General features: G+C 47.6%; 7 protein-coding genes across 45 annotated transcripts in view; 3 read left to right on the top strand and 4 right to left on the bottom strand.

Moving 5' to 3' along the window:
- The window catches only part of PC (pyruvate carboxylase), a 101,600-nt gene extending 9,013 nt beyond the window's left edge, over nt 1-92,587 (top strand). For 5 of the 10 annotated variants that reach the window (XM_018043140.1, XM_018043135.1, XM_018043138.1 and 2 more), the window contains 20 exons: nt 71,351-71,486; nt 71,591-71,775; nt 72,163-72,328; nt 72,415-72,560; nt 72,674-72,791; nt 73,066-73,217; nt 74,589-74,707; nt 76,786-76,948; nt 78,914-79,096; nt 87,790-87,934; nt 88,262-88,351; nt 88,439-88,660; nt 89,177-89,333; nt 89,844-90,084; nt 90,209-90,458; nt 90,625-90,869; nt 90,951-91,130; nt 91,217-91,465; nt 91,736-91,876; nt 91,954-92,577. In XM_018043140.1, the coding sequence (XP_017898629.1) occupies nt 71,351-71,486; nt 71,591-71,775; nt 72,163-72,328; nt 72,415-72,560; nt 72,674-72,791; nt 73,066-73,217; nt 74,589-74,707; nt 76,786-76,948; nt 78,914-79,096; nt 87,790-87,934; nt 88,262-88,351; nt 88,439-88,660; nt 89,177-89,333; nt 89,844-90,084; nt 90,209-90,458; nt 90,625-90,869; nt 90,951-91,130; nt 91,217-91,465; nt 91,736-91,876; nt 91,954-92,202 (3,537 nt within the window). In that variant the 3' untranslated portion in view covers nt 92,203-92,577. Of the gene's footprint in view, nt 1-36,995; nt 37,082-38,897; nt 38,999-59,980; nt 60,250-71,350; nt 71,487-71,590; nt 71,776-72,162; nt 72,329-72,414; nt 72,561-72,673; nt 72,792-73,065; nt 73,218-74,588; nt 74,708-76,785; nt 76,949-78,913; nt 79,097-87,789; nt 87,935-88,261; nt 88,352-88,438; nt 88,661-89,176; nt 89,334-89,843; nt 90,085-90,208; nt 90,459-90,624; nt 90,870-90,950; nt 91,131-91,216; nt 91,466-91,735; nt 91,877-91,953 lie in introns of those variants that run through there. The other 5 variants (XM_018043142.1, XM_018043139.1, XM_018043136.1 and 2 more) reach the window with 5 other exon arrangements.
- On the bottom strand, nt 79,103-84,498 carry LRFN4 (leucine rich repeat and fibronectin type III domain containing 4). 2 transcript variants are annotated; one of them, XM_018043146.1, is made up of 3 exons: nt 84,160-84,498; nt 82,369-83,727; nt 79,103-81,792 (listed from the first exon to the last, which is right to left on the bottom strand). In XM_018043146.1, exons 2-3 carry the CDS (start codon nt 83,715-83,717, stop codon nt 81,231-81,233), a joined length of 1,911 nt encoding a protein of 636 aa, XP_017898635.1. In that variant the 5' UTR covers nt 83,718-83,727; nt 84,160-84,498; the 3' UTR covers nt 79,103-81,230. The 2 variants fall into 2 exon arrangements, with proteins under 2 accessions (XP_017898635.1, XP_017898634.1); XM_018043145.1 differs by lacking the exon at nt 84,160-84,498 and having other exon boundaries at nt 82,369-84,137.
- On the bottom strand, nt 94,497-185,166 carry LOC102180829 (CAAX prenyl protease 2). Of its 15 annotated transcripts, none has more exons than XM_018043118.1 (22): nt 182,402-182,606; nt 173,976-174,029; nt 145,856-145,965; nt 133,538-133,621; nt 129,136-129,191; nt 128,186-128,257; nt 126,479-126,674; nt 123,615-123,765; nt 118,885-119,031; nt 114,020-114,141; nt 112,251-112,361; nt 110,386-110,484; nt 101,676-101,754; nt 97,938-98,119; nt 97,847-97,852; nt 97,135-97,237; nt 96,959-97,038; nt 96,624-96,702; nt 95,974-96,141; nt 95,774-95,845; nt 95,453-95,515; nt 94,497-95,154 (listed from the first exon to the last, which is right to left on the bottom strand). In XM_018043118.1, the coding sequence occupies exons 1-22, from the start codon at nt 182,589-182,591 to the stop codon at nt 94,919-94,921; spliced, it is 2,460 nt and encodes an 819-aa protein (XP_017898607.1). In that variant the 5' UTR covers nt 182,592-182,606; the 3' UTR covers nt 94,497-94,918. The 15 variants fall into 15 exon arrangements, 14 of the variants coding, with proteins under 14 accessions (XP_017898607.1, XP_017898608.1, XP_017898612.1 ...); XM_018043119.1 differs by having other exon boundaries at nt 101,676-101,751; XR_001917487.1 differs by having other exon boundaries at nt 94,844-95,154; nt 96,959-97,042.
- Nucleotides 201,995-242,968, top strand: SPTBN2 (spectrin beta, non-erythrocytic 2). Of its 3 annotated transcripts, none has more exons than XM_018043084.1 (37): nt 201,995-202,259; nt 209,700-209,878; nt 215,018-215,169; nt 215,604-215,777; nt 216,561-216,652; nt 216,797-216,877; nt 217,188-217,303; nt 219,868-219,980; nt 220,102-220,289; nt 221,684-221,801; nt 222,386-222,544; nt 222,868-223,170; nt 224,330-224,483; nt 224,704-225,574; nt 226,963-227,100; nt 227,658-228,414; nt 229,003-229,205; nt 229,764-229,854; nt 230,094-230,240; nt 232,464-232,727; nt 234,149-234,373; nt 234,668-234,757; nt 235,253-235,513; nt 235,593-235,723; nt 235,978-236,182; nt 236,745-237,119; nt 238,002-238,246; nt 238,342-238,480; nt 238,921-239,005; nt 239,277-239,473; nt 239,808-239,950; nt 240,040-240,100; nt 240,184-240,234; nt 240,416-240,636; nt 241,126-241,299; nt 241,752-241,794; nt 242,118-242,968. In XM_018043084.1, exons 2-37 carry the CDS (start codon nt 209,722-209,724, stop codon nt 242,349-242,351), a joined length of 7,158 nt encoding a protein of 2,385 aa, XP_017898573.1. In that variant the 5' UTR covers nt 201,995-202,259; nt 209,700-209,721; the 3' UTR covers nt 242,352-242,968. The 3 variants fall into 3 exon arrangements, with proteins under 3 accessions (XP_017898573.1, XP_017898575.1, XP_017898574.1); XM_018043086.1 differs by lacking the exon at nt 201,995-202,259 and adding an exon at nt 202,906-202,925; XM_018043085.1 differs by lacking the exons at nt 201,995-202,259; nt 209,700-209,878 and adding an exon at nt 211,978-212,720.
- LOC102180196 (RNA-binding protein 4B) lies at nt 251,295-261,144 on the top strand. 9 transcript variants are annotated; one of them, XR_001917484.1, is made up of 5 exons: nt 251,344-251,478; nt 252,130-252,553; nt 257,409-258,085; nt 259,652-259,873; nt 260,545-261,144. XR_001917484.1 is itself a non-coding variant. In XM_018043081.1 (4 exons), the coding sequence occupies exons 2-3, from the start codon at nt 252,142-252,144 to the stop codon at nt 258,074-258,076; spliced, it is 1,080 nt and encodes a 359-aa protein (XP_017898570.1). In that variant the 5' UTR covers nt 251,295-251,469; nt 252,130-252,141; the 3' UTR covers nt 258,077-258,085; nt 260,545-261,144. The 9 variants fall into 9 exon arrangements, 6 of the variants coding, with proteins under 6 accessions (XP_017898570.1, XP_017898568.1, XP_017898572.1 ...); XR_001917482.1 differs by having other exon boundaries at nt 260,464-261,144; XR_001917485.1 differs by lacking the exon at nt 259,652-259,873 and adding an exon at nt 256,098-256,200 and having other exon boundaries at nt 251,348-251,478.
- On the bottom strand, nt 276,091-283,633 carry RBM4 (RNA binding motif protein 4). Of its 5 annotated transcripts, none has more exons than XR_001297465.2 (5): nt 283,504-283,611; nt 282,016-282,439; nt 278,955-279,033; nt 278,020-278,184; nt 276,189-276,499 (listed from the first exon to the last, which is right to left on the bottom strand). XR_001297465.2 is itself a non-coding variant. In XM_013975995.1 (4 exons), the coding sequence occupies exons 2-3, from the start codon at nt 282,425-282,427 to the stop codon at nt 278,357-278,359; spliced, it is 1,089 nt and encodes a 362-aa protein (XP_013831449.1). In that variant the 5' UTR covers nt 282,428-282,439; nt 283,504-283,633; the 3' UTR covers nt 276,091-276,499; nt 278,349-278,356. The 5 variants fall into 5 exon arrangements, 3 of the variants coding, with proteins under 3 accessions (XP_013831449.1, XP_013831450.1, XP_005699992.1); XR_001297464.2 differs by having other exon boundaries at nt 276,295-276,499; nt 278,349-279,033; nt 283,504-283,630; XM_013975995.1 differs by lacking the exon at nt 278,020-278,184 and having other exon boundaries at nt 276,091-276,499; nt 278,349-279,033; nt 283,504-283,633.
- LOC102179921 (RNA-binding protein 14) overlaps nt 282,218-284,399 on the bottom strand; it is a 17,379-nt gene continuing 15,197 nt past the window's right edge. Inside the window, exons 2-3 of the transcript XR_001917478.1 lie at nt 283,504-283,699; nt 282,218-282,439 (exon numbers count right to left, since the gene is read on the bottom strand). The gene's annotated coding sequence lies outside the window, so the exon portion shown is untranslated. The remainder of the gene's footprint in view (nt 282,440-283,503; nt 283,700-284,399) is intronic.

Raw genomic sequence — 284,399 nt, 5'->3', positions numbered from 1 at the left:
TCAGCATTCTATTACCCATATATATTTCACAAAATTGTGTAGGGGGATGAAAACCTCTTTTTAAATGCCATGTGAGATTTAGATTCCTGCAGAATGGTGTAATAAGGACTTCTGAAGGATACTCCTCTGTATAAGAAAAGAAAACTGGCAAAAACAACTTGTTCAGAAGTCTGTAAATTAACCAAAGGCTTGCAGCAACCCTAGGTGCATTTATTCAAGAAAAATGGCTGAATCTTGTTTTCAACAAAAAATTATGAGGCATGTAAAAACAAGAAAGAATGGCATGTACAACAGGAAAACATGCAGTCGGTAGAAACCATCCCCTGAGGAAACTCAGACGTTGGACTTTAAGCAGAAGATTTTGAATCATCTGCTGAAAAATATGTTTAAAGAACTAAAAAAAGTATGAGAACAGTGCCTCACTAAACATGATCAGTAAGTGATAGAAATTATAAAAAAAATTCTGAAGTTGAAAATTATGATAACTAATGTGAGAAAAATCACTAGAGAAGCTCAACAGCAGAGTTGGGCAAGTAGAAGAAATGGCAAACTTTGTTTTGCCCTGCCCCTCCCCCCAACTTTTTTTTTCTTTTTTAAAGGCCTTGCCATGAGGCTTGTGGGACCTTGGTTCCCTGACCAGGGACTGAACCCACACCCTTAGCAGTGAAATTTTCAGCGTGGAGTCCTAACCACTGGACCGCCAGGGAACTCTTAGGATCAGCAAACTTGAGAATAGGCGTTTTGAGATTAAACACTGGGGAACAAGAGGAAAAGAGTGAAGGAAAACAGAGCCTCGGACATCTACAACATACACGTGATGGGAGTCCTAGAAAGAGGGTAGAGAAAAAGGAGCAGAACGAAGTTTGAAGAAATAACAGCCCCAAACTTTTCAAATTTGATGAAAAATAATAATTTAGATACCCAAGAAGTTCAGTGAACTCCAAGCAGGATAAAATTAAAGAGATTCACACATAGACATGCCACGATCAAAGAATCTTGAAAGCAGAAAGAGATAAGCAGTTCATCAGAAGGGCTTTTTTTTTAATGTTACAACCACTTTAATTAAAAACCATTTTGTCGTCATTCCACAGCATGGGGGACCTTAGTTTCCTGACCATGGGGCATGTCTGTATAGTCCCTGGTGTGAAGGTGTGAAGTCGCTCTGTTATGTCCGACTCTTTGAGACCCCATGGACTGTAGCCTACCAGGCTCCTCCCTCCATGGGATTCTCCAGGCAAGAGTACTGGAGTGGGTTGCCATTTCCTTCTCCAGGGGATCTTCCCGACCCAGGGATCGAACCCGGGTCTCCTGCATTCCAGGCAGTTGCTTTAACCTCTGAGCCACTAAATGACAATTATTCAAGCTACTTTCATACTTAACCTGTAGGAATTCTTTTACCAAGATCCCTCTGCAAGTGCTTTTAGAAATACCTAAGGAGTGCTTGTTGTGTATTCCACCAAACCTGGGACATAGTTGGGGCTCAAAAAATATTTGTTGAATGAAATCTACCTGGATTACTTATTTTCGTGGCCAGCTGTCTATTTACTCTTCATGTAACCTAGTTTACTTCATGTAACCAAGTTCTACGTGTCTCAGAGCTGTGGCCTCTTTCCTCATACTGTTGATATTTTGCCTTCAGGTCTACGCAAACAGATCTATCGCATAACTTCTCAAAGTACATCTTTTGAAAATACTATCAGATATTTCACAAAGTTTTACTGAATGCTTGGGAATAGCAGAATAGAATTACAACACAGGAAACAAAACGAAAGTTTTTTTTTTTTTCCCCATAAAGGTGAATTCAACCTTTACCTCTAGAAACATGGAACAGCTACTATCATCTGCTAATAGCAGCCTCACTCCTACCTGTCGGCCATCAGGTTTCAACAAATACTGGGGTCTGATCTCAACTAGCATACCCCAGGATGCTGTGGAACCAACTACTGATGTTTTGTTGCTTTTGTTAATAATATTCCTTATAGTTTTATTCTTTATCAGACATTTCTCCCCGGGACGGGTTAAGGTCATGATTTCATTGTCAGGGATGATGGATCAGAGGTTTGGGGGGGTGGGGGGTCCAGAGACTTCTGTAAGAGGCAGAGCCATGTTTGGGAAGCAGCAATTCTGATTCCTGGCCTTGAGTTCTTCCTGCTGTCCCAACAGAATATCAGAGCGTGATGTCTCAGTGTCCCTGTGTACAGGTCTGAAAAGACCAACCTGAAACCCTCTGACTTCCTGTTTGATCTCCTGATCGCTGTTGGCTGCTTTGGCCCCAATGCCGTTTGTTGTCACTTGGGCTTGTGGGAGTCTTCACTCAGGGCAGGGCTCTCCCCGCTGCCATGTTGCCTAAGACTTCAGGCTTTCCTCAGCCCTTCTGGATTTTGACTATTTTATTCTAGTCGGTTGCTAAACAGCTGTTTTTGTTTTTGCTGATCCGAACCATTTTTCTATCCCTTTTTACTTCCGGTATTCTTAAATGGCAATTTCAGTATTTGGCAGAATAAATCTCCCGTGATCTAATCCTGACTTTTTCCAACTGACTGAATGATTTAAGAAAGTCGAAAGTTGCTACTGTGCATTCTTCCAAGGAACCGTTTGTTCCCTCCTCAAGCCTTTGCTGAGCATCTGTGGCAGGCACAGCTGCTGGGTGCTGTAAGGCCACAGAGCATCTGGCGACGTGGCCCCAGCCGAGGTGGCTTGTCCTGTGGTTGAGGAGACAAGGATGTGTGTGCCGGAACAGAACTCACGCTCACTCTCGTGGTGGCTGGTTGAGGAGAACAGTCGCGGTTGCCGTTTACTGAGCATGGTTTCTGTGGCCAGTGAGGTGCTAAGTGCAAAAATGAGTGTAGAAAATTACCAGGGAAGTGGTATAGCCATGGCTGAGTCAGGGAGCTCGGGCTTAGCCTTTTACCACTTAGCCTGTCACTCCTGGCAAGTTCCTTAGGCTCTGTGAGCCTTGGTTTTCTCATCTAGAAAATAGGGGCAGTAAGACCTTCCTTATGGGCTGTTGGTGGGAATGTGAATTGGTACAACCACTATGGAAAACAGTATGGAGATTCCTTAGAAAACTAAAAATAGAGCTACAATATGACCCTGCAGTCCCACTCCTGGGCATATATATCTGGAGAAAATCATGATCCAAAAGGATACATGCACACCACTGTTCACTGCAGCACTGTTTACAATAGCCAAGAAATGGAAGCAACCTAAAATGTCACTGACAGAGGAATGGATAAAGAGGATGTGATGCATAAATGTACAATAGAACATTAGCCCTTAAAAAGGATGAAATAATGCCATTTGCAGCAACTTGGATGGACCTAGAGAGTGTCATACTGAGTCCAGTAAGTGAGAAAGAGAAGGAGAAATATATGACATCCCTTATATGTGGAATCTAAAAAAAAATGATGCAAATAAACTTACGAAACAGAAAGAAACTCATAGACTTAGAAAACGAACTTATGGTTGCCAAGAGAAGGGATAGTTAGGAGGTTTGGGAAGGTCATATACACACTGCTGTATTCAAAATGGGTAACCAACAAGGACCTAGCGTATAGCACAGAGAACTCTGCTCAATGTTATGTACCAGCCTGGATGGGAGGGGGATTTCGGGGAGAATGGATACGTGTGTACGTATGGATGAGTCCCTTCGCCGTTCACCTGAAAGTACCACAGCATTGTTAATCAGCTATTTCCCAAAACAAAATGAAAAGTTTAAAACTTGAGAAAAAAAAAAAAACCTCCCTCAGGGGGCTTAATGAAGGGATATAGTGAAATAACGTGAACTGGCACTTAGTGGACACGTCCTAGTGGTGACTGTGGATGGGGCCCGTGGAGGACAGTTCCAAGAGGATTCACCGTGGAGAGCAGAACAGGTGAGGCCAGGGGCCTGCAGGTTGGGGGGACTGGGTGGGAGGAGGACTGGTCAGGAAGGATGTCTTGGGAGAACCGGTGCAGAGTCACATCTGGGTTGGTAGAGAGGAGGACATGGCACTCAAGCAGTGGCACATGGAGCAAAGTCATGTGCTGAGAAAAGCCAGGCTTTGAAGGGATGATGCCCCCAGCCTCACTGGCAGGAGGCAGGTGATGGACGATCTGTGAGGATGGAGATTTGTGTCTGCTTTGTTTTCCGCTCAACCCGCAGGACCCTGGCACTTTGTTGACAGAACGGATGCTGTTGGGGAGTAGTGAGCATCAGGGCTGGGGGGTTCTGTGTGTGTCTAGCTGCCTGTTGGCATTTTAGGTGAGAAGCCTTGGAGATGCTTGAGCTGGCGACCCCTGCCCGCCTCCACTCCACCCCCACCCCCCGCCAAAGGTGAATGGGGTTTTGAGAAAACTCTGGCGGCAGTGGGCCGGTTGACTTGGCATGGGAGAGGCAAGAGGTCGGGGGGGAACCAGCTCTGAGAGGCCATTGCTGCAATTCAGACCCGCTGTTGCTACCTACATGCGTGGACCAGGGAAGGGGTGGCGATGGGAAGGAGGAAGCGAACACAAAAGAATGGTTGTCGTGGAGCAGAGTAGAGAGAGGACTTGGAGAGCTCTAATTTGCAACTCTGCCTCCATCCTGAAATGCTGAGCAGGAAAAGCAGCCCATTCATACAGTCAAAGGACTGACGTCAGGGGAAGTGGTTGGTTCAGTCACTCAGTCATGTTCAATTCTTTGCAACCCCGTGGATTGCAGCACACCAGGCTTCCCTCTCCTTTACTGTCTCCCAGAGTTTGCTCAAACTCATGTCCACGGAGTCGGTGATGCCCTCCAACATCTCATCCTCTGCAGGGGAAGTGGAAAGGTGTAGAAATAGGGAGGTGGAATGGGGTGCCATCTTTGGAGATGGGCTGTTAAGCCCAACTCAGAATTCCCTGAGCAGACTGAGTTTTCTTGAGACCAGAGTGGTTAATCTTGAGAAAACTTACCTGAAGAAAACACTAGAATAGACCAGGGTGGGGAGTGGCGTGCCTGCTGATGAGAGGGAAGTACGTGGAGCCTGAAGTCACAAGTTAGGGGATGGTCTGCTCTACCCTCTAGAAAAGGCCTGGGTCTAATCCTGTGGTTGGCCTGTCTCTGAAGTTTTTACAACCCCAGTCAGTTTTCTTTCCCTTCATGGCTCGCTTCTCCAGCTGGAGAGCGCACACAGCTTAAAGAGGCTTTCTCTCCGGTGGGCAGATGAAGGACGTTTCTGGGGCAGAGGGTTTTGGATTTGGAATGTAGCCATTCCTAGCAGCCCCATGGCCCCAGAGGGACGATTCAGTCACTGCCTTTTTGAGATTTTTGTCCCAGATCAGCCAGCCCCACAGAGTAAACCCAAGTGGCTGATGGGATCGCAGTCAGGGGTCTTTGATGGTGTTTTTAACCTACATTTCAGACACCAAATGTGTGCTGTTTTTTCCAATGCCAACAAACTCTCTGACATCGACTGGGTGATCTATACTTGAGTTTGGTTCTGATACTAACCACCTGGAGTTAGTGCAGGTACCAGAGGTTAAGGGTTCAGTCCCGCAAGGCTGTCCCTACTTCAGCCGCCTGTACAGTTACTGCTACTTGTACTTCTGACCAACCGGTTATAAATAGGGGATTCCCACCTAGGTTTGATAATTTGCTATAATGGCTCATCAGTTCAGTTCAGTCACTCAGTCATGTCCAACTCTTTGCAACCGCATGGACTGCAGCATGCCAGGCTTCCTGCCCATCACCAACTCCCCGAGCTTGCTCGGAGTTCCGGGGAACAAACTTGCTCAGAAGGACAATGCAGACAGTGGAGTGCAGTTTATTACACTGGTGGGCGCAAGACAGAGTCTCCTCTTAGCCAAGGATCCCGACCAGTTTTTGTGAAAACTTTATATACCCTAAGTGTACTTGCTCAAACCCACCTCCCCAAATTCCTTGAAACTAGTCTGGACAAGGTAAAAGAGAGATACGATCAAAGTTAACCCATGATTCATGTGTCACAAGACTAGATAAACAGTGGATATTTATCAATAGGCCTGTGCTCATATCCTGATAAACATAATGGGATTTATGACTTTGTTCTGTTAGAGATAATTAGCGTATCCTTTTAGGCAACGGAGAGTTCAAGTACAAGTCCTGAAGGCTCTTTTATCTAGGGTTCTGGTTTTCCATTGGTATGCCATTTCTATAGACACCGGGCACAAAGTTCAGAGTCCACTGGGAGGGTGTCCATGCGTGTAGCCTGATGTTCGCAGCCTCGCCTACAATGGGCTCCAGCTCTGCCTGTTTTCTCCTTCAGTACCATTCAACCATTTCATCCTCTGTCGTCCCCCTCTCCTCTGTAATGGCTCATAGAACTCAGAAAAGCACCTTACTTATATTCACTGATTTAATTTAAAGGTTACAAATAAACTGCCAGATAAAGGGGTACTTTAGGTGAGGTCTGGAAGGATCCAGGCATAGGGTTTTCTGTCCCCACGGAGCTGGGGTGCCTCACCCTTCTGGCAGTCGCCAACCAGGAAGTTCCCAGAACCCTGTTGTTTAGGGTATTTATGGAGATTCCATTGTGTGGGCATCATCAGCCGTTGGTGCTTAACTCAATCTCCAGTTCCTCTCCCTTTCGTAGAAGTCTGGAGGTAGGGCGGAAAATTCCAATCCTCTAATCACATGGTTGCTTCCTCTGGCAACCTGCCTCCATCCTGAAGCTGTATCTAGGGGCTCACCTAGAGTCAGTGTGTTAGCATAAATGCAGGTGGTTGGAAAGAAGTTTTGCGAATAACAAAAGATGCTCCTCTCACCTCATCATGCAGGAAATTCCAAGGGTTTTAGAAACTCTTGCGCCAGGAACCTAGGACAAAGACCAAATATGTATTTCTTATTATATCACAACATCACAGGGTCTTTGTAGGATTCTGGGCTTGGATGGGCTGGAGTTGTACCCTTGCCGTGAAATCTTGTGAGATGACAGAGGACCTTCCACTCTGAAACCTGAGATTTGGTGAAACAGTTACTGATGAGGCGAAGGAAGCCGAGGTATGAGCCAGGTACCAGCCTTAGAGGCACCACACTCGAACCTGGTGGAGTTTTTAACAGGTCACCAAGCAGCAACCCAAAGGATTAGGACTTGACTTTAAAGAGTTATATATTTTAGCTCAGTACTGCTTATGCCTGGTACAAATGTCTAAATGTACAAAAAATCTCCTTTTGCTTTCTCTTCCTTATAACCCGGTTCAGCTCCTTAGAGCTGGGTAAAGTGTCTTATCCTTTTAGAGATGATGTGGCCATTTAAAATAGAGTATATTTCCGTTCTTTTTTCCTCCTATGTCCTCTGTTTGCCTGTGTGCTTTTCATTAATCAGTGTATCTTGGAGATCTTCCCATATCAGATCAGATGTCTGCCTCATTCTTTAACAGCTGTGTAGCATTCCATAGTTGTTTTTTTTTTTTTCTTTTTGCCATATGTTTATTGCAAAATATATCACACAGAAGACTTTTTTTTTGTTTTTTTGGCTGCACCACTGGGCATGTGGGATCTTGGTTCCCCAAATAGGGATGGAACCCACATCCCCTGCATTGGAAATACAGTCTTAAGCACCAGACCACTGGGGAAGTCCCCAGAAGACATATGTTAAACAAGTCACACACACACACAACAAAATAATAAAATGAACATATATGTTCCCTTCCTCCAAGTTAAGGAATAAAAGGTTATGACCATAGATGTCCCCTAAGTGCCCTTACGCCCGCAACTGTTCTGCTTTTGTACTAATCATTCTTTTGATCTTCTCGCTAGTTCTGCCACTCACGGACAATTTCTAGATAATGTATTATTTAGCTGTGCCTGGCTTTGAACATCATAGACCTGGAGTCGTACTGTGGTTTTCTGTGGCTCGCTTCGCGTTTCATTTGGATCCACGTCCAGGAGCATGTGTGTGTGACTCCTTCAGTTTTCACTGCCATGCAGCTTTCCTGAATGAATGCGCTACAGTGTGCCTACCCTTTCTGCTGCCGGGAAGCCTGTCGACTGCTCCCGTGTGTTTGCTCTTAGGAATAACCCTGGTGTGCACATTTTTATGTGTTTCTCCAAGTTGTAAACTAGAAGTGGAATTTCTGCCATGTCTAAGTCTTCCTGGTTATGCAAAGCTCTATTTGAATGTGGTTGTACTAATTTATCCTTCTTCCCACCAACAGTATAGAGCATTGTTTTCTGACCACCTGTGTGATGGGAATTTGAACCACAAATCTGTGATGGTTGCCTTGTGATTGCAACTTCTTAGGGTGAGCTTTTTGTTTCTCCAACTGCTCAGTGCCCAAGAGAGAGACACTTGATTTTTCGTGCAGGTAGCTTTTGGGGGTGAGGAGAAGTGGATCAGATTTATTTCTGCTTGACTTATTTTCTGAGGCAGCATCCTTGGAAGTCCCAACTTCACTGGAGGTAAAGTCTTCTTTGACCTTCCACCTTGGGTGGGCTCTGGGCTCTGCCCATGTGCCCTTTGAAGCTTTGAAAGCTGAGTCACAGGTTTGCCTTGATTCTGCCGGTGCCCTCAGGGCAAAATATCAGTGTTTACTTGCCTTTCTGGGTTTCTGTCTCTGTTCAGATTTTGGTCCAAGTGGTGTTCCTTAGGTTCTTGCTAACTTGTCTATGCTTTTAAGAAATAAAAATTAAATTTATATACAGAAAGGTATTTTAGATGCCTTTAGATAAAAGGTATTTTATTTAGCATTTTTAGTTGTTTTTAGCAGGAGAGATGAATGGTTATCTAGCCCATGTAGAAAATCTCTTGTTTAAAGTAGTGGTTGTGAGATGGAGTTCCTAGGGATATGGCTTCCATTCTTGTGGGTCTTCGGGTTTCACATTTGAGAATAAGACCACCAGCATCACAGTGATATTTTGGAGGCGGTTTGGGCTGTTTCATCAGAATTGCAGTACATTGATGCTGGGGTCCGGCCAGGTAATCTGACTCACTCATTTCAAACTCACATGACACTGATTTGTCCAAGAGGCCACTTTGTGAGTTTATAATGGACGATGGAATCCCTGGCGTCTGCCCCTCCTGCTTTTGTAGACATTTGAACCAGAGATCAAATTGTCAACATCTGTTGGATCATAGAAAAAGCAAGAGGATTCCAGAAAAAACATCTACTTCTGCTTCATTGACTACACTAAAGCCTTTGACTGTGGATCACAATAATCTGTGGAAAATTCTTAAAGAGATGGGAATACCAGACCACCTTACCTGCCTGCTGAGAAACCTGGATGCAGGTCAAGAAGCAAAAGTTAGAACCGGACATGGAACAACAGACTGGTTCAAAATTGGGAAGGAGTACATTAAGGCTGTATATTGTTACCCTGCTTATTTAACTTATATGCACAGTACATCATGAGAAACACTGGGCTGGATAGAGCTTAAGTCAGAATCAACATTGCCGGGAGAAATATCAATAACCTTAGATATACAGATAACACCACCCTTATGGCAGAAAGTGAAGAGGAACTAAAAAGCCTCTTGATGAAAGTGAAAGTGGAGAGTGAAAAAGTTGGCTTAAAACTCAACATTCAAAAAACAAAGATCATGGCATCTGGTCCCATCACTTCATGGCAAATAGATGGGGAAACATTGGAAACAGTGACAGATTTTATTTTCTTGGGCTGTAAAATCACTGCAGAAGGTGACTGCAGCTATGAAATTAAAAGACGCTTACTCCTTGGAAGAAAAGCTATGACCAACCTAGACAGCATATTAAAAAAGCAGAGATATTACTTTGCCAACAAATGTCTGTCTAGTCAAAGCTTTACTTTTTCCCAGTAGTCATGTATAGATGTGAGAGTTGGACCATAAAGAAGGCTGAGCGCTGAAGAATTGATGCTTTTGAACTGTGGTGTTGAAGACTCTTGAGAATCTTTTGGACTGCAAGGAGATCAAAACAGTCAATCTGAAAAGGGAATCAACTCTGAATATTCATTGGAAGGACTGATGCTGAAGCTCCAATACTTTGGCCACCTGATGCCAGGAGTCGACTCACTGGAAAAGACCCTGATGCTGGGAAAGATTGAAAGCAGGAGGAGAAGGGGACGACAGAGGATGAGATGGTTGGATGGCATCACCGATTCCATGGGTATGAGTTTGAGTAAGCTCCGGGAGTTGGTGATGGACAGGGAACCCTGGCGTGCTGCAGTCCATGGTGTTGCAAAGAGTCGGATACGACTGAGCAACTGGACAGCAACATCTGTACCAGGTGGGTCTTGCAGGGGCTAGGTCCACTCTAGCATTCACTATGTAGATAGAGCTGCTTTTGAGAGCAGAATAGCACAGTTATTAATAGCGCAATGTGTTCAGTGATTTTCAAAATGAAATTATCCTATTTCAGTCCTTGGTCCCCTTTGACTCTGGCTGCAGATTCCTACTTTCACATAGATCTTTTTCTAAATATTTTGGCCTTTCGATTTCTGAAATTGCCCATAGTTCACACATTTTTTTGCATTCCTGGGGAGACTGAATATCCTGCTGTCATTCTGCAACTGCCAAACTGATCTTTCAGGCTGACCTGATTCTTGTTTGTTTTCCTATTTCTTAAGAACCTTTTAATATTGTCCTTTTGTTGCCTGGGGTTTCCCTGATGGCTCAGATGGTAAAGAATTTGCTTGCAGTGCGGGATACCTGGATTTGATCTCTGGGTCAGGAAGATCCCATGGAGAAGGAAATGGCAACCCACTCTAGTATTCTTACCTGGAGAATTCCATGGACAGCCAGGCTGCAGTCCATGGGGTCGCAAAGTCAGACGCGACTGAGGGACTAACACACACTATGTTGTCTGAATAAGGCTACTTATTTATTTTTCCTTTTTTTTTATTGTGGTAAAATACACACAAACTTTACCCTCCCACCCATTTTTAAGTATAAAGTTCAGTGGTATTAAGTTCATTTCACATTGTTGTGCAACCGACCTCACAATCTCTCCCCATTAACTCTTTTCATCTTGTAAAACAGAAACTCTCTCCATTAAACAATAACTTTCATTTTCCCCTCCCTGCCAGGCCCTGACAACTATCATTATACTTTCTGTCTTTTCATGTGCTCATTGGCCATTTATTCATCTACTTTGAATAGATGTCTGTCCAAGTCCTTTACCCATTTTTGAATTGACTTGTTTGTTTTTTGTCGTTGAGTTTTAGGAGTTTCTCTCTGTATTCTGGTTGCATGCGTGCCCAGTCGTGTCTCTGAGACCCCGTGGATTGCAGCTTGCAGGCTCCTCGGTCCAGTTTTCCTGGCAAGAATACTGGAGTGAGTTGCCTACTCCCGGGGATCTTCCTGACCCAGGGATCTAACCCACATCTTCTGTGTCTCCTGCATTGGCAGGTGGATTCTTTACCACCGAACCACCTGGTTATTAACCCTTTATCAGATATATGATTTGCAAATATTGTCTACCTTTCTGTGGGTTGCCTCTTTATTCTGTGAATAATGTCTCCTGATACACAAAATTTTAAAATTTTCATGAAGTTGAATTTGTTTTTTCTTTTGTTATTTGTGAGTTTGATGTCATATCAGAGAACCCAATGTCCAAAGTTATGAAGCTTTTGTCCTGTTTTCTTCTAAGAGTTGTGTTGTTTTGGGTTTTACATTTAGGTCCTTGATCCATATATGGTATGGGTAAGGGTCTAACTTCATCCTTTGGGATGTGGATATCCAGTTTTCCTCACACTATTAGTTGAAAAGACTGTCCTTTCCCTGATAACTCTCTTGGGACAGCCTTGTCAAAAATCATTTGACCATACATGTGAGAATTTATTTCTGAGCTCTCTATTCCCTTCCATTGGTCTATATGTCTATCTTTATGCCAGTACCACACTGTAATTGGTTACTATAGCTTTTGTGATAGGCCAGTTTTATTCTTCTTTTTCAAGATTGTGTTGGCTATTTGTGGTCACTTGAGATACCATTAGGATGGGTTTTTCTGTTTTTACCAAAAAATATGCCATTAGGACTTTGGTAGGGATTGCTTTGAATATGTAGATTGCTTTGGATAGTATTGACATTTTAACAATATTAAGTCTTGAGAATGAGATGGTTGGGTGGCATCACCGACTCAGTGGACATAAGTCTCCTCACCAGGAGATGGTGAAGGACAGGGAAGCCTGGTGTGTTGCTGTCCTTGGAGTCACAGAGTCGGACACAACTGAGCAACTGAACAACAACAACAAAAGTGTTTCAACCCATGAACATGGGATGAGTTTCCATTGATTTCTGTCTTCTTTAATTTCTTTCAGCAATGTTTTATAGTTTCCATTGTACCAGTCTTTCACCTCCTTGGTTAATTCCTAAGTGTTTTATTCTTCTGGATGCTATTGTAAATGGAATTGGTTTTGTAATTTTCTTTTCAGATTATTAATTGTTCATGTATACAAATACAACTGTCTTTTGTGTGCTGACTTTGTAACCTGATACTTTGCGGAATTCATTTATTAGCTCTAACAGTTTTTTGGTAGAATCTTTTGAATTTTTGTGTGTAAGATCATATCTGCAAACAGATCTTCTTCCTTTCCAATTTGGAGGCCTTTAATTTTTCTCTCTTTCCTAAATGCTGTGGCTAGAACTCCTAGTAACTATGTTGAATAGGATGGAGAAAGTGGCATCCTTCTTGATTTTAGGAAAAGCTTTAAGTCTTTCACCATTATGTATCGTATTTGCTGTGGTTTTGTCATGAATAGATTTTATTATGTGGTGGTATTTTACTTCTATTACTATTTTGTTGAGTGTTTTTTACTCTGAAAGGGTATTGAATTTTAGTAAATGCTTTTTTGCATCAACTGAGATGATTATGTGGCTTTTCTTCCTTTTTGTTAATGTGGCATATTACATTGATATATCTTTATATATGCTGAACCATCCTTACATTCCAAGAGTAAATCCTACTGTGTTCTGGTGTATAATCCTTTTAATATGCCTCTGAATTCTGTTTGCTAATATTTTTTGAGGATTTTCACATCAGTGTTCATAAGGGATATTGATCTGTAGTTATCTTTTCTTGTAGGGTCTTTTTCTGACTTTGTTTTTAGGATTGTGCTAGCCTCATAGAATGACTTAGGAAGTGTCCCCTCCTCTTCAATTTTTTGGAAAGTTTTAGGAGGATTGGTATTCCTTCTTTAAATGTTTGGTAGAATTCATCAGTGAAGCCATCTGATCCAGGATTTTTTTGTTGGAGATTTTGGAATACTGAGTCAATCTCCTTACTAGTTATAGGTCAATGCAGATTTTCTATTTCTTTGTGATTTAATCTTGATGACTTTATGTTTCTAGGAATTTATCCATGTCATCTAGGTGATTCAGTTTGTTGGTGAACTTTTTATTAACATATAATGTCCTTCTTTGTCTCTCTTAACTTGTTTTTAAAATTTAGAGTCTGTTTTGTCTGATATTAGAATAGCTCCTTCTGTTCTGTTTTGGTTACTATGCATGAAATATCTTGTTCCTATCCTGTCACTTTGAACATGTTTGTGTCTTTGGATCTCAAGTGACTCTCTTATAGGCCTCATACAGTTGGATCATGTGTTTTTAATCCATTCTGCCAATTCCAGTCTTTTGATTGAAGAGTTGAATCCATGTACCTTTGAAGAAATTACTCATAAGGAGGGACTTCAATTTCTATCGTTGTGCTGTCTGTTCTCTATATGACTTATACCTTTTTTGCCCCTCATTTCCTGTGTTACTGTTTTGTTTAGTATTTAGTAGCTTTTTGGTAGTGAAATGTTGAAATTCCTAACATTTGCTTTTGTGTATATTCTGTGTCTATTTTGTTTATGGTTACCATGGAGATTACATTTAAAATCCTAAAGTTGTAACATTAATTTGAATTTATACCAGTTTAACTTCAACACCATACAAAAACTGCTCCTTTATAGCTCCCTTCCTACCACTTTTAGTTGGTTTGTCCTAAGATTACATTTTTATATGTTGTGTGCCCCTCAACTTAAACTAATAATTTTGTAATTGAATTTGTCTACTAAATTGTGTAGAAAACAAGATTTGAAGTTACAAAGTTACAGTAATACTAGCTTTTTTTCACTAATAATTTTCTTTCTTAAAATGTATTACTGTTGACCCTTGAACCGTACGGAGATTTAACCCATGTGTAACTTAAAGCTGGCCCTTTGAATCTCTGGTTCCTTTGTATCCATGATTCAGCCAACCATGGACTGTGTAATATTGTAGTTTTTACTATTGAAAAATATTTTTATATAACTGGACGCATGCAGTTCAAACCCATGTTGTTCAGGGTCCATTGTAGTCTCTTAAATTATGTAGAAAAAGAAAAGTATAGTCACAAACTGTTGTTACAATAGAACTAGATTTATAATTGCCAGTGTTCTTAACTCAATAGATCTTGATTTCTTCATATGACTTTGAGTTACTGTCTAGTATACTTTTATTTCATCTTGTAGGATTTCCTTGAGCATTTCTTGCAAGGCAGCTCCAGTGGTCACAGACTTTTTCAGGTTTCATTTATCTGGGAATATCTTAATTTCCCCCTCATTTTTAAAGGACAGTTTTGCTGGATATGGAATTTATAGTTGATAGGTTTGTTTTGTTTTTTTAGCTCTTTGAATGTATTGAACCACTGCTTTTTGGCATCCAAAGTTTCTGTATGCGAAATCTGCAGTTAATCTTATTGATAATACTTTGTATGCGACAGTTTGCTTCTCTCTTGCTGCTTTCAGAGTTCTCTTTGCTTTTTGAAAGTTTGATTATAATGTGTCTTGGTATAGGTCTCTTTGACTTCTTCATCTTATTTGGAGCTTGTTGAGCTTCTTGAATGTTATGTTTTTCATCGAGTTTAGGACATTTACAAATATTATTTCTTCAGATATTCTCTCTGTCCTTTTCTCGCTTTTCCTTCTGAGATGCCTACAGTGTGTATTTTGGTATGCTTGATGAGGTCCCACAGGTTCCTTAGCCTCTGTTCACCTTTATTCAGTCTTTATTTATTCTTCCTGTTCATCAGGCTTGATAATTTCCTTTGTTTTACCTTCAATTTCAGATTCTGTCCTCTGTCTGCTGAAATCTACTTTGGATTCCTCTAGTGAATTTTTCATTTCAGTTATGGTGCTCCAGACTTTTTTGGTTTGCTGCTTTTAAGGTTTTCTGTCTTTCTTGATATGGTATTTTCATTTATTTTTTGGCTTTCTCCACATATTCTATTAGTTCTTTGAGCGTTTTTAAGACACTTGTTTTAAAGTCTTTGTCTAGTTTGTATGTACATGTTTACATCTTTTTCAGGGACAGGTTTTATTAGTTTTTTCCCCTTTGAATGGGTCATACTTTCTTGTTTCTCTGTATGCCTTGTGATTTTTTTGTTGAACACCAGGCAGTTGGTTCTAATAATGTAGTAACTCTGGAAATCTTTCTCCCCTTTTCCCAGAGTTTTCTGTTTTTATTTGTTTGATTGTTATGGGCTGTCTCTGTGCCAAACATCAGCCTTAGGTGTAAACCAAAGGTCTTTCTGGATGTTTTCCCTGGAAAAGCCCTTTCCCTGGGCATGCACAATCACTTTCTATTTTTTCTGTACTTGCAGTTTAAAAAATTTCCTAGTCTTCAATGTCTGGCTCCCAAAAGAAGGAAGAACCAAAAATGGAGTAGGAGAAAAGATGGTGCAGGCTCTTTAAAATTCCCTGGCAGTCATTTCAGCTGGAAGAGGAGGGGCTTGTAGCAGTGGGGCAGGGTTGGGAGGAGTGAGAGGGGGGATGCAACGGCAATGGCTGTCTGCTTCTTAGCCTGCACCTCTGTGATAAGAAGCAGCAATCGTAATTGTCCTGTCCTCAGTATTTGGAGGACAGAGTGCTTTCTACCCATCTTGACTCCACAAGCTCTGTGCAAAGTACTGCAAGAACAGTGGCACAGTTGCCTGCTTTTGGGGTGGGTAGATGCTACTGTGCTAGGAGCTGAAATTCACCACAATTGGGCTTTCCCGATGGCTCAGCAAAGACCAACATCTATCGGATTATAGAAAAGCTAGAGAATTCCAGAAAAACATCTGCTTCATTGACTACGCTTTAGCCTTTGTGGATCACAACAAACTGTGAAAAATTCTTAAAGAGTTGGGAATACCAGACCACCTTACCTGCCTCTTGCAAATCCTCTATGCAGGTCAAGAAGCAACAGTTAGAACTGGACATATAACACGGACTGGTTCCAAATTGGGAAAGGAGTACGTCAAGGCTCTGTGTTGTCACCCTGCTTATTTAACTTACATGCAGAGAACATCATGAGAAACGCTGGGCTGGACGAAGCACAAGCTGGAATCAAGACTGCCGGGAGAAATACCAATAACCTCAGATATGCAGATGACACCACCCTTATGGCAGATAGTGAAGAGGAACTAAAGAGCCTCTTGATGAAGGTGAAAGAGGAGAGTGAAAAAGCTGGCTTAAAACTCAACATTCAGAAAACTTAAGATCATGGCATCAGGTCCCATCACTTCATGGCAAATGGATGGGGTAAAAATAGAAACAGTGACAGACTTTTATTTTCTTGGGCTCCAAAATCACTGTGGACAGTAGATGCAGCCATGAAATTAACGGTTGCTTGTTCCTTAGAAGAAAAGCAATGACAAATGTAGACATTATATTAAAAAGCAGGGACATTACTTTGCTGACAATTGTCTATAGTCAAAGCTGTGTTTTTTTCAGTAGTTACATACAGATATGAGAGCTGGACAACAAAAAAGGCTGAGTGCCAAAGAATTGATGCCTTCAAACTGTGGTGCTGGAGAAGACTCTTAAGAGTCCCTTGGACAGCAAGGAGATCCAACCAGTCAATCCTAAAGGAAATCAACCTTGAAAATTCATTGGATACTGAAGCTGAAGTTCCAGTACTTTGGCCACCTGATGCAAAAAGCTGTCTCATTGGAAAAGACCCTGATGCTGGGGAAAATTGAGTGCAAGAGAAGGGGCAACAGAAAATGAGATGGCTGAATGGAATCACCAATTCAATGGACGTGAGTTTGAGAAAACTCTGGGAGATAGTGAACGACAGGGAAGCCTGGCATGCTGCAGTCCATGGAGTCACAGTGGGCTGGACACGATGAGCAACCGAACAACAACAGGAGATTCGGTTCGACCCCTGGGTCAGGAAGATCCCCTGGAGGAGGAAATGGCTACCCACTCCAATATTTTTGCCTGGGAAAAAATCCATGGACAGAGGAGCCTGGTAGACTACAGTCCATGGGAGTCTCAGAGAGTCAGACATGACTGAGCAGCTAAGCACACATGCCGCACGTATATGATCAAGAGTCTGACCAAATCTAACCGCAGTTTACCCTGATCCTGGGAAGGTTCCCATCTCGTACTGGTGTGTTCATAGGTATACAGGTATTATTTCCCATGTTTATATTAATTTCTGTAGAACTCCGCTTTATAATTACATTAAAAAATTAAAAGACAACTTTCCCCTGAGATACCTGTTTCTTTTTCATATTCTCCTTTATTCATGCTCCTTTATCCGCCTCCCACTTTCTTCACATAAATTTTGCATTTTTTATTGCCTCAGTTCTATAAATTGCCTTCCGAGTTGCGCAGTTGTGGCATCACGTTTCTGGCATGTTCCGTGCTGTGGAGCGTCATCAGTTCCCTCTCCCTTGTCCTGCCTGCAGAGCGTCTCATTCCCCCACTGGGTCTCAGCTCTCCAGGTCGCTCCCCTTGGCGGGGAGAGGCCCTGGAAGCTCCCTTCAGCGGTTCTGTCCCTTCTGCAGGGATCCTCTTTGGTCCCTTTGATGTCTGCTGTGCTGGCTCCTGTGCTCACCACATGCCATCCGTCTGTTCTCTGGGCCATTTGGACATAGATCCTCATGTTTGTTGTCATTCTCTCAGGCTTTCCGCTTCTGTTTCTTCATGTAACTTTCTTCTGTTCTTTCTCTGAGTCCTAATTCTACAAACATTTCTATTTTTTCATGCTCTGATTTCCTGCCTTCCTCACCACTCTTTCATCTTAAGTAGGTTTGACATCATCCAACTTTTTCAAGTGGGCAGAGCAGAACCCAAAGTTAGCACCCTAAATTCTATACTTTATTATATGAACAGATGAACCTTTACTGACAGCCTGTTGTGTGCTGGAGGTTGAGTAGGCACTTGCCCACCTGTCAGTCTTTGTTTCATTTAGCCTCACAGCAGCATGAATGCACAGAACAGCAACACTGTTTTATCAGAGGACCTAAAAGGTCAGCCCGTGGAGTTTACCATTGATTATCTGTAAACGCCATTCTGTTGGGTCGTGGGGATAGAAAGGAGTACAATCAAGTGCTTTTCTAGCCATGCTGTGGTTCTTCATGTTTGTAGATCGTTGACAATGGCTTTTAAATTTCCGAGGCTTTCCTCTGCCAGCTAGCCCATTTCTGGATTGCTGTTACCTTCCACATCAGAGAATGAAAATGAAGGAGTACAGTGGTGTGATTGGGAGCCAAACTCTGGAGTGACTGTAGGGTTCAATTTCTTGACTAATTAAAGCATAACTAGGGAGGCAGTACTCTTGCCTGGAGAATCCCATGGACGGAGGAGACTGGTGGACTGCAGTCCATGGGGTCGCAAAGAGTGGGACACGACTGAGCGACTTCACTTTCGCTTTTCACTTTCATGCATTGGAGAAGGAAATGGCAACCCACTCCAGTGTTCTTGCCTGGAGAATCCCAGGGGCGGTGGAGCCTGGTGGGCTGCCATCTATGGGGTCGCACAGAGTCGGATACGACTGAAGTGACTTAGCAGCAGCAGCAGCAGCAGGGAGGCCAGCCTGGATGGTTAAAATGTCTTTAAAATGTATTTAAAAATGTCACATATGCACGAGCGTTCATAGTAGCATTATTCATAGTAGCCCCAAAGTGGAAACAGCCTGGATGTTTATCAGGTGATGAGTAGATAAATAAATGTGGTCTGTCCGGAACTGATGGAATGATATTCAGCCAGAGAAGGGAATGATACTTGTTACAACCATGGATGAACATGTAAACATTATGCTGCATTAAAGAGGTCAGACACAAAAGACTACATACTGTATGAAATGTATATGAAATGTCCAGAATAGGCAAATTTATAGAGACAGCAAGTAGATTGGTGGTTGCTAGGAGGTGGGGATTTGGGGAGAATGGGGTAGATGGTACCAGATTTCTTTGTGGGTGATGAATATGTTCTGGTTGCACAACCTTTTGAAAATACTAAAAACCACCGAGGTGTATACTATAAAGTGGTTACAATAGGGACAGAAAACTAAGGAACAGTTCTAAAGTAGCAAACTGAAAGTTTATTCCCATCACATTAGACTGATCTCTGCTGTTTGTCAGTGTGCCTGTACGCTTTATACATGCTCGTACTCACTTGTTAGGTACATTTTCAGGCCCACGTGCTAAACAGTTCTCTTTGGTCATGTACTGTCTCTGATCATTTCAGTTTACCATGATTCAATACAATTTTTTTAAAAAAATTCTACTTCCCCTTCCTTGCCAGGCACTTAAGAAGTATGCTATAAATATTTGTTGAATTGCCTATGCTTGCTATTCCTACTTCATTAGTGTGGGCATTTGCAGGTTAGCTATAATTACCTATTGTTCCAGATTGTTTCACAATATAATATTCCCTAAAGTATGAGCCTTTCAGTAAGAGCTCTACACGTTACATTTGTAAGCTGTGTATATATTTTTTTTCCTGGCTTGCCTTTTCTGATCACAAAGGTAGTATCTAACGATAAGAAATTCAGATCATGGTCTTGCCCGGACTGTGGCCTTTAGCTTTTAGAGGCCTCCAAACAATTCCATATATCTGCAAAGGAGCTGCTGCTTTTTAAAAACATGTTATTTGTTTCTTTATTTATGGCTGTCCTGGGTCTTCATTGGTGTGCGGGCTTTTCTCTAGCTGCGGTGAGCCGGGCCTGCTCTCGCTGAGGTCCACGGGCTTCTCTTTGCTTCTCCTGTTGTGGAGCACGGGCTCTAGGAGCGTCGGCTTCAGTAGTTGAAGCACCTGGGCTCAGTAGCTGCGGCTCTTGGGCCCTAGAGCATGGACTCAGTAGTTGTAGCGTATGGGCAACGTTGTTCCAGAGCATGTGGGATCTTTCTGGACCAGAGATCAAACCCGGCCCTCCTGCATCTGCAGGAGGATTCTTTACCACTGAGCCACCGAGGAAGCCCAGGAGCTTCGTTTTCAAAGTCTCTTTGCCCTATCGTTTTCATCATCTTCCCCGCATCTGGAGTTTGCTTGGCTTTCATCATTTCCTGCCAAAACTTCTCGGTCACCTTCTCCAAGGCAGGAGCCTAGGATGCATCTTGTCCAAATAGCTCGTCTATCTTGTTTGCAAATAAGAAGGGAGAAGAGTATTAGCCATTTGTCCTGCTAAGTCAACACCCCTTTAATTCCTAACTTTTTTCTTTCTGTCTCTCACTTTTTTTTTTTTTTTTTTTGCCTCATCATTTTCTGAATTCCAAAACTGTGTGCTTTTCTGTGACCCATGTAAAACCTTCACCTATGACATAGCTTTTGCGGAAAGGAAGCGGTAGGCATCTAAAACACCTCCTTTTTCCTCTGTGCACGGCAGAGATGCTCACCGGTCTGCCTTCCCGGTGGCAGCTGGTCCCCTTGCCCCGTTGCACTCGTAGCCCAGCAGCCTCGAGCTGAGACCTGATAGCAGTGACTGGCCATTCTGTCTGTGAAGCTAATGCCATTGACCTGTGCCTTGCTTTTCTCTTGGGAGTTATTTTCCAGGAGTGAGGATGCTGTCATACTCTCTGCATCCTTGTCTGAAACGCCCTTTGTAGATAACAGCAAACTTGGGCAGGACAGTTCCTCAGAGTGAGGGGAGAGCCCAGGACCTGGAGTGAAACTAACAGGTCTCAGTGATGGAGGGGCCAGCGGCTCTTGGCTTCCTAGGGACAGTAAATGACTCATGCCCATGTCACCTGCAGCCAGGTGGGAATGTGGGCCAGAGACAGGAGTTGAGAGGGCAGAGCAGAGAAGACCAGGGATTTCCCCCTGGAGGTGTAGATGCAAGGCCAGCAGAGCTGATGGCCACTGCTCTTCCTACCTGAGCTGGTGAGCAAGAGGACGTTTTAATTGTAGGATGAAGCAGTTGTTTTTTGAATGAAAATACATCTCTCTATAGCCGCCTCTTTGTCCTTCTTGTCATTATTTTGTTTATTTAGATTTCAAGCCCCAAAGCCTATTTCTGTCCTCTCCCCTCTGAGTTAAATTAATACTGTCTGAGGTCCTTTTTCTTCAGAAAATCTATTCTGGGATTGTAGATGCTGGGTGGGCTTTATGCAGACAAAGGGACCCCCAACCTCATTCACAAGCACAGAGAAATTATAATTAAGGAGATGGTGGGTCTCTTTTTTTCCTGTTTAACTGAGCTGGGGGTTAGGGAACAACCCCCTTTGTGAGTGATGTAGGGGGAGGTAACTTTCTCTTTGTGGAGCCTTGTCAGGCTAAAACTCTCAGGGAGAGTTCCTAAGTGTGGGCAAAATGAGGTCAGAATTCTCGCGTGATTTGTATCTGCGGGTTGATTGTTTTTTCCCCATTTAGAACTAAATTTATATAAAAGAATACAACAGTGAAGTAGTAATGGCAGCTCCGTTCATTCCTCTCTGCTCTCTTCTGGAGGTAGAAGGTGTTACCTTCAGGAAACTAGGGCTCCAGGGGGTGAACCACTTGCCCAAAGTTGTCCAGCCACGAAGAGGCGGAGCCCAGGTTCAGCCTCGCCTCTCTGCCCGTTACCCAAGCCGTGCGCTGGTGCTGGGCACTGCCAGCAGGATGCAGCACCCCCTGCCGCGGCGTGCTGCGCGTGGTATGTGTCCCTGGACCCTTGGCTGTGCTTTGAGTCCTTCACAAAGCCTGTGGCTTTCTCTTATTTTCCCTCCCCGGACGCCCCAGCCTCTGAGTGATGCCTGGGGTCCTAAAGCAGGGTTCTCTGCTCAAACATCTTGGTTCTCATCTCTTTTACAAGATAATCCTTGATCTCTGTTCTCTTTTGCTTTTGTTTCCTTTCTGGAATGCTTCTTTAAGGCCAAGATAAAGATAATCCTGCCCGAGGGCTTGAAGAAACGGAGGGGAGAAATTTTCTTAGCAAGCAGCTGAGGTTTCCAGCTAGGTTCATGGTGGCCACAGTCCTCGATGCCCTGGGGGTCGTCTTCCTCAGAAGCAGAGAAGTCAGGTGTATAAGTGGATGCAGTTGGGGGGCAGTGCCGAAGACTCAGTACGAGGCCTCCTGCCCACATTTCCTCTGTCTCATTTCTCTGCTCTGAGCACAGTAAATGTGAGCCTGAGGCCTGACCCAGCTGGGCGAGGCTGCCTGCAGGTGGGATGAAGACAGGAGGGGCTCTGAGAGGCCGGAGTTGACAGGAAGCCCTGTGCCTTCTCTGAAGCTGGGAGACAGGCCTTCTGGTGACTGCCACTTTTATCACGTGGTTTTAGGTCCGTGCCATTTCTGCCAGTCCCTCGTACTTGTCCCAGCCCCATATTCTCAGAGCTGGGGCTGACGGCCCTGCTGGTGTGCAGCCGGGCACCTCTCTTCAGGGCGTCTCCTGAGCCAGCTGGGGTTCACCTTGTTGGCAGGTAGAGCCCAAGAGCACCTCTCCCTTGCGTTTCCCCCTCCTCCTCCCCTTCACTCTGTGCCCTAGCTGTGGGCCTAGGGGTGTGGGGGTCCTGGCTCCATGGTAAAATAAGCTTAGTTGCCCCTGATAATTCTGCATACACACCTTCTTTCTGCCTCTGCTGCTCTGATGATTCCAGACAGCACCACCCTCCATCCGAATTCATTCCCCACATAGTATTATTCACTCAACTAGCGCCAGGCTATGTGTACTCACGGCTGTAGCTGATGTGATCAATTCAGTATCACATGTGGAAGTTTGGGTCACCGATCGGTCTTTGACCTAATGCCTGTTTTATAAACTCATTTTCCTAATGAGTGACACAGTCCTTCTTCTCCAAAGGGCTGAGGCCTAGATTTCAATTTTGACCTCAACTCCAGGGGTAGCAGGGACCAGGCCCCCCACTGCCGTCTCGTTGTTTTCTCCATGGTGGGAGTTAGGGCCTCCCCCCGCCTTCACCTGTCTCCTTTTCCTAGCAGTGGTCCTCAGGATCGGCCCGTCCACTGCCTCTGGCCAGGAGCCCGTTGGGCTGTTGTCGTTACCGTGTCCCCCGCCCCTCGCTCCTCCCCCCAGGCAATGGCTCCTCCTTCCTTCCCACCTTGTCCAGCTCTTAGAGGTCTCTGGAGAGTCCCTGACTCATCCAGGGTTCTGCAAAGATGCTCGTGAAGGGGGAGTCTGAAAATAGGAAACGAGTCTCCATGTATTTATCTGTTGAAGGGTTAGCAGTTTTGTTTTTGTTTTGGCTGTGCTCCGTGTTAGCTGGGGCACACAGGATATTCATTGCACATGTGGGATCTAGTGTGCCAACCAGGAAGAGAACCCAGGCCCCTGCATTGGGAGCTCAGAGTCTTAACCACTGGACCACCGGGGAAGTCCCGCCATTCATTTATTTTACATGGTGGCTTGAAACAGTCCACTTGGACCCATGATGCCAGCATTGTCTGAGTCTTTCCCAGGGACTCTCCTGAAGCTCTCTGGTTTCTGTGGGTGCTGGAGGCCCATGTGGGTGCTGGAGGCTTGCGGAGCTCGGCCTCGCTCCTCTCTGAACTCAGAGGCACTTCTGGACCGGAGAGCTTCAGGAAGAAGTCCCGAGTGTTGCTCTCCTCTTGTCCTGGGTGCTCTCCACGTGGCGGGGGCTCTGCTCTGAGGCCAGGGTGAGCAGAACACGTGGAGGTTTAGGGGGCCGGGAGGGCTTTTATTCAGACTCTTATTTACTTGTTATTTTGCCTCTCATCTTCTCACCCATCACATCTCTCCATCCCCAAAAGAGACTTAGAAGTATTAACAGCAGAGCAGGCTTTTGTAGACTCAGGCCTGGTTTATTTACCTCCTTTCTGCAGGAGCTGCAGGTGGAGACAGGAGTTCTGATTGCCTTCACGAGAATTTTCCTTTAATGGAGAAGTACTCAGGAGGAGAAAAGAAGATTTTACTTGCTGTTTTCCTTACCACCTAGAGAGCTCATAGGCTTTAGAGACTGGGACATTTTGACTCAAGATTTTTCAGAGGAGGCTGGGCACTCAAAGGTGGACAGGAACACGTGCTAACTTAGGGGAGAGATGCCAGGATTCCAGTTTCTCCTCTCCCTGTGACAGGAGGTCCTCAGACAGTCCCAGGCTCTAGGCAGCCCTTCCACCAACCTTCCCCACTGCCCACCCTGGGCTGTGAGTACTGCTGTTGCCTGGAAGGCTGAGGCGGGGGTAAGGGTGGGGGCTGAGGTGCCCCAGGTCACCCAAGTTCCGGCCAAAAAATCATCTTTCCCTGGTTATACAGAATGCCAACAGCTTTCCGGACCCTTTCCCTTTGTCAGCAACTTCCTTATTTCAGAGCAGTTGACATGCATTAATGTAGGTGTTAGATTACTCTGAAGCTTAGGTCTAGCTTAGGCAAAACACAGACACACCAGACAAAGCCCGAGAACAATGCACAAAGCGACAGACACAGCAACCGCTAGAAAATGGGATCAGCCCCTGCAGGCCTGGTTCCTGTTTTCCTTGGAGCTTACTTCTGGAATTTCAGACCTGACCGCTTTTCTTGGCTTATCAATTTTCCACATCCTGGAACTCCTTATCCCAGGTAGGAAAGGGGGAGGGGCCTTCTCTGGAAATCTACACTGGTTTGAGTTGGCCTTTACTGTAAGCAGCGGACATTACACTCCTCAAGGGGTCAGGGAGCTCATCTTGCAGACGGGTTGCCCAAGGTCACAAAGAGCTGGGCCTGGGGCCCTGGTGCTCTGCCACCCTGTGGAGGGCAGTGCTTCTCTTCCTCCAGGGTTTATTTGTTCTCTAAACATTTAGCCAGTGCCTGCCCGGGTTTCTGCTCTGCTGGGCTTGGGATGTCCTTTTCATTATAGGGGACTGGAATGCAAAAGTAGGAAGTCAAGAAACACCTGGAGTAATAGGCAAATTTGGCCTTGGAATATGGAGTGAAGCAGGGCAAAGACTAATAGAGTTTTGCCAAGATAATGCACTGGTCATAGCAAACACCCTCTTCCAACAACACAAGAGAAGACTCTACACATGGACATCACCAGACGGTCAACACCGAAATCAGATTGATTATATTCTCTGCAGCAAAAGATGGAGAAGCTCTATACAGTCAACAAAAACAAGACCAGGAGCTGACTGTGGCTCAGACCGTGAACTCCTTATTACCAAATTTAGACTTAAATTGAAGAAAGCAGGGAAAATCACTAGACCATTCAGGTATGACCTAAATCAAATCCCTTATGATTATACAGTGGAAGTGAGAAATAGATTTAAGGGCCTAGATCTGATCGATAGAGTGCCTGATGAACTATGGAATGGGGTTCATGACATTGTACAGGAGACAGGGATCAAGACCATCCCCATGGAAAAGAAATGCAAAAAAGCAAAATGGCTGTCTGGGGAAGCCTTACAAATAGCTGTGAAAAGAAGAGAAGTGAAAAGACAAGGAGAAAAGGAAAGATATAAGCATCTTAATGCAGAGTTCCAAAGAATAGCAAGGAGAGATAAGAAAACCTTCCTCAGCGATCAATGCAAAGAAATAGAGGAAAACAACAGAATGGGAAAGACTAGAGATCTCGTCAAGAAAATTAGAGATACCAAGGGAACATTTCATGCAAAGATGGGCTCGATAAAGGACAAAAATGGTATGGACCTAACAGAAGCAGAAGATATTATTAAGACGAGGTGGCAAGAATACACAGAAGAACTGTACAAAAAAGATCTTCACAACCCAGATAATCATGATGATGTGATCACTAATCTAGAGCCAGACATCCTGGAATGTGAAGTCAAGTGGACCTTAGAAAGCATCACTATGAACAAAGCTAGTGGAGGTGATAGAATTCCAGTTGAGCTATTTCAAATCTGAAAGATGATGCTGTGAAAGTGCTGCACTCAATATGCCAGCAAATTTGGAAAACTCAGCAGTGGCCACAGGACTGGAAAAGGTCAGTTTTCATTCCAATCCCAAAGAAAGGCAATGCCAAAGAATGCTCAAACTACTGCACAATTGCACTCATCTCACACGCTAGTAAAGTAATGCTCAAAATTCTCCAAGCCAGACTTCAGCAATACATGAACCGTGAACTTCCTGATGTTCAAACTGGTTTTAGAAAAGGCAGAGGAACCAGAGATCAAATTGCCAACATCTGCTGGATCAGGGAAAAAGCAAGAGAGTTCCAGAAAAACATCTATTTCTGCTTTATTGACTATGCCAAAGCCTTTGACTGTGTGGATCACAATAAACTGTGGAAAATTCTAAAAGAGATGGGAATACCAGACCACCTGACCTGCCTCTTGAGAAATCTGTATGCAGGTCAGGAAGCAACAGTTAGAACTGGACATGGAACAACAGACTGGTTCCAAAAAGGAAAAGGAGTACGTCAAGGCTGTATATTGTCCCCCTGCTTATTTAACTTATATGCAGAGTACATCATGAGAAACGCTGGACTGGAAGAAACACAAGCTGGAATCAAGATTGCCGGGAGAAATATCAATAACCTCAGATATGCAGATGACACCACCCTTATGGCAGAAAGTGAAGAGGAACTAAAAAGCCTCTTGATGAAAGTGAAAGTGGAGAGTGAAAAAGTTGGCTTAAAGCTCAACATTCAGAAAATGAAGATCATGGCATCTGGTCCCATCACTCCATGGGAAATAGATGGAGAAACAGTGGAAACAGTGTCAGACTTTATTTTTGGGGGCTCCAAAATCACTGCAGATGGTGATTGCAGCCATGAAACTAAAAGACGCTTACTCCTTGGAAGAAAAGTTATGACCAACCTAGATAGCATATTCAGAAGCAGAGACATTACTTTGTGACTAAGCTCCGTCTAGTCAAGGCTATGGTTTTTCCAGTAGTCATGTATGGATGTGAGAGTTGGACTGTGAAGAAGGCTGAGCGCCGAAGAATTGATGCTTTTGAACTGTGGTGTTGGAGGAGACTCTTGAGAGTCCCTTGGACTAACAAGGAGATCCAACCAGTCCATTCTGAAGGAGATCAACCCTGGGATTTCTTTGGAAGGAATGATGCTAAAGCTGAAACTCCAGTACTTTGGCCACCTCATGCAAAGAGTTGACTCATTGGAAAAGACTTTGATGCTGGAAGGGATTGGGGGCAGTAGAAGAAGGGGACGACCGAGGATAAGACGGCTGGATGGCATCACCGACTCGAACGTGAGTCTGAGTGAACTCCGGGAGATGGTGATGGACAGGGAGGCCTGGCATGCTGCAATTCATGGGGTCGCAAAGAGTCGGACACAACTGAGCAACTGAATTGAACTGAACTGGGCTTGGGATGCCAAGATTAGTAAGCCATGGTCTCAGGCCTGGCTGTGTAGGGAGCTACTTGCTGCCCCTGAACAGCCACATCAGTTGGGGTATCAGGCTCCACTTAACTGTCTTTGGAGCACAGAGTGCGTGAATAAATGTGCTTGGCAACCAGCAGAACAAGTGTTCCATCTATAGCCATGAACCTGGCCTGCCCACTGCCAGGGAAAGAGTGGGCTGGCTGGGATGGTGGGGGCACTCAGGAAGGATTCAGTGAATGAGATCTGGGTGCCTTCCCTGGAAATCCGGGGCCTATGCACAGAAATCTGGGGGCTGCCGGGAGAGCAAAGGAGGCGGTCTGGGCCCCTCAGAAAGCTCATTGGTTTTAGCCTGTCCCACCGGCAGTAGAGGGAGTTCTAGCAGAATCTATTGGTGGCTAAAAGCAGTGCTGGTTGCTGTGTTAGTTTAGGGGATGAGGAGCAGGAGCGACTGGAGCAGAGGTGGATGGCTGCTGGTATGAGAGCATCTGGGAGTGGCTGAGCTGCTATGGGGAGGAAGGGTAGTTAGCACTTAGCTTGAAATGCTGAAAGATGAAGCAATAGCTGGTGCCTAGGCAAGGGCTGAGAAAGGAGAGTGAGCTGAATCTGGGGTCTCGGTGGACTGGAACCATCCTTCCCCCTCCCCTGTGCTCGCTCCTCAAGGTCAGGAAATCCCACCTGATCACTCACTCTACTGCTTTAGCACGAGACTCTGTCAGTATATTTGTCACAGAAAGCCTCAGAACCTAGCCGGTGCCTCTCAAAGAACTGTTCCCCACGAGGCCAGCTGAGGTCTACTGCCCCTTTCCCACCAGCCCCCATGGAGGGGAGGACCCCTGCGCTGGGCCCTGAGTTGTCAGCAGCTAGCGCCAGCTGCAGGGGCCACTGTATAGCTGAGAGACACTTGAACTTGCTACCCAACCATTGCTCACCCTCTTCTTGGCCCCTTGGTACTTGCTGGAGTCACAGCAGGGAACCAGAAAGACGACCCTGATCTCCTGTCCTCAGGGAGACAGAAGGCCAGCTGCTGTGTAACTGCAGCCTGGATGTAAGGAGAGCACCTTCACCCAAGAGGGCCAGGAGAAGCCTCCCCTGCGGTGCTGTTATCTGCTTCCCAGCAGGCAGCGACTACCTGCGGATCTTCACAGAACGCAGGGAAATGTGGGGAGGTTTCATGGCTCAAACTCTCAGTGAACCGGAGTGGGGGTGGGAGGAGCTATGGCAGCCACGCCCTCCTTGGCTGGAGCCACGCCCCTTCTCTGGCCTGATTTCGGATCTGTCTTCCAGGTGAGCCCCTTACCTTCCCGCGCACCCTAGGATCCCGGGTGGTACTGCTCCTAACCAGCTCACAGTATCCTGCCATGGTATCGTGTGAAGGTACTCTCCTTACATCAAGGCTGCAGTTACACAGGAGCTCGCCTTCTGTCTGTCTCCCTGAGGACAGGAGATCAGGGTGTCTTTCTGGCTCCCTGCTGTGACTCTAGCGAGGAGCAAGGGGCCATTCCACCTGATGGCCTTCTCTAGCCCTTTAGCAGAGACTTTGGGATATTTGTCATGGAATCCTTAGTACTTGGCCCAGTGCCTCTCGAGGAATTGTTCTCCATGAGGTAACATTCCGAACCCAGACTGGGATCCACATCAGTCCCTCTGGGGTGCTCTCAACCCTCTGCCCTGTGCAGGGACAACCAGATGTCTTGTGGGGTTGTCCCTGGGCCTGAAGTCCAGTCTCTATTCTAGGAGGGCAGCTTCCACTGCTGACCACAGTATTTCGTATGTAGGATTGTGTTAGGTTGCGTGGCCAAAATGGTGTTGACATACTCCTTTTGAGTGACTCAAGTTTTTTCTTAGGTGTGGGGATTTCCCCTGCCCCCTCCAAGTATTTGCCTGGGACTGCACATATCCTAGGGAAGCTCTGTCCAGAGGCTTCCCCTCAGGGCTTCCAGCTCTGCCTAGCTGCCCTCGGCCTGGACTGGAAAATAGGATAAAGGCCTATTGTTTGTCCCTCAGGCCTGAATGGCGCTCTGTTTCTTCTTTCAGCTCCCAGGCCAACTGCAGTTGTAACAGTCTAGTCACAAATGAGAAATCCGTTCCCACCCTGACTTCACATTGTTTTACTGGGATCCTGGGAGGATAAGGCTTTGAGCCAACATGGAATCTTGTGTTGGTCGCTGCTGGGTGGGAGCTGATAGCTAAGGTGCTGAGAGGGGGCCCTTTCCTACCAAGAGACCTTAGTTTGCAGAAAGGAAAAGGGAGAAAACCCTTCTGTTCGCATTGACCTAAGGGGCTGGTTGGTAGGAATCTAGGCTAGCTCTGACTGGAGGAAGGGGCTGGGTGGGAATGCAGAGAACTGGTAGAAAGGCCCCCTGCCAGGTGAACTGGGACTGAGGGCAGCTGGGCAGTCATGGTGATGCACTTGCTGCCCTCTTGGCTTTCTTCTTTGCCTCCTGCCATCCTTCCCCAGCCGCACGCATCCTGCTTCACCCAGTCTAGTGCTGAGCTGGAGAACAATCTTGAGACTGAAGGGGCCTCTTTTGTGTCAAGGGCAAAGGAATGGAAAAGTGGTGTGGGGCCTAGAGAAAACAAGCAGAGAGTTTGTCTATAAGACTTTGAAACCACAGGAAGTGATCTGCTCAGCTGAAACGCTTTGGCCCTTTAAGCCTGTTAAATATAGGGTGCTGGGGTCAGCCCACCTGCCCTGACCCAGTGCGGGAATCACAGCACTGCGCTCACCTCCACTGCCTCCCCTGTCACAAAGTGAAGAATCCTGTTTGCTTGATTTTAAAGTTGTTTTTCCTTCTCTCAGTCCACAGGGAGTGGCCTCCTAAACCTAGTTCCTCAGGTGGGGTCCCTGGGTCCCTGCAGGTCCTCAGAGGGGCCCCTAAGTCAGATTTTCATATAATACTAGGAAATTACTTGCCTTTTTCACTGTGTTCACGTTTGCACCAATGGTGTATAAGAAATGGTGGGCAAATGGCTGGTGGCTTGAGAGGAATTGGGGTGGATCTCTTTACCTCCACATATTTGCAGTTCAAAAGAGCCAGTTTACGGAACTTCCCTGGCAATCCAGTGGTTAAAGCTTTGCATTTTCAATGCAGAGGCGCGGGTTTGATCACTGGTCAGAGAACTAAGATCCCACATGCAAGGTGGCATGGCCAAAAAAAAGCCAGCTTCAGTTAAGGCTGGTCGTGATAACTCTGTGTGCTTGTGTGCAGGTCTTTGACATTCTGTGTGTTGAGATGGGAAGTAAATGGACTGTATTGGCTGGCTCAAGGGAAAGCACTTCTGGGGTTTTTGAGTTACAAGCTGAACTCAAAAAACCCTTTTTCCAGGAGATGCTATTTTTACTTGCAAATAACTAGTAGCCATGGTTATTCAGACTTGGGTACCTGACAGACTTTCTCTTGAAAATGAATGTAGTGAGTCTGTTGCTTCAAAGAAAACAACTACCAGTATTTGTTGCTAATGGTAAAATTAGAGCTTTCAAGCCAAAATTAGAACTTTGGAAAGCTTATATCCATCCTCTTGAGCTTGACAGCTGCTCAATACTTAAAAGTTTTCTGATGAGATTGGTGATATGGCACCTATGACATCTTGGCATTTTATTATAAAGTGTGTCAACATCTTGACGATCAGCATAATTCAGTAAACTGATATTTTCCAAATGACCAGGATATGAAGTTACAAAATTATGTTGGAAAGAGGCCCACTTGGAATTTAAGAAAGGCCAATGGATTTTAACATAACAGTAAAGTTCATAGGGTTCCATATTTCACACTATAATTTAGTATTTGGCAAGTTTTGATACAGTACCAAACAGTGGTATCCACAGTTGTCTGAAAAAGCTATGAAAATATTGCTGCTGTTGTTGTTCAGTCGCTCAGTAATGTCCAACTCTTTGCGGCCCCGTGGACTGCAGCACGCCAGGCTTCCTGTCCTTCACCATCTCCCAGAGCTCGCTCAAACTCACGTCCATTGAGTCAGTGAAGCCATCCAACCATCTCATCCTCTGTCCTCCCTTTCTCCTGACTTCAATCGTTCCCAGCATTAGGGTCATTTCTAATGAGTTGGCTCATTAGCATAGTCAGTGAAGCAGAAGTAGATGTTTTTTTGGAATTCTCTTGCTTTTTCTATGATCCAGCGGATGTTGGCAATTGGATCTCTGGTTCCTCTGCCTTTTCTAAATCCAGCTTGAACACCTGGGAGTTCTCAGTTCACTTTCTGTTGAAGCCTAGCTTGGAGAATTTTGAGCATTACCTTGCTAGTATGTGAAATGAGTGCAGTTGTACCATAGTTTGAGCATTCTTTGGCATTGCTTTTCTTTGGGATTGGAATGAAAACTGGCCTTTTCCAGTCGTTGGCCACTGCTGAGTTTTCCAAATTTGCAGGCTTGTTGAGTGCAGCACCTTCACAGCATCATCTTTTACAATTTGACATAACTCAGCTGGAATTCCATCACCTCCACTAGCTTTGTTTGTAGTGATGCTTCCTGAAACCCACTTGACTTCGTACTCCAAGATGTCTGGCTCTAGGTGAGTAATCACACCGTCGTGGTTATCTGGGTCATGAAGATCTTTTCTGTATAGTTCTTCTGTGAGTTCTTGCCACTTTTTCTTAATCTCTTCTGCATCTGTTAGGTCCATACCGTTTCTGTCCTTTATTGTGCCCATCTTTGCATTAAATGTTCCATGGTATCTCTAATTTTCATGAAGAGATGTCTAGTCTTTCCCGTTCTATTGTTTTCCTCTATTTCTTTGGATTGTTCACTTAGGAAGGCTTTCTTATCTATCTTTGTTATTCTTTGAACTCTGTATTCAGATGGATATGTCTTCCCTTTTCTCCTTTGCCTTTTGCTTCTCTTCTTTTCTCAGCTATTTGTAAGGCCTCCTCAGACAACCATTTTGCCTTTTTGCATTTGTTTTTCTTTGGAATGGTTTTGATTACCACCTCCTGTATAATGTTAGGAACCTCTGTCCATAGTTCTTCAGGCACTCTATCTAATCCCTTGAACCTATTTGTCACTTCCACTGTATAATCATAAGGGATTTGATTTAGGTCATACCTGAATGGGCTAGTGGTTTTCCCTACTTTCTTCAATTTAAGTCTGAATTTTGCAATAACGAGTTCATGACCTGAGCCACAGTCAGCTCCCAATCTTGTTTTTGCTGACTGTATTGCAAAGAATATAATCAGTATGATTTCAGTCTGATTTCACCAGTATTGACTATCTGGTGATATCCATGTGTAGAGTCATCTTTTGTGTTGTTGGAAGAGGGTTTTGCTACGACTAGTGTGTTCTCTTGGCAGAAATTCTGCTAGCCTTTGCTCTGCTTCATTTTGTACTCCAGGGCCAAACTTGCCTGTTACTCCAGGTATGTCTGGCCTTCCTGCTTCTGCATTCCAGTTCCCTTTTTATAAAAAGGACATCTTTTTTTGATGTTAGTTCTAAAATATGAAAATATTACTTCCTAAAAAAGGAAATTACTCCCATTTGCATTTTCTTAAGACTAATTATATTAAGCATCTTTTCTTATGCTTACCGCCCATTTGTATGTCTTCTTTGGAGAAATGTATATTCAAATCTGTTGCCTGTTTTTAGTTGTGTTGTTTTTGTTTTGAGTTATGAGAGTTCTTTATATGTCCTGGATATTAGACCCTTATCAGATTATGTGATTTATAAAACTATTCTCCCATTCTGTGGTTTGTCTTTTTCACTTTCTTGCTGGGGTCGTTGAAAGCACAAAAGTTTCATTTTGACAAAGCCAATTTATCTTTTTTTTTTTTGATTGCTTGTGCTTTTGCTGTCATAGCTAAGAAACCATTGCTTAATCCAAAGCCACAAGGATTTATATTTTTTTCTAAGATTTTTACAGTTTTAGACCTTAAATTTAAGTCTTTGATTCATTTTGTGTGAGTTTCTGCAGATGGTGTGAGATAGGGGTGCAGCTTCATTCTTTCGCATCTGTATATCTAGGTGTTTTCCAGCGCCATTTGCTGAATTGTCTTGATGCCCTGTTGAAGATCAGTTGACTGTAGATGTGAGAGCTTTCTGGATCCTCATTTCCCTTCCACTGAGCTCTGTCTGTCCATATCCCAGTTCCATACTGTTTTCGATTACTGTAACCTTGTAGTGGGTTTTGAAATTGGCAAGTATGAGTCCTTCAATTGTGTGCTTTTTCATTATTATTAGTATTATTTTTGCTGTTCTAGTTCCTTTGCATTTTAAATGTGGATTTTATTTTTTTAGAGTTTTTTTATGTGGACCATTTGAGCTATTTAAAATCTTAAAAGATGATGCCGTGAAAGTGCTGCACACAATATGCCAGCAAATTTGGAAAACTCAGTAATGGCCACAGGACGAGGAAAGGTCCATTTTCATCCCAATCGCAAAGAAAGGCAATGCCAAAGAATGTTCAAACTACCATACAGTTGTGCTCATTTCACATGATAGGAAGGTAATATTCAAAATCCTTCAAGTTAGGCATCAACAGTACATGAACTGAGAACTACCAGATGTTCAAGCTGAATTTAGGAAGAGCAGAGGAGCCAGAGATCAAATTGCCAACATCTGCTGGATCATAGAAAAAGCAAGGGAATCACAGGAAAACGTCTACTTCTATTTCATTGACTATGCTAAAGCATTCAACAGTGTGGATCACAACAAACTGGAAAATTCTTAAAGAGGTGGGGATACTAGACCTCCTTATCTGTCTCCTGAGAAACCTATATGCAGGTCAAGAAGCAACAGTTAGAACCAGACATGGAATGGGCTGGTTCCAAATTGGGAACAGAGTACATCCAATCTCTATATTGTCTCCCTGCTTAGTTAACTTCTATATAGAATATATCATGCAAAATGCCGGGCTGGATGAATCACAAGCTGGAATCAAGGTTGCTGGGAGAAATATTAACCTCAGAAATGCAGATGATACCTCTTTAATGGCATCAAGCAGAGGAGGAGCTAAAGAGACTCTTGATGAGGGTGAAAGGAGAGTGAAAAAGCTGGCTTAAAACTCAGCATTCAAAAAACTAAGATCATGGCATCCAGTCCCATCACTTCATGGCAAAAAGATGGGGGAAAAGTGGAAACAGTGGCAAATTTTATTTTCTTGGGCTCCAAAATCACTGCAGGTGGTGACTTCATCCGTGAAATTAAAAGACACTTACTTGCTCCTTGGAAGAAAAGCTATGACAAACCCAGACAATGTATTAAAAAGTAGAGACATTACTTTGCTGACGAAGGTCTGTATAGTCCTTTGGTTTTTCCAGTAGTCATGTATGGATGTGAGAGTTGGACAATAAAGAAGGCTGAGCACCAAAGAATTGATGCTTTTGAACTGTGGTGTTGGAGAAGACTCTTGAGAGTTCCTTGGACTGCAAGGAGAACAAACCAGTCAATCCTAAAGGAAATCAACTCTAAATATTCATTGGAAGGACTAATGCTGAAGCTGAAGCTCCAGTATTTTGGCCACCTGATGTGAAGAGCTGACTCATTGGAAAAGACCCTGATGTTGGGAAAAATCGAGGGCAGGAGAAGGGGGCAACAGAGGATGAGATGGTTGGATGGCATCACTGACTCAATGGACATGAGTTTGAGCAAACTCAGGGAGATAGTGAAGGATAGGGAAGCCTGGCATGCTGCAGTCTGTGGGGTCACAAAGAGTCAGACATGACTTAGAAACTGAACAATGACAATTTTTTTAAAGACTTGATTTGAATTTGTTACAATATTGTTTTCGTCTTTTATTTTTTGGCCAAGCAGCATGTGGGATCCTAGCTTCCCAAGCAGGGGTCAGACTCTTGCATTCCCTGTTTTGGAAGGCGCAGTCTTAACCACTGGGCCACCAGGGAAGTCCCCTCATGTAGATTTTCCAATCATCTTGTCAGTTTCCAGTAAAGTCAGCTGCTGTTTTTGATAGAGATGGCAGGCATTGAAACTGTAGATCAACTGGGGGAGTATTGCCATTTTAACACTTCAGTCTCTGATCCATGAACGTGAGGAGTTTTTCCTTTTGATTAGGTCTCTACAGCCATTCAATGATACTTTTTTAGTTTCCAGCAAACCAGCCGGCATTTCTTTCATTAAATTTGTTCCTCTGAACTTTATTCTTCTGATACTTGTCTTGCTGTGTACTGATTTGCCTTTATCTTGTTTACCCCTCACCCCCACGCTCTCCTCTCAGCTCGGCTGAGTCTCCATAGAGCCTGGCACCTGGATAGCACAGTGCACTGCAGTAAAGGTTTTATGGTTTATTATTTTTTAAAATCCACACTGCCTTTGTGAAGGAGGCATGGTTATTACTATCCCTGGCCTAATTGGTTGAAGAAACTGAAGCCTGGTATGCAAAGTGACTCTCAGCCCAACACTGTTAAAGGTAGCAGAGGGAGGACCAGGGTGTTTCTCACTCACGGCTCCTTCCAGTCATCATCTTGTGTGAGATTGATGCTCTGTTCTTGGCTCCCAGGCTTGTTTCCATGTCACTGCTTCTTTTATCTTGAGCCCCAGGACGTGATGAGAGGAGAGAAGGATTAACTCTGATATTACAAGGACTGACCCTTGGGATCACTTTTCTGGGCATCTCTAATGTGCCAGGCTCTCTAGGGATTTCAAAAACCCATGACCTCATTAAGCTCTCAGAGAAGCTTTATAAGGTGACTCAGAACATTCTGCGTTTTATAGATGAGGAAACTAAGGTTCGAAGGGTCATGTCAACTTTTAAGTCAAAGCGGGAATTACGTGCTGGAGCTGCAGCTCAGCACAGTTCCCAGAGGTCAGGGTGTGGCGCTGGATGGCGTGCGCAGTGGAGGAGGAGGAGAATGCGGGTTTCGTGGAAATTGTGAGGCTCTAGTGTTGGGTTAGGTCAATCCAGAAACATTTGCTCATTGGCCTAGAACTGACATCTCAAAGTGGTGGGTTTGTCTAATCCTTCCGACGGTGATGGAGAGCTTTCAGAGGCCTGGAAACAGCCCCTGGGATCTTTTGCCCTGTGGTGTAATCCTGTGGTGATTAACTCCAATGGTGGAAGCTTGTTTGCCACGTGTAGGTCTTGCCTCTACTTTCCGCATGGTGAATTCTTAAAGTGCAAGGGTCATCACCTTCTATCTTGGTTTCTCCATAGCACGTAGCACTGTTTCTGTTACCTGGTGGGCATTCCTTGTAAGTTCTCTCTTTTTTTTTCTTCCAGACTTTAAACTTTTTGTTCTGTGTTGGGATATAGCCAATTAACTATATCGTGGTAGTTTTAGGTGAACAGCAAAGGGACTCGCAGGTATCCATTCTCCCCCAAACTTCCCTTCCATCCAAGCTGCCATATAACAGTAAGCAGAGTTCCCTGTGCTATCCAGTAGGTCCTTGTTGTTACCCATTTTGAAAATAGCAGTGTGTACATGACCCGACCTTCCTCTTTGAATAAATGGAAGACAGTCTGTCTGCTTGCTTTTGCTCTGTAGAAGTCGCAGACTTGCAACGCCTCTGTGGCTGGATTTGGTAGAGAACAGAGGACTGAGGCCATTAGCCATAGACGGGCCCAGCTGCTCTGGTGGTACGGGACAAGAGGCTTGGGACGGAAGCAGGATCTGCCTCTCGTTGCCCACATTTCCCCATCCAGAGAGCCGAGTACAGACCAATGTCTTTCCTCTGCAGAGTCCTTGATGGGAAGTCTGTCTGTCACACCTGTGGGCAACAGCGTTGTTTCCATATCCGAGCAACCTTTATGAACCAGAGCAGCAGTGAGTAACTTTGCCATCAGTTTACCTGAGGCAGACCCTTCCTCCCCTCCTCCGCTTCTGTTTCCGAAGTTAAAGAAAACAGCCGTGAAGAAGCAGTAATTGGTGGCCTTGGTGGTGTTTCACAGCTGCATAGGAAGTTAGTTGCCGCAGTTTCCAGTGCTGGAAGTTCTGTTCTGCTTAGACTGAAAACAGCAGGAAAGATGATTTTGTGTCTGTGATGCAGGTGAGGGGTGGGGAGCCTGCCTTTCTCTCCAGGCTTGTTGTGGCAACTGGTGTCCCAGCCACACTAAGCCATGCGTGGCTTGTGAACTCGTAAAGCCAGGCGGCCTCCCCGTCACAACGCTCCCTCTTCCTGGAACACTTCTTCCTGCTTCCCTGCCAGGCCACCTGTCAGCCTCTTCCTTAGCCTCCAGGGTTATCTCTGGATCCCTTTCCTGCTGCTGTTGAATAGAACGTGGCTATTCATAATAACCAGATCCTTTGAGCCCCAACAAACAACTGTGCAATGTATGTGTTGTTAATCCCCGCTTTACAGATGACAAACCGTTTTTCAGTTCCCAGACAGAGCCTTTCACTGGAATGTCATTCTGGCCTCATCTCCCAGGATCTCCAGCTGCCTATAATTGGCAGGGTCTAGGAGTGGTTCTCACCCTGCCTTGGTGGGCCGGAGGGGAGTCACGAGGCTACCTGTTGTCAGCTCTGGAGAAAGATGGAGAAGAGGTGGAAACAGAAGTCCCTGTGTGGGTCAGGATCTGGATCCTAGAGGAGTGAGCAAGCTCCCTGCCCCACTGTGCTTTCACTGAATTTGTGGGCTCCCAGAGGCTCCTGTGATGTGGACCTCTGCCTGACTTAGGGGCCAGGCGCGCCCCCATTTCATTAGCAGGCTCAGCACACCAACTTAACTGGGCACCACTTGCCATGTCAGTTGGACACGTGGAGCCAGAGAAAGCCCTCTCTGACTAATTAACCTTGGGTTCTGGACACTAAGCAAAGTGTTAGGACAGTGAGTTATTGACTCTGCTTCCTCCAAGAACGTGTCAGGGCTGAGGTCGGTTTGTCTTTTGTTTTGGTAGCGGGTGGCACCCAGTGGGTGGGCGCTCTGTTCCTGTTCTTGATTGGCCCAGTCTTTGGGAGAACAGTACCTTAAATGAACTGGTCTGGGTGGGCTCAGTAGTGTGGGCAAGCCTTTTAAAACCTTGCTAAGGGAGTTCCCTTGTGGTCTAGTGGTTAGGATTCGGCGCTTTCACTGCCGTTGCCCAGGTTCAATCCCTGGTCGGGGGCAAGCTGCACAGTGTGGCCAAAAATTAAATTAAAAAAATAAAACCCTTGCTCACACCAGGTCAACAGCCCGTAAGAGCCACGAGGTGACATGTGCCCTTGCGAGGAACCCAGTCTCCTGGCCCATGATGTCACCTGTTCCCAGGGGACAGCCTGAGACATCCTGAGGACTCAGCAGGAGGAGAAGGACATTAGATGCCTCAGTTTTTCTGCTCCCGTGGGATCCTCTGCTCCTTTTCTTAGGCCAGAAGGTCCCTCTCCTGCCCAGCTCTCCATCCCTGGCCTGCTCCTCTGCCCCCTGTAAAACCCAAACACACTGCCCTTTAATCCTTCCGCCAGAACCCTCGGGCAGCGGCTTTTCACCGCCTCCTCCCAACTCACCCCTGACCTGATTTTGTGTTTTTTGCCTTTTCTCAAACAGTCTGTTCAAGGTCTAGTCGTGAGTTGGAGATTGGCTCACAAGCAGCCTCTCTCTCCCCTGAGCCGTAAGGGAGGGGGCAATTCTGGAAAGTCATTGACAGAGGCTTAACCCAGAACGTCACTTATAAACAGGCAGCCGGCAGAGGGCCCAGACTTGGGTGTTTGCTCCGGCACCGAGGACAGCGTGGCCTCCCTGGGCCCTGCGGACCAGCTGCCGCGGTAAGGGGACCACCCTCAGTGCCTCCAGGTTGCTCTTCTGGGGGGGCGTGCACGCACTGTGGCCGCCGTTTCTCTCCTCTCTGGAAGTTGGCAGCCTTCTCATACTTGGGAAAGGAGACGGCAGGGGGATTCTGGGGCAGGAGCCTGGGAGGGCTGGACTGGACCATTGCTCACGGGCCAGTGGGGACACTGGTCAGGGGTGGGCAAAACTGAGGAGCCCAAGGAAGACAAACCCTACCTGACGGTCAGAAAGGGTTCTGCCCAAGACCTGGGGACAGAGGAAGATGGGCCGTGGGTCCTGGAGCTCTGGGCCAGGATGACTTTGTGTGGTGGCAGCATTTAGGGGAAAGGCCACCTGGTTCCTTTGCCTGGGGTCCCTTGCGGAGATGGTGCAGCTGGCGGCAGTCAGGGGGAGTGTCTGCTCTGAGCACAGCACCAGGCCAGGGGCCTGAAGCAGACACGTGCTGAGATGCACGTCCTTGGCTCACTCGGGTCTAGATGAAGTGCACTGGAGCCCCGAGCCGGAAGGCCTGGCTCTCCCTTAGGAGCCTGGGAAAGATCAGCTCTCCTCCGGACATGAGTCTGTGATTGTATCCTAGACAGCAGTGAATGGAAAGCAGGTGGCACCGCCTCCTGGGAGGCCAGCTTTCTGGCATTTGAGCAGACTCACAGTTCAGGTGTAAGCAGGGCGGACCTCTCCCATTTGCTTAGAAGAAAACCTTTCCCTCAGTTTACGGGGAGGAAAAACAGAAACGGGCCCCAGATGGCTTCTGGTTCTTATCTTCAATGGCAAACAGGCCAAACTCTCCTCCAGGTCATGGGATAAAGATTCAAGGAGAAGGGAGAGACTGGCTGTGTGTGCTGTGTTTGTGTTTCAAGGAACAGATGAAGGGGACGGACATGCAGTTCCCTTTGTTTTGTCCCAAACTTTCCAGGAGCAGAAGTTGAGCAGAAGTTGAGCAGAAGTTGCCTTTTCTCCGTAGTGTCCTGGACCAGGGATGAAGGGATGTGGTACCTCTGACTTTATTCGCGGTCAGGCAACTCGAAGAGACGCCTGTCAGGAGGAGGAAGTCAGAGATGAGGCTGTCAGTACTTACTAGTGTGGATGGATCTGGGACAATCTTAATGTGTATTTGGTCTCCTTCTGACTGGAATGAAGTGTCCGTTTCATGGGGGCAGGGACCTCTTCTCTTTGTCCAAGTGCCTGGCGTGTTACGAACGCTCAATCAATAGCGAATGAATGGATGGATGAATGAGGGCCTTTTCCTTGCTTCTCATTTCACTGAACGTCTCCAACTTCATTTTCTGTTGATTCCATACCAGACTTTTCACTTGATCAGCATCTACTTGGTGACGCCTGACCCTGACCCTAAACTAGTCAGGCTTGCAGGAAGAGGAGGGCCCTGGCTCTCACTGCCCATCTGCCCACCAACACCCCATGTGCCAGGTGTTGCAGCCTGCTAGGACCTCTCAAGTGGATCCTTCCTCTGAGTATGAGTCAAATCCCCTCCCCCGTGACACCATACCCAGCTCTTCTCAGCTGCCTTCCGCCAACTCCTTTACGTACACCAGGTGTTAAATAGTTCTTATATTTCAAATGTGCTGGTCTTGTCTTCTCGCCAGACAGAAAGTTTCTTGAAGACACAGGTCATGTCTATATTATCCTCTGTTCATCAAGTATGTGTTACGGCAATCAGTGCTTGATAAACACTTGATGGCTCTGATTGTATGAAATCTAATCATTGAGGACGTTTTGCAGTTTACAGTTTATGAAACCGCAGGGATGGTCTGCAGTTTCCAGTACAACAGGTCACTCACTCATCAGCCCTCTGTGTTGGGCAGATTGCTGTTGTTCAGTCGCTCAGTCGTGTCTGACTCTTTGCGACCCCATGGACTGCAGCATGCCAGGCTTCCCTGTCCTTCACCATCTCCCAGAGCTTGCTCAAGCTCATGTCCATTGAGTCAATGATGCCATCCAACCATCTCATCCTCTGTTATCCCCTTCTCCTGCCTTCAATCTTTCCCGGCATCAGGGTCTTTTCTATGTGAGTCTGCTCTTCGTTGGGCAGGTAAGCCTGCTTTATAGGTGGGCTGACGGGTGTGAACTGCTTTTCACTCATAACACTTCTGACGTTGACTATGTGGGTTTTCCCCCGCACTAACCGTTCTCCAGTTCTCTGCAGACATCAGCTAGGTATCCTCCCATTCAGTTCAGTTCTGACGCTGAATCAGTTCTGACACGGAGAGTTGGTGCAGTGCCACAGGTGAAGCGCTCAGTTCCACATGCAGCCCCTGCTTCAGACTCTAACTCTAAGGCTGGCCTCCTGGACTTCCCGCCAGCCAGCTGTGCATCAGAGCCCCCTGACTCCTCCTCAGGTTCCTGGTCACAGAATTGAGAAAAGTGCTTTGCTATTAGCAGCTTTACTATAAAGGATACTGTGAACAGTCAGATAAAGAGGTAGATAGGACATACATAGGGCAAGATCTGGAAGGATCCGAGGTGCAGGGGCTTCCGTCCCCACGGATGGGGGTGTACCACCCCTTGGCACATGGGTGGATTCACCAACCTGGAAGTTCTCTGAAGTCCATCATTTGGAGTCTTTATGGAAGTTCCCTTACACAGGTCTGGTGGCCAGTCCCTCCCCTCCATGTAGGGGAGTGGGGCTGAAAGTTCCAAACTTCTTATCACAGGGTTGATTCCTCTGGCAACCAGCCCCCATCCTGACACTGTCTAGGGGCTCTCCAGGAGTCACCCCATTATCATAATCCCAGGTGTGATTGAGCAGAGCTAATTATGAATGAGAAAAGTTGCTCCTGTCTCTCCTGCCACTCAGGAAATTCCAAGGGCTTTAGGAGCTCTGCCCTCTGGAACCTGGAAAAAAACAAACAAAACCACCAAGGTTATATGATTCTTATAGATTACAGTATCACACAGGTGCTGAGAGGTCAATTGATCCTCCAGGTTATATGGTGGCGAAGCTGGAAATTGAACCTGAGTTTTCTGTCAGACCTTGCCCTTCCTGTGGAATCACATGGTGTAGGGGCCACAGCTGGTGGTATGAGGGTGTGTGGCCCCCACCTTCACTTCGTCAGGGCTCTGCCCTCAATGCGGGGAGGCTTCTGCCTAACTTCACCCAACTGTCACCCACTCCCCCTTGCCCCCAGACCCTGGCTGTTTTTCCCCTTTATCCTGCCAGAGCTCCAGCTCCCGGGATGCTGGTGCAGTGAGTAAAAATGGTAAGGGCTGCAGGACAGAACACCGAGGCGGCAGGGAGGTCAGGAGGCGGTGCTGGGGTAGGGGCAGATGGGGCCAGAAAGGCCATTCTCCTTGTCTCAAAAATGAAACTGCGAAGATGCTGCTGGCCGTTCGCCTAGTCAAGGTTCCTGTTAGTAGCAAATGAGAGTGTCTGAAAGTGAAAGTTACTTAGTCATGTCCGACTGTTTGCGATCCCATGGGCTATACAGTCCATGGACTTCTTCAGGCCAGAATACGGGAGTGGGTACCCTTTCCCTTCTCCAGGGGATCTTCCCAACCCAGGGATCAAACCCAGGTTTCCCACATTGCAGGCAGATTCTTTACCAGATGAGCCACCAGGGAAGCCCAATGAGAGTGTCCATTAAAGTACTTTAGGAACTTGCCTGGCGGTCCATTGGTTAAGACTTCACCTTCCAATAGATCCCATGTGCTTTGCAGCCAAAACCATAAAACAAACAATATTATAACAAACTCAATAAAGGCCTAAAATATCATCCACATCAAAAAAGAATCCTAAAAAAAAGATAAAGTACTTTATAAACTGGAGAGAGCTGTAAGAATATTGTTAAATAGGATTATAGTATGCAAGTTGCTGAACAACAGCAACAAAGTTGCCACTCAGTACAGTTTCAAATGGGATAATACCTGCCTCCTAAGTGTTTGGAATGACCTGGCTGGGGCCTCGTCCAGACCTGGCGCTGGTGCGTGCTTAGTCGCGTCCAACTCTTTGCAACCCCATGGACTGTAGCCCGCCAGGCTCCTCTGTCCATGGGATTTTTCAGGCAAGAATACTGGAGTGGGTTGCCATTTCCTTCTCCAGGGGAATCTTCCTGACCCAGGGGTCAAAACGTGTCTCCTGCGTCTCTAGCATTAATCCATGGGCAGGTGGATTCCTTACCCCTTTGCCATCTGGGAAGCCCAGCAGACACTTGTAGCTATTATTATTATTGTTTTTGTAATTATCATAAGACATGACCTCTTCCCTCAGAGAGGGATGAGGGGCACTGTGAGGGCCTCCAGGAGAAGGACCTTTAGGCTGGGACTGAGAAGGTGGGAAAGGCAGGCTGTCGCCCGGGTTTTCGTAATTCATTTACTACCTTAGGTCTCCAAACTGTTTTCCCATGAAGTCTAAAGTCCTCAGCTGGAATGCTCCTTCCTCCCTGGAGGATTTTCAGCAATCTAACATGTTGAAGGAGACGCTGTTTTCTTCAAGGGATCACGCCCGTTGCTGTTGGAGGGCAGAGAGGGAGTCTTGGTTCCTCAGAAACTGCCCAGTAGGCAAAAGGGCCTGCGGTTGTAGATGCCGGACTGGCTGGTGGCTGCCCTGCCCCTCCCCTCCCTGGGCGTGCCCTGGTGGGTAAAGGCCGGTGTGTGGCTGTGAGCCTCTGGCCATCGTTGCAAAACTTCAAAACAACCCGGGGGAGGTTTGTTGCTCCACGGATGGGCATAGGACCAGCGGGCACAGTTCACCTATGCTGGAGGGACAGGACGAGAAGCTGTGCTGGAGGGACGAGGCGTGGGTGTGACGCTGGGCCAGCTGGTGGGGGAAGCAGCCCTACCTGCCCGCAGTGAGGCAAGCGTGATGGTCAGGGAGGAACAGTTGAGGGGTGGCAGGCAGGGGCGAGAGAGGGTGGTGACGGATAATCTAGGGAGGGTGGTAGATCTTTTTACAAAATATTTTATTTTCATCATTTTTTATTTGGCTGTGCTGGGTCTCAGTTGAGGCATACAGGATCTTTAGGTACGGCATGTGGGATCTGGTTCCCTGACCAGGGATTGAATCCTGGCCCGCTACGCTGGGAGTGCAGAGCCTTAGCCACTGGACCACCAGGGAAGTCCCAGGATGGTAGACCTTAAATCTGTCCACAGCAGACTCTTGGGGAGCAGGGCCACGACCGGGACACAGCTTAGGATGATGGACAGAGTGGAAGGCGAGCACCTTTGAGCTTGGAGACCATGGCCAACCTACTTAATCTTGAGTTTCTGTTCCCTGACTTACATAGCTGGGGCTCTGCTACTCGCCCTACAAGGTTCTCAGTGGTTACATGAGGTAACCTGAAGCTCTTAATGCCATGGCTGGCACTCGGCAGCAAGCCCACACAGACGGTATCTGTGCTCCTGACGCTTTGCCAGGTGACTGTGGTCATTAGGATTAAACCAGCAGTAGTGGACGTCTAGGACTTGGTCCCTGGGAAGCCTCTGAACAGTTTTTGTGCTCAAATTCCAAAGCAGAGTGAAAGGTCAGATCAGGGGGCCTCAAAGGAACATCTTTTCTAGGGAATCAAGAAAAAGGAGGGAAAGCAGCAGCAGCGATAGTCAAGGTCATGTCCTGTCTGGGTTGCTGTTTTCTTTCTTCATTCCAGGAATGGAAGCTTTTTGCCACCAAATTCCCTCACTATCTCCTCAGTTCGTGGACCCTGCATGTTGGTGATCAGTTTACCAGGGAACCAGGTTTTAACACTGAGCGAGGTTCTGGGCCTTCCTCTGTAGGGATGTTTGGGGTGTGGGTGTTTAGCAGAATAGCAGTAAAAGCTGCCGGGAATGGTTGATGGTCATGCATTGATCCTGATAAACTGAATTAATCAGCCAAGACAATCAGGAACCCAACAAGGGAGGTTGGGGCACCCAGGGACGAGCCACAGTGGGAAGTCATTGCAACCTCTAGGCCCGGTGGGGTTGGAGAGGAAATCGTGAATGTTTCCTCCAGCCTCCAGGGCGGATTGAGAGTGTGGAGGCAAGAGCGCCCAGCTGGGACTGTCAGAGCAGCCGGATGGATCCCAAGTCAGGACTGTGGCATCAAGGGCAGTAAAGATTGGGGAAGATCAGAACCCACGTTTCTCCACTCCCAGCCTCCTGTCTCCTTCAGGCCTCCCATTGGCTGAACCTGCAGGATGCCAGCCAGTGGGGGGACCCAGGTGCCTCTGTCCACAGGCCTCAGCTTCCCTGGCTTGGAGCAGAGAAGGGGGATGCAGGGAGGTGAGAGGAGAGGAACCAACCAGGAAACCTCCCAAAGGCTCGTTCCTGGTGGAAACAAATCAACAGGTGTGGCAAGCAGAGTGTGACCCTCCTAAGGGTCATGGCAGCTGCTGCTCTTCGGGCAGAGGCTGTCTCCAAATCAAAATTAGTCACCAGTTAAGCTTTGATCATTAAGGGCAATTAGGAAAGATAATGAAATGAAAGGCATGCAGGTTGGAAAGGAAGGAGTAAAAGTATCTTTACAGCTGACGCAGTCTTATATAGGAAAATCTACGGAAGTCACTAAAATCTTTTAAAGCTAATAAAGGAGTTCAGCAAGGTTGCAGGAACAAGGTCCATACACAAAAGTCAATTGTATTTCTATACAGAGGCAGTCAATGGAAAGGAAGAAAATTCCATTTATAGTATCATCAAAAAGAATAAAATATTCAGGAATAAATTTAACAGAAGTGAAAAACTTCTAAGCATATAAAACATTGTTGAAAAATGAAAGAAAACCTGAATAAATAAATGGACTCCCTATGTTCATGATGAGAAGGCTTAATATTGTTAAGATGGCAACATTCCTTAAATTGATCTACAGATTCAATGTCATATCTTTCTCAGTTCCAGCTGCCTTTACTTGCAGATGACAGAATGTGCCTAAAATTCACATGGAAATGCAAGGGAACCAGACAGCCAAAGGAATCTTGAAAAAGAACGTAGAGAACTCACACAAAGCTTACCACAAAGCTACAGTAATCAAGATACCGTGGCAGTAACATAAGGACTGACATAGATCGATGGACTAGAGTTGAGAGCTGAGAAACAAACCCTTACATTTGTAGTCAGTTGAGCTCAACAAGATAATTTAAAATAGGGAAAGAATAGTCTTTTCAACAAATGGGTGCTGAAACAACTGGACATCCAAATGCAAAGGAACGAAGCTGAACCCCAACCTCATACCACACAGGAAATTCAAAGTGGATCAAAGACATAAATGTAAGAACTAAAGGTATAAAACTCTCAGAAGAAAACAGTCATAAATCTTTGTGATACTGGGTTAGGCAGTGGTTTCTTAGATACGACAGCAAAAACACACACAATAAGATTTTAAAAATAGATAAATGAGGCTTCATCAATATTAAAAACCTTTGTGCAGCAAAGGATGGTATCAAAGTGAAAAGGCAGTTCAAAGAATGGGAGAAGGTTTTTGCGAACCATGTATCTGATCGGCACTCGTGTCTAGAATATATAATTTTTCAAACTCTAACAGCTCAACAAGAGATATAAATAATCCAAAGGCAGGGACTCAGAGTAGACATTTTGCCAAAGGAGATGTCCACATGGCCAGTATGCTCAACATCTGTGGTCATCAGGGAAATGTAAATCAAAACCACACAGATATCACTTCATACCCCCTAGAATGGCTGGTCACAAAGACAGATGATAACAAGTTTTGGCGAGGATGTAGAAGAATTGGAGCCCTTACATGTTGCTGGTGAAATAGAAAATGGAGCCCAGCTGTGGAGAACCATCTGCCTATTCCTCAGGTGGTTAACCGTAGAGTTGCCATACCATCCGGCAATATGTACCCAAGAGAGAGGAAAAACACGTGCGCCTGAAGCTTGTACACCAGTGTTCACCACAGTGCATTCATAATAGCCCAAGAGCAGGAACAACCGAAATGTCCATTGAGTGGGTTGACAAAACGTGGTGTGTCTGTACAGTGGGATATTCTTGGGCAGTTAAATGGAGTCCTGTTACCTGCAACAACACAGATGGACCTTGGGAACATTGGAAGAAGCAGTCACAGAGGAGCAATCAATTTAGCATCCCTGTGTCAGTCAGGCTGCCTGCCTTCATCACAGGTTCACCCAGAGGCCGCGTCCCATCAGTGGCCCGCTGGCTCCGTTCTCCTTCAGGGCCCCTGGCTGAAGCGGCCCGGGAGCGGCTCTGAGCCGTCCACGCCTCACTTGGTGCCCCTCTCTGTGCTGCGCTGCGGGCACCTCTGCCTTCCTCTTCTCGCGGCTTCTGCTCCCTTCTGGCCTGTTCGCCCCTCATTTGGGATGGGGCTCATCCACAGTAGCTCCTTGAGAAGCATCACCTGGAGGTCAGTCGTAGCAGCCCTGTTCTTTCTTTTTATTTCACCTTCACACATAATTGATGGTTCCGCTGGATGGAGAGTTTCAGGCTGGAAATCATTTTCCCTTTGCAGTTTTGAAGACTGCTTTGTACCTTTCTATCTTCCCAAGTTGCTGTTGAGAAATCCAAAACCTTGCTGATTTGGGGTTCTTTGTGCCCCCTTTCCCCCACTTTCAGAAAGCTTACCATGTCTGACATGTCACGCCATGAGTGGTGTGGGTCTGCACTCGTCCCTCCTGTTGGCTCAATGCATACTTCCGTGTGGAAACGTGACCTCCTGTCCTGGGGGTGTCTTGAGTTATTTCTTCCCCTGTGTTTTCCCTGTCCTCTCTTTCTGTTATTTAATTTTTGAATCTCTTGAATGGCCTCACATTTTTTCCCCTTTCTTTTCTACTTTCCATTTCTTTGTCCTTTGGTTTCAGTCTCTAGGAGATTCCCTTAACCTAATCTTCCAACCCTTCTACTGACTTTTTTTTTGTCTTTCCCATCATATTTTTAATTTCCAAGAGCTTTTCTTGCTCTCTGATTAGGTCTTTAAAAATAGGTGTGAGCATCCTGTTGTCTCACCTGTGTAATCTCTTGCTTCTTTGAGGATATTAGTGCCATGTTTAAGTTTTTCCTCCTTGCATTAACTGTTTCTTCCAGATGGCATTTTTTCTGCTGTTTTTCTTTGGTCTCTGTCTTTGAAGGAATCTGTTCTCAGCTGCCCAGGGATCTTTGGTTGCCTGCTCACAATTAGTAGTAGGGGCTAAAAACTGCCTGGGAGTCCAGCTTCCCACTTGCATAGTTGATGAGGCACGCTGTTTGTTGGGGAACCTCAGTAGCAATATCCTGAGGTCTTCACTCTTGGGCTGGGTCAGGTATTGGAGGAGGGGAAGGGCTGGCTGCTTGCTCTCCAGGGGCTGAGTGGGCGAGGGGACAGGATGAATAGGCTCACTTAACCTTCCCCTCACGTTTCTGACAGAGTACGCCGGCCCTCAGCTGTGCCTCGCACCCCCAGTGCAGACCCTGAGCTTCGCCCTCTCCAGAGAGCAGACCTCTGTTCTTCAGGAGAGGGCAGGGGAGGGTGGTCTCCAGCAGCATGAGGATCTAGGGACTAACTGCTTCTCAGAAGCTCTCACCAGCTTCCATTGTACGTATCAGCTGGTTCATCCCAGGACCTGGCTCACAGTTCCCTGCCCTTCTTGGATTCTGTGGTGGACACTGATAGATGATCAGCCTTCCCACCACCAGGTAGGGCCGTGATGTTCCTGTGGTCTCCCCTCCTGGTCTCCGTGTTCTTGGGGATTGACAGCTTAAAAAACAAAAACCTCTTGGGACTTCCCTGGTTGGCCATTGGTTAAGACTTTGCCTCCTGATGCAGGGAGTGTGTGGGTTCAACCCCTGGTTGGGGAGCCAAGACCCAAAATACCTCACAGTCAATAAACCAAAATGTAAAACTGAAGCAATATTGTAACAAATTCACTAAAGACTTGGAAAAACAAATGGTCCAATAAAAAAAAATGTAAAAACAAAAATCTCTTTTACTCAGTCCATCCTAAAGAAAATCAACCCTGAATATTCATTGGAAGGACTGATGCTGAAGCTGAGGCTCCAATACTTTGGCTACCTGATGCGAAGAACAGACTCATTGGAAAAGACCCTGATGCTGGGAAAGATTGAGGGCAAAACGAGAAGAGGGCGGCAGAGGATGAGATGGACATGAATGTGAACACGCTCTGGGAGATAGTGAAGGATGGAGAAACCTGGTGGGCTACAGTCCATGGGGTTGCAAAGAGTCAGAAACGACTTAGCAACTGAATAACAACAGTTTTGGTGGGATTTGGGGCGGGAAAGAAAAAAAAATTACCCAGACAGGAGCAGGCTTTGCGCAGAGAAAAGGGCATCCAGGTGGGGAGCGTCTCAGTGGAGGGAGTGCTCTGACTGGAGACAGGAGTGTGCTTGGACTACTTGGGAACGAGGAGGAGGCAGTTTGGCTGATGTTAGGACCCTGGAGGCTGAGGGGTGGTGGGAAGTGAGGCTTGACAGGCAGGTGGGACTAATGATGGGAGGCAAGATTCTTACCTGTGGGCAATAAAGGTCATAGCAGGTTTTTTTAAGAGAGTGAAAGGAATCCTGCATTTGGTAGTGTTCTCCCTGGTATACAGCATGAATTGCTAGCTAAAGCCAGCCAGTGGCAATGGGTGGTCATGGATGGGGGGCTTTTACAGTAGTTCAGGTAGTAAAAAGGCTGCTATCAGGGGTGGGTTAGTGGAAAAGAAAGGAAGGAGGATGTGAGTGACTTCAGAGGAAGAGCTGATGGGCCTTCTTGACTATATGTGGAAAAGGGAAGGGCAAAAATGACCCCCAAACGGAAGTTCTCTGGGGACAGAGGACAAGAGGTATTGGGTTTTGGGGAGTGTGTGTCATCTGGAATGGGGGAGGGACAGGGTAAGTTCTGTTACAGAATAGACATTTGACATGTATATCCAACAGCTATTGTTTTAAATCCTCACATTTCAACTTGCAAATACCTCTGTTGCTTAAGAAAGAGAGGTGGGGGGGGGGGTGGGGGTGGGGAGAGAAAAGATATCAAGGTTATATGAACAAGGAAATCAGTTCCCTAAAAAGCAAGGACTAATTTTCACATTGTTAAATGAGTTTCATTAGTGTTGCAGAATGGTTTCTGAACTGCCTTGAGTGTAGGAAGAGTTTCTGATTCATTTCTTCCTTAGCTCATCCTCATGTTTTGACCGAATTAAGCACTCTATACAAGAGACTTTTAACAAAAGACACAAAGGCCTCTTTATAGGAGTATAGTTGATTTGGGCTTCCCAGGAGACTCAGTGGTAAAGAATCAGCCTTTTCTCCATACCCTCTCTAACTCTTGTTTATAGATTTTCTGATGATGGCCATTTTGACCAATGTTAGGTGGCATCTCGTTGTAGTTTTGATTTGCATTTCTCTGATAATTAGCATGTTGGACAGGGAAGCCTGGTGTTGCTGCAGTCCATGGGGTCTCAAAAGAATTGGATACGACTGGGTGACGAACTGAACTGATGATTAGTGATGTTGAGTATCTTTTCATGTGCTTTTTGGTCACCTGTATGTCTTATTTGAAGAAATATTTAGATCTTCTGGCTTCCCTGTGGCTCAGATGGTAAAGAATCTGCCTGCAATGTGGGAGACGAGGGTTCGATCCCAGGGTTGGGGGATCCCCTGGAGGAGGGCATGGTGACCCACGCCAGTATTCTTACCTGGAGAATCCCCATGGACAGAGGAGGGTGGCGGGCTCCTGTTCATGGGGTCGCAGAGTCAGACATGACTGAGCGACTAAGCACTGCACATCACGCAGCCAATTTTATGATTGGACTTTTTTATATTGAGCTACATGAACTGTCTGTGTATTTTGGAGATTAATCCTTTATTGGTAGCTTCGTTTGCAAATATTTTCTCCCATTCTGGGGGCTGTCTTTTTAGTTTGTATGATTTCCTTTACTGTGCAAAAGCTTTTAAGTTTAACTGGATCCCATTTGTTTGTTGTTATTTTCATTATTCTAGGAGGTGGGTCTGAAGAGATATTGCTGTGATTTATGTCTAAGAGTGTTCTGCCTATGTTTTCCTCTAAGAGTTTTACAGTATCTGATTTTATATTTGGGTCTTTAATACATCTTGAGTTTTTTTGTGTGTGTATGGTACTGGAGAATGTTCTAATTTATTCTTTTACAGGTAATTGTCCAGTTTTCCCAGCACCACTTATTGAAGAGACTTTCTTTTCTCCATTGGAAACTTTTGTCTCCTTTGTTGTAGATTAATTGACCATAGGTGGTGGTGGTTGTTCAGTTGCTGAGTGGTGTCTGACACTTTGCAACCCCGTGGACTATAGCACGCTAGGCTCCTCTGTTCCCCATTGTCTCCCAGAGTTTGCTCAAATTCGTGTCCATCGAGTCAGTGATCCTATCTAATCATCTCATCCACTGCTGCTGTCTTCTCCTTTTGCCTTCAATCTTTGCTAGCATCAGGGTCTTTTGCAATGAGTAGGCTCTTTGCATCAGGTGGCCAAAGTATTGGAGCCTCAGCTTCAGCATCAGTCCTTCCAATGAATATTCAGAGTTGATTTCAACTCTTCTCTAAATATTTGATAGAATTCACCTGTGAAGCCATCTGGTACTGGACTTCTGTTTGTTGGAAGTTTAAAATTCAGTTTCAGTTACAGTACTTGTGACTGGTCTGTTCATATTTTATATTTCTTCTTGGTTCAGACTTGGAAGATTATACTTTTCTAAGAATTTGTCCATTTCTTCTAGGCTGTCCGTGTTATTGGCATACAGTTGCTTGCAGTGTTCTCTTACGATCCTCTGTATTCTGTGGTGTCACCTGTAACTTCTCCTTTTTCATTGCTAATTTTATTGATTTGAGCCCTCCCCCCTTTTTATGGCTAAAGGCTTATCAATTTTGCTTATCTTTTCAAAGAACTAGCTTTTCATCAACCTTTTCTATTGTTACCTTTTCTATTATTTTTTGTCTCTATTTCATTTAATTTTACTCTGATCTTTATAATTTCTCTCCTTCAACTAACTTTGAGTTTTGTTTGTTCTTCTTTCTCTAATTGCTTTAGGTGTAAGTTAGACTGTTTATCTGAGAGTTTTTTTGTTTCTTGAAGACTGTATCGCTATCAACTTCCCCCAGAAGCCTCTTTGAGTTCTGTAGCCAAAAGGGAAAGTGAAGAAGGGTGCCCCTCACCCAGGCCATGCTTAATGTCTTTCTTTAGGTCACTGCGGGATGCTCAGCCCGTCTGGGTGTTCTTTGAACTGTGGGTCCCAGGGAGGTGAGGAAAGGGCCCTAGTTGTAGCATTTGCTGATTTCTGTCGTGTGCAGACGCCCACTGGGGTCGGTTTCACATTGCCAGCTCACTGTCACCAAGCCCAGCGTTGGAAAGGGCAGCGCCAGGGAGCCAGGAGAGCCAGCGGCACCTGGTGTGGGCGGCTCACAGGTCCTCGCCCAGAGGATGTGCCTGAGTGGGGTGACCTCATTTCTTAGGCGGTCCAGCTTGCTTTGACTCAGGAGGCTATGAGGGTCCGGTTGTAGTTCAAAGCGTCTTCTTCACAAATAAGGTGCTTCTTGCATAGCCTGGCCTGACCCGGCTGCCTCTGGTTCCCCTTCACGGCCCCAGCCCCGCCTACCTCTGCCCATCAGAAGCAGGGCTGGTCCCCACTTCAGCCTCTGTACTGCTGATACTGAAAACTGACATTTATAATAAAGGCCAGTTTATGTGCCAGACACTCTTCTGAGCACGCTGCACACATTAACTCGTTTGATCTTTGTACGCAGCCTGTGCACATGACTGTCATTAGTGCTGATTTTACAGATGAAGAAATCAAGGCCTGGAGGTTGTGCAGCCTGCCCAGAGCTAGGTGGGCTTGGTGGAGCCCCGATCGGAACCCAGGCTGTTGGACCCCTGAGGTCTTCCCACTGTGTTCTCCCTGCCCTGTTAGGTCGCATCTGGGAATTCTCTTCACATGTTTTTTTCTCAGATCCAGTCAGGGCCTCAGCACTGCTGGTGGACTGGGGTTGCCAGATAAAATACAGGCTAGCTAGTTAAGTTCAGATTTCAGATAAACCAGTAACTTAGTACTGTAAGTATGCACCATATATTGCATGGGATATACTTGTACATTTTTCTAAGAATGCAGTTTAGTTGAAATTCAAATTCTCACTGGACAGTTTGCATTTCAGTTGGCTGAATCTGGAGGCCCTTAGCTCAGTGGCTTTATCTTGGTTGAGAAGAGAGTCAGGTGCCCAGGAGGAGATTGAAGTAATCGGTCTTGCCACTCACATTTCTCTGCCCAGGTTGTGCTAAGAATTACCAGTCTCTGACCCATGTACACTTTATTTAAATTGTTAGTAGTAGTATTTTTAATTTCTTGGCAATACACATGGGATCTTGGTTACCCAATGAGGGATCGAACCCATGGCCCCTGCACTGGAAGGATGGAGGGAAGTCTGTCATGGCACAGCTTAAACTGAAATGCATTTGTGCTTCAGGTGTGTCCAACTCTGTGTGACCCCAGGAACCATAGCCCACCAAGCTCCTCTGTTCATAGGACTTACCAGGCATGAATACTGGAGTGGGTTGCCATTCCCTTTTCTGGGGGATCTTCCCTACCCAGGGATTGAACCTGTGTCTCCTGCATTGGCAGGCAGATTCTTTACCACCGCACCACCAGGGAAGCCCACAGTAAAATATACTTAATATCTAAATTCCAAATATATCTAACTTTTGCTTTGCTTCTTTAAAGAAAGAATATTAACACAACCTGTTATAGGAACACGCCAAGATACAGCTAAATCACAAGAGAGACTTAAGACATCTCGTGTGTGTGTGCTCAGACGCTCAGTTGTATCCGACTCTGCGGACATCTCTTAAGCTTCCTGCATTAGCAGGCAGATTCTTTACCACTAGTGTCACCTGGAAAGCCCAAGAAATCTCATAAATCAGTCTAGTAAAGTAAAGTAAATGTCACTCAGTCGTGTCCAACTTGCAACCCCATGGACTGTATGTAGCCTACCAGGTTCCTCTGTCCATGGGATTTTCCAGGCAAGCATACTGGAGTGGGTTGCCATTTCCTTCTCCAGGAGATCTTCCCAACCCAGGGATCGAACCTAGGTCTCCCGTGTTGTAGGCAGACGCTTTACCGTCTGAGCCACCGGGGAAGTCAGTGGCCCATAAATCAGCCTAATGTTTCGTTATTCCAGAAGACTCACTTGACCTAAATCGACTCATTCAGAAAAAAAGTTTTAAACCTCTTCAGAGGGAAATGTCATTGCTTTTTCTAATCAATCTCTTTTGCTGACCTGACCAGCCAGATATTTTTCTTAAAGCTTATTTCATCCTGTCTTTATTAAAAAGACTTTTCTTAAAGTCTCTTCCTGCCTCTTGGAGCAGCCGTGGCTAACCAGGAGTTCGGGTGTGAACAAGGAGCCCACTGCAGGTCTACCATCCCTGGGCTGCTCCTTCCCTGGCTGTACCTCTCAGAATGTGATGTCTCAGCCTAGAGAGCCAGGACACAGAAGCCACTGGTCATTTCAGCCCTTGGCAGGGTCAGTGCCTCAGCTGGTCCCCTGGGTCCCAACCAGCCACACCCTCCTGGCTGCCCATGGCTGGCACCAGGGTGTTCTACACTGGGACTCAGAGCAGGGGGTGCTCTTCAAGGCCCGTCTTTCACCTGAGCTGAACTCCTGGGGGTGCTCCGTCCTTTAACTCCTCACAGCCCACCCTCTTGTCTCCATACAGCATTGGCTCTATTTCCTGAGCTCCTCCTCTGCAAGGTATAGCTCGATTTTACTCCCACCCCCACGGCCCACTTTCCCTGCCCCGCTCCTTCCTGCATGGTCATGTAACCATTTTAAAGTACACTGTCAGTTTTAACCTTATTAAAATGAAGTTAATTTTGACCCTTGAGAACACCAAGTGTATACATGATGACACTTCCCTGTAAAACTTCTGTTTCCGTGAGTTACTTTTTACCTCATTCCTTCTTCCCCAGACCAGCTATAACTTGCCACCTCCTCCATGTTCTTTCAGAGATATCAGGTGATCCATCCTTTTGGTCTGTGTGTAGAGCCCCCATTCCCCTCGGAGGCCCACTCCTCGGAGCTTCCTGGCCTGTGCTGTTGTCTGGAGCAGCGGTTCTCACAGCTACCAGGGCCTCCGTCATCCCCTGAGGATCCCCGTCATCCCCTGAGGATCCCCGGCTTCCTTCTGTGCCGGCCCCTAGGCCTCTCGTCTTGGTTTGTTTACTCCCTTGTTTCATCAGCACGCATCCCCCAGGAGCTTCCTGGACAGATGCACACACAGGTGGGAAGATTCCCCTGGCCAAGTCCTGTCTGAACATACCTTTGTTTTGCCCCCACACTTGATTGACAGTCTAACTGGGTAGAGGATTCTAGGTTGGAGAGTGTGTCAACTTTAAAAAGATGCATAATGTGGGAATTGTGAGTTAAATTTTCTTTGGAGCAAAATGAGGACTGCAGTCCTGGAGACAGCACCTCAGATGGCCCTGAGACTGCCATGAAGAGTTGGGGCGAAAGTGTGATTTTGGTGAAGGGGGATTACATGCGATGAAGCACATACTTTTCCAGAAGGTTTCTGCTGTCTCATAAAGCTTTGCTAGTCACGAGAAACGGTCGTCACCATGAAGGATGTTAGCCCTTTTCCAGATTGGGGAGATACAAGAACTGGGCTCATAAAATCAGCTCCTGAAAATATCTAACTGTCTGAAGACTTGTCCTGCCAGTTTCTCCCGGAGCGCAGAATGCCTCATTCCTGCTCTCCACTCTGAACTCCTTTCAGGATGTGTTGAAGGTCACCAGCTGGAGCAGCATATGATTTAATCCTTGTAGAGGTAGATGACAAACGCCCATGGCAAGTGCCAGTTTGTAGCTGATAAGAGTCCCTCAGAAGTGGCTCCGCATCACCGTGACCGCCGCCTTGTCTTCGGGAGTCTAGTGGGCTGCATAATGGCCCCTAGAGATGTCCAGGTCTTCATCCGAGGCACCCGTAAGTGTCACATTATCAAGGAGAAGGGTCTTTGCAGAAATGACGAAGTGAAGGATCCTGACATGGGGAGGTGACCCTGGCTTATCCAGGGACCCTAAATGCCGTCTCAGTTGTCCCCAGAAGAGGTTCTAGAAGTGATGACAGAGGCAGAGACAGAAGTGATGTGTCCACAATCAGAGGTTCCCTGGAAGCTAGAGGAGGCGAGGAAAGACACTGCCCTGCAGCCTCCAGAGGGGGTGCGTCTGCCTGCGCCTCGATCTGGGCCCAGCGGAGCAGATGTAGAACTTCCGGCCTCCAGAAGTGAACATCTTGGTTGTTTTAAGCCACCGAGAATGAATACAGGAAGCTAACGGGATGCCCCGATCTCACTTGCAGGCAGGACTTTTCTCATCGGCTGGGGCTCAGAGGGTCTGCACCACCCAAGGGTGCGTCCCTCAGCTCCAGGAGGCACTGCTGGGTGACTCTGCCCTGCACCCCCTACCAGGGGCTCCCCGAGAGTGGGCTCCCTGGACTCAGTCTCCCATTTTCTCACCTCTTCTCCGATTTGCCACATGTCAGTCTTTTTGTAATGCTTTCTGGGTGATGTCCTCGACTGTCTCCTGATTCTTCTATTTATTATGTTTAAAAATGTCTGCGATGCTATTTTTAATCCCCTAGAGCTCTTTCTCGTTGCCTTTTTAAAATAGCTGCCGCCTCTTAATGCAATAACTTCTCTTACTTCTCTGAGATTAATTATAGTTGTGTTTTTCCCCCCTCTAAGTATCTGCTCTCTCTATTACTTTCTCCTCAGAGTTCTGTGTTTTTATTCCCAATTTGTTTTGGAGGGTTTTTCGGCTCTGTCCTCAGACATCTGGTAACTTGCGCTGTCCCTTCATGCTAAAGCCGATTGGAAAGTCTGGACATGGTGGGGCTTTTGGACCAGTGGTCCTGACCCCGAGAGAATGCTGCAGGCCACCCTTTCTTCGGGCACCCAGTGCGTGTCAGTAGCCATGGATGTCCACCCTGGGCTGGCAGGCTCCTGGAGAGGAGCACTCCGGGTGCTCCCTGGCCATCCGCGTGAGAACCGCTTTGTATAGTGAGGGCTCTGGTCTCCCCTGCTATCCTCGGCCCTGTGGGGTACCCTTCTGGGTTGCGTGCTGCGGGGGTGCCTTTCCAGGGGCCCAGTCTCTCTTCTTCTGAAAGGCGCTGGTGCCTGGTGGGTCAGGAGTGGGGCTCTGGATGCCTGTGACCACTGCACCCAGCTCTGAACTTCCTAGCAGCATGTCCTGGGCATGAGACTCCATCTGTCCTGCCTGAGTCCCAGTGTCCACAACTCTAGACCGTGGAACGCAGGTGGACAGTCGCAGGGGTCGTTATGAGGATCCAGGGAGTGACTGTACCAGACTCAGCAGGGCTGAGGCCGTTTGCTGTTCCTGTGGCTCTGCTGGCATGTGGTGGGGAGGGGGATTCGGGCCCCTCAGCCCCTTAGACGGTAACTGCACATGAAAGTGAAAGTCACTCAGTCGTGTCCGACTCTGCGACCCCATGGACTATACAGTCCGCGGAATTCTCCAGGCCAGAATACTGGAGTGGGTAGCCTTTCCCTTCCCCAGGGCATCTTCCCAACCCAGGGAATGAACCCAGGTCTCCCGCATTACAGGCGGATTCTTCACCAGCTGAGCCATAAGGGAAGCCCAAGAATACCGGAGTGGGTAGCCTATCCCTTCTCCAGGGGATCTTCCCAACCCAGGAATCGAGCCAGGGTCTCCTGCACTGCAGGTGGATCTTCTCCAACGGAGCCACCAGGGAAGCCCTTCGACCCAGTGCATCCTGAGTCTCCCAGGAGGCTGCAGCTCGCATTCGCTCGTGCTGTGACTGCCTCTGCTCCCCACCCCCTTGCTCATTGTCACTTGCCCACATGCTGTGCATTGTCCAGTTTCACGGCCTCTCTTATCTGGGCTTTCCCATTCTTTATCCTTGAGAGTTTGTACTGTTTAAAGAAAGATCCTTTTGGGACTTCCCTGGTGGTCCAGTGGTTAGGACTCCACGCTTTCACTGCCGAGGGCCCAGGTTTGATCCCTAGTCGAGGAGCTTAATTTCCCACAAGCCATGCAGTGCAGCCAACAAACAACAACAAAAAAGATCCTCTCGCTGATGGGCTCCCTGGGGGCTCAGCTGGTAAAGAATCCGCCTGCCCTGCGGGAGACCTGGGTTCGATCCCTGGGTCAGGAAGATGCCTGGAGAAGGGATAGGCTACCCACTCCAGTATTCTTGAGCTTCCCTTGTGGCTCGGCTGGTAAAGAATCCGCCTGCCCTGCGGGAGACCTGGGTTCGATCCCTGGGTTGGGACTATCCCCTGGAGAAGGGAAAGGCTACCCACTCCAGTATTCTGGCCTGGAGAATTCCGTGGACTGTATAGTCCATGTGGTCACAAAGAGTCGGACACAACTGAGCGACTTTCCCTTTCACTGATGTTTTAGTGGTGTTGCAGAAGGGTAGAAATGAACCCCTGTGTTTGATTCATACATTCACCAGACCTAACTGTTACCATAAAACTAAGTCAGTGTAGTGGTAACAGTTTATTCTGGGGTTATCGGTCTTATATTACTGGCTGTATTGTCTGTATTTTTCAAAGGTTTCGGAAAAGAAAGGAAAAGAAAGAGGGAAAGAAAGTGTCTCTTGATCCTAGTACCCTCTAGCTCACCCTACACCTCTTTTCTGATTTCCACCTTCCTAACATCTTTGTCCAGACATTCAGTTCAGTTCAGTTGCTCAGTCGTGTCCCACTCTTTGCGACCCCATGGACTGCAACATGCAAGGCTTCCCTGTCCATCACCAACTCCTGGAGTTAACTCAAAACTCATGTCCATTGAGTTGGTGATGCCATCCAACCATTTCATCCTTTGTCGTCCCCTTCTCCTTTTGCTTGCAGTCTTTCCCAGCAACAGGGACTTTTCCAGTAAGTCAGTTCTTCGAATCAGGTGGCCAAAGTATTGGAGCGTCAGTTTTAGCATCAGTCCTTCGAATGAATATTCAGGACTGATTTTTCTTTAGGATGGACTGGTTGGATCTCCTTGAAGTCCAAGGGACTCTCAAGAGTCTTCTCCAACACCACAGTTGAAAGCACAGTCCAAAACCACAGTCCAGACATTGAGAGTTTGCAATAGACACCACCTTGTCTCCCACTGACTCTTGCTGCCTTAGACACTGAACATTCCTCGGAACCCTGACTCTCACGACACCGCCATGGCCCTGGCTGGTCCTGGTTAGCGGGTGTTTCTGGCCGCCCCGTCCATCCATCCTGCTCTTCTCTCCCAGCAGGACGGGGCCCCCAGACCATCTTCTCCTGCTCAGGACATGGCAGACTCACACCTAGCAGCCTGTTTGGCTTCCCCGGCTGAAGAGCTCGCGGTTAATTCTAGCTCATCAGGGTCAGAATGGAACTTGCTTGCCTCTGCCTATATCCATGTCAATGTTCCTTAACTTGGCATTGCCCTTGTTCACCCCTCCCCTTAAACAGGAACCGAGAGCCACCCTCACCGGTGGCCTCTTCACTGTTGTCTAACAGGTCTAGAGGTGATAACCCCAGTGTGTTTCTTGCCCTCATTTTCTCCTGCCTATGTTAGAATGGCTTCCCTGGGGGCTCAGACGGCACAGAATCTGCCTGTAATGTGAGAGACCCAGGTTCGATCCCTGGGTTGAGAAGATCCCGTGGAGAAGGAAATGGCAACCCACTCCAGTATTCTTGCCTGGAAAATTCCATGCACAGACGAGCCTGGTGGGCTATAGTCCATGGGCTCGCAAAGAATCGGACGTGACTTAGCAACTAACACGCGTGTTAGAACATCTTCTTGTTCCTCCTCCACCTCTAGTCTTTCCTCCTCAAATTCAGGCTCCTCAGAGCAGCCAGAGGGGCCCCCTTAAATTGCAAATCCCTTCTCCCCTGCCTGGCCTCCTGGGTCGTATTTCCTGACGTTGAGGGTAAGTCTGCACCCCTTGCTAGACATGCAGGCTGGTAACCTGGAGTCCAAGTGTCTGTCCTTCATCTCCCCCTGGGCAGCTCACTCCCTGCCTCTGGCCTCAGTGGACGCTTTCCAGGCTGTTTGCTCCTTTGCCTTTGCTCCTGATGTCCCCATGCCTGGCCTGCCTCCTTCCTTATCCTTTGGTTTATCCCTTTGGTGTCTTTCTTCAGGAGGTCTTCCTGCCGAGCCTGCCCACTCTCCACGCAGCCATATGTTGGCATCGGCACTGTTCAGCACAGACTCGTTTTTGCTGCCACCCACTCGGCCTTCCCCGTCCCAGAGGGTGTGCTGATCACAGTCCTAAATAGCTCCATGCTTTGAAGGCCCCTGCTGTGACCTGCTTGAGGCTGAGCAGGTGAGAGAAGGGTTGTTTTTTATTTTTTGGCTGTGTGCCTCTCAGCTTGTGGGATCTTAATTCCCTGACAGGGATGGAGCCTGTGCCCACTGCTCTGGAAGCGCAGAGTCCTCACCGCTGGACCTCTGGGGAAGCCCAAGGGGGCATTTTTAACACAGCATGCTCCCCAGCCCCTGGCTTTAGGGTCTCTGCAGGTTCCAGGCTTTTGTGGGCAACATGGGTCTGTTTGTTTTCCTGGGCTGCCTTAGCAAAGTACCAAACCTGGAATGGCTTCCGCCAACAGAGATGTGTGCTCTCAGTCTGGAGACCAGAAGTCCAAAGTCAAGGTGTCTGCAGCACCACGCTCCCTCTGACAGTTCTAGGGCAGGATCTTTCCTTATCTCTTCCAGCTTCCAGTGTTTGCAGAAGCCCTTGGCATTCTCTCTAGGCACGTGGCTGTCTTCTCCCTGGGTCTCCACGTCCTCGCCTGTGTCTCTCTGTGTTCACATTTCCTCTTTTTATAAGGACACCAAGCAGATTGGATGAGGCCCACCCTAATGACCTCATTGTTACAGATTACATTTCCAAGGACAGTCACATTCTGAAGTCCTGGGGTTGGCACTATCACATATTTTGGGGGGGACAAAAATTCAACTCAAACGCTGGTGTCCATTTTCCTCCACCTTGAAACTGGGGTGACCTGGGTGAGCAAGGGGGGACAAGGTCCTCTGTGACTCTCCAGCTGGGGTGAGTGTGCTGTGGAGGTGTTGGGGAGCTTTCTGGACCACCTGTATGCCTGTGTTTAGGTGTCTGTCTCCCTGCAGAGCATTGTCCAGCCATCTTCAGAATCTAGGCCTTAGCGCCTGTCACCCCACTCGGCCCTGAAACACTGTCCTGGTTTCCACCATCTGTCTGGGAGGTATTTTGTTTGCTGACCTTGTCCCTTTGACCTTCCTTGTCAACGCTTTGGGCTCTTATCTCTGTGTCAGGGACAGTCCCAGTGGCTTGCGTGTGCTGTTCCCAGGAGGGGCCATGCTTTATTTATCTATGTCTAGGTGCTCACAGTACTCTGCAAGCTCGTGTGGCCTGGAGTACTCATTCACTCACTCACTCATTCATTTCCCAGACAGCTCATTTTGGTGTTGGGCACTGGACAGAGTGCTAGGGAGACAGTGAGGGGCAAGATAGACAGAGAATCCCATCCAGGGAGTCCTCAGGGCATCTGGTGAGACGGTCAGTGAATTGTTGCAGCATCAAGTTCACAGACACAACCTCGCCGAGAGCCCGCACAAGCCAGAGGACAGTAGATTGTGGCAGGGAGTGACAGAGCTTTGCTCAAGACGAATGGCAGCCTGAAGGAGGGTATCTGAGCAGCTTGGGGAGCTGGGGTGTGCAGGAAGGCCTTCCTGTGTGGGCTTGAAGGACGTGGAGCATTCCAGGGACTGCCGTCCCTCCATGAGCGAGCCGGCGTTCAGGTGCTGCGCAGGGTGGCAGTAGCGCTCCTTTTGCACCAGGGGGCAGTGTTTTCCCTGCAAGTCTGCACGTGTGCGTGCTAAGTCTCCAGTTGTGTCTGAGTTTGTGACCCTATGGACTGTTGCCCACCAGGCTCCTCTGTCCCTGGGATTCTCCAGGCAAGAATACTGGGGCGGGTTGCATGCCCTCCTCTGAGGGATCGTCCTGACCCGGGGGTTGAACCCGCGTCTCTAGCCTCCTGCACTGGCAGGCAGGTTCTTCACCACTAGCGCCCACAGATGAGGCTGGGACGGGCTGCAGCTGCTGTGCCCACAAGCCCTCTCCTCTCCCTCGCCCGCCTGCCAGGATCCTCACAGCCTCTTTCCCTGAACCTCCCCGCTTCCCCGTCCACAGGTCCCCTTGGCTCAGACAGGGCCCATGGTTTCAGTTGCCGCTGTGCCGCCCTCTCCCCTCTGCCTGCCGCCTGACTTGAAGATTGGCCGGGGCGGTACAGAGACACGGTGGCAGGCAGCTTGGAACTGCCTCTCGGGGTGGGCACCGGGCCGTGCTGCCCGGGGCCCCATGCATTTCCGCTCCGCGTCTGCTCCCGCCTTTGGTATCCCCACGCCCCTTTCTTCTTCTTCCATCACCTTCCCTGTTTCTCGTATCCTCCCTTCAACTGCCCTACTCCGAAATCGCAGCCTCGGTCTGTCCTCTCGCGGGTGCTTTGATGTCAGCTGCTGCAGCCTGGCAACTCAGGCGGTCTTCCCCTTGCATCTGTCCCGCTGGCCGCCAGCCCGGGGCCTCCATCGGACACTGTTAGGACAGCACGGAGCTGCTTGGAAGGAAGGCTCCCCGAGAGTGGGCCCCATCCGGCAGCAGCTCGCTTCTGCCACAGCGTGGAGCCCTCTGCCAAGAACTTTCTCTTTCCGGTTCTGACTTGCTTTTTTGCTGGCAGCCAGCCACTGGGGGCCTCTGGGGGCCGGCCGGGGACAGAGCCCAGTGTGGGTGCCGGTGTAGGGGGCAGGGGGTAGGAAGTCACTGCGTGGGAAGGCGCCTCCTTAGTTAATTTGGAGATTCCAGGGTCTGTTTCTGACCTGCTCTCCCCTCTGCCCCCTCCTCACCCCCGCTGTGGCGGCTCCAGCCCCCGTCTGAGGTGGATATGCCAAACGACTTGGGGCCTGGGGCTGGGCAGTGCAGGCTGTGGGCTTCCAAAGCTGACACACCAGCTAGTCACTCCCGAAGCAGGACTGTGGCTCTCCCTTCCTCTGTGTCTGCTGCCCACAGTTGCCCACTGCGTCTGCAGGAGATGCTGTGTGAAGAACAGGGGTATTTAGGGCGGAAGTAATACAACCCCTCCGAGGAGCATTCCCGGGCGCGCCGCTTGGCCACAGTGGTCATTCAGGTGGCCGCCGACCCTGACCCCAGCACGGCCGCCCTGGCCCCACGGCCGTATTGTCTGGACCACCATTTGGGTGGTGATGGCTCAACAGCAGAATTTTGTGTTGCTCCTGGTTGCAAGAGGCAGCCTGGGAGATGTAGTTTAGGTCACAACGTAGTGGGACTTCTAGAGACATCTTGATTTATTGGAGAAATTGAAACTGCCCTAGCTCAGCGGGGACCCGCAGTTGCCAGTGCCGTTAGCCTGCTGCCTGGTGGGAAGTGCCGAGACCCCTGGGCTCCCTGCCCAAGTTGAGGCAGCGATACCTTCTCATCAGGAGCGGGGTTTTGGCTTTTGGTTTTCAAGCGCCCACAGGCTGCGCTGCTGATGAAAGCCACGACTGCCTCCTGTAGCGAGGTGAGGACTCCCTCTGCCCTGCGGTCCCCAGCGTTTCTGGCACCAGGGACCTGTTTCACAGAAGACAGTTTTTCCATGGACGGGGGTGTCGGGGGCTGGTTTCAGGATGATTCAAGCCCATGACATTTATCGTGCACCTTATTTCTATTATTATTAAGTCCGCTTTACCTCAGATCATCAGGCATCCCATCCCGGAAGCTGGGGACCCCTGCCCTAAAGAGTCAGCACTCTTGCTCTGGAGGGAGGTGTACAGATCGGGGTCAGAACTGGCCTTGCTGGGTGACCTGGAGCGTGACTTGACCTCGCGATGTCTGGTTCCTTCTGTTAAAGCTGTGAGGACGACCTGAGTGAGTACCTGCAGATCCCAGGGCCTGGGAAAGAGTAGAGACCCTTCCAGCTGTGCTGGTCCCCGCGCCGCTCTGCACAGACAGAGGTGGAGCTTGGGCAGCATTGGAGGCGGTAGAAGCCGCAGGGGCAGGTCAGCGCAGGGCAGGTCAGCAGGCCGGCCCATGAGGTCGAGACCTCCCCCGCCTCGAGCCGCAGGTTGTCAGCACGCTCCTGACCAGACCGTCGGATGGATTGTCGCCGTTCCGTTCTGGAAGGAGAACACTGAGCTGATCCTCCCAGTGCCGGGGAGCTGGAACACTGAGCTGGAAGCGAAGTTGACTCTCTGGGGAGTCACGCTGAGAGGCAGCAGGGGAGAGACAGGTGTTCCCAGCTCCCCGCTCACTCTCGCTGGCGAGGCGTTGTTTATGCGTCCCAAGTGAGAGTCAAAGCCGCCTCATTCCCTGTATCTAACACACAACCCAGGGCCAAGGAAAGGGATCTGTCAGCTGGCATTTGCAAAAATAGCAGACGGGCCGCTCTGGGCCTGTCAACTCTCTGGAGCGGCAGCCAGGTAAGGGATCTTGGGGCCGTGGCTGTGGCCTTCTCTTGCTTGTCACTCTCCCACCTCTGAGATCAGAAAGGGAGATTTTTCATTCACATGTATCCCCAGCACTGACCAAGGCCACATGGTGTCCCTGAGGCAGGTGACCCGAGGCTGGCTGGTTCCTGGCCGCCTCCGAGGGTCCTCTCCCCCTGGGAGACCCAGCCCGTGAGGGAGTCCCGTCTGCAGCAGCCACCCTGTGGCGGACCCTCCCCGGGGGAGGGTCCGCCAACGTGATGGAACACGAGGGCTTCCCGAGGCGTCAAGTTTGGTTAATGGAGGCCTCAGAGTTTTTTAAGGACAGTTCTCCACTAAACTGTCAGCGACCTTGAAGACTTCTGGGTTCCCATCCCACAACCAAAACCCCAAAGCAAGGTGCCGTGTGGCCCCGCAGTGAGCGCCTGGCCCTGCCCACACCGCTTTCCTGTGATGGGGGCCGTCACCGGGTCCCTACCCTTTAGTGAGGTGACGAGGATGCGCTCGGAGTGGTGCTCGAGGGGAGGCCGATGCACTGAGAAAGGGGCGCTGTGAGGAGAGCCTGGTACCAGGTCCCTCCAGGGTGCCAGAGCCTGATCTCAGGCTGGGGGCTCCTCTGAACACCAGAGGCAGCTCCCGCCTCTAGAACTGGGGGAAGGGAGTCGGTGCCCTGAGTCCTTCCCCGCCGTTCCCCCCACAGGCCCTCTGCCTCCATGCGGGTCTTGCCAGATGTCGGGTCTCAGCAGGTGCCTGGCTTCCTGCCTTGCCACCCCAAGCTCTGCCCACCCTGCTCCTCCCGTAAGCCCAGCCTACACCCCCAGACTCAGCACACCCCAAGTGAACCTTCACACGCTCGACCCACGAGGGCCCCGCTTCCTGGAAGGGAGTCCTCTCGTCCTGAGGTTTTCTCCCAACTGGAGCTGGTTCAGGAGAGGCCTTCAGAGCCACCAGGCAGCTGGACCTCCTGGGCCTCAGGTCTGGGAGGCGAGGGGGATTTGATGCAAGAGAAGGCTGGGCACTGGGTTGACCAAGTTCTGAGATGTCCTGGGAACGCAGCGGCGCTTTTGGTCACCGTTGTGTCCTCAAGACCCAGGCCTGGCTTTGCCGGTGGGGGGGTGGGGTAGCATGTGGCTGAGCCAAGAACCGAGCTGCGGGGCTGCATCCAGGCTGCAAGGGGCTGTGACCCATGCCCTCTGTTAGGGGCCTGTGACCCATGCCCTCTGTCGTCCATGAGAGCCCCGTCCGGCCAGCCACCCAGACCTGCTCCACCTGCAGGCTAACCCCCACCGCTGGCCTCCGGATGCCTCCTCCTCGGTCTGTCCGGGTCCCTGGGGATAGAGGAGCTGGGCTCCGGGCTGCAAAGCTCCTGCCGCCCGCGTGGCCCAGCCTCTCTGCCTCCCCTGCTCTCCCAGGCGTCTGACGCCCCTGCTCTGGGCGCCCCTTCCCCCAGTTTCAGCCTTGGCAGCCGCCCCAGCCTCTGGTAGCCTGGGCAGGAGTTTGTATCCTGGGCCAGTGACCACCTCAGGCAGAGCAGAAGCAGCACCGGGAGCCTGGCTGGTGAGGGGTGAGTGCCCCGGGCCCCCTTGTCGGCTGGCAGTCTTCCGTCTGCTGCCTGCGTGCGCTCGTGCCTGCCCTTGTCCAGCAAGACCCCCTGGGCTGGCGCTGCCTTGCTGATCTGGATGGGAATGAGCACCCTGTAGGGTGGGCAACAGAGGGGGTTCCTTCATGCACCCAACACTCATCTGGGAGGGAGGACCAGTGGGGAGATGGTGATGGCAGCCCCTGTCAGTGACCCCAGGACGACATGCCCAGGTTGGGGGTGGTGTTGCCCTCTTTCACAGAGGACGAATTGGGGTGCCTAGGTCTCCCAAGGTCAGGTGGCGCGGGGGCAGGCCCAGCCCGCTGACCCCAGGTTCATGCTGGGCTACCGCCAGTGGACATGGCTGCCCTCTGCCCACTCTCTGCCCGCTCTGACTTCAGCGAACGATTGTGAACTTTCCCCTTCTACAAACGTCTGCCTGCTTGCCCTCGAACCCCAGGTCAAGTCCAGGCCTGTGCTTGCTCTCCTCCGCACGGGACGTGGGGCTCCAGGGCATTCAGAGGCCACCACCTCCAGTGCCCAGAGCCCAGGTTCTTGATTTGTAAAGCAGGACGCCAATAAATCCTTGCTGTCTAGAGCACGGGTGAGGTCAAATGCAAGAAAAGTAGGAGAATCTTGGGCTGGGTGATTCAGACTTCCTTGCTTCCTGACTGAGCTGGGGAGGCTCTTGGTCCTCCCTCACCACCCCCGCCCTCTGGGCAGAGCCTCCAGGGATCTCTCTTTTCATTAGAAAAGGGATCGGGGAGTGTGTGTGGTGGGGGTGGGGACAGATATGACCTATTTACCCAGAAGACAATGCGTAAGTGCCTGAGGGTCCGAAGGGGTAAACCCACCCACACGGAAGAAAAGGATTGCCCAGGATGACATGTCCCTGGGGGTGGAGAGTCTCCGTGCCAGTGGAACCTGCTGTGAGGCTGCTCACCTGCAGGAGGGAGTCCTGAGGAAGACCTGTAGCATGCTTCCCTGGCCAACCGGTGAGGAAGATGCAGTGGGTGGTGGGATGAGCCTTCTGGGAGGCCGGCCCCCCTAGAAGGGGTTATTTCACAGGATGGAAGCCAAGGCCAGTCACCTCACTGAGAAGGACCCTTTAGGAACTCCTCTTGGCTTTTGTCTGTAAAGGTCTTCCTGTTCCCCCTGTATATTTCTTTATTTTCTTTTCTGATTATAAATAATAATCCCCACTGGAGAAAATACAGAACGTATCAGTTCGGTTCAGTTGTGAAGTCGTGTCCAACCCCATGGACTACAGCACGCCAGGCTTCCTGTCCACTATCTCCCGGAGCTTGCTCAAACTCATGTCCATTGAATCAGTGACGCCATCCAACCATCTCATCCTCTGCCATCCCCTTCTCCTCCTGCTTTCAGTCTTTCCCAGCATCAGGGTCTTTTCCAGTGAGTCAGCTCTTCGCATCAGATGACCAAAGTATTTGAGTGTAGCTTTAGCATTAGTCCTTTCAATGAATGTTCAGGACTGATTTCCTTTAGGATTGACTGGTTTGATCTCCTTACAGTCTAAGGGACTCTCAAGAGTCTTCTCCAACACCACAGTTTGAAAGCATCTATTCTTTAGCACTCAGCCTTCTTTATGGTCCAATTCTTACATCCGTACATGACTACTGGAAAAACCGTTGCATAGAACATGTAGAGAAAGAGAAGAAATAAGGGGAAAAGCAGCACCTTGCCAGTTCTGGAACATAGGAGTAAGTGAATGCTGAGTTCTTGCTAGTTATTTTTCTTGCTCTAAATAAAGCTTCATGAGATCATATTATTTGTCTTTTTTTAAAAGCATCATATTATATCATAAGCATTTCCCATGTCATCAAAACTCTGCCACCATTTTTCATGGTTATATAATGTCCGTTTGTATTGATGCCCTAATATTGGCTCTTTAAGTGGCTTCTAGTCATTTGCTATTGTAAATAATGCTGATCTGAACATCTTTCTGCATCCATCTTGGTTCCCATTTTAGAGTGTCTTGGGATTGGATTCCTAGATTGGTGATGGCCTGACCAAGGGGCATAAATACTTTAAAGGCTCTTGATAGGTTTTGTGAACTGCTTTCAGAGAGCTGCCCTAATCTCTATACCTCGCCTGTGGGCCTGCTTCCCAGAGGGCTTCTTGTTGTTCAACCGCTAAGTTGTGTCTGACTCTTTGCTACCCCATGGATGGCAGCACACCAGACTCCCCTGTCCTCCGCTGTCTCCCAGAGTTTGCTCAGATTCATGTCCATTGAGTCAGTGATGCTATCTAACCATCTCATCCTCTGTCATCCCCTTCTCTTCCTGCCTTCAATCTTTCCCAGCATCAGGGTCTTTTCTAGTGAGTCAGCTCTTCGAATCAGATGGCCAAAGTATTGGAGCTTCAACTTCAACATCAGTCCTTCCAACGAATATTCAGGGTTGATTTCCTTTAGGATTTACTGGTTTGATCTCCTTGCAGTCCAAGGGACTCCAAGAATCTTCTCCAGCACCACAGTTTGAAAGCATTGTTTCTTCGTCACTCAGTCTTCTTTATGGCCCAACTCTCACATCCATACATGACTATTGGAAAAACCATAGTTTTGACTAGACGGACCTTTGTTGGCAAAGTAACGTCTCTGTTTTTAATACACTGTCTAGGTTTGTCATAGCTTTCCTTCCAAGAAGTAGGCATCTTTTAATTTCATGGCTATGTCACTGTCCACAGTGATTTCTTGAAGCCCAAGAAAATAAGGCCCAAAGGCCTTAGCGGCGCTAAATCTGATTGTTCACAACTCTGTTGCTAGTTTCATAGGCACAAGCAACACCCCCTGTTCCCCTTTGATCGTGGTGATTTCTGGTGAGGTGGGACTGTCAGCAGTTCGTTAGCCACTTATATCTACTGTTCATGCTTGTCCCGGAGAACACTTTGCCTTTCTTCACTTGACCCTTGTGGCCATTTGGGCTCTTTCTACTCTGCCTCGTCCCACAAACTCCCGCCTGCAGCCCTGAGCAGAGCAGGCATCTGGTGCCCAGGATGGGGGCAACATCCATCCCCACACTGGCTCCCCGGGGTGTGCGCCGCTGACCACCAGGGCCTGCCTACTCCAGGCTGCTCTGCCAGGAAAGCACTTCCCTCCAGCTGGGTGGGCGGCTGAAGCCGGAAGGCGGTGTAGCCGGTGCTGCTGGTAGACCTGTGAGGGGAGGGTGACAGGAGAGCGTTGGAAGCTCAGTGGTTTTCCGGAGGGTATGGCAGTCACACGGCCAAGGCCCAGCTGGTACTTTGGCACTGACTGTGAGCAGGTCCTGGGGGCTCCCGCTGTGATCCCCTCCACTGGTGTCAGCTGGACCATGGCTTATTTCCCTCGGACCCACAGACAGGTTGCAGAGGCGGCCCTCGAGTCCTTGGCCAGAGCTGTTCCTCTCCTGAGGTGCGTGCCCTGCAGCTCAGATCTGGACGTGGCTGCTGCTTCCCCCATTCAGGTTCCTGCCCAGTAATTCGCCAAAAAATTACCTGTTTTCTTGCCCATGAGGCACTGATCGTGATCTGAAAGGACCTATTTCTGTCTGTTTTTCCCCTTTTCTTTTCTCCTTCCCGGGTCGGCCTCCTATGAGAGCTGAGACGTTCCTGCCCTGGCCTGGTGCTGTGCCTGGCGCGGTTGATGCTTGAAGGGCTGCCTTCTCTCCCCCTGGTTGAAGGGCTTCCCTCTTTTTCTTTTTATTCTATTTATCTCCTTATTTCTTTCTCCTCTTTGCTTTCTACTTGGTTTTTATTTCCCCTTCTCCGTCTTGTGGGCCACAATATGACACTGTGAGGTTTTAGCAGTACTGATTTATTGAATATATTTTTATGTCCCTTGGTGGTGGTTTAGTCGCTCGGTTGTGTCTGACTCTTTAGTGACCCCGAGGACCGTAGCCCGCCAGGCTCTGTCCATGGGAGTTCTCCTGGCAAGAATACTGCAGTGGGTTGCCATTTCCTTCTCCAGAGGTCTTCCCAACCCAGGCATCAAACCCGCGTCTCGTATGTCTCCTGCATTGCATTACAGGTGGATTCTTTACTACCTGAGCTACCAGGGTTGCCTATGACGTTTCTTACTTGAAGTGGATGAGTCAGGCGTTTAAACTTTGTGGAGAAATAGATGACAGGATTGGCTGGGTGGAGGCCCTGCATCAGGCGTAAAGGACCGAATGCCAGTTTGGGCTCTGCTATAACAGCTGTGTGACTCTGATCACATCTTTTAAAGCTTTTCAGGGCCTTGGTTTTCTTCATTTGTGAAATGAGGGGGATGGTCGATCTCCGAAGATGTTTTGCATTCTGGGAGGGAAATTGCCCTGTTGGCTTTTTAAAAATTCTTTGCATTCTGAAAAAATGTGTGTGACGTAATTTGCTCTCCTAACTGTTTTTAAGTGTATAGTTAGGCCAGTGGCATTACATCCACTGACGTCATTGTGCAGCGTCACCTCTGGCCATTTCCACAACTTCTAAATCTCACAGAATGGAAACTCTGTCCCCTTTATTATTTTTTAATGAATGAATGAATGAATTTGTGGCTACGCTAGGTCTTCTTCGCTGCGCGTGGGCCCTTTCCAGTTGAGGTGAGCCGGGGCTCTGCGTTGCAGTGCGCAGGCTTCTCATTGCGGCGGCTTCTCTTGTTGCCGAGCACGGGCTGTAGCACGCGTGGACTTCAGGAGCAGCAGCTCACGGGCTCCCGAGCGCGGGCTCAGCGGGTGTGGTGCTTGGGCTTAGCTGTCCTGCGGCGCGGAAGCTCTGAACCCTTTAAACACTAACTCCCCACCGCCCGCCCCTGGCCCCCACCCTCCCGCTGTCTGCCTCTGTGAATGTGGCGACTCTGGGAACCTCATCTAAGTGGAATCATGCAGTATCTGTCTTTTTGTGACTGGCCGGTTTCACTGGCCCTCAGCTGGCTTTCCTGACTAATTTACTGAGTAGCCCTTGTAGAAAGGACCGTTCTTGCAGTTTGAAGAAATCTGCATTTTATCTGAGCAGAGGCTGCGCTTCCGGAGGGCACGTTGTTGCAGGTTCTTTCCTGGGGAGCTCCATTGTCACCCTCCCTGTCCAGCCAGACAGAACCCCGAGGGAGGGCCGAAGGGGTCAGTGTGGGGCCGGCGGTTCTAAAGCCCGGGGCAGCCTGGACTGACACTGACCTTACACACCGCGGTCACGCAGGGCTGCTCGCTGGCCTCTGAAATTGTTGTAAAAGCTTGAAGTGTGGTGCTTTAGAATTCAGAGTATGAGAGTATTAGGGTAAGCTTGGGATGCCAGTTAGGGATGACTTTCTTCCCTTCGCTACAGCTGGTCAGCCTGAAGGGAATGCTGGGCCTGGCCAGGAACTGAGGCAGCGGTGGTGCTGGCTGCCGTGCTCTAAGCGGGCTCTGACCTCCCTCCCTAGATGCTGAAGTTTCAGACTGTCCGGGGGAGCCTGAGGCTCCTGGCTATCCGCTGGACCTCCACCGCCACTGCTGCCTCCCCCAACGTCCGGCGCCTGGAGTACAAGCCCATCAAGAAGGTCATGGTGGCCAACAGAGGTGAGCACGGTGGGAGCCTGCCCTAGCTTCCTGCCCCTGTTTCTGTGTCTCTTGGGACCCCAGGATCTAACTTCTTGTCCTGTTACCCTGTCCCCACCCACTAGGCGAGATCGCCATCCGTGTGTTCCGGGCCTGCACGGAGCTGGGCATCCGCACGGTGGCTGTCTACTCGGAGCAGGACACGGGCCAGATGCACCGACAGAAAGCTGACGAAGCCTACCTCATCGGCCGGGGTCTTGCCCCGGTGCAGGCCTATCTGCACATTCCAGACATCATTAAGGTCGCCAAGGTGAGGGGCCAGGTGGGGATGGGGGCCTCCTGAGAGCTGGGACTGGGTTCCGAGCCTGCCCTGCTCTCCCTCCCGTCTCCAGTGCTGCCTGGCCGAAAGTCCCTGTGAAAATGTGAATGAGTGAGTGGCTGAATGCGTGTGTGACAGAAAGCCTGAATGAGTGGCTAAGTGAGTGAATGAGTGACTGCGTGCAGGGTGACTAAGCAAATGAATGAGCAGATGAGTGACCGAATGAATGAGGGACCAAGAAATGAATAAGTGAGTGAGTGAATGAGTGACTGAATAGAGCAGTGAGCTGAGGCAGGTGGGAGGGCCACAGGGTTGGGGGGCTCTGTGAGGGCTTTGAGGGGTGCTCATCCCTTCTGACAACCCCCGCCTGCCCACCAGGAAAACAACGTGGACGCTGTGCACCCAGGCTACGGGTTCCTGTCGGAGCGGGCCGACTTTGCCCAGGCCTGCCAGGATGCTGGGGTCCGTTTCATTGGGCCAAGCCCCGAGGTGGTCCGCAAGATGGGTGACAAGGTGGAGGCCCGGGCCATTGCCATCGCCGCAGGTGAGGGTGGGGGTCGCCTAGCCCCCGCAATGGGCCGTCTGGGTGGGGCTGGCGGGCTGTGGCCTGACCTGCCTGTCTGCCAACAGGAGTCCCCGTGGTGCCCGGCACAGATGCCCCCATCACTTCCCTGCATGAGGCCCACGAGTTCTCCAACACCTACGGCTTCCCCATTATCTTCAAGGCCGCCTATGGGGGCGGGGGCCGCGGCATGAGGGTCGTGCACAGCTACGAGGTGAGCAGAAGCTGAGGCCGGGCGGCCACCTGCAGAGGGACTAGGGAGAGGGGTGCTGGGGGAAGACAGAGCTCAGGCCCCACCGTCTCCTGGGCTCCTGCCTGCCCTCCCAGGAGCTGGAGGAGAACTACACCCGGGCCTACTCGGAGGCTCTGGCCGCCTTCGGGAACGGGGCGCTGTTCGTGGAAAAGTTCATTGAGAAGCCACGCCACATCGAGGTGCAGATCCTGGGTGAGTGGGGCGTTCCGGGGGCGGCAGCACGAGGCAGTGGGGCCCTGGGCTTCCTGGGCTTTGGGAAAGCTGCCGGAGCTCTCCCTCCGCAGGGACCTTCCCCAGGAAGGTGGGCTGTGGGTGCCGGGCTGGTCAGACCTGAGGCCTCGGTGTGCTGTTTTGAGCCGCCACTAAGCCACCCCTGGGAGCAGCGCTGAGCAGCCACGGTGCTCGTCCACGGATTCGGGGGTGTCTGGACCCCTGGGGGGCTGACCCTGGCTTACCTGCACCCCAGGGGACCAGTACGGGAACATCCTTCACCTCTACGAGCGGGACTGCTCCATCCAGCGGCGGCACCAGAAAGTTGTGGAGATCGCCCCAGCTGCCCACTTGGACCCCCAGCTGCGCACCCGGCTCACCAGTGACTCTGTCAAGCTTGCAAAGCAGGTGAGGGGCAAGGGCTCCCGGGAACAGAGCTGAGAGCCATAGCACAGTGGCCTCCTCCCCACGTGGAGACAAAGAGCCCGCTCCAGGCTCGCTTTGAGCTCCCGCGGACACAGCCTCACACCCGGCGGTCACCGGGGCCCAGGGTGGCCAGCTGCTGCGTGGCAGGGAGGCCCAGGGTGACCGACTCCAGGAGGGCAGGAGGTGGAGGGCCAATGCCAGGCCCTTGGGATCCGTGCTGTGCGGTCGCAGAGGTGCTGGGCCCAGAGGCCAGGCCTGGAGACCGGAAGAGCCGTGAGGAGGAGGGAGAGAGAGAGCCGCTGGCCTCGCCTCAGCGCCCCTCAGCACAGACAGAGCTTCCGGGGGCGGGCATTTCTTCCTCACTCATGCCTTACCGTCCCCAGGATCCGTCTCCTGCACCCCGTTCACGCCCCAGGGCCGCGCCTCCTGTCTGTACTCTGGGGGGTGCAGAGTGAGCGCCCGTGGGCCGGGCAGGCTGGAATAGAGGCCCCGCTCTCTCTTCTTCTGGTGCCCCCAACCCCAGCCCCACTCAGAGGCCAGTCACCCTGCCCCGGCCTCGGCCTTGCCCTCCCAGAGCCCCGAGGGGGCGTATTTTCAGGTCTGCCATCCCCTCCGCCCAGCGGGCCCCTGGGCCTCTCTCCTCCAGGGCTGAGCCTGCTCAGGCTCCCAGGCAGCCCAGGCCCCAGACCACAGACGCTGCTGGGAACTTCCCCAAACAGAAAGCCAGTGAGGCTCCAGCCATGGCTAACGTGAGGCGCCGATTAGGGTCTGATTATAGTTGAGGTTTTGCTTCCTTCATAGGAGATTTCTTGCCTTGAGTTTGGTCTTATTTATTGGCTTATGAAGTGTCTCATTCCAGAACAGATTTGAGGGAGTGAAATGAGATGTGTGTTTTGTGGTACAGCCTCATCTGTCGATGAGGTCCCTCTCAGATGGCGTCTCTTTGGGTAGTAACCAGAAGCGATGGCGGAGTAAAGCAGAGGGGAGCTTTCTGAAGACCCTGTAAGCGTCAGGAGGATCCAGGAGAGGCCAGGGTACACACGGGTGGGGCCCATGTCCCAAAGCTGGGGGTGAAGGTGGTGTCTGGGCCGGTGGGAGCTCTGCTCAGGCCTCATCTGGACAAGCTGGGCACGGCCTTCACAGGCTCCCAGAAGGCCTGGGGAGATGCCCAGGCTGGGGCTCAGCTGTGGGGGCTGGGCACTCACCTCCCGGGGGCAGGGCTGGCCCTCTGCCTGCCGTCGGGTGGGGTGGGGTTGGCCAGTCTGTTTTACTATGGAAGCAACCCAGTGGATGAGCCTGCGCCCCCCACTGGGCGCTCACCACAGACCCCTGCTTAACGAGGCCGCCCCACAGGTGGGCTACGAGAACGCGGGCACCGTGGAGTTCCTGGTGGACAAGCACGGCAAGCACTACTTCATCGAGGTCAACTCGCGCCTGCAGGTGGAGCACACTGTCACCGAGGAGATTACCGAGTGAGCACGGGGTGGGCCCCGCGATGGGGGGCGGGGGGCGGCCTCCGGGGCCAGCCGCAGGGCGTCTCCGCATCTTGTGTAAAACCCACGTCAGGGGGTTCCTAGGGAGCTCACTGTCCACTGATAGAGAATCGTTAGGGATCCATGTACTTAGTTTTTATGAAAAGTATTATCATACAAGCATTACGTGTCATTGTGAGATTTTGTACAGAGGAGCAATAAACATGCCTCTGGCCCCGCCGCTCAGGACCAGGATGCTGGGAGGGTCCCAGTGGCCGGCTCTGTGTGCTGCGCATCCCCAAGGCATCAATCAGCCCCATTTTTCGGTTGACAAAACCGGGGCTCAGAGAGGTTAAGAGAGTTGCCCGAGATCGCACAGCTGGTCCTCTCAAGTCCTGTGCTGTATCTCCTAAGCCCAAGCTAAATCGTTTGGTTTCTTTCCATCTTTATTTACTTAACTGTATAAGTAGTTTGACACAATTGAGATATTTTGTATATGACTTTTATTCTACGTTTCTAATGTCATATTTGTCTAAGGCATTCCCATTACTCTTTCCGAATTCTTAGAAGTGGCCGCACAGTGTTCCATCTTCTGGTTAGTTTATAACTGATCCCCATAGTCCTCTATTTTTAAACAATTAGGTTGTTTTCTACTTTTGTGGCTTTTAAGGGTGGGCCTAAATCTTTGCCCACCTCTTTGAAGAGTTCTGAGGACACCCATCTTTAGTAGGGTGAGCAATGAATAAGCAATATCTCACTTAAAGAGAGAGTGAAGGAGAGGGAAGCCTGGCATGCTGCAGTTCATGGGGTCACAGAGAGTGACCAGCTAGTGGGCACTACTTAGCAACTGGACACCACCACCACCACCTAAAGAGCTTTCTAGATCACCTGTACCGATTGGTTCTCCCACAAGCATTGCGTAGAGACATTTCCCAAAAAAACCTGCCCAATTTATAAATAATTAATATGGCCTCTTTTCGTTTCGAAAAACATATTTTGAGCCGTCGAAGTGTTATGTCCTGGCCTTGGGCCAGTCCATCCCACCATGGAACTTTCCTGACAGTTCCTTCTTCAACCTCTGACCCAACCGGAGACTGAGGACACTGCTGGGGCGCCTGCCTTCACCTGGCAGGTGTGAGAGCCCCCCGAGTCCTCCCTGTCTCCAGGTAAAGGCTGAGTGGACCATGTGCTCCAGCCTCACCCTCTGGCCCTGTGAGACTTTCCCATTCACGATGCTGGAAATTTTTCGTCAATCTTGAGCCTGCCCTAAGCCAGTTCTGCTAAGGGTCGGGCTCTTTGCTTGCTCCCGAGCAGAGGTTCTTCTGTGTCAGAGAGACACAGACTCGGGCGCAGGTTCCTCCCAGGTCACGAGCCACGTAGAGCTTGGTTGGGCTGCAACCTCTCTGACCCTCGGGCTCATCCTCTGATGGGAATGTTGGCGGCTCTCAGAGCGTTACTGTGGAGGTAAAGCTTGGGAAGGGCACAGCCACAGTCCACGATGTGGATGCATGGCAATGCCCAGTGATCATCATCGCTGCTGAAATACAGAACACTGGCAAAGGTCTGCCAATGATGTTTCCCGGCTGTCCTTACCACAAGCCTCAGCGACAATAAATTGAAAACCTGGAGTTTTTAAACAGCTGTTCCACTTGAATTTGTTGCTGTCCTTAAGAGCTTGGCAGTCAGGGAGGGTGTGCTTAGAAAACCAGGCTCATGTGGAGATTGTACTCTGAGATCTTCTCTGGCAAACCGACCCCCACCCCACCCACCACACACAGAGTAGCGTGTACCGCTGTGAGAGGGAGGGTCTGATGTCAGGAGGGTCTGCGGGAGGCAGGGGGACAGGGAGGGTGCAGGGCAGAGTTGGTGGAGGTGGGGGGCAAGCCCAGGGTGCTGCTAACATCTCAGCTGCTCCTCCAGCCGCCGTGTCCTCCTCAGGCGGACCCTGCAGGGCTCCCAGCCCGGGCGTGGTCAGGACGAGGCTGGTGAGGGTCAGCAGGCAGGGCCGGGGGCCAGGGCTGCCCGCAGCCATCCCCTGCCTCATGCCGCCCCTTCCCCGTCCCTCCCCCAACCTGCAGTGTGGACCTGGTCCATGCCCAGATCCACGTGGCTGAGGGCCGGAGCCTGCCTGACCTGGGCCTCCGGCAGGAGAACATCCGCATCAACGGCTGCGCCATCCAGTGCCGGGTCACCACCGAGGACCCCGCGCGCAGCTTCCAGCCCGACACCGGCCGCATCGAGGTAGGCCACCTCCGCCAGAGCCCGCCGCCCGGCCCGGTCTGCATGAAGGCCATTCTCCGGGGGGCACGAGGGAGCCAGTGGGCCCAGCAGTGAAGGGGGCGCCTCACTGGAGCTTAAGAGTACGTGGGAGCCAGGCGCTGTCCAGCACTAAAGGGGAGAGCATTCCTGGGAGAGGCTGCCATGGAGGCCGGGAAGGCCACCAGCGGGGACAGGGAGGTCAGCTGGGTGGAGCCAAGTGCGGAATCCCCAGGAACAGAGCCCAGGTCCTTGACTCGTCTCACAAGAACCCAAAGCTTCGCTGCCCACTGAGGGGTCCTGCTGGCTTCGGTCCTGCCTTCAGCCTGGGGGAGGAGCCGGGCGCACGAGGGATGAGGTCCCAGAGGTCTCAGTGGAGGGGCTGGGCTGGGCCAGGGGACCCGTCAGGGATGCATGCGGGAGTCCGGGAGATGGTGGGGACAGGGAGGAGCCCGAGCAGTGGCGTAGGGGGCCTGGGTGGGCTCCCCCGGCCCCTGCCTCTGGGCCGGCTGGGGCCCCTGGCCTCTGGCCCTGCCTCATGCCCCAGCTAAGAATACCTCTGGTTCCAAGTCAGCACTCTGCGGCCCTCCCGCTGCCCCCTCTGGCCCAGGAGTCTGGGGAAGCGGACCTGAGGGAGGACAGGAGGGTGATTCTCCGTTACTGAGCCCGAGAGGACAGACTGGGGTGGCCAGGCGGGGTGGGGTGGGGAGCAGTCTGGTTCTGAGAGTCGCATTGGCTGCTTGGCTTGAGGCAGAGCTACCACCAGGACTGTTTCTGGAAGGATCCAGGTCCACAGGTGGGGGCCAGCTCCCAGGCTGGAGCACTGTCCAGCGGGCGCCCCCATCGAGTCTGCCCTCGGCGGGCAGGGGCAGCCCCGCTACAGCTCCATCTCCGAGGCCTGGCTCCTCCGAGCCTGGTTTACCACAGAATATTTTTAGCTGACGGTTCCTGCTCACAGCTGAGCGTTCACGCTTAAATATTTTATTAAGCTCCTTTTTATCGCGCACAGGCTGTGTCCCTTAGATGCGGAAGTGCAGTGCAGTGTGTGTCCCCAGGCCCCCGCTTGTCCCTCCCGCTCCCCGTCTCCCTGGCCAGTGATCACGAGGCCCCCACCCCGGGCATTCACACCCAAAGCCCCTCCCCCTGCCCTGAGTCTCCACCGGTGACTCCTGGGAGCCCCGGCTGTGCCCCTGAGCCGCCTCTCTGACCCTCGCCCTCTGCTTCCCTGTCTGGACCTGTGGGCTCACGTGCATCTCGTTGCATCTGGTCCCAGCATTTCTCATCAGCTCACTGCTCCTTCCTCTCCCACTTGACAGGGAGGGAAGGCGGGGGACCCCAAGGCCTTCCCTGTCGCTTGGTGTTAGGGACCCCCTCAGCCTGCCTCCCCTGCCTGGCTCCGTCCTGCAGCGCCCTTGCCGCTCGTCTGTGTGTTTCCTCCTCTGTCTGTCCCCTCGCCCCGCAGGCTGGGGCCCCTGCTTGAGCAGGGCCTCTGTTTTAGCTGCTCTGTCCCCAGTGCCTGGCATGAGGTGGGCACACGCGCTGCGAACTGAATGAGTGAACAAATGAATCTGAAAGGCAAGGGGGCTGGTCAAGCAGGCGGGTGGCAGGTCTGGCCCCTCCGTGCCCTGCTGACTCCGCGTCGGCCCTGAGAGTGGGGCCCCGAGACTGGGGCTGGTGGGGCCCATGCTCCCCACCCTTCGTCCTGCCCTCTTCCCCTGCCAGCTCCTCTCAGGGAGGAGGAAACTGTGACTATGGCCCTTAGAGCCGGTGGGGTGCCCCTCGGTTTGCTGGCAGAAATGAAGCAGAACTTCTCAAACCAGAGTTGGGGGTCACCTGTGCGTGACTCTTGGAGCCCTGCCGGCCCATGCTGGTCCAGCCTGGGGCCACGGGGGTGCCATGTCTCGACTCCAGCTTCAGACCTTGGCCTGACTGGGCCACCTCTGCCCGCAGGTGTTCCGGAGCGGGGAGGGCATGGGCATCCGCCTGGACAACGCCTCTGCCTTCCAAGGCGCCGTCATCTCCCCCCACTACGACTCCCTGCTGGTCAAGGTCATCGCCCATGGCAAGGACCACCCCACGGCTGCCACCAAGATGAGCAGAGCCCTGGCCGAGTTCCGAGTCCGAGGCGTGAAGGTGAGAGGCTGCAGCCCCGAGATGCCCCTGGCCTCTGGGTCATCTCTGTCACCTGTGTCCATAGCCAGAGGTGAAGTCATTGCCGCAGGCTGTCTTGTGTCCGAGGCCAGTGCCTCTGCGTATCCGTGGGCCTGCCCTGGGCACATGCCACTTTAGACCTGCTGCAGGGCCAGGGGCAGGGGACCACACTAGTGGCCCAGCCCACGGTGGGGGAGCTGTCCCCGAGTCCCTACACCGCACACGGCACTCCGCAGCCCCTGCCTTCTCAGTGGCTCCCGCCCTGCTGGGTCCAGGCTGGGCGCTGGGTCTGGGCCACGTGGGCAGCGCTGTCCTCGCTCAGCCCTGCTCCATCCCCATCACCTTTTCAAAAAGCAGGCGGGACGGAGGAGCCCGCGGGGCAGTGGCCACTCTCCGCTCTCAGCCCACCTCACAGGACCGGGCTGTCCCCCGTGCTGGGGGTATCTGCGCTTCCGTGAAGAGCCTCAGGGCACCCGGTCAGGGGCCGTTCCCTGCACACATGGCCGGGATGTGGCATGGTGGCAGGCCATGTCCGGGGCTGCTCCGGGCCGGGTGACTGGTGAGCAGGGGGTCCGGTCACCCCACCCCTCACCTGCCCACCCCTGTGCTCTTGTCCTGTTGGTGACCCTGGGCCATAATACTATCCACCCGTCCGACAGGCTGGGCGCTCCCAAGCTCCCACTGCCTTCGCACCAGAAGGCGGAGGAGGGCCCCAGTGCCCCCCGGTGCATGCCCAGACCGGGCACCGGCCCCGCCGCCTTCCGTGCTGCCCTGGCACGGCTCACACTCTCCTGCTCCTCTTGGCTGAACCCCTTGTTTCACTTTATTTAAACCAGGATCTCTCTTGGGCCACATCCAGGTATGTGTTCCGGGGCTGGGTGGGCAGGCACATGTGTGTGTCAACGCCACGCACACGTGTGTGAGCTCAGCCGGCACACGCGTACACGCGCACCTTACCACACCAGCTCTCACCAGGCTGCCATCAGAGGCACAGCAGGGCTTAGGCAGAAGGGCGCACCACCCCTCAGCACAGGTACAGCCCCGCGGGCAGGGGTGCCACACCTGCCTCCACAGCGGGGCCCGGGTACCTGCATGTTCTCAAAGTGCCTGGGTGCTCCTGGCACCACCAGAGAACCACGCATGCCTGGGGTGTGTTTGCAGCTTCCTCCCAGCCGACACTTGGGAGCAGTGGTTGTTTGAAGGCTGGAGGAGGCCGTCTGGGCCACGGGCTGGTGGGGACATGAGCTGGAGGGGGTGGGACAGGGCAGGGCATGCCGCCCCAAGCCTGGTTCTCGAGGTGGGAACCAGAGCCGTGGCCATGGGGGCCTGGTGCCCCCTGGTGTTTGCCCCAGGATGTCCAGCAAGAGCAAAGCCTTGAGGGGCATCGGGAGCAGCTGAGAGCCGAGACCCCACTTGGGGCCCGCACTCCCAACAGGAGCCCTCTGGGGGTCCCAGACCAAGAGCAGGGCGATGCGGTTCTAGGCCCTTTGGTTTGACGTTACAAATCCTGAAGGCACCTTGGCCAATGGGGAAAGACGCTGTCACCAGCAGGGGTCAGTGGGGACTTTCTGAGTTACCAGCCCAGGTCCCGTGGCCCGGAAGAGCCGGGCCATCCCCCACCGACTCCCGCTGCTGCCCTGTGCGCTCTGATGTCTGTGCCAGGCGAGCGTCCTGGCCGCACACTCCAGGCAGGGGCGTCCTCTGCATATAGATGTGGGCACAGGGCTGCCTGCTCTCCAGGGCACCCAGGCTGCTGGGGCCGCCTCCACAGGGCTGGGAACCCCAGCCTGACCCCCTTGTCTGTGCTTCCACAGGCCCCTCAGGGAGCCGGGCAGGACCAGGCCAGAGACTAGCACTGAGGTGGCCCCAATAATTTTATTATAAAGACAGACAAGACTTCCACTTGGCAGCTGCAGCCCCCGCTTGGAGGCCGTGAGCACCTATCACAGGGGCCTGTCCCGTTTTGCCCGACTGGAGGCCAGAACCAGGGCAAGGGCCCCTGTCCTGCCAGAGGCACCGAGGGGAGGGCCGGGGCGGGGCTTTCCAGCCACGCTGACCCACCAGGCCAGGAGGCCGCCCGCCTGCACCCTCCGCCTCCCGGGCGGTCTCCCAGCCCTCAGACCACGCTCTCCTCCAGCCGCTCGGCGCTGCCCCCCACCCCCCGGCCCCCAGCCCCGAGCAGCCCCCCGTGCACAGAGTGGCTCCGTCGGGCCCAGGCCCCTCCGAGGCGCCTGGCGTAACCGTAGCACCCGCCGCTGTCCCCCAGGTCCAGGGAGCAGCTGCGCTGGGGGCGAGGCGGTGGGCTGCGTGGGGGGTGCGCCTTGGGCGTGGGGCTGGGGCCTCCGTTGGTCTGCGACTGCACGTGGCTGAGCTTGAGGGGGAGACGGCCGTTCCCGGCCCCCCGGCCCCGAACCAGCAAGGCCACAGTGAAGACCAGTAAGGCAGCCACCAGCACGCCCCCTACGGCCACAGTCAGGGTCCCGCCCAGCACGTGGGCCTGCAGGGCGTGGCACAGGGGCGTGGCTGGCAGCGTGGAGAAGTGGGCGCAGCCCAGCAGCCGGGTGGCAGTGAGGTCAGAGGGCCCAGCGGCGGGTGACAGCGCCAGCAGGCAGAGGTCGTAGTCGGCGCCCGGGACCAGGTGCTTCAGCAGGAAGCGATGGCTGGAGGCCGGGACGATCCTGCGGGCAAGGGCAGGGGTCAGAGCGCAGGCCTGGGGTCTAGGCCCCCGCCCCCTGCCCAGGGCCACAAGGCCTTGAAGCTCCCTTCACAGCCCACCCCCACACACACACGCCCTCAGGTCCCAGCTCTGAGAAGCCCCTTCCCCAGGCCCACAGGAGCCTGTGTGTTCACTTCAGAAGGCGGAGGAAACAAGCAGGCGCGTGTGGCCCTGGAGATGGTGCAGGGCAGACAGGTGTGCCCATCGACACCCAGGCCCGCCCCGGGCCTCAGAGGCTGCGGAGACTCACACAGCAGTGCCCGTGAGGCTAAGCCCGTGCCTGAACACAGACGCCAGCACCCCGGGCCCCACCTGCCAGCCTCGCCTGGGACCTCGCGGGGCACAGACTCCTCCCCTCCCCTCCCCCTGCAGCCCCCACGACCCCCCAGGCAGCTTGGAAACTGAGAAGGGGTGCATGGAAGCCCCAGGAGAGAGCAGGGGCAGGAGAGGTGGCCAGCCCTCCCCAGAGGGGGCAGAGCTGGCTCAGAGGAGGGCGGCTCCCAAGCTGGGGGCTCTGGACTGCAGATCGCCCCCTCACCGGTAGATGAGGGTCTCGTCCTCGCTGCTGTTGTACTGGAGCTGGAACATCCACACGGGGTCTGCTGGCCGCCCCGGCCCCCAGCTCACCAGCCCGGAGGTGGCTGTCACCTCCGTCACCTGCACAGCCGGCTCCAACTCAGGCGTGCCCTCGCCCTCCGCAGCCGTGCGGGCTGAAGCCGCGATGTCCGAGGGCCCCGGGCGGCCCCCCTCGGTGCTGCCGTTCCCCCCATGGGGCAGAGCCAGCACCCGCAGTTCAACGCGGGCCGTGGCCTCGCCGGCCGGGTTGGTGGCAATACAGGTGTAGGCCCCCGCGTCCCCGGAGCCCGTCACCCCAATCTCCAGGGTCCCATTGGGAAAAGCCCGAGCCCGGGAGGAGTTGCCCACCAGCCGGTCATCGGGGCCGACCCAGTGCATGGTGGGCGCGGGGTCGCCGAGGGCCCGGCACCGCAGCGTGGCCCGCTGGCCCTCCAGCACCCAGAGGCGCTGTGTGTGGCGGGCGATGAGGGGCGGCTCACAGGAGAACTCGCCCTCTGGCACCGTCCAGAAGTAGCGGCCGGCTAGGCCAGGCGGGGAGGCGCAGGTCTCCAGGTCGTCAGGCCGTGCCAGCCGCCGCAGCCAGAGCAGCTCGCAGTTGCAATGCAGGGGGTTCCCGCTGAAGCTCAGCACCAGTGGCGCGGGCGAGGCCTCGGCGTGGCGGCCCCGGGAGAAGAGCGGGTCGGGCGCCAGCGTGGCCAGGCGGTTGGAAGTGAGGTCAAGGCGGGAGAGCTGGCTGAGCTGGGCGAAGGCGCCTGGGGGCAGGGCGTCGATGAGGTTGTGGTCCAGGTTGAGGGTGTGCAGGGCGGGCATGGCGCCGATGCCGGCCCAGGGCACCTGCCGCAGATTGTTATAGGACAGATCCAGGTCCTCCAAGCTGCCCAGGAAGTCGTCGAAGGCGCCTGGCGCGATGCGGCCCAGCTGGTTGCCGCTGAGGATGAGGTGCTGCAGGTTGGCAGGGCCCCGCAGGCTGCCTGCGCCCAGCTCCGCCAGCCTGTTGCCGTCCAGGTGCAGGGAGCGCAGGCTCTCCAGGTCCCCGAAGGCGCGGGCCCCGATGCGGGTGATGGCGTTGCGGGACAGCGTCAGGTCCACCAGCCCGGTCATGTTGCGGAAGTCCGGCGGCCCCAGGGCCTGGATGAAGTTGTCAGCCAGCCGCAGCTCCACCGTGCGCCGGTCCACGTTGGGCGGCACGAACAGCAGGCCTCGGTGGGCACACAGGGTGCTGAGCGACTCCGACAGGTTCTGGCAGATGCAGGGCAGTGGGCAGGCGGCCGCTCCACTGGCCAGCAGCAGCAGCAGGAGCGGCGGGGCCATGGCGAGCGCCCTGTAGGAAGGGCCACAGCCCAGGCACAGGTGGGGCTGGCACCGCTGCCCACTTGCCCCGGGGCCGATCTTGGGGGGGGCAGCTTCCAGAGCCTCGCCTGGGGGTGGGGTCAGGGTCAAAGGCCCAAGGGGTCCCCCAAAGCTGAGATAAGGCTGGGGCCTGCAGAGCCAGGCCCCCGGAATAAAGGTCACATTTCCCAAGCCGTGAGAGGGAGCCCAGGCTCTGGGGACAAGGTGAGGCGTGAGCAGGAAGCGGAGGTGGCCGGGAGCGCAGGGAGGGTCCCGGAACTTCCTTCCCCTGGCGTCCCCTGGACTCGCCAGCATCCCTTCGGCGCCATCCCCTCCCCCGCCGGCTAAGGTGCCTCCCCAAGCCCTCCTGGGGCCCCCGCCCCTCCCTGGCCGCTCCCCACACTGCCCCCCACGGCCCCCTCACCTGGTGTCCGTAGCTCAGGGGGCGCGGGCCGGCCTCCCCGTGGGCCCGGCCGGCCCTTGCCGACTCCAGGCGGCTCTCCCGCGGGGATGAGGCCCGGGGCTGACCAGCCGCGCTCCGCGCGCCTTCCGGCCCATGGCGCTCGGGCCCGCGGCCCCGGCTCACTCGGTTCCCGGCACCTTTTCCCGGAGCGATTCGCGGCGGCGGCGGCGGCGGCAGCAGCAGCAGCAGCAGCAGCAGCGACAGGCAGGCGGGTGCGCGCCAACGAGCACGCGCACCGCGGACACGCACGTGGAGAGCGGACGGGGAGGGGCGCGCGGGGATCCACCCGGGCTCAGGCCGGCTCCCGAGGTCACCCGGACACGCGGCCACTGCAGCGCCCACGGGTGGCTCCTGGTCACGCCCGAGGCCCGGGCCGGCGCGGACCCGCCGCGCAGCCCCCCGGCGCTGCCGCAGCGCACTCACCCGGGCACAGGCGCGCGCGCCCCCGGCCACCCTGGCGCCCCGGCATCCTGCACCGCACGGGCGCCTGCTGCCGCTGCGCGAACCGTCACTCTGCAGACAGGCAGACAAAGCGCCAGCTCGCGGGCCGCTTCACCATCTCCCAGAGACGAGAGTCTTTGTCACATGTCGTTGGGCACCCTCCCCAACACACCCACACATGCCCACACTCCCACACGTCCCCGCACCCACCGGCAGGGCCGGGTGCAAACCCGCACTGTTGCTGGGACCCTCGCGTTCACAGACACACGGTGAAGGTCATAACCGTTCTGCATCACCAAGTCACGTGGAGGGTCCCCAACAGGCACGGGCCCTGCGGGGGGAGGGGAGGGCTGGGGCGATGCCCCCCGGCCGGGCTCCAGCGGGGTGGGGCGGAGAGGGCTCGGCCTCGGGCTGGCGCCGCGCCCCGCCCCCGCTGTCGGCCCCTCCCTCCTCGTCCCAGGCTCCCCGCCCCGCCGGGCGCGCACGGGAACCAACCGGTCTCCGCCTCCGGCCCGATTGGTCTGCGCGGCGCGCTTTCCCGGCAGGCCGGCAGTGGCACGCCGTTTGAAGCTGTGCGTCAGGGGTCCTGGCCTGGCCGGCGGCCCCTTCCTCCCCCTTCTGTTCCTACCGGGCATTTCCCTGGAAGAGTGGCCCGGAACGAGTCGGCCCGGCTGAGACGGGGGTCCCGCGATGTGTCGGGGCGGGGTTGAGTTCCCGGCTTTTGTCTCTGAGATCCGGGCTCGGCTGGGAGCGCTGAGCGCTCTGAAGCTGAACGCGCACCCTGGTCTTTCGTGTGGGCCCAGCAGGGAAACAAGGGAAGTTACCACCTCCCCCAAGTATTTTCTAGCCCTCAGGCTCCTCAAGGAAACCGTGGTGGCTTAGTCGCTAAGTCGTGTGCAGCTCTTGAGACGCTATGGACTACCCCGCCAGGCTTCCCTGTCCATGGGATTTCCCAGACAAGAATACTGGAGTGGGTTGCCGTTTCCTTGGATTTCTAATCCTGCCTGGTACACCCGGTAACCTTGGGCAAGTTCTTAACCACTGAGACAGTTTTCTTATTCAGGCTAAGGAGTGTTGATTGTTGGTGCTTCATGGGTTGAGAGGAGAAGAGAGGAGGTGACTTGTGAGGGGCTCAGGCAGCTGGAAAGCATTCTTTTTGTTGCCACTCCTCGGGCCTCTGCGGCTGTTGAATTTGTAAAATGAAGGCGCTGGATCCTTGTCCAGGTCACCTCTTGCTCAGTGGCATCGGATACTCCCTCTTCTTCTCCCTATCAAGAACGTTTTCATTCACTCTCAACGTACAAGTTACTGGCATCCCCCACGTGCTGCTCCGCGGGGAGCTGGGATAGATCGGAAACCAGAGGGGCCTGCCTGCCCGCATGGAACTTACTCCCCCATGGAGGATGGATTGGGTGACATCCTCCAGAAATTACAGAGGAGGAAGGGTCTGCCCAAGGGAAACACAGGGTGGGATGTGGAGGCCTCTTAGCATCCTTGCCACCCCTAGGATGCGCTAGGTTCTTTAGCTGGTTGAATTGGTTTTCTTGTCTCAGATTCCATGCCTTGGCCCAGCTGAAATGTCCCCATTTTAGGAGGAGCACGGACTAGTCTCAGGGACAGACAGGCAGGCTGGTTACACCCGGCAGGCATGAGGCAATGTTGGCCGGCCCCACTCTGTGGTGGCCGCCGTGGGTGCTGGTGGGGGAGGTGACGAGAGCCCTGGGGACAGGAAGAATCTTTCAGAGCAGCCTCAGGGCCCAGGGCCTGCTGGGCCTGGGTTTCCTATCGAAGGTGCAAGAGGATCGCGCATGTGCAACCCACGAAGTTGCCTTCTCTGAAGTGACAGCCAGGCCGTAGCCACACAGCCACAGGCGCACGCACACTGGAGTCGCGTCCACTAGGCCTTGCAGCGTGTCCTGGGGCAGCTCCTGTAGCGCGGGCTCCCAGGCACTCCCACCCGACCCCTCCTTGGCCCCCAGGGTGGACTCAGCCCTGCCGTGGCTTCATGCTGTCACCCAGCTGTCTAATAAGCAGAACGGAGGGCCCTTGTGCACAGAGCACGTGGGCACCAGCCCCACAGACGGCACCCTTGCCGCTCAAGCGCTCCCGGGTCTGAGAAGATTGCTGGCAAGATGACGAGGCTGAGCAAGGCTTTCCCACGGCTGGTCCCATGGAGTCCTAGAAAGGGGCGGCTCTGCCGTGAGGGCGGGAGACGAGGACCGGGAAGGTCTTCGAGTTCAGGCCTCCAGGAGGAGCTCAGCCAGCAGGCGTGGCGGTGTGAGCGCACAGGGCAAGTCTGGAGTGACTAGAGGTGGCCGTGACGGGGAAGCCCGGCCTGAGGCCGAGGGGACACGGAGTCCAGAGATGGCTGTGGTAGAGTCGTCCAGTGTGCCTGTTGGCACAGGAGTGAGTGGTGAAGGTGATGAGCTCAGGTTTTGGGAACCAGGTGGGTGGTGAGGCATGCCACGGAAGGTAGGGGAGGCCTGAGGGAGACAGGCCGACTTGGGATTGGATGAGCTTGTGTGAGGGGCGCTCGGGAAGAGGTGCCCAGGAGGCACTTCCACGTGGGGTCTGGAGCTAGTGGCCAGGACAGGCCACCCTGGGAGAGAGTGCTGGGCGAGAAGGAGAGGCTGGGTGACAGCCTCCTTCCTGCAGGGGTGGGAGGAACCCCCGTGGAACGTGGAACGAGGGAGGAGGCAGAGGGGAGCGAAAAGTTTTGGAAGCCCAAGGAGAGGGCATCCCGGCGGGAGTTGCTGGCAGGAGAAGGGTGGATTTAACTGGAAGGAGGGACCTCAGACTGTCAGAGCGCATGCTGCGTGCAGTGGTGGGGTCTCTGGATGTTGAGGCCCCTTTGAGGAAGCGTGGCGGGGAGGGGCGGTGCTGCAGGAAAGGCCAAATCCATCTTCAGTCTGGCTGGAAGGAGTGGGGAGGTGGGACTCAGCACAGGCTCCAGGGCGAGCAGGGTAAGGGGGTGGGCTCAGGCCCCTGACAGCCTGGGGGCTCAGCCAGGACCGGGGTGGGGGTGGTGAAGCGGGCGGGACCGCCATTTCACGGGGAGGCTTGCATCGCAGTCCCTGGCAGCACGTCCAGCCACTCCTGTCCCTGGCCAGACTGCACAGTGACACCCTCCTACCTGCCTCTGTCCTGCAGACCAACATCCCCTTCCTGCAGAACGTGCTCAACAACCAGCAGTTCCTGGCAGGCACCGTGGACACGCAGTTCATCGACGAGAACCCGGAGCTGTTCCAGCTGCGGCCCGCACAGAACCGGGCCCAGAAGCTGCTGCACTACCTTGGTTCGCCCGAGTCTCCCTTCTCTTCCCCACCCTGGATGCCTTGCTTCTGCCCCGTCCTTGGCCTGGCCACGCACCTCTTCTTTTGCTTCACCCCCCGACCCCGACCCCCCACCCCTGATCTCAGAGGCTGCTTCTTCCTCCGTGTGGCCGTCACCAGGTCCCCACTGCCTTGACCCAGGAGGCCCTGGCTCTGGAGAGGACAGGGGCCAGCTGGAAGACCTGGGGTCCTGGAGGAGTACCCCCAGCCCCAGGCCCAGCCACTCTCACTTCTGCCCTCGACTCAGGCTTGGCCCAGCCTGCCCTGACCCTCGCCCACTCTCTTCCCAGGACACGTCATGGTGAATGGCCCAACCACCCCGATCCCCGTCAAGGCCAACCCCAGCCCCACAGACCCCATCGTCCCTGTGGTGCCCATAGGTAGGTGAGATCCCTTCTGCCACCTCGCAGCGGTGACATGGAGGCTGCCACTTGCAGGGTGGGTGCTAATGCCCCGCTCTGCCCTAGGCCCACCCCCAACGGGTTTCAGAGACATCCTGCTGCGGGAGGGGCCTGAGGGCTTTGCTCGAGCAGTGCGGAACCATGAGGGGCTGCTGCTGATGGACACGACCTTCAGGGATGCCCACCAGTCACTGCTGGCCACGCGCGTGCGCACCCATGATCTCAAAAAGATCTCCCCCTACGTTGCCCACAGCTTCAACAAACTCTTCAGCATAGAGAACTGGGGAGGTAGGCCGGGAGAGGGAGGGAGCGTGGGCCCCACAGTGCAGGCGGGTTGCTCTCTGGGACAAGCTGGAGGTGGGAACCCCGGGGGAACCCACGAGAACTGAACAAGGCAAGGCGTTCACAGGTTTAGCAAATAGTGACCGGTGTCCCTTCTCCCGGACCTGAGGTCGTGGAGCTGAGACCCTGGCAGCTCAGGGTGAGAGAGGAGATGCCAACCTGTTAGCGTGCTGTGGCACAGAGAAGGGGGGTGAGGGCTGTGAGGGGGGCACAGAGAGGACACCGTGACCCTGAGGGGCCAGCAAAGGAAAGTGTGCAGGGGTCGGGGCCAGGATGCGATGGACCCTGATGAGTGGGGCGCTGTTAGGACCAGAGGTGCAGGCTGCGGGGAGTGGCAGGGCCCCCGGGACGCAAGGGACCCTGATGAGCAGGGCGCTGTTAGGACTGGAGGTGCAGGCTTCGGGGTGTGGCAGGGCCCCTGGGACGAAAGGGGCTGACCTGGGCCCCTTGGTCCCGGTGCAGGAGCCACCTTTGACGTCGCCATGCGCTTCCTGTACGAGTGCCCCTGGCGACGGCTGCAGGAGCTCCGGGAGCTCGTCCCCAACATCCCATTCCAGATGCTGCTGCGGGGGGCCAATGCCGTGGGCTACACCAACTACCCCGACAACGTGGTCTTCAAGTGAGCCTGGGTGGGGTGCGCCGTTTGGGCCCCAGTGCGAGGCCTGCGTGCCCCACAGTGGGCCGGAAACCAACCCTCTCAGTAGCTGTGCCCAGCCAGGGCGGCAAATGAGAGAACTGGGAGGGCTTCCAGGGGAGGCCCCCGGAGGGCAGATGAGCCCCAGCACACATGTGCAGAGCTGCAGTTGGAAACCAGGCCTCCGTCTCCTCAGCCTGCCACACCTTGGCAAAGCAAACGATCCCCAGCGATCCTTCTGACTCGGGCAGACGGAGCCGCGCTGCACGCGACTGGCGTCGGGCGGCTCTGCTGCTCGTCAGATGCCGCTGGGGTGACCCCGCCCGGCCTAGGCTGCCCCAGAGAGGCTTATCCACGCCATGGACATGCCATGGTGCCCCCGCCAGACCCGGCCCTCAGATCTCACTCCCCAGGGGTTGCAAGAGGGCCAGGAGCCAGCAAAGGATGTGCTGAGGGGGTGGGCTGGAGCTAACCCTGAGCGCTCCTACCACTCAGGTTCTGCGAGGTGGCCAAGGAGAATGGCATGGACATCTTCCGGGTCTTTGACTCCCTCAACTACCTGCCCAACCTGCTGCTGGGCATGGAGGCAGCCGGCAGTGCCGGTGGCGTGGTGGAGGCCGCCATCTCCTACACAGGGGACGTGTCCGACCCCAGCCGCACCAAGTACTCACTGCAGTACTACCTGGGCTTGGCCGAGGAGCTGGTGCGAGCCGGCACCCACATCCTGTGCATCAAGGTGCCCGCCCAGCCCACCCCCGGGAGTCTGCCCCCCGCCCCGCCTCCCCGCTGTGACGCACCTCACCCCCGCTGGGCACACCACGTGCCCACCCCTCACCGTCTCTCCTCCCTGCTTCTCTCAGGACATGGCCGGGCTGCTGAAGCCCATGGCCTGCACCATGCTGGTCAGCTCCCTCCGGGACCGCTTCCCTGACCTCCCGCTGCACATCCACACCCACGACACGTCAGGGGCGGGTGTGGCAGCCATGCTGGCCTGTGCCCACGCGGGGGCTGACGTGGTGGACGTGGCAGCTGATTCCATGTCTGGAATGACATCACAACCCAGCATGGGGGCCCTGGTGGCCTGTACCCGAGGGACGGCCCTGGACACAGGTAGGCACAGCCACAGCCCTGCCCGTCCTGGCAGTCGGGGTGGCCTCTCCGGGCCGGGCCTTCCATCACCCACGTCTGCGGTGGTGCCTGATTGGACCTGGGGTCCTGGGAGGGGCCTCTGGGACTCAGCACATTTCCAAGCCTCCCGCCTCTGGTGTCCCTGCAGGTGTGCCCCTGGAGCGTGTGTTCGACTACAGTGAGTACTGGGAGGGGGCCCGCGGGCTGTACGCGGCCTTTGACTGCACGGCCACCATGAAGTCTGGCAACTCGGACGTGTATGAGAACGAGATCCCAGGGGGCCAGTACACCAACCTACACTTCCAGGCGCACAGCATGGGGCTTGGCTCCAAGTTCAAGGAGGTCAAGAAGGCCTACGTGGAGGCCAACCAGATGCTGGGCGATCTCATCAAGGTGAGCCAGGCGCTCCCACCCTTGCCTCGGGGCCTCTGTAAGGTACCTGGCACCCTAAACCCAGGGGTCCCCTCTCCTCAGGTGACGCCCTCCTCCAAGATCGTGGGGGACCTGGCCCAGTTCATGGTGCAGAACGGGCTGACCCGAGCCGAGGCCGAAGCGCAGGCAGAGGAGCTGTCCTTCCCCCGCTCGGTGGTGGAGTTCCTGCAGGGCTACATCGGCATCCCCCATGGGGGCTTCCCAGAGCCCCTTCGCTCCAAGGTCAGGAAGGCCCGGTGCCATGGTGGGTGGGCGGCCAGTGCAAGGGCGTCTGGGAACCAGGCCTGACCGTCCGCTCTGCATCCCAGGTGCTGAAAGACCTGCCGAGGGTGGAGGGCCGGCCGGGAGCCTCCCTCCCACCCCTGGACCTGCAGGCGCTGGAGAAGGAGCTGACGGAACGGCACGGGGAGGAGGTGACCCCGGAGGATGTGCTCTCAGCCGCCATGTACCCCGATGTCTTTGCCCACTTCAAGGACTTCACTGCCACCTTCGGCCCCCTGGACAGCCTCAATACGCGCCTCTTCCTGCAGGGACCCAAGATTGCAGAGGAGTTTGAGGTCAGTGCCTCTGGCACCTACCTGCGCTGCACAGCGGCCACCCCTAGGGACCCCAGCACTTCCAGGGTGCCAGGGCTCTGATGTGCCTGTCCCCCAGCCTCGTGAGCTGGGGGTTCACACAGTACCCTTAAGAGACCCGCGAGCTAGGTCTTTACAAGTGTGGAGCTGAGCCCCGGGGAGGTAGGGTGCCCTGCCTGGGACTGGCAGGGGCTGCTCTCCCCGCTTGGCCCTCGCCCCGCCTGGCTGAGCCTCCTGGTGGCCTCCCTGCAGGTGGAGCTGGAACGAGGCAAGACGCTGCACATCAAAGCCTTGGCCATAAGTGACCTCAACCGCGCGGGCCAGAGGCAGGTCTTCTTCGAGCTCAACGGACAGCTGCGGTCCATCCTGGTCAAGGACACCCAGGCCATGAAGGTACAGCTGCCCTGGGCCAGCCAGGCGGTGGGGACGGGCAGGGCTGGGGCCTCACGTGCTGTCCACCCTGCCTGCAGGAAATGCACTTCCACCCCAAGGCCCTGAAGGACGTCAAGGGCCAGATCGGGGCACCCATGCCCGGGAAGGTGATAGACATCAAGGTGGCGGCAGGGGCCAGGGTGACCAAGGGCCAACCCCTGTGTGTGCTCAGCGCCATGAAGATGGAGACTGTAGTGACCTCGCCCGTGGAGGGCACTGTCCGCAAGGTCCATGTGACTAAGGACATGACGCTGGAGGGTGACGACCTCATCCTGGAGATCGAGTGACCGTGCCCGAGACCGGCAGCCTGACCATACCCGCCCTTGCCTTCAGGACACTGCGCTGCCAGGGCAGGCCCAGGCTGGCCAGTGCCCGAGGCCAGGAAGGCCTGGCCCTGGAGCTCCTGTCCACGGCTCTTCATGGCAGGAGAGACTGCCTGTGGCGGTCCATTCCCATCTCCCACTGTCTGTCCTTTCCCTGCAGCCGACAGTCACTCACGTATTCATCTCCTGCCAAATAAGGGTCCCCTCCTTGCTGGAGACTGCAGGTGGGCGTGCAGGTGGGCCTGGGGCCCGTGGGAGCAGACTTAGGGGTGCTACCTCCTGCAGGGGAGACCTGAGGCCCAGGTCGCAGAACTTCGCTCAATAAAAACTGGCTTTCCCCTGCCCTCCACTCTGAGTCCTAGTGCCACTCAGCACAGGCAGCAGGGCTGCCCCAGACACCCCCGGCAGGAGTTGGGAGGGGGGGCTGTCCCCTCCTAGGAAGGCGCCGAGGAGGACACTGGTGGTGACTGTCAGCTGCTCAGTCATGTCTGCCTCTCTGACCCCACAGACCGTAGCCCACCGGGCTCCTCTGTCCATGGGATTCTCCAGGCAAGAATGGAGTGGGTTGCCAGTCCCTTCTCCAGGGGATCTTCCCGATCTAGGGATCTAACCCTAGTCTCGATCGAATCAGGTCTCCTGCATTGCAGGGGGATTCTTAAGTGTCTGTTGTCTACACATCCCAAATAGGGTTAGCTAATTACTAAGAGCCTGGGCTGGGCAAGGGGTTGAGGGGTTGTTCTACATACTTAACACCTATTAACTCAAGGAGTCAACCTTTGCCCATTTTATAGACGCAGAAATGGAATCACAGGCAGGTTAAATAACTTGTTTAGGACACAGAGCTGGTAAGAGGCAGCATTCAGGCTGTTGGTAGACTTGCTTCTCAACTACACACTGCTTTATTCCCCTGGGAAGCAGGGACGACCTTCCCACCCAATTCAGAATTAGATGCAGATACCACCTTCTAGAGACAGACAAGACCCTTGGGTGTGGGAAGCTCAGGAGCACTGGATGGAGCTCCAGGGTCTAGCCCTGTCCACACCCGCCACAACCAGGCCTCAGGAGACCCCCAAGCCTGCCCCACAGTGCCCTCACCTGTGGGGGGACAGCAGCCCTGCCTGCCTGGGTCACTGATGTGCCCCCTGCAGGGAGGTCAGGACGCAAGGAAGGGGTGGGGTGGGGCCCAGGTGGTTCCTGAGCAGGCATGGAAGGACGTGGAGGGATAGCCCCAGCCCGACCTCAGGGCCTGGCACCTGCCAGCACCTGCCGGCCTAGTGCTGAGGGCCACCCCGAGGCTCTGGGGTGGGCCCGGACTACCTCTTCTGACTCTCAGATCCCAAACATACCCTCTGAAACCCGCCTGTGCACAATTCCTTGGCTTCCTCGACAGTGGTTACACAGGCTTGGGGAGAGAAAAATTCACCAGCAAGGTCAGTACACACCTGTCACAAGGCCCGTTCATGAGCCAGTATAGTTTAGTCGTAGCCAACCTGGGGGCACCCTGGGGAGTGAATCCTTTTCTTCAACCGCCAGCCTCAGGGAAGGGGATTCATGACAACCTCAAGTCTAGAATGGGACCTAAAGGGATAATACTCTTTGATTAATGTTTTTAGAAAGTGTGTGTGGCAGGGAGAGGTGTCCTAGGGGCAGAGGAATGAGAACATAAGGACCATTCTAAAAACAAGAGGAAGAGCAAATAGAATACTGCCAGGTTCTAGAAAGAACCCTGAGTTATAGTGTTGCTGGGCCGGGCTGCACATGCTCTCTGGGCCTTTGCTCTGGGTTCTTCTAGGGGCCAAATGAGCACAGCGCGTGGCAGAGGTGGCGAGCCCCAGAACAGCCGCCCCTCCCCAGTGCCTGGGCTGACTCCTCTTCGGGTTAAACTTGCTTCCTCTGTGGCGTGAGGCTGGCAGACACCGGGAGGTCCTGGTGGAAGGCCCGCAGTGGACTATCCACCCTCTCAGAGGCTGGAGGCTCCATCGCTGCGGGCAGGGCACGGGCCGACTCCGACCCAGGTAGAAGGCAGGGGGCCCAGATGAGCTGAGCCTGCACGTGCCACCTAGTCCCGCCTGGTGAGGACCTGGGGCCCGGCTCAGGAAGCACACTGAAGACTTAGGGCAGCCAGAGGCCCCATCCTGTCCAGTGCTCCAGGGACCTGGGCACAGGCAGACCTGCCTAGAGGTTAGTGTTCAGGGCAGGTTGGGGGCACGGAGCATATTCTCAAGACCCCAAACAGACTAATCCCCAAAGGTCCAAGGCCATGTTACCCAAGTTAAATCTCTTTAATATCCCAATACAAAGTCCTGATGCAAAAAGACAATGAGAAAACCCTGGGAAGTTTGGGGGGGTTCTGTAAATTCCACCCCCGAGCAGCTTTTCAGAGGCAGGGGGCACAGAGCAGCTCAGGGAAGCAGCAGGCCCCGGCGAGGCAGGAGTGCTCGGCTCCGGGGCCCCGCGTCCCTCACTCCCGGCTGCTCCTCGACCCTTTCAGGAGGGGCCACGTCCTGGGATGTCTGCTCCTTTCTCTTGGTCCCTGGGATTCAACTAGCTCTGGCTTCAATCCCCTACAAAAATTCCTGAGTTCTCGGGGCCTCCCATCAGCTCCTCCCCTGAAGTACTCCTTGACGGGGAGGGGCTGGGAAGCCCATGAGAGTTCATAGGAGTGTGTACGGAGCGTGGGTCAGGAGCACAGGGGAGCCTCTGAGTCCCCTGCCCGTTCCAAAAGGACACAAAGGGGAAGGCTGCCGTAGAGCTTAGGGTCCGTGAGGGGCTGGAGCAGAAGCAGGAAGAGTCCCACACCCAGGGCATAGCCTGCCAGCAGGGGCCGCCTCTGCGGATGCTCCAGGGCTGCACACACGGCAGGAAAGCCCATGTAATTGCAGAAGGAGTGGCAGAGAACCGGCCCAATCAGGTGACCTGGGGAGGGAGACAGAGGAGTCCATGGAGCAGCCCCGCTACCTCCCCAGGCCCTTCCAGGGCTAAGACCCTCATCCCCCGAAACAGGAGATCAACGGCCACCCATCCACCCTCACACACGGCCTCTGCGTCCTTCCACCTCTCAAACCGCACCAGGCAGAGGACCCTGGCTCAGCCTGTCTCAAGGACTGTGGGAGAAGAAACTTGTTGCTCCTAGAACAAACACAGATTCCCATTTTCCCACCCACTCCTGTGGGCCCTTGAGCCCCAGGGGACCCGTGAGAGACTGAGGACCAACCTGTGCGGATGAAGAGGAAAGCAGTGTAGGCACCGAAGACAGCTGTGTAGGAGAACTGGAACGCTGGAGACGGGGAGGCCTCGAGTGACCACACCTGCATGCCCTTCCTGCCCCAGCACTGCACACCCATCAGCCAGAGACACCCCCTTCCCCTGGCTGCCTGCCCCAACACCTAGGCTGTTCTCTACACCCCAAGCCCGTGGTCAGCAGCCCCTCCGATACTAGAGCCCTCAGTTCCCAACTCTTCCTCCAGAGCGACTATCAGGAACACCCTCACGCACCCAACCCAGGACTGCCCCAGGCCAGCTCTCTAGGACTCACCTGCAGACAGAAAGATGCTCCCCACACTGCTCTGGCGGAAACGAAGCTGCTCAAAAATGTGGTGAAAATGGGCTGAGAGGAAGATGAGAAGCAGGTCACACTCCTCCCAGCCTGCTGGACAGGCCCTCCCCTGGCCCCCATTTCCCATTCTTGGTTCCCTGCCAGGACCATCTCAACAGGACCAGGCATGACAAACTCACCAACTCCAAAGAAGAGTGGGCAGGTGAACACAGCAGGGCCCAGGCCCGTGCACGGCGCTAACATGGGCAGCATGCAGGCCCGGAACACCAGCTCCTCTGTCAGGGGGGCGATCACTTGGTTTCGCAGCCAACGCATGTCTGTGAGGCAGCGGGCCCAGGAGCGAGGGGCTAGGGAAGGGATTCAAGACAAGCCATGAAAGACTAGCTGTTGAACAAAGTGACCCAGAGGCCTCAAGGGCCCCTCTCCCACAACCTCCCCTGGCCATAAATACTTGGGAGAACAGATTAAGATTCAAAGTTTATCAGACCTAGTATAAAACAATATCCCAAGGGGACTAAAAGGGAAAAGCAATAGTAGCTGAGGCAAAGTATCCTGACAGTAAATTCTGGAAACATCAAAATTTGCCCAGGACCAGTTCTCTTCTAGGAGGTCAAGGGAAGCAACGGACAAGCTCTCCTGTCCACCCCAAATACTGCTAGGGGTTCCTACAGGCTTCACTGGACATTAGGAACGGACTCCTAGAGGCCACCCGATATGTGTTCCCATTTTACTGCTGAGAAACAGAACATCTCAGGTCCTACCATAGCACATTGATCCCTTCTCATTATTCCGGACTGCCTACTTTTTTCCCTTGGCCCTGAGGACTCACCTAGGACAACCTTCAGGCCATCTGCCAGGTCACAGGGGCAATCCATGGAAAGCTGCATCAGTGGGCCCAAGAAAAGGATCTGAGGACAGAAAAACAGGAGCGATCAAAGGAAAGGCTCACAATCCTCTGCTCTTGCCCTGACACGGCCTCAGGAGATTTCAGGCTTCCCGTTTTCTGCCAGGATTTCCCACCTATGCATACCCGAGGGCCCTGGGCCATCTCACAATTCTTGTCTCTCACCAGTCAACAGCTGGGCACAACCAGGATTAGGAAAAAAAGGAGGGTCTCACTAACGACGAAGAGCAGAGAAGGAAAGACACAGCAGGAGCACTCACCATGGTCAGCAGCAGGGGCAGCAGCGCTGCTGGGAAAATGCCCTCCAGCCTGAATCCCATCAGGGTGAGCAGGGATGTGCCTGGCTGAGCCACAGGAAAGGGGGCATCAGTCTCGCTCCCTCCCCTGGAGTCCTGAGATCGGTCGCCCGCCGCCCTCTGCCCCGCCTCCTTCGCACCTGGATGCCTGTAAGTTCCCTCCAGAGTAGCACGCAGAGGGGCGAGAGACTTGACACCACCAGGACACTGGTGAAGCGCCGCTTTATGACTGCAGGATGGTCCCTAAGGAGGAGGCAGTAAGTTCAGGGGGCCCACGGCCACCCTTGAGGGCGCGGGCCCGCCCTCTCTTCGCCAAGTCCCGCCCACAGCCCCGCCCCGCGGAGGCGCGGGTTCCGGCCGCGCGCGCAGCCCCCGCACCTGGGCAGCTCGCTCTTCCAGACGTAGAGGCTGCCCACGTAGGAGCAGGCGAGGCTGAGACAAGAGAACACAGACACCCAGCAGCACAGCCCGGGGCCTGGACCGCCCAGAGCCGCCGCCTCGGGCTGCCGCTCTGGCCGCGACACCGACAGCAGGCGAAGCCCGTCCCCGCCCAGCGCCGCCATCGCGCCCGGACTCGCGGCGCGCCGCAGTGACGCGATGCCGCTGCCGCCCGGCCCGCGCCTGCCGGAAGCGTGGCTGACGTCATCCGACGGCGCGGTCCCCGTCCCCGCCCCCGTCCCGTCCCGACACTGAAGCAGAAGTTGCGCGTGCGGAGCAGGTTTATTGAAAAACGGAACGGGCGACCCCGGAGGCGGCTGGGTGGGTGTGGAAGCGCCGGGAAGGGCGCCAGGTTCAGGGCCCAGGCCCAGAACTCAGCCACTCGGACAGATTGGAAATTTCCTGCAGCCATACCGCGTCCTGCGGGAGGAAAGGGGACCTGGGGTGAGGACCCCTCGGCCGTAGCCGGGTCCCCGCCCTGCCGACTCGGCCTTAGCTCGGTTACCTCCAGGCCGCTCCCGGGGCCCGTCCTGCTTCTGCTAAAGGTCAGCGGGGCCGCGGTGGGCTCGGCGCGGCGCGAGGCGGCCTCTGACGGGCTCAGGGCCCCAGCAGAGCGGGAGGCCCGCGTCTCCTCCACGCCTAGGCTGCCTCTCTTGAGCCTCTTGTTTTCTGTTTGCTCGCCGGTCCCTAGGAGAAAACAAGCCCGCTCATCTCACTCCCCTGTCCTGTGCTGGAAAGACCCCTGGGGAAAGCCTGGGAGAAAGGAAGGAGTTAAGAGTCAGACTCTCTTAGCCCTCCCACCTCAGAAACCTTTCAGCTGGTCCTGTCCGCATTAAAACTCGGCAGCACCGGGTCTACAGGATCAGGCTGAGGCTGCACATTGGCTTCGGGGTCTCCCTGTCCCCACAGAGCTGGGCCCGAGAAGACACCTGGGATTGAACTAAGCCCCTACTTGGGTCTCGCGCCAAGTCGGTCACTTGACACGTTCCTCGTGGAGTCTGCACCATCCAGCTCCTCCCTACCTGCCGGAAAGCCAGGCCTCACCTCTCTCCCCCTTTGTTGCTGAGGCTTCATTTGGCAGTGCAGACTTTACTTTTGGGTCTATAGCTTTTTCCTGAGCAGGTCCTGGGAACGTAGATCAACAAGCTGTTCCCTAGGTGCAGCTCACAGATACTAGGAAGGGTGCAGTAGTGTGTACAAAGTCCAGGGGGTAAAACAGAAAGAAGCTGTTAACCATCTCTGTAAGTGAAGAATGGTTTCCTTGAGGAGATGTCTGAGCTGGGTTTTGAAGGATGAACAGAAATACACTGGACTCACAAGGTAGAAGAAGGGAATGCCAGGCTGAAAGAGTTAGGCAAACACGCAAAGGCATTAAGCAGTATCCTACATAAAATGCAAGATGGGGATTCAAGGAGATGAATCTGAATGGGTTAGTGGGAATCAGGGCAGGCTAAGAAATGGATTTTTATTTATAGGAAACTGGAAGGCAGTGAATAAACATGAGGTAGATAGTTAATTTTGTATTTCAGAATGATCATTCGTCAAACATGTGGTTTAGAGTCAAGTTAGAGGAGGGAAGCCCTCAAGAGCCCAGAAGTGAAGGCAGTGAGGATGGAGGAGTCAGAAGTATTCATAAGGCTGAACTGACAGGCCTTGGTGGTAGACTGGATGTGAATCATTAGAATGAGGGACTGGATGTGAATCATTAGAATGAGGGCCATCTCACATGAATCTCAGGATTCTGATGTGAAAAACTAGATATGTCGACTGTGGTGCTGCTAACCCTGACACAGACTAAAGAAAGAAGAGCTGATCTTGGGTGTGGGTGCAGAGGGCAAGATACCAGGAGAGAGGAAGTTGACCATATGGGCCCACCATATGGAGCAGCCAAGTGAGCAGACAGGTCTCCATCTCAGAAGAGACCTGGACTCATCATACCAACTGAGGAGTCTCGTTCCCAGAGGCAGGGGTCAGCGCCTGGGATGGAAGAGAGCAGCGAGGAAGGGGGTGCGGTGTGAGCACTGTTTGGGGGTGGCCAGAGGAAGCTAGTCGAAGAGAGAAGGTAAGAGATGAGGAGAACCTGGTGCATCACAGCCTCACAGTGCCAAGTGCTGCAGACAGTCCAGCCATGGTACAGATAAATGCACAATCAATTTGGTAATTAAGAGGCCCTCCCACACAACAGCCGTGCAGCTCAGAGGCACAGGAAAAGCAGTGCCCTGGATTAGAGAGGAAACGAAAGAGAGACAAACGGAGTGCAGCTTGCTGCTTTGAGAATCCTAATCGCGGTGTGAGGGAGATGATGGGAGGAGTTCAAGATCATGGCGCTGTCCTTCTGAAGATGGACCTCCTGACAGGAAGAACTCAGAAAAAGAGTTGAAGGTACAGAAGGAATAACTGATGGCACCGAGAAAATGGACGGAGTAATGCCCCCTGGAGGGGTGGGTCCTGTGCTGATAAGGGTCTGGCAGTGGGCGGAGTACAAGTTGGGTGAGTTTATGGAAAAAAAGAGATTAGTAAGTGAAGTAGGAGGCTAAATCAGGAGGTTGGGTAGATTTTTAACAGAATGGAGTAGCCACTGAGGAGAAAGCCAGGAAGACTGGGAAGAACTGGCAAACTGAAGGCTCTTCAGGGAATGGGCCTGAGGCGTCACACACTGTTGATTTTCTTCAGCATGGCTGCCAACATGGGACACAGGACTGATGACAACTCGAGGTGCAGCTTTGTAAGGCAGAGCGGCTCAAACACTCTTCTGGGGGGCATCCACCAGATCATAAATATTCAGTAGAGAGAAAGCATGGGCTTTAAGGGCAGTAGGCTGAAATTCAGATCTTCTCCTGCTAAGTACATCAGTGTTCCCCACCCCAAAGCGTCACTGTGAAAGACTGGTCACTAAAAGCTTAGCATCTTCCTTGTCCACAGAAGGTGCTGAATAAAATGTTAATTTCTTTCTTCTAAAGAAAGTGAAAGTGTTGCTCAGTTGTGTCCCACTGTGCGACCCCATGGACTGTAGCCCGCCAGGCTCTGTCCGTGGGATTCTCCAGGCAAGAGTACTGGAGTGAGTTGCCATTTCCTCCTCCAGGGTATCTTCCTGACCCAGGGATTGAACCCGGGTCTCCGGAATTGCAGGCAGATTCTTTACCATCTGAGCCACCAGGGAAGCCCTCTTCTAAGGAAAGTACTTACTCTTTTGTCTTTTCACTGCACAAATACTGAATTGTGTGTGGTGAATACTGAATTGTGTTTGGTGATACACTTCCATTCTTTTAAATCTCCAAATCTAAATTTATACAAGCCTTCACTGCAGGGTTCTTTTCAGGAGGAACAGCCCCCACATTTAAAATATAATTCAGTAGAATGATTCAGAAACACATCTTAGACCTTAGCATAGACACCATGCAGCACATAGCTGTTAGCCTGGAAAGAGTTTCACCAACAAAGCATGATGCTGAAATCAGTCCCCCAGTTCCCTCAAGCCTGGGCACTGTTTTGTCTGACAGTACATCCCCACTGGTCTGGCCTCTTAGCCAGACTAGGCTCCCTGGGTTCGAGTTCTGGCTCTGTCATTTACGAGCTGTGCGAACTCAGGTAGGTTTACTGACATCTCTGGGCCTCAGTTTCCTCATCTGTAAAACGAGGATAATACTAGTACCATAGTATCGTTTTGAGAATTAAGAGCATTACTATATAAAATACTTTTGGAATTCAGACTAGTGCCTGGCTTTTGCACCATACAGGTTCAGGCACCAGTGGCGATGATTCTTTTCATGTGCACACCTGCTGCTGCAGGCCCTGAAGGTGGTTCAAGTGTTGGAGGGAGGGGGTAAAGACAGTAGAATCGCTGCTGCGTCACACACTCTCACCTCCCCTATAACGTTCATGGAGGTTGAGGGGGTGTCTGCACGCAGGAACAGATTCCATAGCCCTATACAGAGCAGTAACCCAACCAGGGAGAGCCACAGTGTCAATACGAATGACTGGGAAAAGACACAAAAGAACTGACTGAACTGAGGGCCTCACCCCATCGTGTGCAGCTATCTGTAACTATACAAACAGAAATTTCTAGACCTATTGTACCAGCTTTTGGTACAATAGCCACTGCCCCAGAACACCCTACTTGTGGGAGCCAGCCAGATCCTGGAAGGACACTGCTGTTGGTGTAAGGTGCAGTCTGAAATTCTGAAGTCATGGTTTTTACTTCCCAGCTTTGATCCGGGGCTCCCCTGAAAAGCTGAAATCCTACCTGCAAGGAGCTCCAGGCTGCCGTTCTCATGTGCCTTGTCCGTGTTCTGCTCTGCCTCATTTCTCTCTGGGAGCAGCTGCTTAAAAAATGAGAAGTCCTAGGTGAGTTCTGCAGAAGCACAAACAAGCCCCAGTGAGGCCACATGCCTGGTGGCTTTGTGGACCCTCCGCGGCTTTCCTCCCTCACCTGGACCCTCTCTGCCTCCTGGCTCATGAGCCCCCTCCCCAGCTCCCACCCTCAAGGCTTCCTTCTTCCTTCCGAGCTCTTGCAGCTGACTCCAGGCAGTTCCTTCCTCTCTGAGGTCCAGTCGCTCATCTACTATCTGCTCTGCTCCTTGGGCTCTGAGGTAGGCACTGCACGCCCCTTTCATCATTTTACGTATTTATGTCCATTTTCTACATCTTAAATTCCTTGAAGAGTAAGGAAATGGCACCTCACTCCAGTATTCTTGCCTGGAAAATCCCATGGACGGAGGAGCCTGGTAGGCTACAGTCCATGGGGTCGCAAAGAGTCGGACACAACTGAGCGACTTCACTTTCATCATGTCTGTATCTCTTTTAAAGCTAGCATAGTGCCTTGCACAGGGTAAGTGCTAAACAAATGACTGACTGAGGTCAAACATGGGAAGCCACAGGGCACATTTTAGAGTCTTGTATATCCTGCAATCCAGGAGACCTGGGCTCGATTCCTGGGTTGGGAAGATTCCCTGGAGAAGGAACTGGCAACCCACACCAGTATTCTTCCCTAGAGAATCCCCATGGACAGAGGAGGCTGACAGGCTACAGTCCACAGGGTCGCAAGAGTCGGACACGACACCACCACCACCACCACCACCACCATAGCCTTTCAGAGCCCTGCTGTTTGGTTCAATTTGGACAGAGAAACAAAGGTCAGAACCCAATCCTCTGAGCTATTTGTTTTTCAATACAAGTATATAAAAACAGGTATCCTCTGCATCAAAATTAAAAACTTTTGTGCTTCAAGGGACACTTCAAGGGTAGTGAAAAGTCAGCACACAAGAGTGGAAAAAAATATTTGAAGATCGTATCTGATAAAGGACTTGTATCCAGAATAAAGAACTCGTAGTTCAACTGTAAAATAACAACCTAATTTAAAAATGGGTTTGACACAATTTGAATAGACATTTCTCCAGAGAGGTAAATGGCCAATAAGCACATGAAAAGATGCTCAACATCATTGTTCTTTAGGGATATGCAGATCAAAGCCACTATGAGGTACTACTTCATACCCAGTGTGATGGTAGTAGTGGTAATAATAGATAATAACTGTTAAGGATGGAGAAAAGTTGGAACCATTATACAGTGCTGGTGGGAAAGTAAAGTAATGCAGCCAGTTTGGAAAACAGTTTTGAGTTATCATGAAAAAGTGAAAAAAGTGTTAGTCGTTCAGTCATGTCTTGACTCTTTGCAACTGCATGAACTGTGGCCTGCCAGGCTCCATGATCCATGGAATTATCCAGGAAAGAATACTGGAGTGGGTAGCCATTTCCTTCTCCAGGGGATCTTCCCGAGCCAGGGATCAAACCCACGTCTCCTGCACTGCAGGCAGATTCTTTATTGTCTGAGCCACCAGATTATATCATATGACCCAGCAATTCTCTTCCTAGCTATCTGCCAAACAATTATAAACGTATGTCTACACACAAAAAATGTTTACAGCAGCATTAGTCATAATAGCCAAAAAGTGGAAATAACATGTCCATCAGCTGATGAATGGATTTTAAAATGTGGTATGGACTATTACTAAAATGAGCAATGGACTATTACTGAACTGTAAAAAGGAATGAAGTACTATTATCTGTTATAACATGGATGATGAGCCTTGAAAACATTACACTAAGTGAAAAAAGCCAGACACAAAAATCCACTCATTGTACAATCCTATTTGTACGAAATACCCAGTATAGGCAAACCCATTGAGAGAAAAGTAAATTAGTGGTTGCCAGGGGACAGGAGATAGGAGAACTGAGGCTGACTGCAAATTAGGTAGTTTTTTTTTTTGGTATGATGGAGATGTGGAATTTAGTGGTGATGGTTGGAAAACACAGTGAATATACTTAAAACCACTGAACCACTGAATTTGTATAAATGGTAAATTTTATAGTATGTGAACTATAATTCAATAAAAATGCATTCCATCATATGTTGTTTACTAAAGCAAGTTTGATTTTTAAGTAATTATACTCCAAGGAACATAGAAGAGTTAAAGATGCCCTTAAAGCTGTGAAAAAAGAAATAGTATTAGGAAAATTTCCAAACATTTTTTTCCTTCTTTGAAAGAAAGCTTATTCTACTTCACTCCAGCCTAGAAAATCTCATGTAATAGACAACCTTTACCTTATCTTGAAACTGGTCACACCAAAGAAATATCTAAATTCAGATATAAACCTCAGAGTTCCAGGGGGATCTTGCAAACCCCCCATTCATCATCAGTTCCCCAGGTGAGGCAGCCCTCTCCACAGGGTAGACCTCCTTGAATTTAACACTCTATCAGACATTATTCTGATCTACCACCAGGAAATGATACCTTTCCTTAGAAAGTTCTTCCTGCTACTGCTCCTACTTATTCTGGATTTAAGTTTTTAGTCCCCACACTCAAATGTGACAGTTAGCCCAAGATTACTATCTTGTCTCATGGCCCACTGTCCTCTGTTACAACACTGAGGCTTAAAATCTCCACTCCTGGAGTGACCTTTCCACAAATATCTTCTATAAAACTCTAAATATTCTTTCTTCCATTTCTCTATAAACTATACAATAGCTGTAGATGGTTTTATTCTATATTACTCAAGAGGTCAGCTATTCTACTTCGCCTGCTTAGAAGTGGAAACTGAGGGACTGGTCCAGAGGTAAAAGAATTGGACCTAGCATCATTGTTCTTGTAGTTTTTAGCTATAGCCACTAGGTGCCACTCGTGTGCCAGTAACAAGCTATCACTAAATGGCCATTATCAGAGGGAGCTCGTAATGATCTTGAGTAAAGAAGTATGGATTCTACTTGATGCCTTTGGTCACTGTTCATCTTCCCAGGCTTGTGATCCAGTCCTATATGGTAAAAATGTTACTAGGCTTCAGATCTAGGAGCCCTCATTATAAATCCTAGACTTGCCCTTTACTGACTGTGTGATTCTGGGCAAATTAGAAAAGTTGTGTAACCAGTTTCTTCATCTATAAAATGGGAAAACTACAACCTACCTCATAGGATTTTTGTGGAGACTAAAGTGGAAATCTTGGCACAGATTAGGGATTCAATAAATGATTCCTCCTTCCAAGACCTATCACTACTGTGTAAGACTAGCCATCTGCCAAGTTTATTGGGCTATAAATGGCCCTGAGGCTATGAGCCATCACTACAGCAACACAAAGGGGCAAAGGAGGTCAGATCATCTCCTTTTCAGATCTCGCTGGGTTATCAGAGAGGCCCAAGCAAGAGGACTTCCCAGGCTGGAACACTTTTAGATCCTGCCCATTTCCCAGGCGCCGTGATAATGCTACATGCCTTACCCTCGACCTATTCCTAGAAACTTGAAGCTGTGGATGGCTGTAGTGAATTGAGCAGTGGCTCCCCCAAAGATATGTTCAGGTCTTGACCACCAGTACTTGTGAATGTGACTTTATTTGGGAAAAGGGTCTTTGACATAATTAAGGATCTCAACACAAGATCATTGTGGATTTACAGAGGGCCCCAAGTCCAATGACAGGTGTCCTTATCAGAGAAAAGCAGAGGGATATTTGAGAGACAAAGAGGAACAGCCGTATGGAGTTGTGTGACCACAAGTCAAGGAACAGCTGGGGCCACCAGGGCTGGAAGGGGTAAGGAAGGATTCTCCCCTTGCTTGAGCCAGTGGAGGGAGCGTGGTCCTGCCAACACCTTATTTCAGACTTCTGGACTCCAGAACTGACAGATAATAAATTCCTTTTGTTTTTAAGTTCCCAGATTTATGGTAATTTGTTACAATATCCATGGGAAACTGATATAATGGGTAATAGCCTTTATTTGCTCAAGTTGTGGGCAGCAGTTTCCCAAGTTGCAGGGAAAGCAGAAAGATTATTTGCAGTGAGCCAGCTGATGCTTTCCCAGGAAGGTGCTTCCTAGCCGGGATGCACAGTGTGGTGAAGGCGGCACTTAAAGGGGCCTCCCTGTTACAAAGCAGAGGAGGACGGGCAAATCCATGAAACACTGTAATTTTTTTACAGCAGCTTTACTGAGATATAACTTGCATACAAATAATAAATTGCATCTTTATAAAATACAATTTGATAAGTTCTGGCATATGTATTAATACATCAGAAACATCACTATATCAAGATAATGAGCATATCCATCACCCTGAAAAGTTTCTTCTGCCCTTCATAACTCCTCACTCCAACTCCTATACCTCCCATCTGTAAACCACCACTGGTCTGTAACTATACAGTAACTGGCATTTTATAGAATTGTATATAAATTCAGTGAAGCACCATGTACTCTTGTATTTTCAGGTTTTCTCATTCAGCATGGCTGTTTAGAGATTCATCCAACCTATTGTGTATCACAGGTTCATTCCTTTCATTGCTGAGTAGTATTCCATTGAATGGATATGCCACAGTTTGTATATTCATTTACCTGCTGACACTGGGTTGTTCCCAGTTTGGGGATTACAGATATGGTAGATGTGCCATGAACACTGGTGCAGACATTTCTGTGTGGGCATATGCTTTCATTTCTCTTGGGTAAACACCTAGAAGTAGAATGGCTAGGTTGTGTGGTAAGTGTTTATATACCTTTTTAAGAAACTGCCAAACTGTCCTTCAAAGTGGTGGTATCATTTTTCATTCCTACAGTTAGGCTATAACAGTTCCAGTTCCTGTTCCTGCACATCCTTGCCAGCACCTGGTATGGTTAGTCTTCTTATTCTAAGTACATGTGAAATGTTACTTGATTGTGGATTTCATTTGTACATCCCTAATGACTAATAACGTTGAGCATATTTCTGTATGTTTATTTGCTGTTGTATATCTTCTTTTGTAAAATGTGTGTTCAAATATTTTGCCAATTAAACAAATTGGGTTGTTTATTTTCTTACCAGTGAGCTTTGAGAGTTTTAAAATAATCTGAAGATGATGGTAAAATTTTTAACTAAAAATTCAACTTCTTTAATAGTATAAAGCTACCAGGTATAGAAGCTATTTCCTCTTGCGTGAACTTTGGTAATTTATGTCTCTCAAGGAAATTTCCATTTAATCTAAATTGTCAAATTTAGTGCAATATTCATAATATTCCCTGATAATTCTTTTAATATTTGATGCCACTTCTCTAATTTCTGATATTAGTGGTAATTTGTGTCTTCTCTCATTGATCATCTTTCTCAATGAATCACCTTTATGTTTCATTGATTTTTTTCTCTATTGTTTTTCTGTTTTACTGACTTCCACTCTAATCTTTATTATTTCATATTTCTCTTTATGTTTAATTTGCTCTTCTTACTCTAGTTGAAGTTGGAAGCTTCACTGTATGTCATTGTTTTTTATTTGTTTTTAAGGACACTTTTTTTTTTTCATATTTGATTTTTGGGACACTTGTTAGATAAAGAATCCTAGGTTGACAGGTTATTTTTTTTCAGTATTATAACTCCATTTTCTTCTAGCTTATACAGCTTATGATGAGAAACTTGCTGTAAACCTTATCTTTGTAACAAAAGAAGGGTTTTGGTGTTTTGTTCTTGTTGGGGTTTTTCTGGTCTCTGTTTTTAAGATTTTATTTCTACCACCACTGGTTTTAACCAATTTAATTATGATGTACCTTGGTGTGGTTTTCCTTGTTTCTTGGGCTGGTTTAAGATTCTTGGATCTGTATAATTTATACATTCCATCGAATTTGGAAACATTTCTGCCATTATTTCTTCAAACACGTTTTCTGCCTATGCTGCTTCTTCAGATTCTCTAACTATACATGGCTTAGGCTTTTCAAAGTTATCCTACACCTCACAGAGGCTTAATGCTCTATTATGCTTATTTTAACCCCTGTGTTCAGTTTCAGTTTCTACTGCCTTATGTTTTTCCCTAAGCAATGTGCCACTGATGCTAGTGGTGGAGTCAGTATAATTTTCACCTTGGAGACATTTGCTTTCACCTTAGAATTTGTTTGGGGCCTTTTTTATACCATTCATATCTCTAACTAATATGTCCAACCTTTTATCTAGCTTCCTGAACATATGGAATACAATTATAAGAATAACTGGTTTTTTACTAATTTTATCTTGCATGTCAGTTCTGGATCAGTTTTGACTGATCAATCAGCTGAGTTTTCTCTTCATTGTGGGCTGTATTTTCCAGCTTCATAGCATGCTTGTGAATTTTTTTATTAGATTCAAGGCGGTATGAACATTATCTTGGTGGGTGCTGTATATTTTTGTATTCTTATATTCTTTCTTTGAAAATATATTCAGTTGGCTGCGTGGGGTCTGCGTGGCGGGACGTGGGGTCTTCCTGTGGCACGTGGGCTCTCTCAGCGGTTGTGGCGCGTGGGCTCCGGAGCACATGGGCCTCAGCAGTGGTGGCGCTTGTGCTCTCTAGTGTGACACAAGCTCTGGAGCACACGTGGGCTTGACAGCTGCACCAGGGGGTTATTTGCTCTGTGGCATGAGGGTTCTGAGCTCCCTGACCAGGGATTGAACCCATGTCCCCTACATGACTAGGCAGATTCTTAACCACTGGACCATCAGGGAAGTCCCCCTTATAAATATTTTTGAACTTTTCTCTGAAATGCCACTGAATTAGTTGGAAATCACTTGATCCTTTTAGGTCTTGCTTCTGCTTTTGAGCTTTGTTAAGCAGAACCAAGGAGTGTTTATTGTAGATGTAATTTCTTTCCATTTCTGAGGCAAGACTATTGGCATTTTCAGTTTAGTTCAGTTCAGCTGCTCAGTCATGTCCGATTCTTTGCGACCCCATGAATTGCAGCACACTAGGCCTCCCTGTCCATCACCATTTCCTGGAGTTCACTCAGACTCACGTCCATCGAGTCCATGATGCCATCCAGCCATCTCATCCTCAGTCGTTCCCTTCTCCTCCTGCCCCCAATCCCTCCCAGCATCAGAGTCTTTTCCAATGAGTCAACTCTTCGCATGAGGTGGCCAAAGTACTGGAGTTTCAGCTTTAGCATCATTCCTTCCAAAGAAATCCCAGGGTTGATCTTCAGAATGGACTGGTTGGATCTCCTGGCAGTCCAAGGGACTCTCAAGAGTCTTGCTTCAGTTGTGTCCAACTCTTTGTGACCCATGGATTGTAGCCTGCTAGGCTCCTCTGTCCATAGGATTTCCCAGACAAGAATACTGGAGTGGGTTGCCACGCCCTTCTCCAGGGGACCTTCCCGTCCAGCAATCTCCTGGGAGAGAACCCACATCTTCTGTGTCTCCTGCACTGCAGGAGTTTTCTTTACCACTGAGCCACCAGGGAAGCCCACTATCTTACCTGGTGCTCCATAAATTATAAGACTTTCCTCTCTGGTTCACGGGAATAAGCACTATTCCTAGCCCTGTGTAAGCTTTGCTTATTGTTCCCTTTCATCCTTCTGAGTGCTTCTTTACCTGGACAGTTTTTTCACATGAATGAACTGATCAGTATTCAACTGAATACTAAAGACAGGAACCTCAGTGAGCTCTCTCTTCTCTGCTACTCTGCCCTGAAAACTTGAGCTGCATTGGCATCCCTGGATTCCCAGCTTCATATACTCAATTCAGGGAGACCACTGGGCTCTGCCTGGATTCCCTCTCCCTGTTCCACGGCCTCTGTACTTTCTCTAGGTGGTGTGTGAGGGCAATCATAAAGCTCAATTCATTTGCTTTCCGTCTCTCAAGAATGACTATCCCATCCATTTTCTGAGGTCCAATGTCTTCAGAACCATTGTTTCATATGTTTTACTTTTCGTTATTGTCCAGATTTTTGGTTGTTTCAGGTAAGAGGGTAAATCTGGTCCCTGTTACTCTATCTTGGCCAAACGCCACAGCATAATAATTTCCCCCTTAATCTCTTTTATTTACTCATCTTATACTTCAATTCCAAAAAAGTCAATACTGCTGATTATTGCCAAGAAAGTCAGAAAAGTATGCTTCAGCTTGAACACTATTACTACCTACGCCGAGAATCAGGAAACATATAAAATATCCCAAATATGATTTCTCTTCACTCATTAGAGGAGCCGGTAACTATCTGACCCCCATGAGGGCAGAGACGCCAACTAATATAATTCTATATCTCTGGTATCCAAAAAGGTGAACAGATAAAAGTATGTTTTTTATTTGGCAAAACTAAACATAAGAATTCCATCATATCATCATCATCGTAAAGGTAGCTATGTGCTAGCAGTTCACATAATTCTCTTATTCAGACCCTACAGCAGTCATTCTGGGTATGCATCCTTTTCATTTTACTGCTACAGAAGCTGAGAGTTGGAATAAATAGCTTCTATAATAATACCATGCAACTAGGCAGTGGCAGAAATGGAATTCAAGTGACATTGCTAATCATGCTCTTAACCTCTATGTAATATTACGTTCTATGAAGTTTTTCTAAACCACAGGCTACCCTGCTGAACGGCTACCCTCAGACTGTGCAGTCTAAAGCAGTATACCTAACCCCTGTGTATTCAGGTTTCTCATACATCAATATGGGAGATTTTCACCAAAGTACTGGTTATTACTTTACACTTACCTGCTTCACCTCATGTGAGCAGTGGTAAAGAAATCGGTGCTGGGTGACCTCCTGAAATGATTTATGCAGCTTGGTCCCAAATTCCTGTGTGTCAGCTGCCTAAAAAGGGCCAGAGATAGAACATGCTGAGTTCCAGGACTGGCAACCAAAGGGTGAGTACCTACAGGAAGTTTATATGGGGAGAGGATGAGACAGATAGAAAGGCAAACCAATGACATCCTTCATGTTGTATTAGAAGTTTCCCTAGTTCCAATGGACACAGGGTAAGCAGAAGGAAGGTCGGGGATACTTGACATGAGACAGGCAGTTATGGGTCCTATATATCTTCCAGATTCTGTTACCTAAGTGAGATCGATCACACAAGGTCTTTGTTCTTCTATCTCTATAGGAGATTATATATCCCAGAGAGCCATCTGTCTGTGAAGAGGTTACATAAACTGTTTTCCTCTAAAACAAGTTCCAAGAGAGCAAAGGTGTCTACTGAACAACTAAGGCTGTTATAGGAACTTCTTCCCCCCAGATAAATCTTTCAGGGAGGAAAGAACAGTAATATAGTTTGCATCTATAAGGAATGGGTAACAGCCTCAACTTTAGTATAGAATTGTAGGCTATTAGAGTTAAAGGGGACCTGAGTAGTCTCCTAATACAACACACTGTTACAGATGAGAAAACTAAAATTCAAACAGGAGAGGTGACCTACCTAAGATCTCACAGCCAGTTAGTATGAAAGTCAGGGCTAACTTTAGGATCGCCAGTATAGTGTCCTTCTCAATACCTTGTGCTACCCACATGACCCAGAAAGGTGAAGCTGTGAGAAGACGCACTAGATTATTAAGGTGTTATACATTTTGACCCATTAACTCCATTTACAGAATTTTTTTCTAGGAAATGATTCAAAAGAAGCAAGATATCACATACAGGTATTAACTGAACTATTTATTGGCAGAAAGAATGTAAACAGCTTAAATATCTGTCAGTAGGGGAATGGTTTATTAAATTATATTAAACCAACACAGTGGAATATTGGTTAACCCGTATTTTAAGACTGTTGAAACAAGGGAAAAGGTCAAATTATATATTAATATAGAATACTTTGGCTATAATTATATAATATATATGAGATAAATATGCAAAAATTAAGTGATGAAGTTTATTAATTATTTACAATTTTGTGTATATTACACTATTTCCTCAAGAGAAAAGTACACCAAATGAAGCAACTGACATGGAATGAATGTGTTACCCCACTGATACCAGCTGGTCAACACACATTGGAAGGGGGGAAGGGAGGGAAGAAACCAACATTTATTAAAGGATCTACCATGTGTTACACATTCACATTTAGCCCTCAACTTCATAATGGCCCTGTGACATACTACTATTTTTTCTAATTTGTAGATGAACCACAGAAAAGCTCAGTACAGGCCTAAGTCCACATAGCTAATAAGTAAATGAGTCAAGATCTGAACTCAGGCCTCTGATTCCAGACCTTATTACACTATTCCAAACTGCCAAACATATGTATGCTTATGGCTGCTCAGTTATTTCCAGTGTAGTCTGTCACCACGATGTAATAGAACACTCTTCAGTAAGAAACTGGGACTCGTGACCTAATCCTAGCTCTGCTTGTAACTATCTGTATGACCTAAAGGAAACAGAAATCCTAAATAACTTGTTTTCTCATTTATAAAATAGTACATACATCACTGTCTATCCAATGAACACATCATAAAACACTTACTTAGGTAGAATCATAGTAGGATCAAATTAAATAATGTTTCTAAGAGCACTGCACGTATTACTAAGAAAGGTAGCAGAATGTCATTATAACGCCACACCTTTAAGCATCTCCAATCCTTACCAACCTGAAGCGTCTGAAGGCAGGTCTTTCGGAAGCTGCTGTTTGTGCTTCCAGTCATAATACTCATGATGGAATCCACAGCCACTGACAGTGAGGCTTGTAGTTTCTGATGAGCCTAGGGAACAAAACAAGGCAGAGGGAGACCATATAGTTTATAACAATCCCAAACTGCTGGTTCAGCGAATCCTAAAGGGACCAAATATCTGAGTCAGAGCAGGATTTCAACAATGCTTCCCCTTCCACCAACAATACTTACTGAGATCGTGACATATAAAGGACACTTAAGGAATTTAAATACATTAAAAATGTTATCTCCTTTCACAGAGGTGACTTACTGACAGATACATTCAGAAAAGACAAGCAGTAAGACACTGGGCAATGAAGCAGATATACTTACCATTAAAAACAAAACGCTTCAAGCTTTACTCTTTTAGTGTGGTTGTTTTCTGCTTGAAAAGGAGGCCATATTAAGTAATAAATGTGTTACCAAAAGTATACAAGATGGAGGAATTCAGAAAGCCAGATATGAAGACAAAGTGCTGCTATAAAGGATTAGCAAATGGAGGGAGAATTTAAGATGCACTGAAACAGTAGCTCTAGAAGCATGTGTGAGAAGGGGAAATACATAGATAAGACAGAGGTGCATTGATAGAAACTTCTATGTATAGAATAGATAAATAAAGAGGTCCTACTATATAATCTAGAGAACTATATTTAATATCCTGTGATAAACAATAATAGAATAGAATTTTCTTTAAAAAAGCATGTATATGTATGTATAACTGAATCATTCTGCTGTACAGCAGTAATTAATACAACCTTATAAATTAACTATACTTCAATTAAAAAACTTCAGGCTAAGTGCATGTGCTATCAATTTGTCTAAAACTTATGGTCAGAATAATAAAGCACTTTGGTGTGTGAAAGAGAGAAGGCATTAATGGCACTATAAATTAATATGCAAAGATAGTTCAATGTGTAGAACTACCTAGAATAAATATTCTGGGGCTTCCCTGGTAGTTCAGACAGTAATGCAGGAGACTTGGGTTCAGTCCCTGAGTTGGGAGGATCCCCTGGAGAAGGAAATGGCAACTCACTCCAGTATTCGTGCCTGGAGAATTCCATGGACAGAGGAGCCTGGCAGGCAATAGTCCTAGGGGTCACAAAGAGTTACACATGACTGAGTGACTTTCACTTCACTATGGTGAGAATAATAAAGCACTTCAGTGTGTGAGAGAAAGAAGACATTAATGGCACTGTAAGTTAATATACAAAGATAGTTCAATGTGTAAATCTCCCTAGAATTAATATAGAGTCCTGAGTTCAGTGTGTACTGTTCCTCTTTTATAAATGTTTTCTATCCCCTGGTATATAGGAGTGGTGAAAACCAACTGATGGGCAAGCAGAACCAAGCCCATTCTGCTTGTGAAAAAACACAATGACAGTCAGTCACATGTTCCAAAAAGAAAATAAAACTTGCTCTCAAAAAAAAAAAAAAAAAAAAAGGTTTGTTATCAGTCATTTTCCCCGTCTATTATTTTGCCCCTCTTTACTCAAACTCACCTACAAGGAGGTAAGACTAAGCAAGTGGTTACAGTGATCCATCTAAGCTAAAGCCTGAGTTCCAAGGCTAGAGGCAGTTTATAAGATCCACCCAGGTGATGAAAGAGAAGAGGAAGAAGCATTAAGGGAGGAAGGGCTCTCAGCCCCCACCTGCCAGATACCCTGTCTTTCTCTGAGAGAGAGGAGGGGAAAGGGAGCTGTGAATCTTACCTTGACAGCCTGGCGATGCTGCTCCAAGGCCCAGGCCACAGCAGCCTGGATGCACCCTTGCACCACGCTGTGGCTCTCCCTGAGGATGGCCCGGAGATGAGCTGAGAGCAAAGTGTGGACTCCTGAGGAGAGGGAGAATGTTGGTAACCTTGAGTGAGAATGACCACTTCAAGACTGCTGTTTATGTGCTCTGAGTCAGGGCTGAGGATGGGAAAGAGGCCTCTTGACAGAAGAGGCCACTTCCACCCATCCACAAATAATTGCTTTTTTAGACAAAAAAACACCCCACAACTTACAAACCTACCCAGTTTCCACTTACAAAGGACAGAAAGCTCACTAAAAGTGCAGAATATTATGTTTGAAGAATCAGATGAAGGATCCTTTTTAATTCACATCAGAAACAGAAATATACACAACATACTCTAAACAGTGATACCACTGACTCCAAAAGGAAAGGAAACGCCTCCTGGAGAGTATGTCTAACTCTATTTAGAGTGTCACTGCTGGTGAGCACGACTTACTGTCAGGGTATCAAAGATGCCTCAGAACTGCTGGTATAGTCTTTTTACTTATTTATTTTTATCTGTTTGGAGCTGCACTGGGTCATCACTGACGCGCTGGTTTTTCTCTAGTTGTGGTGCGTGGGGGCTACTCTTCGGTGCAGTGCACCGGCTCTAGGCACAGGCTTCAGCGGTTGCAGCACGTGGGCTCAGCAGTTGTGGCTCCCAGCTCCTTGGCACAGGCTCAGTAGTCGTGGTGCACGGGCTCAGCAGCGCCACAGCAAGTGGGATCCTCCCCAACCAGGGATCAAACCTGTGTCCCCTGCCTTGGCAGGCAGATTTTTAACCACTGGACCACCAGGAAAGTTCTGGTATAGTCTTTTCAAATGGGGGATTATCTCTGATAAAGTAACCACAGGCACCACTGCTCAGCATCCTTCAGAAAAGCTAACACGTGAGATTGATGGGAAAACACATCATTAAACAATACGTTAGCAATGATGATCCTAATACAACCAATAGAGGAAGACAAATTTACTTTTCAGGGTACCTGGAGAAAATGCTTCTTAATCTTTCTTTTTTGGTGCTTTTCTACTCTCTGGATGGTCTGTTCAAAGGTAAGGCTGGCATGCTTTTCTCAGGGCTGTATTTAAAATGGAAGTCAGAAGAGACATTTTCTACCACAAGGCACCATGATGCTTTCCTGGAGGGGAAAGTAATATGTGCTCTGCTCAAAAGGGGTCTGGAACTGGAGTCAACATAGATTCCATGGTCGATTCTACTACCAACTAATAGTGACCACGTCACTTCAAACATTTCTCATTTTATTGCAGAAAGTGGCTTTTACCACTTGCTATCATGGGTATTCTGTGCAGATAAACTGGGATAATACATACGAAGTGTTTTGGGATGTACACTGCAATACTCAGAAAATATCACTATTGCTATGACAATATCATTTGGATTACTATTTTCTATAGTTTGGTCCTAAGAATAGCCTTAAGAAATCAGTTAGACCTCCTTTGAAAGCAGTCATTTAATTGAAAAGCTATAGTTTCATTCCTAAAACTGCTTATACCACCAGATGCCTTTAAAACTGTGGCAAAATAAGGAGTTAATCATAGAAAAGTTACCATGACAAGGTAGGCAGAAGGCCAATTCAGTGATTTTTTTTTAAGACACATGGAAACAGACTGTAGTTCTGCACAATCTGTTTCCTAAAAGGAGCTCTGGAGAAAGCTTTCAAGGATATGAAAAAGAAGAGGGGAAAAAGAAAAAATCACTACATAATCTATAAAATTACTACATGTGTCTATATCTACCTACCCTTATAGTGCATCTTCTTCAAAAGCTAGTCCTAAACTCTCAGGAAATTTTATTTCCTGTCTAAGGAAATTTTATTTATTTTTAAAAATTTATTTATCTTTTGCTGCACCTCACGGCATGCAGAACTTCCCTGACCAGGGACTGAACCCCAACCTGCTGCAGTGGAAGCACAGAATCTGAACCACTGGACCACCAGGGAAGCCCCAGAAATTTTAAGATAATAACTCTCTGCTTACTGATGCAGTGATGAATTTCAATTTAACCTAATACTTAGTACAACTACATGAAATGCCGCAGGCCTTCAAACTAAACAGGTGTGCAAACTAGTACAGTTCTAGAAGAATGATAAGTAACCCTGGTTTCTGAGGAAGTATGTGTAATAGGATTCAGAATGGGGTACCAGACTTTATGTCATCCTAGGGAAGACTGACAGAGAAGGCAATGGCACCCCACTCCAGTACTCCTGCCTGGAGAATCCCATGGACGGAGGAGCCTGGTGGGCTGCAGTCCATGGGGTCGCTGAGGGTTGGACACGACTGAGTGACTTCACTTTCACTTTTCACTTTCATGCATTGGAGAAGGAAATGGCACCCCACTCCAGTACTCCTGCCTGGAGAATCCCAGGGACAGGGGAGCCTGGTGGGCTGCCGTCTATGGGGTCACACAGAGTCGGACATGACTGAAGTGACTTAGCAGAAGCAGCAGGGAAGACTGAACACAGCAGACCTAAAAAAAAAAAAAAAGCCTAAAAATACTAGATCTTACACCTGAAGAGGGTCTTTAGACTTGGAAGGGCTTTGATAGCTTCTCATCCAACAATCTCATGTTAAATATATGAAAAGGAAGGATCAGATAATTCATGTGACTTGCTTCCCAAAAGTCATTAAGGAATTTGATAGCAGAACTAAAAATTAACCCCAGATCTCTTGATTGTATCCTGAAGTCCTTTCCACCATACTAAGCTGCTTCTTTTAAGAGCCTCTGTCCAGGTAAGCAGAAGCAGCTAACAAACAGCCCTAGGCATTTTCACGTTTGACCTCCTAGTTGGAAGCCTCACAGATTGTCTCTCTTCTACGTTCCCATTCCAGCATCTTAATGAATGGAACAGTGGGGCACCAGGGAACACCAGCTCTTCAAAGAGCTGCAAGCCAGAGCCCAGGAAAGCAGTGCTTCTCTCCTAAAGAATATCACATGGTGGGGAAAAGTAGGAGAGGCATGGAAGCTTGGCAGCAGGAAGAATCCCACAAGTTCAACAAATAATTGGCACAGTCGATGTCAGCTCTTTTGATCTGAGGTTGTAAGCTGTCTCATTTCTCTTATGACTCAGTGGGAACAGGGCCACACCAAACAGCACTGGAATGCCTAGAGAGTAAAGTCTCAAGAAAAAACATTGGCCCACAAAGGAAGAATAACACAGAAACACGTCAGGAGCCCCAAAAGGGAGGTTTGTGAACATTTCCCCAGACATTTAGAAGTTCCACTTCTTGGTACTTCCTTCAGAGTTTCAGAGGGCACTGAGAAACACTTAAATTTATGTCTCAGACTTTATTGGATTAAAATGCATAAGCCACTCTTATTTGCTCAGTCACTAAGTCATGTCCGACTTTGCAACCCCATGGACTACAGCATGCCAGGTTTCTGTCCTTCACTATCTCCCAGAGTTTGCTCAAACTCATGTCCACTGAGTTACTGATGCCATCCAATCATCTCACACTCTGTCGTCCCCTTCGCCTCCTGCCCTCAATCTTTCCCAGCATCAGGGTCTTTTCCAATGAGCTGGCTCTTCACATCAGGTGGCCAAAGTATTGGAGCTTCAGCTTCAGCATCAGTCGTTCCAATGAGTATTCAGGGTTGATTTCCTTTAGGATTGACTGGTTTGATTTCCTTGCAGCCCAAGGGACTCTCAAGAGCCTTCTCCAGCATCACAATTCAAAAGCATCAACTCTTACATTCAGTGGTTTTCAAATTGTACCATGTTTAGGAATCACCTGAGAATTTTGTTAAAAAAGCATATTCCTGAGCCATACAGATATTTACATTAGCAAAACTGAGTAAATCCTTGCCCAGGAAGCTGTACATTTTCAAATACTCCAGGTGATTCTGATGATGCACGTGTTTCATGCAGCACAAAACAGGATGTAAATCACAGCTTTAACAGAGAGAACCTTCTGATAGCAGGTTATTACCTATCTGTTAGATAAATGCCAAAGGCAACTGTATGCCTGAACAAGGACTCTTTGTCCTGTTCCAGAAGTTGATGTGGCAATCCCACAAAGCCATTCATACCAATGCACTCCCATACCTCCTTGTGTTGAATTTGAGATGTTGCATTAATGCCAAGTAAGACTGATAGCTTTTCTTGATTGTACTTGGAAAAGCAGGAGGATGGTGAATAGTACTCCAACCTGAGAAGCTTTAAAAACATACTGATACCTGAGGCCCACTTCAGTCCAAGGAAATCCAATCTCTAGGGATGAGGTGTGGGCATGTTTTAGAAGCTCCTCAGGTAATACATTGTGCAGCTGAGATTGAGAACTACCCATCTAAGGTAATATACTCTGTAGGGACCAACAGGAAGTGTCTGCTGATTTCTGGTCAACCAAATCTGGGACTGTCACCATCTAAGTGACGCTTCAAGATGTAGATCTTCCTCACAGAGCATATCATTTATTTAAGCAAGGTTTGCACTGAGATGTGTTATTCTACAGAAGCACATCTATTCAGATTTATGCTTCATGTAAAGTCTCCTTTCTTTTAAAAATATTTTTTAAATTTATTTGGCTGCACCAGGTCTTAGCTGCAGCACATGGGATCTTTGATCTTTGCTGTGGGATCTTTAGTCATAGCATGTGAACTCTTAATTGACACATGTGGGATCTAGTTCCCCAACCAGGGATTGAAACTCGGTGATTTCACTGGAGAGTTTAGGAGCATCGAGTCTTAGCCACCGGACCACCAGGGAAGTCCCCAAGTCTCTTTCCTTTATTCTCTTAACATTTAAGCACATCCAAGCTGGCAGCCCCATTCTTCTATACCTACCCCAAAGCTCCATTTTCTGGCCTGGAAATCCTCTGTGGAAATCCACAAAGAGAAAAAGCAGCACAGTTTGTCCCTGGGGGCCCATATTGTGAGACTGATCTCCCTCACCGGATTCCACCTGATAACTCACATCTGGAAGCACCGAACCTAGAGGATGAGATATTATAGAATATCCTAAGATAGGTAAAGCCCTCAAAAAGCTAAGTGAATAAACAATCTATGCTTCAAGAGGGACCTGAGATAGATCTAAATTTGAACACTCCCTTCTCCTCCTCAATCTGTTTCTCTACCCACATGATGGAAGCAAATAATAGTGACTCACAGGAAGAACATCAAAATAACAACTGGGTGTGTAAAATGCAACTCAAACAGCATTCCTTAGAATTTACTGAGAAGCATTATACAATAAAATTCATTCATTCCTCAAGTTACTTTCTAAGGTAGGTATCAGCAGTAAGAGGCTAGTAAGATGTGGGTATTACTAGTAAAAGAGTAACGGTCACAATAAGAGCTAACTTGTATTGAATGCTGACTACATGCCATGTACCACATGAAACTGAACTATCTCAACATTTAGATTTCACCACACAATGGTATGGGACCTAGTCTTAGGTTCTTTTATGGACAAGAAAAGAAGCACAGATAGGTTAAATACATTGCCCGATATGAGATAGTAGGTGATGGAACTGTTTAGATTAATCCCAAAATCTGTGCTCTTAACCACAATGCTTTGTTCATAGTGATGCTTTCTATGGCCCACTTGACTTCACTTTCAGGATGTCTGGCTCTAGATGAGTGATCACACCATCGTGATTATTCAGGTCCTGAAGATCTTTTTTGTACAGTTCTGTGTATTCTTGCCACCTCTTCTTAATATCTTCTGCTCCTGTTAGGTCCATACCATTACTGTCCTTTATCGAGCCCATCTTTGCATGAAATGTTCCCTTGGTATCTCTAATTTTCTTGAAGAGATCCCTAGTCATTCCCATTCTGTTGTTTTCCTCTATTTCATTGCATTGATCGCTGAAGAAGGCTTTCTTATCTCTTCTTGCTATTCTTTGGAACTCTGCATTTAGATGCCTATATCTTTCCTTTTCTCCTTTTGTTTTTCGCCTCTCTTCTTTCCACAGCTATTTGTAAGGCCTCCCCAGACAGCCATTTTGCTTTTTTGCATTTCTTTTCCATGGGGATGGTCTTGATCCCTGTCTCCTGTACAATGTCACAAACCTCATTCCATAGTTCATCAGGCACTCTATCGATCAGATCTAGGCCCTTAAATCTATTTCTCACTTCCACTGTATAATCATAAGGGATTTGATTTAGGTCATACCTGAATGGTCTAGCGGTTTTCCCTACTTTCTTCAAGTTAAGTCTGAATTTGGTAATAAGGAGTTCATGATCTAAGCCACAGTCAGCTCCCGGTCTTGTTTGTTGACTGTATAGAGCTTCTCCATCTTTGGCTGCAAAGAATACAATCAGTCTGATTTCGGTGTTGACCATCTGGTGATGTCCATGTGTAGAGTCTTCTCTCGTGTTGTTGGAAGAGAGTGTTTGCTATGACCAGTGCATTTTCTTGGCAAAACTCTATTAGTCTTTGCCCTGCTTCATTCCACATTCCAAGGCCAAATTTGCCTTGTGTTTCTTGACTTCCTACTTTTGTATTCCAGTCCTCTATAATGAAAAGGACATCTTTTTTGGGTGTTAGTTCTAAAAGGTCTTGTAGGTCTTCACAGAACTGTTCAACTTCAGCTTCTTCAGCATTACTGGTTGGGGCATAGACTTGGATTACTGTGATATTGAATGGTTTGCCTTGGAAACAAACATCTTTCAAATCCTGAAAGATGATGCTGTGAAAGTGCTGCACTCAATATGCCAGCAAATATGGAAAACTCAGCAGTGGCCACAGGACTGGAAAAGGTCAGTTTTCTTTCCAATCCCAAAGAAAGGCAATGCCAAAGAATGCTCAAACTACCACACAATTGTACTCATCTCACATGCTAGTAAAGTAATGCTCAAAATTCTCCAAGGCAGGCTTCAGCAATACGTGAACTGTGAACTTCCTGATGTTCAAGCTGGATTTAGAAAAGGCAGAGGAACCAGAGATCAAATTGCCAACATCCACTGGATCATGGAAAAAGCAAGAGAGTTCCAGAAAAACATCTATTCCTGCTTTACTGACTATGCCAAAGCCTTTGACTGTGTGGATCACAATAAACTGTGGAAAATTCTGAAAGAGATGGGAATACCAGGCCACCTGACCTGCCTCTTGAGAAATCCGTATGCAGGTCAGGAAGCAACAGTTAGAACTGGACATGGAACAACAGACTGGTTCCAAATAGGAAAAGGAGTACATCAAGGCTGTATATCGTCCCCCTGCTTATTTAATTTATATGCAGAGTACATCATGAGAAACGCTGGACTGGAAGAAACACAAGCTGGAATCAAGATTGCCGGGAGAAATATCAATAACCTCAGATATGCAGATGACACCACCCTTATGGCAGAAAGTGAAGAGGAACTAAAAAGCCTCTTGATGAAAGTGAAAGTGGAGAGTGAAAAAGTTGGCTTAAAGCTCAACATTCAGAAAACGAAGATCATGGCATCCGGTCCCATCACTTCATGGCAAATAGATGAGGAAACAGTGGAAACAGTGTCAGACTTTATTTTGGGGGGCTCCAAAATCACTGCAGATGGTGACTGCAGCCATGAAATTAAAAGATGCTTACTCCTTGGAAGGAAAGTTATGACCAACCTAGATAGCATATTCAGAAGCAGAGACATTACTTTGCTGACTAAGGTCCATCTAGTCAAGGTTATGGTTTTTCCAGTGGTCATGTATGGATGTGAGAGTTGGACTGTGAAGAAGGCTGAGCGCCGAAGAATTGATGCTTTTGAACTGTGGTTTTGGAGAAGACTCTTGAGAGTCCCTTGGACTGCAAGGAGATCCAACTGGTCCATTCTGAAGGAGATCAGCCCTGGGATTTCTTTGGAAGAAATGATGCTAAAGCTGAAACTCCAGTACTTTGGCCACCTGTCAATGATGCAAAGAGTTGACTCATTGGAAAAGACTCTGATGCTGGGAGGGATTGGGGGCAGGAGGAGAAGGGGATGACCGAGGATGAGATGTCTGGATGGCATCACTGACTCGATGGATGTGAGTCTGAGTGAACTCGGGGAGTTGGTGATGGACAGGGAGGCCTGGCGTGCTGCGATTCATGGGGTCGCAAAGAGTTGGACACGACTGAGCGACTGAACTGAACTGAACTGAACCACAATGCTATCTGATATTTGTATTCCCATGTAATATGATCCCTACAGTCACTTTCTAGCACCTTAATCTTTCTAAGTACAATCCATGTGGTCCAATTCCGTTTAAACCAAAACATTAATAGACAATATTACATGTCATTCATTCACCTGCCTCACTTTCAGAGGAACATGAATCACCATTCAAGTTACTAAGACCCCCTAACAAGGGTCAAAGCCAGGAAGAGAAAATGGAATTTGGACTCAGATACCAAGACAGCGGGGAAAACCCTTCGCCCCCACTGATGGTGTTATGTAAGTGCTGCCAGAGGTGTGAGTGGCTAGTGACAAAGGCCATCACTGACATTTCTTGGCCAGTTAAACATAATGTCTTCCTCAATGCCTGGGCACCTAATCGTCACCTCCACTGTTAGCTCAGTGTCTGTGGCCTTTCTTAATATAAAAGACAAGAGCCAGCCCACAGTTGTGGCCACAGCCTTATTAAGACCAAACATTCTTTCCTCACGAAACCACTTACCTACAGGAGTCCAAGGATACCTCCTTCCATTCCACCCTCTGGAAAAACTACCTACTCAAGAAAAAAAAGCCTCAGCATGAGGCCTTCTTCCTAGATGAAGATTCTCTCAGAGATACATCCCTGTATCAGGAGGCTTCAATCTTCTCATACCAGTTATAACTCTAGAATACCTCCTCCCTGAATACCTCCTCCCTACTGGTGAACTTCCTCAGGATCCAGTTGAGCAGACTATCTTTTAAATATCAAAGGATTCTGGCTAACAACAGTCAAGTTCAAGAATATAAAGCTCCTAGACATCAGCTTATGGTTGCATATTCCTATCTCTCAGTTTCATTTGTTGGTTGAATTAAGCATCCAATTTTCAGCATAATTCACTCAAAGCCAATGTGGTTAGGCTCTATATGAACAGCACAGTCAGTTTCCCAGGTTTATTACTATATGGTTGATACTTCTGCCTTGCTTCTATGTAGTATTATATTTTTTCTAAGTAATTTTATATGGATTTTTCTCATTTCATTGGGAAATGTTTCTCTCCCACAATAGAGTCAAAGATGTGACTGCAACTTTAATAATCTTTTTAAAACTCCAGGTACAACAGAAACCTTCTGAACAAATCCCTAGAAAGTAAAGGCCCACTGACTACTTCAAAGAGACCAGGAATAGAGGAGGCAGTAGGAATGAGAGGGGAGCCAGCATTAACACATAATACCAAAACAGTTAGGCTCTGGTGGGGCTTTGCCTGTTGACACCTGTATGACTCACTTCACGTGGACTCTCAGACTTAGCCAGACTCTTACCTATACCCTCAACCTAAGCCATCAGATCACTAGGTCCTATTCTTATATATATTTGCTATTTATATTTTCTTGCATTTCTCTAATATTTTACAGAGTTCTTTATTCCTATGCAAACAGAGAGAGAGAAAGAGAGAGAGAAAGAGATTTACCGCTGTCTAAACTGAGATCCAAATTGGGCACCATACTCAAGCGGTATTTCTTCCAGTCAATGAAATAAGAGGCGTCTTTGAAGACAGCAGTAGTTGGCTGCTCTGAATTTGGAAATATCAGAGGCAGACCTGAAGGTCCATACAGAAATATGTATAGTGGCTAAAGAAAACTCCAAAATGTTAGTTTTTTGAGATTATGTATTCATTTGCAAAAAACAAATGCAACAATGACCTGGTTCACACTCTCAGAAATAAACTAGCATGCTAGGCAATTACATATTAAGCCCTTTCCACATTAAGGATAGGTGTGAGTCACCAAAGACTGAACCACTAGAATCTTCAGAAATCTATTCCACATTTAATGAGTGTGAGCTACAAGTATAGTGTTGGGACAATTTGTTTATTTATTGATCCTATTCATTAAATCATAGGTTTGAATGGTATTTTATAACACGGGCTAAACACTGTACTGTACTAAATTCTGGGGATGCAAACATGAATATACAGATTTAATACCTATCTTCAAGTCAGATTTACAGTATGGGAGATGCACATAAAAACCAATAAACTGTAATACTAAGTGATGCATGCTAGATTAAAAACATATACCAAAAAAAAGCATATACCAAAGAATATTTTCCAGTGAGTATGAGTACGTTCAGATTGAGAAGGAAATGCTTCACCTTCTCCAACCTACTCTCTAACCAGGACTAAGAAAGATAGGCCCCTAAAATGGTTTCCTCCCCTTGACTTTCCAGTCCCACCCACACCCTCCCTATAACCCACTGTTTCTCGATCTTGGCACACTGACAGTCTGGGCCAGACACTTCTTTACTGTGGGGCTGTCCTGTGCACTACAGGATGCTAAAGCAGCATCCCTGGCTTCTACCCACTCCCACTAGATGCCAGTATCACCTCTGCCTCCAGTCATAAGGATCAAAATGTCTCCAGACATTGCCAGATGTCCTCTGAGGGCAAAAGTACCCAGTTAAGAACCACTGCGTAAGCTTTTTTAGTCCCCCTGGACCAAAGCTAATAAGCCCAGAATATATATTTTCCTTCATCTTTCTGTTTTAATCCTCTTTTTCATAAGGTAAACAGGAGGCAGTAAGTGTGAAGATTAAAATCCAGGGGGCATGGGGACATTACTGAAAGTCACAACAGAGCAAAGGGAGGCAGTGTCTATAAGTGAAGTCTCCGTCACAAACTCAAGAAGGCGTTAACACATGAGCTGAGGCCAACACATTCGCTGTTTAGAGCCAGGGAGCTTTTAAGTGCTGCAAACTCAGAATAAGAGTGGCGTATCTGAAGAGTCAGGATGTGTGAATGTCTTTTAATTAATTGGGTTGTTTAAACTATTTATATTTAATATGAATTCTTGTTATGGTTGCATTTAAATCTATCATCTTGTTATGTATTTTGTTTGTTCCTTGTATTTTATTTCCTTTTTCTTCTTTTCTATTTTTGGATTCTATTTTGGATTAGGTATTTTTAATAATTCCATTTTTATCCCCCTTTTTGAATTACTAGTTATAACTCTTTGTGGTATTGACTTAGGGATTGCTTTAGGTTTTACAGTATACAACTATACCTTATCCAGTCTGCCTTCAAGGAAAAGAAAATAAAATACAAGGAACAAGCAGAAAACGGGTAAGAAGGAGATAGATTTAAACTCAACCATAACAGTATTCATAGTAAATGTAAATATCACTTAAAGTTCACACACATATAGTGTGAGAATCCTTCAAACAATATACTTGTTTACTCCTGTGTCATATTCTAGCCATAGCATATACTATACCATACTCACTCACCTATGGAAAAAACACTGAGGCTCTATATCTCTAAAAATCTGACCACTTCCAAATTCCAGACCAAAATTTCTATATGGCTATTTTTAAAACATGTTCTGCAGGCAACATAAATGCAACATATGTAAAGCTAAACTAATCTTCTTCACTCCTCAGATCTGCTATTTATAATTTTCATCTTGTTGCCAGCATCATTATTCTGTCAGCCATCCATGGAAATCTTTTCCAACAGATTTACTGAGATTTAATTTACATATCATACAAATCACCCATTTAAAGTGTACAATTAAATTGGTTTCAGTATATTCAAAAAGTTGTGCAACCATCACCACCATCAGTTTTAGGATATTTTTTATCACCCCCAAAAGAATCCTTCCCCATCTATTTTCTGTTTCCATATATCTATATCTCCATATATCTATATCCACCCTGTATCTTCTGCATATAGGGCTATTGACAGCAACTTTAGCTACTTCTTGCCCCTAATCTCTCCCTCGCCAAACAGTGAACTGGTTACCTCGTTTTGTTGATTCCTTCCAGTGATAACTCTCCTTTCCATGCTCATCACACCTTTAATTCATGCACTTAATATCTCTCACCCAGTTCACTTACTTATGTACTTAGCGATTACTGACTTTTCTCTCCCACCCACCCTGTACAAGGCTGCTGGCGAGTCCTAAAACATTAACCGGTTTCCCATTATACACACAATAAAATTCACATTCCTTAGTGTGGCACTCAAGATCCAAAATATTCAACTCCAAACTACTTTTCCAGCCTCACTGCTCCTATTTGCATCATTCACTCCTGCTCCAGTCACACTGGACCATATGAAAACCAGGTGGCACGTGGGTCATATTTTATAGTTTTCAGTTTCTTGAACAAATTTGCAAGCTTAGCTTTCATATTGGGTTTTTGTTTTTATACAAATCATACCAGCTTCTACATACAGAGTTTATATGCTAGCGGCTTTCCTAGGATTAAAATATAAAAATCCATTTTCAAAGACAAGGAATTTGAAAATTTTGATGGACTCTGTCATCAAAAGGATATGGAAATGGAAGAGATCCTGTTCAGCTGGTTGGAAAAGACCTTTGGGCAAGGACACAGAGCCACGGCTGGAGTCAGCGTCAGCTCTCCTAACAAGCCCATTCCCACCACATCATCAGGGATGAAAAGCATTACTGGATGTCCCAGCACAGGATGGATTCTGCTGCAGGGTAATTCAGTTGTGTCAAATTTTGGTGTACTGTCAAAAAAAAAGCAGGTAAGACAAATTTAGCCTTTTTCCTTCTTAAGAAATTATTTTAAAGGGCATTCAAGATTCTTTTTATAACCTCTAGCATATGCATAACCATATAATCCACCACATAAATTTTGCTGGAATAAGTAACTTGTGTCCCACTCAGTGAATCACAGGCAATGGAAAAAGTAGACAAATTGGCATTTCAGGAGTTGCAGCATGGCTCCTGCTTTTGCTCCCGTTAATGGCAGTTTTATATTCTCAAAAGTCTATTTCCTCTACTAAAACTACTCTGTGGTTCTGAGCAGAAGTTTCCAAGATAATTCAAAGACCAGCATGGTGGAGGTGGGGTATGGGTCAGTCAAATGGCCTAAAACTGGCCTAGTGATTCTTAGATGTCTGCTTTTACATATGCTGTGCTTTCCCCTGAAGAAGTCTGAGGTTACTATTTGGTAGGAGTGATGAGAAAAAATTGAAACATCTTCCACTCCTAGAAAGAATCTTGTGAAATCTGGTATTTGTTTACTTTCTGAGAGCTCTTTTATAAACAGAAAAGAAATATTAATAAACCTTTCCCCCTTTCTGTAAACTAATCAGGTCACCCAGGGAAATATGTCCATAAACACTGGCTTAGAGGCTTAAACTCTTTCAGTAAATCTATGATAGCAAGCTGTCTACCTGCAGGGATTGTATGATGCTAGAAGATTACTAAAGAAAGATATGGGATGAGGGTTTTATTTCCTGCAAATATTAAAGAATAAACATATTCTAACTGGAGAGGTAATTTTGAGCAAGAGTAAGAAAACAGATTGAGAAACCACAGGCAGCCTCTTCAAGCCTTAAGGCCCTATGGCTGCCAGTATTGATTCAGGGCATATAAGCAGAGGCAGAAACTACTAAAGAAAGAATAAATTAGTTGGACTTAAACATAAGTTAGGCGTTGTCTTGCTATAATTCATGTTCACTTTGGATTCTGCAGTAATTGGATAGCACAGGAAGGCAAAGCACAGGGTTCTATTCCATTTATTTTCCACCTCCTCCATGGATTTTTTTTTTTTTTTTTGTAGTCTGAAAAAGGTGGAGGCGGGAACAAAGATGATTTCTAAGCCTATGTAAAATGCTAACACACAAACAATAATATACAAAGAATTCCTTTGTATTCATAGTATCTCTCTACCCAAGAGTGCAAGTAACCTTTTAAAGTCATTTCTCTTTTCTCATGCCTAAATGGAATCAGAATTAGCAGAGTTTGTTTTGATTCATTCACAGAAGAAATTAAGGCATGGAGAGATGAAGGAACATGCCTGCCCTCAGGTAAATAAGAATACATCCCGGAGCCAGGAATAATAATAGTTTTCAATACAGATAGCTTAAATTTTTTTACTTTCACTTTTCTTACAGAGAATCTGACACTTGGCACAAAGAATTGACAACTGAGACCATTTTCAATTTCTGCCCACATTCATACTCATAATAAGAGTAAAACATGGAGCGTGACAACAAGGCTTCCCCTTCACCTCAGGTAATGTTGACAGTTTACGACAAGAGCAATTCCATTCGACAGGTTCAAAGCAGGTTCACTCTCTGCCCTGCAAAGTAAAGAAAAGCTAAGCCATATCTTAAAGACTCTAAGACCAATTTCTGCCTGATACAAATTTTGGCCCATTAGCACCAATTCCAGAGATGACTGAAATTTGGTAACCAATTAACCAAGGGGAACGGGCTTCCCTGATAGCTCAGTTGGTAAAGAATCTGCCTGCAACGCAGGAGACCATGGTTTGATTCCTGGGTCAGGAAGATCCCCTGGAGAAGGGATAAGCTACCCACTCCAGTATTCCTGGGCTTCCCTTATGGCTCAACTGGTAAAGAATCCACCTGCAATGCGAGAGACCTGGGTTCAATCCCTGGGTTGGGAAGATCCCCTGGAGAAGGGAAAGGCTGCCCATTCCAGTATTCTGGCCTAGAGAATTCCATGGACTGCATAGTCCATGGGGTTGCAAAGAGTTGGACACAACTGAGTGACTTTCACTTCACTAACCAAGGGGAATGGCACAGTGGTCTGCCAATGTAGGAGACTCAAGAGATACAAGTTTGATCCCTGGGTCAGGAAGATCCCCTGGAATAGGAAATGGCAACCCAATACAGTATTCTCTCCTGGGAAATTCCATGTACAAGGAAGTCTGGCTGGCTACAGTCCATGAGGTCACAAAGAGCTGGATACAACTGAGTGACTGAGCACACACAACCAAGAGAAAATGGTCCAGTGAAAGGGAAAGGCATGAAAGGGTTAATCTACTTATTCATTAAAAACTAATCTAGAATAAGAAAATGTGGGGGTCTTGGAAAATAAGTTTCAAAGTGACTTTGAGTCAAGAAATCAAACTGTGAACCCACTGGAAATAGGACAATAATAACAGAAAAACTGTAGAACCATTGCATAAACTTAAGTCAGGGATTAAGGACTTACCCAAAGATCTCCACAGAGAGGATTCCATTTACCTTTACACTGAAATTAAATCTAATCTGAAAAATAAATGGGGTGTGATATTTAACATGAACCAGAACAAGGATTAAAACTTCCATACTCAATTCCTAAAGAAGATACTCTTTATATCATCTTCCCCTCCTCCACAGCAATTTCCCTAAACATAGTTAACATCTGTCTGTGTTCAAATTCTGAATCCTAAATACACTGAGTTCTACCTTAGAATTCTAATTAGTCACAGATTATGTACATCATGCAAAACGCTGGGCTGGATGAAGCACAAGTTGGAATCAAGACTGCTAGGAGAAATATCAATAACCTCAGATATGCACATGACACCACCCTTAAGGCAGAAAGTGAGGAAGAACTAAAGAGCCTCTTGATGAAAGTGAAAGAGGAGAGTGAAAAGTTGGCTTAAAACTCAACATTCAAAAAACTAAGATCATGGCATCCAGCCCCATCACTTTATGACAAAGAGATGGGGAAACATTGGAAACAGTGAGAAACTTTATTTTGGGGAGCTCCAAAATCACTGCAGATGGTGACTGCAGCCATGAAATTAAAAGATGCTTGCTCCTTGGAAGAAAAGCTATGACCGATCTAGTTCAATTCAGTCGCTCAGTCGTGTCCGACTCTTTGTGACCCCATGAATGACAGCACACCAGGCCTCCCTGTCCATCACCAACTCCCGGAGTTCACTCAGATTCACGTCTATCAAATCAGTGATGCCATCCAGCCATCTCATTCTCGGTCGTCCCCTTCTCCTCCTGCCCCCAATCCCTCCCAGCATCAGAGTCTTTTCCAATGAGTCAACATTTTGCATGAGGTGGCCAAAGTACTGGAGTTTCAGCTTTAGCATCATGACCAACCTACACAACATATTAAAAAGCAGAGACAATACTTTGCCAACAAAGGTCCATCTAGTCAAAGCTATGGTTTATCCAGTAGTCATGTATGGATGTGAGAGTTGGACTATAAAGAAAGCTGAGCGCAGAAGAATTGATGCTTTTGAACTGTGGGGTTGGAGCAGTCTCTTGAGAGTCCCTTGAACTGCAAGAAAATCCAACCAGTCCATCCTAAAGGAAATCAATCCGGAATATTCATTGGAGGGACTGATGCTGAAGCTAAAACTCCAAACTTTGGCCACCTGGCCACTTGATGCAAAGAGCTGACTCATTTAAAAAGACCCTGATGCTGGGAAAGACTTAAGGTGGGAGGAGAAGGGGATGATAGAGGATGAGATGGTTGTATGGCATCACCAACTCGATGGACATGAGTTTGATTAAGCTCCAGGAGTTGGTAAGAGACAGGGAATTCTGTCATGCTGCCGTCATGGGGTTGCAGAGTCGAACCCTATTGAACAATTTATGATTATACAGTGGAAGTGAGAAATAGATTTAAGGGCCTAGATCTGATCGATAGAGTGCCTGATGAACTATGGAATGAGGTTCGTGACATTGTGCAGGAGACAGGGATCAAGACCATCCCCATGGAAAAGAAATGCAAAAAAGCAAAATGGCTGTCTGGGGAGGCCTTACAAATAGCTGTGGAAAGAAGAGAGGCGAAAAACAAAGGAGAAAAGGAAAGATATAAGCCTCCAAATGCAGATCCAAAGAATAGCAAGAAGAGATAAGAAAGCCTTCTTCAGCGATCAATGCAAAGAAATAGAGGAAAAGAACAGAATGGGAAAGACTAGAGATCTTTTCAAAAAAATTAGAGATACCAAGGGAACATTTCATGCAAAGATGGGCTCGATAAGGGACAGAAATGGTATGGACCTAACAGAAGCAGAAGATATTATTGAGAAGAGGTGGCAAGAATACACAGAAGAACTGTACAAAAAATATCTTCATAACCCAGATAATCATGATGATGTGATCACTCATCTAGAGCCAGACATCCTGGAATGTGAAGTCAAGTGGGCCTTAGAAAGCATCACTACGAACAAAGCTAGTGGAGGTGATGAAATTCCAGTAGAGCTATTTCAAATCTGAAAGATGATGCTGTGAAAGTGCTGCACTCAATATGCCAGCAAATATGGAAAACTCAGCAGTGGCCACAGGACTGGAAAAGGTCAGTTTTCATTCCAATCCCAAAGAAAGGCAATGCCAAAGAATGCTCAAACTACCGCACAATTGCACTCATCTCACATGCTAGTAAAGTAATGCTGAAAATTCTCCAAGCCAGGCTTCAGCAATACATGAACCGTGAACTCCCTGATGTTCAAGCTGGTTTTAGATAAGGCAGAGGAACCAGAGATCAAATTGCCAACATCCACTGGATCATGGAAAAAGCAAGAGCGTTCTGGAAAAACATCTATTTCTGCTTTATTGACTATGCCAAAGCCTTTGACTGTGTCGATCACAATAAACTGTGGAAAATTCTGAAAGAGATGGGAATACCAGGCCACCTGACCTGCCTCTTGAGAAATCTGTATGCAGGTCAGGAAGCAACAGTTAGAACTGGACATGGAACAACAGACTGGTTCCAAAAAGGAAAAGGAGTACGTCAAGGCTGTATATTGTCCCCCTGCTTATTTAACTTATATGCAGAGTACATCATGAGAAACACTGGACTGGAAGAAACACAAGCTGGAATCAAGACTGCCGGGAGAAATACCAATAACCTCAGATATGCAGATGACACCACCCTTATGGCAGAAAGTGAAGAGGAACTAAAAAGCCTCTTGATGAAAGTGAAAGTGGAGAGTGAAAAAGTTGGCTTAAAGCTCAACATTCAGAAAACGAAGATCATGGCATCCGGTCCCATCACTTCATGGCAAATAGATGAGGAAACAGTGGAAACAGTGTCAGACTTTATTTTGGGGGGCTCCAAAATCACTGCAGATGGTGACTGCAGCCATGAAATTAAAAGACGCTTACTCCTTGGAAGGAAAGTTATGACCAACCTAGATAGCATATTCAAAAGCAGAGACATTACTTTGCCGACTAAGGTCCCACGAGTCAAGGCTATGGTTTTTCCTGTGGTCATGTATGGATGTGAGAGTTGGACTGTGAAGAAGGCTGAGCGCCGAAGAATTGATGTTTTTGAACTGTGGTGTTGGAGAAGACTCTTGAGAGTCCCTTGGACTGCAAGGAGATCCAACCAGTCCATTCTGAAAGAGATCAACCCTGGGATTTCTTTGGAGGGAATGATGCTAAAGCTGAAACTCCAGTACTTTGGCCACCTCATGCAAAGAGTTGACTCATTGGAAAAGACCCTGATGCTGGGAGGGATTGGGGGCAGGAGGAGAAGGGGACGACCGAGGTGAGATGGCTGGATGGCATCACTGACTTGACGGACGCGAGTCTGAGTGAACTCTGGGAGTTGGTGATGGACAGGGAGGCCTGGCGTGCTGTGATTCATGGTGTCGCAAAGAGTCGGACACGACTGAGCGACTAAATTGAACTGAACTGATGAGGAAATATTACCCTTTGTCCTCTACTGTTCTCCTAATGTTTCTCTTCTCCCCTTCTTAAAGAGCTATCCGTTTCTCTCTCTATTGCTTCCATTGTTTTCATATATGGAAACTCCATGCTTTTTTCTTTGTTTTTTCTTCTCCTATCCCCATCAGACTCTTATGTTCTCCCTCCAGTTTACTTTACTGTTGTAATTATTTTCTACCTTCAACCTATATTTTTTCTTTCTCCATAATATCATGAGTAATAAGAGACTCTAGAGCCAGACTGTCTCCTTTCAAATTGTGGCTCTGCAAGTTATTTAACATCTGTGCCACAGTTTCCTGGGCTGTAAAATGGGAATGATGATGATAAAACCTACTCCACAAGGGGTACTGGGAGAGCTGAATGAATGAATATGAGGTGAACACTTGGACTAGAGATTGGCTAAAAATAAATACTGAATCTTGCTTAAGACAGAAATAGGAGGAAACCTGCAAGAAAAACAGGGGAAGTTACACAGCACACTTTATTGCTGTGACTTTATAAGCATTTCTAACTACAGGTAATAACAAAAACTTTAGCTCTCCTGAGTTTAAAGTCAGAATTTCCTTATTTACTCTTATAGGCACTTTAGAAAAGAAGGAGATAATCAGCAGTTTATTATCCAGGTTTAAAAGAAAAAAGAAGCACAGAGGAGGGAAACGAGGTATTCAAAGTGATACAATAAAACACTAAGGCAGTGAAAATATGAATCTAAAACAAAGTTCTCTCTATATCCACAGGCTCTCAAAGATGTCACATGGCCAATACCAAGCCTGCCTTAGAGATACAGGAACCAAACCAATTCAATATTAAAACTTTTAATCACTGTCATAAAAAGAAAGAGAACCAATGAGATGCTCCCATGCCCTACAGAGTAGAGGTCTTTTAAAAACACATGACTTAAACAAGAGAGTCATTATTGTGCAAAAAGAACCGCTTACCTTGGGGGGCACAGTGATGATTTTGCGTAAAAAATTCTTTATAACCAGACTATCTGTCATCAAAGTCCTGGGCTTTACATCAGCCTATAACAAAAACATCCACCATATAAGCACAAACTCAAGGGCACAAATGAATTAAATTATATTTCTTCTTATAAAACTAACTACACCTCAGAAAGCTTTTCAGACATCCAGGGGGAAAAAAGTAATTTAGATTGGAGCTGAGAAGAGTAATCCTAGCTTAAGTCTACTATCCTAATAAGGGTCAATCTGTATTAAGAATTTCAGTGGGGCTTTCCTGGAGGCTCAGTGGTAAAGAATCCACCTGCCAATGCAGAAGAAATGGGTTCAATCCCTGATCCGGGAATATCCCACAGGCCATGGAGCAAATAAGCCCGAGCACCATGACTGCTGAGCCTGTGCTCTAGAGCCCAGGCACTGCCACTCCTGAAGCTCATGTGCTTTAGAGCCTGCACTCCACTCCAACAGAAGTCACCGCCAATTAGCCCACGCACCACAACTAGAGAGTAGCTCTTGCTTGCCACTACTAGAGAGAAGCCCATATCAGCAATGAAAACTCAGCACAGCCAAAAATAAATATATAAAATTTTAAAAACCAAAGAATCTCAATGGAGTCAAAGGAGCAGACATTAAAGAGAACCTATTTTTAAACCTTAATCTGTTCATCCAAACATTTATTTTTAAGGAAAAGCTGTAAAGCAGAAGCTCAAAAGTAAGAAGGTCTGTGTTCTATGAAAGTGAATGAAAGCGAGATTGAACCCAGGTCTCCCATGCATAGAAGATGGATTGAGCCACAAGGGAAGCCCTCCATTAAAAAAAACAAAAAGATTCAAAGAGATTAAACAACCTTGCCAAGTTCTTGCTGATCTGGCTCGAAAGCTTTAGGTTTAACCACTTTCCTGTACTACAACCCAGTGATCGAATTCGGATCTCCCACATTGCAGGAGGATTCTTTACCAGCTGAGCCACAAGGGAAGCCCAAGAACACTGGAGAGGGTATCCTATCCCTTCTCCAGAAGATCTTCCTGACCCAGGAATTGAACTGGGGTCTCCTGCATTGCAGGCGAATTCTTTACCAACTGAGCTATCAGGGAAGCTCTTTACATTTAATATAATGTCCTTAAAACCATAGTTAGAAGGTATCTCCTAAAAACTAGATAAGTTAAAGAAGAGGAAATAGAGTCAGAAATCAGTAAGTTTTTATTAGTGGCTCAGATAATACAGACTCATATACTAGGTACATATTAAAGGAGAAAAAAGGTCCCAGATCTCAAAATCTCAACACAATAAAGAAAAAAACATGCAAATAGCTAATAAAGAAGAATAAACTACTATAATGCTTTGTTATAAGTTCACTGAAAAAAAGATCAATAACTGTGCAATGGGTGGGGATGATTAGAATAATATTATAAAAATATTTGAAAATATTAGAAAAATGGATGGGGATTATTAGAAAATCTGTAAACAAATCTGGGATTATTAACGTGTAAGTAGCAGTAGTTAAACACTAACTGTAGCATACATACCACAGTCATATCCTTGTTTTTAAAATGTTTATTATAAAATGTTCAAATGCAGAAAAGCAATGGTCTCTTTAAAGCATTTTCCATACTTAACACTTCAAAAACAACTTCTTGGAACAGTTTCAAACTTCTGTAACCTTAGTGATTATAGCGTGTATCATATAAAGGGCTTAATTATATCTAGCAGTAAGGCAACCAAACAAGTGAAAGTTCCTTGAAAAGCTACCAGGGAGGGTCTACAATTAATAATGATGGGAACTATCATTTACTGAACACCTGCTACATCCCAAGCAGTTTACATACAAGTAGAAGATATCCCCATTTCATGGGTGAGGATAATGAGACTAAAGAAGCTAATTAATTTGTCCAAGGTCACACGTAGCTAATTAACTGACAGAATTGGGAGTCAAACCTAGATCTGAGAACTCCAAAGCCCACCATTCACTATACAATGCTACCTCTCCAAGAAAGCTCATTTTCTGTACATAGCTATCTGAATCAGATATTATGTAATCTATCATTATTTCTTATGGAACCTTATGGGCAGTGCTTACATATGATTACTGAATATGTATATGTATGTATTCATTGATAAAATACTTAATGTTTATTATGTGCCTAAGTTTATAGAGATAAGTAAAACCATCTCTAAATTTGAAGAGGTTACACTTAAGTAGAAGAGAAAGATGAAATAAATAATTTATGTGATAACGTGAAGAAGCTTTATGATTTAAACATATAAGACAAGCTAAAAAAATACACAGGAATGACTGGCACCTAATCCAGACTGAGAATATAAAGTGAAATAATGTCAGGTCAGCAGAGGATAGTTAACACAAAACAAATAGCTCCTTTTAAGACCTACTCATAAATTATTGAGAGAAAGAGAGATGGGAGGAGGGAGGAAGAGACACTACACAGTCTTTTACAGCCAGTACCCCAGGCCTAATGTGCCTCAGAAACAGTGAACTTATATGTTATCAGGAAAAAACATATGCTGCCAGTCCTGGGCAGCAGAAATTACCACTGAGTCATGTTTCAGTCATTACCCTTAAATGACAAGTCTAATCATATGATAGATTATGGGAGGTATTTTATATTTTTAAATATACACTTATCACAATAAACTGCGGAAAATTCTGAACGAGATGGGAATGCCAGACCACCTGACCTGCCTCTTGAGAAACCTAAATGCAGGTCAGGAAGCAACAGTTAGAACTGGACATGGAACAACAGACTAGTTCCAAACAGGAAAAGGAGTACATCAAGGCTGTATATTGTCCCCCTGATTATTTAACTTATATGCAGAGTACATCATGAGAAACACTGGACTGGAAGAAACACAAGCTGGAATCAAGACTGCCGGGAGAAATACCAATAACCTCAGATATGCAGATGACACCACCCTTATGGCAGAAAGTGAAGAGGAACTAAAAAGCCTCTTGATGAAAGTGAAAATGGAGAGTGAAAAAGTTGGCTTAAAGCTCAACATTCAGAAAACAAAGATCATGGCATCTGGTCCCATCACTTCATGGCAAATAGATGGGGAAACAGTGGAAACAGTGTCAGACTTTATTTTGGGGGGCTCCAAAATCACTGCAGATGGTGATAGCAGCCATGAAATTAAAAAGACACTTACTCCTTGGAAGGAAAGTTATGACCAACCTAGATAGCATGTTGAAAAGCCGAGATACTACTTTGCCAGCAAAGGTCCTTCTAGTCAAGGCTATGGTTTTTCCAGTGGTCATGTATTGATGTGAGAGTTGGACTGTGAAGAAGGCTGAGTGCTGAAGAATTGATGTTTTTGAACTGTGGTGTTGGAGAAGACTCTTGAGAGTCCCTTGGACTGCAAGGAGATCCAACCAGTCCATCCTAAAGGAGACCAGTCCTGGGTGTTCATTGGAAGGACTGATGCTGAAGCTGAAACTCCAGTACTTTGGCCACCTCATGCGAAGAGTTGACTCATTGGAAAAGACCCTGATGCTGGGAGGGATTGGGGGCAGGAGGAGAAGGGGACGACCGAGGATGAGATGGTTGGATGGCATCACCGACTCGATGGACATGAGTTTGAGTGAACTCCGGGAGTTGGTGATGGACAGGGAGGCCTGGCGTGCTGTGATTCATGGGGTGGCAAAGAGTCGGACACGACTGAGTGACTGAACTGAACTGATGCAGTTATGGGCTCTATATGACTTTATAAGAGAATGTCAGTCAGTGTCTCTTTCTTTGCTTAAATAGGTAAGTACTCAGATGATGGATAATAAGAGAAACAGAGATAGATATGTTTTTATGTCTATATATATATATATATCTAGTCATTGTATCATTTACTATTATAACAAAAATGAATACAAAAATGGATAAATCTGTCAAGACCGTGCAAAATCAAATTGTTTTTGGAAGGACGTATTACCCAGCCTAATAGACTCCAAGGTGCAGGACTGAGCACAAACACAAAACCCAGCAACCTTTTTTTTGACCACCTGGCACATGTGCATGTGGGATCTCAGTTTCCAGACCAGGGATTCAATGCACGGCCCCTGCAGTGGGAGCACTGGAAGTGCAGCGTTTTCACCACTGGACCACCAGGGAAGTCCAGCATCTTTCTTAAATGAAGTTTTCCCTCAGTCTTCCCTGGAATTAGCTTTCCCCACATGCCCAAAGCAGTGGATCACTTGTTGCCGCCTTTTCACAGATGTCTCCATTCACCAGCCTTTGCTGTAAACCTTGCTACCTGACCCTTCTCCCCACCTGAAGTATACACGTATGATGAAATCTTTTCACGACCTCCCCTTTTCCTCTCCCCATTCTCTTCATTCTAGTATCTGTCTAAAAGCTGCACAGTATCGAAGACAATGAGACAGAACAGAACAAATGCTTTCAGGAATCCTTGGTCCTCTGAGGTTATACTACTCTTACTTCTCCCCACCGACTGATTAACTGGCACTAAGCGCAACTGTCCTCTGTACTCTAAGTCCTGTCATCATCTTGGTTGACTTCCACATCCAAGCAGATGACCAGTCTAAGTGAGAACTTAGTTCCAAAATTCTCTGACCTCCTCAACTCCAGTGACCTTGACCTCTACTTATTTCCAATCACCAATTTCCACAGCCAGACTGGAGGTGTACCATTCTAGAAACCTTAAACTGAAACGTCCCACTCTGATGTGGAAAGATATGAACCCAGACATGCACCCTGATTAAGTCAAATTATCTGTGCTCTCAATGTACACTTTGACTTTCTTGAGAGAAACACTGCTTTTGCAATAGGGAAAAAAAAGAAAGAAATTTTATCACTCTGATGATAATTTTTTATTCTTTCATCTCTGAACTCCTTACACCCAGAAAATATCTCTATTACACTGTATTGTAATTATTTGTTTACTTATCTATCATTTCCTTGATATTCCTAGATTGCAAGTTCCTTGGGATCAAGTAACATCTTGCGACTCTTTCTAGGACAGTGAAGCTATAGTGAACAAACAGAGGTATCTAACGGAATGAATAAATATTGAAATAGCACTGATCAATATGAGTCAGACTTTGATTCAGATTCTGTCACTTAACTATGGAATGACCTTGGGAAAGACAGTCAAATTCTCTGAAATTCTTGTCCTAGCCACTTCATAGAGTTGTCAGGAGGCTTAAATAATACATATGCTAGGTCTAAGAATTATCACTTTTTGTTCAGACTGAGTAAAACACATGATTTCCTTTTCCAGCACTGTTTTCCTTGGTTCACTGGAATCAAGTGGCTTTTGGTTTTGTTTTTTTTTTTCCGCTACCTGACAGGTCAGGTCAGGGGTGGCCGAGAGGAGACACCCTGCTCCCGAGGTCAGGGCGGCAGCCAGGAGGAGATACCCCACGTCCGAGGCCAGTGGCGGCCGGGAGGAGACACCCTGTGTCCGAGGTCGGGGTGGCCGGGAGGAGACACCCCACGTCTGAGGTCAGGGGCGGCCGGGAGAAGCCACCTCACGCCCGAGGCCAGGGGCAGCAGCTGGGAGAAGCCACCTCATGCCCGAGGCCAGGGCCCGCAGCCGAGAGGAGCAACCCTAGGAGTGGTGGCTGCGCAGGAGGAGGGCCTAGAGGAGCTATCCCACATTAAAGGTCAGGAACGGTGGTAGTAAGGAGATACACCTCATCCAAGGTAAGGAGCAGCGGCTGTGCCTTGCTGGAGCAGCCGTGAAGAGATACCCCCACGTCCAAGGTAAGAGAAACCCAAGTAAGATGGTAGGTGTTGCAAGAGGGCATCAGAGGGCAGACACACTGAAACCATACTCACAGAAAACTAGTCAATCTAATCACACTAGGACCACAGCCTTGTCTAACTCAATGAAACCAAGCCATGCCTGCGGGGCAACCCAAGACGGGCGGGTCATGGTGGAGAGGTCTGACAGAAAGTGGTCCACTGGAGAAGGGAATGGCAAGCCACTTCAGTATTCTTGCCTTGAGAACCCCATGAACAGTATGAAAAGGCAATATGATAGGATACCAAAAGAGGAACTCCCCAGGTCATTAGGTGCCCAATATGCTACTGGAGATCAGAGGAGAAATAACTACAGAAAGAACGAAGGGATGGAGCCAAAGCAAAAACAATACCCAGTTGTGGATGTGACTGGTGATAGAAGCAAGATCCGATGCTGTAAAGAGCAATATTGCATAGGAACCTGGAATGTCAGGTCCATGAATCAAGGCAAATTGGAAGTGGTCAAACAAGAGATGGCAAGGGTGAACGTCGACATTCTAGGAATCAGAGAACTAAAATGGACTGGAATGGGTGAATTTAACTCAGATGACCATTATATCTACTACTGTGGGCAGGAATCCCTCAGACGAAATGGAGTAGCCATCATAGTCAACAAAAGAGTCCGAAATGCAGTACTTGGATGCAATCTCAAAATGACAGAATGATCTCTGTTCATCTCCAAGGCAAACCATTCAATATCACAGTTATCCAAGTCTATGCCCCAACCAGTAATGCTGAAGAAGCTGAAGTTGAACGGTTTTATGAAGACCTACAAGACCTTTTAGAACTAACACCCAAAAAAGATGTCCTTTTCATTATAGAGGACTGGAACGCAAAAGTAGGAAGTCAAGAAACACCTGGAGTAACAGGCAAATTTGGCATTGGAATGTGGAATGAAGCAGGGCAAAGACTAATAGAGTTTTGCCAAGAAAATGCACTGGTCATAGCAAACACTCTCTTCCAACAACACAAGAGAAGACTCTACACATGGACATCACCAGACGGTTAACACCAAAATCAGATTGATTATATTCTATGCAGCCAAAGATGGAAAAGCTCTATACAGTCAACAAAAACAAGACCAGGAGCTGACTGTGGCTCAGATCATGAGCTCCTTATTGCCAAATTCAGACTTAACTTGAAGGAAGTAGGGAAAACCGCTAGACCATTCAGGTATGACCTAAATCAAATCCCTTATGATTATACAGTGGAAGTGAGAAATAGATTTAAGGGCCTAGATCTGATAGACAGAGTGCCTAATGAACTATGGAATGAAGTTCGTGACACTGTGCAGGAGACAGGGATCAAGACCATCCCCATGGAAAAGAAATGCAAAAAAGCAAAATGGCTGTCTGGGGAGGCCTTACAAATACCTGTGAAGAGAAGAGAGGCTAAAAGCAAAGGAGGAAAGGAAAGATATAGGCATCTAAAAGCAGAGTTCCAAAGAATAGCAAGAAGAGATAAGAAAGCCTTCTTCAGCGATCAATGCAAAGAAATAGAGGAAAACAACAGATTGGGAAAGACTAGAGATCTCTTCAAGAAAATCAGAGATACCAAGGGAACATTTCATGCAAAGATGGGCTCGATAAGGGACAGAAATGGTATGGACCTAACAGAAGCAGAAGATATTAAGAAGAGGTGGCAAGAACACACAGAAGAACTGTACAAAAAAGATCTTCACAACCCAGATAATCATGATGATGTGATCACTAATCTAGACATCTTGGAATGTGAAGTCAACTGGGCCTTAGAAAGCATCACTACGAACAAAGCTACTGGAGGTGATGGAATTCCAATTGAGCTGTTTCAAATCCTGAAAGATGATGCTGTGAAAGTGCTGCACTCAATATGCCAGCAAATATGGAAAACTCAGCAGTGGCCACAGGACTGGAAAAGGTCAGTTTTCATTCCAATCCCAAAGAAAGGCAATGCCAAAGAATGCTCAAACTACCGCACAATTGCACTCATCTCACATGCTAGTAAAGTAATGCTGAAAATTCTCCAAGCCAGGCTTCAGCAATACATGAACCGTGAACTCCCTGATGTTCAAGCTGGTTTTAGAAAAGGCAGTGGAACCAGAGATCAAATTGCCAACATCCACTGGATCATGGAAAAAGCAAGAGCGTTCCAGAAAAACATCTATTCCTGCTTTATTGACTATGCCAAAGCCTTTGACTGTGTGGATCACAATAAACTGTGGAAAATTCTGAAAGAGATGGGAATACCAGGCCACCTGACCTGCCTCTTGAGAAATCTGTATGCAGGTCAGGAAGCAACAGTTAGAACTGGACATGGAACAACAGACTGGTTCCAAATAGGAAAAGGAGTACGTCAAGGCTGTATATTGTCCCCCTGCTTATTTAACTTATATGCAGAGTACATCATGAGAAACACTGGACTGGAAGAAACAAAAGCTGGAATCAAGACTGCCGGGAGAAATACCAATAGCCTCAGATATGCAGATGACACCACCCTTATGGCAGAAAGTGAAGAGGAACTAAAAAGCCTCTTGATGAAAGTGAAAGAGGAGAGCGAAAAAGTTGGCCTAAAGCTCAACATTCAGAAAACGAAGATCATAGCATCTGGTCCCATCACTTCATGGCAAATAGATGAGGAAACAGTGGAAACAGTGTCAGACTTTATTTTGGGGGCTCCAAAATCACTGCAGATGGTGATAGCAGCCATGAAATTAAAAGATGCTTACTCCTTGGAAGGAAAGTTATGACCAACCTAGATAGCATATTCAAAAGCAGAGACATTACTTTGCCGACTAAGGTCCCACGAGTCAAGGCTATGGTTTTTCCAGTGGTCATGTATGGATGTGAGAGTTGGACTGTGAAGAAGGCTGAGCGCCGAAGAATTGATGTTTTTGAACTGTGGTGTTGGAGAAGACTCTTGAGAGTCCCTTGGACTGCAAGGAGATCCAACCAGTCCATTCTGAAAGAGATCAACCCTGGGATTTCTTTGGAGGGAATGATGCTAAAGCTGAAACTCCAGTACTTTGGCCACCTCATGCGGAGAGTTGACTCATTGGAAAAGACTCTGATGCTGGGAGGGATTGGGGGCAGGAGGAGAAGGGAATGACCGAGGATAAGATGGCTGGATGGCATCACGGACTCGATGGATGTGAGTCTGGGTGAACTCCGGGAGATGGTGATGGACAGGGAGGCCTGGCGTGCTGCAATTCATGGGGTCGCAGAGAGTCGGACACGACTGAGCGACTGAACTGAACTGAACTGACAATAATAGTTTTATAACTATTGTTGCCCTTCTTCAGTCATTAAGTCCTCTCCGATTCTTTGCAACCCCATGGACTGCATCATGCCAGGTTCCTCTGTCCTCCACTATCTCCCAGAATTTGCTCAGATTCAAGAAATGCAATAAGGCAAAGTAGTTTTCTGAGGGGGCCTTACAAATAGCCGAGAAAAGAAGAGAATCAAAATGCAAAGGAGAAAGAAAAAGATATACTCATCTGAATGCAGAGTTCCAAAGAATAGCAAGGAGAGATAAAAAGCCTTCCTAAGTGAACAGTGCAAAGAAATAGAGGAAAACAATAGAATGGGAAAGACGAGGGATCTCTTCAAGAAAATTACAGATACCAAGGGAATATTTCATGCAAATATGGGCACAAAAAAGGATAGAAACATCAAGGACTTAACAGAAGCAGAAGATATTAAGAGGTGGCAAGAAAACACAGAAGAACGGTACAGAAAAGGTCTTAATGACCTGGATGACTACAATGGTGTGGTCATTCATCTGCAGTGTGAGGTCAAGCAGGCCTTAGGAAGCATTACTACAAACAAAGCTAGTGGAGGTGATGGAATTCCAGCTGAGATATTTCAGATCCTAAAAGATGACACTGCTAAAGTGCTACACTCAATATGCTAGCAAGTTTGGAAAACTAAGCAGTGGCCACTGGACTGAAAAGGTCGGTTTTCATTCCACTCCCAAAGAAGGACAATGCCAAAGAATGTTCAAGCAAAAGTGACAGTGAAAGTCCCTGACTCTGCCACCCCATGGACTATACAGTCCATGGAATTCTCCAAGTCAGAATACTGGAGCGGTAGCCTTTACCTTCTCCAGGGGATCATCCCAACCCAGGGATCGAACCCAGGTCTCCTGCATTGCAGGCAGATTCTTCACCACCTGAGTCACAAGGGAAACCCAAGAATGTTTGAACTACCGTACAATTGTGCTCATTTCACATGCTAGCAAGGTAATGCTCAAAATCCTTCAAGCTAGGCTTCAACAGTACATGAACTGAGAACTTCTAGATGTACAAGCTGGATTTAGAAAAGGCAGAGGAATCAGAGATCAAACTGCCAACATCCTTTGGAACATGGAGAGAGCAAGGGAATTCCAGAAAAACATCTACTTCTGCTTCATTGACTATGCTAAAGACTATGCTAAATCACAACAAACTGTGGAAAATTCTTAAAGAGATGGGAATACCAGACCACCTTACCTGTCTCCTGAGAAACCTGTATTTGGGTCAAGAAGCAACAGTTAGAACCAGACATGGAACAATGGACTGGTTCAAACTGGGAAAGGAGTATGTCAAGACTGTCTGTTGTCATCCTGCTTATTTAACTTACAGGCAGAGGATATCACATGAAATGCGGGGCTGGATGAATCACAAACTGGAATCAAGACTGCCAGGAGAAATACCAACAACCTCAGATATGCAGATACCACCACCCTAATGGCAGAAAGTGAAAAGGGACTAAAGAGCCTCTTGATGAAAGTGAAAGGGAGTGACAAAGGTGACTTAAAACTCAATATTCAAAAAAACAAAGATCATGGCATCCAGTCCCATCACTTCATGGCAAATAGATGGGGAAACATAGACTTTATTTTCTTGCGCTCCAAAACCACTGCAGATGGTGACTGCAGCCATGAAATTAAGAGAAATTAAAAGCTCCTTCGAAGAAGAGCTATGACAAATCTATACAGTGTGCGAAAAAGCAGAGACATCACTTTGCCAACAAAGGTCCATATAGGCAAAGCAATGGTTTTTCCAGCAGTCATGTATGTATGTGAGAGTTGGACCATAAAAAAGGCTGAGCTGATGCTTTTGAACTGTGGTGCTGGAGAAGACTCTTGAGAGTCTCTTGGACAGCAAGGAGATCAACCCAGTCAATCCTAGAGGAAATCAAGCCTGAATATACATTGGAAGGACTGATGCTGAAGCTCCAATACTTTGGTCATCTGATGGGAAGAACTGACTCACTGAGAAAGACCCTGATGCTGGGAAAGACTGGAAGCAGGAGAAGAAGGGGGTGACAGAGGATGAGATGGTTGGGTGGCATCACTGACTCAATGGACATGAGTTTGAGCAAACTCCAGGAGGAAGTGAAGGAAAGAGAAACCTGGAATGCTGCAGTCCATGGGATTGCAAAGAGTTGGACACGACTGAGGGACTGGACAACAACATGTCCATTGAGTCAGTGATGCTAGTCAATCATCTCATCCTCTGCTGCCCCATCCTCCTTTTGCCTCTGTTTGACTAACCATTAACTGCTCCAAATTGTTTACCCTTCATTCCCCTAAACACGATATGGCACATCCAGGGATATCTACTGTCCTGATACCATGTTCATTTCCTTTTAGAAGAAGGATATAATTGTTCCAACATGGAGAACAGCCTCCCACGTGCTTTTGGGGAGAGTGTTTAATGTATTCTTTGTCTCCACCAGTTCAAAGAAAGGGAAGATCAGAGAATTGATAATGGGAATGGAGGACTCAATTGTCACTCTCACAAATCTGGGCTACAAATAAATCAATAAAAATCTTTAAACCAACCTAATAAAAATATTTAAATAGGTTCCGCAATGGGCATCCATTCTTGCTTTCTTCTTCAGGAGGTCCAAAATCAAACAATGGTTTATTTCAGTGGTTCTCAAATTCACCTGCACATTAGGAATTATCCGGGATTCTAAAAATATTCCAAAGCCCAGGCCACACCTCTTATGGACCGGATTGTATTCCCCTAAATTCATCTGTCGCAGCCTTAGCCACCATTTTGACTTATTTGGAGACAGGGCCTTAGGGATGTCATAAGGTTAAATGAGGTCATAAGTGCAGACCTCTAATCTGGTAGGACTGTCTATGTAAGAAGAGGAAGAGACACCAGAAAGCTCTCGCTCCACATATGTACAGAGGAAAGATCATGTGAGCAAATGGTGACACGATACCTTGAACTTGGACTTCTAACTTCATGAAGAAGCATGAGAAAATAAGTTTCTGTTGTTTAAGCCACCCAACACACGGTATTTTTTTTTTATGGCAGCCCAAGCAGACTAATCCAACACCCAAGACCAATTACATCACAACCTCTTAGAGTAGAACACAAACATCACTATTTTCAAAGCTTCCAAGTGATTTAAAATCTGTTCAGGGAAGTCTGGGAACCAATGCCTTATTTCAACTTTGTTCTATAAAGGACCTAAGCTTTTCTTTCCTGTTATTACATTTGTAGAAAAATAAGAATCAAAACACCATTAATTTATAGAACCACAGCAAAACTTGCCTCAAAAATCATCTGGAAGGGTCTTAGCCCTGATGCGTCCTGAGAATGGCCGGCCTCCTCTGAAGTCCAATTCAGGTTCGCAAAGAATCCAGGCAGTACGGATTGCATATCTGTATGAGGAGAAATGGCAACAACAGAGAACAAGCAGTTTGGATAAGCACCAGAGATACTGGAGTTGTCCATTAAACTGATGAACCAAGTAGGCTTTTCCCTGATGACAAGATAATCTGCAGAATTTTAAATACAACTGGAAATGGCTATGAATCAGCAAACTGAGGAACATTTAGAATTACTTTACGGGGTTAAGACATTTAATCTCATGTTTTCAATTTTACAGCAATTGAAAATTCACTAAATCAATTTGTATTTTCAGTTCATTTCCACAGGTCATATCCAATGCCAGAAATCTTCTGAGCTGCTAGTTCTAACTGATGGTCTTACAGTTTTTAATAAATCAGTTCAGTTCAGTTGCTCAGTCGTGTCCAACTCTTTGCGACCCCATGAATCACAGCACGCCAGGCCTCCTTGTCCATCACCAACTCCAGGAGTTCACCCAAACTCATGTCCATCAAGTCGCTGATGCCATCCAGCCATCTCATCCTCTGTTGTCCCCTTTTCCTCCTGCCCCCAATCCCTCCCAGCATCAGGTCTTTTCCAATGAGTCAACTCTCCGCATGAGGTGGCCAAAGTATTGGAGTTCCAGCTTCAGCATCAGTCCTTCCAAATGGACTGGTTGTAGCTCCTTGCAGTTCAAGGGACTCTCAAGTCTTCTCCAACACCATGGTTCAAAAGCATCAATTCTTTGGCGCTCAGCTTTCTTCACAGTCCAACTCTCACATCCATACATGACCAATGGAAAAAACATAGCCTTGACTAGATGAACCTTTGTTGGCAAAGCAATGTCTCTGCTTTTGAATATGCTATCTAGGTTGGTCATAACTTTCCTTCCAAGGAGTAAGCGTCTTTTAATTTCTGCAATCACCATCTGCAGTGATTTTGGAGTGCCAAAAAATGAAGTCTGACACTGTTTCCACTGTTTCCCCATCTATTTGCCATGAAGTGATGGGACCAGATGCCATGATCTTCGTTTTCTGAATGCTGAGCTTTAAGCCAACTTTTTCACTCTCCACTTTCACTTTCATCAAGAGGCTCTTTAGTTCTTCCTCACTTTCTGCCAAAAGGGTGGTGTCATCTGCATATCTGAGGTTATTGATATTTCTCCCGGCAATCTTGATTCCAGCTTGTGCTTCTTCCAGCCCAGTGTTTCTCATGATGTACTCTGCGTACAAGTTAAATAAGGAAGGTGACAATATACAGCCTTGATGTACTCCTTTTCCTGTTTGGAACCAGTCTTTTGTTCCATGTCCAGTTCTAACTGTTGCTTCCTGACCTGCATTTAGGTTTCTCAAGAGGCAGGTCAGGTGGCCTGGTATTCCCATCTCTTTACGAATTTTCCACAGTTTATCGTGGTCCACACAGTCAGAGGCTTTGGCATAGTCAATAAAGCAGAAATAGATGTTTTTCTGGAACGCTCTTGCTTTTTCCATGATCCTGTGGATGTTGGCAATTTGATCTCTGGTTCCACTGCCTTTTCTAAATCCAGCTTGAACATCTGGAATTTCACAGTTCACGTATTGCTGAAGCCTGCCTTGGAGAATTTTGAGCATTACTTAACTAGCGTGTGAGATGAGTGCAATTGTGCAGTAGCTTGAGCATTCTTTGGCATTGCCTTTCTTTGGGATTGGAATGAAAACTGACCTTTTCCAGTCCTGTGGCCACTGCTGAGTTTTCCATATTTGCTGGCATATTGAGTGCAGCGTTCACAGCATCATCTTTCAGGATTTGAAATAGCTCAACTGGAATTCGATCACCCCCACTAGCTTTGTTCATAGTGATGCTTTCTAAGGCCCAGTTGACTTCACGTTTCAGGATGTCTGGCTCTAGGTGAGTGATCACACCATCAAAATTATTTGAGTCGTGAAGATCTTTTTTGTACAGTTCTTCTGTGTATTCCTGCCACCTCTTCTTAATATCTTCTGCTTCTGTTAGGTCCATACCATTTCTGTCCCTTATCGAGCCCATCTTTGCATGAAATGTTCCCTTGGTATCTCTGATTTTCTTGAAGAGATCTCTAGTCGTTCCCATTCTGTTGTTTCCCTCTATTTCTTTGCATTGATCGCTGAAGAAGGCTTTCTTATCTCTTCTTTGCTATTCTTTGGAACTCTGCATTCAGATGCTTGTATCTTTCCTTTTCTCCTTTGTTTTTTGCCTCTCTTCTTTTCACAGGTATTTGTAAGGCCTCCCCAGACAGCCATTTTGATTTCTTGCATTTCTTTTGCATGGGGATGGTCTTGATCCCTGTCTCCTGCACAATGTCACGAACCTCCATCCATAGTTCATCAGGCACTCTGTCTATCAGATCTAGGCCATTAAATCTATTTCTCACATCACTGTTTAATAATACAAATCCAGTAAGTGAGCTAACTTAGAACTTAAAGGAGAAAAATTCAAGAATGGCCCTCTCAGTTACTGATCTAACACTGTATGGTCTGTCCTTTAAGAGGTAGTCTTTAACAAAGAAAAGCAAACTCTCGCTAATTTAATTGTCAATTAACTACTTGGTATATTTATATACATCAATTTAGAACTCTTTACACAAAGCATCAGCGTGTCCTGGATCATAGTCAACAAACAGAACCTCAAAGAATGCCCTATCTTTCCTACTTTATGTACTCTGGCAGTAATATTATAAGGGGAAAAAAATTTTCTCATTTTATAAAATGCCTTCCCTTAGTCCCCAACTACAATAGTGTTAAATGGAAAATTAAATATGAATAAAGATATATCAGTCTCTACAAGTTTTACTTTATAAATGAGGCTGACAATGTTGATACTACACAAGAATTCAACTTTAAAATTTTAATAATAAAATATATCCTATAATAATGGCACAACTTTTTTCTAAAGCATTCATACTATGTATCTAATAAAGTTTTAACCATCTCAGAAAGTATGAACTTTACCATGATCAAGTTCTAGCTACCGATCTTGAAGGTGAAGTCTCTCAGTTATGTCCGACTCTTTGCGACCCTGTGGACTGTAGCCTACCAGGCTCCAAATACTGGAGTGGGTTGCCATTTCCTTCTCCAGGGGATCTTCCCGACCCAGGGATCGAACCCAGGTCTCCCGCGTTGAAGGCAGACGCTTTAACCTCTGAGCCACCAGGGAAGCTACCAATCTTAATGGGTACTATTTTTCTTGCCATTAGTTTGTTTTTCAAGGACAATTCAGTCACAAAACCCAAGATAATATGGCAGCAAGGTTATGCTGCATTGAAGTTTAATGAAGTTGGCACTAAACCAGGATGAGTTGCATCAGTCCTTGGTTTTACCACTGACTGATTTTCTGACCTAGAGCAACGCCCTTTTTTTTTTTTTTCTGTGATTCAATTATCTTTCTGTAAAATAAGAAAAAAATTTCCTGAATCCTATAAAGTAGTAATACAATACAGAATGGGGAAAACAAATGTAGATACATGAGGAAAAGTTTTGTCAATAAATTGGAATTCTCTAGAAATCTTAACAATTTCCTTTAAGAATGAGTAGCTATTTGGGGGGAAATCAATTTTTATTAATCAAACCAGTCAATCCTCAAGGAAATCAGTCCTGAATTTTCATGGCTGCAGTCACCATCTGCAGTGATTTTGGAGCCCAAGAAAATAAAGTCTGTCACTGTTTCCATTGTTTACCCATCTATTTGCTATGAAGTGATGGGACTGGATGCCATGATCTTAGTTTTTTGAGTGTTGAGTTTTAAGCTACCTTTTTCACTCTCCTCTTTCACTTTCATCAAGAGGCTCTTTAGTTCCTCTTCACTTTCTGCCATTACAGTGGTGTCATCTGCATATTGACATTGTTGATATTTCTCCTGGCAATCTTGATTTCAGCTTGTGATTCATCCAGCCTGGCATTTCACATGATGTACTCTGCATATAAGTTAAATAAGCAGGGTGACAATATACAGCCTTGACATACTCTTTTCCCAATTTGAACCAGCTTGTTGTTCCATGTCTGGTTCTAACTGTTGCTTCTTGAGCAAAATACAGGTTTCTCAGGAGACAGGTAAGGTGGTCTGGTATTCTCATCTCTTTAAGAATTTTCCACAGTTTGTTGTGATCCACACAGTCAAAGCCTTTAGCATAGTCAATGAAGCAGATGTTTTTCTGGAATTCCCTTGCTTTTTCTATGATCCAATGGATGTTGGCAATTTGATCTCTGGTTCCTCTACCTTTTCTAAATCCAGCTTGAACATCTGAAAGTTCTCATTTCACGTACGGTTGAAGCCTGGTTTGGAGAATTTTGAGCATTACTTTGTTAGCGTGTGAAATAAGCTCAATTGTACGGTAGTTTGAACATTCTTTGGCATTGTCCTTCTTTGGAAGTGGAATGAAAACTGACCTTTTCCAGTCCTGTAGCCACTGCTGAGTTTTCCAAACTTGCTGGTATATTGAGTGCAGCACTTTAAGAGCATCATCTTTTAGGATTTGAAATAGCTCAGCTGGAATTCCATCACCTCCACCTGCTTTGTTTGTAGTAATGCTTCCTAAGGCCCACTTGACTTCATGCTCCAAGATGTCTGGCTCTAGGTGAATGATCACATCATTGTGGTTATCTGGGTCATTCACATCTTTTCTGTATAGTTCTTCTTTGTATCCTTGCCACCTCTTCTTAATCTCTTCTGTTTCTATTAGGTCCATACCATTTCTGTCCTTAATTGTGCCCATCTTTGCATGAAATGTTCCCTTGGTATCTTTAATTTTCTTGAAGAGATCTCTAGTCTTTCCTCTATTTCTCTGCATTGTTCACTTAGGAAGGCTTTCTTATCTCTTCTTGCTATTGTTTGGAATGCTGCATTCAGATGGGTATATCTTTCCTTTCTCCTTTGCCTTTAGTTTCTCTTCTTTTCTCAGCTATTTGTAAGGCCTCCTCAGACAACCATTTTGCCTTGTTGCATTTCTTTTTCTTGGGGATGGTTTGATCATTGCCTCCTGTGTAATGTTACAAATCTCCATACACAGTTCTTCAGGCACTCTGCCTATCAGATCTAATCCCTTGAATCTATTTGTCATTTCCCCTACATAATCATAAGTGATTTGATTTAGGTCATTCCTGAATGGCCTAGTGGTTTTCCCTACTTTCTTCAATTTATGTCTGAATTTTGCAATAAGGAATTCATGATCTGAGCCACAGTCAGCTCCCAATCTTGTTTTTGCTGACCATATAGAGCTTCTCCATCTTTGGCTACAAAGAACAGAATCAATCTGGTTTTGATACTGACCATCTGGTGATGTCCATGTGTAGAGTCGTCTCTTGTGTTGTTGGAAGAGGGTGTTTGCTATGACCAGTGTATTCTCTTCGCCTTTGCCCTGCTTCGTTTTGTATTCCAAGGTATACATTTGTACTTCATTTTGTACTCTGTTTTGTATTCTTCCCCGATCTTCAGAAATGAAAAAGAGAGACCGTCCACAGTGGTAAGTAAGGACAAGAGATGTCCCATGTTTGGGGCATGGACTGGAAAAAAAACATGGGGCCAATGTTGCAACACCAACAGGTTTAAAAGCAAGAGCCACAGCGGCCACAGATGGAACAAAACATGAACAAAACCCAAAGATTTGGTACTCGTCTACCTGAGGGTCGGTTACAAGTCAAGTGATGCTAGCAGCAGCATCAGTGATGCAGAATAAGGGCCTTGGAGCCATGGAATGTAAATGCAGATGAGACTCAGAACAGTATATTCTATTAAGATACAAGAGCTTTTTTATCTTGCCACTTAAGCAAAGTTTTAGTCCAAGATATATCCCTTGCCGATAAGGGCTCAGCAATCCAGAGAAACTCCTACTGGAAGGCTGCAATGTAGGATGTGTTCAGGACAAAGGGATCATGAACAATCAGCTCTTAACTAAAAATTACCAACCAACAAAGACCAATAACATGAAAAATATGACACATATCAACCAACAGAGAGAGCGTATACCAGAGGAAACAGAATTAATAAAATAACCTGAAAGGAACTTTAAAATAAGTGCTCTAGGACTTGCCTGGTGGTATAGTGGATAGGAGTTCATCTGCCATTGCAAGGGACATAGGTTTGATCCCTTGTCCAAGAAGATTCCACTTGCTGCAGAGCAACCAAGCCCATGAGCCACAACAACTGAGTCCTTGTGCCCTAGAGTCCACGACTTTTTGTTAAAAATAGCCCTCGCGTGGGATGATTTGAGAGAACAGCATTGAAACATGTATATTATCATATGTGAAACAGATCGCCAGTCCAGGTTCGATGCATGAGACAGGGTAGGGTGCTCAGGGCTGGTGCACTGGGATAACTCAGAGGGGTGGGATGGGGAGAGAGGTGGGAGAGGGATTCAGGATGGGGAACACATGTACACCCATGGCTGATTCATGTGAATGTATGGCAAAAACCACCACAATACTGTAAAGTAATTAGCCTCCAATTAAAATTTTAAAAAAAAAGTAGCACTCACTCACTACAATTAGAGAAAGTCCATGCGCAACAACAAAGACCCAGCATGCCAAAAATAAACAAGTAAATATTTTTAAAAAGAAAATAGTTGCCCTATATTTTATATCCTCAAATATAAAAAGAAGTCATGAAATAAGAATACACTGCCATATTAAACAGAAAGCAATGGCAAAAAACTCTATTAGAAATCTTGGAAATTAAAGATAGTGTTTGAAATGAAAGCCCTATGGATGGCAGATACTCTAAAAGAGCATATTTTAAAAGGAGAAGGAAATGGCAACCCACTCCAGTGTTCTTGACTGGAGAATCCCAGGGACAGCAGAGCCTGGTGGGCTGCTGTCTATGGGGTTGCACAGAGTCGGACATGACTGAAGTGACTTAGCAGCAGTTGAAAGTTCGTAGAAGCATGACTCATAATAGGAAAAAGTGGAAACAACCCAAATGTCCAACAATGTTGAAGAGATTAACAAAACATGGAATATTATTCAGCCATAGGAAGAAATGAAGTACTATTACATGCTACATACTAACATGAATGAATCTTGAAAACATTATGCTTCATTAAGACAGACACAAAAGGCCACATATTATTTTATTTATATGAAATATCTAAAATAGGCAAATCCATAAAGACAGGAAGTAGATTAGTATTTGCCAAAGGACAGGGGGTAGGGGTAAGAGGAATGACTGCTAATGGGTACAGGATTTCTTTCAGGGATGATGAAAATGTAATGTTATGAATAGCAATGATAGTTGTACAACTTTGTGCATATACTTAAAACCTCTAAATTGTACACTTTAAAATGGTATATTTTATGACATGTGAATTATGTATCAATTAAAAGGAAAAGATAAAAGACATTAAGAATAACTTTAAAAGACAAAAACACTAAAAAAATTAAAATTAAAAAAATTTCAGAATAAATAATGACTGAACCACACAGCTAAACATATCACAATGAAACCCAGAATAACAAGGATAAAGAGGAAACCCTAAAAGCTACAAAAGAGAATCAAATTAGCCAAAAGAAACATGAGTTAGACTTCTCATCAACAATGCCAGATGCCAGAGGATAACTGAGTACTATTTTCAAACATCTGAAGGAAATTAACTTTGAATCTGGACTTTTAGAGAGCCAAACTACCATTAAAGAATGAGAAACTTAAAATGTTTCTATTCCATCAGTTCAGTTGTCCAACTCTTTGCATAAGCCTTTGCTTAAAGAACTACTAAATAAACCAGCATGTCCTTTAAAAAACTGAGTTTACATTTGCACCACTTTGCTAAGATGGAGAGGACATGGGGGGAATGAATGACATAATCATTAACATCAAACTACCTCTTGATACACCTGTTCAATTATTAAAGAAAAAGTAGATAGAAATTTTTCAATCTGGTGGCACTGTGAACATACATCAAAATCATATATTGGGACTTCTTCCAATGATGAAATAACAGTACCAAATAAGTCCTCCCACCAAAAACTACTGTAAACCTGGAGGAAATACACTAGGCACTGGACTATAAATAGCACAGGACTGTGACCCTTGAGAGAAGGGAAACTCATGAGATGAACCTCTGGATGTCTGCCTGGGGAAATTTTCCTCCTCATGGAGGACAGACCTGGAGCTCAGGCAGAGCACAGTGGTTTCATGAAGCTGAGGAGACGGGTAATAGAGTTCAGGGTTATGAGAGTACCTGAAATCTGCAAGGCAGGGCACTGGAGAGGAAGGAGCTACACAGAATTGGGTACCAAAAGCTGGTGTGGAAGTTCCCCGTGTTCTCCATGAGCCCTTGACCAAGGGCTGGGCTATGCATGCGCAGGTGACCACAATGGGTGGTCAGTTACCTTCAGCCAGACATCCTGGAGTGTGACGTGGGCCTTAGGAAGCATTACTGCAAACCAAGGTAGTCAAGGTGATGGAATTCCAGATGGGCTATTTCAAGTCCTAAAAGATGATGCTGTGAAAGTGCTGCACTCAATATGCCAGCAAATCTGGAAAACTCAGCAGTGGCCACAGGACTGGAAAAGGTCAGTTTTCATTTCAATCCCAAAGAAGGGCGATGCCAAAGAATGTTCAAACTACCACACAATTGTGCTCATTTCACATGTCAGCAAGGTTATGCTCAAAATCCTTCAACCTAGGCTTCAGCAATATGTGAACTGAGAACCTGCAGATGTACAGGCTGGGTTTAGAAAAGGCAGAGGAACCAGAGATCAAATTGCCAACATTTGCTGGATCATGGAGAAAGCAAGGGAATTCCAGAAAAACATCTGCTTCATTGACTATGCTAAAGCCTTTGACTGTGTGGATCACAGCAAACTGTGGAAAATTCTTAAAGAGGTGAGAATACCAGACCACCTTACCTGTCTCCTGAGAAACCTGTATTTTGGTCAAGAAGCAACAGTTAGAACCAGACATGGAACAACAGGCTGGTTCAAACCGGGGAAACAGTATGTCAAGGCTGTATATTGTCACCCTGCTTATTTAACTTATATGCAGAGTACATCATGTGAAATGCCAGGCTGGATGAATCACAAGCTGAAATCGAGATTGCCAGGAGAAATATCAACAATATCAATATGCAGATGACACCACCGTAATGGCAGAAAGTGAAGAGGAACTAAAGAGCCTCTTGATGAAAGTGAAAGAGGAGAGTGAAAAAGGTAGCTTAAAACTCAACACTCAAAAAACTAAGATCATGGCATCCAGTCCCATCACTTCACAGCAAATAGACGGGAAAACGGTGGAAACAGTGACAGACTTTATTTTCTTGGGCTTTAAAATCACTGCAGATGGTGACTGCAGCCATGAAATTAAAAGATGCTTACTCCTTGGAAGAAAAGCTATGACAAACCCAGTTCAGTTCAGTTCAGTTCAGTCGCTCAGTCGTGTCCAACTCTCTGCGACCCCATGAATCGCAGCACGCCAGGCCTCCTTGTCCATCACCATCTCCTGGAGTTCACTCAAACTCACGTCCATCGAGTTGGTGATGCCATCCAGCCATCTCATCCTCTGTCGTCCCCTTTTCCTCCTGCCCCCAATCCCTCCCAGCATCAGAGTCTTTTCCAATGAGTCAACTCTCCGCATGAGGTGGCCAAAGTACTGGAGTTTAAGGTTCAGCATCATTCCTTCCAAAGAAATCCCAGGGCTGATCTCCTTTAGAATGGACTAGCTGGATCTCCTTGCAGTCCAAGGGACTCTCAAGAGTCTTCTCCAACACCACAGTTCAAAAGCATCAATTCTTTGGTGCTTAGCTTTCTTCACAGTCCAACTCTCACATCCATACATGACAAACCCAGACAGGGTATTAAAAAGCAGAGACATTACTTTGCCAACAAAGGTGCGTATAGTCAAAGCTATGGTTTTTCCAGTAGTCGTGTACGGATGTGAGAGCTGGACCATAAAGAAGGTTGAGTGCCAAAGAACTGATGCTTTTGAACTGTAGTGTTAGAGAAGACTCTTGAGAGTCCCTTGCACAGCAAGGAGATCAAACCAGTCACTCCTAAAGGAAATCAACCTTGAATGTGCATTGGAAAGACTGAAGCTGAAGCTCTAATACTTTGGCTACCTGATGCGAAGAGCTGACTCATTGGAAAAGTTGGGAAAGATTAAGGGCAGGAGAAGGGGGCAACAAAGTATGAGATGGTTGGATGCATCACCAAATCAATGGACATGAGTTTGAGCAACTTCCAGGAGACAGTGAAGAACAGGGAAGCCTGGTGTGCTGCAGTCCATGGGGTCACAAAGAATCAGACAGGACTGAGCAACTGAACAACAACAACAAAACCATTCTCCCTAAATTGACCTTTGGAGTCAACATAATCATAATATCAGGAGACTTTTTGTAGATATTAGCAAACTGGTTTTAAAAATTTACATGAACTAATAAGCAGTTATAGCAAGCTTGCAGGACACAATACACAGAAGTCAATTGGTTTTCTGTATGCAAGCAATGGACAAGTGGAATTTTAAATTAGAAACACATTACCATTTACATTAGCACTACAAAAAACCAAAATATTAATACTTAGATATAAGGCAAAACAAACAAACAAACAAAAAAAACAACCCAAAACCTATGTGTAAGAGCTATATGAGGAAAACTATAAAGCTCTGATGAAAGAGAGTAGAACTGAATGGAGAGATGTTCCATGTCATGGATAGGAAGATTAAATAAATGTTGTCAAGATGTCAGTCCTTCCCAACTTGATCTTTAGATCCAATACAATCTGAATAAAAATTCCAGCAAGTTATTTTGTGAATATCAACAAGCTTACTCTGAAGTTTATGTGGAGCAGCAGAAGAACTAAAGTAGCCAAATCCATATTAAAGGAAAAGAACAAAGTCAGAAGACTGACACTACTTGATGTAAAGATTATAAATCTATAGTAATCAGGACAGTGTGGTGTTGGTGAAAAAATAGAGAAATAGATCAATGGAACAGAATAACATGTTAGCTACAACATCAAAGACACGATCCATGAAAGAAATAATTGATAAACTGGGCCTCATTAAAATTAAAAAGTTCTGCTCTATGGAAGACAATCTCAAGGCAAGTCAGAGTGGAAATATTTGCGAAAGACGTATCTGATAAAGGACTTATCTAAAATATACAACAAGCTCTTAAAATTCAACAATAAGAAAACACCCCCGTTTTTAAAAAATGAGTAGAAGACATGAACAGGCACCTCACCAAAGAAGATATACAGAGGGCAAGTAAGCATATGAAAAGATGCTTCACATTATAATGTCATTAGAGACATGGAAGTTAAAACAAAGTACCACTGCACATCTATCAGAACAGCCGAAACCCACTGACGACATTGACAACAAATGCTGACAAAGATGTGGAGCAATAGGAACTCTCATTCACTGCTGCAACCACTATGGAAAACAGTTTTGCATTTTTATATGAAAATATATGATCCAATAATCATGCTTCTTGGTACTTACCCAAATGAATTGAAAACTTAAGTCCAAAAATGGGAATACGGGCTTATGAGAATTTTTTGTACTTCCCCTCAACTTTCCCCTCAAACCACTTTAGAAAATAATGGTGTTTTTTTTTTAATAGGAAAATATATGGAAATGAGGAGTCAGAAACAGGTTCACACTTACATGGTCATTTTTTTTTTTTAATAAAAGCAAGAAAACAATCCAATGAGGAAAAGAAAATCTCCAAAAAATGTTCCTAGAATGACCAGATGTCTATAAAGGAAGAAAAGGAATCTTGACATCTCTTATAGATCCCACACAAAAATTAGAGATGGAAGATAGACCTAAAAATAAAAGCTAAGAAGATTCTTGAAGAAAGGAGAATATCCTTTAACTTAGGAGCAAGCAAAGATCTTAGGGCATATAAATAAGTAACTATAAAAGAAAAAATTTTATAAACTTCATCAAAATTTAAAAATACAAACTTTTGCTCATCAAAAGATTGTTAAGAAATGAGTAACTTAGCCAGGCTGTAAGAAAATACTTGCAAAATATGTTGGGCAACAGGATTTCATCCTTAATATAAAAATGGCTTCTAAAGCCTAATAATAAAAAACATCCTGATTTAGAAAAAAGACAAAGAGGGCCAAACATTACACACGTACTAGGATGGTGATGATATTGATGGGAGGAGGATGGGAAGTGGGTGGAATAAGTGAAGGGGATTAAGAAATACAAGCCTTACTTATAAGATAAGTCACAGGAATGTAATGCACAGTATAGGAAAATAGCTAAAATATCGTAATAACTTTGTATGGTAACAGAATATTAGTAGACATATTGTGATCAATTTGTAACGTATATAAATTCAAATCACTATGTTGTATGCCTGAAACTAATAACTGTATGTCAACTATCCTTCAATGAAATAATAATGAAAATAGCAAAGGTTGACAAGTATGTGGTGAAACTGGAACCCCTGAACGTTTTTGATGGGAATGTAAAATAATGGAAAAAAGTTTGAGTTCCTCAAAAAGCTAAACACAGAATTGCCATACAACAATTTGACTTCTACAGATATGCCTAAAGGTGTTGAAAGCAGAGATTTAAAATACTTGTACACCAATTTTCACTGCAGCATTATTCACAATAATCCAACAGTGGAAGCAACCCAGTGTCCATCAACTTATGAATAAATAAACAAACTGTGATATGCCTGTTCAGCTGCTTCAGTCATGTCCGACTCTTTGTGACCCCATGGACTGACTGTAGCCTGCCAGGCTCCTGTCCATGCGGTTTTCCCAGCAAGAATACTAGAGTGAGATGCCATGCCCTCCTCCAGGGGAAATTTCTGACCCAGGGATCAAACTTGCATCTCATGCATTGCAGGTGGACTCTTTATTGATGAGCCACCAGGGAAGCCTGTGATATATACGTGAATATTATTCAGCTATGAAAAGTAATGAAGTTCTGATATGTGTTATAACATGGATCAACCTTGAAAACATTATGCTAAGTGAAATATGCCATATAAAGGACAAATATTATATGACTCTACAAATATGAACTATCTAGACTAGGCAAGTTCACAGCAACAGAAAGTAGATTAGAGGTTACCAGAGAATAGTTGCAGAGTTTCCGTTTGGAATGATGAAGAGTTTTAGAAATAATGGTGTTGGTTGTACAACCTTGTGAGTATAATTAGTGACGCTGAATTGTATGCTTTAAGATAGTTAAAGTGGCAAATTTTATGTCAGATGTGTATTTTGCCACAACTTAAAAACTAATAATATACCCCCAAGCCACTGAATTGTGTATTTTAAATGAATAAATTGTATGAAACATGAATTAGATTTCAATAAAGCCATTATTTTCTTAGTGGGCTAAAGACTTGAATAGATACTTCACAAAAGAAGATATCTGAGTGGCCATTAAGCACATGAAGAAGTGCTTAACATCATCAGTCACCAGAGAATGTAAATTAAATTCACAATCCATCAGAATAGCTAAAACTAAAAAACACCAGATGTTAGTTAGCAAAGATACAGAACAATCAGAACTCTGATATAATGCTGGTGGGAGTATAAAATGGTGCAACTACTTTGGAAAACTGACAGCTTCTTATGAAACTGTCATAAGAAACCCATGACATAGGTCATACCTATGCCATGACCCATCAATTTCATTTCCAGGTATTTACCCAAGAGAAATGAAAGTATGTGTCCAAAACAAGATTTACAACAGCTGTTCATAGCAGCTTTATTAAAAATAGACGAAAACTGGAAAAATCCAAATGCCAACAACAGAATGGATAAGATGAGTGTATATATGTAATGGAATGCTGCTGCTGCTGCTGCTAAGTCACTTCAGTCCTGTCCGACTTTGTGCGACCCCACAGACGGCAGTCCACCACACTCCTCCATCCCTGGGATTCCCCAGGCAAGAATACTGGAGTGGGTTGCCATTTCCTTCTCCAATGCATGAAAGTGAAAAGTGAAAGTGAAGTTGCTCAGTCATGTCTGACTCTTCGCGACCCCAGGGACTGTAGCCTACCAGGCTCCTCTGTCCATGGGATTTTCCAGGCAAGAGTACTGGAGTGGGTTGCCATTTCCTTCTCCACATCTGTGCATGACTACTAGAAAACCCATAGCTTTGAACGGACATTTGTCAGCAAAGTGATTTCTCTGCTTTTTAATACCCTGTCTAGGTTTGTCATAACTTGTCTTCCAAGGAGCAAGCATCTTTTAATTTCATGGCTGCAGTCACCGTCTACACTGATTTTGGAGCCCAAGAAAATAAAATCTGTCACTGTTTCCATTTTTTCCCCAAGTCACCGTTTCCATTTTTTCCATTTTCCATGAAGTGATAGGACCAGATGCCATGATTTTCATTTTTTGAATGTTGAGTTTTTAAGCCAGTTTTTTCATTCTCCTCTTTCACCTTTATCAAGAAGCTCTTTAATTTCTCTTTGCTTTGCCATAAGGGTGGTGTCATCTGTATATCTGAGGTTATTGATATTTCCCTTGGCAATCTTGATTCCCACTTGTGATTCATGCAGTCTGGCATTATGCATGATGTACTCTGCATATAAGTTAAATAAGCAGAGTGACAGTATACAGCCTTGACATACTCTTTCCAGTTTTGAACCAGGCCAGTGTTTCACATCCGTTTCTAACTGTTGCTTCTTGACCCAAATACAGGTTTCTCAGAAGGCAGGTAAGGTGGTCTGGTACTTCCATCTCTAAGAATTTTCCAGTTTGTTGAGATCCACACAAAGGCTTTAGCATAGTCAATGAAGCAAATGTTTTTCTGGAATTCTCTTGCTTTTTCTATGATCCAACGGATGCTGACAATTTAATTTCTGGTTCCTCTGCCTTTTCTAAATCCAGTCTCTACATCTGGAAGTTCTCAATTCATGTACTGTTGAAGCCTACCCTGAAGGATTTTGAGCAGTATTTTGCTAGCATGTGAAATGAGCACAACAGTATGGCAGTCTGAACATTCTTTGGCACTGCTCTTCTTTGGGACTGAAATGAAAACTGACCTTTTCCAGTCCTGTGGCCACTGCTGAGTTTTCCAAATTCACTAGCATATTGAGAGCAGTTTTAAGGGCATCATCTTTTTGGATCTGAAATGGCTCAGCTGGAATTACATCACCTTCATTAGCTTTGTTCGTAGTAAGGCCCACTTGACTTCACACTCCAGGATGTCTGGCTCCAGGTAAGCGGCCACACTATTGCAGTTGACCAAGTCATTAAGGCCTTTTTTGTACAGTTTTGTGTATTCTTGCCACCTCTTAATCTCTTCTGGTTCTGTTAGGTCGTTAGTGTTTCTGTCCTTTATTGTGCATATCTTTGCATGAAATGCTCCCTTGGTATCTTTAATTTTCATGAAGAGATCTCTAGTCTTTCCCATTCTATTGTTTTCCTTTATTTCTTCGCATTGTTCACTTACGGCAGAAGGTTTTGTCTCTCCTTGCTATTCTTTGGAACTCTGCATTCAACTGGGTATATCTTTCCCTTTCTCCTATGCCTGACATCTTAGCAATACTGAACTTTCCAATCTATAAACATGATATATCTCTCCAAATACTGTTTAATTTCTCTTAGCAATGTTTTACAGTTCTCAGCAGAGATCCTTTATTTTTAATGTTAAATCTATCCCTATGTGTTTCATGTATTTTGATGCTATTACAAACAGAACTATTTTAAATAGTGTATAAAAGTTGAGATTTAAGAATAGGGCTGGCTGAGTCTAAAGCTTTTGTTTTTAATCACTATATATATGCCTATTTAGAGTGAATTAAATTCTATGAATATTATGTAGAGAGAGACATTCAGTATATATGTATAGACAGTTTTCATTTGGAAAAGAACATCATCAAACAAATAGCTTTGTTTAAAGCAGGGGTCCCCAACCTCGAGGATCTAATGTCTGATGATCTGAGGTGGTGCTGATATAATAATAAGAGAAATAAAGTACATAATAAACGTAATGCATGTGAATCATCCTGAAACCATCTCCTCTCCCCTGGTCCATGGAAAAACTGTCTTTCATGAAACCAGTCCCCGGTGCCAAAAAGGCTGGGGACCGCTGATTTAAAGGACATTTTTAGATAATATTCCGATTCTTCAAGAACATCCACAGTGATATTCATATATCAGTAAAGTATTAGAAGAAAATGAGATTTAGGAAGTCATTACATTAGCTCTATTATTCCATAGCCAACTGTGCAAAATGGCAATATGACAGTGAATCTGAATGATTTGTACAGTATGGTGTCAAGCCTAAAAATACAACTTACACAGTATCTTATTCCATTTGTGCTGCTATAATGAAATACCACAGACTGAATGGCTTATAAACAACAAAAATTTATTTCTCACAGTTCTGGAGTCTGGAAGTCCAAGATCATAGCGCCAGCATGGCCAGGTTCTGGGCTTTCTTTTTTGGATTGCAGACTTCTCATTGTATTCTTATATGGCAGAAGAACCTAGGGAATTCTATCAAGTCTTTTTTCTAAGTGCACTAATCCCATTTGTGAGGGCTCCACTCTCATGACTTAAGCTACTCCCATAGGTCGCATCTCCTAATACCATCACATTGGCCATTAGGATTTCAACAAATGAATTTAAGGGGGACACAAACATTCAAACCATAGCACACAGACAATGACTGAATTTATTTTAGACTAGAAGTTTTTCCCTAAAAATATGGGAAAAGTTCAGAAAAAAAGAATAGATAGTAAACACATAAAAAGTTTCAAAAAATATACAAATTAAAACTATAGGGATTTCTCTGATGGTCCAGTAGCTAAGACTTTGCATTCCCAATGCAGGGGGCCTGTGTTCAATCCCTGGTCAGGGAACACATCCCACATGCCCCAACTAAAAGATCCTGCATGCCTCAAGTAAGATGCGGCACAGCCAAGTAAATATTTTACAAAAACTATATACTTGTTCATTAACTAGTAAACTGGCTAAAATAGTTTTAAGTCATTGAAATTCCTAATGCTAGCAAAGTACAGGAAGTTAATATCTCATATTGCTGCTGTTTAGTTGCTAAGTTGTGTTGGACTCTTTTGTGACCCTATGAACTGCAGCCCACCAAGCTCTTCTGTCCATGGAATTTCCCAGGCAAGAATACTGGAGTGGGTAGCCAGTTCCTTCTCTAGGAAATCTTCCCAACCCAGGGATCAAACCCACGTCTCCTGCATTACAGGCAGATTCTTTACTACTGAGATACTGGGGAATCCCAGTATCTCATTTACAAATGCTATTACATGATGCAACCCTTTTAAAAGCCATTTCAAGAGCCATAAAAATATAGACTTTGATCAAGTTAAATCTACTTTGGGAAATTAATCCTAAATTTTTCAATTAAGCAAAAAGCTGTATGCATTAAGATGCTTATCCCAGGGACATTAACATTAATTATCACTTATTGAAAACTATGTACTCAGAATAATCACTATGTTACATGCATTATGTATATTATCTCATGTAATCCTCAAAACAGCTTTATGAGGTAGGTACTTTCAAAGATCAAATAACTTGCTCAAGGACATACAGTATCAGTTCTTAATCACGACAATATACAGATATTCATAATAATGGTAAAAAAGAAAGAACAAGCCTAAAAGCTTAAAAGTATAAAATGGTTAATTAATTAATGATTTATCTTCTTATGGACAACTTATCCACTAAAAATAATTACTAGGAGACTGTCATAACATGAAAAATGCTTACATGTTAAGTGGAAAAAAGTAGTAGGACAAAATTGTGTATGTATTGTGATGACAGCTGTATTAAAAATGCATGCGATGGAAGTTTATGAGAAGTTTTGACCTTTTCCCTATTTTCCCCTAATTTTCTAAAACGGGCTATGTTGCTCTGTAACAAAAAGTTCCACTTAAAAATAATTTCTCTGATGATGGCAAAAGTTAAGATTTGGTTGTTTATCATTGTTATTTCCCAAGAGACTCAGCAGACGAGTAACTATTTGGTTTTCTCGCCTTTAACCAATGAACAAAGTAGTAATACCAAACATTTTAAAGAAATGAGGTGAATTAAGCCAAAAGATGAAAAGTTCTTTGGTTGGCTCTGTGGCTTGTCATTAGTTAAATTGGCTAATTATTTCCACATTGGGAAACAATTCCGGACATGCTTTAAAGAAGGAAATAGAAAGCAGGACATTTTAACAGAGAATCATCAAACTTTCAGAAATAGTGTCAAATCTTCATTAACTCCCTCAAAAAGCAGAGATGAAGAGCTGTCGCAGCATAACCTGTTGGCTCACCAACAAGCAAATGAGTCAACAAGGATGTGCTCACTCAAGTCCTTAGCAAAAGAATATGCACCTAAGCCTCACACTACTCCAAACAAAAAGATGCAGATTGAAAACGGAAGGAAAACATGATCATTCTTCCAAGCTTACACGTGCCTCTTCACATAACCTTGAAAACTCAACCACCAAGTATGACCCAAGCTGTAGATTTCAAGTGATATGAGAATGAAGTGAGAAGTTGTCAAAGGAAAAGAGAAATTAATATCTATTCATTTGTTGAGCATAAACAGAGTTGATTATCTGAAAAGCTAATATAGTAGTCAAACTTCTAGCAAAACAGTATACTGTAAAACAGACCAAAATACTACGGGACAGTGCCTAAGACAAAGCCTCTGGACCCAGTCTGTCTAGGCTCATATATCCCACTCACTCACTTACTTGATTTGTGACTTTGAACAGGTCTTGAAATATTTGCTATTAGCGTTATATTCAGAGAAGGCAATGGCACCCCACTCCAGTACTCTTGCCTGGAAAATCCTATGGATGGAGGAGCCTGGTGGGCTGCAGTCCATGGGGTCACTAAGAGTCGGACACGACTGAGCGACTTCACTTTCACGCACTGGAGAAGGACATGGCAACTCACTCCAGAGTTCTTTCCTGGAGAATCCCAGGGACGGGGGAGCCTGGTGGGCTGCCGTCTATGGGGTCACACAGAGTAGGACATGACTGAAGCGACTCAGCAGCAGCAGCAGCAGTGTTATATTACCACCATCAAGAGAAAGAGAAGGCAAAAAACCCACAAAAACCAAGATAAGAACCCCAAAGAGATGAGTACACGTATTTTTAAATAAAAAAGGAATACTATAAATAATATCAATTAATTTGAAAATTAAGATGAAATACCTAACATATAGCAGTCAGTCAGTCAGTCAATTCAGTCACTCAGTCGTGTCCAACTCTTTGCGACCCCATGAATCGCAGCACGCCAGGCCTCCCTGTCCATCACCAACTCCCGGAGTTCACTCAGACTCACGTCCATCGAGTCAGTGATGCCATCCAGCCATCTCATCTTCTGCCGTCCCCTTCTACTCCTTCCCCTAATCCCTCCCAGCATCAGAGTCTTTTCCAATGAGTCAACACTTTGCATGAGGTGGCCAAAGTACTGGAGTTTAAGGTTCAGCATCATTCCTTCCAAAGAAATCCCAGGGCTGATCTCCTTTAGAATGGACTAGCTGGATCTCCTTGCAGTCCAAGGGACTCTCAAGAGACTGCTCCAACACCACAGTTCAAAAACATCAATTCTTCGGCACTCAGCCTTCTTCACAGTCCAACTCTCACATCCATACATGACCACTGGAAAAACCATAGCCTTGACTAGATGGACCTTTGTTGGCAAAGTAATGTCTCTGCTTTTGAATATGCTATCTAGGTTAGTCATAACTTTTCTTCCAAGGAGTAAGCGTCTTTTAATTTCATGGCTGCAGTCACCATCTGCAGTGATTTTGGAGCCCCCCAAAATAAAGTCTGACACTGTTTCCACTGTTTCCTCATCTATTTGCCATGAAGTGATGGGACCAGATGCCATGATCTTCGTTTCTAAATGTTGAGATTTAAGCCAACTTTTTCGCTCTCCACTTTCACTTTCATCAAGAGGCTTTTTAGTTCTTCTTCACTCTCTGCCATAAGGGTGGTGTCATCTGCATATCTGAAGTTATTGATATTTCTCCCGGCAATCTTGATTCCAGCTTGCGCTTCTTCCAGCCCAGCGTTTCTCATAATGTACTCTGCATATAAGTTAAATAAGCAGGGGGACAATATACAGCCTTGACGTACTTCTTTTCCTGTTTGGAACCAGTCTGTTGTTCCATGTCCAGTTCTAACTGTTGCTTCCTGACCTGCATATAGGTTTCTCAAGCATAGCAGGTGCTCAATAAATATGTACTGGATGAATGAATGAATAATGAATGAAAAGAATAAAATATGTGTGTGCAAGCATGCATTTTTAAAAAGAAATATATACACAGTTGATCATTGAACAACATGCATTTGAACTGTGTGGGCCCACTTACACACCTATTTTTTTCAATAACTATAGTATCTGCATTTTCATTTTACAGGTCATTACTTAAGTGTGGGGAAAAGACTGCATCTGACTAGCAATTGCAATATGTGGAATCAGAAGAACTAGGGTTTGAGTCCTAATTCTATCTAAACCATTTCAGCTTCCTGTCCTTGAATGAGTCATTCATCCATTCATCTGTTTTTGAAGCAGAGATAATAGTATGAAGATTTTCAACTGTGTGGGGGTTGGCACCACAACCTCCACATTGTTCAAGGACCAACTATACCTCCAAAATTGACTCTGGGAGAAAGAGAAAACTTATCCTGAAAACCAGAGAAGGCAATGGCAACCCACTCCAGTAGCCTGGTGGGCTGCAGTCCATGGGGTTGCTACGAGTCGGACACGACTGAGTGATTTCACTCTCATTTTTCACTTTCACGCACTGGAGAAGGAAATGGCAACCCACTTCAGTATTCTTACCTGGAGAATCCCAGGGATGGAGGAGCCTGGTGGGCTGCCATCTATGGGGTCGCACAAAGTCAGAAACAACTGAAGTAACTTAGCAGCAACATGAAAACATGTTCGTTATCAAAGGGAATTCCTTTTTCGCCTCTTCCCACCCCAAAATACCAGGTTCAGATTTTTTTTACAGGGTTCAGTTCAGTCGCTCAGTCATGTCCAGCTCTTTGTGACCCCATGAATTGCAGCACGTCAGGCCTGCCTGTCCATTACCAACTCCAGGAGTTCACCCAAACCCATGTCCATCGAGTCGGTGATGCCATCCAGCCATCTCATCCTCGGTCGTCCCCTTCTCCTCCTGCCCCTAATCCCTCCCAGCATCAGAGTCTTTTCCAATGAGTCAACTCTTTGCATGAGGTGGCCAAAGTACTAGAGTTTCAGCTTCAGCATCATTCCTTCCAATGAACACCCCGGACTGATCTCCTATAGGATGGACTGGTTGGATCTCCTTGCAGTCCAAGGGACTCTCAAGAGTCTTCTCTAACACCACAGTTCAAAAACATCAACTCTTCGGCACTCAGCTTTCTTCACAGTCCAACTCTCACATCAATACATGACCACTGGAAAAACCATAGCCTTGACTAGATGGACCTTTGTTGGCAAAGTAACGTCTCTGCTTTTGAATATGCTATCTAGGTTAGCCATAACTTTTCTTCCAAGGAGTAAGCGTCTTTTAATTTCATGGCTGCAGTCACCATCTGCAGTGATTTTGGAGCCCCCCAAAATAAAGTCTGACACTGTTTCCCCATCTATTTCCCATGAAGTGATGGGACCAGATGCCATGATCTTCGTTTTCTGAATGTTGAGCTTTAAGCCAACTTTTTCGCTCTCCACTTTCACTTTCATCGAGAGGCTTTTTAGTTCCTCTTCACTTTCTGCCATAAGGGTGGTGTCATCTGCATATCTGAGGTTATTGATATTTCTCCCTAGGGACAGACATAAACACTAGAACACCCAGAAACAAATCCAAGCATATACAGAGCCCTGGTTTATGACAGAAAAATGACACAAATTTTTGGGGAAAGGAAAAGATTTAAATTAGATTCTTAACTTGTATCATAAATTAAAATAAACTCCAGATTAACCATAATAATAATAAAAAATACAATTTTAAAACTTTGGAACTATTTAAACTTTGAATTTTGGAGTATCATGACTTCAGTGTAAAAAGCAATTATCTCAAATCAATGATTACAGCTTCCACTTTAAAAAACTAGTAACAGAAAAGCAAAAGAAATCCAAAACAAGCAGAAGAAAGGAAAGAATAAAAGATCAGAGTGAAAATCAATGAAATAGAGCACAACAGAAAGAATATGGTTCTAGCCAGACTGGCTAAGGAAAGAGAAAACGAGGAAGAGAGAGAACAAAAATAAAATACCAACGCCAGAAGTAAGAAAGGTGATATTCTACAAGTGTTAGAAGGATAGAAGGAAAATAAGGGTATATCATGAACAATTTTATGCCAATAAATGTAACAACTTAGATGAAATGAGCAAATTCCTTGAAAGGTAAACACTACCCACACTGACTCAAAATAAATAAATAACCTCCATAGACCTAGAATTATCTAAGAAATTGAATTTGTAGTTAAAATGTTTCCCACAAAGGAAAAATCAAGCTCAGATAGCTTCATTTGATGAATTGCGCCAAATATTTAAAGAAGAAATAATACTTTCCACACAAATTCTTCTAGACAATTGAAGACCAGAGAATAAATCTCAACTGACTCCATGAAGTCATTATTACTCTGATACCAAAACAAGACAAAGTCATTACAAGAAGACTACAAGTATCTCTTATGAACACAGATGGAAAAATTATTTTTAAAATGTCAGCAAATCAAATCCAACAATACATAAAAAGGATACATAATGCATCATGGCCAACTGGGATGTATCCCAGAAATGCAAAGTTGGTTTAACATTTGAAAATCAATGTAATTCAGCATATCAACACTCTAGAAGAAAAATCATATGATCTTCTCAATAAATGTATACAAATATTTGATAAAGGCCCACATCCATTCCTAACAAAAACTCAGCAAGCTAGGACTAAAAGAGAGCTTCCTCAAGCCAATTAAAGGGCATATTTAAATATTAAAGAAACAAGAGAAATTCATTTATTCTAACTTCTTTTGATCTTCAATCTTTTCTTTATAAAATCTTGCCATGTGTTATGCAAATTTAGCATCAAGAGACTATTTAGAATGTATCAAAAACTTGAAGATTAGGTGTGGACTCACAGGATAAACAATGACCTAAGTCCACAAACCCTTCCCTGACTTCTAAACTTAATATCAGAGACTGAGGTAAGTCGCAGTTTCCTCATCTCTGAAATAGAAATGGTGACAACTTATGTCTGACCTGTCTCTCGAGAATGAGGTCATGTCTACAGAACACATATGTGGGAGAAAAAGTGTTAGATAAGTAGTGATATTTAGAGCTGTTGTAAGATATAAAATTATATATCTTGTAAGATATAAAATTATAATAGACTTTAAATTTTTGAATATGGGAACCTTGGATTTTAAAAATATATATTAAGCCAGACATTTAAGAGTTCACCACTGTGAGTTTCTCACTCAACATTGAGCAAGCCTGGACATATCAGCATCTCTAATGTATGAAAAGCACAACTCCTCACCTCCATTCCCAACAAATTAACAAAAGAAGACAAAACTGAAGTCTTCTCCCTGATGCCCAAATGGTGGAATGCAGTAAAGAGGCAAAAGCTGAACTATCATAACCATATAACCATACATCAACAGCAAAGTCATCTTCCCTGCTTTCAAGAGCTGGTATTCCTATCTAGTCTTTTGAAGGGGGAAAAAAAAAAAACAGCTGTAAATTTTCTTACCTGGGAAAAATATATGAACTTTTTAAAAAAATAACTGGCCAAACTATATTTTAGCAAAAAGCTAAATTATGTCAATAAACATGAGAGTGATAAAATATTTAAAATAAGATTAAAAAACAAGTAAAAATAATATGCTTAGAAGAGACAGTGAAATAAAGAACTTTTTATATGCCTTTTTTTCATATTCCTCCATCTCATCATTTTCTTCTACCTTTCTTTTCCTTCTTTTCTTCACCAAGGACTTGTTAGGAAGTAGTTTCTAGATCTGGGCAAGAATGAGTTAAAACTATCATGTTTCACAAAATAGATATTTATGATCGAATTAATTCTACATACATGGATAAGTATACTCATAAAGGAATATGTAAATGATTTCTACATAAATGGATAACTATGAAGAATAGTAGTACATATATTGATATGAAAGGATATGAATTTTTAAACACAGAATTTATCGTAATGAGCATCATCCTTCAAAGTACAGAAGATTATTCTAATTGACAGAGAACCTCAAATAGAGTCTGAGGTATTTTATTTTAATAAGCAATTGGGAGTCATTAAGAGAGGAACACGGGGCTTCCCTGATGGCTCAGCAGTAAAGAATCTACCTACAATGCAGAAGACACAGGAGATGTGGGTTAGATCCCTGGGTCAGGAAGATCCCCTGGAAGAGGAAATGGCTACGTACTCCAGTATTCTTTCCCGAAAAATCCCATGGGCAGAGGAGCCTGTCAAGCTACAGTCCAAAGGATCCCAAAGACACTGACTGAGAAACTGGGCACAGAACAGCACAAGGGAGGGACATAAAGCTATGTTTAAATTAATATATAATTTAATAAATAATGCTACACTATAAAAGCAGAATTAACCAAAATTAAATTACGTTAGATAATGGACAAAAGAAAAGGAGAAGCCTCCCCCACCCCTCAAAAACAAAAAGCTGAAAATTTTCAGCCTGGAGAATCATGAAAATGTTAGTATCACTGGAGATACTAACATCAATGGAGATTACACAGCAAGTGAAAGAAAATGAACCCTGTTTTAGATATGCTGCATATATTTCAGAGGAACCCTCAAACGGAATAATTTAATTGATAATCAAAGTTGGAAACACATTAGAGAGAGAGAAAAAATAAGCCTCATCAACACAGAAATGACAGTTAAAGCCTTAAAAGTAGAAGATATCTGAAGTAAACGTAGAATAATGATGAATAATAATTAAGGGAAGAAAGGCATATTGGTGACTGAACTTTAGGGAAACCCTCTGTGTTACCAAAGAAGAACTACATAGTACTTACCACACAATGTTTATTTTCACTTGTCCTTGTGGCAAGGCCGAGATTCAATAAAGGTTTACTGGACAAAAGTTCAGACAGATCATTAGGGACAGAGAAGAAAGAAAATTTTAAAAGAATGTAAACTATTAGAGATGTAGGGAACCAGGGAGAGTATCTTGGTTTATTGCTGTTGCTGTTGTTCAGTCACTAAGCTGTGTCCGACTCTTCGCAACCCCGTGGATTGCAGCACATCAGGCTCCTCTGTCTTCCACTATCTCCTGGAGCTTGCTCAAATTCATGTCCATTGAGTCAGTGATGCTATCTAATCATCTCATCTGTTGTTTATTAATCCAGCATAAAGAAAACACCCAGAAATATAAGGCTGTTTGTATAGGAATTGATCTGAAGTATTCAAGAGCCAGAGGAAAAGTTCCCCTAGAGAGAGGGGAGTCCTTATTTTGGACACAGATAGAAATCTTCTGAGCAATGAAAAAGATTTAACAGCTAACAAATTGAATTCAGAGGCATACTATTAATTTTATACAGGTATGTGATTCTTTATCACCAGGAAATTTGATGGTTAATCCATCAGCCACCAGAGACATACTGATTAAGTTAATTAATAATGAGAAGATTTGCGAAAGGACCAATTTAAAGCAGTTTGCTAATGTTATAGGAATGCTGAATAACAATAGTAATAAAAGCATAATTAATGGTACATAAACCAGAGAGCTAAGGGATTCAAATCATCTTGGACAATTTCCTTTGTGAGCTTTATTGAGTTATTTTTGTTACTAATTAGTAAGAATAAATAGCATTATCAAGTGGAAGCTAATATTATGAGGCCTAACAGCTGGAGAGAAGACGGGCTAAAGTTGGCCACTAAATGTGACTGACAATGAGCAAATGACTCAACTTTTATTGTGTACTTGATGTGCAGTACTTCCTCTTTATACAAATGTTAGCCACCTCGACTTTATCACAAGGATATGAAAATAGTTTAAATAAATATGCACAAAATTTGTTAAAATAACAAATTAAGTCAAAAAGACACAAACTGTCCAAAGTTTGTATTAGCATAATAAATAGACGGTTATTCCATAAACTATACTCAACACCTTCTCCCTAGTGTTAACCACTTCCTTGTACTTAGATGGCTCTTCACTTTTTTCAAAGCACTTTCACAAATATTAGTCAAAGATTAGTCAAAGACCATACATTATGTATGATCTAACCACTCATTGTGCCATACTGGTTTATGTTGCAGGAAATAGTCTTTCTCCTCCCTGGTGTTAATGACATATTCTCTTTTATTTTTATGAATTTTCATTTCTTTCAAAGCACTTTCACACACTTAAATAGAGCAGCAGCATTAAGAATGATCTTTCCACTCTTTGCATCATCTCAATGGCATAATCCAAAAGAGCAGAGAACTAAAAGAGTGATAAATGGACTGGATGATTTTGAGGCAGTCAATTCATGGTTCTTAAAGCTGAATTCAGATTTTCTAAAAGTCTTAGAATTGCAGCAAACTCTCCAGGACAGTAAGCCAATTCTCTCTCTCTTCCAGGCACTGGCTTTGGGAGGCAGTATAATTAAATAATTAAGATATCTTACATGCGGGATTAAGGGGAGAAACCAAATATATCATGTTTACCAGTGCAATCCCTCTATGTCAAGCACAAAGCTAAGTAAACAGTAAATACTCAAGAAATCATCATTTTGATTGTCACCACAGGGAGAAAATTCTACCCAAGCTCCCACAGAATATCTCCTACAGAGTGACGAACAAGTCTCAATTTATTTTTTGTTTTATTACATGTCCTTAATAATTACTGCTTTTAAATGTGTGTCCACCAAGCAGAATATAAACAAATTAAAACCACACAGCAAAAAGCTGAAGGATACAGACAGCTGGAAAATATCAATAGATTCAGAGGGCCAAGAAAATTTCAAAGGCAAATGGGAATACACCTGATGACCCCTAAATTAATAAGCAAACACTTTTAAATCCCCATGGTTAAACTAAAAATTACTTCAAAAAAGAAGTTTCAAAAGGCAGAACTGTTTCCTATATGTTTATGTCTTTAGTCTTTCATACTGTGAGTTACAAAAAATACATATGGTATTTTTTTTTCTTTGATATGACCAAGACAAAGGCAGGTACTTTGGTTTTAGGCAATTGAATTGCTGGAAATCTAGGTATAAATTAAAATTTTAAATTGATTGTATCTTAAAAAGCATTAAGAAACCATTCCATTTTAAAAAGTCCAATGGTTATACATTTCACAAACATTTATTTTATAACATTATATCCTTCTAATGTAGCTTTTGGGTTGTTTCTGTATTTAATACACGGCATATTTTCTTAAAGAATGACAACATAAGCTTAAAAAAACACTACAATCTACTTATTCTTCAGATTTAACTGGGAAAAGTTTCTTTTAAACACTTATTTTGTAAAAGTTGTAAATTTAGCACTCATTAGGAAAAGACAAGCCCATTGGATAATAGTTACAAACCACACAGCCATAAAAGATAAAAAGGAAAGCACAGTGGTTCTCCAATCATTCTGGTCTCCTTAAACTAATGCATGTCCTTTGGTTGTAGATTATTCTCAAGTCAAAGGAAAAAAAACTTCTAAAATCAAGGTCACTGAAAATGCCTAAACCATACCAACTTTGACATGTGTAAAACAATGTTAAAACTGGCCAAAATGATTTATAGTAAAGCATTTTCCATATACTATTTCTCTGAGATAGATGGAAACAAATACTTTACTAAAGATTGTATTTCACATCTGAGAAAACTTTGCTTGAGGTTGTATGGAAAGTATTCAGAGAACAGTGACCTAGGTATCTTGTCTTAGGCCTAGACAATTTTTTTCCTGTATCTATACAATTTTATAGATCTTTCAGTAGGATTCCAGATAAACTACAGGATAAACTATTGCATAAAACATTTGTATACTAAAAACGTATTCACTGTTTATCTGAAATTCTAATTTAAGTGGGAGTCATAGTTTTATTTGCTGTATCTGACAACCCTATCTTTCAGTATATATTGTTTGTTTCAGAAAATACCAAATTTATTGACTGGAAGAGATTTAATCTTGTGGAAGCTGGGTATAATTCTTTACCTTCAAGGAGCTTCTTGAGGACCAAACCACCATAAATGCTTCCTGCAGCAGCAACTGCAAGAAACAGAACACAAAGAAGTATCACAAATGAAGCAAGTAAATGGATTTTATCTAAAGAATCATATGGGGGCCTGAAATCACTGTTGATAGATACAGAATATTTAAAAGATGGTCACTAATAATGACCATCATAAAGAAAGCAAGGGAATTTCATGGATTACAAAGAAAGCAAGGGAATTCCTGAAAAACATCTACTTCTGCTTCACTGACTACACTAAAGCCCTTGACTGTGTGAATCACAACCAATGGTGGAAAATTCTCAAAAGACACAGGACTATTAGACCACCTTAGCTGTCTCCTGAGAAACTAATATTTGGGCCAAGAAGCAACAATTAGAACAGGACATGGAACAACTGACCAGTTCAAAATTGAGAAAGGAGTACGTCAAGGCTGTATATTGTCACCCTGCTTATTTAACTTCTTTGCAGAGTACATCATGCAGAATGCTGGCCTGGATGACTCACAAGCTAGAATCAAGCAAGATTGCCGGGAGAAATAACAACCTCAGATATGCAGATGATACCACTCTAATGGCAGGAAGTGAAAAGAAACTAAAGAGCCTCTCGATGAGGGTGAAAGAGGAGTGAAAGGCTGATTAAAACTGAATATTCAAAAAACTAAGATCCTGGCATCAGGTCCTGTCTTGCTGTATCTCACTGTTCGCTGAGGCATGAGCCGGGAAGCTGCAAGAAAACTCAAGGAGCCGTAGGAACTGCAGCCATGTTTATTCTCTCCTGACTGGCACGGCAGCCATGGCAGCAGCAGACATGCTGTGGTCACTCACAGTTGACCCAGCGGACACACCGTAACTGGGCCACGACACAGCCATAATGTGGACACAATGGCGTTTCAGGTGGGGCTTATATATGTTTACAGAACAAAAGTGGCCTGTGGCCAAGCCAGTACATTGTGACGTGCATGCGCAGAGCTCTTACAAGTGATCTCAGCTGTTACGTAACCATGTATTTAGAGAACGTGGGGTGGGGAGCAGGAGAGTCCATGGGGCAGAGGGCTTGACCATCGCTTTCTTGGCTAATTTGCTCTTTCCCTACAGGTCCCACCATTTCATGGCAAACAGAAGGGGGGAAAGTGGAAACCGTGACAGATTTCCTTGGGCTCCAAAGTCATTGCAGACGATGACTGCAGTTGTGAAATTAAAAGACGCTTGCTCCTTGCAATAAAAGCTGTAACAAACCTAGACAGTGTATTAAAAAGCAAAAATATTACTTTGTCGACAAAGGTCCGTACAGTCAAAGCTATAGTTTTCCCAGTAGTCAAGTATGGATGTGAGAGTTGGACCAAAAGAAGACTGCTGAAGAACTGATGCTTTCAAATTGTGGTGCTGGAGAAGACTCTTGAGGGTCCCTAGGACTGCAAGGAAATCAATCCTGAATATTCATTGAAAGGGCTGAAGCTGAAGCTCCAATACTCTAGTTACCTGAGGCAAAGAGCTGACTCATTGGAAAAGACCCTGATGCTGGGGAAGATTGAAGGCAAAAGGAGAAGAAGGCAGCAGAGGATAAGATGGTTAGATGGCATTACCAACTCAATAGACATGAATCTGAGCAAACTTTGGGAGATAGTGACGGACAGGGAAGCCTGGCATGCCGCAGTCCATGGGGTCACAAAGAGTTGGCCACGACTTAGTGACTGAACAACTAACAAAAAGCACCAAAGAAGTACTGGAGGCTCCAACTGTTCAGGGGCAGAATAACTTCTGAGAGAGGAGAACCAAACAGCAACTCCTTTACCCATATTAAATACCAGGGCTGCCTCTTGGATATTACTATTCCTGATAGAAAAAAAAAAATCACAGGAAGACTGCGAACTGTGGCTAATAACCAGAGTATCTCATGCCAATAAGTCATATTCCAGTATAAGATTCAATTAACATTTTTGGTCTTTCTTTTAACCAATTCAGTCTTTAGTAAATTTACTCTTTACCAGACTATCAGGTAAGAATTTTCTGTACTCAGAGTTCTAAATCAGAACATTAGAACACCTAGAACAATAATTCTTCAGGGAAAGAGGGTAAGTGAGGAAACAGGCCCCTAAGAGGGTGAGGAAGATCACAACCACCCGGAGGCTTTTTTCCCCAGAGTGGTGTGACCCCATAGTTAAGAATCTAAGAATCACTGCCATAAGAACCAATGGAAATGTATCTATACCTCAAGAAATATGTATTCTTCTGGCAGGGAAAAAAGGTTGAGAATCTAGATCTAGAGTAAGAGGCAATATCATTCTCCAAATGTGTGCTGTCCAATACAGTAGCTGTGCGTGTAAGCACGCTGTCACTCAGTTGTGTCCAACTCTTTGCAACCGTACGGACTGTAGCCCGCCAGGCTCCTCTGTCCATGGGATTCTCCAGGCAAGAATACTGGAGTGGGCTGCTGTGCCCTCCTCCAAAGGATCTTCTCAACCCAGGGATCAAATCCAGCGGCTTAAGTCTCCTGCTAGCTTTTTATCACTAGTGCCACCTGGGAAGCCCAATACAGTAGCTACTAGCTATTACTACATGAGGCTATTTCAATTTAGTTAAATGAAAAATTCCTTTAACAAAAATTTAACAATTTTTTGATTTAACAAAAAGCATTTTTAAACTTAGTGTTCTTCACAGGCATACACTAGTTCTGACTTAAAGGAGTGGGTGACTTGCCACTGGGACGGGGATTGGGAAGCTGCTGGCAGGCTGGCACTAGAGATCAGTGAGGGGCTAGAACATTTACAAGAAACAAACCACAAGCTGCGTGCCTCAGTGTGCCCATGATGCTTCTTCACTGCACATCTCAGTATCCTCTAACATCCTTTCTTAGTTTTAACGAGTATCCTATCAACAAATTGTTGGAAACAGATCACCTGGGGTGAACACGTGCAGGGAGAACAATCATCCTGCCTGCTTCACAGATTTTCAGTTATGCTTCCAATCTTTCTGTACTAAAGTAATAAAGTGCTATCCTTCAAATGCAAAGATGACAGAACTGGTATTTTTAAGTAACAACATTGCCCCAAATTCTCTTTATAGAACACAAGATGACTTAAGGGCTTCCCTGGTGGTTCAGTGGTAAAGAATCCGCCTGCCAATGCAGAACACACAGATTCAATCCCTGATCTAGCAAGATCCCACCTGGCTTGGAGCAACTAAGCCTGCGCACCACACCTATTGAGCCTGTGCTCTAGAGCCTGGCAGCTGCAACTACCGAGCTCATTGCTGAAGCCTGCGCACCCTAGAGCCCATGCTCCACAACAAAAGAAGCCACTGCAAGAAGCCCGTGTACTGCAACTGGAGAGTAGCCTCCACCTTCTGCAACTAGAGAAAAGCCCACGCAGCAATGAAGACCCAGAACATCAAAAAATTAAAGAAAACTTTTTTTAAGTCAGGTTATAAAAACAAACAAAAAAAGATGATTAAAAAAACTACAAGGTTACATATGTTTGGGAAATGCTATATACTAGAGCCCATTTTTAAAGATTCACAGTCCATGCTGGCATATTAAAAGTTCTGAGATCTAAAATAACAAAATTCATTTGATTTTAACCAGCAACCCCCAAGTTTAGAGAACTGCATAACTTCTTTTTCAAAATTCATATAAACATCCTGTAACACACATTTTGGAAAACACTGGAATTGTTAAAGCCTTCAACAATGACAGGAAAAACTATATATAGTCATTTCTCAGGTTCTCACAGATGGATCATTCCAGCAATGAAATTTTCTGATTTGTTGTGAGTTTCATGATGTGCCTCTGAAAGAGATTTTGAAGACCTAAGGCCCAACACTTGTGAATATGACCTTATTTGGAAATAGAGTCTTCATGCTGCCGCTAAGCCACTTCAGTCGGGTCCGACTCTGTGCAACCCCATAGACAGGAGCCCACCAGGCTCCCCTGTCCCTGGGATTTTCCAGGCAAGAACACTGGAGTCGGTTGCCATTTCCTTCTCCAATGCATGAAAGTGAAAAGTGAAAGTGAAGTTGCTCAGTTGTATCTGACTCTTAGCGACCCCATGGACTGCAGCCTACTAGGCTCCTCCGTCCATGGGATTTTCCAGGCAAGAGTACTGGAGTGGGGTGAGGGTCTTCATAGACGTTATCAACTTAAGATGAAGTCATACTGGATTAAGGTGGCTCTAAATCCAACTGATGTCCTTGTAAGAAGGCCATGTGAAGACACAGATATACACAAGGGAGAACATTACATGAAGACAGAGACGGAGGCTGGAGCAATGTATCTGCAAGTCAAGGAACACCAAGGGCTTGCTGGCAACTACCAGAAGGTAGGAGGGAGCTAAGCAGTCGATTTCTCCCTCAGAGCCTCCAGAAGGAACCAACCCTACTGCTATCTTGACTGTGGACTTCTGGCCTTCATAACTGTAAGAGAATAAATTTAAGCCACCCAGTTTGTGGTACTTTGTTACAGCAACACTAGGTAATGAATATGTTATTCTTCATCATCAGAGATTTCAGGCCAATGACATCACTCACTTTCAGATAAAGATGGCAGATTGAACATACATATCTACTTTCACTCCCTCCTGAAATCTCAGTAAAACAATAGAAAAGGAATATTTTTAGAAGTAATAAACCTACAAAGATACAGAAAAAGAGAGATGACTTTAATAAAATTGTATTAGGTTGGTGCAAAAGCTATTGCAGGTTTGCAGTGTTGCCATTTGTCATTTGATATTGGAAAGGAAAAAAAAGTGAAAATGTTAGTTGCTTAGTCATATCCAACAACCCTTTGCAACCCCACAGATGTAGCCCACCAGGCTCCTCTGTCCATAGAATTTTCCAGGCAAGAATACTGGATTGGTAGCCATTCCCTTCTCCAGGGAATCTTCTGGACCCAGGAATCAACCTGAGTCTTCTGCATTGCAGGCAGATTCTTCACCATCTGATACTGGGATACATTTTTAAATAAATGAAGTTATATTATACATTGTTTTAATGCTCATTTCTTGGTTTGGTTTTTTCCTAATGACATTACTTGCTGTTTATTTTATATTTATTTGAGACTATGGAAATGATGTTAGACAAAAAGCAAATTCAAGCGATTTTCTTGAGTTCAAAATGGATCGTAAAGCAATGAAGACAACTCACGACATCAACAATGCATGTGGCCCAGGAACTGCAAATGAATGGACAGTGCAGTGGTGGTTTAAGAAGTTCTGCAAAGGAGACAAGAGCCTTGAAGAAAAGGACTATAGTGGCCAGCCATCAGAAGTTGACAACAACCAATTGAGAGTCATCATCAAAGCTGATCCTCTTACAACTACAGAAGTTGCCAAAGAACTCAATGTCATCCATTCTATGATTGCTTGGCATTTGAAGCAAATTGGAACAAAGAAGCAGCTTGATAAATGGGTGCTTCATGAGCTGACCAAAAATTTAAAAAATTGTCATTTTGAAGGGTCGTCTTCTCTTATTCTATGCAACAATGAATCATTTCTCGATCAAATTGTGATGTGCAACGAAAAATGGATTTTATATGACAACCAGCTCAGTGTCTGAACTGAGAAGCTCCAAAGCACTTCCCAAAGCCAAAGCTAAACTCTACAACAAAAAAAGGTCACGGTCACCGGTGGTCTGCTGCCGATCTGATCCACGGCAGCTTTCTTGGGGCTTCCCAGGTGGTGCTAGTGGTAAAGAATCCGCCTGCCAATGAAGGAGACATTAAGAGACATTGGTTTGATCCCTGGGTTGGGACAATCCCTTCTGAACCCCAGCAAAAACCCTTACATCTGAGAAGTATGCTCAGCAAACCAATGAGATGCACTGAAAACTGCAACACCCGCAGCCCACATTGATCAACAAAAAGGGCCCAATTCTCCATGACAATGCCCAACTACACGTCTCACAACAAATGCTTCAAAAGGTGAATGAACTGGACCACCACATTTTGCCTCATCCACCATATTCACCTGCTGCTGCTGCTGCTAAGTTGCTTCAGTCATGTCCAACTCTGTGCAACCCCATGCACTACAGCCCACCAGGCTCCCCCGTCCCTAGGATTCTCCAGGCAAGAGTACTGGAGTGGGGTGCCATTGCCTTCTCCAACCATATTCACCTGACCTCTTGCCAATCAACTACCACCTCTTCAAGCATCTTGACAAGTTTTTGCAGGGAAAACGCCTCCACAACCATCAGGAGGAAGAAAATGCTTTCCAAAAGTTCATTGAAGCCCGAAGCACAGATTTTTACACTATAGGAATAAACAAACTTATTTCTCATTTGGCAGAAATATGTTGATTTTAACAGTTCCGATTTCGATTAATAAAGATGTGTTTGAGCCTAGTTGTAAGGATTTAAAATTCATGGTCCAAAACTGCAATTACACTTGCACCAACCTAATAGAAACAGAAAAGCCAGAGACTAGTGGGAAAGGACTTAGGTCTCAAGAACCAAAAAACTGAGTTATAAGCAAAAAAAGGCAAAGATAAAGAAACAATACCAAATATACAAAAAAATCCCACCAAACTCAAAACTGGCTCTATCAGGAACCTCTAGAAGTAGAGGTGGGATCCATAATAAGGAGTCAGGTGAAAAAATGAATTTAAGAAGTAGGCAAATCTTTAAATTGCCTTCTCCACTCAGCCTTCTAAGGACTGGTCCCTCCTAAATTTGGTAAGGGGTTGGGGAGAAGTTATTCTGTGAAAAGATAGAAGCGTGGGTCTCTGGGCTGGAAACTTAAGTTGCACTATTAAAAACAAATGGACTGAGTGAACATAAACACTAAATGCTAAGACACAACCTCCATCCCCAATCTCTCAAATTCCAGAATGCTGGCAATCTGGTTTTTATCCACTTGGTGAGAGACTCTGAACATATGCATAGAAAAATCTAGAAGAATACATATTGCATGTTAATCATTATCTCATGCAGTGAGATTACTGAAGAGTCTCACTTTCCATAATATGAACTGAAGTGAAGTGAAAGTCATTCAGTCATGTCTGACTCTTTGCGATCCCATGGACTATATAGTCCATGGAATTCTCCAGGCCAGAATACTAGAGTGAGTAGCCTTTCCGTTCTCCAGGGAATCTTCCCAACCCAGGGATCAAACCCAGGTCTCCCATACTGCAGGCAGATTCTTTACCAGCTGAACCACAAGGAGAGCCCAAGAATACTGGAGTGGGTAGCCTATCCCTTCTCCAGTGGATCTTCCCAATCCAGGAATCGAACTGGAGTCTCCTGCATTGCAGGTGGATTCTTTACCAACTGAGCTATGAGGGAAGCCCCCATCCATAGTATATGTTTCTATAATGTTATAATGTTTCATGACAAGCACATATCACCTTTCCTCCTGCCAATATAAAGATCAGAGACAATAAACAGAAGAGAAATGCTCCTCATACTAGATGGACTGAAGCGGTCCATTAGGCTCAAAATGTCTATGTAATTCAGTTTCTTGCCAAAAGCTGTGTGGCTCAAGTCCTTTGCTTGGAGTGAAATCACCCTGCCACTCTGACCACAGTTTATTGGATCATGATCAGTGCACAAGCTAATACAACCTTATGCAGAAAAACATCACTCTCGCCGTGTAGCACCTCCTTCAGGAATGGTGGGAACTCTGTCCAGTCAGAAGGGAGTTCACGCAGAGTTAACAGCAAACCAAACTATCACACCCTTCTTAAAGATGTTTACTGCTAGGTACACAAAGAGAAGACAGGTCATTCGGTTCAAGTGTGAAATGTCTTGCAGTGCCCAACCTACTATCCAATCTCAACTGGGACTCAGGGTGACTTCTCTAAGGCTAACAGGACAACTTAATTCCAAAATATCCTTCAATAAACTTATACACACACACCAAAAAAGCAAGACAAAAAATTTTCCACTTTACAAATTCAAGAAAATTAGTTATCAGGGACACTCAACGCATCAGCTTTCCAAGAATACAGGCAAAAAATGACAATAAGAGCCAAATGGAAGAAACATATATTTTCAAATTAACTGCAAGTTAGGATTATCAGAGTATGCACCATTCATCATTTCATTTCTTTTCGTTTTTTGGCTCTTTTCCAACTACCAAAAGCTGGGTATAAAAGAGATAAAATTCAACGTAATGTAATTTAGCTGTGAAAAAGGAAGTTAAAACCAAGAGCAAGAGTCAGATGGTTTCTGAGTAATTGGAATTTAAACCAGTAAAATAAATAATCTTCTGATAAGTCATTCTACTCACCTTTCCTGTATGACAGATTTGTAAATCTATCACCAGATACTTATTTCATAATCATTTAATTATGGAACAATTTGAGTTTAATTATGGAACAATACTGGAGCTGATAAAACAGTAATTGAAAATTTTAAATAAAATATAACATAAAATATGACAAAACAGATTGAAATTAATTATTTTTCTTCCTCCACTTACTAGTTGTTACACAGTGAAGAGTATTTGCTTGGTGCTTAGAATTTAATGCTTCTATGGAAATCACTAGCTGTCCTTCTAGCAATGCTCCCTTTGATACTCCTGCTGTTTCACACCTCTGGTAAATTATTAAATATTTCAAAATCTGGAAAGGGCACAATTCAAAGAAACCACAATCTTCTTTAAAAATCATGGTAATAATAAACTTGTATGATATAGTTAATAATTCTCATTTCCAAAAAATAATATTCTTTCTTGCAAAATGTCAGATTTACATTTGTTAAGAACAAAGCACTGCGTCTAAACAGAAGAAATAGCTAGGTGAGTGACATAAAAAGGGACAGTGAAATTCAACACAATGTCCAAAACAGGAAATGAAGACAACAAATTGCTTTCTTCAAAGGATAAATTCACCTGGAAATATTAAGTTGGAAAAATTAAGTGGGAGTTTGTTTTTCCTGTTTCTTTTTTTCTTTCCAAATATAAGTCAACATGAAGATTATGAATAATAATGGAATCTGCTTGTGAATCTTTACTTTTCATTGTATCAACATTTCCCAAGGTCAGAATACTAGTTAAGAGCACTGACTTTGGAAGCAGATACCTGGGTTTGAAACCCTGATGAGTCAAATACTATCACATGACCTTGTGCAAGTTGCTTAACTTCTCTGTAGCACTGCTTCCTCACTTATAAAAATGAGGACAAATTACCACATATGACGGCTGCTGAACGTAAGCAAAACAATACACTCAAAATGTTTAACACAGTGCCTGGCAGATAGTAAATGCTTAATAAATATTAGCTATTATTTCTAATAAAGTCATCTGCACACAATATTCTAAGTTGAACAGGTCTCCAAGGTATCTTGGTAAAACATTCAATCTTGATAATTTTAAAATAACATGTATTGTATTTAATTTCCATGATTATTTATGAAAGTAGACTCTCACTTCCACACTGAGGTACCTGTAGCAAAAATTATTACCCCCCCTTTTTTAAAGGCAGAAAGAACTCAGCATGAGAATATGGGAACTAAGATCCTAATTTGTACCAGTTTGTAAGGATGGTTTTCAGGCTTTTCTACAGTCTAACACTTTCCCTCACACATCCTCTGACTTACTGTGCTCCCTCTGTTCAGATTTTCCCGCAGTTTCTTTATCCATAATGAGAGAGCAGTAGGGAAAAGAACACTAGCCTGTGAGTCAGAAGCTCTGGGTTCTATCCTAGGTTCTGTCATCTGCAAAATCTAAACCTCCAACTTTGACAACAAAGGCAGGAAAATTGGGAAAACTCAAGGTGCCTTTAGGTTAACCTCTTGTAGCCTATGGTTCTATTTGATCTGTTTCTGTAGTAAAGAATCCGCCTGCCAAGGCAGGAGACCTGGGTTCCACCTCTGGGTCAGGAAGATCCCCTGAAGGAAGACATGGCAACCCACTTCAGTATTCTTGCCTGGGAAATTCCATGGACAGAGGAGCCTGGCTGGCCACAGTCCATAGGGTCGCAAGAGAGTCCGAAATGACGCAGTGATTAAACAACAAACAAGTAATTAAGTACTAGCTAGTAGTAGAAGTTTTCCCAATCTTCCTGCCTTCTTTGTTGTCAAAGAAAGTTGGAGGTTTAGATTTTACAGATGACAGAATCTAGGACAGAACCCACAGCTTATGAGTTCTGCTTCTGTGAATAACTGACTCATTGGAATAAGATCCTGATGCTGGGAAAGAGCGAAGGCAGGAGGAAAAGGGGACGACAGAGGATGAGATGGTTGGATGGCATCACCGACTGGATGAACATGAAGTTTCAGCAAGCTCCGGGACTTGGCGATGAACAGGGAGGCCTGGCGTGCTGCAGTCCATGGGTCGCAGAGTCGGACACGACTGAGCGACTGAACTGAATGCCTAGTAATTAATCCGTCTACGGTTTACAGTTAACTACCAGGTCAGTAGTTAAGAATTCAATCAGGTAAGGCTGTGAAAACTGTCACGAATGATCGAAAGCGGCCACTCTGTGCGAGGTGTTCAGTCCCACCCTCCAGAGCACCTCGGGTCCACGGTAATCTGAACTGGGTTACTGAGGCGTCCGAACCTCAGGTTCTCATCACCTCGCTGCTCCGGGCCCTGACCCAGGAATCCCCTTCACACCTCTGGTGACCCGCGGGCCTGACCCGGCTTTCCCTCGCCCCCACTTTAGCACAAGTTGGCCTCGACTCCCCCTGCCCCCCGCCCAGCGCGCCCATCCCTGTTGTCCGCGCGCTCTCCCGGCGCGGGATGCCATCCGAGCTCGAACCCTAGCGTCCGCTGAGGTGTGGCAAACCCTTGAGCTTCCTGAGCAGCTTTCTTGGGCGTCAGACGGGGGCGACACCCGCGCTCAGCGGACGGCCATGCCCCTCCCCACACACACTGACTAAATACTTCTGAGCGCCCCCCAGGTTTGACTGCCCAGGCGCTCCCACGCCTCGCGTCTCATCTGCACCTCACAACCCCGCGAGGGACAGGCTGACTTGAACCGAATCCTACCATTCCCGAACCTTCCTTCTCCCTCAGGCAACGCCAGACCCCTCTGCCCAAACTTCTCGGCCTCCTCACAAGACCCGTCTCCTCAGAGTGTCCTCCTTTGTTTTCTCTCCCTTCCCGGCATCACCTCGCAAACTGCCACGGCCGGCCCCTCCATTCCGCACCGGGAGCAGCAACCACGCCCAGTGGCCGGGCGCCCGCGGGGGCTACGACCTCCGCTCGCGCCCGCGCCCACGCCCACGCCCACGCCCACGCCCTCGGCTGGCAGCCGGACGCTGTCCCTTCCCCTTCCCCCGCCCCCGCGCGAGCGCGCCCCGCCCACCGGCCCGCTGCGCCTGCGCACTCGGCCCCCTTCCCCCAGACACGGAGCGCCGCCGGGACCTGCCTGGCGTGGCCGGGAGGGCCGTGCAGTGGCGGCGGCGGGCCGTGGGCGGATGGCTGGGCGCGCGCCGGCGATGGGGAGAGCCCGCGGGTGGCAGCCGAGGCTGTGGGCGAGCAGGAATGAGGCCAGGCCACGACTCCTCCTTTCTCCCGAAAGAACTTTCCCACGGTCCCGCCGCGAGGTGCAGCCCTTAGCCCTTTGCCTCCGCCTGGAGAGGGGCTGAAGTGCCGGATACGGGATACCCAAGCCGGTGCCTGACCTCCGAACAGTCTCACCTCCTGGTGGGGCTGCTCCAGGTGCCCCAAGCCAGCCTCTGATTCCCAGACTTTAGCAAATAAAAAAGTTACATGTTAATTTCAGGTTTTAAAAATATTTTAATCATACCTGTATCCTATGCAACATTTGGGACATAAATGTACTAAAAAGGGCTTTCCTGGTGGCTCAGAGGTTAAAGCGTCTGCCTGGAATGCGGGAGACTGGGTTCGATCCCTGGGTCAGGAAGATCCCCTGGAGAAGGAAATGGCAACCCACTCCAGTACTCTTGCCTAGAGAATCCCATGGAGGGAGGAGCCTGGTAGGCTACAGTCCATGGGGTCATTGGTTCATCTGAAATTCAAAACTGGACTTTTGAAATTCAAGACTTGTATTTTGTCTGGCAACCTGTCCCGAGCAGGTCCCCAGCTTAATCCCGGGGTGCCCAGCCAGCGATAGTCAGGATTTGGAAAGGAACAAGCCCCCCATGTTTGTGCATTAAATATGCCAATGACAGGACCAGTGTTTCTTAGTCTCTAGCTCACGGGAGAAGCTCCGGGAGAGCATTCCCAGCTGATGGGAAAGAAGGTAGTCCTCCAGACTATAGCCAGTGAGCTCAGGGCTGGTCAGGGAGGGGCAGGTAAGAGGGGCTTGAGCCCAAACTGATAATTTGGCAGCTAGTTCCTCAGACATCCAAAAGAAAACTCGTGAGAGAGTCCTGCCTGGCAGAGTTGCCCAAGGAGGAGGGTGGGGCAGGGTGTTGGCTGCTTTCCTTGGAAAATTCTTCCACCCCAGCTCCAAGAAGCCAGGACTGGGCAAAACCGGCAGAGGAGCTGGCAGAGTGCCTGTCCCATACACAGCTTTGGTGCTGCTCCAGAGTGTATGTCTACTGAGACCTGGATCATAGCCTTCTTCATCTTTGTTCAGTGCTGTGGACCATGCTCCCCACCTCTATTGCTCACGGGTAGACTTACTGGAGAAAAATGGCTTTTATTGTATTTATGGAAAGTTCATCATAATACTGGGACTTGCTAGGAGAGCTGACATTTGGGAAATCATTGGTGCCTTCCTCTCCCTCACTCTCTTCTCTTTCAGGTGTCCCCTTTAGGAAGGTGATTACAAGGGGAAGGGAGCTAAGATTGCATGACTGGCAGGACAGCCTGTTGTCAGACAGCACTGGCTCTTTACATACATTTTTATTTTACTCTCACAAGTACCTTGTGAGATCGTTGTTATCTTCACTATTTGATGGGTGAGAAAGCAAGGTACTGAAGATGGCTATTTAAAATATTTCCTATGGCAAGATGGCTATTTAAAATATATCCTATGGCAAGTGTTGGCTCAGCAGAAAATGCCCCACCTTGAGAATGACACTGGGATTCTCAGGAAGGGTGGAGAAACTGTGCCAGTGTAGAAGTACTTCCAATGAGTTGGTCTTCAAGCCCTTGTCCTTGGAGTGAAATTCAAGGGTGAACAGGCACTGGAACATTCAGCATCATCCTAGAGTTAACGAATGCCTAACAGACGTAGCCAGGGACCAGACACAGGCAGAAGTGGGGAAGGGAGCCTGTGATCTGAGGGCCTGCCATCAGGATTGCTGCCATATAAACCACTGTAGTCAGCAAAGTTTGATGGGGACTTGCTGTGCTAAGTGGCCTTCCCCTTTCATTTATCTTCAGTAGTCCTCCCAACCTTGTAAGGGAGGTATTGTTATAGTTGTTTTACAAATGATGAAACTGAGGTTCCAAGAGGAGGTTGTATGACACTGAGTTTGTAAATGGCAGAGCCAGAATATGAAATAATAAACTATTTATTTATTGGCTGCATTGGGTCTTAGTTGCATCATCCATGGCATGTGGACTCTTAGTTCCTCAACCAGGGGTTGCACGTGCATCTCCTGCATTGCAAAGCAGATTCTTAACCACTGGACCACCGGGGAAACCCCTGAAATAAAAATCTCTTAACCACTCCTTCCACTTCCGTACAGCTATGCAGTGCATCTCTCACATGGATATGACCTGCCTAACTGCTTGTCTCAGGGTTCTGCAGTATAGGGACATCAACATGACCAGGAGAAGCCAACCCCCTCTGTGCAAAAGCTAAGACAACGACCTCAGATACATTCAGCTCCCTACAAACTAAGGCTTGAATAAGCCACAGCTTCCACCCTTATGTCACCCATCAGTGTGTGCCCCCATTCTGTTTGGGGTCTAGAACCTTACATACTATTGGACTGACTCCACATTATTAAATCTGTATTCACTCAGAGCCCATCCTCAAACTAGAGAAGGAAATGGCAACCCACTCCAGTACTCTTGCCTGGAGAATCCCATGGACGGAGGGGCCTGATAGGCTACAGCCCATGGCGTCGCAAAGAGTCAGACATGACTGAGCGACTTCAATTCAAAAATTCAATTCATCCTCAAACTAGTGGAGTTTTAGAGCCAGAAAGGATTGTAGAGGTTATCAGTGATACCCAATAGATGAAAAAATTGAAGCCCAAAGAAATGAAATTGTCTATGTGAGGTTAAGTTCATTTGAGTCAACCAGGTCAATGAAGGAGCTTTTGGATGCTGCTGTGAACATGCTCAGTCTTATGAGCAGTGTCTCCAGGGGGCCAGTTCTCCCCAGTCCTTAGTCGTTGTTGTCTTTAAGTGGCTAAGTTGTGTCCAACTCTTTGCAACCCCATGGCCTGCAGCACACCAGGCTCCTCTGTCCTCCACTATCTCCTGGAGTTTGCTCAAATTCATGTCCATTGAGTAGGTGATGCCATCCAACCATCTCATCTTTTGCCCACCCCTCTTCTCCTTTTGCCTTCAATCTTTCCCAGCATCAGGGTCTTTTCCAGTGAGTCAGCTCTTTGAATCAGATGACCAATGTATTGGAGCTTCAGCTTCAGCATCAGTCCTTTTAATGAATATTCAGGATTGACTTCTTTTATGATTGACTGATTGGATCTCCTTGCAGTTCAAGGGACTCTTAAGAGTCTTCGTCAGCACTACAATTTGAAAGCATCGATTCTTCAGCACTCAGTCTTCTTTATGATCCAGCAACAACCAGTCCTTAGACTTAGTGGCATATTGACTGCGTGCATTCATCTACTTACCTCAGGATTTGGATCACTGTTGCATGCCCACTTTACACATGCTGTTTATTCTGAGAAGAAATCCCCAGTCTGGCCAAAGAGACCCCATCTGAAGAGCCCTGGATTGATTCTGACCCAAACCCAAGGATTTGAGTAGAGCCAGAACACCCAAGGAAATGCTACCAGGTGGACAGTGATATTTCAGGAACTGTGGCGCTGCCTTTCCCTTTTGAGTGTGCCCTCTCTGGGTATATCATTCCTGGATACTTAGGAACTAACTTGTTCCCACCCTCTTAGATAGCATCACCAATTCAATGGGCATGAGTCTGAGCAAACTCCAGGAGATAGCAAAGGATGGGGAATGCTCACGTGCTGAAGTCCATGGGGTTGCAAAGAATAAGATATGACTTATGGGCTGAACAGCAACCACCTTGTTCCCAGGCTCCCCTAAAGGAATGACCCTGGGCGCTTAAGTGCAAAATGTCCCTGAGGTCCTCCTTCTCAGGCTGTTGCAAAACTAAACCCCCTTGAGCAGTTTCTTTCCCCCAGGGAAACAGTTAAGAAAGCCTATTTCTCATGCAGGCAATAGAGAAGGGTTAACTGCTTCTCTCGGGTCCTGAGTCAAGTCTGTGCCCCACCAGTTCCCATAACCGGGTTTCCTGAAATGGAGCAGGTCCCAGGTGCCTCTCCACTAATCACTTCCTTGGAAATGGGGCCAGGAAGCTCAGATTAGCTCATCCCTTCACCTTCTTGAGGCCTTCTCCACCCGGAGCACAGAATCTGGGGCAGCTTCACGACTCACCTCCCTCTGCTTCCCTCTCAGGGGTCACACAGGGATGTTCTTGCAGAGGCAGGTTAGGTTATGGAGGGCACTGGAGGCCATAGGCATGCTGCCTTTTGTGCCAATTCTTGGACTACAGCAAAGGAAAGATTCTCCCCCCAAGACAGTATCAGTGTTTGTATAACTAGAGTATTTCTTCACCCCCACCCTTATGTTTTCTTCCTCTCCTTCTTAGAATGACTGACTGTGATACTAGGTAGCTTCCTGCTTTTCCTGGCTGACAATCACCCTTTGCACTGTTTTCTCATCTACTAGTAGCAGGTTCTGTGGCCAGCCCAGGAGGTAGCATTCCTTTCCTGTTAGTGTCCAGTTTCTCCACTTCCTAGGTAACCAATGAAATCTATGTCACAAAGTAGTTCTCCTCTAGTAACTGGCTTTTTACTTTCTCTCTAGGCAAGGCTGCTTTGTCCTGCCAGCTGGTGTCCACTGCAAGGGAAGTAGTCTTTGTATAACAGAAGACTTCGGAATGGAAACAGCCATGTGATCTGGTCATGTATGGCCAAAGTAAACTTATTGGTTCAAAGGCCAGATGATCAGCTTTATTTGAAAGACGTGTAGGTTGACCAGGTCAAAGATTCTTCTTCTAGGCTCTTCATTAAAAGAGGACACTGATTCCATATGTTCAGTCTTGGTTTAGTTGTATGATTACAATTGTTGTTCAGTCGCTCAGTCATGTTCAACTCTGCAACCCCATGGACTGCACATCTGTACATGACTACTGCAAAAACTACGGCTTTGACTGTATGGCCCTTTGTCAGCAAGTGACATCTCTGCTTTTTAATATGCTATCTAGGTTGGTCATTGGAGAAGGCAATGGCAACCCACTCCAGTGTTCTTGCCTGGAGAATCCCAGGGACAGGGGAGCCTGGTGGCTGCTGTCTGTGGGGTCGCACAGAGTCGGATACTACTGAAGCGACTTAGCAGCTAGGTGGGTCATAGCTTTCCTTCCAAGGAGCAAGTGTCTTTTAATTTCATGGCTGCAATCCCCATCTGCAGTGAGTTTGGAGCCCGAGAAAATAAAGTCTGTTGCTGTTTCCATTTTTTCCCCATATGTTGCCACAAAGTGATGGGACCAGATGCCACGATCTTAGTTTTTTGAATGTTGAGTTTTCAGCCAGCTTTTTCACTCTCCTCATTCACCTTGATCAAGAGGCTCTTTAGTTTCTCTTCACTTTCTGCCATAAGGGTGGTATCATCTGCATACCCAAGGTTATTGCTATTTCTCCTGGCAATCTTGGTTCCAGCTTGTGCTTCATCTAGCCCAGCATTCCACATGATGTTCTCTGTATATAAGTTAAATAAACAGGGTGACAATATACAGCCTTGACGTACTCCTTTCCTGATTTTGAACCAGTCCATTGTTTCATGTCTGGTTCTACCTATTGCTTCTTGACCTGCATACAGATTTCTCAAGAGGCAGGTAAGATGGTCTGGTATTCCCATCTCTTCAAGAATTTTTCACTGTTTGTTGTGATCCACACAGTCAAAGGCTTTAGCATAGTCAATGAAATAAAAGTAGATGCTTTTCTGAAATTCTCTTGCTTTTTCTATGATCCAACAGATGTTGGCAATTTGATCTCTGGTTCCTCTGCCTTTTCTAAACTCAGCTTGTACATCTGGACACACTCAGTTCACATACTGCTGAAGCCTAGCTTGCAGGATTTTGAGCATTAACTTGCTAGCATGTGAAATGAGTGCAATTATCCAGTAGTTTGAACATTTTTTGCCGTTGCCTTTCTTTGGTATTGGAATGAAAACTGACCTTTTCCAGTCTTGTGACCACAAAGTTTTGCAAATTTATTGACTTATTGAATGCAGCACTTTAACATCATAATCTTTTAGGATTTGAAATAGCTAAGCTGGAATTATATCACCTCTACTAGTTTTGTTCCTAGGTGGCTCAGTTGGTAAAGCATTCGCCTGCCAATGCAAGAGACATGGGTTCAATCCCTGGGTCAGGAAGATATCCTGGAGAAGGAAGTGGCAACCCACTCCAGTATTCTTGCCTGGGAAATCCCATGGATGGAGGAGCCTGGCGGGCCACAGTTCTATGAGGATCACAAAGAGCTGGACACAACTTAGTGACTGAACAACAACAATGCCTAAGGCCCTCTTGACTTCACAGTCCAGGATGTCTGGCTCTAGGTGAGTGATTACACCAACATGTTTATCCAGGTCATTAAGACTGTTTTGTACAGTTCTTCTGTGTATTCTTGCCACTCCTTCTTAATCTCTTCGGCTTCTGTTAGGTGCTTGCCATTTCTGGCCTTTGTTGTGCATATTTTTGCATCAGATATTCTCTTGGTATCTCCAGTTTTCTTGAGGAAATCTCTAGTCTTTACCATTCTATTGTTTTCCTCTATTTCTTTGCATTGTTCACTTAAGAAGGCTGATTATTTTTCCAGGAATGGTGCTATACCTTTAAAGCTAGTAATATGGAAACTTGATTGAGCTTATTTTTCACTCAGCTCCAAGTTGACTTGATTTTCACCCTTTCTAGCTTTAAGACCACTTTTATCTTCTGTTTACCCAACTCTCATTCTCATAACTGAGAAGAGGCTGGGGGATCAAAAATCAAAAAGATCAGGATATCTTAATTCTTTTCCCATTTTACCACTTACTTTAGGTGTTATGTTCTAGTTTTCCACGACCAAAATAGGAAAATTCTCCCAGGAATATGGTTAAAATAGCATCTGTGAGACAATTTGGGGGCTTCCCAAGTGGCACCAGTGGTACAGAATCCACCTGCCAGTGCAGGAAACACAAGAGACCTGGGTTCGATCCCTGGGTCAGGAAGATCCCCTGGAGTAGGAAATGGCAACCTACTCCAGTATTCTTGACTAGAAAATTCCGTGGACAAAGAAGCCTGGCAGGTTACAGTCCATAGGGCCACAGAGAATCAGACATGACTGAGTGACTGAACAGTAAACAGCAGTGAAACAATTTGAGAGTTTCAAAATCTTTAAATTAGAAGAAATCTTAGAAGTCATTTAATCTAGTACTTCCAAACCAGAGGAACAATATTTTTTCCAGCTCATTTCCTTTATCTCCACCCCTCCTCCCAAACAGCCTCTCTCTACCTCCTTCCTCAACCTATTCCTGGTATTCAAGGCAGAGTCGATCTATTAATAGTTGCTTATTTTGAGTGTTTAGGATTAGGAAACACCTCCCTAATATCATGCAATAGTCATTCCAACTGTCCTGACAAGTTAATATCTAGTTTTTACTTGAAATGTTGAATTTACTTGAACAGATGAATTTACATGAATTGTTGGAAATATGCCACCTCAGAGACAGTCCATTCGGGTTTTGGACAGCAGTGGTTTGGTAGAGTTTTCCTATATATTGAACTGAAACCTGCCCTGCTGTGTCTTCGACCCATTGTTCCCAGTTTTGCCCTTTGAAATCACTGAGAATTCATCTAATCCTTTTATAAAGGGTAGAGGGAAATACCCATGACTGTTACTGTTAACTTGACATAGTGGTTCAGACCTGTCCTGAGTGATTGTATATTACAGATGTCCTTTGCCTTGTATACTATGTTCCTCAAATGTATAAATCCTGCTTTGTGTGAATCCAATCATTTTAAACATACTGGGACAGGATCGGGGGAGGAACTGAGAGGGCTGGACTGACATATACACACTACCATGTGTAAAATGGATCGTTAGTGGGTACCTGCTGTATAGCACAGGGGACTCAGCTCAGTGCTCTGCAATGACCTAGTGAATGGTGTGAGGAGGGGTGGGAGGGAGGCTCAAGAGGGAAAAGATATGTGTGCACGTATAGCTGATTCACTTTGTTGTACAGCAGAAACTAACAAAACATTGTAAAGCGATGATTTTCCAATAAAAATAAATAAAAATTATTTTTAAAAGTTAAAAAGATAAACATACTGGGAAATGGACTGCCTGAAAGAAATCCCGTTATCAGTTCTTTCATTAACTGAAGAATCCTTTTGTAATGCAAACAACCCCCATTTAACCTTTTTTGCAAATCTAGATTTTCATACATTATGTTTTACTTAAGGCAAGTTTTGCCTACGTAGAAAACAAGTAAAATAATGATCGCAGCAATAGCTAACATTTATTAAGTCCTTGTCCGGCACCAGCTGTCACAAACCTGACTTGCATTGTTTAATTTCTCACTGCAACTTCACTTGAAGGTATCTCCTATTTTCAGGGGAATCTAGGCTTAGAGAAATTAAATAACTTGTCCAAGGTCACACAATTAGAAAGTGATGGCCTAGAATTTCAACAAGGTCACAAGACTCCAGGACCTTGTGTCCTAATCACCAGAAAGTCTCAGATTGCCAATAATAATTGAAATGACTAGCTCCTAGCTATGTGTCACAGCCCAGGCAATTCAGGCTACAATATAGAAAACTGACCTGAGATCTATAACTTCAAAGATGGATGCAGAATCTACCCTTTTTGAGTTCTGGCACTGTCAGTTTTCCCCACACAACTCACATTTTCCAGTGCAATTTGATCAAGGAGCCCCAAAGGTATCCCTTCAGTTATTAGCACTAAGCAGATGCTGCAAATTTTATTTCAGGTATACAGGTAACATCAGACATTTTTTTCACGGCATATTCCCAGGGGTTTGTGGCATAAGCTTATTAGAAGAAAAGGGTAGTTCATTATTGACAAGTAAGTGTTTCCCAGGTGGCTCAGTGATGAAGAATCTGCCTGGCAGTGCAGGAAACACAGGAGTTCGATCCCTGGGTCAGGAAGATTCCCTGGAGGAGGAAGATTCCCTGGAAGAAATCCCTACTCCAGTATTCTTGCCTGGAAGATCCCATGGACAGAGGAGCCTGGCAGGCTACAGTTCGTGGGATTGCAAAGAGTTAGACATGACTGGGCACTCACGCACCATGCATATTGACAGGTAAGATAAAAAATATTGAGAATCATGGTTGATCCCAGCCTGTTCCTAGGTGAGCTGGAATCATTCAAATGTGTTTTTAGGCCCAGTTTTTAATGGTGCTTAGGTTTGCAAGTTAAAAATAGTTTAGGACGGATGGTCCATAAATAAGTACTGTTTTGAATCCAAACTGGACAAAGATAAATGGATGTAATACTTCTATGTCCTCAAATCAGTTCCAGTTTCTCCAGTTTAGTCAGCAACACCATGCACTTAGGGCATTGCTCAGCTCAGAGCACATCCTATGAGGCTCCTAGAACCCCAGACTTTTCCACACTGTAGAAGGGAGCTCCAGGTAGGGCTCCTCCCTCCTCCACACCCCTCCTCTACCCACAGCCATCAGATGCCCTATTTGACTTTATCTTGACTCTTCGGCAGACCTTTGGTTTCAACTACATGATCTTTGCAAATTATGTCTGAGTTGGTGTTACAACTCTGAGTTGGCCTCCAATTCAGTCTCAAGAAATCAGGTCATTCCTTGTAAGGTGCTGGAGCTCCCCTCACAAGCCCACCTTTCTGACCTTTCCTTGTACAACAGGCTTGTTTACAACCTCAGGTCACAGACTTAGGTGAGGAAAGACATAATTTTCTTTATTTCTCAACCTGGCTCTTCGGCCTCCATTTCTACTAATGGCAGGTAAATAATAAACCGTGCCAATTCAAGACAACACAGTCATTTCAAGTTTTAAACTCCATCTCCTAGGACTCTCCTGTCAGTCTTCTTCTCATGGTGTTCTGTGTTGAAGTTTATGTATTATTCAGTTACCAGGGAAGGGGCTTGAAGGTCAAGTGTCATCTTCTGTCTCTCTTGCCTAACTGCCAACTTGGCTTTAGCCATTGGGCATTGCAGCTACGGCAGTCGCCGTTCTCTGGCGGGTGGAAGCTGTGGTCTTGGTATAAACAGACAGCAGTGATTGCTTCATAGGAAGCTCACTTCAGCTCTTCCTGGTACACTGAGCTCCCAGTGGGTCCCTGACTTGGGTCACAGATTCCTCAGCCTCTACCGTGGGGTTCTCACCACCCCACCTCCCATCCTACAGCAGTCCCCAAAGGCACCCAGTTCTCAGCTCGCTCCCACACTCCTCTCAGGGACTGGGCACCAAGGAACTTTCCCGATTCCCTCCAAAGGTCAAGGAGTCAGGAAGAGTTGGGCTTAGGGGATGAGAAGGCTGGGGGTGGTGAGGAGATGTTTAGTCAGGCCTACTTTGCCTACCCAGGTGACGGTGCCACTTCTGCTGTGGCAATTGCTCTTGTTAGCACAGGGGGCTTCGATTTTATTTATTCTTGGCCATGCTAGGTCTTGGTTGCTGTGAAGGGCTTTTCTCTAGTTGCACCGAGCGGGAGCCACTCTCAAGTTGCGATGCTTGGGCTTCTCATTGCAGTGGCTTCTCTTGTTGCAGAGTACGGGCTCTAGGGTGCAAGGGCTTCAGTAATTGCAGCAGGTGGGCTCAATGAGTTGCGGCTCCTAGGCTCTAGAGCACAGGCTCAACTGTTGCAGCAATCGGGCTTAGTTGCCCCAAGGCCTGTGGGATCTTCCCCAATCAGGGATCAAGCCCACGTCTCTTGCATTGGCAGGTAGATTCTTGACCACTGAGCCACCAGGGAAGCCCCAGCACAGGGTGCTTTGAGAGGCTGTGTCTTCTCAGAGTTCCAGTAATGAAGTGGATTATGAGCCTCTTCCATCCCCTGTTGTTTGGTAGTGGGAACAGAAAACGAAGTCCCACAGTTGCATCTGAACTCTCTTGCTCTCCTTTCCCAATCTGTTTCAATTTTGCTCCAATCTCAAAAAGGATTATATCTTCTGTGTGGAAGGAAAATTCACGTGTGCTTTCCAACTAGACAGTTGATGGCATAAACTCCAAACTTTAGGTTCATTGGGTTCTGTCTCTTGAGATTTAAGGGGAAGGAAAAAAAACTAAAAAAAAAAAAAAGAAAAAAGAAATCCCTGTCAAGAATCTGGCTCTCACAATGTTTTTAAAAGACTGCAGCTTTCAAAAACATCTTCTCTGCAACAGATTTGAAAAGATCTAATTAAGAGTCAAAAACCAAGACTTTCATCTTCTGTATCATTCTTCTGCAGAGGACAGTATCCAGAAAGCACCTGCTGTTGCTTAAGTGATGGGAGATAGATCAGGGGTAAAAGAAATTAAAAACACATTGTTTGGTATGAAAACATCTTAGTTGCTTCTGTTTACAACAAGGAATCACCTTCTCCCTCAAGGTCTGTTCTGTTATTCACTAATTTATTGCACAGATATCTACATGTCTGCTCTGCTGGGGATACAACTATGAACTGGACTTCATGCTTCCACTAGAGAAGGTGTGGGTTCAATCCCTGGTCAGAGAACTAAGATCCCGCATGCCACCATAAGCTGTGGGCAGTGACAGTCCAGTACATCAGAGACAGTCCAAAGATGCCAGAAGGTCCCTGCCCCAGATTTGGAACCCATGGAAGGCTTTGTGTGGGAAGAACAGCAGGATCTTTAGGCTTTATCCCAAAGATGTTGGGCAGCCATTGAAGGGTTTTCAGCAAAGTGATCTGTCAGATTGTTGTGTTAAAAAAAAAAAAAAAAAAAACACTCTAGGGGATTTCCCTGGTACCTCAGTGGTGAAGAATATGCCTGCCAACGCAGGAGACGTGAGTTCTATCCCTGGTGCAGGAAGATCCCACATGCCACAGAGCAACTAAACCGCCACACCATAACTATTAAGCCTGTACCCTAGAGCCTGGGAGCTGCAACTACTGAAGCCCTTGGGCCCCAGAGCCCATGCTCAGCAGCAAGAGAAGCCACTGCAATGAGAAGCTTGCACATCACAGCTAGAAAGTAGCCCCTGTTCTCTGCAACTAGAGAAAAGCACGTGGGCAGCCAAGAAGACTCAGCAGAGCCAAAAATAAATAAATAAGGGGAGAAAATAAAAAGACCATGCTAGCTGCAGCGTGGTAGATAAAATGGCCCAGGAAGAATGAGGAAAGGGCCCAGAACAAAACACCATCACCAACAATAACAACAAAATTACCTGACAAACAGAAAGGAACTCACAAAAGAAACAAAGGAGGACCACAAGGGTTGAAGGAAAAGCAGGAAAGGGTGGCAACCCTAAACCAAAGGAAGAACATTTCAAGAAGCAGGTGCAATTAGAGTCCAGTGCTGCCAAGAGAAATAGTAAGATAGCAACTGGAAGTTGACACTGTATTTAACACTAGGATTATTGACAGCCCGGTTGAAAGCAGCTTTAGAGGAGCAGAAGTTATGTTTATATTAGATTAAATCAGTTGCACCAATGCTTATCTATCCCCTGCACTTATTGTCTGTCCCTACACTAATTTCTTCCAAATGCACGTCTTCAGTCTAGACCTTCTCTTTGAGCTCCACACCCAGATACAATTGATGACTCAATATCTCCAAGAACAGCACTCTCTTCACCCAAACCTCATCTCAGCAAATGGTACCTCCTTCCCTTCCTCCAGTTGCACAGTCCATCCATAGCAAACCCTTTTTCCTCACCACCGCACCTAGATCTAACCCATCACCAAATCTTGTCAGTCCTTTATCCCTGTGTGTTCCTCTGTCTCCATTGCCCAGTTCAGGCTACCATCTTCTCTCTCAACTGAACCATGAGGGTAGGCTTCTAACTGGTTTTCACATCAAATTGAATACCCCAGCCAATGTGTTCCCCACACAGCAGCTGGAATAATCTTTAAAAAAAAAATAATTTAAAGCTGCCATGTTTTAGTTGGAGCACTCGGGATATTTGATCTTTAATGGGGCATGTGGGATCTAGTTCCCGGACCAGGGACTGAACCCGGGCCCCCCGCACTGGGAGTGCAGAGTCTTGGCTACTGGATCACCAGAAAAGTCTGCTGGAGTAATCTGTTAAAAATACAAAGTTGATCACTTCACTTCCTTGTTTCAAATCCTTCAATAGCTGCCAGGATTCTAAATCAAAATTCTTTTAATGACCTCATAAGCCCTGTGTGGCCTAACCGTTGCCTCTCTCCCAGTCACAATGCACCACACGTTTCCTCTGTTTTCCCTCCACTGGACTTCTATTTCTCACGGGCACCAGGCAACCTGCAGCATCAGGCTTGCTGTCCACACACTCTGTGTCACTGTAGTCAAGACCTTGGGCAAGGCACTGGATCTCTCAATGCTTCCATTTCCACTTTTGTAAACTGGGGTTAATACATACCTCCAGATTTGTTACAGAATTAAATGAAATGTTATGCATAAAGAATACAAACAGGGAACTCCCTGGAGGTCCAGTGGTTAGGACTCTACCCTTTCACTATCGGAGCCCCAGGTTTGATACCTGGTCAGGGAACTAAGATCCCACAAGCAAACCACTTTGGCATGGCCAAATGAATGAATATAGAAATATAGTCCCCAATTAACATAGGTAACTGCTAATATTATTCCCCATTCTCTGCCTGGTTAACGTTTCTCATATTTCAGATTTCAGCTCAAATTATTTGCGAGACATCTCCCTTGAACCCCCACCGCCCCCAACTCCCTGACCAGGCTATGACTCTTTAAATTCTCACAGAGCATCCTGAACTTTTCATTCATTCTACAGTTCTTTGTGATTATATATCTGAGGGTTATTTTATTAATGTCTGTCAACCCCGCCAGCCTGTAAGCTCCAAGAGGACCGAGATAGTGTTCATTCTACTCTTTATTAGATCTCCAGATCCCAGCACGGTGCCTGGCATATAAACCAGGTTGGTTTTGAATGAATGTTTGATTGAAAAGGAGGCAAAGAAGTGGAGCCAATGAGTTCGGATGAGTCAAGAAGACTGTCATTGTAAAGATTAAGGGCAAGACATGGAGGAGGATCCAGATTTCTCATTTGTTTTTTTAAGCTGGCAGATACTTGAACATGTTTAAATGTTGATGGGAAGGAGCCAGAAGAGAGGGAACTCACCAGAAGGAATGAGAGTCATGGGGCTGCGTGCGGGAGGGAATGGGACTTAGGGCAGGTGCCAGAAGAATCAGTCTCAGACAGAGGAGGGCTGTTTTCGATGGCATAGAAACGAAAGCTGAGACTTCAGTCATGTCTGTAAGTTTGGTGGCAGGAAGTCATACCAAGACCTTTCAGGAATCTTGGTAACATTAAGTCGCAAATCTGGATTCTCCAAGAAGCTCAGCGTATATGGTAGACATCATTCCATTCATTTTCACCACTCATGTAAAAAGGAAGCAGGCATTTTCTTCATCATTGACTGTACTGACGCACTGCAGAGCAAAATAGCAAGTTTCCAAAGCAACTCAGTAACAGAGCTGAGACCAGCGATCTCAGTGTTCTCTTTATTGAACATGCTTCCTCCCAAACTGGGAAACAGTATGGTAAAAATGACAATATAGTAAAATAATAGCTGGCACCGAGTGCTTACTATGCACGGAGCACTGTTCTAGTACTTCATCTGCAAGAACTCATTTGATCCCCACATTATGATATATTTTAAGATAGAAAGCTGAATTCTGGGGAGGTTAAGGAGTTTGCTCAAGGTAGAGGTGGCCAAAGTAGATTTTAACCCCAGAAGTCTGACTCCAAAACTGATGCTTTTTAAAAATACATATCTATTTTATTGACCTATAGTTGATTTTCAATGTTGTGTTGAGTTCTGATGCACAGAAAAGTGATTCAGTTATACATATATATTCTTTCTCATTTTCCTTTCCATTACGGTTTATTACAGGATATTAAATATAGTTCTCTGTGTTATATAGTAGGACCTTGTTGTTTATCCATTCTACATATAATATTTTGTATCTGTTAATCCAAAACTTAAAAAAAAAAGAAAGTCTTTATTGAACTTGTTATAGCACTGCTTCTGTTTCATGTTTTGGTTTGGTTTTTTTGGCCCCAAGCCTGTGGGATCTTAGCTGCCCGACCAGGGATCAAACCTGTATCCTCTGGATTGGAAAGTGAAATCTTAACCACTGGACCACCAGGGAAGTCTCCTCAAACTGATGCTTTTAAATCACTCTTCTATATTCCTGCTCTAGCAGAAGGGAAAGGACATACATGGAATCAGAAGATTTGGTGTCTCTATCATGAACTGACTCTATGTGCTTGGCATTCACTTAGGTGTCTAAACATCAGTTTGCTCATCAATAAAATGAGAATCAGAATGTTCACTTATAAGGCTTTTAAAAGAATGATGAAATGTTGAAAAGGGGAAATCACTATACGAGTGCGTGCTAAGTCGCTTCATTCATTTCTGAGTCTCTGTGACTGTATGGTCTGTAACCCTCCCTGCTTCTCTGTCCATGGGATTCTCCAGGCAAGAATACTGGAGTTATTGATTGCCATTTCCTTCTCCAGGAGATTGTCCCGACCCAGGGATCAAGCCCGCATCTCATTCTGTCGCCTACATTAGCAGGCAAGTTCTTTACCCCTAGCACTACCTGGGAAACCCAAATCACTATATACAAGATACTACTGTCTTGCTTATTGGTTCGATTCCTGGGTGGGGAAGACTGGCTGGAGAAGGGATAGGCTACCCACTCCAGTATTCTTGGGCTTCCGCTCGTGGCTCAGCTGGTAAAGAATCTGCCTGCAATGCGGGAGACCTGGCTTCGATCCCTGGGTTGAGAAGATCCCCTGGAGAAGGGAAGGCTACCCACTCCAGTCTTCTTCTGGCCTGGAGAACTCCATGGACTGTACAGTCTGTGGGGTCGCAAAGAGTCGAACATGACTTAGCCACAGCTAAGACCGACACAGTCAAATTAAAAATAATAATAATAAAAGCCTGAAATTACAGCTAATGGTGAAGTATACCCCAGAAGGCTTGGTGGTAGAATAATGATTCCAGTTTACTGACGGGATCTGACTATCAGAGCTGGGAGAGAACTTCAAGCTCTTTTTTTAGTGCAACTCACACACCAAGCCCTCTCCCAACCCATTTGATAGTCTAGGAAGACTGAGGCCAAGGAGGCGAGAAGACACAACTAGTTTGGATTAGTAGCAGGACTTTTTTTTTAAACCTTGATATTGTTTTCAAGTGGGTTTAACACAAACGATTTCACTTTACCAAAATCTTATCTGGAAAGTACTTCAATTACTTACACATTTGTTTCATTGTGTATACCTTTACCTAAAGGAGCAAAATCCTAAAATACCATTACCCATAAATAAACAAAGCCTTAAACCAATAATTCACGCAAAGCCCATTCTTCACATTGCCCTTATTTGGCCCTTTCAGGCATATCCCAGGTAGAGACAGGCCCACATGTTCAGGGGCAATAAAATTGAATAGTTATATCCAGACTGCTCTGCGCAAAGTTCAACTGACTGTTATTAGTTTATCTCTGAGCTTAGATTTCAAGTCAGAAAGAACTGTACCTACCTCTTAGAGCTGGGGAGGGGGTGGTGGTTGGGGAGAGAATCACTTTTAGCACCTACCTGGCATTACTATTTGGGTATAATTCTTTTCTCTCTTAAGGAGATAGCAGTTTACCTTGGTTAATGACCTCAGACCATTAGACCACTCCGATGCTACTAAACCAAGGAGAAACCCAGCTGTGCCAGGCCTAGACATGTCCGTCCCCACCCCCATTCCCTTTTAAGACAGTGAGTAGGCCGGAATTCTGGTTGATAAATGAGAGGAGCTGAGAAGGAGCTGAGAGGAGCTGCAGTGATGACTGTTCTGAGAATCTGATCTGCGAGGAGACGAATCTCCACCACATGGTACCATGGAGATGCTTTGGGAAAGAGAGCCGGCCTCCCTGACCGAAGGAGGACCAGAGAGGGAAGGGATGGATGAAAGAAATGCTTAAAGGGAGATGGACTGACCGGAGGCGCCCAAAGAGGAAAAAATCGGGACGGAAAAGAGGCTGAATATTGGGAAACCTTCTGGGCGGTGAGTGTCGCTAAAGGAAAGGTCGCATGTTCGGGGATGTAGATGTTGTGCGAAAAGCGGAGCAGGGACAAAGGTGGGGTACTCAAACAGCGGAGACAGCCCCGCAAGCGGTGGGGGGGTACCCAGACGGCCAGAGGGTGACCAGGGCCGGCGAGGAACGGAAGGCGGGGCTCTGGGGGCACTCACGGGGTAGGCGGTGGGGGGTCGGGAGCCAGCGGAGGAGCCGACGCCGCGTTCGCCCCGGGGAAGGTCAGCGACCCCGGGCCGGGGAGCTGGGCAGAGACCCGAGAGGGGCCGTGGTTGCCATGGCGCCGGGCGGGGAGGGGGTGACTCGTGCCCCGCCCCAAGCCCCGCGGGGCCGCCGGCTCCAGATGGTCCCCGGCCTCCCGCGGGAGCCGGCGGCCTGCGGCAGGGGGAGGCTATTGTCCTCCTTCCGCGGCGCCGCAGTCCCGCCGCTCGCGCCCGCGCACCTCCACGCGCCCCACCGCCGCCGGCCCCGCGCGCCCCCCGTGCGGCTCGCGCCCCGTGACAGCGCCCGCCCGCCGCCTGCCGTGCGCCCGGCCGCCGCCCGCAACCGCCCCACGCGGCCGGGCTGCGGGCGCGGCGACTGCCGGTGCGCCTCCGCCCGCCGCGCTCCCGCCTGTCGGGCCAGCGCTCCGCACCGAGGTAGGTGCCGGCGCCCGGGCGCGCTTTGTCCCGGCCGGCTGGGCGGTGCGCTTTGTGCAGGCGCGCGCGGGCGGCGGGGTCGGGGTCGGGGTCGGGACGGGTCGGGGGAGCAGGGACGGGAGGATGCAGCCCCGGGTGCTCGCACCCTCTGGGTCCCGGGGACAGGATGGAGAGTCAAGCGCCAGCCAGGTACCGGTGTGCGGCCGGTGGGGATCTAGGCTTGCGGGACGCGGGCCTTTCCGGAGCCCAGAGAAGAGTCTGGAAGAGTTGGGGCTGACAAACGCGTTAGGGGAGCGGGTCGCCCGGCTCTGCGCGTGTGTGACAGCGCCAGCTGTTCGCGTCGCGGAGGCGGGCCGGCCGGCGCCGGTCCAGGCGCTGCGGGCGCGCTCGGCGGTCCCTGCCCCGAGGCTGCGAGCGCCCGACTCGCTCTCGCGAGCCGGCTGGGGGCTCCCTGGGGAGCCGGGTGGGCTTCCCCTCGCCTCTTTGGTAGCTGGATCCACGCTGTCCTTTATGCTCCGGCACAGTGTGTGAGAGAAGGGGACACGGTTGGCCGTGGCGAGCGGAACGCTGCCAGAGGAAGAAGGGAGAATGAAACCCCTGCGGGTGGCGGGGAAGAGGCAGCGAAAGGTGTCCCTGTGGCCGAGATGTGTGCGGCCGGCTTGGAGTCCGCGGGCGCAGAGCTAGCGGGCGAGGCCTCCTTCTGGGGTGTTCCAACGCCAGCGCCACAATCGGGCCTTTGCCATCCCTTCTGTCTCGGAACGACTTCAGCCCATTAACCCCGTGGCATTGCATGCTTGTCTGAGCTGTAGGCATGCCCCGGTCCTAACCTGCTACATGCTGTCTCCATGGGTTGTTTCTCAGCGGCCCTCCTCCCCTCCGAGGGTAGCTACAATTCCAGCGCTAGTCGGTTCAGGCACCTGCAGGGCGTCTACAAACCAGTTTTCCTTGAGGGTGAAGGGGTCAGAGTGAGTCCCAAATCTGTGTCTCAGCTTGTGCGGGGCAACCTCTTGGCATATTCAGAAGAGCAAAGGAGTAGGAGGAAAAAGCTAATAGGGATCTTACGTTTGTTGCTTAGAGAAACTGATGTAACCCATGGGTTACAGACTTGGGGGAGGGGCGTAGCAAGGAGTGAAAAGCAGTCTGAATAATTCTGCCCTGAGTGGAGGATTCTAAAGGACAAGATGAAGCAAAAATCCAGTCCCACTCTCCAGCGCAATTCCTAAATTCCTTGGAGGAGAGTTCCGGTGCTTTGTCAAGAACACAGCCTTGAGGGAATAGGCTGGGGTTTTGTCTCTTGCTTGTCTTGTCTCCCTGAGTGCATCTTCCTTTTGCTATCCTAGCAGCCCTGAGTTTGTGATTTCTTTCTCCTTTCTTTTGCTCGTCCATTCATACTTTGAGTCCCAAAAGATTTTTACTTTGCCAAAGTCCCCACTCCTTCTCATCTGTTATCCATCCTGCTGTCATTGGTTCAACTCCGCCTCCCAGCCCCGTCTCCAGCCAAACCGCCCTCCTTCCCGGCCTCTGATTCGCCTGTGTCCAGCCATCAGCTCTATTTGTCTTATTAGATCTCAAACCCCCTCCATCTTCATTTTCCTCTCTCCTTGCCTGAGGCTTCCGGCTCTTTGTGGGTGTTGGGGTTTCTCAGGGGAAGTTGTATTTGAGTTTAGCATGGGATAGAGCCTAAACAGACCTAGAAGCTAACCTCAGGTCACACTCACCCCTAAAACGTTGTGTCTTCTCTGCTCTCGTGGCTTTTCTAATTCTAACTGCTCCTCATCTTTGGACAGCAGTGGTCCTCAAAATGTGGTCTCCAGACCAGTAGATTTAGCGTCACCTGGGAACAGTTTAGAAATGCAAATTCCCAGGCCCCACCCCCAGATCTCTTGCATCAGAAGCTCTGGGGAACAGGGCCCACTGGTCTGTGTTTTAACAGCCCTCCAAGTAATTGTTATTCATGCAAGTTTGAGAATAATCCTGAACTTTAGAGATGAGGAGCAGAGGCTCTTCTCTGATGCCATTTTCATTCTTTCCTTGTGTTTTTTTCTCTAGACCTAAAAAAAAGATATGCATTTGATGAGAGTGGGGAGGAAGGCTAGCCCATTCATTCAATATCTCTTTATTGGATAGCTATCATACTAGGAAAATACAAACGTGAATAAGACCTAACCCTTGTCCTCAATGGGTTAAAAGGGGAGCAGGCAGAGAGACACATAAACAACTAACTGTAATACAATGTGATAAGCGTAATAATAGCAGCGTCCTGAAGTGCTGTGGGAGCACAGAGGAGGGCATGATCAACTGTCTCTGAGGGAGGGAGAGAATTAATCAGGAGGAGGATGTGGCGAGAGAAGGAATTAGGGTACAAGACAGACTCTAGCTGGAGGGACTGGATTTCTAGCTTTACATGCCAGCAAAATGGAGGAAAGGGGAGGGGGGCAGCTGCCCTGGAGGATGGGCGCTAGGCTGAGCGGAGTCCACATCAGCAGTGCTTGGGCGTAGAACCTAGCAGGACCCCAAGCTTGCAGCTGGCGAGAGTTGGCTTTCTCGTAGCATGAACGATGTAAGCTACTCAGGTCTGGCCTCCAGGTCAGCGGCTAAGAATAAGGCGGTGGTGAAGCTGTAATCTGGATTAGCTGCTGTACTGTCCTCTTGCCAGAGTCCAGGAATCCATGGAGAACAATCAGGTAGATGATTCTCTGGCAAAGAGAGAGATGTAGGTGAGCATGAGGCTAGGGGTCCAAGCTGACTAAGGAAATAAGTACGGAGACCCAGATCACAAGCAAGGAATGATGAATCAGAGGAAAGAAACCAGGGTGGGATCTATCTAAAGCAACAGAAAGCTACAGGACTCCAAAGATGGTAGCAGGGAACACAGCATATTGTCCAAAAGGCCAGGGGGCTCCAGAGCCCAAATGCTTGGAAACCAAAACTCAGAGGCCTTCAGAACTGCTGTGCTTAAGGACACCAGAAAGCATGACTCACTATGGGGATAAACTCCTTGGAGTCCCAACATGGTGGCCCTATGGGGACCTGTGGCCTAAGGACACCAGTGCCTTGGTTCCTTATCTATACAATGGCAGGCATCCCTGGAAACTCAGGGATGAAAAGCATATATGTCTCGAATTGGATTTGGCCAGAGGGCCATTTTATCTGGGAGAAGGGGAGGCTTCAGCTTCATATTTTCTCCCCCAAGTTATAGGAGCGACTCTAACAGCTGGACCTCACTGAGAGGTCTGAATCCCACGCCTCAGTCCCGTCAGGGGGACCAAGGTGGATTACCAAAAAGAAACCAAAACAATACATGTTTGGTTTTGTGCAGCTTCCAGGGGTCCTGGGGACACACAGTTTGGAAACAGGGGTCACAGTCTGCATCTTTACATTTCTGCTTTCTGTGGAGTACAAAGACAAAGCAGGGCTTGAAAATCTCAGAGGCTTCAGGGACCAAGTAGGTAATAAAAATGTGTGACAAGGCTGGGAAGGAGCCAGCAGGGAGTGGTGGGGTCTGAAGAGAAATGGCAAGCATAGGCCCAGGTGAAGAATCCCAAATTAGTGGGTTTTTTTTTTTTTTTTCCCTCGGTCGCACCACACGGCTTACATGAACTTACTCCCACCAGGGATTGAACCTGGGTCATGGCAGCAAAAGCCCAGAATCCTAACCATTAGGCCACCAGGGAGCTCCCCCAAATTAGTTCTTTTACAACAGCTCATTGGCCATACCCCTGGAGACTGGTTTTAGGAGGTTTGTGATTTCTGATAAAAGAAAAAAAAGGGTCACAGAATAGAAGGGGGGCATTATATATGGCAGGGTCCCCAGCTTTCAGGATCTAATACCTGATGATCTGAGGTGGAACTGATGTAATAGTAATAGAAATAAAGTGTACAATAAATGCTTGAATCATCCCCAAACCATCCCTTCCACCCCCAGTCCATGAAAAAATTGTCTTCCATGAGACTGGTCCCTGGTGCCCAAAAGATTGGGGACTTCTGTTATATAGGGATATTTGGGGGTAGGTCTATGCAGGGAGGGGCTTCCCAGGAGGCTGCCTGCCAATGCAGGTGCCATTAGAGACTAGGGTTCGATCCCTGGGAGGGGACGATCTCCTAGAGGAGAGCATGGCAGCCCACTCCAGTATTCTTGCCTGGAGAAACCCATGGACAGAGGAGCCTGGCGGGCTGCAGTCCAATGGTCGCAAAGAGCATGGCCACACACGCTATGCAGAGAGAGCGGGAGTGCTGGGAATGTCCCTCCCAGAGGTAAGTGTTTACATGACTGCTGGCGGGGAAGCCCTAATCTGAGGGGCCCAGAGAAATGGAATTCGAATTGGTCCTGGGGTTTGGACTGCTTCCCTGTCTGGTGGTTGAGAGTGTTAGGGGACTCTAGCTCAGGTCGCACCTTGCCTACAGCATTCTCTGCTCAGGATGCCCTGACTTTGCCCTAGAATTTATTTTTATATAAATATTTACAGAGCAAATTGAAAGACTCTGCTGGGGATTAGGGGAAAGGATGGATTTTAAATGAGAAAGGAGTCCTAAGCTTAGTGGAAATGAAGCTCTCTTTCCTACTGGTGGTGGTTTAGTTGCTAAATCGTGTCCCACTCATGTGACCCCGCGGACTGTAGCCCGCCAGGCTCCTCTGTCCGTGAGATTCTCCAGGCAAGAATACTGGAGTGGGTTGCTAGTTCCTTCTCCAGGGAATCTTCCCAACGCAGGAATAGAATTGGGGTCTCCTGCATTGCAGGCGGATTCTTTACCGACTGAGCTATGAGGGAAGCCCCTCTTTCCTATTACAGGGAATGAAAAGCCCAAATCTAGGAACCTGAGTCGGACGACTGAGCGACTTCACTTTCACTTTTCACTTTCATGCATTGGAGAAGGAAATGGCAACCCATTTCCAGTGTTCTTGCCTGGAGAATCCCAGGGATGGGAGAGTCTGGTGGGCTGCCATCTATGGGGTCGCACAGAGTCGGACACGACTAAAGCGACTTAGCAGCAGTAGCAGCAGCAGGAACCTGAGACCTGAGCTCCCAGGGAAATCCTTGCATGTTTTCTCTTTGGGAGGAAGGGGAGGGGTAGGCAGTCCTGGCCTTCATGTGCCTCAGGTTGCAGCAGTAGCAGCAGCAGGAACCTGAGACCTGAGCTCCCAGGGAAATCCTTGCATGTTTTCTCTTTGGGAGGAAGGGGAGGGGTAGGCAGTCCTGGCCTTCATGTTCCTCAGGTTCCGCTTCGTGGAACCACTTAATGACAGAAGCCAAGTTCTGCCCTGTGCACCCAGGGGAACACATCTCCCTCCCCATCCACATCTCACCACCCATTCTTTCTTCCATCCCCGCAAACCACACAAGAGGTAAGGTACTTCCTTTCCAGAACAAGAGACTGCCAAGGTCACAGCCTCAACCCTCAGAAGTGGCGCTAAGGATTAAAATATCTTTGTATTTGAGAGGCACTAGGAAATGAGAAATGCAGTATTTGGGGTTCAGTTACAGAGCGAGCCCCCACCATGCTCTTGAATGAGTGCTGAATTACTCCAGAACTTTGAACTGTAGAATTTTGTGTTTTTTTTTTTTTTTTTTAAATCCCTAGAAACTAATCTGAAGCTCATTTGTTAGTTTTGAGAAGGACAGGGTTGTTTGTGTAACGCAGAGCCGTGAGTTGTGCTGGCGAGCATCCATGGTCCCAGTTTCCCCAGCCTGAGCCCTGGAAGGGAGCGATGGCTGTTGATCTCTCTCAGGGAGCTCTGACGGGCTCCAGGAAGTTCGAGGAACATGTAAATATTGTGGTTAACAGCTTATCCTCCAGGGACTTCCTTGGTGGTCCAGCAGTTAAGACTCTGCACTTCCAATGCAGGGGTGCGCAGGTTTGATCCCTAGTTGGGGAACTAGGATCCCACATGCTGCCCAGGGAGGCAAAATAATAAAATAAAAGCTTGTCCTCCAGTGTCAGAAAGAATCCTGCTTCAAAACCTAACTCTACTCCTTCCAGTGACCTTGAACCCTGGTTTAACTTTTATGGAGCAACCTCCTCATCTATGAAATAGGGATGATAGTGGTCCCTCGCCCCCCAGAGGGTTGCAGTAAGGTGATGCATGTAAGTGGCGAGGACACATATCACAACTGATATTCATTGAGCACCTATTAAGTGTTCTCTGTCCCAAACAAAAGAAAGAAACCGGGGGAGAGAACCATACTGTCTCCTCCATCAAACTCCTGGGCTCTATATCCATACTTGCTAGCAGTGCATCAGGCTTCCTGGTGTGTCATAGACGCATCTTGGCCTGAGAGCAGAATCTGGGTCTTTCCATCTTAAATCGGTTCCAGGGTACAGGAAGCCACCTTGTAGGAGGCAGTAGGCGAGGTGCAGGGCTCGGAACAGTTTGTGGAACCAGGAATGAAAGAACTCTGGCTTGTACTCACTATTGCCTGTGGGGTCCCAGGCCTGCTTCTCACATTGCCCTGGCATTTACACACTGCTGTCCAGAGCCACCCCGATGGCCATCGCACCTTCAGCTCCCTGCCTCCTGCCCCTCTCTGGCCTGAGGCTCTGGAGCCCTTTGTCTCCACTTTGTCACTCTGAGACACCGCGCCTTCCAAACCTCACGCACGTGTGTCTGTTGTGTTCCTGTCTCTCAGCTTCTCCACCATGGCTTCTCCTCTCCCACCGGGGGATGATTTCCACTGGCAAAGAAAGCAGATCTAGGGCAGGAGGAGAGGAGGACATGCTGACTGGTGGGCTCAGTGGTTTCGAGATGCCCCTTACCAGCCCCGTTTCTCCTTGCAGGAGCAGGAGGCCACCCACCACCATGAGCAGCACCCTGTCGCCCACAGACTTTGACAGCTTGGAGATCCAGGGCCAGTACAGTGACATCAACAACCGCTGGGACCTGCCCGACTCGGACTGGGACAATGACAGCAGCTCGGCCCGCCTCTTTGAGAGGTCCCGAATTAAGGCCCTGGCAGGTGAGGTCAGGGGAGGGCCAGGGGAGATGTTGAGGATGCTGGGGAGGGAAGATTGTCTTCAAGAGTCCTTCAACTTCATGGGAAGACCGAGGCTCTTTCTAAGCTACTGCACTAGAGTGGGAAATCCAGATCACTCTTCCAAGCCCTAGTCCGCAATGCCAGCCTCAAGAACAAACCACATGCAATCCACAAAGTGCTCCAGCTTCCTTCCCCCCAAGCAGGGAGAAGCCGTGCTGATACTGAGACTCAGCCATGCTCCGCTCTGCGCTCAGCTGACTGCCTGGCCCCTGTCCCTGAGTCATGTTCCTTAATTCTTCTGCATTCTTAGTCTTGCTGTTCTATTTCCACCCACCTCTCCCTTTCATCCTCTCCTGTCTTCCTTGATTCTCACTGTCATCTCTCACACCTGTTCTCCCTCCCCGTTCAGTAGCCACTCCTCTCCCTCCCCACCTGTTCCTTCCACCTGCTTGCCGCCTGTTCCTCCCATGAGTTCATCTACCCGTTCCCTGAAGCAGGTTCCCTCCACCCACCGCTGGTTTCCGCCGCCCATCCTCCTGGGTTGCTCTCCACCCGCCTCAGCCCCTGCCTTCCCCTATGGCCTGGGTTCTCCCCTTCAAGCTCCTCTGAGCACCAGCAAACCCGTTCGACGGGCCTCCCTGCGGTCTGGGGAGGGGTTGCCATGGCAACAAGAGTGCAGCTGCCAGCTGACACCACCAGCGGCTGGCGTGGGGCTGAGTCACCCACACACCCCAAGGCCACCCACCCTGTTTGGTTCTCCTCCTCCACGCCACCCTCATCTTTTCCTGACCTGCTGGCCTCCCAGCCCAGTGCAGTGGAAGCGGTCACAGCTACTCCTCCCCGAGAGGCAGTGCTCCCAGCGTGGGTGGGGTGGCCTCCTGGATGAAGGGAGACACTGGTGGGGGGCGGTTCCCAACCTCGGCTGCACTTTTGACAGGATCACTCAGGGATGTTTTCACAAATACAGCTTCTCAAACCCCTTTCTGGACACAATGAATTAGAGTCTTTGGACCTATGGTCCGGAAATCGGGGTTTCAAGCTGTTCGGGTAATTCTTTTCAGCCAGCCCAACGTGAGTCTGAGAAACCCCCCACGTGGTGGCCATTACTTCTGGGAATCCCTCATCATTTCTTCTGTGCTCCCCTGTCCTTCTGGTTAGGTCTACACTCAGGCTTGTGAAACACTCATATCACTGTTTTTATCGCTGAGTGAAGGCAAAAGACGTGGGTCATAGAGAATGCTAAGTCTTTGGGGTACCCTGGTACCCTGATTTTGGATAAAAGTAGCCTCTAGAATGTCATGAAAGCTGTGTGCACATGACGTGTGATACCCAGGACTATTTCGATGTGTGCTCAACGCATGCCAACCCAGGCTGTCGGTAGGTGTTTATCTGCACCACTAAACTGGGCTCTTCTGAGGAGGCCTTGCTGTATGGGCTTTACCCAGCCCTGCGCCTTGCACCAGCAGGTGCCAGAAAATACTGAATGAAGGAGGATGGGAGGGGACAGGAGTGGGCTGTAAGTGACAAGGGCTGAAGCCCATAGAAAGGTGGGACGGGAAGGCTTCCCTGGTGGTCCAGTGGCTAAGACTCTGCTCTCCCAAGGGGGAGAACCAGGGAGAACCTGGCTCTCCCAAGGGAGAGTCAGGGGGCCTGGGTTCAATCCCTCATCAGGGAACAAGATCCCCATGCCACAACTCAAGATCCCACTGCAGTAACTAAGACCCAGAGCAACCAAATATATATATATATATATATATATATATATATATATATATATATATAGAGAGAGAGAGAGAGAGAGAGAGAAGGCAATGGCACCCCACTCCTGGAAAATCCCATGGACAGAGGAGCCTGGTAGGCTGCAGTCCATGGGGTCGCTATATATATATATTTAAGTGGGAAGGGAATCAGGTAGATGTGCCTGGCTGTGGGTGTACTGGGGGCCTGATGGGCTCCAGGGCAGGAAAGAATCTGGAACTGGAGGTGAGAATGACAAACAAGGGAGGAAGATAACACCATCTATTTCACAAATAAAGGAATGTAAGCAAACAGTACAGCCCCGTGCCTGGCTAGTACTGAGCTGGCTTGGCCCTTTCCAGGATTTCTCTCGGAGCTGGGGATCAAAGCCCATGTCCTGAGCGGGACCTCCCAGAGTCACAGCCAGGGGGCATCCTCAACACACCTGCAAACCTTCGGAAGCAGGACTTGACCTGGGGCGAGGGGGAGGCGAGGGATGCGGGGGGACCGGCGCTCTCGGGACTGGTGCACTCCGAGGCAACTCCGGGCCAGACCAGCAAGTCTCGAGGGCGCTGGCGGTTCCCTCCTCCGGCCCGGGGGCCCAGCCCTGCCCCAGCCGGCCGGCTCCGCCCCGCCCCTCCCCCGTCACTGTCCGACCTGTTTGTCTGGAGCTGCCTCCGTCTCCTCGCCGCACCAGGTGTGCTCTGCCGACGGGTGCCGCAGCGCTCGGGGGCTCAGACCTTCCGCCGCTCCTTTTTCACCCAACTCCTCGAAACTTCCAGCGCCCTCGGGCCACACGGCCTGCTAGCCGGGACCCCAGGCTCGCGGGGGAGCGGACCCTCGGCGCCCCGCCCCGGCGCGGGCAGAGCATGGACTCTGGGCCGCGGGAGATCGAGAGGCAGCGGCACCATGAATGGGCACGGGGTGGGCAGGGCGCCCGGGTACGGCCTGAACGGGGCCGGCGAGTTTTACTGCGAGGCGGTGGAGGGGGCTCAGAACCCTGGGGGGCTCCTGCTCTCGCCCGCTGCCTTCATCAACTCGGCTCAGTACGCCAGCGTGCTGGAGGGACGCTTCAAGCAGCTTCAAGGTGGGCTCCGGGGGTGGGGTGGTGGGCTCCGAGAGGAGGGCTCGGGGGACGGGAGGGAGACGGCTGGAGCAGCCGGGAGACGGGGCCCCCGCGGAGAGAGCGGCTGGGGGCGTGGGAGGGGAGCCGGAGCCAGGCCCCCGGGGTGGGGGGAGCATCTTCTGTGACTCAGACGGTTTGTGTTGGGAGACAAAGTGCCGGGGGAATAATTACAAGTGGCCGGGAAATCCGCGGACGCTGACGGAGCCGGGAGAGGCTTGGACCCGCTGGAGGGGCGGCGGGGCCCCGCTGGGCGTGTGTCCCGGGAGCGCGGAGGCGCGGCCGGTCTTCCTGAGACTCTCGGGGGTTGGGGAGGACACGCCTGCTGGGGTGGTCGGGGAAGGAGGCAGGGGACTGAACCAGCCGGGGAGGGGCCGAGGGCGTTTGTGCTGCCCTGGATTTCTGAATGGTATCTAAGTGTGTGGAAACCGGGGAGTGTGTCAAAGGGATCTGGTGCAGACGGGCTCAAGTGCGGGTCTGAGGCGGCTGTGTTCGCTCTAGCACACACAGGCCGGTGTGTTTCTCCGGGGGGCCGCGGTGGTCTGTGTGCCTGTGGTGGTTGTGGACACCTGGTAAAGTTACGCTCTGTCTCTGGTGGTGGGCTTTGCACATTGTTTTGCTAGCTGCCCCCTGTTTCCACATCTTCCCCCTTTTATGCTGCCTGTGAGCCAAAATGGCCTCACCCTCGCGTGTCTGGCATGAGGGCAGACTCCCTGGATCCAGTCGTGGCTGGTGATCCAGGCGGTCCCTGGCTCCCGCAAGGCCTGTGGATCCTGAGAGGAGGCCCACAGGGCATCAGGCCGTCTGAGCACTTGTTAGGACCCTGAGGTTGTCCCAGGTCCCCGGTTGGAGGTAAGAAAGACAGGAACAGACATGGGTGTGTCGCTGTGTTTTATGGGTGAGGTGCATAGGAATGTGAGATTAAGGGGTGAGTCTTTTTGGTTTCTGAGATGCTGGTGCTAAGGAAAGACAAGTGACTCTTCAGCCCTGGCCACTTGGGTTGGGTCCTTGCACTGGGCCTCTCTGGGCAGAACAGGAGGAAATCCCAGTGGCCAGAGCAACTTCCAGTGGGCTGAGCCTCTTCCCTTACTTTGTCATTTGTATTTTTTCGTTTTTTTTACTGGAAGAAATTAATTTATCAGTCGTGGATATTACCATAAATAATGAGGCAAGAGTAGAATGTCCTCATATACTGAAACCCGGGCTATAAAAATGTCAGGCCCAAGGCTTAATGCTCCTGTCTAATTCAACAAACCTTTGTAAACGTCTCCAATGTGTCAGGGTCAGTGGTGTTCTCTCTGTCATTTATAATAATTTCAATTTTTGTGCTTCTGGGAAATGTTAACAGCATCCTGTCTCTCAGCAGCAGCTCCCCCTGTGGACAGGCAGTGAGCATCTCGTCACTTTTTGTGAAATTGGCACTGAACTCTGCCTGGCTTTCCCCTGCCCCACCCTGTGTTTCCCGGGTTCACTTTTTACCTGTTTCCAACTTCCACGATGATGTATTCCCTCTTGACTTTGGAATGTTGGTGTCCTGGGACAGGATCCCCTTGCAACAGGTTGAATGAACCAGCCCAGAAATAGAGGAGCCTTGTCTTCTGTTTAAATTATCCCAGGAGGGCAAGCTGACTCAGGAGGCCTGCAGGCTCTATAATGTCACATCCTTCTAATGACCACTTGGAAGAACCGCTGCTGTAATTTAAGTCCATACCCTCTCCTTTGCCCACTACCAAACGGGAACAGCCATAGGTCCTGTTGGACTGACCTGAGCAACTCTTCCCCTTTCCTTCGGGTTAGATCATGCCTGAATAACAGTAACTCATCCAGAAGACATTTCGTGCGGCATCTTACACGCGGTGTCTCAGTTAACACCATGACTTGTTGAAAGAGAAAGTAATGTGCCCATTTTACAGATGAGGAAAGTGAGGCCTTAATGGATGAAACAACAGGATTTCACCACTGATACACCGCAGAGTGCTGATCCCAGGCCTTCCCTGCATGTTCCTTGCTGTAATTTCTTTCATCCTTCCTTCTCAAAGCCTGTTTTCTGTCTCTCTGTCTCTCATTTTTGTTCTTGACCCTGCTCATGAACTCATTCCAATTTCTTTATTTCCCGACTTTTCAAGTTATGGGTTTTCCCCTCGGCCATCTTCCTTCCCTTCCTCCTCCCCAGACCTCACTTCCCCAACCCCACCAACTGATGTTTAGAAGCAGGCGCCCGGTTCTTGAAGGGCAGAAATGACCCCATGTTGCCGCCATAGATGAGCGAGAAGCTGTGCAGAAGAAAACCTTCACCAAGTGGGTCAACTCACACCTGGCCCGGGTGACGTGCCGGGTGGGAGACCTGTACAGTGACCTCCGGGATGGACGGAACCTCCTGAGGCTCCTCGAGGTGCTCTCAGGGGAGACACTGGTGAGCTGGGGTCACCAGGGAGGAGGTGGCCTGAGAGACAGTGGCCAGGGGGACAAGCCCTGGGGGTGGCCCTGAGCGAGAAGAGTGACACCACAGAGCAGAAAGCAGTGGCTGCCTTCTGCTCAGAGGATGGTTTCAGTTTGAGAGGCTTTGCTGCATGGATTAAACCAGGAACATTGCTTCATGGAGACAGGAACAGTGGCCCCATTGAAAAGATTTTTTTTTCCCCACTCACTCTGGGTGCAATTAATTCCCTTGGGAATCTTAATCTGCCCCAAGCCTCATCTGCGACTCAGCTTTAGCTTCCCTGGGCGGTGCCTGTGTTCCTGAGGGAGGTCATGGGGGAAGCCGTAAGAAGCAGGGCCCCGGGAAAGCTAGGAGGGAAGGAGGAGGAGGCCCACAGGCCCACGGCTTTGTGTCCCCTCCCTCCACAGCCAAAGCCCACGAAGGGCCGCATGCGGATCCACTGCCTGGAGAATGTGGACAAGGCGCTGCAGTTCCTGAAGGAGCAAAAAGTGCACTTGGAAAACATGGGCTCGCATGACATCGTGGACGGGAACCACCGCCTGACCCTCGGGCTGGTGTGGACCATCATCCTTCGATTCCAGGTACCCACACAGTGTCACCTGGCGTGTGCCCTACACACCAGTGCAGCATCCCCCAGGGTCACTACACACATGGGGTGCCCAGAACCTCACACACTGGGGCAGGGGACCCTCATCATTAAACAGGACAGAGGCCAGCGTGGGTGTTGAAAAACTGCTATGGCAAATTCCCTGTGGCCTGGTCTGCTAGAGGACCACATTTGGAGGCACAAAAAACCAAAGAGAGTTTTAGAACTGCATTTGGAGTCTGGTTACTGGTCCACTCCTCTACCTCAAACTCTGCTCGCCTCCTTCAAAAGAACAGCCACCCAGCTCCTTCTTATGCTCCGAGCATCGCCAGTCCAGAGTCCTAATGCCATCACAGCTCTCCTGACCGCCCTGCTTACACCCCAGGTGTAACTCCCTGCTCCTTCCGGCCCTAAGCAGAGCTCCATCAGCTTCACCTTTGAAGCCCAGCTCTCAGGAAATGCTCACTTCACCTGTAGTTTCCCTCCCCAGCAAGAAGCAGCATCCTTGCCTTCAAGGCACTTCCTCTTCCGAATTCCCACCCCCTTCTGCTGCCTCAAATCCTTTTGACCTGGAGTTCTGTGGTCATTAGTCCAAGAAGAAAGGCACTAGGCTGTATCCCTAGGCTCCTAATTGAGGAGTCTAAGGAGTTTCCGAGCATCTCTGATAACTCCAGGACATCTCTGCTAACTCTCAGCATCTCTGATAACTCCAGGAGCTATCAGAAAGGAAGCTGTTCAGGAAGTGAGGGCCTTCCTTCCTTTCTTCCTTCCTTCTTAGATCCAAGACATAAGTGTGGAAACAGAAGACAACAAGGAGAAGAAGTCAGCCAAGGATGCCTTGCTACTCTGGTGCCAGATGAAGACCGCCGGGTGAGGCTGCCAGAGAGCATGGCCTTGGAGGGCTGGATGCACCAAGGCTGTGCAGTAGGAAGGAAGGATGGGGGCCCAGGAACTATGAGCTGCGGATCCATCCTGGAGGCCTACTCACTGTCTATCCCGGCCTCTTGTTTATAGGTACCCCAATGTCAACGTGCACAACTTCACCACCAGCTGGAGAGATGGGCTGGCCTTCAACGCCATTGTACATAAACACCGGTGAGAAGACGGGGCTTGGCCAGCCTGTCTAAGCTGCTGGATGGGTTGATGACCCAGGGGCCCGCACACACACGTAGACAGCAGTGAGACAAGCTGAGCTCCACAGCAGTCAGGAGGCGTGAATGTTCAGAGAAGAGCCCAGAATGTGGGGGCGCTTCCTGCACAGAGGGCTTGCGATGGGAATTCGAGGCGGAGAGGTGCAGTGGGGGTGGGGGGCTTGGGAACTTAGGGATCAAGATGGGGTGGCTTTCCTTCTCCTCTTTAGGCTCTCATGTGCCCTTGACTCCTTCTCTATTCCCTCCCCACCCAGGCCAGACCTGCTGGATTTTGAGTCCCTGAAGAAGTGTAATGCACACTACAATCTGCAGAATGCCTTCAATCTGGCTGAGAAGGAGCTGGGACTTACAAAGCTGCTGGATCCTGAAGGTGGGGCAGAGCTATGTGAAAGAGCGGCTGTGGGCTAGAGACGGAAGGTGGATGATAGATGCCAGGAGCTGAGGGCGGGGAGCACGGAAGTCACTGCTGGTGGTTTACCTGGTTTCTTTGGGGGAAGGGGTGATGGAAATGATCTGGAATTAGATGACGGTGATGGTTGCACAACCCTGTGAATATGCACAAATCCACGGAACAGTATACTTTAAAACAGTGAAATTTATGGCAGAAAAATTCTATTTCAGTATAGGAAGAAAGGCAGCCCCGTATGGGATACGGTTCTATCCCAGCTCTCCATGAAGCAGCTCTGTAACACAGAGCTGGTTGCTTGGCCTCTCTGTGGCTCAGTTACCTCACCTCTAAAATGAGAATATTAAAAAAAAAAAAATAAAAGAAGGACTTCCCTGGCAGTCCAGCAGTTAAGACTCCACACTCCCAGTGTAAGGGACATGAAGCACTAAGATCCTGCAATGCCGCATGCGGTGGCCAAAACATTAATCTGACTCTACTAGGTCTCTAAGGGCCCCAAAATTCTAGGGTTCTAAATTAAGCTCTGTGACCTTGAGATCTCACCAAGCACTGGCCTTATGGTCAGTTGACCCTGCTAGTTGGTCCCTATGGTTCTGATCTAATGCCCATGAGACTGGGAATGGCCACGGGGCTTTGTTCTGTACCTGGCATTGTGCTTGTGTGCTAAGCCACTTCAGTCGTGTCCAACTCTTTGCGACCCTATGGACTGTAGCCCACCAGGCTCTTCTGTCCATGGGGATTCTCTAGGCAAGAATATTGGAGTGGGTTGCCATTTCCTCCTCCAGGGGATCTTCCTGACCCAGGGATCAAACCCACCCCTCTTAAAACACCTACATCTGCAGGCGTGTTCTTTACCACTAGCGCCACCTACTTGACATGCTTTAACTAACTTAATTCTCACAACACCCCCCCTTTGAAATCAGTTTCATCATCACATCATTTATGGAAGAGAAGACAGGGTTCTGTAAAGGTTATGTGACTCCCCCAAGGTCACACTGCTGGAGGAGCTGAGATTTGAATTCAGGCAGCCTAGCTCTAGAGCCTGTCACCTGAGCTGCCTCCCTGGGAGAGCAGAGAACAGTCTTGGTACAGAAAAGAGCAGGACAGAAGGGCCAAGCGACTTCCTTGCTGGAAATGCTCCTTCTGAAGTTCCCTGGGCAGACTGGGGACTGCTCCCTGTTTTCCATCCCACCAGTAGCCCCTTTTCCCATGCCCTCTTAGTCCAAAATGACAAATATCAGCTTAACAGTGATCGAAGCAGGAGAAGGCAATGGCACCCCACTCCAGTACTCTTGCCTGGAAAATCCCATGGACGGAGGAGCCTGGCAGGCAGCAGTCCATGGGGTCGCTAAGAGTTGGACATGACTGAGCGACTTCACTTTCACTTTTCACTTTCATGCATTGGAGAAGGAAATGGTACCCCACTCCAGTACTCTTGCCTGGAGAATCCCAGGGACGGGAGCCTGGTGGACTGCCGTCTATGGGGTTGCACAGAGTCGGACACGACTGAAGCGACGTAGCAGCAGTGATCGAAGCAAGCCAAACACAAAGTTCCTTGGAGAGCATTTGAGAAGCATAGCGATGATAAAGAGCGTGGAAGTAAAGCCTAGTGTCCTGTAACTTTCTGAGATGATTTCCACAGCTCCCGCCTGCCTGTGGGTTGGCCAAGGTGGTCAGGAGGGCTTCTAGTCTCATAGTCTTCCCTGGAGGTAGGATACAATCTGGCCTACTTAAGAGAACCTGGGGATTTCAAGTCATAGTCAGCCTTGGTGTCCTTAAGGTAGAAGTTAGTGTGGCTTGAAGGACACTCATGTCCTGAGCCCACAACTGAACTTTGAGATTGGGGTCAGAAATAGCCATGCCTGGGGGCTTCCCTGGTGGTCCAGTAGTTAAGCTTCTTCCACTGCAGAGAATGAGGGTTTGATCCCTGATCAGGGAAGCTCTGCATGCTGTGAGGCGCAGCCAAAAATTATTTTTTTAATTAAAAAAGAAGAAGAAATAGACATGCCTGTGTCCTGAGATGGCCCTGAGAACTGGCCTCTGTCCCTGCTCCCAGGGCTCCCTGGGTCCATCCCTCTGGACATCCCAGGTTATAAGGCTTCATTTGTACCGTCTGTCTTGGTGCCCCTAAACTGGATGACTTCTTGGACATTTTTCCAGCCCACAAGCCCACTATCCATCCCCAAGTGGGAATGCTGTTTCTTTTCTTGTTTCTTATCTCTCTTCCTCCAAGCAACTCCTTTTGGTCTCCCCATTGGGAAAACTGGGTAAAAGCCTCTTTGGGCATCTGGGTTTTATTCTCTGCTTGTTTCTTGGAGAAAAAAAAAAAGTTAGCTTTTCATGCCCTTTTAGTCCAAATGGTTAATCTGTCATTTTTGCTCTGAAGGGAGCTGGAGAGATAACCTCGTGGGACTGGGAGGGGAGTAAGTGATTGGGATTGGGACTGGAGTACGTGATTCAGATTGTGGGCCTACTTCTGGGAGGCAGGATTCTAATCTCCATCTGACCTGAGTGGTCCTTTTTCTCAGATGTGAATGTGGACCAACCAGATGAGAAATCAATTATTACCTATGTGGCTACTTACTACCACTACTTCTCCAAGATGAAAGCCCTGGCTGTGGAAGGCAAAAGAATTGGGAAGGTACACTCCAGCATAGGGTTGGTGGGTGTACAGGCCGGAGGAGGCCTGGCCTGGGGTCCTGCTCCTCTGAAGCAGGAGCAGGGGAGGACTGGGCCAGTGACCCCACATCACGGTCTCGCAGGTGCTAGACCACGCCATGGAGGCAGAGCGCCTGGTGGAGAAGTATGAATCCCTGGCCTCCGAGCTGCTCCAGTGGATCGAGCAGACCATCGTGACCCTCAATGACCGGCAGCTGGCCAACTCCCTGAGCGGAGTCCAGAACCAGCTCCAGTCCTTCAATTCCTACCGCACCGTGGAGAAGCCACCCAAGTAGGTGTCCCTGGGCCTCACCCAGCCTCGCTGGCCTGCCCTGAGCTGTGCTCACACACAGGAAGCCTAAATCAGGGGGGCCCTTTTGGGAGGGAAATTTGGCAACACAGAAATTCAGTGGATGCTCATTCCCCCAGCTCAGAGTCCCAGGAGCAGCACCAAAGCAATTAAAAAAAAAATTATCCATTACACGAAATCATGCTATGGAAATGATTGCTGTAGTACATAGAGCTGGTGCAGTTCACTCAGATAAGATTGGTCTGGCTGTTGCAACAACCCAATCCTAGTTTAAGGACGGGCATTGGACCTGTCATTGCTGGCAGCACAGGTGTGTGGCTTGTCACTTGCGCGCTGCACAGGTTCTTACCATTTTTGTATTTTAGCAGTTGACTGTTGAAGTGTGGCTTGACTGTTGGGCAATTCTACACAGAACATGCTAAAACTTCTATTTTTAACTTGCGACCTCCTTCGGAGTTAACGTGTTTTGGCTCCAAAACTAGTATTATTACAGAAACACCCTTTTCTGTGCTTTCCGGGGAATGATTTGAGGTGCCCTTTGACCCAGAAGGTCCGCTTATGGGCATTAAACAAAAATGTAGCTTCAAAGATGTTCATGAAGGTGACCTTTGTGAAAGAAAAATAAGTCATGGGACAGCCACTGAAAACAATATTGAAGAAACGCGTTTATTGACCTGAAGAGAGTTCATGAGACATAATAGAAGACAGCAGAGAGCAAAGGGTTAAGCAACCAAGGTTCAGAGTACCTGAGTTCAAATCTTAGCTCTGCCATCCAGCCCTGGTGAGCGTTGGGCATCTTATTTGGCCTGTCTGTGCCTCGGTTTTCTCATCAGAAAATGAGGGTTATGAGAGCATGTAGTGAGAACTAAACGAGTTAATGTGTGCAAAGCCTGAAAGCAGGGCCTGGCGGTCAGCGAGTGAGTCCTCAACAAACGTTAGTCGTGGTTCTCATGTGATCCCATCTGCAGACTTGCATGCCCAAGGGTGACGGTGCTTGTGTCTGTGTAGTTTTTAGTTGTTTTAAAATTAGGTTCTTGGGATTTCCCTGATGGTCCTAGGACTTCATGGTCCCAATGCTGGAGGCCTGGTTCTATCCCTGGTCAGGGAACTGGATCCTAGATGCCGCAACTAACAGTTTGAACACCGCAGCTAAAGAACGGTCCAGCACGGTCCAATAAATTAATTAAAGCAAATCCTTAAAAAATAATAAATAAAGTTAGGTTCTCTTTAAACGAGGATTTTGTCAGGATTTTCTGGCTTTCCCAAAAAGCTTTTACGAGAAGGAAAGCAACACAAGACACTTCATTTTGAAACATAAAGAGACCCCGGGCCCCTCAAGGGCTTTGCCTCTGACCCAACTTGGCCTCCTGCCTCAGGTTCACTGAGAAAGGGAACTTGGAAGTGCTGCTCTTCACCATCCAGAGCAAGCTGCGGGCCAACAACCAGAAGGTCTACACGCCCCGTGAGGGCCGGCTCATCTCCGACATCAACAAGGTCCACAGCCTCCCTTCCGTGTCCCGGGCGACCCACCCTCAGCCGCAGCCCCTCCTGTCCCTGCCTGAACCCTCAGCCCGGCTGCCCCACCACCCCATGGCAGGTGGAACTCCCATGACCTCTGCCGGGTCCCGCACGTCCTCCCCTCCGCCTCTGTCTGTCTCTCTATGCAAATTCGATCCCAGTCCCTTATCCTGCTCAGCATGTCCCCAGCTCTCTGGCCCTACTTTTATTTCATTTTTTTTTTTTTCCACAAACAACATAAGATTAACAGAAGTAACAGGGTTGACCCCGCAGTCCCACCACCACAGTCAAGTCCAGCGATTTCCACTCGTCCCCACGCCCCTCCCGTCTCTGTCCCCAGCAGACGTGTTTCTCACGTGGCTCCGTGGCACAGCCGCCACCCGGCCAGCTCCTCACACTTCCCTGCACAGGCATCTGATTGCATTCCACAGACCAACTAGACCGAGCTGCCCTGGACCCACCCTTCGCCCCCCCTCAACCCCCCTCAGCCCCGTGAGCCCTCCCCTCTCTCGCTTCCTGAGCCCTGACCCCTCAGCGCTAACCCGGTCTCCACCTCACAGGCCTGGGAGCGGCTCGAGAAAGCCGAGCACGAGCGCGAGCTGGCCCTGCGCACAGAGCTCATCCGCCAGGAGAAGCTGGAGCAGCTGGCCGCCCGCTTCGACCGCAAGGCCGCCATGCGGGAGACCTGGCTCAGCGAGAACCAGCGCCTGGTGTCTCAGGTAGGACGCAGGGGCTCCTGGCCCGCCCAGGCAGGTCTGGAGACATAGGGAGTGAGAGAAACAGAGGTGGATAAATAGCCCTGCCACGTGGGGAGCTAAAGAAACAAGAACTCTATGGCTCAGATGAGCAGACCAGGAACCCAGGAACTGGAGGCTTGAACGGGAATAGGGCTGATGAGCCAGGATGGGATAGAACAGACTGGACGTCTAGAACCACCCCCTGGAGCTGGCGTCTTGCAGTTTGCTCTGGGGGGGGGGGGGGCAGGGGGTGAGCAGAGCGGTGGCCCCCAGCCCTCAGACCTCCCTCCCTGCCCCCGCCCCAGGACAACTTCGGCCTGGAGCTGGCCGCTGTGGAGGCAGCAGTGCGGAAGCACGAAGCCATCGAGACGGACATCGTGGCCTACAGCGGCCGGGTGCAGGCGGTGGACGCCGTGGCCGCAGAGCTGGCCGCCGAGCACTACCATGACATCAAGCGCATCGCCGCGCGGCAGCACAACGTGGCGCGGCTCTGGGACTTCCTGCGGCAGATGGTGGCCGCCCGGCGGGAGAGGCTCCTCCTCAACCTGGAGCTGCAGAAGGTGTTCCAGGACCTGCTCTACCTCATGGACTGGATGGAAGAGATGAAGGTACCCGCGGATGCTGCAGTTGGGCCGAGATGGTCAGGACTGTGCTGGGGGGTGGCGATGAGCAGGTTCCCTCAGCTGCTCAGCCAGGTCTTTGCAGAGTGTGCACCAGTTTGGGGCCCTGTCCTCCGTTTAGATAAGCAGACTGCTCCCTGTCCTCATGGGGCTCACGTTCCAGGGGGAGGAGACTGATGATAAAACCCTTGGCCCGTCCGTAAACAACATAGCAGCTGGGCGTGAAACCTATGAGGAAACGGCAACAGGCCATGTGATGGAGTGGTCCAGGAAGGCCTCCCTGAAAAATGCCTTTTAAGCTGAGAGCAGAGTGTCCCAAGGAGCTCTGAGGAAAGAATGTTCCAGGCCAAAGGAACAGAAAGGCCCTGGGCTTGCTCATGCGTGGCATGTTCCAATGAGAAAGGAGGCCCTCAGGGACTGTAAGAACAGGGGCCGGGGGCGGGGGGTACAGGGGATGAGGTCAGAGAGGAAGTAGCCAGCTCAGTTAAGGCTCACAGGCCTGGTCAAGGAGTTTGGATGTTACTCAGAGTAACATGGAACACTGAAGGTGCTTAGGTTTTGAAAAGGAGGAGAGACGTGATTCTGCATTTTCACATTTTTTAAAATGTCACTTTGGCTGCTATTTGAAGAAGGGCTGTGGGCAGCCAGAGTGGGAGCTGAGAGACCAGTCTGAGGCTGTTGCAGTGATCTAGGCGAGAGATGGGGACATGGATAGGCCTGGAGAGACAATGACGATCTCGCTGGGGGGCTGGGGATGGAGCCGTGACCGTAGGAGGGCGGGGATAATTCTGGGGCCGAGAAAATGAGTCAGCGCAGAGATTCCTGGAGCAGGATTTAGTAAGAAAGTCGTTCCACAGGAGGGGAGTTGAGTGCAGAGGCCAGGGTGCCAGGACAGAGCTCAGGGGGTCCGTATGTGTGTGAGTGAGGGCTGACGGACGGAAGCAGGCATGCTCACGTGGGTGTGATCAAGTGGAGCTGCCCAGAGAGTCGGGTTGTGCGGTTGATCCTTGGAAGACAGGATGAGGTGAGCACGTGTGTGTGCGCGCGCGCGCGCGCGCGTGTGCGTGTGTGGCGGGGCAAGAGCCTCAGCTCAGAGGGAACCGTGCAGCTCTCAGACAGGCATCAACATGCCCGGCGTGCCCCACAGGGCCGGCTGCAGTCCCAGGACCTGGGTAAACACCTGACGGGAGTGGAGGACCTGCTGCAGCTGCACGAGCTGGTGGAAGCTGACATTGCCGTGCAGGCCGAGAGGGTGCGGGCGGTCAGCGCCTCTGCACTGCGCTTCTGCGACCCCGGGAAAGGTGACAACGGGGGAAGGGACTGGGAAAGAGAGGGGCTGGGAAGGAGGACAGTAAGAGCCGAGGCAGCAAGATGGGAAGAACCTGGGGACAGGAAAGATGATGGGTGGTTTGTGGGTGGCAGAGTGAGAAGTGTGGGGTGGTGTGGGTTGGAACTGGGGGGTACACACAGGAGGCAGAGGGCGGGGCCACAGCTCTTGGCCCTCTGGTGTGACCTTTGCAGAGTACAAACCCTGTGACCCCCAGCTGGTGTCGGAGCGGGTGGCCACCCTGGAGAAGAGCTATGAGTCGCTGTGCGAACTGGCAGCGGCTCGCAGGGCCCGGCTGGAGGAGTCCCGGCGGCTCTGGCGCTTCCTCTGGGAGGTGGGCGAGGCTGAGGCCTGGGTGCGGGAACAGCAGCACCTCCTGGCCTCAGCGGAAACCGGCCGGGACCTGACCGGCGTCCTCCGCCTGCTCAACAAGCATACCGCCCTGCGGGGCGAGATGAGCGGCCGCCTGGGGCCCCTGAAGCTCACTCTGGAGCAGGGCCAGCAGTTAGTGGCCGAGGGCCACCCTGGGGCTGGCCAGGCGGCCGCCCGCACCGCCGAGCTCCAAGCCCAGTGGGAGCGGCTGGAAGCCCTGGCGGAGGAGCGGGCCCAGCGGCTCGCCCAGGCCGCCAGCCTCTACCAGTTTCAGGCGGACGCCAATGACATGGAGGCCTGGCTGGTGGACGCGCTGCGCCTGGTGTCCAGCCCTGAGCTGGGGCACGACGAGTTCTCCACACAGGCCCTGGCCCGGCAGCACCGGGCCCTGGAGGAAGAGATCCGGGGCCACCGGCCCACGCTGGACGCGCTGAGGGAGCAGGCAGCGGCCCTGCCACCCACGCTGAGCCGCGCACCTGAGGTGCAGGGCCGTGTGCCCACCCTGCAGCGGCACTATGAGGAGCTGCGGGCCCGGGCGGGCGAGCGTGCCCGCGCCCTGGAGGCCGCCCTGGCGCTCTACACCATGCTCAGCGAGGCCGGGGCCTGCGGGCTTTGGGTGGAGGAGAAGGAGCAGTGGCTCAATGGGCTCGCCCTGCCCGAGCGCCTGGAGGACCTGGAGGTCGTGCAGCAGAGGTAGGCGCCCTGCCCCCTGCCCCCTGCCCCTCCACCCCGCCTCCAGACTGGCCTTGTAAGCTGGGGGCCAGCGTGTGGGGTGACGTCCCGCCATAACCTGCCTGCTCCTGCTACCCCACTTTGAGTCTTAGCAGGCATCCGTTTTTGGTTTTAATGAAAAATGTTAAACATACTCAGAAATAGAAACCTTATTCAACAGACTCAGCCAGATTCAATAATCATCAGTATCATGCTCTGTTAGACTGATTTTCCTTTTCAAAAGCAAATCCCCAATGGGAATGTTTCACCTCTGTACTTTCCAGGAACGAAGAAGTTTGTGATATGAGAAAGTTGTTTTATCACTTATGTGCAGACTTAAAATAGCTAAGGCTTTGAAGTTATAAGCCTTTTAGACAGAGACACGGATTAATCTCTCATAAAGTAGCTTTATTTACAGAATAAGAAATCTTAAAATTTAGAAAGCATGTTTTTCTCATAGAACCACCCACAATACCATTATCAGTTAAAACAAAATTAGGAATTCCTTGATGTCATCTACTACTCAAACTGTAGTCAGATTTTCTGGTGGTGTTTAAAATATAATGAAAGATTTTTTTTCTTGTTGTTTTCAAGATATCCCTTGACAGGAGTCAGGAAAGTACCACCCCTGTGTCAGTTCGAGCCTCTGCCTGTTTTTGTAAATAAAGCTTTATCAGAACATGGCCATACCCATTCATTTACATATCATCCCTGTGTCTGCCTTAGCATTAAAAACAGCCTGGCTGAGTACATGTGAGAAAGATCAAATGGTTCACCAAATCTAAAATATTTACTTCCTGACCCAGGGATCAAAGCTGGGTCTCTAGCATTGCAGCAGATTCCTTACCATCTGAGCCACCAGGAAAGCCCCCAAATATTTACTATCTGACCCATTTGCAGAATCTGCTCTAGGAAAATATGAAATGTTTCTGGGGAAAGATACACTTCACATATTTATCACTTAAATTTTTTTTAGTTGTCAGTCCATCTTTTAACACATATTAGTAAGGTGGGACACAGGTAGGCAGCTAAGGGGTAAATCCCAAGAGGAATAAGGGAGCTTGTGCTGAAGGGTAAGGTCCGCTACTAGGGATTAGTTTGACTTGTTGTCCGGCTGTTCCTGACCTTTAATTTTCACCACGTTTTTGAGCAGCTCTAGAGGTGACAGTTTTTCTAGTTGATTAGCGGGAGGGGGGGCTCCCACTCGCGCTCATGATCCACAGATGCTGTGAACTGTGTAGGGAAGAGATGCAGAGGCCCCTATAAATAAGTCTCATGTTGACAGAGAGGAGTTCTCTTGGGCACCTAATGGAGGTGGCCCAATGCACCGCTGCCTCCTGCCGCTCACCTCCAGCTCTTCCACTCATCAGGTTTGAGACCCTGGAGCCCGAAATGAACGCACTTGCTGCACGAATTACTGCCGTGAATGACATCGCAGAACAGTTGCTGAAGGCCAACCCACCAGGGAAGGACAGCATTGTCAACACCCAGAAGCAGCTCAACCACAGGTGGGGTGAGAAAGGATGCTGCTTACAGGATGGCAGCTGGAAGGGAGCTCGGTAGAGATGAGATGGAGGCTAAAGACAAGGAGAGAAAGCCATCTGGAATATGTCCAGGGGAAGGGGGCTGGTGATGAAAGAGATGGAAATGGGTTAAAAAGTTGCCTGGGGCTTACCTGGGGGCTCAGTGGTAAAGAATTCACCTGCCAATACAGGAGATGCGGGTTCGATCCCTGGGTCAGGAAGATCCCCTGGAGAAAGAAATGGCAACCCACTCCGGTATTCTTGCCTGGGAAGTCCCATGGGCTGGGGAGCCTGGCAGGCGACAGTCCATAAAAGAGCCAGACATGACAGCGATTAGACAGCAACACCAAAAAAAGGTCGTTTGAAGAGGCTGAGGCCTGGACTGGGGGTAGACAAGGAGTTGAGGGCAGACAAGTGGGGAGCAGCCTCTGCAAACAGCAGATGGTAGCATAAATCAAGGGAGAGAGAAGCAGGAAGAGGCTGTAGAATACACCTGGACAGGGCAGGGAAACAGCAACTCTAGACACCCCCTCGGCCCTCAGGTGGCAGCAGTTTCGGTCCCTGGCGGACGGCAAGAAGGCAGCCCTGACGTCAGCCCTGAGCATCCAGAACTACCACTTAGAGTGCACGGAGACACAAGCTTGGATGAGAGAAAAGACCAAGGTCATTGAGTCCACCCAGGGCCTGGGTAACGACCTGGCCGGTGTGCTGGCGCTGCAGCGCAAGCTGGCTGGCACCGAGCGGGACCTGGAGGCTATTGCCGCCCGGGTGGGCGAACTGACCCGAGAGGCAAATGCCCTGGCTGCTGGCCACCCCGCCCAAGCCCCTGCCATCAACGCCCGGCTTGGAGAGGTGCAGGCCGGCTGGGAGGACCTCAGGGCCACCATGCGGCGGCGAGAGGAGTCGCTGGGCGAGGCACGGCGGCTGCAGGACTTCCTGCGCAGCTTGGATGACTTCCAGGCCTGGCTCGGCCGCACGCAGACCTCCGTGGCCTCTGAAGAAGGACCAGCCACCCTACCTGAAGCCGAGGCCCTCCTGGCCCAACATGCAGCCCTGCGGGGAGAGGTGGAACGGGCCCGGAGCGAATACAGCCGGCTGCGGGCCGTGGGTGAGGAGGTGACCCGGGACCAGGCTGATCCCCAGTGCCTCTTCCTGCGGCAGCGACTGGAAGCACTGGGAACTGGCTGGGAGGAGCTGGGCCGCATGTGGGAGAGCCGGCAAGGCCGCCTGGCCCAGGCCCATGGCTTCCAGGGCTTCCTGCGGGATGCTCGCCAGGCCGAAGGCGTCCTCAGCAGTCAGGTAAGAGTCCGGGGGGCAACGTCCCAACCAGGAAGAAGTGGGAAATAGGGGTCGGGGGATGTGAAGGAGTGATGTATGGGGAGAGAAATGGCAGCAGGTGGAATAGCTGAGCAAACAGGATGGGCAGGGGGAACATGACCAAAAGGGTGAGGGACTTCCCTGGCAGCTCAGTGGTTAAGACTCTGCACTTTTGCTGCAAGGGGCACAGGTCTGATCCTTGGTCTGGAAAGTTCCACATACCATGAGGTGTGGCCCCCCCAAAAGAAAGGGAATAAAAAAAAGAGAGAGATGTAAATGTAACTTGACCAAACTGACATAAGAAAAAATAGAAAACCTAGCTTGTCGTAACTATTAAGGAAATGTAAACAGCAGCTATAAATAAGATGGGGCAGGATCTGGAGCATTAAAGGCACTCCAGCCCAGCTCCCTTTTAACCTTCTGAGACTTCCACATAATCAGCACCATCCCTCTGTCTCTGAGCCAGAGTCTCCTGCCCCACCCCGGGCAGCGTCCATGTCTCAGATGGCTGCCCTTCGGAGGTTCCTTCTTGGAAGCTGGGCAGTGAGCTCAGTGTCTCCCCTCCCACAGGAATATGTCTTGTCTCACACGGAGATGCCAGGGACCCTCCAGGCGGCCGATGCCACCATTAAAAAACTGGAGGACTTCATGAGCACCATGGATGCCAACGGTGAGCGGATCCGTGGTCTTCTGGAAGCCGGACGCCAGCTGGTATCGGAAGGCAACGTCCATGCCGAGAAGATCCAAGAGAAGGCAGACTCGGTGGAGAGGAGGTACGGTGAGGATGGTGGGCAGCTGGGGGGCCCTAAAGGGAACCAAGTGAAAACGGGATGAACACAGCACTCAGATCCACAGATGGGGGTCAGGAGCTGACCAAACCTAGAGAAGGAAGAACCAAGTGGTTGCAGAGCTTCTGGGTGGAGAAGTTCTGTCTCCCCGACACTGGGGTGAAATGAAGCCCCCTAAGGTGGCTAGACACTCGACCTCAGGATTCCTGGGTTGTCACGTGGTTCTCCTGGAAGGTATTGTCCCCACAGGAGGAGAACTGAAAGCATCTAGGTTAGATAGAACAGGGGTTCCCAACCTCCAGGATCTAATGCCTGATGATCTGAGATGCAGCAATGCAATAAAAATAGAAATAAAGTGCTCAGGAAATGTAACGTGTTTAAATCATCCCCAAGCCATCCCCCGCCCCCACCCTGGTCCGTGGAAAAAAATTATCTTTCACAAAAACAATCCCTGGTGCCAAAAAAGGTTGGGGACTGCTGAATTAGAGGGTCGTAACCCTTTCAGAGCAAGTTCAAGGGCTCCACAAAGGCCTGTCGTTACAGACACAAGAAGAATCAAGAAGCGGTGCAGCAGCTTTTGGGCCGTCTTCGGGACAACCGAGAGCAGCAGCACTTCCTACAAGACTGTCACGAGGTGGAGCTCCCTGCCCCCATGTCACCTCTGACACTCCCTGGCCACCCCTTGTCCCCAGCACTCTTGCTCTCTGAGCCTAGAATCAGGCCCCTGCAGTGTGAGCTGAGCAAGAGAACCCTTGCCTGGCTTCTCCCCCGTCCCCCAGCTCCCCAACACACCCTCGCCCCTTCCGGCCTCACATTTCCCTCCCTCTGAAATGCTCTTTGCCCTCCTCCATCCCCGCTCGCCGCCCTGGCCAGCTGAAGCTCTGGATTGACGAGAAGATGCTGACGGCGCAGGACGTGTCCTACGACGAGGCCCGCAACCTGCACACCAAGTGGCAGAAACACCAGGCGTTCATGGCCGAGCTGGCCGCCAACAAAGACTGGCTGGACAAGGTGGACAAGGTGAGTGAGGGGATGGCAGCAGCAAGAAGGGAGTGTCCGGGGCCTCCTCCCGTCAGCATCCCAGCCGCCGAGCAGGGGAGGGTCCCGGCTTCAGTATCGGGCTTAGAGATCATGGAGCCCTAGGAGCCAAACCTCCAAGGTCTGGAGGACAAATGTCTTAGGCCTATGGGCCAGTGACTCCAAAACTTTGAAAAAGGACAAATCAGCAGGGAGCCAGCCTGCAGCTTGGGCTTCCTAGGTGGCACTAGTAGTAAAGAATCCGCCTGCCAATGCAAGAGACGTGAGAGACACAGTTTCCATCCCTGGGTCAGGAAGATCCCCTGGAGGAGGGCACAGCAACCCACTCCAGTAATCTTGCCTGGAGAATTCCATGGACAGTGGAGCCTGGTGGCCTGTGGTCCATAGGATCACAAAGAGTCAGACACTACTCAGCCTGCAGCTTTGAGTCAACATGATATCTATTCATGGTCCAGAAGAGGATGATACTCTTCAACAGGGTCAGTAAACTTCTGTAAAAGGGGCAGGCAGTAAATATTTTAGTTTCTGCTGCAACTGCTTGACTCTGCCAATGTCACAAAGCAGCCAAAGAGAATACATAGATGAATGAGCGCAGCTGAGTTCCAATAAAACTTTATTTATAAAGACAAGTGGTGGGCCAGATTTGGCTCTTGGGCCACAGTTTGTCAACTGTGCTTTAGAGTCTTGCTTCCCTGGCACTTGGTCTCCACACCCAGCTCTTCCTCAAGAGCTGAGCACAGATAAAACTTAATTTCTACTCAGCGAGTATTCCTGGACAACATCCTGAGCTCAGCGCTCTGCTAGGTACTGCAAGGTACACAAAAAGACGCTTTCCTTCCCTCAAGGGCGTGACGGTTGGGAAGAGGAAGAGACCAGTGTGGATCTGGTTTCTTCATTTGTTTAGCAAATATTTACTTGGTGCTAAGCCTAGTGCAAGGCCTGGTGTTAGCCACTGAAGGGGAACAAAGGTGATTCCACTGCATGCTCCACCCTCAAGGAATGACGCTGGAGCCAGGATCTGAGACGTGTACATAACCTGCTAAATTCAGCCTAGAGCAGAACATAAGGAATGTAATCAGAGAGAGCCCAATAAGCTAAGGAGAGAGATGTGGGAATCCTAGAAGCAGGAGCCTGCAGGGAAGTTCATGAAGGATGGGTAGAATTTGTACAGGCAGAGATGTTGGGGGAAAGATGTTTCTTGGTAGAGAAACCGGAAACCAGGGGTGTGGACATGGGGCGCCTGTATGGGGGCAAGGATGCAAGTCCTTCTGGCAGGAGCACAGGATGTGTGAAGGGGCTATGGAGGTGAAAGTGGGCTGGGACATGAAAAACCCCGATCACCACATAAGGACTGCACAAGAGCGTTGTGCTGAGGGTTGGTGATGTTGCCCAGCTGAGCTTGGCTCTGGCGCTCTTCATCCTGGCAGCATATGGAAAACAGCCTGAAGGCAGTGTCTCAGTTCTGTTTACCGAGTAACAAGGCTTCCAGCGCAAGCCACTTCCATGGGAGGTGATCCAGGGAAGCCAGTAAGGGGTGGGGAGACGAGGTGGAGAAGGGAAGGCGGTCAGCGAAGGGTTCGCTACCATGCCAGTGACCCCAGGGGGCACCTGGTGCTCAGTCCTCATGGGACACCTGGGACATCATGTGGAACAGACATAGTTATCCCAGCCAAAGCAAGCACACCTGATATTCATCCACCAATTTCCTGTCACTGCTTGAGGGCTGCTTTGGGGGGCAGTAACTCCTTGGCACATCCAGGCCGCCTGGCATGCAGACCGCATCATGCCACCCTCACCTTTCCAGAAACCAAAGTCCCCAAGCAGAAAGGATGGGAGTGGGGAAACCAGGTGAGACTCGCTCAGTGAAGGGTGATGAGCTGAGAAACGTGCAATGATGGCCAGTGACACGTGACCGTGTGCAGTGTGCCACTGGGAACCACAAGCACCACGGGACACTGGAACTCACAATAAGGAGAGAGTGCAGTGGCCCCTGAACCAAGACAAGGTCTGACCTTGAAGAAGGCAGGAGGGTTTACTCAGCAGCGAGGGTAGGGTCGTTTAGGAAGCTTGGAGAATACCCAAGAACTTGGTGTGGTTGCCCTCACTTCAGGTCTCTGCTGTCCTTTGGATCTCTTTCTGCTATTGGCCCATGAAGTTCAGTGGCATCTAATTCTGACACTGACCCCTTCCTTGTCGCACACCCAGGAAGGGCGGGAGCTGACTCTGGAAAAGCCGGAGCTGAAAGCTCTGGTGTGGGAGAAGCTGGAGGACCTGCACCGGCGCTGGGACGAGCTGGAGACCACCACCCAGGCCAAAGCCCGCAGCCTCTTTGATGCCAACCGAGCTGAGCTGTTTGCCCAGAGCTGCTCCGCCCTGGAGAGCTGGCTGGAGAGCCTGCAGGCCCAGCTGCACTCGGATGACTACGGCAAGGACCTCACCAGCGTCAACATCCTGCTCAAGAAGCAGCAGGTATGCCATGGGCCTTTGGTGGGGCTGGTGAACGGCAAAACAGGAGATGGGAGTCAGTAGCTCTTGAGATTCACAAGGCCATTCCCAGGCCTCACAGACAACATCTTAACAGGCATCTCTCAAAGCAGTTTCCATGGGTCACCAGTGTTGGAATCTCTAGGAATGTGTGTCAGTCAGAGTAAAGTTGGGAGACGGACAGCACATTCTAACTTGAACAAGGAAATTTTAGGGGAAAGAACTCTTAATTAATAAAAGGTGGTTACCTCCCAATGAGGTAAAAAGAACTCCAAAGCAAGGGTCAGAAAAAAACTTTTCTGTAAATGACCAAATGATATTGGGTTGGCCAAAAAGTTTGTCCTGCTTTCTCTAAGATGTTTTGGGAAAATCCAAACAAATCAAGTATTTTGAGTTTTAAGGGTCATACAGTCTCTGTTGGATGAGATGGTTAGATGGCATCACCGACTCAGTGGACATGAACTTAAGCAAACCCCGGAGATGGTGAAAGACAGGGAAGCCTGGTGTGCTGCAGTCCATGGGGTCGCAAAGAGTCAGACACGACTTAGTGATTGAACAACAACAACAAAAGTCTCTGTCGTAACTGTTCAACTCTGTCCTTGTAGGGTAAAAGCAGCCACAGGTGATGTGTAAAAGAATGTGTGGTGTGTGCCAATAAAACTTTATTTATAAAAACAGGCAGGGGACAGGGTTTGCTGATCCCTGCTCTGATGAATACAGGAATAACAAATGTAGGGACGAGCTGTGTCCCTAGGACTGGGGAGGGGGTCCCCAGGAAGGACTGAGATGCCCTCCCCCTCCCCCAAGGCTGAGTTTCAGACCTTATTGGAGAAGGCACAGGCCTGCTGGATGGCGTAGAAATTTGCTGGGGTATCATAAACCAGAGAGGTCTAAAGCTGGCAGGCCAAAGCTGGACGGCATGGCACTGGGATGCCAGCAAAACTTGCTGTGGGCTAAGAGCCACCGGGTCTCCTATACTTCATGCTACAGGAGCTAGAAGCAAAACAGGCTGGAACCATAAATACAAGCCCATGCCTCGCTTTTTCTTAGTGGTGTCCCTCCAGCGCCCTCTATGGACAAGTCCTAGTACTGCACCAGCTGACCAAGGAAAAATCTTTACAGGGTCAGGTTCCAAGGCTCAAAATGGGCAAAGGTGTACTTGAAACTGAGATGGATTGGAGAAGACCAAGAGACCATAAGTTGATTACTGGCACAGATATCACACCCCCTGGATTCTTAGATATATTGAAGTTTGAGATCCATTGATGTAGCCCAGGAAGAGATTCTCTCCCTAGATTGAGCTGTACCGATAAGAATTCATGATCAGCTTGATATAGACTAGTGTCTCTGCTGACTTTGAAGGTGGAAGCACGGTGCTAACATCTGCTTCCTCTTCCGGTCGGCAGATGCTGGAAAGGGAGATGGCTGTGCGAGAGAAGGAGGTGGAGGCGATCCAGGCGCAGGCAAAAGCGCTGGCCCAGGAAGACCAGGGTGCAGGGGAGGTGGAGAGGACCTCGAGGGCAGTGGAGGAGAAGTTCAGGGCCCTGTGCCAGCCCATGGAGGAGCGCTGCCGGCGCCTGCAGGCCTCCCGCGAGCAGCACCAGTTCCACCGGGACGTGGAGGATGAGATCGTGAGTCTCCGGGACCTGGGACTGGGTTAGAGTCTCCATCGGGGTAAACGGCCCCCTGCCTTTGGCTTTCTGTCTCCTTGCTGGGTGCTGGGGGTGAGTGCCAGCAGGGCTCTGTTGTTTCTTCCCTTGGGCATTGGAAGTCAACCCTCTAGCAACACCCAGGGATACCCTCTAGGCCCCTTCCCCCAGAACCAGAGCCCTGGAAAACCTTCCACCGGGAACCCCTTCCCAGCCAACCCCTGGCTCTTACTTTGCCCTCCGGACCTCCATGGACCCCTCCTCTTTCTCATCCAGTTGTGGGTGACGGAGCGGCTACCCATGGCTAGCTCCATGGAACACGGCAAGGACCTTCCCAGTGTCCAGCTCCTCATGAAGAAGAACCAGGTGAGGCAGAACCTAAAGGCAAAAGAAGGGGTCCCAAGAGCCTCCCCAGACTTGAACGTTTGTTTGTTTGGCTGCCCTGGGGTCTTAGTTGCAGCTCTTAGTTGCAGTATGTAGGATCTAGTTCCCTGACCAGGGATTGAACCCAGGCGCCCTGCATCAGAAGCACTGAGGCTTAGCCACTGGACCACCAGGGAAGTCCGAAAAGTTTGTTTTCTTGAGACCTGGGGTTTCCTTGGCTGCCCCTGATGCTGGGCATAATCCGAGACTTCAGTGGGTCTCCTTTCCTCGCCTCAGGAGGGTGGGTTCCCCTAGTAATAGATCCTGTGGATTGAAGGGGCACCTTCGTCACATCCTTGGGCCAGAAAAGAGGGGAAGTGAAGAGGACTCAGGGAGGATGAGAAGCAGAAGTGTGAAGGGGGGCTTGTGTGGAGTAAGTGTAGGGTGAGGGGGTTCCCTCAGCAAGCCTTGCAGCATCTCCTCTGTTGCTGCGGACAGACGCTGCAGAAGGAGATTCAGGGCCATGAGCCCCGGATTGCGGACCTGACGGAGCGGCAGCGCACTCTGGGCGCGGCAGCAGCAGGCCCTGAGCTGGCGGAGCTCCAGGAAATGTGGAAGCGCCTGGGCCATGAGCTGGAGCTGCGAGGGAAGCGACTGGAGGAGGCCCTGCGGGCCCAGCAGTTCTACCGCGATGCTGCAGAGGCTGAGGCCTGGATGGGCGAGCAGGAGTTACACATGATGGGCCAGGAGAAGGCCAAGGTGAGAGCCGGGGCAGAGCTCAGGCTGCGTCTTTCCTCCCCCGACCCTTACCCCCTGCTGCCCCTATCCCCTTCCCCAGGATGAGCTGAGCGCCCAGGCGGAGGTGAAGAAGCATCAGGTATTGGAACAAGCCCTGGCCGACTATGCCCAGACCATTCACCAGCTGGCAGCCAGCAGCCAAGACATGATTGACCACGAGCATCCAGAGAGGCGAGTACAGCAGGCAGCAAGGGGGCCAGCCCCTGGGGCTGTAGGGGGGAGGGGTGGGGAGGAGAGGGACGGGGAGTGGGCAGCCAGGTTCAGGAAGGCCAGGATACTGCAGAGCCTTCTGACTTGTGTGTGTACAGAACCATCTAGAAAGCTGGGGAAGCGGGGATATGTCAAGTCGTTGGGGGGCCAAGAGGGCCAGGACTCCAGGGGCTAGGCCAGGGGTCAGAGCAGTGCGTCCTCTCCACGCCTCGCAGCACCCGGCTGTCGATCCGCCAAGCCCAGGTGGACAAGCTGTACGCCGGCCTGAAGGAGCTGGCGGGTGAGCGGCGGGAGCGTCTGCAGGAGCACCTCCGGCTGTGCCAGCTGCGCCGGGAGCTGGACGACCTGGAGCAGTGGATCCAGGAGCGCGAGGTGGTGGCCGCCTCGCACGAGCTGGGCCAGGACTACGAGCACGTGACTGTGAGTGCAGGGAGGACGGCAGCCACACGTGGGCTTCCCGGGGGAGGGCTAGCGCCTCATCCTGGGTGGAGCCCCAAGGGGCAGGGGCGAAAGACCAGGGGGTGCAGACGCTGTTCGTTGAGTTTCGAGGTATTTCGTTCAAAAAACTGTGCAGAGAGGAGGAGGCAGGACTGCACATAGACGTGGGCAAGAGAAGAGTGACCAGTCACTCTTTTCCAACAGAACTCAGCAGTATAGGGGGCGTGAGGTTCCTCTCCATGGTTTGGGTGTGGGGGTTTGAACCCTCACTGGTGGCAGAAATATAGACCGTACTTAGGGTATCCTTGTCAGAAGACTAAAGGTTTCAAGCACCCCTTTACTGGGGGCTGGAGGCTGGGGGCATCCGTCAAATGCAGGGTCAGTGGGTACCAGTTGCTTTTGCTCACCAACTTGGCCCTACTGAAGTGGCCCAGGGCGAGAAGTGGGTTTTCAGTGTGAAAGGACTTGCCCCCCACCGCCCCCGAGGTAGGTACCACTCCCTCCAGCCTCACAGCATTGTCCGGGCAACGGCTTCCTTCACCAGATGCTCCGGGACAAATTCCGCGAGTTCTCGCGGGACACGAGCACCATCGGCCAGGAGCGCGTGGATGGCGCCAACGCGCTGGCCAACGGGCTCATCGCCGGGGGCCACGCCGCCCGGGCCACAGTGGCCGAGTGGAAGGACAGCCTCAACGAGGCCTGGGCTGACCTGCTGGAGCTGCTGGACACGCGGGGCCAGGTGCTGGCGGCTGCACACGAGCTGCAGCGCTTCCTGCACGGGGCGCGCCAAGCACTGGCGCGCGTGCAGCACAAGCAGCAGCAGCTTCCCGACGGGACCGGCCGGGACCTCAATGCCGCCGAGGCCCTGCAGCGCCGGCACTGTGCCTTCGAGCACGACATCCAGGCCCTCAGCGCCCAGGTCTGACCCAAGCGTGGGTGGGGGCGACGGTGTCTTAGGGAACACTCGGTGGGGAATGTGGCGGGGGAACTGGAGAGTGGGCATGCCCTGCAGGGCCACATAGGGATGAGCTTAGAATGCTTCCAGCGAACCATCTCTGGCCAGGGGACATCTAGCTACCATGTCCACACCTGGAGTGACAAGGCTCTTTGAGGGCCCGTAACATTTTCTTTTTTTTAATTTATTTTTATTTTTGGCTGCACTGGGTCTTTGTTGCTGCGTGCAGGCTTTCTCTAGTTGTGGCAAATGGGGGCTGCTCTTTGTTGCAGAGCACGGCATGTGGGACCTTCCCGGTCCCGGTCCCCTGCATTGGCAGGTGGATTCTTAACCACCAGGGAAGTCTGGCCCCATGACATTTTCAAATGGTTCCAGGAGCTAGAAGATTCTTCCCTTTGTACTAAAATCCATCTGTTGCTCCCACTCAGACATTAGCCCTACAAAAAATAAGCATAGATTCTTCCTCCAGCCATTCAAACCTAGGAGGGCCCCCCTCACCCAAGTCCCTTCTTTAGGCTGAAAATCTCCTTCTAACAATCTCTGAGGTCCTCCATGTGCTGGACAGGCTTCTGAAAGCTCAACCAGCTAGTGGCCCTTTTAAAGTGTTGACCCCCAGGCTAAGCCCAGGCCCCCCAGTAGGGCTCCACAGGGCAGCGTGTGACAGGGCTGACTCTGAGTACCAGCCCCCATCTTTCCCAGTGGCCCCCTCACCCCCACCCCACCCCTCCCCCTGCTTCCCCAGCTGGTGAACTGGGCAGGAGGTGAAGGGCAGAGGCCAGGGCCAAGGGGGGCTGCAGCCCCTCGGAGTCTCCCGGCTTGCCTTAACTTTGACCCGGGCCCCTGCAGGTCCAGCAGGTGCAGGACGACGGCCACCGGCTCCAGAAGGCCTATGCCGGCGACAAGGCCGAGGAGATCGGCCGCCACATGCAGGCCGTGGCCGAGGCCTGGGCGCAGCTTCAGGGGAGCTCCGCTGCCCGCCGCCAGCTGCTGCTGGACACCACGGACAAGTTCCGCTTCTTCAAGGCCGTCCGGGAGCTGATGCTATGGATGGACGGGGTGAACCTGCAGATGGACGCCCAGGAGCGGCCCCGGTGAGACCCACAGTGCCTGATTGCCTCCAATGGCTACGGGTTCGTGGCTGGGAGAGGGTGGTGGGCAGCAGGTGATGCGGTCTCTGTGCCCCCAGGGACGTGTCTTCTGCAGACCTGGTCATCAAGAACCACCAAGGCATCAAGGCCGAGATTGAGGCCAGGGCCGACCGCTTCTCCTCCTGTGTCGACATGGGGCAGGGGCTGCTGGCCAGGAGCCACTATGCGGCAGAGGAGGTGGGTGAGGCCTGGGCAGAGCCAGTCACCCTCACCAGGGAGGCCTGAATGCTAGGTTCTCCTCGGAGTCTTCCTGCTGCTGCTGCTGCTTTCTGTGCTGAAACTTTTCACCGTCCCCTCAGAGTTGTTCAGGGATTTCCCCATTTGATTTTTCTGTCTGCCTCTTGAAATAAAAAAACCACCAGTGAGGACTTACTATAGGGCACATGGAATTCTGGTCAATGTGTGGTGGCCTGGATGGGAGGGGGGTTGGGGGGAGAATGGATACACGTGTATGTGTGGCTGAGTCCCTTTGCTGTTCACCCAAAACTGCCACAACACCGTTCATCAGCTATACCCCAATACAAAATAAACAGTTAAAAAAAAGATATCATTAGTAAGACCCCCAGGGGCCCCGGAAAGGCCCTGCTGAGTGCTAATTCCCATCTCTGCCTCCCCAGATCTCAGAGAAGCTGTCTCAGCTTCAGGCACGGCGTCAAGAGACAGCTGACAAGTGGCAGGAGAAGATGGACTGGCTGCAGCTTGGTGAGCCGCTGTAGAAAACCAATTGGGGGCTCTGGGCCCTGGGGGGAGCACAAGGGGGCCTTGTACCCTGTAGTTTCCAGAGTAGGTGAGACCAGGAATCCTGGGCGTGGAACCCAAGAGCCCTGCCCCGGGCATGCCTGGCTCTGCCCTGAGCTCCTGCTCTGGGGTGGTGTCCTTCTCGGTGGCCCTGTTCCCAAAGCTGCTGTAGCCCTAGTGCCCTGCTGTTGCCCACTCTGACTTGCCACCTCTCTGCAACCCGACCCCCCTGCAGTTTTGGAGGTGCTGGTGTTCGGGAGAGACGCAGGTGTGGCGGAGGCTTGGCTGTGTAGTCAGGAACCACTGGTGCGAAGCGCTGAGCTGGGCTGCACGGTCGATGAAGTCGAGAGCCTCATCAAGCGGCATGAGGCCTTCCAGAAGTCCGCAGTGGCCTGGGAGGAGCGGTTCAGCGCGCTGGAGAAGCTCACGGCGGTGAGGGCAACCAGGACCCCAGGAACACCGGCCCCCTCCCTCTGCCCCAGGCCCTGCATACTCTCCTGCATGAAGAGGACATTTCTCCTCTTCCCATTACTCCAAGCTCTCCCAGATGTGAGCTGAAGGTACCCTGTGGTCACCTCACCTCTGGGAGCCATCATTTTCCCTGAATGCCACTAAGAGACAGCATCTCCCCCACGGCTCCTCATCCCCACCTTCTTCTGGTTTTCTCTTCTCCATCCTTCCTGTTTCGTCAGACCAGAGCTGAGACACTTCAGCTTTCCCCAGTGGCCCGGACCTTCTATGTTCTGACCTCAGAATTTCTTGGCAGCTGGAGGAACAGGAGAAGGAGCGGAAAAGAAAGAGGGAGGAAGAGGAACGGAGGAAGCTGCCCCCTCCTCCAGAACCCCCGGCCAGTCCACCCGAAGGGCACCTGGTGGACAGCCACACGGCCCCTGCTGCTCCCCGGGACGGGTGAGAGCTGGGACACCTGGGGGAGGAAAAGGAGGCTGAGCCAGAGCCACCCCACCACTTAGCGTTCTCTGTCGCCCCTGCCGTTCCAGAGCACACCCCCGCCTGCCGGCCAGTGTGAACGGCATCTGCACAGATGCAGAGGGCCCCCAGGTGAGTCCTCCCATCCGAGCACCCTGTCAGAATCTTAGCCCCTCCCCGTCTCGTGTCTGCTTAACAGCGTCTTCTCCTTGCAGCCCCTGATAGAACAGCAGAGACTTGAGCAGGGCGGCCTCCCAGAAGGGCCTGTGAGTTACTCCTGGGGGTGTGGGTGTTGATAACTAGGAGATAAGGGACGCAAAGGGGTGTGAGCCGGGCGGTGGGGACACTGGGGTCAGGAGAGGGCAGAGACTCACTGGAAACATGGGGGTGGGAAGACCCACTCCTGGACTTCAAGCTTCACACCCTTCAAGCCAGATGTCTCCACAGGGGTCCGGTGCTGGGGACGAGGCCAACGGGCCACGGGGAGAGAAGCAGGCCCGGACACGGGGCCCTACCCCTCCGATAATGCCCCAGAGCAGGTCATCCGAGTCCGCCCGGGTCGCCACCTTGCCCACTCGAGGCCCAGAGCTCTCCGCCCAGGAACAGATGGAGGGGCTGCTGTGCCGCAAACAGGAGATGGAGGCCTTTGGCAAGAAGGCCGCCAACAGGTACTGGGTCTGGCCATGCGGCGCGGAGGCCCCTTCGGCTCCTGGTTCTAGACAGGCTTGCCCAGAACCTCTTCCTAGATTGGGGGAAGGGGTAGGACTCAGGAGCAGTGTGGGGCCTCGGTGGGGGCGGGAGGGCTGGGAAACTATAAACAAGATGGGCCTAAGGTGGCACTAGTGTTAAAGAACCCGCCTGCCAGTGCAGGAGACATGAGAGAGGTGGGTTTGATCCCTGGGTCGGGAAGATCCCCTGGAGGAGGGCATGGCAACCCACTCCAGTATTCTTGCCTGGAGAATCCCCTTGGACAGAGGAGCCTGGTGGGCTACAGTCCATAGGGTTGCAAAGAGACACGACTGAAGCAACTTAGCAATGACAGGAGTGGCCCTGGGAGTCCTGGGACTACCAGGCTGTTCCCAGGGTGGCTGGCCCGTCAAAGGCCAGTCAGGCCCCTGCGTTTCCTCCTCACGTGCACCACGTTCCCCACCCCCCAGGTCGTGGCAGAACGTGTACTGTGTCCTGCGGCGCGGGAGCCTTGGCTTTTACAAGGATGCAAAGGCAGCCAGTGCAGGAGTGCCGTACCACGGAGAAGTGCCTGTCAGCCTGGCCAGGGCCCAGGGCAGCGTGGCCTTTGATTATCGAAAGCGCAAGCACGTCTTCAAGCTGGGGTAGGAATGGACAGGAGGGAGGCTCCCAGTGATACAGACGCGAGGGCACTGGGCCAGGCGTTTGGGAACAGCAACATCGACGAGGGAGAGGCGGGGGCTCTGGTTGTGCTCACACACAGGGTAGCGAGAGCACCACGGCACAGGCCTGACAAGCTGAGCAGTATCCTGCAGGGGAGAGGTGTCGGCACTGCCCTGTCTCTGGGTCCTCTGGGCCTGCCCCTGCCTGCCAGCCTGCCGGAGGCGGAAGTGAGCGTGCCCTCGTCTTCGGCAGCCAATCAGGAAGGAGCTGCTTTGGCCCCACCCCCGGTCCTGAGACTCGTGCAGAAAGGGTCTAGACTAGCTGGCTCTGAGCATCCGGGCCCATTCTCCCGTCTGGTCTCTGGGCGATAAGGCCGTCTCGCTGGCCGGTCAGAGTCTCAGCTCTGCCCTGAGTTTTCTCTCTTTCCCAACAGCTTACAAGATGGGAAGGAATATCTGTTCCAGGCCAAGGATGAGGTGAGCTATCCCCTTCCCCCGTGCCCCCTTTCCTCCGTGCTGCCTTGGAGCCATTCAGATGTACTCTTTATCTCCTCACCTCTCTCTCATTTTGTTTGTCTAAAGTGTCTCCTTCTTTGATATCGGACAACCCACGTTGTGCCAACTGGATATTTGTGAAGGCTGTGCCAAAACATGTTTCCTCCCTTAAAGGGGTCTTTTTCTCCAGACAGATGGGGCAGGCATCTCTGCCTCCTCTCTTACCCTTCCCCACTGAGCACGAGCCACAGCCGCCAGTAGCGCAGCCTCCAAGCTGACCAGGTGTCTTTCTGCGCCCCGTGCAGGCAGAGATGAGCTCGTGGCTGAGGGTGGTGAATGCAGCCATTGCCACTGCGTCCTCTGCCTCCGGAGAGCCTGAAGAGCCAGCGGTGCCCAGTGCCACGCGAGGCATGACCCGGGCCATGACCATGCCCCCGGTGTCACCGGCCGGGGCTGAGGGACCTGTCGTGCTTCGCAGTAAGGATGGCAGAGAACGAGAGCGAGAAAAGCGCTTCAGCTTCTTCAAGAAGAACAAGTAGTTGGGGGCAAGACTCCCAAGCCAGCTCCCTCCCTCTGTCCAGGAAACTGTCAGGGACCATGGACAAGGATCACCCTCTTGTCAGGACAACTGCCTGCTGCTAGGGTCTGTTGCCAAGGTCAACCCATCACCAGGAACTGTCTCTGGGGACAAGTCAGTGTTCCCAAAGGCAACCCTTCTTTTCTGCTATTTAATTCTAGACTGGTGGTGGGGCCCAGGCAACCCCCAATTCCACTCCTCCCCCTCCCCTCTTTCCCCAGCCTTATGCCTCTGTCCCCACCACGGGCGCAGGCAGCGCCACACCCTCTACGAGGCCATGTGGGGAATGGCTCCCCTGCCCAGGGTCATTCTCCCACCACAGCTGGGGCACGCCATCCAGTCCTCGCCCCTGGGGACCAGCCAGGAACCTCTCAGAGCGGAAGCAGGACCTGGGGGCTAGATTGCCAGATGACGGGTCAGAAACTCCGAAGCTGCCCCTTCCCATCCTCCCTCGTCCTCTGACTCAAGCAGCCCCTCCATCTCCGGCAACTCTCGACAGCTTCCAAGTGTGAGTTGTCTGGGGCCAATCACAGCCTTGAGTCTGGCCAAGGAGGTGATTAAACAGCTCAGCTTCTCTTACTGCCTCTGGGTGTCTTTGATTTCCTGACCACAAACCTCTCTAGCCGTGCCCAAGTTCTTCCCTCTGGCCCAGATCTCCTGTGTGTCAGGTGTCCACCAGCATCCAAGCCCACCAAGAACCACATTATTCTGTGAGCCTCCCTACCATGGTCTCATTTCCCCATGGTAATAACCTCCACTTTGTTGGGTTGACCAATGTCAAGCCTCTTTTTAGACCAGAGAAGATCCCCATGACGTTAACAAGCAGTATTCCTGTTAGAAGGCAGTGAAGGACTGCTGCTGTGGTGCACAACTTTCTTCACTCATGATTCTCCCAACTGTTTTAAAAAATGGAAGGCGGGGGGCTTCCCCAGTGGGTCAGTAGCGAAGACGCCATGCTCGCCATGCTCGCCATGCATGGGGCCTGGGTTTGGTCCCTGGTCAGGGAACTAGATCCCATATGCTGCAACAAAGATTGAATATCCCATGTGTCACAACTAAGACCGAGCAAAGCCAAATAAGTCAAAATTTTTTTTTTTTTTTTAAAGGAAGGCAGTAGAGCCCTGTCACAACCTAGTATCAGCCACGGCTTAGCCTGACAGTGGAAAGTGGAACATACAGGCAGTGAGTACTGGCCCCACCTTCTGTCTCGATGGAGAGGACCCCAATAAGGGGTCAAGGGAGTTCAGGTTCTCAATCCACTGACCAATAGAAGGGTATCACCCTGGGAAGCCATGAGGCACCTCCTAAGTGCATAAACAAACACACAGGAAAATGTATTCTAGATCCAGTGAGGTATTAAAGTAGATGACTTTCCCCGCTGTCTCTGGCTCAGCCACTGAGGGTTTCAGGGCAATAGTATTTGCCTTGGGCTCCTATAGGAAAAGCTTTGCTCTTTCATTGTTTCCCATCCATATACAAACAACCATTTTCGGGGCTCAGAGATCTTTCCAGGAAAGCAGCCCCATCGTTAGCATAGTAGGGCAAGGGCCCTAGCTGAGCAGACCCTCCCATCAGCCATGATAAAGACAGGGTCAGGTGTGTGCAGGCCCAGAAAGTTCCCAAACATGAGCTGTAGTAGATCAGACAGCTCACAGAATAATTACCACTTTCTCTCAAGAAGAGCAGACTCAGTACTTCAAAGCAGACATGTGATAACATAACTGAAACAATCTGTCGTGAGGCATCAGCACTACACGGACACCTTCTTTTGTTCTCCAGGTATAACTGTGAGATCTCCACTGTAGGAAGAGAAAGTCACACGCTGTGGGGTGCTCAGGGAGTCTGGGTGGATGCACTCCTTGGTGGCAAGCCTGGGCATTGGGAGAGAGAGCAATAATTGGAGATTTTAGAAGGAAAAAAATGTGTATTAGGGTGAAAAACCAGTGGAGAAATTAGCGTTTTAACTCGCAAACAGGGCAGCCAAGTGAAGCAGTCCTGCGGAATGCAGTCAGCCATAGTGAGTGGAGATGTAATAAACATATGGTTTGAGCATTTACATACACATGGTAGCCGACGCTACCACGAATCCTTAAGGACAGGACATAGAAGAGGATAAGCATAAAGTCAGGAAGTTAAGTCTCGTAAGGGAGACACCTTCGGAAACAAGTGGACGAAAGTTCCAGGAAGGATGAGAGAATGGGATGGAGCAGTGATGGATATGAGGCAGATTAGAGCACAAAAATACAATAACGCAAGCTCCACAAATCAATGGGGAAATAGGGACAGACGAAAATGGATTAATTATTTAGAGGAAAATGTTTGCATTCTTACCTAACCCCACTTCCAAGGGCAAACTCGAGATCTGTGCTGACCAGTGTGGCAGGCACGAGTCACGTGCAGCCACTGAGCGTGTGAAATCCGGCTAGTCCGACTGGGCTGTGCTGTAAGTGTAGAATGCTTTCTGGTTTTTGAAGACTGCAAAGGGAAAAAGAATTTAAAACATCTCAATAATTTGTATTTGATGATACGTTGCAATATTTTAGCTATATTGGATCTCAAAAATATTAAAGTCAATTTCAACTGTTTCCTTTTGCTTCTTAAATGTGTTTACTAGAAAATTTTGTATATGTTTTTCACATTATATTTCTATTTGGATAGCACTGCTCTAAATGGACTACAGACCTGAATGTAAAAGGTAAAAACATTAATGTTAATAGAAGAAAATGTAGGCAAATATACTTAAGACCCAAGGGGACAGAAAAAGGCCGTTCTGTACAAAACTTCAAAAGCACACACTTTAAGGCAAAAATTGATTGTCAATCACATAAACAAATTAAGGATTTCTGTTCAATGAAGGACTCCATGGACAAAATTAATAATTTGGTAGGATGAGAGAAGATACTTGAAACTGACCTCTGGTGACCTCAGCCTGCAGCAGCTTGGAGTGGGGCTTGGGTTCCCAGCCAGAGACTGAGGCTGGGTCGCAGCGCTGAGAGCACCAAATCCTAGCCACTAGACCAGTGGTCAGTGACAAGGGCCCTGGCCCTTCAGCTTTGCAGAAAAAAATTCCCATAAAGACAGAAAGTAATGAAAAAGGTAACATGTTTCTATTAGGAGGAAAAGGGGTACAATACATGGCAGAAAGCGAAGAACTAAAGAGCCTCTTGATGAAAGTGAAAGGTGAGAGTGAAAAAGTTGGCTTAAAACTCAATATTCAAATAACAAAGATCATGGTATCCAGTCCCATCACTTCATGGCAAATAGATGGGGAAACAATGGAAACAGTGTCAGACTTTATTTTGGGGGGTGCTCCAAAATCACTGCAGATTGTGACTGCAGCCATAAAATTAAAAGATGCTTGCTCCTTGGAAGAAAAGCTATGACCAACCTAGACAGCATATTAAAAAGCAGAGACATTACTTTGCCAACAAAGGTCTGTCTAGTCAAAGCTATGGTGTTTCCAGTAGTCATGTATGGATGTGAGAGTTGGACTATAAAGAAATCTGAGTGCCAAAGAATTGATGCTTTTGAACTGTGGTGTTGGAGAAGATTCTTGAGAGTCCCTTGGACTGCAAGGAGATCCAACCAGTCCATCCTAAAAGAAATGAGTTCTGAATATTCATTGGAAGGACTCATGCTGAAGCTGAAGCTCTAATACCTTGGCCACCTGGTGTGAAGAACTGACTCATTGGAAAAGACCCTGATGCTGGGAAAGATTGAAGGCGGGAGGAGAAGGGGACAACAGAGGATGAGATGGTTGGATGGACATGAGTTTGAGTAAGCTCCATAACTCAGTAACCCTAGCTTGAGTAAGTTGGTGATGAACAGGGAAGCCTGGTGTGCTGCAGTCCATGGAGTCGCAAAGAATTGGACACAACTGAGCAACTGAACTGACTGACATTGGACACACAGATGGACTCAGAGAGCATGTTGCTGAGTTGCATCCTTGTGGCAGTTTGAATTACTTTTATGGGGCATTTCTTTCAGATTTCCTTTGGCCAATCATTCTGATTTGCCTGGTTCATAGTCCATATTTTGTACATCTCAGGATCCTCCCATGGATTCTACTATAAAGGCGTGTGGGTAGAGCATCCCTTGACATCACTCCCCTTTGACCTCCAAGGAGCCTTTCTGCACGTGTGTGGTCATAGAGGTCTCCTGTCTTCGAGAATCAGAAACATGTGGTCTGGTCAGGGCCCAGCCTTCTCCCTTAACTGTCCTACTAGTCTTGTCTTGGAGTTTCAGTCCACAGGGAATGAATCCCCTATCACTTTATTACGGAGAGATCTATCTACCTCCTGCCTCAAAACCAGTAAGAGATTAATATCTAGAATAGACAAGAAAATCCTACAAATCAGCAACAAAAAAGAGACTGTAACCTGACAAGTAACATGGGGAAAAGATATAAACAGGAAAGTTCGGTTCAGTTCAGTTCAGTTGCTCAGTCGTGTCCAACTCTCTGCGACCGCATGAATCGCAGCACGCCAGGCCTCCCTGTCCATCACCAACTCCCGGAGTTCACTCAGATTCACTTCCATTGAGTCAGTGATGCCATCCAGCCATCTCATCCTCTGTCGTCCCCTTCTCCTCCTGCCCCCAATCCCTCCAGCATCAGAGTCTTTTCCAATGAGTCAACTCTTCACATGAGGTGGCCAAAGTTTTGGAGTTTCAGCTTTAGCATCATTCCTCCCAGAGAAATCCCAGAGCTGATCTCCTTCAGAATGGACTGGTTGGATCTCCTTGCAGTCCAAGGGACTCTCAAGAGTCTTCTCCAACACCACAGTTCAAAAGCATCAATTCTTCGGCGCTCAGCTTTCTTCACAGTCCAGCTCTCACATCCATACATGACCACTGGAAAAACCATAGCCTTGACTAGATGGACCTTTGTTGGCAAAGTAATGTCTCTGCTTTTGAATATGCTGTCTAGGTTGGTCATAACTTTCCTTCCAAGGAGTAAGCGTCTTTTAATTTCATGGCTGCAATCACCATCTGCAGTGATTTAAAGTTACAGAAGAGTAAACCTCCCAAACTTGAGAGAAACAAGAGATGTTTAGGATCATTAGTAATGAGAGAAATGCAAATTAAAGCAACAATGATATACCATTTTATACCTGGCAAAAATTAGAAAACTGGATAATGTCAAAGAGACACTGAGATGCAGGATCCCTCGGGTGGGAGGTAGACTGGTTTCCAGAGGACAACCTGACACTACTTGGTCAAGGTAGTTCTGAGACAGTCCTGGGATCTGGGACCTTTTGCTGCAGTGCTACAGTGCTTGTGCCTAGACACAACTCTCCTCAGATGACACTAAAAATAACTGCGTGCATGCGCAATTTGGGCAAATTCTGGACCAAAGATACAAAGAGACCAAAAAACACAACTGCCACTTTTGAAGTGCCTGAAGCAAAAAGCAAAAGCAGGCTACTGCGCATGCTCCCTGCACTCACCACCACCTAAGGAAGGGGCAAAACACCTAAGCCACCCCTCCAACCCAACCCCTGGACACACCCCTACCCTCACCCCATATAAAGAGCAAGCTTGCACCTCCTTGGGGAGCAAGCCAGCAAGGGGACCTGTTTGTTCTCACTTCCCCGCTGCTGCAACAGGGGCCCCAGTAGAGTCTTGCCTGAATTTCTTGTCTGGCCTCTGATCAATTTCTATTGACTGGAGAAAGTCAAGAACCCTGGTTGGTAACAATTTAATGTATACCCTATGACTCAGCAACCCAGAAATTCCATCCCAGTCCTAACTCCCCTCAAATTTTCACACCAATCTATTAGGGTACACATAATTAACATAAGGATGTCAACTGCAAGCTTATTTATAATAAGAATAAGGAGTTAGAGGCGACCTGAGTGTCCTATGCTGGGAGATAGATAAAATATGGTGGCTGCACACTGTGGAGTATTGCTCAGCAGTTAGATACCACACAAAAACTTAGGGCTTCCCTGGTGGCTCAGTGGTAAGGAGACATGGGTTTGATCCCTCGGTTGGGAAGATCCCCTTGGAGAAGGAAGTGGTAACCTGCTGCAGTATTCTTGCCTGGAAAATCCCATGTACAGAGGAGCTTGGTGGGCTACAGTCCACGGGGTTGCAAGAGTCAGACACAGGACTTACTGACCAAACAACAAGAACTACATAGTGCTTAGTGAAAAAAGTAAGAAACAATGAGCTATACAACACAATTTACATAAACATCTTCATAAATTAATTTACCCAAATAACATTTACCCAAATGAACAAGGGTGGACTTTGTTTAGATCCATATTAGGAGAAACCAGATGTAAAAACAGATACTTGGGACAATCCAGTAGAAATTTAAATACCAATATCACATGATATTAGCATCGCATAGAGCTGATTTTTTAGAGGCAGTTAGTGAGAAACTTATAGGTGAAACGACATTATGACTGGAATTTGCCTTAAAAAGAACTCTAGCCCCAATGCACACACACAAAGCAAAGGGGCTGTATGAAATAAGATGAGCAAATGTTGATAACTGTCAAAGCTGAGTAAGGGGCCCAGAAGATTTCATAATATACTTTATTTGTGCCTTTTTGAAAATGTCCACAATGAAACATTTTTTGTAATGGAAAAAGCAAATGTGCATTAAAAAAACATGTCTTACAGAAGACAAACTTATAGTTACCAAAGAGGAAGATAGGGGAGGAAAAATTAGGAGTTCGGGAATAGCAGATGCAAACTACTATATATAAAATAGACAAACAACAAGGTTCTAAGGTATAGCACAGGTGATTATATTCAATATCTTGTAGGGACTTTCCTGATGGTGCAGTGATTGAGATTCTGAGCTTCCATTGAGGGGGCCTGGGTTCCATTCCTGGTCAGGGAACAAGATCCTACATGCTGCAACTAAACATTTCCATGCCCCAACTAAAAAGATCCTTCATGCCACAACTAAGACAAATAAATAAAGAGCTTGTAATAACCTATGATGGAAAAGAATATGAAAATGAGTATATGTATATGTACAACTGAATCACTTTGCTGTACACCAGAAACTAACACGACATGGTAAATATACTTCAATTTAAAAAAATATATATCTTGCAAGAACACAAAATAATACATTCTAAATTCATTTAATGGTTGCCTACGAGGGCTTCCCTTGCGGCTCAGCTGTAAAGAATCTGCCTGCAATGCGGGAGACCTGGCTTCGATCCCTGGGTTGGGATGATCCCCTGGAGAAGGGAACGGCTACCCATTTCAGTATTCTAGCCTGGAGAATTCCATGGACTGTATAGTCCATGGGGTTGCAAAGAGTCGGACACGACTGAGCGACTTTCATTTTCAAAAAGTGAGGGAAAGCGAAGGGGAGGTAAAAGGGAATAGATAAGAATAGGGAAATAGATGGGGGAGAAGATGGGATGGTATGGTTAGAGCTATGAGGAGAAACAGTATAAAAACACAGGAGGAAAGGATGGTGAACGAACGAAAAATTTTAGAGGGGTGCAAACTGTTAAGAGGATATTAGTTTTGGTAACCTCAGAAAACTTGCGCAATTGGAGAGGAAGATAGAACCCAAAACACAGGCATAAAGGTGGGCAACAGCAGGTTCACACTGTTTGCAAAAATCCACCCTGAAACACTGGGAAGAAATCCAAGTTAGAAAAACTAATAGCAAAGATGAGTAAAAACTATTTCAGAAATGGGCAAAGGGGTCCCTCGCTGGTGTTTTAAAAGTCTGACTATAGAGAGAAACTGGGAAATGACCAAGAGAAGAAGGGAATGGGAGGGTTAAATAGAATTAGGTGGGAGATAAGCATGAGTGTTATCAGAACTGGGACAGTGCCTCTTCTGAAATTGGTGGACAACAAAGAATTCAGTAAAAGAAATGTAACCAAGTAGCTGAAGAGGAAGAGGACGGCATGCAGAGTTTGTGCCTGATAGTATCAGAAAAGATACCAAGGAGGAATGGTGATGGACCAAACATCCTGGCATGCTCTACTTGGAGATAAGCTAAGTCCATCAATCTCCATAAACGTCTATTCTTTGTCCAAAGGTGACAGTGAGTGATAAACCCCCTTAGTAACTTCCTTTTTGCCAGCAGGAGGTGCCCTTGGACCACAGTTGAATTCTGAAAGCTGGAAAATGCCCTGGTCAGTTGCCCTGTCCTCCAGCAGCTTGGTCTGGAGGTGGAGACCCTGGCCTGTCCCCAAAACAAGAAACCTCTCTGGTCCTCTACACCAAGCATTCGTTGGTGTGCTCCCAAGAATCGGGAACTGTTAAGGACATATAATTAGAGCTTAATTCTCTAGCTAGGGAGAGAAAACCAGCCTTCGTGTATATGTGACAAACAAAACCCAACTGATTTGAGTGTAACCTGGATAGAATGCCTCTACGAGCTATCTCAGCTCTGCCATCTTCGGTTCTGTTTCCTCACCAATGAAGTACATGTTTTCAATTAAAATATTTTGAATTATGTTATAAAGCGCTACCAAAAAAAAATAAAAGGCCAGGTTTGCTTGAAATGTGGCCCACCTGTATTCCTAAAATGTTGCCCCAAGCTACCGTAGGGGCTGGCCGATTGCTAAGAAAACCCGCTTTTCGGGGACTCAGTGGGATAACCCTTTGTCATCAGCAGCGGCCGTCCTTCCCCACCTCCGCCCCCCGACACTGCCCAATAGCACGATCCATTGTGAATGGATCCATTATGATCCACTGTGACTCCCGGGCTTCCGATTTCACCAAGGCAGTGGTTGCGTCCAGAGCCTTCTGACGCGTGAGCGCCGACCCCCACCCACACCACCGTCCAAGGTGTTGATTGGCTAGCCGGGCCAGGGGGCGGGCTGACCTCCGCTCCGCCGCGCCGACAACAGCGGGCCCCGCCCCCTATCGGGGCGACTGGGAGCCGAGCCCGGGGCAGCCATTTGTACGCGGCCGCGGGATTGGTCGCCTGGCTCCCGCGAGGGTGAGGAGGGGGTGGGCAGCGCGCACTCGCGCGTGCGTCAGGTGGCGCGCGAGAAAGGCCCGGTCGCGCCGAGGTTTGAGCGGCCGTCGCCATTTTGTAGGGTTCTCTCTGACGCGGGAGCCGCCGCCAGCGCTGCTGCCACCCGGAGGTGCGCAAGGTATCCGTGGGCGTGTGGGGAGCCCGAGAGCCGGGCCGGCCTGGCCTCTGGCGGACGGGGATGGCCCAGGGTTTGGGTTTCTTCTCTTGGGGCGGGAAGTCCGGGGAAGACAACGGGAGGAGGCGGGGCCGGGTCTCCGGAGGGGGCGGGGCAGGGGTCGAGTCGAGTCTTTGTTGGGGAAAAGGCACTGGAGTTGGGTCGCCAGGGCGGGGGTGGGGGTCCCAATTGGGGCAAAGGGGGCCTTTTTATTCGTAAAAGTATTTTGAACGGTGATGCTTCACGGAAGAGAGGTACACAGATTTCCCTCCAAAACCTTGTTACCAGGGACAGTTAGATATATGCCTCTTCCCCCTCGTTTGGATTCTTCTCTTACTTGCCCCCGAACAGGAGTATTTCAAGCTAATCCTGTTACTGAAAGGGCGCCTTATTTCACGAGGGACTATGCAGTGCATGCTGGCAACCGATCCGTTCGCGTGTTACACACAGCTTACACTACTCCTTAAGAGCTAACCTTTCTCCCGCTACTGAAAAAAGAAGGAGCGTCTGTGAGAGCATCTTGAAGGTGCCAAGAACTTGGGAGGATTAATCCGAAATGCAGTGCATTGAAACTTTCGCCTCTAACTTCTGAAAATCTCCTTTCTTCTCTTTCAGGCTCTTGTCAGAATGGTGAAGCTGTTCATCGGAAACCTGCCCCGGGAGGCCACAGAGCAGGAGATCCGCTCGCTCTTCGAGCAGTATGGGAAGGTGCTGGAATGTGACATCATTAAGAACTACGGCTTTGTGCACATAGAGGACAAGACGGCGGCCGAGGATGCCATCCGCAACCTGCACCACTACAAGCTGCACGGGGTGAACATCAACGTGGAAGCCAGCAAGAATAAGAGCAAAGCTTCAACCAAGTTGCATGTAGGCAACATCAGTCCTACCTGTACCAACCAAGAGCTCCGGGCCAAGTTTGAGGAGTACGGTCCAGTCATCGAATGTGACATCGTGAAAGATTATGCCTTTGTACACATGGAGCGGGCTGAGGATGCAGTGGAGGCCATCAGGGGCCTTGACAACACAGAGTTTCAAGGTGAACTGCTCTGGGGCTTGGGTGGCAAAACCGAGTGGGGTCTAGGTGTAGACAAGAACAGAGGACCATGGGGCTGGCAGGGTGATGTCTTCCGTTCCACTTGAGCTGGAGATAATAGAACGAGTGTATGTTTACCATGCTTAAACACAACTCTTGGAGAAGCACACACTTCTCCTTTTCAGATTTGCCAAGATGTTTCTCAACAACTTTGTAGAATCACAAACGGTAGGTCACTTTTTCCTGCAAGTGTCATTCATTTGGGTGCTGTAGGAAGTTTAATCTGCAAATGGGAGAAGAGGATAAAGGTCTGTGGCTTACTTGCTGCTTTTGTTATGATGAGGAAGCCTTATATATTTGAGAGTTTAAATGCATAGGGTTTATACTCCTTACTGCCCTGGGCAATGGGCCGTGGTGGGAAAGAACACAGACATCTTTAAGAATCTCTGTATTGTAAATCTGGGTGGTGAATCTGATTTTGGGGGATTATCTTTTGAGTATGTGATGAACTATATAAGCAGAGCCAAAAACTGCTATGTATTCTGCTCCACATACTATTATTTAATCTTAAAGGGAAAAAAGGACATTTCTAAAAATGTTAGGTTGAATGGGAATTATGGTTCTGCTTCTGAGGAGATTCCGATTAGGGTGTCATATCAAATTATTTATATCATTAATAAAAGTACATACGTTGTCATTAGTACTACAGGAGGTTGAAGACCCTCTGGAACTGTGCTGATATGGTAGCCACTAGCCCCATGTGGCTATCAAATTGAAATTAAATAAATTTTAAAGTTCACTTTCTGAGTTGTGCTGCACACATTTCAAGTACTCAGAAGTCATACAGGCTAGTAGTGACTGTATCAGTGCAGATACAGAACATTTACATCATCACAGGAAGTTCTGTTGTACGGCGCTGTTCTACAAGCTTTTTGTTGATAGTGTTGTCTTAGACCACATGTTTACATCCACTTTTCAGGTTTATAAATTAAGATCATTTTTTTCTCTGAGTACCATTAAAAGGGTTGTAAAGACGTACTTAAGGGTCCTCTACTAAACCTAGAAAACAGAACAGAAATGGAGAAGAGGAAAAGTTGACCAGAAAAGGGTAAGAAAGTCTGCAGATAGTAGAGATTGCAAATAATGCATCAGATATTTCCAGCTTCAGCCAGTGGTGTCCTGGCTTTTAGCTGCTCATTAAAGCACGGGGCAAAAACTGTAGAGACTTGCTACCATTTATTTGTCATATGAGCTTGGACAAGTGTTTTAACCTCTTTGTGCTTCATTTTCCCCACTTGTAAAGTAGAGTTATAATGGTCCCTGCCGTACCTCCCTCACAGGATGGTAGTGAGGCTAGAATGAGGTGATAGATGTGAAAGTGCTTTGGCAGTAAAAGCACTGTGTGATAAAAGGTGAGTGGTGTTTGCAACAACAGATGTTTCTGTGATGGTTAGAAACTTCTTTAAAATGTAATACCTTTCCTCATTTATATTTGGTTTTCTTTTATTATTTTGGAAAGCTGTTGCGCTTCAGATACCTTTAAAAATACCCTGAATTATTTTCATTGGATGAAGGAGGGCATCATGAATGGACAGTGTTGGAGGAAATGGGAGTTCTCTCTTGATAGGTAACAAGCAAAATGTGAAAGAATGCAGTTAAAGTCTGGTACAAACTGCAGTGATGTTCTAGTATAATACTGCTTGTCTTTACCTTTTTAATATGCAATAGAGTAAAATAATAGGATCAGAAATAGGTATATGGACGTCAGTTAATTGAGAGGGGGGTTGGCTTGAAAGAAATGTGTTTTCATACAGTGGGTTTCATTCAGGATGTAATAACACAATGATCCGTGAGATTTTTTGAAATGTCATTATTGGGGGAAAAAAGGATCCTTTATTTGGTTTTCATGTTCTTAGCCTGGGCCCTCTGGAGAAAGCACTCAATTTTTCATTATGTTTTACGTACAGACATTTTTATAACCAGCTTTGTTTTTTTTCCAGATGACGAGAAAGTTTAGCATTGGATAAAAAGTTGCAGTCTTACAGAAAATACAATCTAGATACCAATTTGTCACATTTTTTTCATAAAGCCTTTTTACTCATCCCCTAATAAAGGGGACCTCAAAGTGCCACTTTGGTCATCTTTTGAACCTGTATATGTTAATGGCTGCTACTGAGGCTTCCTGACTGTATGACTTAAAAAGAAAGCAGCAAAATCTGAGTTTACCTGAGTCTCTGGGGATCTGTTTCCTCCCCATAAACAGCAGTGAACTGAACCGCTACTGACTTAGCAAGCAGTTTGCAGTGAAAGACCCTGAAGAAGCTATTCCCAAGTAATAACTCAGGCAGCTGAGCTGGGAATGTTATATGAGTTTATGTGTTTTGTTTTTCACCAGTATGTAAACAAACATTAAATTGGAGTACAGTTGTATATCAAGCTATATCCCTAATTTCTGGGTTCTATTATTTGGTAGGAGCTCAGCATTGAGGATTTCAGGTTGCCCACCTCTTTCTTTCAAAAGAAAACACTGTGGGCGGTGGAGGCTGTTTTTCTGGGAAATGTTGGCAACATACCTTAGTAATTTTCTTGGAGATTGCAGAAAATTTTAAAGCTTTTGGCCTCTCCAAGTGTAGTAGAGTAGTAGAATTTAATCTTCTTTCAGTTTTCTTTGCATTGGTTCCTTAAGGTAATAGAGAAGCACAGTATATTTCAGTTATCATAAGAATTTTAAGAAATTTACATTAAACGCCTGGTTACCACCTTTGGAAAGATTATGTGAAGAAAATCTATCCCTTCCGTTGTAGATCTTTTAGTTCTAGATTTTAAAAGTTGTTTACCTGAATCCTTTTTACAGCTACTACAGATGTTTATAAACTTCTGAGTTCCACTCTAAAAGCAGTGGTGGAGATTGTATGTAGTAATAGAAACATCAAGGGGAAAAAAAAATAACTGGATTTTGCTTTTCAAAAAAAAATGGACCCATAATCTGTAAAGGATTTAGTTACATATTTTCCTTGGAAATGTACTTCTAGGTCTCTGGATTGGCTGCTTTTTAGATTGGCTTGGTTACACTGACTTCAGAATTGAAACAGTCTGTTTCTATCACACACGTTTAATGTCACCATGCATGTTTGAAAGCCAAGTAGCTTGTAATCCCTCCAGTCCAAATTATAGGGAATTCTACATTTGGGATATAAATTGGGGCAAAAATCCGTGTGTTTCTGTTCTAAGCACAGTTAGCATTTGACCTGTAATAACTTCTAAGAATGGGAGTATCTGTATCTGTGAAAATAATGGGATGGCTACATGCTGCTTTCATATTAAATTGCTGTTTGGTATCTTGTTGACTGTATCAGTGTTTATGGTGGATGCTGCCTCCCTACTAGCAGCTGGAAGTAAAAACCTGAGCACCTTTGTTTCTGCTAAAGAAAGGGTTTTAAGTTTGAGGCAGCAGCTACTAGAAACTGGGGTGGTAGGAATGTTGGACATTGGGCAGAACTGAGTTTGACTAAAGTGATATTACTGCACTAACCCGCTCCCCTCTCAGGGTCAGTGCATGGCGCTGTTCTGGCTGCCGTCCTGAATCGGGCTGTTTCCAACAGGATGGTGGAGCACGAGGCCTCCTACCGCATAGCTGCATCCAGAACAAGGTCTGTTACAGAGAGAGCAACCTGCTGATCGCGGAGGGGGGATTTGTCCTGAGCAGCCCTTTAGAGTGATGCAAAGCCCCAGTTCTCTACTTCTGTGCTGGCTGCTTTTGGCTACGATCTGTAAAGCATTGACTTGATCTCCAAAGTCTTAGGCAGTTTGGCACCAAATGCTGCCAAGAATATGCCTTTTCTCAAACTGCTTTTAAAGACCTTGGATGCTTTCATTAGCAAGGGTCCATGGGCTTGGTTGTACACAAGCTCGGGGCAAAGATTGTTTCTTCTCTTACCTTCTCTTAGCTGTTCCTCGTGCTGGTCATTTCCTGCAAGTATGGATGTGGCTTGTTTGTACGGGTGCCCTGAAGCCTTTAGGCCAGTGCTGCATTTTTCTGACAAGTAGACAATTCCCTGTAAAGAATTGTTTACAGGTTTATGTAGTTTACTGCATAACAGGATGAAATGCCAATCATTCCATTATATGAAAACACACTGTTCCTAAGAAACCAGTACCGCTTCAAGAACCATTTCTTGCTGTTGAGAGACCTGGGTCAGGTGGTTTTCTTTCCGCAGCAGGTGTGGATTCACCTTTGCTTAAAAAGCAGTGTGGGGGTGGGATTGAAGTCTGAAAGGTCTTATAACTAACTATGAAGAGGTCCTGGAGTTGAAGCAGATGATGCACCAGGTATGGTTTGTGTACCCAACATAGCCTTCTGGTGACACTTGCAAAAATGGCTGGAAGAAACAAGATGGACAGCACATGCTGTGGTTTTTTAAGCTACAGTACCTGCTTAGGCCTTATGTGGCCCTGAGTAAATCAGTGAGAGGTTGGTAAGATGCTTTACTCTGCAGAGCATAACTGTGTGGTGTTGGATATTTGATTTGGAAAAATTGTCAGGTTTTGATATTAGTCTTAGTATTGAAAAGTGGAAACTCTCAATTTCTGTGTTGGGGAGAAGAAAGTCTTGGAGACGGAAGTAGGAGGGAATCCCAGTCTGCTGGTGTAAGTAGAAAGTATTGACTGGTTTCTGAGGACTCAGATTTTCTAAGTCTCATCTGTTAAAACTTCAGCTTCTATTTTGGAGGGGATTGTTGAAATAGGGTTGTAGGAGTGTGTGTTTGTATGTTTGTGTGTCTTGCCAACTAGTTGAGTTTGGGGAAGACAAGGAAGGTTAATGAGTTATAATAAATCTTCTTACATCTATTTCCTAAAGGCAAACGAATGCACGTGCAATTGTCCACCAGCCGGCTTCGCACTGCCCCTGGGATGGGAGACCAGAGTGGCTGCTATCGGTGTGGGAAAGAGGGGCACTGGTCCAAAGAGTGTCCAGTAGATCGTTCAGGCCGCGTGGCGGACTTTACCGAGCAGTATAATGAACAGTATGGAGCGGTGCGCACACCTTATACCATGGGCTACGGGGAATCCATGTATTACAACGACGCATATGGAGCACTTGACTACTATAAGCGTTACCGAGTCCGCTCTTATGAGGCAGTGGCAGCAGCAGCAGCAGCTTCCGCCTACAACTATGCAGAGCAGACCATGTCTCATCTGCCTCAAGTCCAGAACACAGCTGTGACCAGTCACCTCAACTCCACTTCCGTTGATCCCTACGACAGACACCTGTTGCCAAACTCAGGCGCTGCTGCCACCTCAGCTGCTATGGCTGCTGCCGCTGCCACCACTTCCTCCTATTACGGAAGGGACAGGAGCCCCCTGCGTCGTGGTGCAGCTGTACTCCCCACAGTTGGAGAGGGCTACGGTTATGGGCCAGAGAGTGAGCTGTCTCAGGCTTCAGCAGCTGCACGGAATTCTCTGTATGACATGGCCCGGTATGAACGGGAGCAGTATGTGGACCGAGCACGGTACTCAGCCTTTTAAAAACTGGAGGTGAGAGTGGGGTGGGTGTGGTTAAGAGATACCATTTAGTTCCCCAGAAGGGAGACCTTGCCACAGAGAGGAGGCTAAAGCCACCTGTTTGCTGTCAGGACAGTATCCAAAAGGTAGTCACTGCATTTTAGTCTTAAATATTTCTCTAGGCCAGAGCTTCATTTGGCCTGTTGAGGTCTTCATTTATAACTCCAACCAACTTGTCCATCCCAGGAAAACAACAACTCAGTTTATTAGGATATTGTTCTTTAATCAAATGTAAGCAGATCTGTTACAAGAAACATAGTTGAAGAGAACTAACACTTGAGTACTCTCTATACATATATCGTTTAATGATACAGCGAGGTTTTAAGACGCTTTCTCTTTCACGGAAAAAGGAGTCTAAGGCCCAGAGAGGTTAAGTACTTTGTCTGATGTCATCTGGTGATTGAGAGGTAAAGCCAGAATTCATAGTCAGGCCTACCTGAGTCCAAAACCACTTTCTCTTTCCACCACAAAAGTCACTGTGATGTACATTGAAGAGTACAGGTTCAGAAGTTAATAATGTCACCAATGAGGATTAAAACTAACTTCAGATTTCCAATTTGCTAATAAAACTGTTACTTAGCTCATGAGCCTTTATCAGAGAAAACTCTTGTAATAAATAAGCCAAATAAAATCCTCTGAGTTTTAGGCATTTAGTTCCCAGACACTTGCTGGAAAGCAATGTTTTGATGCCACTGTCTGCTCTGGATTCCATGGAGTCCCTTGCTTACTAGTAATCCAGAGCATCTTGTTCTCCATGGGCACTTAGCTGTATTTCTGCATGGCTTATGATGCTACTATCTAGAGCCTGACACTTCCCATTGCTTCCAGCAAATTGGGGGGATTTTTTTGTTAGAGAACATGTAAAGAGCTAGATTAAACAGGTAATTTTCTGAAGTGTATGAAATCCCATTGATGGTAACCCTGGCAGTTTAATTGTTCCTCTTTCAAGTAATATAAGCAAAGATGTTGGAATGTCAAGTATAATTGGAGAATCTAGAGATTGATAGCTAGTACCTTGAAATTCAGCATCAGCAGAACTGGAGGCCTAGTAGGAAAGTTAACCTGAGTTACCACCGAGTTTCCAGGGCGAGTTTCCAGGGTTCTTAACATACCTCTTTGATGTATGAGTAGAAGAAAACCAAGTGACAGGAATTTTCCCTTTTGCTTAGTGAGAAATATATGAACCTGTGATGTTATATCCTGTGTGACTATGACAAGACAGGGATCTGCTGTGACTGCTGTGTAGCAGTGAGTGTTCATATGCACGAAGTAGATCATCTTAACAACTAGTGTGGTCTGCCATTAATCTTTTAATGCTGCTGGTCTTCCATCAAGTTAGGATATGCCTCTTAAGTAAGGTGGTGTCTTCTAGATAACTGTACATTTCTCTCAACTATGTTCCAAAGTTAAACATTAAATAGTATATATTGTGGTCTTTAAAGTATTACTAAGGTATGTTTACGTGGTTTTTGACTGCTAGCAGTGGTTGTTCAACTAACCTCTTTTTAGTGATGACTGTTAAAGAAACTTACCTTCCAGGTATGAACCTCATATGGACTGAATAACCCTGAGTTGGTTGCAGTCCCAGGAGCCTGATGTTAATGAGGCTGCCAGGATGAAATACTCCAGAACTGTTGGGGATCCAAATTCGGGTCTCACCCTAGCAGAACTGATTCAAGAACGTCACAGCTTTTGAAGTCGATTGGCACAGATCAAGACCAAGATTTGGCCCTTTGTCTGTAATAAGTAGAGGAACTTGGTGTGAGTTAACTTTTTTTTTCCCCCAGCCATTGGTGTCTGGAGTTCCCATCACCAATGGAAGAATTAGAGAATTTAGGATTTCTTCTCTTGTTTTGGTAAGGGAGATTTGGTCAATTAAAGGAACTACTGTAATTGTGACTCTAAATCTGTGACAGTATGATAATGCAGGTGTGTTGGAGGATGAATGAACCACTCCTTGAAACCCTTTATGATTGTCATTTCTGAAAATGTGTTTATATGAAAGATTCAAATGAGGCATATTTAGAATAGTGTAATCGACCATATTTGAGACCTAGCATCTTCTGATTTTTTGAAACCAAAAATTAAATTACGGTTCTTGATACCTGTATGCCCTTTGTTTCAGTGACAGTAGCCTTGTATCACAGAAGTAGTTTTACCTAAAAGATGGGTAAAAAAATGAGAAAGATATATTTATCACCAATATAGCAGGCTTCCAGATTGCTTCTTGTTCTGTATATAACTAGATTCCTATATATAGCCATAGTAGAAAGGTGATTACATGAGATGTAACTTTGATCCAGTCTGACTTGGTTTTGTTTTGTTCTGTTCTTTTTCCCCCTGGAATACAGGACGGGACCAGGGCCCCTGTACTCGGAGCCAAGCTGCTCTCCAGGCATTGTGTAAGCCTCTTGTGTTGTGCTCTCTTTCAGGTAGGATAATTGCGGACTGAACCCTCGGGCTGCGGTCATATATGAGAACTTGCTCCGCGCGGTCCCCTTTGCCGGGATGTTTCCATTGCTTCATGTTTCAGTAAACAAAGGAGTTTGTGACCAACTATGTTTTCTTTCTTAATTTAATTCTTCTACGTTCACTTTTCTCTCCTCCTGGTACTAGTCTCTGTAGCCTTTCTGTTCCTCACGTTCCCAGCCTCTGAGCAGCCCTAGGTAAGGATTATGTTGGTGTCCCCTTTCTCCTGTACAGTGGAATCCCTCTTATCTTGCTTTCCTTAGGAGTTGACCCCTTCTCCCTGCCTACCTGCAACATCTCCTTTCCCTTTAAAATGACCACGTAGAGGCAAGCAACCTTTTACTCTTCTCTGTTAGCTCTGGACTCTTAACACTGAAGCTAATCTTCTGAAATTGCTAAGACCATTGGGGTTTTGGTGGTTGTTTTGTTTGTTTTGTTTTGTTTCATGTCTGACCTGTGATCGTGGTACAGCAGTAGCTGAAATTTAGCCTTGTTTTACTCCACTTCTCCCACTTTTTTTTTTTATATATATATTTTGACAAATAAACATTTCTAACACTTAAGTTTTTTTTTTTTTGTATTTGTATGACTTAATTTACCACGAATGTCTTCTGGTTCTTTCTTAGTTGTGCTCAAACTACAAACTTCAGTGGAAGAACAGATACCTGAAATTTACATGAAAGGATTTAGTGAGATAAGTACTACAGCCTCAGCACTGAGTGGAGATAAATTAGCCAGCATCTTAAGACATTAATAAGTCTGCTACACCTAGTGGTCAGGCTCCTTCTCTGTAAAAAACCATAGCTGCTTTTTCCTGTTTATACATCAGCAAACCCAGGTTAGTAGTGATAAAAGTCAGCCCCACAGAGAGAACCCTGTGTCAGGAAAAGGTTGGGTGAGAACAAGGACCTGTCATATGGACTCAGTTTGACTTCACGATATATGTTTATTTAAATTCACAATTTAAACTAGAATTAGACTTTGGCTGAAATGAATAAAATAGTTATGATGTGGGGATATGTCAGCATTTTGAGCAGAAAAGCAACTAGGGTATTCATAAGTGGCAGTGATAATCTTGTGCAATAAAATGCATCCTCTAGAAAAATTTTGAAAAGATTCATGGACATGATATTTTCTTATCATTGCTTAAGTTCTCATAAAACAAATTTAATGATAGACTCTACTTAAACTTTATTGTATCCTGTATTACATGGTGATGTAAATTCTGTGAACCTTTAAAAATTGCATTTTCCCGCATATTTTGTACTTAAAATATATTTGTCTGACATAAGTGAAGCAAAATTTCTCCCTGATTTTTGGGGGCAGTAGACAACCTCTAGAGAGGTTCCCTACTCCATGCACACACTCCCAACTAGAACTGATGTATGCAAATCCCACATTAGCCCCAGGATTCCCCAAGGAGGCAGAATTGTCCTAGTTGGGGTTTTTTGTTTTTTTGGGGGCGGGGGGCAAAGACAACAGATTTCATTGTGATTGATCTGTAAGGCATCATGCAGAGCAAATACATACATACATATTTTGTTAGCTTCACTAAAATCTCTGGTCCTGCTCTGTGCTAAGTTAATGTTGCATTTTTAAAAATATTTATGTGACTGTTGGGTCTTAGTTGTGGCATGTAAAATCTAGTTCCCTGAACAGGGATTGAACCCAGGCCCCCTGCATTGAGAGCATGGTGTCTTAGCCAGTGGGACACTAGGGAAGTCACAACATAGCAATTTAACATCTCTTGATTTCTGTATCACTGGCAGAAAAAGCCAGGAAAAAAACTGGATTCAGTTACAGTTCTACATTAGCACTGTCCAGTAAAACTTTTGGCCTTGTTGAACATGTTCTATATCTGCGGTCCAATTTATAGCTACTAGATACATGTGGCTATTAAAAGTACTTGGAATGTGCCCAGTGAAGCTGAGAAACTGAAGTTTTTAATTAGCTTCATGTGGCTAGTGGTTACTGTATTGCACAGCACAGTCTAAACTGTGAAGGACGGACCCCCCCCGGTGGTCCAGTGGTTAAGCCGCCATACCTGTACTGCAGGGGACTCGGGTTTGATCCCTGGTTGGGGAACTAAGATCCTGCATGCTGTATGTTGTGGCCAAAAAAATTAATTAAAAGGTAAAGGAGAAAAAGCCTTGAAGAATCCTTTCACTCTCCCCAAAACAGATGATACTGGAAAGGGGTTAGTTTTCAGACAACATAAGAGGACTGTTGAAACAAATAGGTTTATTTCTAAACCTCAGTTTAAAACCTCCATGTGGAGGTACATAATTCCTTTTATCCACCAAGACCAAATTCTCATTATAGACCATTTTAAAGTGCCACAAGGTCTCTCACACTAAAAGTTCGTGAATTGATTCATCAGTGATTTGAATTCCAAACCAGGATTTTGATGAATGAGATGTGATTTTTAGTTGAGAAGCAAACTCGCTATGTATGCTTGCTGTAAGCACTGTGGAGGGATGAATACAGGGTACTTTGAAAACATGTAAATAGTGGCTGACTTTAGGGGCTGGGTGGAGGGGGGTGATTGCTATTCCAAGTTGAGGAAACCACATATGTGAAGGCCCCTGATAGGAAAAGCGTGGTGACCTTAGGAAGCAAAGTGCATAACAGAAATCTGAAAGAGGTAAGTTCAGCACAGTTACGAGAGCCTTGTGGGCTATGTTAAGGGATTTCATCTTTAACTGGAAACTGGAGAAGGAAATAGCGACCCAATCCACTATTCTTGCCTGGGAAATCCAAGGACAGAGGAGCCTGGTGGGCTACAGTCCAGAGGGCCACAAAAGAGACGTAGTGGCTAAAGAACAACAATGACTAATGAATATTGAGCACCTTTTCTTGGTACTTACGGACCATTTGTATGTTTTTTCAATGAAGTGTTTGGTTCAAGTCTGCATATTTTTAAAAAATGAGTTGTGAAAACCACGCAAATGTTTTGTCAACTGATGAATGAATAAGTACAATGTGATAACATCCATATAACCCATTATATTATCTAACAGAATGAAGTACTAATATATGCTGCAACATGGATGATGCTGAAAACCTAATTGAAAGACACCAGACACAAAAAGGCCCCATGCTGTATGATACTATGCACGTGAGATGCCCAGAATATGTAAATCTACAGGGATAGTGAAGGTCGCTCAGTCATGTCTGACTTTCTGCGCCTCATGGACTATATGGTCCATGGAATTATCCAGGCCAGATTACTGGAATGGGTAGCCTTTCCCTTCTCTAGGAGATCTTCCCAACCCAGGGATCGAACCCAGGTCTCCTACGTTGTGGGCACATTCTTTACCAACTGAGCCACAAGGGAAACCCAAGAATACTGGAGTGGGTAGCCTTTCCCTTCAGGGGCTCTTCCTGACCCAGGAATTGAACTGGGGTCTCCTGCACTGCAGGCAGATTCTTTACCAACTGAGCTATCAGGGAAGCCCACTCATCTACTTACTATCACAGGGATAGTAAGTAGATGAGTGGTTGCCTAGGCCTAGAGAAGGGTGTGTTTTGGGGGTGGCGGGGGGGGGGGAGCAGGGGGTTGGGGGTAGACAACCAAAAGGAGCCAAGATTTCTTTTTGGAGTAATGTGCATGTGCTCTAGAATAAATGATGATGGATGTGCAGCTTTACAAATATCCTAAGAGCCACTGAATTATTAAATGGGTGAATTGCGGACTTCAGAGCATATGCAATTCAGAGGATATGGGTTTGATCCCTGGGTCAGGGAACTAAGACTTGAAGTCCTAAAGCAACTAAGCCCATGGTGCTGCAACTGCTGAGCCCACTCACCACTACTAGAAAGTACGCACCACAATGAAAGCCTCTGCATAATGCAACGAAGATCTAGCATGCTCCAACTAAGACCTGATGAAGCCAAGTAAATATTTTTTAAATGGGTAAATTGTACGGCATGTGAATTACATCTCAATAAAGCTTAGATGTGGAAAAAAATTGTGTATAGTCATAGTTGCAAACATTCAAATAAGTCTGGCTAAGGAGAGGAAAATAACTGGAAGCTATAAAAGGGCTTTAAGTTTGAGGATAACAGGATCAAGATTCATTTTTCATGAAAGATCACTATCATTGGACAGGAATAAAAGGGAATAGCATTATACTTCAATGTTCACAACAGCATTATCTACAGTTACTATAGCAAGGTATGGAATCAACCTGTGTCCATCAACAGATGAATGGACAAAGATGATGTGTAGAGTGTGGGTGTGTGTAGATGGTGGTATTCCTATAACACTACTCAGCCATTAAAAAAAAAAACAAACGGATTTTGCCATTTGCAGCATCATAGATGAACTTTCCACTAAGTGAGGCCTTCCCTAGTGGCTCAGAAAATGAATCCACCTGCAATGCAGGGAACCCAGGTTCAGTCCCTGGTTCAGGAGGAAGATCCCCTGGAGAAAGGAATGGCTACCCACTCCAGTATTCTTGCCTGGAGAATTCCATGGACAAAGGAGTCTGTTGGGCTATAGTCCATGGGGTTGCAGAGTCAGACAACAGTGACTAACACTTTCACGTCACTGTCATGCTAAGTGAAATAAGTGAGAAAACAAATACTGTATGATACCACTTAGATGTTTAATCTAAAACTACAACTAAATGACTAAGATTAATACAGAGAAGCCAACTGGTGGTTACCAGCGGGGAGACAGAAGCAGGAGGGGCAGCACAGGGGTAGGGGGAAAAAGAGGATTATATGAAATTGTGTGACTTGAAAACTAAAGCACTACAGAATTTAAAGAATCATCCAAATTTTTGAATATTTTTTCAAAGTGTAAAAGAGAATAGTGAGATTTGCCTGGTACATGATAGAGGTATCTCACCTAATCATCAAGCCAACAGATCTGGTTCATGTTTTGTTTTAAAGGAAGAAAAAATACTTGACAGAAAAATAACCACACACACACAATTCCAGGGCACAGGGTTTAACTCCCTGAGGGTGACTGGTCAAGCCTTTGCCGTGGATGGGCTGTGCCTCTCCACTCTACCACCACCAAGCACCTGCTCCAGGCCAGGCCCTACCTACAGGCTTTACACCAGGCACCACTGAGTGCTGAGGGGCAAGGGAGATGAGAGGTCTTAAGAGGGAAGAAAGTATGACTAGAATGGTAATTGCTATAAGAAATGTAACAGCACTGTAAGAGTTCAGATAAGAAGAATTTGTGCAATTCTACCAACAAAACGGACTCATCTCATATGCTAGCAAAGTAATGCTCAAAATTCTCCAAGTGAGACTTCAACAGAACGTGAACCAAGAACTTCCAGATGTTCAAACTGGGTTTAGAAAAGGCAGAGGAACCAGAGATCAAATTGCCAGCATCCATTGGATCATTGAAAAAGCAACAGAGTTCCAGAAAAACATCTGCTTTATTGACTATGCCAAAGCCTTTGACTGGGTGGATCACAACAAACTGGAAAATTCTTCAAGAGATGGGAGTATCAGACTACCTTGCCTGCCTCCTGAGAAATCTGTATGCAGGTCAAGCAACAAACCAGACATGGAACAACGGATTGGTTCCAAATTGGGAAAGGAATACATCAAGGTTGGATACTGTCACCCTGCTTGTTTAACCTATATGCAGGGTACATCATGCAAAATGCTGGGCTGGATGAAGCACAAGCTGGAATCAAGATTGCCGGGAGAAATATCAATTACCTGATACACAGATAACATCTGATAGACAGATGACACCACCTTATGGCAGAAAGCGAAGAGGACTAAAGAGTGTCATGATGAAAGTGAAAGGAGAGTGAAAAAGCTGGCTTAAAGCTCAACATTCAAAAAACAAAGATCATGGCATCCAGTCCCATCACTTCATGGCAAATAGATGGGGAAACAATAGAAAGAGTGACAGACTATTTTCTTGGGCTCGAAAATCCCTGCAGATGGTGACTGCAGCCATGAAATTAAAAGATGCTTGTTCCTTGGAAGAAAAGCTATGACCAACCTAGACAGCATATTCAAAAGCAGAGACATTACTTTGCTGACAAATGCCATCTAGTCAAAGCTATGGTTTTTCCAGTGGTAACGTATGTATGTGAGAGTTGGACCATAAAGAAAGCTGAGCACCGAAGAATTGAATCTTTTGAACTGTGGTGTTAAAGATTCTTGAGAGTCCCTTGGACTACAAGGAGATCAAACCAGTCAGTCCTAAAGGAAATCAGTCCTGAATATTTATTGGAAGGACTGATGCTGAAGCTGAAGCTCCAATACTTTGGCCACCTGATGTGAAGAACTGACTCTGAAAAAGACCCTGATGCTGGGAAAGATTGAAGGCAGGAGGAGAAGGGGACCGACAGGATGAGACAGCTGGATGACATCACTGACTCAATGGACAAGAGTTTGAGCAAGCTCCAGGAGTTGGTGATGGACAGGGAAGCCTGGCATGCTGCAGTCCGTGGAGTTGCAAAGAGTTGGACATAACTGAGCGACTGAACTGACTGACCAAAACTCTATAGCTTATTCTTTGTGCTTTAAGATTAAGACTTTAAGAATATTTCTTTGCTTTGAAATGAAAATATACTCATCAGGAGTCCACAAAATGAGTGAAATGTTTGTGAGGGAGGAAGGCTGAGAATACGTCCCTAACCCAGTTTGGAGAAAAGAAAAAGGAAGGATAATACCCAAGGCCTTCCATTTCCATAAATTTCTTCCTAAGCAGTCAGCTATCGGAGGTGGAGTTTCTGGGCACCACTCAAGCAAGGTCCAGCCATAACAGCAGCACCTTAAGGTACTTCAAGTACAAGGCAAAAGAACACCAGCCTAACTGAAATACTACAGCCGGAGAAAAGCCTGAAAATTCCCCTCAGATGGTGTCTCAGAACCCCCTCAGTTTTATTCCTAGGGTGGTGGGGGAAATAAACTACTGGGCCACAGCTCCAACTTGGCAACAGCTTAGACTACTGCAGCCCAAGCCCCACCTTTCAGGCCTGGGGCAGACTCAGATCTACCCTTTCCTCTAATTTCCAGCCACACAATGAAGTGTGGCATAAAAGATATAAGGCCCTCTGGGGACTCAACGCACTGCTCAGAGATTGTCCAAGGGCAGGAAAAGGTTTCCTGGCTGCAAAGTAGCCCAGAAAAGGGAAGGAACTAGCCTAAGATTGGCCTCATGGCTTTTGGCTCACAAATCTGGGACTCAGGGATGAAGTGTCTCTGGGACATTTGGGAGGAAGATAAAAATACATTCCTAGGAAGAGTTGTCCGTTTTGTCAGAAGAATCCATCTCAAGGCTTTCTTAAGATCAGGGCTGTTTCTATTGTCAAGAGAACTGAAGAGCAAGAAATGACAGTTCAGTCCCAGGAACCCACAAAGGAAGAGGGAAAGGTCTGGCAGGATGATTTCAGATAGTAGTATCTCAGATTTGCAGATCCTTTGCAAATTTAAACTGCACAGTGGCCCAGGTTTAATTACTCATCCATCATCTGTGCTAATCCACAAGAACTCAATGAGGTAGTAATTAAAGCAAGTACGGTTTAAAAAGGGGCTTCTTCGGTGGCTCAGTGGTAAAGAACTGTCTGTAAGGCAAGAGCCACAGGAACTTGGGTTCGATCCCTGGGTCAGATCCTCTGGAGGAGGGCATGGCAACCCACTCCAATATTCCTGCCTGGAGAATCCTATGGACAGTGGAGATTGGCGGGTCATGGTCCATAGTGTTGCAAAGAACTGAAGCGACTTAGCACACACACCATGTATGCACGGTTTAAAAAGGTTAAGTAGGACTTCCCTGGTGGTCCAGTGGATAACAGTCCATCTGCCAATGTAGGAGACATGGGTTTGATCCCTGGTCGGGGAAGATCCCACATACTGAGGGGCAACCAGCCTGGGCACCACGACTACCAAAGCCCAGATGCCCCAGAGCCTGTGTTCCCCAGCAAGAGAAGCCACCACAGTGAGGAAGCCTGGGCACCACAAGACAGCAGCCTCCACTCGCTGCAACTAGAGAAAGCCCTCACACAGCAGCAAAGACCTAGTGCAACCAAATCAATAGAATAAAAACACCCTCCCCACAGATACACAACAGTGAGGAAAAAAGACCCCCAATTCCTACTGCTTGTTCACCACGGGAGAAAGCCAAAGAAAGCAGCTACTGAAACGAAGAGGAACAGAGGGCAAAGGCGCCGGCAGCCCCAGGCTCGACACGAGATCCACCCTGCATGGAGGGAGTGTAGTGAGGGGTACGCTCCCTCGGCACTGGGCGAGGTGAACTAACTTCCAGTGACTGTGGCCCTGCCCACCCTTGGCTCTGGCGTCCTAGAGGAAGGACAGTGGCTATGAGAATTAGGAAAATGAGTGGTTAGGGGAAAAGACCCTCCCCACCCTAAGTGCCATTATATTTCCTCCAAGTTGGGGCACAGCCAGTACACTTCAGTGGCTGTGTTTGTGAACCATGTGTCCACGTTTGCACCTCTCCATAGGGACACAATGAGGCATTTGCACCAACATCCTAAAGCAGAGCAACTGGCCAACAATCCAGAGATCAGGCCACCACTGCCACAGGCCCCCTCCCACTCCTCACCTGGAACCACACCAGACTGGACAAGGTGAACCAAGTTCAAGACGGACAGGTGCAGGGCTGGCTGGAAGAGGCTCACAGGTCTGACACTGCAGGGAAGACAGAACCTTGAGTGCAACTGAGAAAGGCGCTCACAACGCCACAGGTCTCAGGACACGCTGACCAGACTAATGGTGGAAATTCAGGCTCCAGAGCTGGATTGCCAGAACTTAAATCCAAGCTCTTTCTATAGTCCTAGACTTGCTACTTAACCTCTCTGAGACTGTTGCCTCATAATGAGCTTCCTCTTAAGAGTTGTTTGGAATAAATGCAAAGCACTTAATTGGTTATTATCACAGACAACTGCGATGTGTGCAAGCAAAAGAGACGTTCCACCCTATTCATGAAGGAAGCTAGAGGGAGAGCACTCATCACGTCCTCTAGGGAGTCCAGCTCCCCCTTTCTTGCCCAGCTGTGGCACCCAGACGTGGAACCCGGACACAAACCTGCTCAAGCTCTGCCCTGGGGGCTCATCAGCTCTGAGAGCTAAAGGGCTTTCTTAAGTTATCAGTTTCTGCCTTTGCTGACTTACAGGATGGGGCATAACAACAACCCTAACAGGGGCCATCTAGGAATCCTCTGGTCCTATGCCGGCACTGTTCCTTGAACGACTGGTGACTGCTAAGGCAATGAATGAATGGGGACAAGGACAGAGGGCAGTATGTTCCCGAGAGGAGCACACCATTCAAATGCAAGCTTACACATATACAGGTCTGAGTGTGTGCTCAGTCACATCCAACTCTTTGCGACCCCATGGACTGCAGCCCACCAGGCTCCTCTGTTCATAGAATTTTCCAGCTAAGAATACTGGAGTGGGTTGCCATTTCCTCCTCCAGGGGATCATCTCAACCCAGGAATCAAACCTGCATCTCCTCTGTCTTCTGCATGGGCAGGCAGATTCTTTGTCACTGAGCCATCTGGGAAACCCACACATACACACATTTATTATTAAACGCCTGTGTACATGTCAGGCACTGTTGCTAGGCACTGGGGCAGTTTCCTATCCTCCTAACTTACCACTCTGTGAGGCAAATATTCAATAAATGAGTAAGCAAAGAAACAGAGGTAAGTACCACAAAATATACAATCTGGGCACAATGGCAGGGAAGAACGGGGTCGGGGGGCAGTTTTTAGAGGCTGTCGGGGAGGGCCCTCTAATGCTTGATCCTAAACCTAAGACCTGAAGGTAAGAAATTAGCCTTAAAGTGGTCAAGGGGAAGGTCCGTCCAGGTAGAAAGGCCGAGAGGCAGGAAAGTGAACAGGATCTGAAAGAAGGGCCCATGTGATTAGAAAAATGTGGATGAGGGGAAAGAGCCTGAGATAGGGAGCTGAGTTGTGGTGGTGTCTGCTTTCCATTTTAAAAGGCTCAATCTGGCTGTTCTATTAACTAGATGGTAGAAGCAGGCACATTATTTAGTAAAGAACTTAGGAAATCCAGGTGAGAGACGATTGATGCTGGCTCTGACTCGAGCACTCCTGGGAGTTCTGAGTAGACCCAAGACTGATAGGCTGAATGCAGGCAGAACCAACACGACACCCACCATTTCCACCAGGCGCACCACATCATGATATTCCTCTGCTTAAGGACAACGCAAGACCACTTCTTTCAGAGTAAAGGCCAAAAGGACCCCTCAGGTGATCATTTAACTGTCTCACCTCTTCTACCTACCCCACCCTCCCCCACCACTCTGGCCTCCTTACTGTTACAATCTGACCTTGAGGCCCTTGCTCAAGCTGTTCTCTTTACTTGAATACTAGAGGACTGGCCAACTTCCGCCTCATTCAACACTGTTTAAATCTCAATGTCAGTATTCTGCACACATACACAGTCCTCTAGCTCTCCCAATCGTTAAGTCAACCCTACCCTTTTTAATACAAAGCTCTTATTTCCTAACATACTATTTGCTTATTTACTATGTTTACTGTCTCAGGCTGGAGTGGAAGTTCCAGAAGGTAGAGCCTCCATTAGCTTGGGTGATGAGATGAGACTAACAAGAGGAGAAACCAGCACACAACCACAATGGACAAGTAGCAAATAAATTTATTCAGTCAAAAAAAAAAAGATCCTTTTGTGATTCAGCATGAAATCAATAGAAACATTCCTATGGAATGGTAGGGGTGAATGCCTGATTAAAAGTTTAAGAGGAAATGAAAAGCAATCATTACATAGGGAGAGAAGCCATATAAAACATTTTGAGTTTTGTACAAAAGGAAGTGAAGAAATAAAGTGGTGATAACCAACAGGGAAAACAAAGGTTTTTGTTTTTTTTTTTTTGTAGAGGTGCTGAGGATTGAAGATGTTAAAAATAGGAATAACAGAATGTTTGTAATGCAAATAGGACTGACTGAATAAGGAAAAATGGATGACCTAAGAGGAAAAGAACTGCAAAAGCACGAGGATGGGCCCTCATGCATAGGTAGACCAACCAACCTTAGATAAATGCAGGTAACTGGGATGCTGGAAGGTGGGTAGGTGTGCTAATTAATTCTCTTCAGACTGCTTCAGTTTCTTCTGCAAGGTATGAAGCAGGTCATTCATTAGATGAATAAGCAAGACAAGAGAGGAACTGAATGGGAAGGCAAATGGACCAAGGACCTATTTTCCAAGAATTGGAATTATGGGTCTACACAAGATAAGGTTTGTAATAACTTTATTTAAAATGAGTCACTGAGATTGTTTTTCTCCAGTAACCTTCAGCCTCATCAGTCAGATAAATGAATAGATGAATTGTATTTAATCTGGGAAGTTTTGCCAAGTATAATAAAGCCTTGAGGCTTGCAAGAAAAATGGTGCAGCAAAGAAGTGAGTGACTGGCACGGTTTTCAAGTTGGATAAGGAGGTGAAACAGTAGAGTGAAGGACACTGAGAAGTAAAATCAACAGATTGTTAAGTTCCAATAAGTCAAAGGGTTGGCATACTAAAGAAAGCGATCTGGAAAGACAGACGATGGCCGAGTTGACAATAAGAAATAAATTACATAAGATGGAAGGATGGCATTTTTGAAGGGCTGTCCCCAAACCAAAACAAACCCCTCCCCACACTTCCATTTCAACTGGTGTTTTAGTACACCATGGAGGTACCCATTCCCCCTTGGTGAAAACAGTACCAGTCAGATTTCTTATCCATGTTGTCTTAAGAGACATTCAACACTAAAACCTAAGGAAATTTGCTTAAAGAAATTGTTTTATGACTGATCTATGACTGGCTTTTGAGGATGCCCAGGTACTATTTATATTCAATTTATATCTAATATTCAATATTTTATGTTCAATTTATATTTAATTATTATTACTATTTGCTTTACTTTGGTAAAGCCAATCAGTATAGTTCTAAACAAGACTCAAAATCCGAAGTTATAGTAACTACCTAAGAGTTAATCTCTGATGAAAAACTGGACCAAACAGTAGAAATGCCTGTCTACATATACCAAGTCAAATAGTGAAATCAGGGGTTTAAAAGAAAAAAAAGAAAGAAAACCTATAGCTGACCTACACAACCATCACAGAAAACCAGTTGGGTAAAGGTTTAGCAAGTCTTCCACCCAGTAGAAAACATGGGGGAAGATCTCTGCTGAGGCCAACATAGTGACCCCATAACTTGGTAAGTATAAGGTATGTCCTGTAGCCAGAGAACTTACATATTCTGGGCCATTGGACCACCAGGGAAGTCCCTCATATAGTAAGCTTTAAACTCAGTCTGAGTCATTTCATTCTAGAACTCAACCTTCTTCTGTTCTTCTGTTTCAACCGAGAGTACCGTTCTCCAAACCCAAGTAGAAAAGCAGTGCTGGGAATTCCCATTGCCGTTGTTTCCGGGAATTCCTAGCACAAGACCACATGGAGAATTCTAGTACTAAGTAACTTTTAGGAATTTGCACTAGAATGTAATACCACAGTCCAAACGGTCTACCTCTCATGATTCCATCCCCCTAGAATCTAACTTATTGCTAACATCACTCTGGAATGAGGAACCCGGTTTAATCAAGCATTCACCCAATTCAACCCCAATTTTGAGGGTGTCTGGAAGACTTTTAAGTCAAAGTTAAGAAGTCTGACACCAAATCAATATCCTGAAAACTGCATTCCTAAGTCCTCTGACCTCCAGAATAGGGCTGGGTCAGATGTGTGGAGACAGTAAAGCGTCTGCCTACAATGCGGGAGACCTGGGTTCAATCCCTGGGTCAGGAAGACCTCCTGGAGAAGGGAAAGGCAACCCACTCCAGTACTTTTGCCTGGAAAATCCCATGGATGGAGGAGCCTGGTAGGCTGCAGTCCATGGGGTCGCTAAGAGTCGGACACGACTGAGCGACTTCACTTCACTATTTGCACACCCAAACTGCCAAGGCAGAAAGTTGCCTGTGAAGGCAATTAGGACAGGCACCCATTCATCTTTGTATTCTCCACATGGCACTTACACATAGTAGGCAACCAGTGAGTTCATCACGAAGTACAAAGCAAACTCTCGGGTGAATGCTAACTAGTTTACTGAACAGGATAAAAAGTGGAAGGCTATATGGGAGCTCCCCAGGGGTCCAGTGGTTAGGACTTGGTGCTCTCACCCCTGAGAGCCCAGGTTCAATCCCTGAGCAGGAAATAAAAATCCCAGAAGATACAAGGCACAGCCAAAAAAAAAAAAAAGGTGAAAGGCTACAGAGAGCCAGTGTATTAAAGCTTCACTTTAAAAAAACTATTGTACAACTACTGAGGCTAAGTGATGACAGTGTAACTTTAATTACACAGAACAGAGAAACTATGTGGCCTCAACTCAGATACACCTGATTGGAAGTTTACACAAAAATAATTTCAAACAATATAAGGCTGAAATAGCAGCAAGTTAAACTCAATCATTTCAAAAGACTTAAGGTTTCAGAACTTGGGTCTTTTCCCACTGTAGGAATACAGCAGTAAACCAGCACAGATTCAGTCATGAAAAACTACTTGTCTGTTGTAGAGAGACCGTGCTCTCAAATGGACAAAGACTCCCTTTTCAAGTTTAACTAGACAGCATGCTTTATAATGCAAAACTATATTACCCCCCATACTCCAGTGTGACATCACCATCTTCACTGACTATTCCCACATAAATAAAAATTCTCAACTTGACACTCGAACACAAGCTCTAGAACTACACCTAGGTACCTTTCAGAGTATCACTCAAAATGTTTTATTTGTTGAATCAAGAAAGTTAGCTTCCATCTTTTGAAGTTTGCCAACCCCACCCATCAGACCAAGGGGTATGTTTGATAAAAACAGACCAAAGCAGGCAAACCCTCCAAGAAGTGGCAGAAATCCAACCCAGCCAGGGAAGATAAAGACAGATGCCAGGAAAGGACCTAGCCTAGATGTAATAATCCTCTTTGTTGATCACTTATCTGTAGGAGCTAAGTTTTAATCTCAACTCCATCAAGTTTTCCTGGAACTGCTGTCTTTTTTTCTCACCAGAGACAACTTCCATATTCAATAAAATGGTGGCTGGGAGATGAACACATAGAACACCTCTCACAGGATTTCAGTGAGCAAATCTCCAATAAATTACAAGTTGTACTGATAGTTATTTCCATCTCAGGCTTCTATGAATTAGAAACTAGTAGGAAAATCTGAGATTACCAAAAATTAGCTAATTTTTCTTACCTCCCAGTACAATTCCTTTCCTAAAACCATAATGATTGGCATAGAGTGAAATATTAGTCACTTAGTCATGCCCAGCTCTGAGACCCCCATGGACTGTAGCCTGCCAGGCTTCTCTGTCCATGAAATGATCTGGGCAATTATACTGCAATGGGTAGCCATTCCCTTCTCCAGGGGATCTTCCCCATCTAGGGATTGACTGGGGTCTCCAACATTGCAGGCAGATTCTTAACCAACTAAACCACCAGGGAAGCCCATAATGCTTGACAGTTAGGTGCTCACGCTCCTTCAAATGATGCTAGGAAATGCCCTAAGCAGACACTACCCCCACTGTATTTATGCTGAAACTGGAGCGAGAAGGTACAGACAAAAAGCATCTTCAAGACAGTCTATTTTGATAGATGCACAGAACTGAGAGGCAGTGACTCTTCCTTGTACCCTGCCCCCTCTACCTATCCTTGTTGTTAAGTGATCTAAAGCTCACTTCCGGGTCCTTCTGTGCCTATCATCCTAAAGACAATGAGGTACTAGTGGGACCACTGAGGTATTTGGATTCCAGCAGATCTATACATTTTGGGGCTTCTCTGGAAACTCACATGATAAATAATCCATCCACAAGGCAGGAGGATTTGGGTTCAATTACTGGATTGGGAAGATCCCCTGAAGAAGGGAATGGCTACCCACTTAGTTATTCCTGCCTGGAGAATTTCGTGGACAGGGAAGCCTGGTGGACAGCAGCCCATGGGGTCACAAAGAGACATGACTGAGTGACTAAGCACACACAGATGGTGAAAGGCATCAAAAAGCTTTACTTGCTGACCTACAAAATAAGCAGAATGGTTTTGGAGCCACAACTTAATTTTCCACATGGCATGAAATGAAAGCTGACCTCCTGGTCCCTCAAACCCTTCCTTTTCCTAGACCTATCCCTTGGAAAATAAGTCAAGCTACATGTAGTGACTGGGCGGTTTGAATGATAGTACTAAGGGGTGGATGAGGATTGTTTTCCAAGCATGGAAAAGTCCCACATTTCAAAACTGCTAGTTGGTACGTGGTTTTATAACAAAGGTGTGATCAAGTGAAGGAAGTCTTTAATGGAGTAAGGCTGCCTGCCTGGGTTCTTCCGCATAACCCCTCTCCTTTGGCACCTATAAATTCTCTCTATAATAAAGAAAGTATTGGCAGTGATGTTCACCCAGAACTGAATGTCAGACTCTACCCACTCCCCTTCTCTTCTAGGGACAAATAAAGAACCCAGACACACGTCTAAGTAAGAATTCTCTCAAAGCACACATTTCCTAAGTTGAAAAACCATTTATTTCACCGGAAAGAAAAAAGTGATTCAACTCTGTATGTGTCCACCCGCTACAAGCCTTTGGGTCAAACAGACTCAGGAGCGGTGACACTCTCACAACACCCACGGGAAGCAGGAGGTGGGCGACAGCACCCCCCACCAACTTCTGCACACAATGAGGCTGCTGGGAGGAGAGAGCATCATGGGAGCTAAGGAGTACTGAAGGACAGAAAAGAAATGGGGACGGGCAGGAGAGAGGAAGAGGGGGGTCTGAACTTTGCAAGATAAATTTTAAGGTCCACGTTTCCTGAGGGACTGAACGCACAGAGCCGTCCCGGAGATGGGTACCACGAAGGGTGTATTCTCATGCACAACCGCAGCTCGGAATTTCAGCCCACACACATCCCACCTGAAAGAGAGCAAAATACAGGGGCTTTACAGCAAAGCTCACAAGGGCGTTTCCACTTAACCCTTCAAAGAACATCTATAGTATGGTAACTTGACACTCTTTTTAAATTTACTTGTATCCATCCACAGTATCACAATCATCTCTCAAAGTGAAAAAGAGCCCGAAGGCCAGAGTAACTGGGAAGGTCAAGTAACCCCAGATTGGGCTCTTTTCTCTCAATTAATTGGCAAATTTTCTTTCATGACAGAAGATAAGACACTGCATTTCTCTTGATGTTAGTATACCAGCATTCCTCAAAGAAGGTAATTTCCACATTTACAAACTGTCATTGGAGGGCAGGAAAAAAGAAAAGGTTCCAATTAGCTCTCTGGAAAAAAAAAAATGTTTGAATCTTGGGCCACAAGTTAAAAACCATTTAAAGTCTAGGCAAAAGTAACATCAACTGAATAAGTTGTAAAACCTGAGGGCATCCAATTCTGCCTAGGGAATAAAAGAATGGACTGGAGAGCATGTGTAAGCTGAACATCAAGTCTCTCAAGTTTCTTTTCCACTAGTTATTTCCTATCCCCCAACCCTGGGCAAGTCACATATCTTCTGCCCGAATGGAAAAAGGTGGCAGTACCTGCCATCCTGTTACCTCAGGATCATGATCAATGGTAAATTCTGGGCCACAATGAGAGCTACTCAAAACAAAGGGTGTTGTGAAACACCCCTAAATACAACAGCAATCTCATACACCTAGAGCCCAAAGCTGGCAAGCGCCAGAAGAGAATACAGTCAAGTAGAGCCAAATGGATCATGAGGCTCAAACTGTATAGGAAAAAGCCAGAGGACTCGAGGTACAGCCGGTGGTTCAAGAGTGTTAATTGCCCAAACCTGGTGGGAAGATGAAGGGAGAGATCCGCTTAAGGCAAAGCTCCCAACCTTGGATTTCAACATCACTGAAGAGTAGAACTGGCAGGGGTGCATACATTATTTACATTATTATGCACCTTAAAGAGGTGGACAGGATGTCAAATCTAACACTGTGGGGACAGTGAGGGGGGGGGGGAAACTTAAAAAACTAGACAAAGGAAACAGGCTCTCACAGAACAGATTCAAAGATAAAGCAATGGAGTGGGCATCCTATTCAGCTCAGAGAATGAATGTGAACTGAGCAGAGAAGTTGAATTTGAGTCTATGCCCCAGACTCTGTTGAAATTAACTTCATAAATTGAAAGATCTTTTTCTACTCCTCTCTACCCCAACTTACCATCAAGTCAGTTTTTTCTCTAAAGCTCACAGGGGTAACTTCAGAAATGTCAGAAACACACTGCTTCAAGATTAAGATGATACCATTGGGGTAGTCTTCATAGTAACTGGAACTTGAGCAGTGATGACCAATTAACTACAATTACAGATTTTAACTGTGCGGGTCCTAGCAGACCTTTCTCATAGCATGAAGCAGAAGAGGAACCCTGCAAACATTAATAATGTCACACACCTAGGAATTCCAACAAAGGCTCTGAGAAACGACACACCTGGGTCTGATGTCCGGGTTCCAGGTTCAGTTCAATTACAGCACACAGGTGTGACCCGAGATTCATCACGTCACACTGTTTGCTTTTCCAGACACAAATGGAATCAGGTTGACTCCTGGGACTAGGAGTCCTGGAAAAACAGCCATGGCGGCTAAAGATGTTTGTCTATTTCAGAAAAATTAAATAATTAGGACTTCTCCCTATCCCCTGAACCATTAGCAACCTTACCCTAACCCTGCAAAAGCAAGCAAGCAGGGCAGCCTAATTGGAGCCTTTAGGCTGCAGGAGGGACAGCAAAACCAGAACCAGGGACACCCCACCGCTCTCACCTCAAGCTTTAAAAGGCTGAATACCGCGCCCGATCCGCATACTGCTCCCGCTCATACCGGGCCATGTCGTACAGGGAATTCCGCGCAGCCGACGAACCTTGGGACAACTCACTCTCATGCCCGTAACCGTAGCCCTCTCCAACAGTAGGGACTGGGCCTGTAGCGCGACGCAGGGGGCTCCGATCCCGCCCGTAATATGAAGAGGAAGCTGCAGTAACAGCAGCAGCAGCTGCTGCAGCAGCAGCAGCAGCAGCTCCCGAGGTCGGCAACAGGTGTCTATCGTAGGGATCGAGAGAGGTGGAGGTGAGGTGACTGGCCATGGCTGTGTTCTGGACTTGTGGCAGCTGGGACAAGGTCTGCTCTGCGTAATTATACGCAGAGGCAGCTGCAGCAGCCACCGCCTCATAGGACCGGGCAGCACGGCAGCGCTTGTAGTAGGCATCGAGCGCTCCGTACGCGTTGTTGTAATACAATGAATCCCCGTAGCCCATGGTGTAAGGTGTACGCACTGCTCCGTATTGCTCATTATATTGCTCGGTAAAGTCTGCCACGCGGCCCGAACGATCTACTGGACACTCTTTGGACCAGTGCCCCTCTTTCCCGCACCGATAGCAGCCGCTCTGGTCTCCCATCCCGGGCGCAGTCCTAAGCCGGCTGGTGGACAACTGCACGTGCATTCTTTTGCCTTGAAGAAACAGACGCAAGAAGGGTTGCTATCACTCTTAGTCAAAGCCCCAGCCCCTACCCCAGACACTGGTCATAGCTGGCTTTACCTAGACAACTCTAATGCAGGACTCACTGCCATTTTAAAATGTTTTTTTTAAAGGTCCAATATAAATTCATTATGATGGCCTGACTTCAGGCAAAGATAAATGAAGAAATGTTTCCGCTCAAACATCAGTCTAACGCTTAAGAAAAACTACTCTCATTCAAAAACAGACATTTCATTCTTTGCCAAGTAACTATGGACACAAACTGCTCTGAACAGTGACCCAATGTCAGAAGACACAATTAAGAGTGCTCTACAACATTCAGACACCTCCAACCTTCACTATTAAGACTCCTGAATTCATTAAGCAGGAAAATGCAAAGGTCAGTCCTCCACATCACCCCAAAATCAAAGAGAATAGAGCAAGACACTGAAGTTACCACTGATAGTGATCCAGACTTGATCCATGGCTGAGTGCTGTAGGGAAGTTTCAAGATTTTTTTGGGGGGAAAAACTCACAAATGCGTGAAGAGGGGCAAAATACAAGTTGAAGGGCTGCTATATCCTTAACTGGGTCTTTTAAATTGCTAGTTCTGATATTCATTATAACAAGAATTCTTTAAAATCTTCAGTGACCTCTTAGAGGAGGGGATCAAAGAAAACAGGGCAGGCAGTTCACAGGATGGCTGAATTTCAAAAAGGGCATCACGAAAAATGTGGGAAAAAGGGGGGGAGGGTGAGAAGAGTGGAGAATGACTACTCATGTTAGTGGATCAAACTGTTCATTTCAGCAAGATTAAAGTACTTTTTCTCAAGAAACCCAAGATCCTAATAACATGTACTTAACACTTTTTTTTGCTGAAAATTAGAATTTGTATTCTGGAAATGGGAAAATATTACTTTTGAAAACTTAACAAAAGAAACATTTCTTAGAAAGTTTAAGTTTTAAACCTTCTCACAGAAGCAGTTTCTACCTAACATGATCTACCATTTTAACAGTAAGCAAAATTCCAGCAAAACCTTTCCAATACAATTGGTTATCATGCCCCTAAACATGCAGATGGCAAAGAACAGTGGCCCCATGCTTAATCAGGGGGATAAACAGAGGTCAGGTCATCTATGCACCTAACATTACAGAAGGGGGTACAATTTCACCTATAAAATTCAAGGTAAATTCTGAAAGACTAGAAAAGGGATAGGGGATGGAAGGATCAAACTATGAAAAAAAAGTTCTGGTTCAAACAAACTTTCTGGTAGGTACAAGTTGCCAGTTAAGAGATAGGATATGCAATTAAGTACTTTTAAGTGCTAACCCACGTTCTTTGCATTTGCCCAAGTGGCCACTTTGGCACCTAACAAAACCAGAGAAAACAAGGGCAATTAAGGAATCAATCATGTACCTTCAAGACATGAATGTCACCAATAAATGTCCTGATCTAAAGATGTGCCGGGGGGAAAAAAAAATTCCGCAAAAGTAACTAAGCATCAAAAAGCCTACAGTTCAGAAGCCAAGAGTCACGGTCCAAGGATTTATCCTGTATTAGCTCACACTGTCCTTCCCTTACAAGTGGTGCCAAGGAGACACCACCACCTCTTCTGTAACCTGGTTAAAGTGTAGAAGAGTATTAAAAAATTAGATACCATAAACCCTCCACAAGAGCAGCCTTTGCGCCCAATTACACTGTTGACACAAGGTAACTCTCAACTTACCAATTAAAAAAGGAAAATGAGACCTGAGAGACCTGTGACATTTGTCTTTAATAATGCACAGCAATACCCATGACACAAGGCACCCATTAACTTAGGGGGAATGATGATCAGACTTCTATATCTAATAAAGTTTAATTTATGTAAACCTCAAAGATAGCCAAAATGATTCTTAAGAGGAGTGCTCAGCCACTACCTTGTTTGGCTGAAAAAGTTGGAATGCAGGTTAAAAATATAGCAAGGAGTAATGGGAATAACCTATAATTCAGAAGTAGCTACACCAAAGGGGAAAGGCTCATTACTGACTTCCATACTGGGAACCCAAAGCAGATGGGAGAAGACTAAGGTTAGCAACCTCACCATGGTTACCATCCCTTTCATGACTGCCACTCTTGCCACAGAAGCTCAGATCATAAACCAACAAAATATATTCCAAATAAACTGTCATCCATATAGCATGCTGCCTTCCAGGCACACTATTACTCTAGTCAAGGCTCCAAGATATCACCTATCTAAGTGGTCTTTTCACCAAAGATGTGAGAGCCCACTCCTCAAACCAGCAAAAGGCATCAACTTTATCGCCCTCTCCCTGATGACTCCCCCTCCCCTGCAAATCCCCATACCTTCTCCTCCTCAGACACTCCTGAACCCTATAATTCTACAGTGCCCTCATCTTCCAAACAGAACCTCTGGTGCATGCATAATAAAAAAGCAGTAAGAGCTAAAACCCTTTAAACACACTAGCTCTCTAAAGCCTTAACAATGAACTATATTTACTAAGACGCTATGAGTTGGGATGAAGTTGGGAAGCTTAACTGGTATTTTGCTCCTGAACGGGTGGCTTAAGCCAGCTTTTGCCAGGTCCTTCATATGCAACATGGTGTGCTGAGGCAATAAATTTCAGAGTGAAATACCATTCTGTGCTTTACTACTACCATTACTACTGCTACTACTGCCAAAAAAAACACAAAGAACAAATCTTCAGTGGAAAGATTTCTGCACTAATAGACAAAAACGCCTAGGGGTTCCAATCTAAAGCCAAGTGATTTTTCTCCCAGACTTGATTTGCCTGAGGTAAAGCCTCTAAATCCCATGCATTCTCCATTTAAGTTCATCATCCACTCTTAATCCTCACCATCCATCAGCCAACCAACAGCTGTCTCTACCCATGACCCCTCCCTTCTACTTATCCAATCTATTCTCTACACAAAGCCTTGTGTTCAACCCTCTTTCCCAAAGAGGATGGTTCACCTTGAAACTCTGTGTTGTCAAGGCCCCTGATGGCCTCCACTGCATCCTCAGCCCGCTCCATGTGTACAAAGGCATAATCTTTCACGATGTCACATTCGATGACTGGACCGTACTCCTCAAACTTGGCCCGGAGCTCTTTGTTGGTACAAGTAGGGCTGATATTGCCTACATGTAACTTTGTAGAGGTTTTGCTCTTATTCTTGCTGGCTTCCACGTTGATGTTCACCCCGTGCAGCTTGTAGTGGTGCAGGTTGCGGATGGCATCCTCGGCCGCCGTCTTGTCCTCTATGTGCACAAAGCCGTAGTTCTTAATGATGTCACATTCCAGCACCTTCCCATACTGCTCGAAGAGCGAGCGGATCTCCTGCTCTGTGGCCTCCCGGGGCAGGTTTCCGATGAACAGCTTCACCATCTCGGACACAGCCTGGGCGAAAAGAAACAAAATTTCTAACAAAGGATCTCAGGCCCACAACAGCTTAAAAAAACCCAATACCGCCGTCTCCTTTCTGTCTGGCAAATATTTCCAGTTTTCTCTCACGTTCCACACGCACACTTCCACACAATCAAAGGGAACCGGGAATAAGAAGGCCCGCTACAGGACCAACAGATACAAGAAAGCATCTGTAATAAAAACCCTTGGTAGACACAGTTTGATAAGACTTGAATAGCTTTAAACGGTAATGGAAATGAAAGTGAGGGCATAAATTGTAGCCCAGAGGATAGTAGACTTTCTAACTTCTATAAAGACAGGGAGACTTCCTTGGCGGCCCAGTGATTAGGACTCCACGCTTGAACTGCAGAGAGCTCGGGTTCAATCCCTGGTCGGAAACTAAGATTCGCAAGACGTGCGGTAGAGCCGACAAAATATATATATATATATTTTTAAGAAAACAAAAGTCTAACTGGATTGACTGTCTGCAACTACGCACTGTCTCTTCCTTTAGTAACCGAAGAATCAGCCACCATTTCCGGAAAGGTGGACCTTAAAACTAGGTTTTAGGATTTCCTTTAGAAGCAATGAACCGCTGACTTAGGCCGGAGAGCCAGGCGTTCCAAGAGCACGTAAGTGCTAGAGCTGGGAACGCCTCTCTTGGGGTGCCGTCCTACGAATTCCTGGAGAATTGGAGAAATGCATGGTTGGAAAAGGGGGCTTCAACCTCATCGGCCTGACAACCAAGTGTCGGGACCTGAGAGATCCTTAAAACGTGGTTAATTCCTAAATCTAACGGAAGCGCGGTTACTCGATGGAAACCTCGAGGCTGTAGGCCGAACCTAGTCGGGCAGAGGGCAGGGTGGGGAGAAAGTATGATATTCTCAGGGGAGGTTGTGGGGGAAGGGCTGCTTCAAGCTTACCGCGCAACGCCGAGCACAGAGGTCGGCTTTCAGTGACGGGTGTGGAGGCCACTACCCCACAAGGATACCCTTGAAGCCCAAGGAACGAGATTCAACAAGGTAAAAGAAACAGTGAAAAGGCTCGGAGTCTCTCACCCGCACGAAAAGCAGCAGATGCTCTTCCTCGCGGCGCGGACGCTTCTGACAAAACGCTAAAATGGCGACGGCCGCAGTAGTGACTCTGGGTAGAGAGGGGGAGGTGAACCTACCACTGGATTGGCCGTTCAACAAAATAAAAGGCAGGCGTTCCTGTAGATGCTCTTCCTGATTGGTTACCACGAACGCCAATTACCTGAGGCCGGGAAGAGGTGGAAACGTCAGTAACCCCGGAGCGTTTATGCGAAAGCCAATGACCACCACCCTCAAGAAACCGAGGTCGTTGATTGGGTAGGAGGTCGGCATGAGGGCGGACCTACCAACGTAAGCTTCGCAGGCGGGGTTCCGCCCGCCATTAGGCGGAGCGAGTTAGGACTCCGGTGTGGCGGTGGGTGTTTAGCGTCATGGCGCCAACTTTCGTTAAGTTTCCACTTCTCGCCAATCCACGTGCGTTCCATTTTGCCTTCTACTCCGAATTTCTCCCTCTAAATTCCCAAACGCCACCCCTTCGCAGCTCGGATACTGCGGACGGACGCTTACGCAGACCCAGAAGCCAGGTAAGAAAAACAGCGAAGCGTCCCATCTGAAGAAACCAACCTCCTTCGGCGGAGTCCACAGTGGCGCCCTGGGAGTCCCAGAGCTACCCTCCAATTGAAACTGCTTTCATAGGTGGTGAAAGGACTCTCAAAACGGTTAATGGGCTCAGCTTCAATTAGGCTATAAAGGTCCCCGAAGTCGACTCGGTTGAGGGTTCTCTCAAGAAACCAGCCTCCCGGGATTCAAGATGAGGGAAAGGTTTCTCTGTGGAGGTTGAGAAAACACCCCCACCCTGCCCTGAGAAAAAAACTAGAGCAGCAAAGTTTTTTGTTTTGTTTTATTGGGCGCCATCAGTCAGA

This window comes from Capra hircus, chromosome 29 (genome assembly GCF_001704415.2).
Source record: "Capra hircus breed San Clemente chromosome 29, ASM170441v1, whole genome shotgun sequence".
Taxonomy (NCBI): Eukaryota; Metazoa; Chordata; class Mammalia; order Artiodactyla; family Bovidae; genus Capra; species Capra hircus.
Note: the sequence above shows the minus strand (reverse complement) of the source record. Positions and strands in the feature narration are given on the sequence as shown.

What these genes read in the sequence shown, in the direction of transcription:
- LRFN4 (XM_018043145.1), bottom strand. Translation starts at nt 84,050, where the DNA reads ATGCTGGCGAGTCCAGGGGACGCCAGGGGAAGGAAGTTCCGGGACCCT. An exon ending in GACGAGACCCTCATCTACCG is followed by an intron (nt 81,793 to 82,368) that starts GTGAGGGGGCGA and finishes CCTTGCCCGCAG; the next exon opens with GATCGTCCCGGCCTCCAGCC.
- LOC102180829 (XM_018043118.1), bottom strand. Translation starts at nt 182,591, where the DNA reads ATGATTTTTAAAGAAGATTGTGGTTTCTTTGAATTGTGCCCTTTCCAG. An exon ending in CCTCAAGAAGCTCCTTGAAG is followed by an intron (nt 145,966 to 173,975) that starts GTAAAGAATTAT and finishes CTCCTCATACAG; the next exon opens with ATATGCAATCCGTACTGCCT. An exon ending in GGATCTCAGTTTAGACAGCG is followed by an intron (nt 119,032 to 123,614) that starts GTAAATCTCTTT and finishes CTCATCCTCTAG; the next exon opens with GTTCGGTGCTTCCAGATGTG.
- SPTBN2 (XM_018043085.1), top strand. Translation starts at nt 212,543, where the DNA reads ATGAATGGGCACGGGGTGGGCAGGGCGCCCGGGTACGGCCTGAACGGG. An exon ending in GGCAAGAAGGCCGCCAACAG is followed by an intron (nt 240,637 to 241,125) that starts GTACTGGGTCTG and finishes CCCACCCCCCAG; the next exon opens with GTCGTGGCAGAACGTGTACT. An exon ending in TGTTCCAGGCCAAGGATGAG is followed by an intron (nt 241,795 to 242,117) that starts GTGAGCTATCCC and finishes CGCCCCGTGCAG; the next exon opens with GCAGAGATGAGCTCGTGGCT.
- LOC102180196 (XM_018043081.1), top strand. Translation starts at nt 252,142, where the DNA reads ATGGTGAAGCTGTTCATCGGAAACCTGCCCCGGGAGGCCACAGAGCAG. An exon ending in TGACAACACAGAGTTTCAAG is followed by an intron (nt 252,554 to 257,408) that starts GTGAACTGCTCT and finishes TATTTCCTAAAG; the next exon opens with GCAAACGAATGCACGTGCAA.
- RBM4 (XM_013975995.1), bottom strand. Translation starts at nt 282,427, where the DNA reads ATGGTGAAGCTGTTCATCGGAAACCTGCCCCGGGAGGCCACAGAGCAG. An exon ending in TGACAACACAGAGTTTCAAG is followed by an intron (nt 279,034 to 282,015) that starts GTGAACCATCCT and finishes TGTTTCTTCAAG; the next exon opens with GCAAAAGAATGCACGTGCAG.